The following is a 288,358-nucleotide window of genomic DNA, read 5'->3' as shown; positions in this document are numbered from 1 at the left end:
ACTATATGTTGGAACAATATAAACAAAAAGGCTTCAGGTTTAAAATGACTTTTCCCTTTGGACTAACCTCTACTGGCTTATAAGCAATATTGGTAAACCAATTAAACTGAAAACCGAAACCCTGTTTACGGCTTACTGATTTTGCAGTAAAAGCAAACATTTAGTGGAAGAACATTCCCAGAAAAAAAAAAAATGCTATTCTGCCGAATATTAACTGCAATGTTCCTGGAGTGATCAATTCATTAAGCAAGCAATGAAAAAGATATAAAGCCATTCAAAAATGTCATTTAAATGTTATGGCGTTAACAAAATGTTAAGACCGTCTTCTAATCTGAAATTTACAGAGGAATGATGTGATTGCATTTTTGAGAATGAGATAAATTTTTGTTTTACCTTGTAACATATTTTGTCACCTTCAGCAACATTGATATTTCCTCCATTTTTCAGTCTTTGTTCCCTATTATGACATTGCATCTGCTCAGATTGTAGAACGTGTTCAAACCTAACAGAAGTGTGTATCACTTCTCATAATACAAGAAAAACAGATGAACTGAATTTTATGATTTAATCCAATCCTCAAAGTGCTCAACGGCATGCTAACATGGTCCGATTCCGTTGCAGCAGAGCAGCGATGACTTCCCACTACAGCAGTAAGTCATGTCAGAGGTTGCTGACCAGGAGCTAGTGGGGGATGTGATGCAGCACATTCTATTTTCAGCCCCAGAACGCAAGCTGATGGTTGGCATGGTGGGGGACGAAATAATGTGGACTGAAGGAGGAACAGCCCAGAAAAACACTTGGGCACAATTCAGTGACAAGGTGTCGCATAATATCACCCCCGGAGTGTCACATTGTGGCATCTGTCACGCAGTTTTTATGTCACAGACAGATGTACTGTACTTTGAGGTTCATGTGGACTCATTTGTGTCTCTATGGAAACTCACTGGACACATTCCATATCATGGGATCTTGTATGAGAGCTTTATCCAAAATGCAGACATTACACTCTAAAAACAGTTGGGTTAAAAATAACCCAAACTTGGTCAAAAAAAGACTGACCCAAAGTTTTGTAGAACATTACAAAGATATATAAAGTGTTGGTGTCATGTTCCTAATTATCTCAAGGTTTTAAGCTAATTAACTCTATAACGCCAAGCGCACCATATTAGATACAAGACATTTTGAGCCATCTATTTAATAAACATAATACCCCCCCCCCCACCCCCATTAAAACCCTGACGTATATGATCTGACACATGCATTGCACGGATAATCCATTAGAGGTCAGTATCACCCACCTGTCTGCTTTTTCAGCAGAGAAAGGAGAGACACCTATACTTATTAACTCATTCACTGCCATTAACGGCTATAGACGTAAAAAATTCGTTTGAACTATTTATGTTAGTTTAACATTTTTCCCCACTTTTGTTAACAAGAAAAACCTAGAATTGTTTTTATTGTACATTTAGAACAGATATAAAATTTGTTAACTAGTGAAGTCATGCGATTAATTATGATTACTAATTTTAATCCCCTGACGCCCCTAAATTTTAATAATCTTTTCTTTAAAAAAAAAAAAGATTATTAAAAATAAATAAAAATAATTACAATTACTTTAAAAAAAAAGACTATTAAAAATTAGGGGAGTCAGGCGATTAAAATTTTTCGTAATTAATCGCATGATTTTACTAGTTAACTCACGATTAATCACAAATTTTGTATCTGTTTTAAATGTACAATATTTTTTTCTAGGTTCTATACTCTTGTTAACAAAAGTGGAAAAAAATGTTAAACTAATAGAAATAGTTCAAATGAATTTTTGACGTCTATAGCCGTCAATGGCAGTGAATGAGTTAATAGTGGGAAATGTTCCTTCTAATTTTGGGAAATACTCATATGTTTGATTTGTCTGTTTATTATTATATTTCTATAAATGTACAAATTTAAAGCATTGTGACCGGATGTATCAAATATGACACAAATCAAAAATCATATGTGAAAGTTGATAATAAAAAAAAGGATCAATAAATACTCTATTTATAAAGAATCTGAATTTTCTCTCATATATTTCATGATTCAGGCTTCATAGGGTTAAAATTGAAGTGGTCAACGGTGTGTTTTACAGAACTAAAGAATGTGAAAGGGAGAGAAGAGAGAATTGTTTGAGAGAAGACGACCCGAAGTGACCTTGGACATGTCACGTGGAAGGAGACACGCGGTGTGAAAAACAAAGAAGGCGTGAGGGACACATCAGGAAGGATTGGACGGGATGTTGTATGGGACAGAAGAGGACGGACTGAGTCATCGTTATGGTAATGCGGAGGCGGCAGACTGCTGACTCACTCTAATGTACTTTCACAGAAACATGGAATGTCACGGCACACTGCAGGGACGCCATGATCAGTGCAAGGTTAGAGGAAGCGCGCAGTATCTTGCACTGGCTCACCCTCCTGCTGGTGGGGAATTGGTAGTTGGTGCAAAGGGGACAGCCCTTTTTTTTTTACCAATGTGGAGTTCATATTTTATTTGGAGAAGTGATTCAATTGCATTAATGGTGTTTATATTCGTTTTAATGGGGGAAAGTGGCTCTGAGATACTGTATGACTGTAAATAATAACAGGTGTACCACTTTATATTTAGGGTTGGGTTTCTGTATCTAGGGGGAAAAAAAAGGAAGTTGCCATAAACGATATTATATTTTCACGTCAAACTGATTTCAGAAAGTGTCATATTATGAAATATCCTCGGCTTTCTGGATAGACGGCAATAGCTGTGCTGCACTTTGTGGATCTGTCCAAGGCTTTAGCTACAGTTGATTGTTTTATCAATATAAATACGTTTTTTTCTGAACATGCTGTGGGTTGTTGTGTGAACTACACATCTGAAAGATCTCAATGTGTTCAGTTTGATAGTCTATTTGCAATGGAGTTCCTCACGGCTCCATCTTAGGCCCAGTACTATTTTATCTAATAATGTTTGTTTCCTCCGCAAGGTAGCCGGGCTCTCCCTTAGAGATAGGGTGAGAAGCTCGGTCATCCGAGAGGGACTCAGCGTCGAGTCGCTGCTCCTCCACGTTGAGAGGAACCAGTTGAGGTGGCTCGGGCATCTGGTTCGGATGCCTCCTGGACGCCTCCCTGGGGAGGTGTTCCGGGCATGTCCTACCGGCAGGAGGCCCCGGGGACGACCCACGACACGCTGGAGAGACTATGTCTCTCGGCTGTCCTGGGAACGCCTTGGGGTCCCGTCGGATGAGCTGGCTGAAGTGGCTGGGGAGAGGGAAGTCTGGGCTTCCCTGCTAAAGCTGCTGCCCCCGCGACCCGACCCCGGATAAGCGGAAGAAGACGGACGGACGGACGGATGTTTGTTAGATTTTGGGTTGAGCCAATTTTCCTTTTTTTTTTTTTTTATGCAGATGATACCCTAATTTATTATGCTGGTTCCTCTATCTCAGAAGCTCCCGCCAACTGGAAGGCTGTTTTTGTCATTTTCCGGGACCAGCTTTCACAGCTGAAGTTGAATATAAATACAAACAAAACAAAAGAGATGCTTTTCTCTCACATTCAGAAGAGGCCTGTTTATCCCCCCAGAGATTCTTACTGAACATGGTAGTAAATTAGAAAACTGGCACGCTGCAAACATCTCTGTGTCTAGCTTAATGATGTTGTTGTTGTCTATTACAGTTTAGGGAGTGAACTTGGAAAAAATATGCCCCTCACATTCATGTAAGTAAAACAAAAGATGATCTTCATCATCAGTCAATTCTATTAATGACTACAGTAAATAGTGTTTACTGGAGTAAGTGTTGCAAGATATAGAGCAGCCCTACTGGACAAAATAGTCGAGCGCACGGGAATTAGTGCCAGCATGCACTCATGATGATCTTTTCATGATGTGGAACCATTACGACGCTCCTAATGACTTCCGAATGAGATGCCAGATGTTAACAACTCTGAGTTCTTACTATATATTTATGCATCACATAAACCAATGTAAATTATCAAAACAATGCCTTAAGGCCTTTTCTGGTTCATTTAATTAATGTGCACGTTTTGTTTAACAGCTGGATTCTCTTTGATGCACTCAATCCATTATTAGCGTTATTAACCAGAGCCAGACAATTTCTGAGTGTCCTTTTACTCAGATCATATTTTTTATATGGGTTATAAATGAAAAAAAAAGCAAAGCTGGCCTTCTTGGAAACGGAAGATAATTGGTTAAATTTGAAGTTTAAAGCTTTGCGTGCGAGTCATCTGGAGACATTCAGAAAGATTAACGGAAGTGCGGCTCTCATTTGCAAACGGAGCCGCGTTCGGTGGAAGCTTTAAGCTGCGAAAGATGCGCCATTGACACGAGCATGCGGCTCACAAGCGGACGTACGTGCAAATTCTGGGTTGCTATGGCGATGCTAACAGCAGCACGATGGCTGTGCTTTTTTCTATGTTTCTAGGAAAGGAAGAAAGGCCTAATTAGACATTTGAACGGATCGCACGTCCACACGTGCGCTTGTGCGAAGTCCTGATAAGCTTTAAACAACCTTTATGCATGCATTAGCACGAATGAAGGTTTTCTTTTGTTTGTTTTGTTTTGTTTTCTTGCCTATTCACTTTCATTGCATGCTGGTGACACAGAGGCGAGACGAGTGACACGAGGTTGGGACAACGTTCCAACGACCAACACGTGACTTTCTGATCTCTTATTAGTCTTAAAAGATTAACCCTGGATAATATTCAGGGAATTATTTCACACATCCAACAAGAAGAGTGGTTGTAGCAGTGCAGCGCTATTATGAAAAGGTCAAATGGATGTTTATAGGGTTATTGTGATGCCATTTGCCATGGCTGTGATCCGATAATAATGTCTGATTTGATGGTGAAGCAGCATGTGGTTCATCGTCTTTTAGGTTATCATACACTATGTAAAACTGCAATTCCAGCATTATAATTCAATACAGAGTTGTGATTCATTTATGAAATCAGCACATCATCTTTATGTTGTCTGTCCGTTCCATTTGGAATACCGAGTGGACCGGCCTATTTCACTGTTTTCATTGGCTCGTGGGGTGGTTTTCGACTGAGTTCTAGAAATTCTGCCTGGTAACAAGGAGGCCAAAAAATATGACTTGATACCGGAAAGAAAAGCCAAGAAATTCTACATCCCTACATCTGCTTGATTGCTTTTATTTCAGCTTGTAATAAATCATGACTAACTCATATAAGAGATATTAAAATTGTTTTCATATATATATATATTAGGGGTATCAAGTGAATTTTAAATCTGTTCTAATTGTACAATAAAATGTACAATATTTAATAGTTATAATACTATAATAGTTTTCATACTCTTGTTAACATAAAAGTGGAATTTGTTTTTAAACTAATAGAAATATGGCTGCCTCTTTTAGTCACTGATACAGTAATTCCATAATAATTCATAAAATTGAGTTAAAATTTAAAGATGTACTGTATTATTAAGCAGGAGTGTGATATTGATTTTTCTGCCACTAGATGGCATAATTGCATCTGTAAGACATTGGGGACAGCTCAGCGCACTTTTCTTTTCATATTAGGAGCTATCTAATCTTTAATATTAAGTAACTTGCGAAATTCTACACATTTTTAAAATTGTAAAATACAACTTGACCCCAGTCTCCACAAATATAAGCATTATTATCAAATTTACTACTGCAAAAAAATTGTTTTTATTTTTACCCCCCCCCCCCCCCCTGGAGAGCTCAGTATTGTTCATTCTGGAATTTTACCGATTTGTCATCATCATTGCTCTCTCTCTTTTTTATAAAACATTTTTTATATATATATTTTTTTATTAATTACTGCTAAATTTTGGACATGGACGTGTCTGCTGCGTTGCGACTGGAATCCCCCCCAGTACAGGCTTCCCAAGTAATGGGCGGGCATTAAAAAAAAATAGTGGTATTAAAGGAACTTTAAGTTTTGACATCCCTAAATAATCTAAGGATGGAATAAACCATTATGTTTTGTATAACGTCTGAAAAGCAACCTTTGAGAGTAACGTCTCAATCAACATTGCGATTGCAGGCAATTAATTATGCACTAATCAAACCAATCCAGAGAAGACAAGCCTCCGCTCTTCAGAGAGGATAGAGAGAAAGACGCAATCACCTTCGGGAAAGGTGGCCTTGACAGAAGACAATCAATACAAGACGAACGGTGTCGGGGCAGGGCCCGGGGATACCTCTCGCTATCTCTTTGGCTGATGTTTTGGACAAATGAGCCCTGCTTTGTGAAACAAGACAATGAAAACAAATACTTCTCGGTGAAGCAAGTTTGGAGGTAAGTGACAGCGTCCCGAATGAGCTGAGACAAAAAGTGATGAAGCAAAGATAAATGTGTTTGCGCCAAGTAAGGAGTGTGCCCACAGCGTTGGAAAATGTAGCCAAGGAAGCGGTGAGCTGTTCACAGATAACATCAGAAAAAGCAACATCAGAAAAAGCAACATCAATGGATATTTAAAGCCCTTAATGTTACATTCTTTCAGAATCCCCCCCAACATTCTCTATGCCTTATTATCTATCCATCCATGGATGCTTCTATAAACAAGTAAAGTCTATGTATACAAATTCATTTTCCAAGTAAAAACAGGTTTTGTTAGAGGCACTGTTCACTACTATAGGCAGCGAGTGACACTTCAGTCTACCTGAAAAGAACTTTCTTCTCACCCATGGTGCAAAGTAAAACTAATCAGTAATAAAATACAGAAAAATACCTCATTCCTAACACTATAATACTCACAAAATGCATTGTGGGAGGATTCGAAATAAAGTTCACATTTGGGGTAGTGGCATCAAGCGTTTTTAGACTCTAGATTCAGGAGGCAAATAAGTACAGTACATTTTGAGTTTATATCAGCTAAACATAGAAATACTAAGATGTGTTGTACAGTCAACATGGGTTATCTACATAGCTTCAATAACATTCAGGGCTTGAAGTTAAAAAAAAAATCTTGAGCCTGAACTTTTTCGGGGTAGCGGTGGTGCAGTGTCCAACGTGCCAATTCGTTGTTCGACCAACATCAAGCCATTAATTACTATTCGATTTGTCGCCGTGCATGGACCGGGCATTTGGGAAACTCATGAAATTCCTGATGGCCAGTCCTCCCCAAGTGTCAGGTTATCTCTTTCATTATCCATTTATATTATCAATAGTACAGTATAGCACTGCGGGTTGCAGTCCCCTCTAGTGCTGCACCTATTGAATATTTTGGTATTCAAATATCCTATAGAAAATTCTATTGAATAATCAGTAGGGGTGGGAATCTTTGAATGTCTCACGATTCGATTCGATTCCGATTTTTCGGTCTGCGATTTGATTCAGAATCGATTTTTCACTTAAGAATGATTTTTGATTCAAAATGATTTGATTGACAATGATTTTTGCTTCAATCTATAGATGTGCAAGAAATTGTAATGATCTACTCCAGTCTGACTCGCTAATGCTAATTAGCGTGCTACCCGCGGCACTTTTATCACTCAAAAGAACGTCTCCACACTGAAAAAAAACAACCTTTATTGGAATAACTTGATTGTGACTTTTTCCTTCTACTCTCTAATGTGGCTACACAACAGTGTATTAGACCGCGTGGAACCACACTGTGGCCAAACCGGGTACAACATGAAGAGCGCTCCAAATAAAGGCACACAAAGACAAAGGCAAGACAGTATAAATAATTTAAATAAAATTTATTTGGGGACATTTAAAATCGATTCTGAATCGTACTAAATGAGACTCGCGATTCTTATGAGAATCGATTTTTTGGCACACCACCCCTAATAATCAGGTATTTGGATAAAAAATAATATTTTCGCAAGGTGAAAAATATATTTCCACTTACTAATGATCGGCCAACTTTCTTTTCTGGGTAATCAACTTTTTTTTTTTTTTTTTACTTAAATTGTGCTTAACAGCACATTATTTTCCTCTCTAGAAAGTTAGGCAAATTTTAGTGGCTCTTACGCCGTAAATCCGGCACCGTGCCGGAGTACTTTAAGCCCTGAACATTATGTCAAACAGGAATTAAGAATACTGTAGTTTTCCTGGTGTGCAGTCCACCTATTGTAAATGTCACATCATCTTCTCCTATGAAAAAAGCAGGGAGATGCAGGAGAAGACAGATATTGTCTTTCCTGGTTGTCAGCGGAATGACAGCGTCCTGTGCCTACTAATTTCCTCTCCTCCAATCACTTCTAAAAAAGCTTTTGTCACCCACCCACCATCTTGTCTTTATGTCTTTTATCCTCGTCTATTGCGGCTCTTTGCACATTCCACATTCACGTTTCGACATGCATCTATAATTAAAGAACCCATAACACATCCAAACTAACACAGTCAGACTATTAGATGGATCAATCACTTGCTAATTTGATTTACAGCAATAAAACAAGTGAACATGTAAAAGTGAGCCAATTGTTTGTCTCTTAAGCATCTGTGACTGATTCCCAGAGGACCAGTAAACATCTCCTACCGTCCAACAACATCATCTCATAATGGACTTTTAATGGGAGCATAATAGCCTTTATGGAGTCATGAATTCACTCTAATTGTTGCCTCGGGTGGCAAGAAAATGCAACACAAACCCATATTTGGACATTTGAACGGACACCACTGCATGCCTATACATTAGGAATTGGACTGTTATTAATTTATGGCAACACTATACAGTCTTCTGAATTTCATTTCTGCTCGGCTATAGGCTACTTTGAGTCGTAGGCAATGACAGCTTTGTTCATACCTACCACATAATGTATTTTAGTGGAATGTGTTTTGCATTGCCTACTATATATATATATATTTTTTAAATCTATTTTCTTATATTCCATAAAAAAAACCACACAAAAAAAACACACAAAAAAAACCATGACTGTATTTGACTACTTGCAAGACAAGGATGGACAGGACAGAAGAGTCAATTCATTAGTCATATTAATCTATTTTAATGAAATGCGATAAAAAATAAAAATATAATAATAATAAAATAATAAAAACATTTTGGAATAAAAAATGTTTTCTCAATATATATGTGCAGTTTTTTTTTCTTTTTAGTAAAGGACATTCCCATCAAAAATGTGTATTGCAGGTTTATCCGCCTTTTTGGTTGAAATTTTGGGGTTTACAAAGAATTTTAAGGAAAATTTCTCCCCAATGCCGTTCATTGGGCGTCAATTATACGCAGATTTTTGCTAGAATAACGTTTCAGCTAGTTACAGTAGTTTTAAGTAATATCACCATTCACCACTAGATGGCAGACATGGCTTGGTTGCGCTTGCACTCAATCTTATTCTGCCTTATAACACGAGTAGCCCTATTTTTTTTTTTTGCGGATTTTGATTGATGTGCAGGACAAACAGTACATCAATTAAAAAAAACTAAATGATGGAGTAGATTTTTGTGAAGAAAATATGGACAAAATGAAACTTATTTTTTGGTTTCTTTGTGTTTTCTTCTTCTTTTTTTTTTACATACTTGGCCAATTAAGATGATTCTGATTAATATTTCCTGTCATTGAAACAAAAACTTCCACAAACTTCACTAGAAAGATGTAAATGAAAATAAAAATTTTAAATAGAGTAAGCAGAACTCACTAGAAATAATTTTTTAGCTTTTAAGTTTTCTCCAACAGTTTTCTCTCTGTATGACTTCCCTGATGGTTGATTCACACTTTTCTTGGCAGTACTTTTTCACACTTGCCTCAGTATTTCTCAACTTTTTTCTCTCTCTTTTTTGTGTGAGGGAGTATGTGCGTGTGAACCAAAAGTCTTTGTAATGACTAATTCATTATTCAAACAATGTCAAACTATGATAAGTCCCAGTTGTTTGTCTTGTTAGCTCATTCTCATGAAAATGTAGAAAGTAACAGACTGTAGTTTGTAGAAAAAAACACCTTTTTCAGTTTGGTGGTTTTACAGCCATTTTTTTCTTTCTATGTTTTTTTTTCAGCAACCCCGATTTTAAAAAATACAATAAAAAATTAGGCCACCCAGGAATTAGAGCTTGAAAGAAATGTCATCATCATTTACCATCATCATCAATGTTGCCAATTTATGGTTCAAAACCAAACCCTAAGCCAAAATTGCCACTGCCCTATTTTAATGTGTATGAATAAATTTCCTTTTAGCATGTCAGTTCCTTACCCAAAATCAGCTGGAATAGGCTCCAGCTCACTTGTGACCCTAATGAGGATAAATGGGAAAGACAATGAATGGATACATCTTATAAACAGTAATACAAATGTGTTAGAGTACTGGTGTGTTGTGTTAATTTATCTTTATCAATTTCATTAAAATAAATTGCCACATCCACACATGGTAGAAAATAGATTCCCCCCCAAGGGACGAAAAGGTTTATTTGAGGTAAGATGTTTGGAGAAAAAAAAATGGAAACAAAACAATGCTAGCTCCTAGACCTGCTAGCTGGATCCCTTTGTGGCCCTAATGCATAGTCACCATTGATTAGATTGATTGGATTTCACTTTCCTTTCTTTCCTTTGGTCCTTCCTCGGGTCTCCTGACGGCCTCACGGCTCTGGCTGGGTTCTGAAGTGTTCGATTTAGGTGAACGGTATGGGGTTTTTTAATAGGTTTTAGGTGAGCTAATGAATACACACTCACACGCACGCACACACGCACATGCACATACACATACTTACCCACATACAAAAAATAAAAATAAAATAAAAAATAAATAAAGAGAGAGCAATGATGATGACATGATGAATGAACAATACTGAGCTCGCCAGAAGAAAAAAAAATAAAAAATACAATAAGAAAACCTTTTTTGAAAATTGTGCTTGTGTTGAAATCGGAGCTTATTTGCATTTCACAGACGAGCACGTTGCCCCCTATTGGCATCTCCTAGCAGGTTGGCCGGTCCTGATTAGAGTGCTGCTGATCTGTTAATCCACATGACCAGACTGATGCTGTGAGAGCTGATTAAGTATCTCCCCAGCGGCAACGTACTATGGTCTGTTTAGATTAAAAGGTGCTGAAGTGGTGACCCGCTTTGCCTTTTTTTTTCATTTCAAACCTTGGAGATGAGCTGTTTTTCTTCTTCTTTCTTTTTCATCTGTGGAACGTCTAAAGTAGCCAATCTGTGACGCTGGTTAACTTTCAAGATGCCCTAATGTCCAAACTCGGTCCTCGAGGGCCGGAGTCCGTGCAGGATTTGGATGTTTCCCTGCTCTGACACACCTGTTCCAATGAACAGGATCGTTATCGGGCTTATACAGAGCTTGCTGATGAGTTTCGGGTGTGTTTCAGGAGAAGAGAAACATCCAAAACCTGCAGGACTCCGGCCCTCGAGGAACAAGTTTGTACGCCACTAATCTAATGCCATACAAATTTTTCCCATAGGAAATAATGTCAAGTGAATTCATTTTTTCTATAGTGCTTGGCCTCGCTAAGAGTCACAGGTGGGTTGGAATTTCTCCTAGCTGGCTTTGTGTGGGGGACACCCTGGGTTGGTTGCCAGCCAGTCACAGGCCACATATATATTATTAAAAAATAAAATAAATAAATAATTTAAAAAAATCACCAGAATAGCCACAATGGTACCAATTTTTTTTAGGGACATTTCTCAAAGTAAATTTCTTTAAATTCCAAATTGTGCTACTTTTAGTGCATTCCACTATATTCATTGTTTTTCTGCATCAAGTAGTTCTCAGACCTGCTGAGATTAGATGTGGGAATTGAAACTGAAAAACAAGAACTTTATCACTGTGTGAGAAAGTTCTTGCTTTGCTGTGATGAAAACAGAATGCAGCTCATAGATTGAACAGTGTAATTCGCGGCTGTTTGAAAAAAAATAATATTTATACAGTATATACAGTAAAAGATCAATGGCATATAGGTGAGGAGTGTGCGTTAATTAAACACACAAGTGGAAGTGTAGCCTTTATTCAAAGCTGCGATGACCATCTGTGCAGCCATCTGGTTAACGGAGGAAAGGATTCTCTTTCTTAGCTGGCTGTTTTGTTTTCAAAGAAATGTATAAATGCAAGCAAGGAGACTCATCAAGGAATGGAGGGCTGTTTGAACCTTTCCATCCTGAATAATACTCTTGTTACGTACTGTACACAGTGTACTGTCTGCTCTGAAAAGAGTGTTCACTATATTGTATATTACGTGCCAGAATATTTATGTAAAGTAAATGTCAAATAAATGTCATTCTTTATTTAGGGTATTCGGCAATAAATGTTAGGTATGCAGACGGTTTTTATGCACTTTCATTCATCTCTACTATGCTGCTTTTCCCACGAAGGATTTCAAATCATATACTTTCTTGTTAACTATTTATGGTTTGCAATGTCACACAGTACATTGTTTTAAAATACAGATTTGTGCATCACCAGTTTAATCTAATCGCATAATATTCTTCAGACAGTAGTGATTTTTCCCAAAATTTATCTCCCTTAGACTTTTCTATCTAACTTTTTGTTTCACTTAGTATTCCAAATTTTTGAAAAAGAAAAATAATCACGCTTTGCCTTGTTAAAATAGAAGGCAAGGCAAGGCAGCAAATTTCATACACAAGGTAATTTAATGTACGTCACATAGGTCAAAATAAAATACACATTCAAATTCAGTTTTGTTGGCAGACTATTCTATTTACCGGTAAATGCAGCATAACAGCCTAATGCTGATTCACCATGTTTGCTTTTCATTCCGGGTTCCACTAATTGACCTACATCTGCTGTCCTCTACTAGGTTGTAGTTTTGTTGTTGGCTTATAATCATTTGGTTACTGTACCATACTTACAGTACTTTTGAAAAAATACAAAACAATAAGTGTTGTAATACACAACTGACAAATATTCAAATGCATTCAATAACTGCCCTATAAACGTAGATGGGATTGGTGTGCATAATAAACTTTGTAGCTGGTGAATCCCTTCACTCGACGTGCTGCACAGCGCACGTGAAATCGATATCGTCTTGCAGTTTGTATGCGAAATACTAAAGACTCCCGAGGAATACAGTATACATAACTTTGTCAACACTTTCCACTTAATCACTAGCGATGCGCAAATGTAAATGAGTGTGGCTGGAGTGTATGGATACGCATCCATGTGTATGATGCACAGCAGCACGCCTCCTCCTCCCACAGGGAAACGTCGGAGGCCGGCGAGGTGGAACATCTGCCTTTTGCCTCACTCTTGTTTCCCAGGGCATTCATGCATTCACCTCAGCTAGTTTAACTTCTCCAAATGCCATCTGCTCTTACATTATGCACTGCATCAGAAGGGCACCGTCAGCTTTTTGTCGGAAAGGTCCTCTCCTCCAGAAACATTAGTCACACAGGTATTCGATACAGGGCGAAAAGAAATGCCGAATTCACAACTTTTTCTATCTTTACCGCAACAACGTTTCAAACAGTGATATAATAATAATAATAATAATAATAATAATAATAATAATAATAATAATAATAATAATAATAATAATAATAATAATAATAATGCGATTGGCTGGCAACCAGTTCAGGGTGTACCCCGCCTACTGCCCGAAGCCAGCTGGGATAGGCTCCAGCACCCCCTGCGACCCTTGTGAGGAAAAGCGGTTACAAAAATGGATGGATGGTCTCCCTAATTTGTTGGAATTTAGATGTTTCTGGGGTTGGTGAAAGACTCTGGTTGGTAACCCGGTGGGTAGTAGGTGATGGCTGGTCGGTGCTGGATTTCACTTTTCTTTGATCCTTCCTCAGGTCTCCTGACAACCTCACGACTCCAGCTGGATTCTGAAGTATTCGGTTTAGGTGAACGGTATGGGATTTTTTAATAGGTTTTAGGTGAATTAATGAATACATATTCACACGCATGCACACATGCACACACACATACTCATGCACATACAAAAAAAAAAAAAAGAGAGCAATGATGATGACATGTCGAATTGGTAAAATTACCGAATGAACAATACTGAGCTCTCTTAAAAGAAAAATAAGAAAGAAAAAAAAAGAAAATGGATGGATGGATAATAATAATAAAAAAATATATATAGATTTTTTTAAATAATGCACTTTACATCTAGAAGAGATCTCAAAGTGCTACAATAATAAAAACGTTTAAAAAAAGAAAGAAAGATCAGGGCAAACTATTGTGAAAAATACCAGATCAGGTCAATGACGTATAATGAGATTTGTCAACATACAATAACACAGCACCCAAAAAGTGCAATTTCATATATCAAATTGGTGATAAGCACATCACCCTATCTCCAGATCAGAGCCTTATTTGTTTTCCTGCCAACAGAAGCGTGAACAAAAACTAATTGGTGTCATGTAAACATTTTAATTGGAGGCGCACTTTCAATGTGAAGCACATCTAATCGAAACCAATCTATTTGTTTCACTTGCGTGACTCCGAACAGAAGCTTCCTACGCAAAGGTGACTCTAATGGAAAACTCATCTTATCCACTGAAGGCTTTGTCAACAAAATGTAACATTTAAGGACTCTGTAGCTACCCCACTCCGCCCCACAGTCTCTCAAATATTATTCCTAAAGATCGGCTTCAAGAAAAAGATGCTTTCTAAGAAATTGCTGCTTTCGGATAGAGCTTTTGTGATACTGATTGGATTGGATATCGAGCGGCTCACCAATTTCCTCTGGTGCTTCATATCAAAACTTAATTACTACACAGCCAATCGTCATCGGCTGCGATTGGATCACCTTCTGCCCCCGCGCCTCAGTTTTCAATCAGGCCAATTGATTTCTTTGTCGCTTTACATCCACGAAACCCCTGCGCGCTTTGGGTCGGAAAGCAATGTATTAAGTGCTTGTTTGGATCAATCTAATGTGCAATGATAGCACATTCGCAAACTGCTGACTGGCCAGCAAAACCCATTAATTTAGCTTGCGCCCTTTTAGCTAAGAGTGCAACATCCACTAACTGGACAACTATTTCAGAGCAGGATGAACATTTTACTGTGGAACCCATTAAATCAGATGAGTATAATCGAATGGCCAAATGGTGTAAAAGCCAAAGCTAATAGCCTGAATTGCGTGATTACCTCCACCAAGCATGGAAGCATGTTTCGATTGCCACGTTTTAGCTTTTTGCTAGCAGGATTGCACAGTAACGTAAATAACCAATTTCTATTAAACTTTGTGGAGCAGTGATAGATGAGACAAACAAAAAAATCACATTTGAGTGATAAACATGCATTTGAATCACAAAGGAACAAGCCCAGAATGCGCACAATTGCGTCCCACCTGTCGCCACGATCCGCAGTGTTGTACACTCTAAAAACAGTTGGGTCAAAAATAGACCGATCCTTTACTTGGGTCAAAAAAATTGGGTCATTTTGTATAAAACAACTCAGAAAGTTGGGTCAAATTAGCCTATGAAGTGGATCGGTCCATTTTTGATCCACAATTGGGTTACTTTTGACTCAACTGTTTTTAGAGTGTACATGTGCATGTCCATCGCAACACGCATCATCTTGCGTAATGTGTACCGCCCTTTATTCGAGGTCTTCAACAACGCAAGCTTCCATCTGTGCCAAATGGTTAATCAGCTAAAAAGTCACGCAAATAACAAAGCGAGGTCAGCTCTGATCTGATTTTAAAAGCACGCGTGTCCTCTTGGCTTGCGTTTTCCTTGACATTGGCACAAATACTTTGACTCTTTCCAAATCAATACCCATCCATCAAGGGGAATAAATTGGATTCCCAAAAAGTCGAGTTGGACAGACATGGGTGCAACTGTGGATCCATTGTTTGCTTTTCACAGATGACTGCGTGATGCAGGGAGCATCCAAAGGTGAGTTTGCTTGACAAGGTTAAAACGGGGAAAATGCACCCACTTCATCAACACTGACCAATCAATGCTGAGTCTTTTCCAACAGAACAACTATAGAAATACATATTAGGGGTGTCAGGTGATTAAAATTTTGAATTGTAATTAATCGCATGACTTTAATAGTTAACTCACAATTAATCGCAAATTTTATATCTGTTGTAAATGTACAATAAAATGAACAATAAAAAGTTATTTTTCTAAGTTTTCTTACTCTTGTTAACATAAAAGTGGATTTTTTTTAATCTAACAGAAATGTGACTGCATCTTTTAGTCATTGATACAGTAACTTCATAATAATTCATACAATTTCGTTAAAATGAAAAAGATGTACTGTACGGTAAAAACAAGTGTAATATTTATTTGTGTTGGTCATTTTTCTGCCACTAGATGGCATAATTGCATTTGTAAGACATTGGTGACAGCTCAGTGCATTATTCTTTTCATATTAAGAGCTATCTAATCTTTAACATTTTGTAACTTGTGAAATTCTGCACATTTTTAAAATTGTAAAATACAACTTGACCCCAGTCTCCATAAATATATGCATTATTATTAATGTTTTTACTGCTAAATTTGGACATGGATGTGTCTGCTGCATTGCGACCGGTAAGGGTTGGTCATTAATCATGTGTTTAAAAAAATAGTGGCATTAAAATAATTTAAATCAACTAAACACACTAATGTTGACACCCCTATTATATAGTTGAGCTCATAGTACTGGAGAAAAAAATCCTTGTTTTTACATACTTGGCTAATAAAGATGATTATGATTCTGACATTGTTAACTGAGCAATATTATCTCTGCAAAGGCACAACATGCGATACAGCTCTTATAGATGTGATTAGCGTACCTAATGTAGTGTCCGGTAAGTGTTTGCGGAAAACAACTCAACAGATGGCTTCATCATAATTCCTCTCAGGTTATCACCAGCTGCGTAAACATCTGGCGTGAAAATATGACCACTGTTGCACAACGGAACGCCAATGGCTTTATTCTTCTTGAATCCTTAAATGAGACGTTTATTTGAATGCTTAAGCGGGCTTCTTGTGTCCTTTATTAAATGGTGCCACTGTCACTTCACATGGGCTCTTACTGATGTTTAAAGCCAGGGGAGCATTTGAAGAGGGAAGATTGTGCATGTGGCACGGTAACAGCGCCAGTAAGTAACCTTTGTGCTCCTCTTTGAGCTGAAAGCCAGCACGTTTATGATAATTCATACACAAGCAAAGTTGCTGCCCTTTGAGCCTCTGCCAGGTATTTAATAAAACGGTTCTTATGGACCCTTTATTACTTTTTAATGTTCTATGAAATACTTTGCCATGCTCCTGGTTTAGCATTTCCACATCACACTTCTAGACGTGTAGGGTTCGAATCGAGGCTCCATGCTTCCTGTGTGGGGTTTGCATGTTCTCTTTGATTGTTGTTGCTGTTGATTATTGTTGTTGCAGGAATTAATTTATTTCATTGGGACTGGCAGCTATTTATAACAACAAAAATAATAATAATTTTTGAACAGTTTATTTCCCACCTGAAGATCTTGAAACAATTTTCAGTAGCTAATTTGTCAGTTTTCTGTTTTAACTCTTTGAAATCACGTTTTTTTGTGCGTGGATATTTTAATCAAGCTATCATTCTCAATTAGGCTTTGGAAATTAAAGTATGCTCATTTCACTGAAAAGTGTTGTCAATAGGTAAGTATTGCAAAAGGTAGTATAATGAACATAACACAGTTCCTTCCCACGGAAGAGGATTAGGGCCAGTGAAAAAAGAATAAAAAAGTTTGGCAGGATTCGGACTTTATTCTCAGAATTCTCACTTTAAAGTCAGAATTCTTAAGTGAGAATTCTGACTTTAAAGTGAGAATTCTGAGAATAAAGTCAGAATTCTGACTTTTTTACCGCTACTATTATTCTCACTTTAAAGTGAAAATTCTGAGAATAAAATGAGAATTCTCACTTTAAAGACAGAATTCTCACTTAAAAGTCAGAATTCTGAGAAAAAAGTCAGAATTATGACTTTATAGTGAGAATTCTGAGAATAAAGTCAGAATTATGACTTTTTTAGTGCTACTATTATTCTGACTTTAAAGTGAGAATTCTGAGAATAAAATGAGAATTGTCACTTTAAAGTCAGAATTGTCAGTCTAAAGTAAGAATTCTCACTTTAAACTCAGAATTCTGACTTTAAAGTCAGAATTAAAGTGAGAATCCTGCCAAACGTATTTTTCTCTCTTCCGTAGCTTCCCATTTTGCTGTCTTTTGTAGTACACACTCAACGAGTTTTTTTCCTTTGTGATAAGAAGGTTCAAGATTTGTACTGATGACTAGGTGAGTAAAGCATGAGACGTGCGGTGAAGAAACTTGGAATACAAAGGACAAGGTCGACTGGAGATTGTAAGTGTCTCATGAGTTAAGGTTGAACAATAGAATCGACATATTGACCTTGTCATTGAGAAACTCTCACTCCAGAAGACAAACACAATGACTCATCTTGTACATTTGTCACTGGGTCAATGGTAAATGTATTGAGCTCGGCAGACCAAACAGGACATCAGGCAAGTTCTTTTATCGCTGTTCATGCGCATGCAGCGAAGCACAAAAAAAAAAAAAACTCTTTACTTTTTGATACTGACATTCTTTTAGCTGCTTAATTTCACTGGAAGAGTTTGGAATATATTCCTTATGTTTCGGTTCATACCTTTTACACATGGAAGCACATATTGCTAAAGTCATCCATTCCATCAAAGCTGTTTAATATTTCCCTCCCTAATTAGAACACAGGCACCGAGCTGATTTAGTAGAACTGCACTGACAGCAAGATCAGCCTTGGTCCGCTAAACAGCTTTCAACCTGATTTGTTAAAAAAAAAAAAAGAATAAAATCAAGAAGTCAACAGAGAAGCTCGTTTTTTTTTCTCATTGATGAGCAAACACTTTGATGGTAGGCTGAAATAAGAACTCCTGAGCAGCATATCGTAATTAAGATGGACGTATTCAATCAAAACACAACTCTCTTCAATTTCCAATCTCCTGTTCACAAACTCTGTAATTTGGTTGGATTGTCACAAGGCGACTATTTTGCTCTCAGTGGAAAGTGTCTGAGGTCAGTCATTGTTATCTTGATTGAGATGAAGGGGATTATTTAAGTGACCCGGGAAAGCCATTACCTGGTTGCCTGTGAGATGTTACCAGCTGCACTTGATGAGGATGGTTGGAAGTCGGATATATCCAAGTTGTTTTTTTCCCAGTTCCAACCTTAAAGCCTTTGAGGCGAAAGTAAACAACTAAAATTGTTTTTTATTTTGGTCCTAAAAACTCATTTTGACCTCCAGCAAACTAGCCTTCTCGCAATTTTGCTTCATTTATTATTTATTTATTTCATGCAGGGAGCAGCACACTGTCACATACGTTGTGTTACGTGAAGCTATAGTTGCATCACCTGCAACATTAAAAAGTACCCCTGGGGATACGTGAAGGCACTCCAGGGGGTACGTGAGATTTTAAAATACATTTCAAAAGTAGTATCCATGCAAAAATCTTTATAAATGATATTAAATAAATAATGATTAAATTATGTAAATATTTCTGAAAAATATAAGTTCATGAAATGAATGTTTTATTCAGAAGGCAATTTCATTGTCCTAAAATACCAGATTTTCCCGATAGCAAGAATGGTTCGACCCAACCTGTTATATACCACCTAGCATCACCTGTCAATCTTTTTTTTATTATTTAAAATTAAGTTAGTGATTTCTTTTTCAGAACAGATCTTTGCTATGACTCCAAAGGAGGTCAGTTTGTGGTGATAATATTAATGTGCACAAATATTTATAAATGATTTATTCTTTTTCTTTTTTAGCTATATCTATTTATTTTTCAAAAAGTTCAAGAGAGCCCACTATACAATTGAAATTCCAAAGTTTGGGGGTGTGGGGGGGGGTGTCTGGGGGTTTGGGGGTGGCTGGGGCTGGTTTGGGGTGGATGGCGGGGGTGGATGGGGGTCGATGGGGGGAGCGGGGGCTGTGAACCGGTGGGTGCTTAATTAAAAAAAAAATAATAATAAAAAAAAAGAGAGAGCAATGACGATGACATGTCAAATTGGTAAAATTACAGAATGAACCAAAAAATAATAATAATAAAAATAGAAAAAAATGTGTGAAAAAAATAAAATAAATAAAAATAAAGAAATTCCAAAGTTTGATAAATTGGACAATGATGGCAAAACCATCTATTTTAAGTCATTTATATTTTTCAATCAAAAATCCTTTGCGCTTATTAGGGGGTACTTGGCTGAATTTTTTTTTCACAGGTCTACATCAATGGAAAAAAAGATTGAGAACCATTGCGCCATAGAAAATAGATGAGTGGATGATGTCTGGTCAGTTTAACTGCATTTTTGATAAAGTGGTTCTCTGATTTGTGTGAAGGTAGCATGGGTTAAATTCCCGCTGGCTGGCGGTGTGAATGTGAATGTGAATGTCTGTTATCTCTATATGTGCCTGGGGATTGACTAGCAACTCGTCCAAGGTGTAGTCCACCTTTTGCCCAAAGCCGACTGGGATAGGCTCCAGTTTCCTGCTACCCTGAACTGAACAAGGGTACAAAAAAAAAAAAAAAACGAATGATGGATGGATGAAAAAATATCAGGCATTTTCTGTTCCTGTATTTTCTTCCGCCGCTGATTTTAGGTTGCATTGGGCTAATTTGAATCATCTTCAATAATTAACTTGCGGGATGAGCTATTAGCTTTTGATTACAGTCGTTTATGCCTCACCGAGGTGCTTTAAATGCACCAAACTCATTCTCCTAAATTAACCAAAGGCTGTTTTTGCCGTCTGTTGCTACACAGAGGCTGTTGAGCAATTTCCATGTTCATGTGAGTCCGTGCCCAGTTGTTCTGCAACATAACTGTGCGGAAACATTTGGTTTCATGGTCACTACTTTCCCTGCCATGTTGATGAGCAAACAGCTTGTGTGCTCCTGGATGTGACAGCAGCAAAGTGATGGGATTTAGCCGTTATATAAGATATTTATTTATTTATTATTATTATTATTATTTTTTTTAATTATTATTTATTTAATTTTTTTGTTAAGTATTAAGAAATTGGTGACTAACCCACTATGACTAACTCAGTGGCATCGCAGCTTCCATTGATGACAGCATGTACAATGTTTTATTATTATTATTATTATTTTTCATACACTGTGATGGTCGGTGTGCAAGAGGGCTGGGAATTGTCACTTTGCAGGTCAGGTTTATGTGAAGACCTCTGCTTAGTACTGTCCTCCCACCAGCATCAGTTTGGATGTTAGTGTCCTGTGGACAGAGTCAATCGGCTGTGGGTTTGTTTGATTTACATGACTTTGTGGCGGGAGAGGGGTGAGGGAGGGTTCACGTTGTGGCAGTTTCATGATACCAAGTTAATGGAGTGAGTAAGCCAACTTGGTTTCCCATTGATTCTAATAAGACAAAGCAGTCAAGTGGGACGAGGAGCACAGCAGGACTTTCAACACGCTGCGGAAGGAGTTTCACTCGGCTGACCTGAGGGATGTTCACTGTTTACACAACACAGGGGGGGTTTAAACACATCACATTGAAATAAGTTGGGGAAATGCCCTCCGTTATTCTTCTAAAAAACATTGTGGCTGTTGTATCAAAAGATACCACGTCCCAAAGAAGCCGATTCAGGTAAGTTATTATTACCAGGAGTACAAAACCATTTGAAAATATGAAATTCACCTTTAATGAGTTTGATCAGGCAAATAATTGAAATCCTCCATGTGTTCCCTGCAGGCATTTGCTGGGGTTTGGGGAATAAAAAAAGTTGGTAATGAGGTGAATTTTTCGTCAAAGAGATGCCGCCATCCGATTCTATTCTCAGCCCAGACGATGTTAGAACTTGTGAGGTTGAGCAGAGTTCATATGAAGATTTCTTTGAAACCATTCAAATACATCGACTCTGCCCCTAAGAATGCCTTGCTCGTTATCCCGCTGACTCAGCTAGATTTCAAGTCAGCCTTTTATACAAGCAGGAAATGAACCCATTGACGAAATATTGAACAAACACATTGTGAATTCAACAATGTGCATTGTTGCTTTTGAATTCTTATTTTTTAATGAGCGTTTTAGGTCCTGCGGTAAGAGGAGCTTTTTTAATCACCTTTTTATTGATCGCTGCAGGGCCTTCATTTGTTAAAAGAAACACTATCCAAGGGTTTATATATGTGTGTGTGTGTGTGTGTGAGTGTGTGTGTGAGAGAGAGAGTTGTTTGTTTCCATTTACAAGCTTCCAGGCACAATTACAATAACTCACCATTCACTCGAGATGTGTAGTTGCTATCATATTAAACATTACGATCACAAGAGAATAAGAATAAGAAAACATTGTATTCTTTTTTCACGGTTACCTGAGAAAAGTTTGAATTTTATGAAACTATGACGACTAAATAGGCAGGTTTTTTTAAAAATATAGTTTAATAGTTTATTATCCACTGAATAGACTCCTTTATCCCATATTAAAAAATTGTGTAACGATAGACGGGATAAGATGCTATTTTTCACGCACAAACATTAAAGAGATAACGGTGTACTAGCCCGTTTGAACACTGTTGCTAACCAAAACAGCAGCAAATACTAACGCACATAATTGTATTTGAAAAGCTATTTGCGGCAATCTGTTCACTCAGGTTGAACAAAATTCCATTTGGAACATAATAATGTGCTGAACTTATTTATGTCGGGATCCAACAAGGTTTATAATAGTTTTGGATTTTTAATTATAATCAAATTTTATGTCGTTTTTATTTTGAGAGTTCTTAAGTTTTTAGAGTAGGTTTGTTAGCTTTAGTTTTTTTTTTACAAACATGCTTGGGTTTAGTTTAGTTTTTATTAGTTTTAGATTTAGTTTTTTTTCCTATTATTAAAAAAAATATATATATAGCATATTAGTTCAGTGCAGGATAAAAAAAAAGACAAAGTATTGTGTAAGAAGTAAATTACAGTTCTTAAGCAACTGTTTGACCATATTTCTTACATCTTTTTTATGAACATATAAATATTTCTGAAATGAACTCCAAAAGCTCATTTATGATGTTAATTGTTTAAGACAATGAAGGACATTTTTGCTATAATCCTAGTTAGTTTTGTCTAGTTTTATATAACATAAAGATGTAGCTTCAGTTCTTTTCAAAAGCATTTTTGTTTTTATTTTTATTTGGTTAACAGAAATGTTTATTTTTTTTAAACTGTAGTTTTTCTTTGTTCGTTTATGTTACTGTAACTATGGATTCAACAAGCCATTAGTAGCCATTTTGTTCTAACTTCTCACGAGAGCACATCATAGGAAAATGGATCAATGAATTGTAACATACAAAATATTCTGTTGCCATTCTACCTTTTCCTCTCTTTATACTCTCTATTCAACTCCCCTCACATTAATGCTAATAGAACAGCATACGATTTATTTCCACTATCGGGTTTGCAACGTCCTCTTGTCTGGATGATGCACTTTTCAACAACAGCACTCTGACTGTTTTATTAGAAGTATAAACAAGAGTGTATCGGGTCTGTTTTCACCTTATGCACAGTTGGGCTCAACATAAACCAAGTTGCTCCCTCCACCACCAATTTTGTCATTCATGTATTCACATTGTTGATGTCTTTGGAAGAGTGAATTCATTTTATTTTATTTTTTTTTTCTGGAGAGCTCAGTATTGTTCATTCGGTAATTTTACCGATTTGACATGTCATCATCATTGCTCTCTTTTTTTTAATTAATTTTTTTAATTTTTAATTTTTTTTTTTCATTTTTAATGCAGTTATTGGATTGTGGCATATGAAAGCTTGACCCATGCATTCCTCTCTGGATTCAAATGAACATTTTCCTTTTAGCGCTGTTCATTGGTGCATAACGAAATACATTGTTACCACATGGAGCAAAGTTCAGTGGACTGAATGTACATTCTTGTCATGTGTAGTGTATGAAATATGAAGAGGACATATCTTACAAAATTAAACCCTCACTGGTCCATTTGAGTGCTCATAAATATCACAGGAGCTTGTATAGGCTCTTACTTCCTGGACTTTGCCCACTTTTGTGTCTTAACAAATGAAAGGAAAAAGCTTCAGACATTCCAGCACATGGATTAAATTTTCATGTTGGTATGTAGCAGTAAATGAGGTAAGACTTCTCCTAAAATATACTTCAATTCCTGCATGTCCACTGAATAATAAAGAAGCGTCGTCCGTCTTGATAAGCAAGTAGGTAAAGATAAAAGGCGAAATAGCAAACAGCATTAACACTTGTACAGTTGAATGAAACAATGATCTAAAATCATTCATGCTCCGTTTTGATTTTCACCGTCAATGAGGTATTGATGATGTGTCAACTGCTCATTATGATGGTTGTAATGTGTTGATATCATATATATATATATATATATATATATATATATATATATATATATATATATATATATGTACATATATGTATGATAGACAAATCCAATGCTCATAGTCTTAATAGCTACACTTAGTCATGGCTAGAGAATTAACTCATTCACTGCCATTGACGGCTTTAGACGTCAAAAATTCGTTTGAACTATTTCTATTAGTTTAACATTTTTTCCACTTTTGTTAACAAGGGTATGAAAACCTAGACGTTTTTATTGTACATTTAGAACAGATATTACATTTGTGATTAATCATGAGTTAACTCACTAAGTCATGCGATTAATTACAATTAAAACTTTCAATCGCCTGATGACCTATTTTTGAATAATCTTTTCTTTTTTTGAAAAAAAAATATTTAAGAAAATAAAAGATTATTAAAAATTAGGGCGTCAGGCGATTAAAAGTTTTAATTGTAATTAATCGCATGACTTAGTCACGACCTAATTTTTAATATTTTTTTCTTTTTTTGAAAAAAGATTATTTAAGAAAAGAAAAGATTATTAAAAATTAGGGCGTCAGACGATTACATTTTTAAATTGTAATTAATCACATGACTTCAATAGTTAACTCACGATTAATCAAAAATTTTATATTTGGTCTAAATGTAATCCCCCCCCCCCTAGGTTTTCATACTCTTGTTAACAAAAGTGGGAAAAAAATGTTAAACTAATAGAAATAGTTAAAATGAAATTTTGACGTCTATAGCCGTCAATGGCAGTGAATGAGTTAAGAAAGAATGATACATTAAAGGCTATAAATACTTGTGACCGATCTTGCCTTGTGTGAGCCGGGAGAGCCTTGAAGACAGACGATCAGGTGGAGGGTCTTCCATTTGTCAACTTTACAGTCCATTCACAAAGTGACGGGCCCATAATTGTCCTCAGATTTGGGCTTGTCTTGGTTGCCTGTTTTGTGCTGAGGCGTTTGAACTTGACTCTCTACTCTCACTCTCTGCCTTGGTAGATGCCGTCTGCACACTCCTAAAATGTCCGTCAAGTCTTTCGTGATTCCCCAGTGGTCACATGACATTCAGCGGCGCACTGACGGGTCGGGCCACCCCTCGCCTGCCAGCACTGCGCTGCCATTATGTGTCACAAAGATTAAGATCATCCAAGATGATGTTGGCACAAAACCGTTTTCAGGCGGACTTAGCATATAAATGGAAAAGAGATTAAATCGCAAACAACTTAAGAGTTCATTGCAAGTGTGCGCACAGCAGGGAAAATTGCTTTTCTTCCAAGCGTTTACAGTAATTTCTTCTTGTGGTGGCGCTTTCAGTCAAAACAACAACAAATCAATTTGTTTGGTGACATTTCAAGGTAGTTTAGTCAAGAGGCGATCTACCGTTGCTAATTTATCTGTCATGACACATGTTCACACAAGTAGCAATTTTATTGAATTCTAACAAAATAGCCTCAAGCAATTCATTTAGACTTGCTAATTGTACTCGGGTGTCCTGGCGACCAGTCAAACATGTACCCAGCCTCTAACCCAAAGTTAGTTGGAATGTGCTCCAGTTCACTCATGACCAAAACAAATATATGTTAATAATTCTTTTCAGGGTCAAACTGTTACCACCATCATGCACAAACTCCAAGGTAGGCTATTTATAATGCTGTATTACTGTAAAATGTAAAATATGCACAACAATGACCTGTCAACAGCTGCTAGTTTTTTTTTTTTTTTTTTGCTCCCCTTCCTGTAGTATGTCAATTCTCTCCTACCTCACCAATTTGACAAGGTTTAACTGCCCGTACCCTCAAGTCGAAGAGCTTAAAAAAGAAGAAGAGTGATTATACAAAGAGCCAGGCCACATACCTGCAAAAGACTGCAAATTCCATGAATACATTTTAGTAATAGGGTTTGCAAATCTAAAATACGAAATGACAGTTTGTCATGCTGTTTTCTGAAAAATACGTCATTCCTAGGAACGAATACAAAGTGTACCATGAAAAAAGGCAGGAGGTTCATGCTTGCAAGCTATGCAATAACAATTCACAACAATTACAATTTTTATTGAAATGTTTATTTGACATTTGTCTACCTTTAGTCACAGTCTTTCTACATTCATCAGATATATTCACAAAGACCTTTAAGCCAATTTAAAATGGCGGTTATTACGGTGGCCAGAAAAACATTTAACAAAAATGCCATACGTCAAAAGTGGCTTTTTACATTTGCTCTCAATGCTTAATGTGATAACTGCTCACTTAACATTTTTTTATTTTCTTAATTTTTTCTTCCTTTTTTTTTTCTCTGAGAGAGAGCTCAGTATTGTTCATTCGGTAATCTTACCGATTCGACATGTCATCATCATTGCTCTCTCTCTCTCTTTTTTTTTTCACTTAACATTGTTGATCCCAGATTTTTAATTTTAATTTATTTTTTTTTAGATACTGCACTCACGCCCAAGCACCATTCACAAATTTCTGTAACCTGAAAGAACAAATATATAAAATTATAGACTTCCATGTGTTCATAGCAAACACATAAAACCAAAGGTATAATAATTAATTATTATAATTACATTTCTACATAATACTCCCTAACGGCCTTTAAAATAAAGGACTGAACCACCACTCTGTCGTTAATTAACAGGGGAGGCAAATAAAAAGTAAGAGTTGAGAGACGAGTCTTCCAATGTTATTTTGCCTTGTTAATTGTCACCAGACATTTTATCCTTGTTCATAAAACGTGTTATACCATATGTTGTTTTGATAGCGGGAGTGAGTGGGAGTGAATTCTAAACTGGAGATTAAAACACACAGAAAATATCAGGAACATTTATAATGAAAATTTGAAGTTAGTATTGGTAGGTTCATTGCCACTGCAAGGCATTTAGTGGAGGGGCAGTTGCCACCCTATGCAAAACCACCTGTGACAAGGGTGCTCATAGTTAGAAATGAATAATTGCTTCTCTTTTTTTTTTCTGGAGAAAGAAAAATAAAGAAAGAAAAAAACAAAAAAGAAAGAAAAAAAAGATATGAATAATTGCACATTTTTTCGCAAATTTCAATCCAACTACATTGAAAAACACAATTTCCTTATTCAGGTATAGGCTGTCATCTACAGATCAGAATGAAAGGTTTGCTCGATGATATGTCCGACGGCTCTCTGCCCAATCTGGAACTGAATGCACGCAGCCAATCTCCAGTCTCACAGGCTTCCAGGAGGTCTGCCCTTTTCCTGGCATTGGAATCTGAACATGTAGATTGTCAGTGATGAGCCCAAATTCTGCCTATGACCGTTTTTGAAACGAGGCTTGTCAAGTTGCAGAAAGATATCGCGATATATACATTTATGAGCTTAAAACCTGTGTATGAGAGGGATGGCCACTATTTGCAAAGTGGGCACACTTTCTGGTTATTTAAAATCAAAACAACAATTTTCACAAATTGACTGTGTGTTCCTAGCAAGTATTTGTTAGCCCCGACGTGTAGTTTCAGGTTCCTTCTCTCAAGTATTGCCTCATTTTATCCCACATTTCTTTTTAGGGAGTTAATTTCACGGTGGCAAGGTTACAAGAGTGTGAGTTCACGCAACTGGAAGATTGCGTTGTCGCAAGTGATCTCGCGCTGATGTAAATCATGACATCGTGCTTTAAATGCCAAGTGAGACATCCGAGGAAGCCGTCACCTTTACGTGGCATTTGACGCCACCTTTAAAGAAGTCTCCACGCTCTTCCCCGACCTGGACACAACGGGATTAAAGCAAACTGGTCTGTGGCGTGTGTATGTGTGAATGAGAGGCTGTCACCAAAAGGCTGTGCCAGAGATGCAGTTGCCATGGCAACATGTTCTCCAGTTTGATGACAGCCATGTTAAGATATCTTATGTTTCTGTAAGGGCACTCGTTCACACATAAGCCAGTTTCACTTCAGGCAGACATTCTGTGTGTGTGTCTGAAGATGTAAATTTGAGCATGTTTGTGCCGCCATTTTTTTTTTAAAAGTGGTTCTGCCGTGTCCTGTGTTTTGTTCAAATTGAGATTTGTTGTTTTTCATGTTTTTTGTTTCCAGCTGCTTTCATCATCCTGCTCCCTTGTGTCTACCAATCAGCTCCTTTCAGGCACACTTGTCCAGGTGTACCTCGTCTTTGGTTGGCGGATATGAAATGATTTCATTGTTTTTTTGTTTTTTTTTTGTTAATAAATAAATAAATAATATATACAGTATGATTTCATCGTTGTTTTCTTTTTTTCTTAAAAAAAAAAAAAGGATTTCTTTGTTTTTGTCACTGTCAATTGTCATGAACCCGAATCATGCCATGTTCCCAGTCATGCTGAGTCTATTCCTAATTTTTGCTTGTTACTTTGATTATTGTTAGTTTTTGTTAAATTGAGTGTTTTACATTCTTTGAAAGTAACCTAACCACACATGGTGACAGATTCTTACATACTTTGTGTAATATGTGGCAACAGGCTCGCAAATGACGCACTGAAACTTGCAAAATGGCCCCCAAAATATGATAAGTTCAAGTGTGTTGCATGCAAAGAAAGCCCATGCACACAAAGGGAGAATAATTATACAAATTGAGATTCCAAACAGGGTACCGAATTGACATTTGAACCCATGATCTGACTTGTGCCAAATATTTAAAGCAAGTTACTCGCTGTGGCGACCCTTGACTGATTACAAAACAACTTCTCTAGGTAATAATGGCACTTATTTTTCGACTTTCATGGTGAGCATCAGCAAAATGTGGACACGGCCCCCCTGAAGTCAGATCAATGCATCTTGAGCAATCATTGACTTTGATTAAGGCCGAGTCAATGCCCATTTGCATTTCACTTTGCCGTTGTGTAACTCATCACACGGCACTGATTACGTGCCCTGACTGTGACAGCTGAAAAGAGGAGAAAGGAGTTTGCACCTTCAAATGAACGGGGCTCTCTTCAGTTGACATTTTAATAAATTTTGTGGGAGAAAGTCACATTGGACCAAAAAAAAAAAAAAACGTAATAAAATGAGAAGTCAGCAGTGACAGAATACACAGCAACCTGAACAGAAGAGCTCATTGTCTCCTCCGGTGTGACACCTGCCCGCTACGGCAATGGAGAATGAATATGCAAGTGCATGTTTCAATTTGGGATGGTAATTGGTTCGTCTTGAAGGCGTTGTTTGTATTTCTGAGGTTTAAAGCTCCGCTAAGGTCACGGCCACTTTCTTTTCCCATTCGTCACACTAATTAATAAACATTGGCGCTCACTTGGACGTGCGTCACACCATTTGGCAACTGTCACAAACACGTGTAAAGGGTGAATTAGCATTCAGTAGTCACAGTTTTGAAAAGCAGAAGAAGAAAAAACACAGCCAAATGTACACACAAAACCACAACAAAAACGAAAAGTGACTTTTACCATTCTGAGAAAGACATCTGCTTGTGTCTCGGGTTCACAAAGGTACTTGTGTCATTTTATTTTAATGGAAAAACCCAAGGTGGCTAATTTTATTATAATTCACACAAAAATTATCATGTCAAAATTTCATCAGTTTGTTTTTTGTATTTTTTTTCTTCCTTTCCCCCTTTTATTTATTTATTTATTTATTTATTTAAATGTTCATGAAAGCTTCATTAGAGAATACAGTAGAGTTTCATGCTATTTATTCATTGACATTTTAAGTCCAAGACGTACTTCGGTACTTTCATTGACAGTTTAAGTTCAAGCTGTACAGACAATTTCCAATATAAAGCACAAAGCAGTTGTTCGCAAATCCTTCAGGGCTATGATGAAGAGCCGTGCATAGTCAAAGAAATGTGCTCATAATTAGTTCCTAGTTGAGCTTGTTTATTGATCTTCTTCAGGGCTGAGCAAAGGGGCTGTTTGTTCGTGACGCCTCATCAAATAGGTCACTGGCAAAAGAGAATATCTGAAGAATAAGTGAGCACAACGGTTATCAGTCATTTGATGGTAAAATAGATAGTTGAGAAGGACAAAAAAACTGTGGATTTAATGTAGATTTTTCAGACTGTGGGTTAGATAAAAGCGGTCGTTTCCAGACATCCTCTCAAGCTTTGGCACAAGTCCCTCATCCCAACTTTGATCCTGCGCATCACTATAATCATAATCCAGCACTATGAGGGCTATGCTATTTATATTTCACTGGCAAGATCATGCTATTAATCATGTTCTTCAGGGACATCGCTGCTGGTGAAGTGTTTTTATGCTTACCTCTGTAGGTATTCACAGCCAATAAAAGCGACTGTTTGCTGCTTTATTGGAGCATATTTACATTACAGGAGCCTTGCATGGTGTCTATTATGCAATACCATTAAACGTACATCAAAATAGGACGGTAAAAGTCGGGCAGATCATTGATAGATGACGCATTAGCTCTCTAAGTCACCATCAAGCCTTCATTTCCTAAAGACATTTCTGCATATATACAGTGCTCATAAAGCTGTATGAATGAGGACAACCAAAGAGATTTGTTGGAAAACCTTTGTCGTTCCTTTCAGAATCAATATTTTCTGCGGTGTGCTATCCATTCATCTTATAGGCCTATAGACCTTGTCCATATTTGGGCAACCGGTAAAGGGAGCCTATCCCAGCTGAACTGGGCTAGTTGCTAGTCAATCAAAGTGAATATAAAGAAAAACAACCCTTCACATACACGTTCACATGACCAAAGTGGGCCAAATAAGGGCCACTCCTTTCTTTCAATCTGGCACATACACGGAGCATTTACATCAGTGGTGCTTTTAAACTCACTATGAAATTTATCACAAGCCAAATGTTAAGTAACATAATTTTCACGTCCTGCACAAGTCATAGTCATGAGCCGTAATCTAAATCTATGCAGAGGCAGGTTAGATCTTGCTTTGGTATTTTCACAACACTGCGGTTGAAGCAGGTCGTCTCATTTTCTTTAAATAAACTGATTTGCTCGAATCTTGCAGCAAGTCAAGGCAAGGCAAGTTTATATGTATAGCACATTTCACACACAAGGCAACTCAATGTGCTTTACACAAGGAAAAACAACACCTATAAGCATCAACAAACACAGCAGTTATTAAAAAAAAAAAAAAAAAATACTAAAAGAACATACTGCAAACTTTAAAAACATTTACCGTAAAGAGAGAAAGTGAAAAAAAGCACTTCACTTCTGTTGGCACCTTATTTCATCTGTGTGCAGCATAACAGCCAAATGCAGCTTCACCATGTTCACTTCAAACTCTGGCTTCCACGAGTTTGCAGCATGTCAAGGCACACAAATTACATTTATAAGCAACCACAAGCACAACTCCATGGCCAGGTAATGTAAAGTTGATCTGTCAAGTGAGTACTTCAAGAACGTGTGAGAACCCCCAAAACCGCCCGTGTTTCCATTACTGGGACACGGACAGTCTCCTGTATTTATGCACCGCAACAGCGTCCGCTTTGTGACCAATGTGCGAAATGTCTTTCCCCCTCACACCAAACAGGATAAGTGGCATAGAAAATTGCATACCAAATCGTTGCCTCCTGTCTGCAATTAAGGTCATGGCTGTTAGCTCATTGATTTGACAAAATACTTTCATCGTTTCATCTTAGTTAGAGCTCTGTTCTGTCTGAGTGTTTGACAGATTTACACCTTTTTGATGAGTAGGTGAATGTAGAAGAACTCTTGACATTTACAGAAAATGTGTTTTGTTAAATTACCATAGTGGTTGTTGGGGAATAAAACAAAAAATCATTGCTGCAATTAGTGTAAATATCAGCAGTTAATGAAATTTGACCGCAGGAGATGCTTCTTTTCTTCTTTTTTTTTTTTTGCATTCAATTGGATTCTTTTTTTTTTTACTTTAGCAATGCACGCATGCCCTAATGTAGTTCTCTAGCCAGCGTGGCATCTAATTAAGTGTCAGGACTTTACCAGAGAGAAATGATGGATAATGTGGAAAGGCTCCGTTAATAAAAGCCAGCCAAGCACAGTAAAACGTAGATTTGGGAATAGGCTACGTCCGGCCTCGAGAGTATTACCGCATGCGGCGGGGGCTTCGCAGATGGAGGTGAGGGTGCTTGAAGTTTTCCACGCACCCAATCCCATCGCGATGAGTAGTGATCGGGAGCAGTGTGCAGTCACTGTCATGCTGCACAGTCATCTGTGATTTACAGTGTAATTGCTGAATAATTTGCCAGCTGGTTCGTGTTTAATTTGATAAATTATGTTTTTCAACACAGGAAATGAGATTCGAACGCAGTCGTCAAGACGCTCTCGTTTCCACTTTTTTATGAGAGTTTCTGGTTATATTTCCCAATAAAAAAGATTCCCACCGATCCTGGTAGCAAACATTAACAATATAGTCTTTCTAGTGCATCTTTAGTGCAACGGGAGCAGGTCCAGCAGCCACTGATAAGAGCAAAGTAATAAATTAGTTACATGGCAGGAGACAACGCTATAAGAGCTGCATGAATGTGCACCGCGACGGTATCTTTACCTGCAGAGTCCTTTGCAAACTGGGCTGTAAACACTGAAGGACAAATCCAATTGACGATACAGTGATAAAGCATTGCACAGCTTGAGTTGGATACAACGTTCGCAGCCACGAATAGGAAAGCAGTCAACAAAATGTGACAGGTTTTTGGAGTGAAGCAGGCAGGAGGGACATGGGATGTGTGTGTGTGTGTGTGTGTGTGTGTGTTAGTTGCCTCTGAGCAGGAATGGTTCCAGCAATGAGAGGGCAATCCAAAACCCAAAAGCTGCCATTTAGCATGCCCTTTGCAACATGAATCAGTGTGTCTCATGTCACCACACTTCACACCCCACATCTTTTTTTCCTCACACATTTCCTCCCCTCATGTCGGCCTTGACGTCTCCTCTGTGGCCCTCTGCGTTATGGTGAGGCCCCCCTTCAACCCCCCCCTCACCACTGCCACCATGTCGGATTGCCTGTCAGGTCCATCTGTTGCTTTCATGCCAACAGATGGGGATATTTTGCCCACAGCAACGCACTGATACCATGAAACCAATGATACATCAGACTCAGCAATATTTTTCCATCTGGCTAACTTAATTTAAAGTTTGGGGGGTGGGGGTCAAATATAAATGCTCTACATCCAAGAAAGCTAGCTACTACAGTTGGCTAGATTCGAGATTCAAAGGTGACCAGACGTCCCGTTTTGAGCTTTGGGCTGTTCCACCAACATTGTTTTGTCCCAATATTACCCAGGTCCCGTCCCGGCGTCCAATTTTTTCTTTTTTTTTTTTTTTTTTTTAATGTGTATGTCATCACACAGTTTTATAGCGATTAACCGATTAAATGAGAATCCAAATGTTAGATTCCTTCCTAGTAACTTCCAAATTCACGTTTGCGTTCTCATTCTCACCTGCACCTACAGTAATTGGTCACCCCAGAACTAGAACTACTTCCTACTTTCATGTGTAAGAATCATGGGAAATGTAGGGCTACTGTCCTAGTACTGCGTTCACTGGTACAGTGCAAGCTGATCTTTTGTAGTTTCCAATGTAACAAATGTAAATGGAACACAGCCAGCTTCCAATAGCTTCTAGGATGAGCCAAAAGGTTGGATAATGAGTGCATTGCATGTTTTGCACTGTTGAACTGTCGCCCAAAATAGCATTTAGCATTAGCTATCGCACAACCAACAAAAGATTCACACCACCCTCCCCCACCCGTACCATTCCATTTTCCAAGCAGTTTCTATCAACTTATATATTATATTTAGTCAAGTGACTATTGGAGAAAATGATCTTTTCCTCCGCGTGTTCGTTTTCTTTCGGGTAGTGAGAATGTTGGTTATCCGAATGCAGGCTGGAGATCGATGAGCAGTTGCTTCAAAGCTTTTATTTCTACAGAATATTCCGGGCACAAGTGAGTTCCAGACAATGGCTGCAGCCTCTCACAAGTGCGAAGTTACAGAGGACTTACAACATTCTTATACTATCTTGAAGGGCGGTACCACAAAGCCCCCAGGAAACAGCCCACCCGGAGTTCACCGGACATGAGATACTTTAAAGGCATCATACTAACACATTGACTTCAACCACAGACAATGGCCCATTGTTGTGGAAATAGAGGAGGTCCTCCAGACATGACGGCACGAGCAGAAATCGCGACAGCACTCACAAAGATACATCCACAGATAAAAGTTCTACTGAGGGAATAAGGAAATTAAAACAGTTATGACTAAATCTGGGCAGAAGACCTTCTTCATGACTTTACATGATGTGTAGCATTCACATGGAGGGACAACGATGCAGAGTGTCCAACATCTTATTGCCCCTCAGTATTGAAAGGCAAGATGGATAGGACAAGTCATGCTGCAATGATTCAGCATTAAAAGTCATGTCGTTGCTCCTCGGGGTAATGAATAGTGAAATCCATTTCCAAGATAGAGCAATAAATGTATTTTGCCTTTGCAGCTTCGGAACCTCCTTGCAATATTTCATTGTTCATCAGTTGGTATGAAACATGCTCCCTATACTGACATTTTGTCCACCAAGCTCACGTGTGCACTTTGTTGCGGGTCAGTTTAGATTCATATGGACTTGGCCACCATCTTTAAAGGCTTGGGATGGTGATCCCCATCCTCACACAGTACCTTCACTGGCTATCATTTCTTTTATTTCCAATACAGAAGCTACATCAAGAAAAAGAGCAGACATTATTTCCTCATATAGAGGCTCGGTAAACAAGTTTAGCTGTGAGAATGGTATCTTTTCTGACTATTTGAGTTCCAATAGCCCCTGACGTCATTTGTACCACAATGCTAAAAAAAAATATGGGTCATAGTGTTTAATACAATTTCATAAATGCAATGGAATTCACTCATTTGCTAAGTACATAACCGCCCACAGTGGCTTTTTATGCTGTTATGTACACAAACATCCCTATTTTTTACATTGCAAATTGTTTTAAAAGGCAACCTAAAATAACAGAACACAACCCAACAGCCATAATGTTTCAATGACGCCGTGCACAAATAAAGGTTAGCCATTAATACGGTTACATTTTATCCACACGAGGCTTTTTATGTGAAGAAAAGCCTGTTGGCTTTTAGCAACACTAATACACACAAGCTTTATGCTTGAGTATAAAACCAAGGACATACTGTAGTGCACAGCAACTTGGTGCATTTGAATGTCAACAGGAAATGTATACCCATAACACTCGTTGCTTCTCCTGGTGAACTTGAGAGAGAGAGTAGAGAGACAGAAAGTAACCCCATACGCACTGGCACTGACGACGTCGTTCATCTGTTTATGATGCTTCGCAAGTTATTCTTAATGGCACCAGACAAGGTCTTTGATTTAATATAATGGGATTTGATAATGGACACGTTTGCCACTTAAGAACTCCTTTGCTCCCTCTAATGAAAACCCATTAGAGTTATTGACAGGTTTTAAGTTGCTATGCTGTTATTAATTCCTTGCAAGTGTTTTCCCCCCCACTTTTAGTCGGTGTGTTTGAGAGATAAGAGGTTTACGCAAAATCTACACAACCAATGTCCAGAAAGATTTTGGGGGGTTTGGCACATATGAAGAACAACCCACTGCAGTATACATACAGTAGGTAATAAATGTGTCTTGGTTTCAACTCTTTCTCACTTGTAGACAGACATCGACTGTAGGGGAGACCAGGGCTAGTTTGATCACTTTTTATACTTTTGTATATCATATATAAACAAATTATACGAGAGTTACGTTCCGAGCGATCGTTCGTAAGGTGAATTTGTTCGTAAGTTGCTTCAGTGCTATATTTTGCATTATAATTTATGTTTAAAGAGAATACGTACAGTACTGTACTGTACTACGTATGTTAGAGAGAGAGAGCGAGAGACACACACAGTATGTACATGTACGTAATAAGATAAATAAAATGAAGTTTAACTTACTTTTGGAAGATGTACTCGATGCTTAAGGATTTGATGGAGGAGGAGGAGGAGGAAGAGGAGCATTTTATATCATGAGAGGTTCTTCGTCGTCGCTGGAATGGGATTCAAAAGTTACTTCCTCCTCCGTAACTTCAATGTAGGAAGAAGTTGAGGGTCGCGGAGAAGAAGATGAGGGTTGATGAGTATCTTCCTTGGAGGATTTACTAGAAACTGGCCGAAAGAAGCGATCTAACTACGATTGCACAGTTTTCTTCTTATTTCATCATAAATGATGCGGTAGCACTGTATGGCATCATTCAATTGATTTGCAACCTTTGTGCAACGTTCAATATTTGGGTCTTGCTGCTCGAAGAGTGCAATGGCTTTATCTATGAGCGACAGGCGTTTCTTCTTCTTCCCCCTCCTCGACACGTTGCTGAGCCTCCAATGCTGGGTGAGCTCTCACAGCGCCAAGCGTCGGTATTAGCGGCGGAAAGAAGCACTACAGTACTCGGAAAAAGGTGCGCAATAAAAAATCTAACTTACAGCATCTCTTTCCGAACATTTTTTGATATGCGCGCATGCGCGCAGACATGTTCGTATGTACCGTTGTTCGTAACACGAATGTTCGTAAGTAGGGGAGCGTCTGTATACCAGATGAAAGACCAAAGTCTAAGGTATATTTATTTTATTCATGTCATTTTCATATCTCGTGTCAGTGCAGAGTTATAAGCCATCAAATAAAGAGAGTGAACATGTGACATGTTGCCACCATTGGGTAAGTTGTCACACTATATGGGGTAAGATGTCACACTGGATTTTGCAACTAATAAAACAAGGACAAAATTATCTTTATTCTGCTGTTTTGTTTTGTTTTGTTTTGTTTTACAGCCAGATGAATTGTTTATCATTGATCTTGAAAATTTACCATAGGCATTGAACAAACTTTAACATAAATAAAATATTATGAAATAGATTAAAGTCATTAGGTTATAGCTCTCGTTATTTGCCCATCCCTAATATATTTTTGTTCCAATTTTAATTAATTTATAACACACATATTTATTTATTTATTTATTTATTTATTTATTTATTCATTCGATGTTGTTAGTTTTAATTCTCTATGCAAGGTAAAATTTGAGTAATGATTTCATTAGATATCTATTTAATTCTGGCACATTTTGGTTCTGAATAAACAACCACTTTGGCTGGCAAGTGTCTGCATTCAACTGTTTTGCTAGTCTGCTGTTATGATTGAAGTATGACTGCCAAACTTGTGTGACAAGTGGAAAAATAATGTACTTCTAAAATAGACCCGGTGGTGAGGATTTTCTCAAAATAGGAGCTAAATATTATAGTATTTTTTTTTCTCATCCTCATTAATACAAATTGCTGCAGTGGGAATATTGAATTGTCACGTGGCGTCTGGCTAGCCGCTGTTCAGATGCCTGAACCATATGTGCAGTATGACCAGAGCATGGATAAAACCCCAGGATTTTGTAGTATTAAACTCTTTTTTATCTCAGCTTGGCTGGGAGATTATGCCTCACAGAAGAAAGCGACCATCTGTCCGCTGGGCCAGAAAATAGAAGACACTTCTCTACCTTTTTATGGAGCCAGGAATCTATGTTGCAGAACAACTGCAGATCAAACAGCAAAACACTCTGCATGGGTCAGTAAGTGCAGCATGGTTGGAAATAGCTACCCTGGGCTTTTATGTGCCGCGGCAATTCACACTTACTCCGGGGACGTAAACTGCTCTAAGAACCAGAATTTTTTGACTCTTAGTCCAACAGTCACCAAGCAACCTGACAACGAAACGTAAATTATTGTGTGTACAAGTGTACAATTTACAACAAATATGACTGAAATAATGAAATTAGATTGAAATTAGGTCATTTTTATCATCTCTACATGAGAAGTTATCAATATGTAGATTCAAACACCTTTCTACCTACAGATCAATATTAGCTTCAAAATGTAAAGGTCATTTACCAAAACAGGCTGCAGCTTGTAATCAGCAATTCATTTGTCTTTAGACTTTCCGAATCTGTTTGCATTGTTAACTTGAAGATGTCGCATCCCAGTGTGTTTGCTCTGCGGGATTTCTTCTTTGCAAGGATAAACCAAAAACACAACCAATGTTTATGGTAGTAATATAAAAAGCATTGGCAAAACCCAAATGTTGTGTTCGGGTTGAGTCATGGGGTCATTGTGTTATGATGTTGTCAGTTGCTATGCAGTCGCTATGTCCCTAATGATGATGATGTATTTGTAGTTGCTATGTAGCTGCTATGCCACTTGAGATGATGAAGTTGTCAGCTGCTACGCAGTAGCCATGTTCCTGTAATTGTCATTCTTTAGTGTTGTATTTTAGGTTCTGTATTTGTGACTCTTATTTTGTCATGTAAGCCTTTATTTCGTCTTATATAATTTTACATTCCCTAGTGAGAGTTACTGGAATCGAGGCCATCTGAATCCGGCCCTGGTCGCTGTTGTTACTTTGTATTTTTTGGACATAAAGACTCTGTTTCCCAACTGACATGTCCCAGATCCTAACTCTGCGCTTCATTTTTTCAAAGAATACATCAACTCCAAATGCTCACTCTCTAATCTTTTTCTGTAGGCTACTTTAATATTGATTGATTTGTATTAATTTGTTCATTTCAAGATGCTGGAGAACCCACGGGGTCAAATTTTGCCCCTATAAATTCTGCTACTCAAATAACAAAGACCTTCTTTTTTTTTACAAATGTAACTTCAAAAGTCCAGAGTGCCACTTCTGACCCTGCATGGTGCCATCTAGTGGATGAATATTGCCAGAGTGGTGGTGACAAGATGGCTGGCAACATGCTGTTTTGTTGAGCTGGAACTCAATCCAAACAAAACCATCTTATCAGCAAACCGTCAGATGGTAAAATTTTGTTTTCTTTTGTTAATCTATTTCATATCATGTTGCAGAATGCCTAGGAGTATTGTTTATATTTTTTTGATAAATTAGCAACTCTGAGCTAGTTTAAAAAAAAAGGGTTAAAATTGAAAAAACATATATTTTGGTGTTCAGTGAACATATAGCAGTCATTTAATGTATAATTCCTAATTTTCCAAAGAAGAAAAGCATTCTTGGGTTCTCCAGGGTTAAGAAAGAATTGCTCAAAAAGTTTTTATTTCTTAGTATAAACTTTCCAGCCTCCATTTTCTGTAGCTGCTAATGCTGCTCAGGGTCATGGGGAGCTGGAGGCTATCCCAGCTGACTTTGGAGGAAAGGCAGATTATGCCCTGACCTGCATGCAGCAGACACACACCATCACTGAATGGGAAGAGACCAACCGAAGTTAGTTCGTACATGCTCCAGCTCACCTGCAAACCGAGAGAGGTACAGAACATGTATGGAGGGAACACTCATAGGAAGTCAACGTTAAACTAATATATTTTCCTCTTTCAATGGAAGCTCTGGGAGTTGTGATGCTTGGCCCTCAGAAACATGCAAATGAGACTGCACTGCCTCGTGCGATTTGATAAACATCCTCCACTGAATACCACCGGCCTCAATGCAATTTCTGCAGGAAATTATTGCGCTGATGAGCAGGAGATACGATACGTCACCGGTGGAGGCATGAATGCCCCTCGAATATCCGCTGTCACGTTCTAATTCTTTTTGAAAAAAGATACACATTGTGTTTCTGTTGTGGAATGGCGGCGGACAATTTTTCGCATCTAATTAGCCAAATGTTGCGTCCCAGATATGATCAACTGGATCTGAGCATAGGAGACGATGTTCTCGCAGGCGGCATGTCTCCGAGGGGGCGGGGGGGGGGGTGGGGGGGTGCTCGTCTGTGTTATCTGTGAAAGCAGCGAGTCCCAGTAGAGGCGACCTACAATCAGCTCCCTCGCTCCCCTTATGGATCATAAAACCAAAGTGTGCTCAAATCCAAGCATCAACATCCTCGGAAGCGCACGAGCAGGAATTAAAAATCTAAAATTAGATTTGAGCTAATCACTTGAAGTAGGGGAAGTGGATGGAGGAAGTTGCATTGAATCTTAATCTGTGAGCTGCATCTTGATATGACGGGTGACAGATGACTTTTTATCTACGGGTTTTGCCTGGAAACTGATGTGGTCGAAATGGAGGGATGCAAGTGTGACTTTTGCTTGTTCTTTTTATTTTCATTTCTTTTTATTTCTTTTTTATTTTTATTTTTTTATATATTTTTTTTCTGGAGAGCTCAGTATTGTTCATTCGGTAATTTTACCGATTTGACATGTCATCATCATTTTTTTTTTTAAATTTTATTAAAAAAAAAAAAAAATGTATGTGGGTGAGTATGTGCATGTGCATGTGCATGTGCGTGTGTGTGTGTGCGTGAGTCGTGAGGGCGTCAGGAGACCCGAGGAGACTTTTGCTTGTTCTGATGAGCATGGTGAAGATTTGGACAAAAGTGGAAAAATATGAGGATGGCAGGCTGGCTGTGTCAGCGCTATAACTGAGCCTGCAGCGAGAAATAATTCAGCTGTCTGAACACTTTCAAATGCTTTTGTCATTAATCATTCGTTGTAGTCTCTAAGATCTCACCTTATAGGAACTTTGTGATGATTTTGTTCGTATTGGATGAGGATAAAACAAGAGCATTGGGGAGTAGAGGAATTCATGTTTACTGCAGTGCACACATGATATTAAATTGTTGGTCATTTTCAGTTATTCATTCATTAGAGTAGTGATGACCAAATTACATTCCAAACATCCATTCATCCATTTTTTTCAACCGTTCAGTCCTCACAATTATTTTATTACGCTATGAATTTGTGCCTTACGCAATTCACGCAACCCTGTTACCAAAACCTTTTTAGCCATAGATGATAAATTGAAAAAAATGGGAGCTACATGACTCAGTAGAAAATTAAATCACCATGCTAATTGCGCTGACCTGTTGCTTACATTACATGTCTTATATAAAAAAAAAAAAGACTTACCACCGAGAAAAAAAAGTCACAAAAATTCTCTCTATTGAGATAACAACGACCTCGTCTCAATTCATCGCTGATAGATGGCCGAACAAGGATACATTATTTGTAGCAAATAGCTAATAATTCTGACTTGTTATTAGCAAGTATATCATTCCCTTTCTGATGATCCCTCAAGACTCACTAATGTGTTGGAGCCCAGCGAGAGGGAATAACTGATCTAAATGACACTCAGAGCGACCAGCCACAACATTATAACCACTTGCATGATGTGATGATCTCCAAGCACTATTTCAAATATTCAGCCTTTTATGAAGGTAATAATGTTCATGAGAGAGACCAAATATCATTAGATTGTGCAAGTGGTCATAATGTTGTGACTGGATGGAGTTTATGCTGTGACACACAAGTATGTGTATTGTATTCGATCTTAATGATTACAAAAAATATCGAATTAGAATGTCAACCAACTACCGTATAAGCCCTACTGTACTATCTCAAAATGACTGCTGTAAAAATAGGAATAAAAACAACAGAACCAAGATTCTAACCCACAACTTCTCGATTGTGAGATTTGCTGACCGCTAGATGACTGCGCTGCTGATTTTCTTTCAAAGTGTTTCCTTTTGTTTGTTGTAATGAGAAATTCAATTTTCACTTTTATAATACAAGAATGACACCACTAAAATGTTTGAGTGGTTACGTTTTTTTTCATGCTAATAGTCATTGTGACAGCTCTCAGAAGGAATGCAAATTACATATGCACTTTTATTTTAAAATTAGGGTTAGAGAAAATGCCTTCATCCTTCATCTGTCACAAATAAATGCTGTTTACTGTGAAAACTGTGCAATTAAAGCCAGAAAAGATTCTGTGTCTTAAAAGGCATTTTAATGTGAAGCAAGAGCAGTGGATGACAACGGTAAGCCTTTGTGGATGGTCAGAAACACGATCATGCCCCCAACATATAATGGAGAGACACATAAAGTGCAATATTTGCAAATGTAATTGGACAAATGAACTGTATGTCAGTAATCAGGTAAACAATTCGAAGATCACAGCACTGGCATGCCAGGCAGACAGTGTCTCCTTCTTAAGCCAATCGCAAAAAGCTAAACATCTTTTCCATCAAAAAGCCTTTACTTTACTGGATTTCACGTTCCTTTGTTTTCTTTGGTCCTTCCTCGGGTCTCCTGACGGCCTCACGACTCTGGCTGGAAGTGTTCGGTTTAGGTGAACGGTATGGGATTTTTTAATAGGTTTTAGGTGAACTAATAAATACGCACTCACACGCACGCACGCACCTATACATACTCAGACACAAAAAATAAATAAAAAAATTAAAAAAGAGAGAGAGCAATGATGATGACATGTCAAATCGGTAAAATTACTGAATGAACAATACTGAGCTCTCCAGGGAAAAAAATAAATAAATAAATAAACCTTTACTTTTGTGGCGGCCGTGGCTCAGGGTGAAGAGACGTTCGGCCAGTAACCAGAAGGTCGGCTGTTTGATCCCCGCTCTCCCAAAGTCATGTGCGGTTATGTCCTTGGGCAATACACATTGCCTCCAGTGCTACTCACACTGGTGTATGAACGGAGTGAATGTGTGGTGGTGGTGGTCGGAGGTGCACACTGGCAGACACGCTTCCATCAGCCGGCCCCAGGGCAGAGTGTGAGTGCATCTATCTATCTATCTATCTATCTATCTATCTATCTATCTATCTATCTATCTATCTATCTATCTATCTATCTATCTATCTATCTATCTATCTATCTATCTATCCAATCAATCTAATAATTTTTTCCTGTTCTCATACAATTGCTGCTTGCAAAGTCCTCTCTCAGACCAAACGTATCAACGTCAGAAATGTTCTTTTGAACGAACGGTCAAAAATCCTGCTTGACAGTGACACACTCCAACACCTTGTTTCTTCCATTTCCACTTCCTGTAAGTGTAATAGCCAGGTATTACAATACTTTTTTTCCCCCATAGATGGTACGGTTAAAGCAGTGTGAAGCTTTAAAGAAAGGTGTGAGAAAGAATTCTTGTCAGCTATAACACCCTCCTAACAGAGACCCAGTATGGTAATGGCTTTGCATTTGGAGAAAATGACAGTGTTGGTGCACACATTTCTGCTGATCAAAAAGCAGCAGAAATCAGAGAAGTTAACATAGCATGGGTGAATACAGTGCATGGATTTCATTTAGTTTAGCTAGAAAATGACTTGTGTACAAATAATATCATTACAAATGAAGAGGGGAGGGAGTGTGGTGGTGGGGTGGGGGGTGGGGGTTGAACTTCCATATTTAGGAAATCCATCCAGATTATCCAAACGTTGTGCACCTAACATTTGTGTTCATTACAAAGTCAAACTCTGAACATTTCAAAAATCCACATATTATTCTGAATGTGATGACAGACAATTCCTGGCGATCACATTCAACATTATGCTTATTTAACAGACTGATGGCATCTATAAAGATCTAGCCGTCCAATTTTACAAACCATTCAAGTTGTGTATTACATCACTTAGGCTAATTGGACTTGCATTATCTTAATGCGGGGTTCTTCCACTACTTCCATTAAAAGTATTTGTTTCTGTTTTCGTGGGTGTGTCATTTGTACGAAATGATAATGGGTGCAGTTAAAAACAATTAAATAAATAGTTTTAATGAAAAAAAGATAAACAAAAAACAGCCATATAAATAATAGATTCACAGCAAACTAAAGACCATACCAGCCAAAACATGAGAGAGGCCTACACCTGCAATATCTGATTATCTAAAATAATAATAATAATAATAATAATGATAATAATAATAATAATAAAAAAATTAATAATAATTTAATATCTTGATTAATCACTGTAACAAATGCTGAGCCCATTTGAACTCTCTTGCTAATCAAAACAGCAGCAAAAAATAAATAAAAATACTGCCAATCATCCATCTTTCACAGAAATGAGATTCATAGTGTATCGCACAATCTTTAGTACGAATTCTAGAGGGTGGAAAAAATATCCATGTTGTCCCTGGCACAAAAATGGTCAAAAGTCACACTTGATGCCATTTAAAAACGGTTCCAACATCTCACAAGGAGCAGATCCAGAACCACTTCAGGCATTTTACATCCCATCTGGTGGTAAGAGTATTGCAAGATCCCCCCCTAGGAGAAGTTAAAGGGGGGAAAGACACCCGGGTTGCTTGCTTAGCCTGCTGCTATCACAGCCTGAAGGAATCTTATGCATGCAAGTATGAAGGATGAGGCCTTCCTAGTTGCCTGCGCTCATTTTACGATCACAGGCATTCAATTTGTAGAAACACACATTAGTGGAAGCTATTCAACACCTGCTGCATGTCCCACAAAAAGCTCGGGAGACATTGAAGATGTGACGAGATGGCCAATTTCTGTTTCCAATTTCCAGTGCAAAAGAACAGCTGCAAACAAGGGACAGGTCAGTATCTTGAAGACTCTCACGGTTTTTCAAAATCAACATGTCTGTCCCAAAAGTAGAAAATATGCAGTCTGAGGGTGTGGATAATGCTTGTTCACAGAGATATCAGGTTGCCAAGTTGATAGCAGGGGCAGACTGACCTTCGCAGTGATCTTGACAATTCTTAATGCAAAACATCAGCTACAGCAGTGGTCTGCAACCTTGACTGTCAAAAGAGCCAATTTAGGCAAAATTAAAAAAAAAAAATCTGTCTGGAGCCGCAAAACATTTGAATATTGTGATGAACGAAACTGTTAGTGTTAGTCTAATGTACGAAGGATCCAACAGCTAATTAGAGCTGCACTATAACAGAAAACATAGAATCCGATACTTCAGAGATTCCTTTTCTTCAACCTTTTTTCAACCTTTTGAGATTTATTTTCTCATACTTGGCTTTTCATACATTTTTAGACTTTTCTGCCTTTTTGTCAAATATCTGACATTTTTGGTAATTTTATGCACATATGGTAACTTTCTGTTTCTCTTCTTTCTTTTTGGGGATATTTTATAACAATTTATTATTTATTTATTTTTAAACTTTTTTTCCACCTTTTCTTGCTATTACTTTTCTGACATTTTGGGCAATTTTGTGGACATTTTCTAGTAATTTTGGGGATTTCTTCTTTTGTTTTGGACATTTTATGGCTCCTTTTTAAACACTTTCTTTTTTGACATTTTTTTTTAAATAAAAATGTTGACTTTTTTTAAAAAATATTTTTGTGTACGTTTAATGGTAATTTTCTGGATTTCTTCTTTTGTTTTTCATTTCTACCTTTATTTAAGTCAATTTTCTGAATTAGGTTTAGGCAATTCTAAAGACCTACCAAAGACTCACCTACTTTTTGTCTCTCTTTTACTAACAACTTAAAATTTGGGATTCTGACATTTTTTTAAATATTTTATTATTAATCTATTGTTGAAATCTTTAATTTATTTGAATAATATTTTATCTAAAAAAATAAACAATATATATATTAAAGGTCCCATAGTATGAAAATGCACTTTAGTGGGGTTTTTAGTGCCTAAAGTGGGAGCTACATTTGTCGTGTGGAGGTTGTTTGGTTACAAGAGGTCAGATATGATAAAGCAGACGGTGGTTGGATAATATGAAGTGGTTGCGTATTGTTTCGTCAAGATACAATCCGCGGTGGTTAATTTGCCGTGACTGGCAACTCGCCACCTAGATGACATGACTTTGTGATGCTAACCGGCCGCTAAGTGTTCCCGACGAGACGGCTTGTACGTTGCGACCGTGCAGTGGCCTAAATGTGCACATTTGTGTTATCCGTAACCGCTTGTAAATGTCTACAAGCATTCACGGCAAATCAGAGATTATTCACGGCAAAATAATATTTGCGGGAGATTTGCCGGTTACGGCAAAAATAACCATCGTCTAAACAATCAGAAACTAATGCTACAACATAGTCTCTGTCGTAACGTTATGCAACCTTTTCTTCTGTTAAAGCGTTATGCCACTTTTCCACATTTTTTTTTTCGTGGAGAGCTCAGTATTGTTCATTTGCTAATTTTACCGATTTGACATGTCATCATCATTACTCTCTCTCTTTTTTATTTATTTTATTTATTTTATTTTGTATGTGGGTGAGTATGTGTGCGTGCGTGTGTGCGTGCGTGTGAGTGCGTATTCATTAGTTCATCTAAAGCCTATTAAAAAATCCCATACCGTTCACCTAAACCGAACATTTCCAGCCAGAGTCGTGAGGCCGTCAGGAGACCCGAGGAAGGACCAAAGAAAAGAAAGGAATATTAAAATAGTTCTCAAATGTGTAAAAGACATGTCTGCATTTTTCTTTTCTTCTGCTCCCATGGCCGGACGTTTCCAATCACAACGACCAAAATCAGTGCCCTTTCGAGAGAGAAGGCGTGGCCTGGTGCAGCTATTTACATAAAAGTGACACACCCCTAAAACAGGCTGTTTTGAACAGGGCGTTATATTATAAGATAAGTCAATTTTAAATAATGCATGTCACAGACATGTCTTTTACACATTTGAGAGCAATTTGATTATGTTGAATACAGTAGTATATATACAGTAATATGAGACCTTTAATTTTTATTTTTTATTTTCCGGAGAGCTCAGTATTGTTCATTCGGTAATTTTACCGATTTGACATGTCATCATCATTGCTCTCCTTTATTTATTTATTTATTTATTTATTTGGTATGTGGGTGAGTATGTGTATGTGCGTGTGTACTAAAGAGCCACATGTGGCTCCAGAGCGAGCCAGCCAGGTCAGCGCTCATGTTGTCCTAACAAACACTGATACAACCTGAATTATTCTATAATGAGAAGAGGGGAGAGAAAAACTTCCAGCCATTAGGTCAGTGATCAAATCAATGTTAAGATTTTTTTTGTTAAGTTTTTTCTTGACACCATTTATAAACGAGGCATCTCACCTTGTTTTCAAGGGAGAAAGAATGTCTTGTCCTTCAGCTGGATTCTTCAAATTGTGTGCAATGTTGTGCCCTCCACCTCAATAGTGTGATGAGTGTCAACCCTTCTAGCAGTCGCCACTCACAGGGGAGCAATATTTATTCATTTTAACGATCTTGCTGCCAGTATGACAGTTTGAGCGTGTCATCTATATTTTTTCCAAGCAGTGGAATAATGACTGCAATACACAGTTTGTGTTGTTTGTTGCATACTGTTTGTTCTCGCCTGCTCAATTCTCCTTCCCGTGCCCCCGACCTCGGGTGTATTATGGTGTAGACACAAAGCGATGTTACATACATCTGCGCTTTATGAATAAATAAAGGTTTGCGCTTGGCCGCATGCTGATTTGCTTTCCCGGACTGCATGCAGTGTTGTCTTGGCACCGCTGAGGTTTGAATTCATGCAATCACAAACACACATTCGCATCCATAGCATCCTTCACTGCTGTGTTAAGATTAACACTGACTTCAATTTAGCATGTGATAATGTACAGGATTACGCGTTTTTTGTTTTGTTTTTAGTAATACTCAATTACCATATACAGTAAACTGTAACTACATTGTGATTGTGGAATGCCATATTAGTATTTTTATGTCCATCTGGTTGTCAGTTAGCAGGCAACTTTCTGGTTTATTGAGGATGACAAACAGATGGACGCAGCCATTATGGTTCCAGGGGGTCTTTGTGCCTGAAACTGTCAAAATAAATTCCTGTAAATCATTATAGATCAGATGGGGATTTTATTATAGATTATAGATCCTCAGCAAAATGGGTTTTACATGACATTCATATTGTGTTGCCATTATGAGAGTCGATTCCATATTTTCCCATATTTGTTTCGAAATTGCATTGTGGTCTGATGAAACCAAAATGGAACTTTTTGGTCATAATTTGATAATGATCACTTTTCATCACCAAAAGAAAACCAAGTGGTGGCAGCACAATGCTTTAGGGCTGTTTTTGTTGAGCTCAAACTGAATTCTTAGTTAGGGTGGAGGGAATTATGAACAGTTCAACAGTCAATGTTAGCACAAAATCTTCAGTTTTTATTTTTTATTTTTTTTTAGAAAGGGGGAACTCAGGAAAAGTATTGCGACTGAACCCTATTTAGGGTTAATCAGAGGCACTTTCATTGGTGGCAGGTGTATGCTGACTCCCATTATGTCCAAAAATACATCCCCCCCAATATAAGACAACATTTTGATTATTTTTTTTAGACATTATCGCGGAATTTTTTCTTTCACCAAAATCCTCACAATATCATGATAATTATCATATCATGAGGCCCATATCGTGATAATTATCGTTTTGTGATCTAAGCTATCTAAGTCAATAAAATGAATAAGATCGATGTTGGAATCAATATCACATCACTAAAGTCTTTTTTTTTTTCTTCTTCTGGAGAGCTCAGTTCATTCGATAATTTTACCGATTTGACATGTCATCATCATTGCTCTCTTTTTAATTTGTATTTTTATTTTTTTTATATTATTTATATTATTTATATTAATTATATATTTTTATACATTTTTATTTTGTATGTGGGTGTGTGTGTGCATGTGAGTGTGTGCGTGCGTGTGAGTGTGTATGCATTAGTTCACCTAAAACCTATTAAAAAATCCCATACCGTTCACCTAAACCGAACACTTCAGAATCCAGCCAGAGTCGCGAGGCCGTCAGGAGACCCGAGGAAGGACCAAAGAAAAGAAAGGAAAGTGAAATCAAGCACCGACCAGACACTACCCACCACCCACCGGGCCACTAAAGTCTTTCTGATCGAGAAACGCTTTGTATGGCATGAAACCATATTTGGTTACTGAAACTTGGTCAACATATCACAATCTTCACTATGTAATTCCTCCAAGCTAGTCAGCAAAGAAGGTAATAATCTTAATGAAAAAGAATATATTCCGCTGTACATTATTTGAAATAAAATAATAATTCTGATTTAAAAAAAAAAAATTCCATTTATTTTGTACAATAATACTTTTCAGTTTGATATCCATGCATTCAGGCAAATAAATACGTCAACTAAGACAACATTAATCTAAAAACTCTCCAAATTACATTGAATATGTTGTTGGCTTCTTAGTGTGAACTTGATGTGCTCTATTTGATTTAGAGTCTGATTCATCATTTATTTGAGTGCTGAAACCAGAGCAGTGCAAAACTATTGATCTTTCCATCAATAATGTGGATAGGATTACCTATTTGACCTCGCCATCACAGTCATCGGTTACCCTTCAAAAGATGCTGAAGCACATAAACCCACTTTTCCACTGACGCATTCACTTCTTTGAATGTTATATTTATTCCTCCAGCTATGTTGTACTTAACATCGTCACCCACACACCCACAAAACCTCGCTGCTGGATGACTACATTGCGAGTTAGGCCGTGTTTCAGCTAAACTAGACCTGACTCCAGAGATCGTTATGCAATATTACTGAGCAAACCATTCGGGCTCTTGGGGGGATTTGTGGTGAGATTGTGGCTATATTGAATCAACTTGTAATTATATAAGCGTAATTCTTCATCTGTCTTCATCTCTGCTGCAAGTATTAGAACGCTCATCTGAGCTCTTTGTCTGCAAAGGGCTGAGGGCAGAGGAATTTTTTTTTAAAATTATTTTAGATTGTGTTTAATTTGAGTGCCTGTTTTAGAGTATTCCAGGAGTACGCAGCAGAAAAACTGAAAGTGGTTTTGCTTGTTCAGTCTTCGTTTGGGAAACTTGAACATCCTTTAATTAAGTGCTAATGTACAATGGCATGTTGCCCTTTGTAAATGAAAATGACCCAGTGCATATATCGTCATACAGATCCCACCTTCTGTTATAAAGTGCAGTTAATGTGAGAGTAGCCATCACCAGAAATAAATGAAGTGCAGAGTCCGGTGGTCTAAATTTGGAGTGAGAGGTAAGTGGATGGATAATTAGAAATACTTTGGATACAACATCTGTATTGGATTTTTTTTTCATCATACACTAAATAAAACAACCCCCCGCCCCCAAAAAATCCATTATTTAAAAAATTTAAAATTTAAAATTTAAAATTTAAAATTTAAAATTTAAAATTTAAAATTTAAAATTTAAAATAATATATCACAAGATAATTTACAATTTTACAGTATTTTACCACACTAAATATAACAACCCCCGCCCCCAAAAAAGCAATTATTTAAAAATAAAAATAAAAATAAAAATAAAAATAAAAATAAAAATAAAAATAAAAATAAAAATAAAAATAAAAATAAAAATAAAAATAAAAATAAAAATAAAAATAAAAATAAAAATAAAAATAAAAATAAAAATAAAAATAAAAATAAAAATAAAAATAAAAATTATATATCACAACATAATTTACAATCTTACAGTCTTTTGCCACATTTGTGTGTCATCTCTGGCTAAACGCCATCCACCGAATAAAACTTCACTTCAACTTAAAATTTGGCCATTTTGGCTTCAACCTTACAGTATACAAAACAACATTTTTTACAATGCTTTGAAAGAAGCGAGAACAAATAAAATGTCATTAACTTTTCAGCTACACTAGTTGCTTCCAAAGTGTTTGGAAGCATCTGTTTGATAGTAATTGTACATTCAGTATTTATTTCCTTTATTCTCTTACTCTATATTTGTATGTGCAGATCCCTAAAATAAAAAAAAAGTCTGTAACACATCAGAACACAGTTTGATTACAAAAGAGACCCTACTACATTCCAATTGAGTCCAAAAATAATAAATACATTAATATAATGAGTGCAGCAACATTCGAAAATTTAATTGGGTTAGTGTCAAAATCCTGATATATAATTTCCCTAAAATCCTAATCACTTGAGTGCTAAATTATGCACTACAACTTGTAACTGTCACTATTTGTTATGGCGGATGAAGTAAATGATTCCAGCCCATCTGCTATGCACATGTATAAACCTCAAAGCTCTCAAACGAGGACATATTTGTGATTAAACCTGAGCTTTGCTTTGCGGACACACTCAGATGGAAAAATACAAGTATTTAATTTAATTTGATTGATTTTATTAAAGAAACTAGTGGTAAAGCAGTTGCTGTTATTGACACTTAAAGAATAGATCCTGATCAAATGTAATGCCAAGAAAGATTCCATCCAATTATAAATCATACAGTCATAAACTGTAATTTCACTTTTATCTGAGTTCAGAAACAAGAGCCTTCCAGTTCTTGATACAACATACAGTAAATACAATTACAGTGCTACCTCGGAGTTTGAACATAATTCGTTCCTGCGAAGTGTTCAAAGTCTGAATTGTTCAACCTCCAAAACATTTTTTCCCATAGGAAATAATGAAAATGCAATTAATCCGTTCCCAAGCTCCAAAAACTGAAAAATCCTATTTTAATTTCTATTTATGTTTTTTACATTTACACCCTGTACAGTATTTAAACAATAAAAAAATACCTTACCTTTTTTTTGTGGTGTGATGGCATCAGTGGATGATAAATGCTATGGTAATGCTAGCTTTAGTTCAGTGCTGAGTTTGTGTATTTACATTGGGCATATTGTTAGACTACTAAGGAGTTCTTGTGTCCGTTGTTTAACGTCAGGCACGTTGTTGAACAGCTAACGGGGGTCCTGCCAGTATTTACTGAAGTAGTCGTGGTAGTTAAAATGGTGTGATAATCTCCTTCCTAATTCCACTGTGGTTCGTAGCACTGTATGTTTTTCTTTGCTGCCACTGGCACTGTTGTCTTTCGTTGGGCCCATGGCGAAGAAAATTGTCGTGGAAAAATCAAAATGCACTCGCAAATGTATGGAGCACCTCCGGGAGTATTCACGATCTGACTGGAAATATTGCAACGTGAGCATTCGGCATCGCTCGGTTTCACTCGGCTACCCGTTTTCAAGGTACGTTCGTCTTAGCTTGTTTGGCTTTGGTGTTCGAACTCCGAAAATGAGTTCAAACTCCGAGGCATTTTTTACTCATATTTTTGGGTTGAAGTCCGATTCGTGAGAGTTTCGAGACGTTCAAACTCCGAGGTTCCGCTGTACGCTTTAATGCCAGTGTTTTCATAGAAAAACACAAACAGTCCTCCATCACCAGCAGACTATTATTTGCAAAGCGACGCATAATCCCACATAGTGTCATGTGCGACTCCGAAATGAGATGTGCATGTTTCTGTCCTCATTAATAATGCAGTGTAAGAAAACAGCATGAGCGTCACGCCGTGTGATTAACCGCATTGTCTAGGGACAAAGGGGTAGATTATGCAAATTTCCATAATTGTTGAAGAAACATTCTTGTCTTGATTAAGGGTTGATACCCATATCCAACACATTTCATACATACACGATTATTACAACATGTAAATCAAGGCAAGTCATGCACAGCTGCATTTGTTGGATGATTTTGCATGTATGATGATTTATTGTTTGCAACAACAACACTGCTTTTGCAAATAACTGTCCCTAATCCTAAACCACCATATGGGATTGGCTACGACAAATCCAGCAGAAGGACTCGGAGATGAAGTGAATAAGACAGTAATGTTTTTGTTTGGATTTGGATTTGAGATGAAATATAAAACAGTAATATATTTGTGAAATGTAATGTTTTAAATCGTGCTTCTGGGGTAACTGCTTTGTTTGTGTGTCTAAATGACTAGATTGCGGCTTTTATGTGGAATGGAATCATTTCAACATATTCTGCCTCGCAACAAGTGAAAACTGAAAGCAGTGACATTCATTTGTGATTTTTTCCCAAGTGTATATAAAAAAACATACACTGTAGCCAGCGATTCGAATACTATTTAGACTAAGTACAACCTCAAAACGTATTTGACCCTTCAAGTGTCGCCATATTGACCAACATGAACTCATTCACTGCCATTGACGGTTATAGACTTGTTAACAAAAATGGAAAAAATGTTAAACTAATAAAAATTGTTCAAATTCATTTTTGACGTCTATAGCCGTCAATGGCAGTGAATGAGTTAAAAGACAGAAGTGTAGTAAATTCAAGGGCTGTATTCTTATAGATTCTTATAGATTATTATTATTATTAAAACGGGCACATCTTCATTTTCATTCAAGTCTAATTTAGTGCGTATGTGAATTTGGTACACATCGCTGGGCTGCCCCACCCCCGGCGCATCCAGTAATTTGGTGACAAAAAGTACACTTGGTAACACCAGGTCTAACTTGTGGCGCAAATTTTTATAGAATTTTACCAATTAAAGTTACCCATTTTTAATGTTTGAAAATAGTCATTTCTAAAAGATTCAATTGAAATGTCATGAACTCAATGGTAAATACAACAGAACTATGCTTAAATATACCACACTGCGATAAAAAAAAGAAGCCACTTTATCAGTTTGACAGGTAATTCATTGATACCCCCCCACTTACCATTAGAGGGAGCCAGTGTACCGCTCTGGTAGTCGTACCACACACCGAGAATTGCGCTGTGTCGACAATTGTTGCTTGTAAGGTAAAATGTTCATACATTGCATCATCGTATTCAAAAAACAGCCAACTTGCTTGACAACTCTTGACAAGAAAAAAAAAAATCCACTTAAACGGCCTAGAAGCACAACTCAAGAGCAACAATAGAAAAATTACAGTCTCCTTGGTGATACAGTGGTACCTTGGCTCACGAACTTAATTGGTTCCCACAGAGAGTATGTGAGCCGAAAAGTTTGTCTTCCAAACAAGTATTTCTCATAGGAAACCATTGAAATGAGAATAATCCGTTCCCAGGTCCCCATAAAACACAATTTTCTACTAAAAAAGCCTTAAAACTACACAAAATATACCTTATTTTATGTATAATAAATGTGCTATTGTATTGTAATTAAAGAAATACACTGTACTGTATAATAAAGTGTGTTTATTTGCAAAACTTGCAACTTGCCTTTGTGATGGTACAGTAGTTGAAGGCTTGATGGAATGGAGTGGGAGGAGGAGGGAGGGAGGGAGTTACTGTTTGGAAGGAGAGTCCTCCGGTGTGGCTTCTCTTCTTTGCTTCTTAGGAGACTCTTTATCCTTGTTGCTGACTAAAAACTTCTTAATTGACACCTGTTGCTTTCTGAGTTGTAAGGTCTTACGAAACTGAGGCATCACATTATCATTCATCATGTTGATGATTCTCATAGCCACAGTCTTTTCTGAATGGTACTGTTCGATAAAAGCCTGCACATCACTCCACTTAGTTAACATGGTCTTGATGCTCTCACTTGATGCTGCAGCCATCTCCTCCTCCTCGTCCTCACATGACAACTCCTGAATGGCTTCCTTCTGCTTGTCCTCTTGAAGGCGAATCAAATCCTCTGTGTTGAGGACCTCATTATGAACTTCCAGGTTGCCTCTTGATGATATCCGAGTGAAGTTGCCGTGCTTTCTCGGCGATAATACCCGGGACGCTAAGTCACACAAACGCACACCTCGTTCGTGTTTTTCGATGATCTCCTTCTTCTGCTCGACCGTAATTTTCTTTAATGTCTTCTTAGGCTTAACACTAGCCTGTGGTGGGGTCTTTTTTGGTCCCATGATAGCAAAAGTACACTCCAAAATGGTCCAAAATGTCTACCAAACACAAACCACGTCCGCACTCAAAGAAAGGGGGTGACGAACTGGGACGCCGTGAGCGTGCGTCAGCTTCTCGTGATTTCTCGTGTTGCGTGATTTGGTTCGTCCGCCAAAAACTACTTTGTCAGCTGAAACTATATGCTCGCGAATTTAATGTTTGTGAGGCGAAAAGTTCGTGAGCTGAAGCGTTCGTGAGCCGAGGTACCACTGTATAGGGTTTGGAACAAAATGGAGAAAAGTTCAATAAAGTTGAATTCAATTGAATTGAATGGGTGGTTAAGAGGATGTGAGAGTGTTTGTGTTTCCAGCATTTTACACTATACGTAGAACCATATGATTGATAACATGTACTTATTTGTTACATAACATCTTGTGTCCACCAATTGGCTGGGATTAGCTTCACTAGCTCGCTCGTGAATTAGGACAAAGCGGTATCGAAAAAGTGATGGAAAACCAACAAACTTGGCATTTTTAGTAATCATGAGCAGTTGTTGAATCACAGACAGTTGAGTGCGGCCTCAAGTGCGGCATTTCCATGTAGGAGGAGTGAGTCTGGGATGCTTATTAGTCTGTCTGAGACGCTCGCGCGCCAGCGAGCTCGTCATTTGATGCAGTGATTCAACACGGAGCCTCCTCAGCCAGTCTGCCTGCTGTTTTTTTTTTTTTTTTAATTGTCATTATGGTAACAAACTTTAGTTAATGACGATATGGTGTTTGTGGTGTTTGAGTTAAGCAGCAAAATCCACCAGGTTTTCTCCATCTCAGGGGCGGCCATTTTGTCATTTGCCTTCAACCAACCAATCACAGTTCCCACCTCTTTTGTGAAGCTGAGCCAGGATTGGTTGTTACCTGAGCCCTGAGCAATTGTTATCTCATTTTCAGTTGGCAGCGAGTGACAAAATGGCCGCCCCCTGAGATGCAAAAAACGTGTGGATTTTGCTACTTAACCCATACTTTACAAACACAACGTTAATCAGAATGCAGAATTTTGACCCTAACACTGCTTCTCTTTTTTTTTTTACTGCTGCAGCAGTTTTGCTCCATTTGACCAAATATACGCAGACAATGACTGAACGAGTTCCAATCAGCTGTTGTTGATAGGAATGCTCACAATGGAGAACTCAGCTTTAGATGACCTTCCTGGTCATCAGTTATTCTTACAGTTTAAGTGTCAGACTAGCCACATTCGGACTCTAGGCTAATATATATTTTTTTTAAATCTTATTTCCTCAGATGCCGTCCAATTGTGACTGTAGATCAACCATTCATCTGTCACGGGGAAATGGGGGCCAGTGAATCCACACTATCCATCAGTCCCAGCGACTGTCTATATAGGAGGTCACCAGGCAACAGACTCACCTCCAAGTAATGATATAGCCCAAGGCCGTGGACACAGTAGCGGGTCGTTAATGGAACGGCCATCTGCCCATGTATCAGTTTAATGTTCTTTATAGCCACCTCGAACAAGCTTGTGTTATCCATCCATGGCAGGCGGTGTTTTAGTGGAGGCGTCTGCTTCATGAGTCAGAAAAGTGAGGAGGCAAATGTGCGACGATGTCACAACATTGAAAGCAAAACAGAATGCTTTTTTTGTGAGATGGAAATGACATTAAAATATGTTATTGCATTGTGTGAACGCGTGTGAATGGTTATTACACTGTGTACACAGTGTAAATACATTGTGTTATTACACTGTTATAAAATTGTGTAACTACCCTGTTATTACACAGTGTTGTTATACTGTTTTTGTGAATATGAGAGGGAATGGTTATGGTCGGTTGTGTATATCCTGCAAATGACTGATGACCAGTCCTGGATGTACACCGCCTCAATGTCAGCTGGAATAAGATGAGATGATGTCTCTTTTTTCCGCTGCAGCCCGCTGATCTCGACTTCCTTCTTTTCCCTGTCTTGTAGATCCTTCGGGACGTCGGCTGCTACACCGTTTTTTGAGCTTCCCTTTTGCACACCTGTCTTGCACCTCTTCCTTCTCATTAGTTATCAGGCGACAGGTGAGAAAGTCGACTGCAGCGATACAAAGCCGAATGAGTCTTCACACACATACACACACAAACACGCTCATGCACACATTGCCTCTTGGGCATTGTACAGCCTCATAATAATACCACACCACAATAATACTAGATACGTACTGTTAAATTAGTTAAGAAAGAGCGACAACTATTTTTACAAATGCAGAATATTCATTTTTATTCATTATTTCATGTCATTTATTATTATTATTTTCTAAGCGTAACTAAAGCTCTATTGTATGTTCAGGCATTTTTTTCTTATTGTTGGAATTTTTTCTTGGTACACTTTTAAAACAGTTGGGTCAAAACCCAAATATGGGTCAAAAACCGATCGTCTACTTGAGTCAATTTGACCCAACTTTGAGTCAAGAAACGTTTTTTTTTTTTTAGTGTAAAACAACTCATAAATATTGGTCAGATCCTTCACTTGGGTCAGAAAATTGGGTCATTTTGTATAAAACAACCCAGAAAGTTGGGTCAAATTGACCCATAAAGTGGATCGGTCCAGTTTTGATCCGTAATTGGGTTACTTTTGACCCAACTGTTTTTAGAGTGTAACAATTGTTACTGATATAAAATTGATAGTATGAGTTACCCTTAATTTTATCATTCCTTTATGGCCTAAAGTAATCAGGTGCATTTTTAATTATTTACATGCATTGTATTTACCGCGTTACAGAGTCCAAGGAACACTTGGCTGTTCTACCAATATTTTTAAGATTATTGAAGTAAGGTTCTAATCGTGTCAACAAACACAATCCTCTTCGTTACAAAATTTTTTTTTTTTAAATTGAAGTTGTTTTAAGATATAATTCTGACATCATGGTGCTGATTTAAATGTGATCTATTTGTGTATTTGCTTCCACTTAATGTGCTACAATTATTTATAAATAGTAAAGGTATTCATTTTTTTGCCTCAAATATTGAAAAGAAAAACCTCCTGTTAAAAGCTTAAAAATGTAGCGTCGGCTTGAAGATATCAAATTGTGAATCATCCCCACCCAACACCATCTCACACGTCTTTTTTTTCGCCGCTACAGTGATGAAGCATCTGTGAAACAGACGCACATTTTTGTAGATCGTTCCATCAAACATTCGTGTCACACACTCACACTTTTTGATTCAGCAGCTCGAGTAATGAGAGTCCAAGACGGCTGACTGACCACAGCTCAAAATACTGCACGGCACTGTGCAGCGAAATATTGCGGGTAGGCGTTAAATCATCTGAGAGCTTTTCTTGTTGTCTAGCCTCGCATCATCGTATCGGTTAGCGGCTATCGTCTTATCCAGTGGTGATACATGATGGAACAAAACAGTCGTGAGAGTCTAAGAAAAATGTCACCTTGTGGGAAGAATAAATAAAATACAAGATAAAAAGAAATATTAGCAATATATTAGTGTAAATAACTACATTAACCCCTAGGCGTTATTGTGACCATTTTTTGGCTTTTTGTTGGTTCTGACCAAGCCATTTCAAAATAAAATACTGCCCACGGGTTAAGATGAGGACTGTTGAGGATCTTGTCTCATAACTGAATACATTTTTGTATTTTTTTTTTTGTCAGAATAAAAAGTTACTTTACTTGTTCTTACTTACTACTTGTACTAATTATCCAAGGTTTAAAATATTTTATTTTGAAAAGTGACCGGATTCGGAATCTTGACTAATTACCTCGGTCACCTAGCATTGATGCTGAATTGAAAAGTTAGCAAAATGAGTACAAAACAGACATATTTGGAAAGTTACTAATATAGTTACATAAAAATGTGGCCTCACGTTTATTATTATATCTACCAAGTAGCCCAGTTTTTGGGTTGCGTGAATCATTCATGTTAAACGTTACCATATTAAAGTGTTGCTGTTACCCTTTTTGTGGTGTTTGTGCTGCTTGTACAGGTAAGGTGCATAATATTGTACATACATATTATTTAAATTTATTCATAGCATTTTATTAATCAGCACCCCCCACCCCCCATAATAAAAAAAAAGCAGCCAAGGTAGTTTACCATTCAAAAGAGCAGTGTAATTTGAAACAAATCAAATTATTCACTGCACTTTAAAATGCCATTTTTGCTGACAGGAAAAATAAAGAGATACATTTTAAAGAAAAAAGAAAAAAAGTTGCCCTATTTATACACAAAATACGTGCTCAAAATGTACCAAACTGTGGCCCAAAAACCAAGTTACAAACCGCACCTTGAAACTCAAGAGGTCTGAGTGTGAGTCTCTTTTTTTCTTTTTATGCATGTGCTGCACATTTTGACCGCTTCAGTCTTATTTTCCCCTGTGTAGCGTCCAGGGCTGGTAATGTCCCGCCACCTTTATGTTCCAATCCCCGAGCGGCGAGCAGAGCCAAGTCTGCTCTGTTAGCTCACAGGAGGTGCGCCGGCCAAGAGGATGCCTCTGACCCTCCGACCAGACGTTGTCTCACCTCCGCCACGGACAGGCTCTTTATTCAGTGACGCCTGAAATGAGATGCTTTATGGGATGGAAGTGTGCTGGAATTGGCATTTGGGCCGCTCTCTGTCAATCACTGAAGCCACAGAAGTATATAAGACGTTCACTGGTTTGGCACAGGCATTATTTATTTATTGTTGTTTATAAAGTTGAAAAGGGCGGTATCTTTTTGGATTAATGTAGTTCCTAATTAGGTAAATGAACCATTTAACTAAGAGGGTGCTCACAATGGACCCAAAGATCTTAAAATGTGGCAGTAAAACCACATGATTTCTCAACAAAGAATTATTCGATCATTACTATTAAACGCATTGAGATTTTGGAGGATTTGAAATGAAAGTAAATGGGCTATTAATTAACTCTATATTCAGTCATCTTCTTGGTAAGTATTTGAATACAATGTTTTACCTTGCATTGTGCTATCTAGCTTTAAATATAAACTTTTTACGTGTGCATATAGGGATGTTCGATACCTCTTTTTTGCAGACCAATACCAGTACGAGTACTCTTGAGTAGTCAACAATACCGATACCAAGTACAGATACCACTAGTGCTTTTGATACGTCCCTCCAAAAAAACAAGATGGATCATTTTAAAGTACGACCTCTAGATCACAATATAGCATTTCTCCTTCGAATTGCATGAAATTAATGTCAATTTTTTATTCTTGCAATTTCTCATTTCTAGTTCCTTATAGTAAAATGGCCACAAGAGGGCTGCTGATTGATACATTGAAATAGGCTGGGTATCAGCACGATACCAATACATCGTATAGGTACCCGCCCGTCGCAAGCTAAAATATGTATAAGATGGATAAACAGGGACTATAGATAATTTTACTTACAGTTTTAGTTGCTTGACGCCAAATTCGAATACTATATTAGTCATAGCACTTTGTTGTATCATCTCAGAGCAAAATTCCCTATTGAAATTAACACCAAATAACTTCACAAATCAAGCTGCTGGAGTGTGGCGCCCGCGGACAGAACTAAATTTGAGCATTGTTTCTATGAGAAGAGTATCAGAAAGATGCCTGTAAAGCTCAGTCAGTTTTGATTGTTTTGTTCAACATTTGTATTTCCACAGGAGAATAGAAATAAAAGTAGAAAAAATTGATTAATTGAGATTAATTATTGAAAATTTAGATTAATTAGTTACAAAATGTTAATCATATATATATATAATATATATATATATACACACACCCACATACATGACTTCAATAGTTAACTCACGATTAATCACATTTTTTTAATCAGTTTTACATATACAATAAAATGTACTATGAAATATTTGTTATTATATTTTATGTATTTTATATTTATTTTATACTCTTGTTAACATAAAAGTGGAAAAAATGTAAACTAATAGAAATATGGCTGCAACTTTTAGTCATTGATACAGTAATTTCTTAATAATTCATAAAATTGAGTTAAAATAAAAAAGATGTACTGTACTGTAAAAAAAAATGAGTGTGATATTGATTTGTGATGAGGTCATTTTTCTGACACTAGATGGCATAATTGCATTTGCAAGAAGGTGGTGACTTCTCAGTGCATTTTTTTTTTCATATTAAGAGCTATCTAATCTTTAACATAGTAAAGTAACTTTTTAACATTTTTAAAATTGTAAAATACAACTTTAGCCCAATCTCCAAAAATATATGTGTTATTATTACATTTATTAATGCAAAAATTTTGACATGGACATGTCTGCTGTGTTGTGACTGGAATTTCCCTAGTAGCCTATAGGCTTTCAAAGTAAGGGTCAGACATTAATCATGCGTTTAAAAAATGTGTGCCATTAAAGGAACTTTAAATTAACTCACCCTAATATATATATATATAAATGTGTGTGTGTGTATAAAACTAACCCATTTGAAGGCTTTTTTTTTTACGACTTTTAATGTTAGACATTAAATTGTGCAGGTGCAGCAAATATTTTGGCAACAAACGCAAACTGTCACTCATCCCACCCTATCCCTGATGCGCGCAAGTGTGCAGATGTGCAGCCGTTGGAGCACGAAAGAATGCTTCATGTATGACACAACAGTCCCCGGTCCGGCATTAACACACCCCGCTGCCAAGACAACACATTCCCTGCTATTATACAATTATTGTGAACAAGTCACTTGCTAAGACAACTTCAATTACGGGTTGGAGGATGTGGGACGCTCCTACAGAATGTCATGCTGTCATCATAACACCAGTGACAGACATTTTAATCCAGAGGAAGTAGGAGGGATGATTTCCAACACATTCTAAACAGACTGTCTTTATGCGTTCCCGTCTACCACCCCCCCCCCCACCCACCCCCGCCCCTCTCAAAGCGGCAAGCCACCCTATTCTGAGGTTTTAATGGTACATGCCATTAGAAAGCCCATCTCTCGAAAGGAGGAGGAGGAAGAGGGGTGGTCTCAGTCTCAGCTAAGAGGCTACTTTAGTCTCCCCCCGCCACCCCCCTTTAGCATAAGCACATTCACATATGCCTTCGCACGCGTAGAGCCACCTCATCCGTCTCCACAGAGCGCTCGGCTTCACAGTGGACCAGCCAGCAGAGCGGCAGAGAGGGACAAAAGCAGAAGGGAGGAAGGAATAGAAAAGCCACTGAATAAAACACACCACAGAAGAGAGAAGAAAAGAAATAGGAAGGTAACACATCCTGGGAGTTATAAGGACAAAAACATCTCCATGACGTGGATGAGAGAATCAAAAGAAAAGGATGCTTTGATTGCCGCAAGAAGAAGAGGGACACAAAACACAGCAGGGACAAAACCAGGAATTCTGGAATGAATGGGAGTCCTGCTTGCCTGCCGCACGCACGTACTCGGAATAGCAGTCGCACGTTGAAGTCGCTCAAAAGGTAAAGAAAAAACGCTCCATTTATCTTCCTGTTTCCTCTGTCTGATCCGGTCCCACTTGAAAGGATGCAAAGCAGCTTTGACAGACATGAGGCAATTTCCATGCTGATCACTGAACGAGGAGGAGATTGCCATCTTTGTCCCGTTGGTTGCGGTTGTGCACGACACGAGCGAGGGAGAGCGAGGCTGCGTTTGTATGCATGCCCGCTGCAGGGAGGGCTTTGGGAAGTGCTTCCGAGAAGAAGAAAAGACGAAGAGTCTTGATGAAAAAGGATGCGGCGATAATCCTCGGGATGAGCATGCGAGAGATGAGATCGCAATTGTGGCCATTTGCTCTTAGCTGAGCAGCTGAGAGGCGATTGTGTCAGTTAACGTGATGAATTCACAGTCTGATATCTAAACAGTTTAATCCGGTGAGAGGGCTGCTGCACACGTTTCTGGGAGTTTTGTCAAGCTCCAAACCTGACAGACCCACTTTCACTTGTGACCCAAGGGAGCGCCGCGCTACCTTTTCCTCGCTTAACAACTTGTCTGGCGAAGCAAACAAAAAGAGGCGCAGGAAAAGGGAAGCTTGTGTGGGCTGTAAGATTGCTTTTCTGATAGGCTACCTGACAAGGAAGAACCTTGACTCTTGGTGATAAGATGCACTTTTAGTCTCGGGAGACGTCAACATCTTATTGTCAAACCTTTTAGATCGTCCAGCTGCATTCACGCTGTCAGGAAAAAGTACAGCAGAATGCTAAAAGTCAAGTATAGTATATTATGTGAGCTTAGTCTTTCCAACTGTCAACAACTCCAACAGTACGCGTGGTGTGCCCTTGCTATAACGTAGTTCCCCTTTCGTGGCATTGCTATTTGTTGGGTACAATTTAGCATTTTTTTTAAACAGTAGTGTACACAGTAAATTCTGTAGAGCAAATTTGATTCTATTTACAGTAAAATTTGACTCTATTTAGAGTGGGACCAAATTAACTCAGTTTTAGAGTAGGTTAATATATACACCTGGAAGAGAGTAAAATAAGGAATTGAAAAAAAATAAAATAAAAAATGAAATAGAAGTCACTCAAGGGTTGAGGAATGGACTTACAACCTTGAGCTTGGGAGACTGCCGCACTACCACCTGAGCTATGCCCCTCCTACTATTTGCTTATCTGCAAGAGGACACCAAAAATGACAAAAACATCGTTTTTGGTGTTCGAGTTAATAAGATTCCAGCTGAAGGTCGTGAGTTTGTTCCTCAACCCTTGAGTGACTTTCATTTTATTAGTTTTTCAATTATTTATTTTACGCTCTTCCAAGTGTAAATATTTTATTCTTTATATAGACTCTAAATAGAGTCAAATTTACATTACATAATTTACTGTGTACCTATTTTTTTCACTCTCTGAAGATATTACAGCCGATCACCGATATATAAAATGCTAAATATCGTCCGATCCCGAGCCAGCAAATCGAATCGGTGTAAAGTCTAATAATCAAGAGAAAAAAATTAAGTACCCCAGCAATAAATGAAGGAATACTGCACTCAATTCTCGAGTAGTCATCGATATCAAGGACCAATATTTTGATACATAAAATTTGCCCAAAGAATAATGACAGATAATAAAAAAGAAAAAACTAGATATCCCATTATAGCATTTTTCCGAGTATCAATACCTTGAAATAAGGCCAGGTATTGGCCTGATACTTGACATCAGTATTCGCACATCCCAACTCAAAACTATAGGTGTGAATGTGACCGTGAATTTTTCGTTGTCTTTATGTATCTTGCAGTTCAGGTTGACCTCGTTCCTGCACAGCAAGGTTATTTTAGTTAACCAAAACTAACGAAAAATCTGAAACTAAAATTCCAAAAACAATTTTGTTAACGAAATAAACTAAAAAAAAAAATGCTTTTTAAGAATCGAAAACTAAACTAACTAAAACTAACTATAATTATAGCAAAATGTCCTTCGTTTGGTAATAAATTAAATGCACGATCCTTTGGGGATGATTTTAAATGTGATTTTAAGTAGATTTATTTTGGTGTTAACCGGAATAAGGACATTTGAAAGTGTGTCACACAAAAGTGACGTCATCTAGCAGTAGCCAATAGAAAAGCACCTTCAGATGACGTTGCTCCCATGGTGTTTTTTTTTATATTGCGCACAAGTAATACACACTTTAAAAAAAAACTAAAACTAATACTGAAACTAACTAAAACATTTATGAAATAACTACAACTAATAAAAACTAACAGAACTACCTTGAAAACTAATAAAAAAAAATAAATAAATAAAAAAAACTCTAAACGAATCAAAAACTAACTAAAACGAAAAATTCCAAAACTGTAATAACCCTCGTCAGCCTCGATGAGCTCCAACGGTATAGAAATTTGATGCATGGATGGATGGATTCTTATTTGTGTAAATCTAGTAGAAAACAATATTTTTTTCCTTAATGAATTTCTTGCCATAGGAAAAGCTTGCGCAGTGCGACGACGGTCCCAAAGGTCTGAACTCCACTTTTAAATCCTTAGTCATGTGTCAGTACGCATCAGTCCAACCGGCCGGAACTTTTGACTGGTCCAGTTGCAGGCAGCTGACACCCAGCATGACATCAGGCACGCTGGGCAAAATATGCTGTGATTTTTTTCCCCCGTCTTCCCACTAAATGTGCCACAGAGACCAGTACTCACTTGATTACTTATTAATGCAACTCAATACATTCACTCAACATAATAATGTTCGGTTAATCTAATTTCAGAAATAATTATACATGTCCATGTGCAATGCGGGAGCTATTTCAATCCAATGCTGTCACTTAAACGCTGTGTGGTGGAATTATCTCTCCTCATTCATTTCATCCTATGAAATACACATCTATGAATTCCGTGCATGAAGCACTATATTTACATATCCAACTAATCCAACTGTCACTGTTTTAATCTGCTTCTCATTTGTCTGCCACAGTGAGCGCATACAAATATCTGGGCCGTTCTTCGGCTTCTATCGCTTCCATGCTTTGAAGGGAGTGTGTACTGTATACTGTACAGTATGTGTGTGTGTGTGTGTGCGTGTGTTGCCCCCAGCTGTTTGCAACACTGGTGTCAGCGTGCTCCTGTGGCCACTGCACTCTTTGACCGCGCATATATTTAGTTTGTGCTCAGTGTGCCAACGTCAGCAAAATAGCATGCACAGCTCACTTATGGAAGCGGACACCTTGTCATGGAATATGCGCTCGTGGCCGAAGGGCCCGCAAATACATAACATGAGGCTGCAGTTATTTTACATGCAAGAGAAGAGAATTCACTTAAAGCACAAAGAAACATTTGTGTAAAATTGTAGGGCTGTCACTATCAAATATTTTTTGTCAAATTTTAATATTTTTAGAACGGATTATTCTATTCAATTTTTATAGATTATTTAATCAATTTATCAAATAATTGGATAGGATGCAATTATTATTTTGCATTTAATTATATTACAAATTTGCGGAAGAGGATTAGGGCCAGTGAAGAGTTTGGCAGGATTCTCACTTTTGTGTCAACATTCTGAGATTAAAGTGCAATCTCAGAATGTTGACTGAAAATTCTCACTTTTAGTTCAATACTTAATGATGAGAGGCTGAAATCAAAGGATTTTGACCATTTTAAGTTAAACATTGCCCCTAAATACTTAATTGATTATTAAAATATTTGTCAATTAATTTGATAATCGATTTGTAGTAGGGATAGGCCAATTATCGGCCTGGCCGATTATAGACACCAATATTCAGCATTTGGACGAATATCGACATCATACGGCCGATAATAGATCAATTAAAAACTGTGTTTACTTCGACGAACTATTTATTTACATTTTTAGTTAATTTTATAAGATATTCTGCTGAACCTGGGAACTCTCAGCACCTTCTGTTTTTAGACAAGTAAAAAAAAAAAACCCAAAAAACATGTCAGATATTTTGAAATTCTGGGAAACTTGTGGAGAGCCTATTTTAATTTCTTTTAACTTTTTAAGACATGCTAATGATTCTGCGAGGTCCCTGAACTTTATGTTAGAATAAAAAAACTGTTTATTGACTCATTTATAATTGCAGCATTTGACAGCATCCTGTGCACTGTGTTTGTAAAACAACATCACTATATTTAGCTGAAGTCTATTTGTACAACAAAATTACATCAATTATACACGGCATCACATGGTGCAGTGCAGGTGCTATGCAGTAAGTTGTCATGCGTGTAGAACACACACACACAAGTAAATGCACACTCATACACACACACAGCTCATCAGTGATAACTCGGCGGCATTTCACACGTCATTGCACATTGTAATGACATGTATGAATCCTGACAAGAAGGTGAGATTAGGCCCTGTACAAATGTTTGGGAAGCTAATGACAAGACTGCGGAAGTTTGAAACAGGGGCCAATCTAATTTGATCTCACCTGTACAGAGAGAAAAAGACGGCAGCAGTGGGTGCTGCGGAAGCTAAAAATGCAAGCGATGGACGCTCAAAATCTCTAAATAAATAGATCCTCCTCTGCAAAGTAGGTGTTAGTTGCTTTTGTTTCACTGGTAAGAAGAACAATTGTTTTTCTAGTGACATGCTCAGTTAACTCATTTACTTCCAGCCATTTTCACTGAAGCTATCCCCTTCACTCCCGGCTGTTTTACTAGATTTTGACTGATTTTGCAAGGCCCACAGAATATTGTGTTCTATTGCGATAAAAACATGGAACCTGCCAAAATAAAGATTAGTGTCTCTTCTTTCATCAGGAAATAAAAGTATATTTCTATCAATTAGCATTAGAATATAGCTAAGTTTCAACATTGTTCACAAATCTGTTTAGAACTGTGGTTAAATGAGTTTTTTTTTCCAACAAGGCCCTGGTTGATCTCTTTTGCTCTGCTGCCACCTGCTGGACGTTTTTTTGTAATACAATTTCCTCAACCGTTCTCTGCAATTGAGAGGCTGCATCAAAGCCTTCCGTATGCTCTAGCATAAAAAACACGAAAAAATGTATAAACACGTCTTTGGGACAAAACAAAGGAGCAAATGGGTTAATAACCCAGGTTAAGAACCACTGCATTAAGCTTTGATTGAACAAACAGTAGATTGTTGTCTTGATAAAAGAGAATGTGGCTCATTGTTCAAAGTTGCTTTTATACTCCCTGTTCCAAGTAACTGTCAACAATTTCATGTTATGGTCAGGATGTGGCTCATGTTTTGTATTACAGTGACAACCGCTGCCATTTTAGTCAGAAAACCTGGCACACAACAGTCGCACAAAAACTCAACGTGAATGGCAGATTCCTATAAAAGCAGTTCCTTTACTGTATCTGAAAAAGGTCCAGGACTGGTATCACCATTTTCAAACCCGAACTATGGGTTTGTCTTGGACTACACAACTGTGACCTTAGCTTTTCGCAGACGATAAAAGTTTCCCACATGCTTTTCTTAAAGATGTCTTGTCATCAAGTAATGAACAGAGTGAGTAATGAAAAGACCAATGAGGCCAGTCATCACCGTGATGATTTGTGGATCTTCCACTGTGACCACGAGACCAAAAGCCTTCAGTGAAAGAGTCTGACATGGCCAAGACGGAAAAAAGAAAGACAGTCAAAAGTCCAAAATCAAAGTCATGTTGCTCAAATTGTTCAATGTGAGGGACTTTCCCTGCAGAGAATTCTTGTCACAGTGCCAGAAAATCAACATGCAAGTCTACAAAGAGATCCTGCAGTCATTAAAGGGACACTTGACTCATTGAGCCATTTTCAGCAGTAAAGATTTAATATTTTGTCCAGAATGAATTTAAAAACTTCATTATTTTTCTTGTACAATTAATACATTCAGAAAGAAACTTTTTCACTTGCTGTTGACTGGAGATGACACCACACCTGTGCTGAAGAAGTAGGTAGCGACCAATCATGGCTCACCTGTTTTCTGGGTTTGGGCAGCAAACTGAGGCCCCCGTCCAGACAGAAGCAAAGCCGGCCTCGTTCCTCAAACAAATCTTGTACACACAGAATAATTTTAAGACTTGCGTGTGTCCAAAAGGAGACGCTGAGGACGTTTAACGGCTGTAATGTATATGCCAAGTCTGGAGTGGCGCTGTAGCGCAGCCACAGGGAGTTAACGGAAAGCGTAGAAGAAGAATCAGCAAAGAAGACAAACACTTTTTTTTTCTGGAGAGCTCAGTATTGTTCATTCGGTAATTTTACCGATTTGACATGTCATCATCATTGCTCTCTCTTAAGAGATTAATTTAATATTATTTTTTTTTAATTAATTTTTATTTTTATTTTGTATGTGGGTGAGTAAGTGTATGTGCACGTGCTTGTGTGTGAGCGTGTATTCATTAATTCACCTAAAACCTATTAAAAAATCCCATACCGTTCACCTAAACCGAACACTTCCAGCCAGAGTCGTGAGGCCGTCAGGAGACCCGAGGAAGGACCAAAGAAAAGAAAGGAAAGGAAAACTTTTTTTTTCTAACGTTATTGCAATCTACAGAACAAACATGGCTTTGCATGTATCAAAGCGACATGAAAAAGACGAACACAGGAGAAGTGACAACGGCGGGTGATTCAAGTACAACACCGCTTGTTGAACGTGGGAATAAAGAAACAAAATATTTTGCTGCAAAAGCATAAGCAAGCTATGGAGGCTGCGCAAAACGACACAGTCATGCGAGAATCGGAGCATACGTCATCAATCTGCGCGTTTTGAAATCTTTCCACTCTGGAACCCGGTTTCAAAAGTGATCGGTTTCAAGCTGGCTTTCGTGTGGACGGGGCCTGAGCCATGATTGGTCGTTATCTACTTCCTCAGCACAGGTGATGTCATTTTCAGTTGACAGCAAGTGGAAAAAAATAGTATTTAAAGGTATTAATTGAAGTTAACAAATTCATTCCGGACAAATTATTAACTTTTTGCTGCTGAAAATGGCTCAATGATCCAAGTGTCCCTTTAAAAGAAGTGGCAAGTAGCAATGTAGTCAAACGTTAAAAAGGTGACATCATTTCCTTCCTTCCTTCCTTTCATCAGTCTTTCCTTTGGTATCTTGAGGTCTCCCTGACTTGTTGGAATTTAGATGTTTCTGGGGTTGGTGAAAGATTCTGCTTGGTAATGAAGGAATTACCATTAATTGTAATCGTTTGCGTGTTCAAATAATTGCAAGATGAGATTCTGGTGGAGAGGGTCCTTGCAAGGTTGGTTTATTACAGAGATCTCTGGTCACACAGTTAGACATCACCCAAGCAGTGTCATCCAATGTGTGTCTTCTTTTGCCCACACAGCCTCTTTATTCAAAACATGAGGAAACGCCTCTGTCATCCCTTGACGCACAGAATGAGTTTGCATTTTCCCAGTAAACTAGATCGTCCTTGAACTTTTGACAACCGGATTTCTAATGAACAGCAACTAGACTTCTTAGATAAACATAGAAACATTGTAACTTTCTCATTTCTGGGAAAACAGTACAAAAGATAGCAAGAATGTCAAAAGCATTACTCACACAGGTTATATCAGGTCAACATAATTACACCTTCATCAACACATCTATAATGAAATGTAAAACAGGTAAAAAGTAAAATAAACCAATAAAAATGTTAATAATGTCAACAGTAACCCGGTGGGTAGTAGGTGATGTCTGGTCGGTGCTGGATTTCACTTTCCTTTCTTTTCTTTGATCCTTCCTCGGATCTCCTGACAACCTCACGACTCTAGCTGGATTCTGAAGTATTCGGTTTAGGTGAACAGTATGGGATTTTTTTAATAGGTTTTAGGTGAATTAATGAGTACACACTCACACGCACACATACATGCACACACACACACACCGCACATGCACATACTCATGCACATACCAAAAAAAAAGAAAAAGAGAAAAAAAAGGTGTTTCATTGATTGAAAATTTTTTGCTTATCATCACATTCACAAGTTCCAACTAGTCATCCATAAGTTGGATGTCATATAACAAGTAAGTGCATTAATATCCAATGTCGGCGTATTGATACAGTGAGAAAATTATACAATACAGGAATATCAATTTATTATCCTGCTCCTACACTGTGATTAGAATAACGTATCTGAGTGCTTGGCAGAGTGGTTACCTTCCTTCTGGCAGCTTTCCCCCCTGTGGGGAGTGCAGCTGGTTGTTTGCCTGAGGTGCATACTTGACCAGCAACACTGAATAAGAAGACGCAGGATTTTCCAAACTCTTGCGGCAGATGAATTCATCAGCATTTCTTTCGGCCAGCTGACAAAGGCTGCCATCAAAAAAGTTGGAGGACATGACAGGGAGGGTGAAGATGAGGAAGAGGAGTCGCACTCGACAACATCACAATCACAAGAGTGAGGTGACGCGAGTCAGATGCAAGTTAGATTTGCTTCCTCGCTCGACTGTTTCCAGCAAGCTGATAAATAATGCAAGGCAAAATGTGAATACATTTTCACCTCGACCAAGTGTGAAAAGCATGTGGCTGAAAGTTGGGCTTTGATTTATTGTCAGTTGTATAAGCAATTCAGATGATGGATGTTTTTTGTTGTTGTTTTTTTTTTTTAATGCAAGAGCTTCTGACATGAAAAGGTGGCTTAAAGCAATGGAAGTTATTGCAAAATACGGCCAGCAGGTGACAGCAGAGTATAAGAGATCAGCCAGGGCAACAAGCACTTTTTGACAGTGTTTTCACCAGAAATATGAATATTGATGAAACTTAGCTATATTCTAATGCCAATTGCTATAAAACGGAAACAGATACATTTCCCCCATGTTTTTATAGCAAAATATAGTAAAACAGCCAGGAGCAAAGAGGGTTCCTTCAATGTAAAAGGCTGGGGGTGAATACGTTTGGATGACCGATTACTGTGAAATTTTGTGAAATGTTGGTATTGGGCCATTGGTATTAATCATCACATTGCAGCTCGACTATGTAAGTCCGCTTGCATTTGGGACCCAGCAGACCCAGTAGAGTTAGATCCAGTGAAAAAAAGCTTACTGTGTGTGGCAGTTGGCAGCTTGTGTACTGTATGTGTAAAGTGCATTATAACTATGGTAACAGTACTGCCAAGCATGTTAGGATTTTTCTCAGACTTGCATAGCAAATTTCAAGGACGTATTGTTATTAAGAAGTTGCAGCTGTGATAAAAAAAAAAAGCCTACTTATCTTGTAAAGCAAAAACATTATTTTATACTGTATACCAGCGGTGTCAAACATACGGCCCGCAAAAGGGGTTTAATACGAGACAATTTTGTAAAGTAAAAGAAAAAAGAGTAATGTCGGAACAATTAATCAGCAGGCCTCTCAAAGCATATCAATTCTTAGTTTGTTTGAAAATAAAAATAAAAACATAGACCAACACAAATCAAACATAAACGTGCTGAATGTGACATTCAACGACACATATGACAAGGATTAACGTCCTTATAACTTCATTAACGGCACCACAATGCATTCTGTGAACAACATACAAGTATATGCAAATTAGGTAGACATAACATGCCCGAAACTCATACGGGCAAAGTGTTGCATTTGTGTTATTTTTTGGGACAATATATTTACAATTGCGCCCTGCAATTTAGGGCTGGCTCGCAAATATCGAAAATCTGCATATAATTGATAGTAATTGTTTTTTAAATTATATACCATGATTTTACCGAGCTGGCCCACTTAGTAATATATTCTCCTCCATGTGGCCCCTAAGATAATATGAGTTTGACACCCCTGCTATATACTATACATATCAGATATTTGCCACTGTATAACTGTTTACAAATCCAACTACCAATGCCAAACAATTCATACAAGCCCCCACTCTCTCTGTATTCTTAATGATTTGTTTTTCCAGCATAATCTTATTATGTGTATTTGTGCTTGGCCACGCAGCCTCAGGCAAGTGCTGCTGTCTGGGAAATAGGAGGTAGTATTAGGGACAGCTGGCGGTGCAGTGTCACTTGTGTTCACATTCATCAGGCCTGCTAGAGATTAGGAGACAGTGGTTGGATGCTACTGGAGGCGCAGTCACATGGTGTATTAATAAAAAGACGCCCGCCCCCACAAACACCCCCACAAAGACACATATTCTACTCTGTCTTCAGGCAAAAAAAGAAAACAATAAGCAAAGCTCCTCCAGCTCTCGCTCTCTCTCTCTCTCTCTCTCTCTCACACACACACATAGTAAAAGAAAGCAACAGAGATGACAACCCCCCCCCATCACCTCTCCCCAGATTGATTCAATTACATCAAATAAGAAGGCAAAGGAGCTTAGCCTGCAGTCAGTGTGGTCTGGTGGAAGTGTCACATGCACACCCCGTACAGTAGCCACGATATATTCAAGCTAACAGTGGGTAGCTGAGGTCACCCGGCGGTGAGATCATCATTTGACATAATGACAGGTCAACTCGAGTCAACATTCTGTCCTCATCTTTCAAATGCCACCTAATATACACTGTTAAACACAGTGGACTCTTTAAACAAGGCACCCGGGCAAATTCCTCAAGGTTTTATGGCACACAATATATTTAATAAAATGACTGTACATTAGCATAATATACTTTATAGAACTAGGACTGTAAAATGCCTGAAAAATTTGTTTTTTCATGTTAATACAGAAACAAGATGTAGCTACTATCTGTCCAATAATATCCTTTCGGTGAAGTTTGTGGTGGGAGTTTTTTTTTTCTTTTCTTATTGTAATAACTTGTTTTCGCTGTTCTAAATTTTTACTTCTGTATTAGCAATAATTTTACCTCAGTGGAACAAAAACGTTAATTAATTACATGTAGGAAGTTTATTACTTTACTGTATGAAGGAAAATTACACAAAAATGTCATGGGTGTGTATTCAGATTAAATCAATGAAAACAATCAATGAAAACTAAATTAACATTCGAAATGATTCATCTTTAAAGGGTCAAGGCAAAAATGTTCTTTTTCAACCACTAGTCTAAACACGGCATTCTGATTAATATTGTGTTTGTGGAGCCTATTTTTATCCATCTGAGGGGGCGGCCATTTTGCCACTTGCTGTCAACTGAAAATGACATCACAGTTCACGTAACGACCAATCACGACACAGCGTGCCAATGTCGCACGAACAAATTCAGAAAATAACAGAACCATGATTGGTCGTTACCTGAGCATCTGTGATGTCATTTTCAGTCGACTAGTGGCAAAATGGGTAAATAAAAATGGGTGGATTTTTCTGTACTTAATTTATATTCCGCAAAGGCAATGTTTATTTTATTATTATTATTATTATTATTTTTACTTAATTTATATTCCTTAAAGGCAATGTTGATCAGAATGCCGTGTTTTGACCAGTGGGGCCGCATAGGTCATATTATTGTAAAAACCAAAAAAAAAACATTTGTCACTTGAGTAAAAAAAAAAAAAAAAAGCACGTAAAAATACACGTTTAAATAATTATTTCAAATGTTTTTTAATGGCACACACGCTGGTAATCATCATTAAGTGTGCCAAGAAAACTGCAGATTTCTCCACCGTGACTAAAAAATCCAAATAAATGTTTTGGCAGTTCATAATGTTTATTCACTGGCCACCTAACTATAGGAGAAAAACTAATTAAAAGCAGTTAAGCATAATCATAATCATAATAAAATAATGATTATTATGTGTTTTATAGAGTTATTTTATTCCTTGCTTTGTTTTCTTGGTACATTTTCATTATCAATGTTGCCGTCACACGCAGCATGATTGTTTTTAGTTGTCTGCGTGATAAGCATCTGTCCTTCCAGGGACGGCTTCGGTAATGACTTGGAGATTAGGTAAACGCAAGGGCAGACACCACATAACAACAAAAACAACCCTGGTTTTGCAACACAGACAGCCTCTTATAATTATCCTCTTAAATGGGTTTGAGCTTTGTTGTAAATCCCTCGCTTCAATGAAAAGTAAGTGTCTATCAATCCCGATGAGATGAAGGAGTCATCTAACGAGGATGCTGAAACCACATTAGACCACATTCGCTTGTTATGAAGTTAAATTCTTGAAGTAATTGGGTGTAATATAAAAAGTATTTTTGGTAGGACAACACCACATAAGTGAGTATGTACCTAGCAGCCTGGATTATACGGCTGCGGAAGCATATTGTGATTTAACCGTACGAGCCTGACTGATCTCGTCGCCTGCCGGGATAATTAAGGATGATAAATAATTAATGTGCTTAAGCTGCTGTGTTGCATGCATTTAATTGTGCTTCGAGTCTCTCAACTAACTTTGAGTGTCTTGTATTGTTTCAGCTTAGCAAGATGATTGTAGAGGATTCTTCTCAGAGTTCAATTCTCAACGGATATTTTGCAAACTAACAGACAATTGATAAATATTTATCTTTCAAGGCTAGAGGCCTGCTGATTTTAAGTCATATGTGACAAGATGGCCGACGGTTAATGATCCTATGGGTACATACAGTGCTGCATCCTTTGATACTATGTCGAGCAAAAAAAATAAAGCGGTCGTATGAATATGTGCAAATAAATGAACATATGGTGTTCCACACGGTTCAATTCTGGGGCCTCTGCTGTTTTCATTGTATCTGCTGCCCCTGGGTTTCATCTTAAAGATGCATGTTAAAATATTGACACAAATTGGAGTGTTAAAATAACCATATTTTTCACCCACACATGTTTTAAGAATTGTATAATGGACAGGAGGCGCTACTGTGGCGCAATAGCTGTTATTTTCCTGTAGAGTGAAATAATCATCGGCGGTTCAGGACTGAAACTTTAAGCTTTCTCCCTGTCAGGCGCGTCACGTGCACACTCTCACTCTCGCTCCGTGGTAGCTCTGGGAAGGCAGAAATGTTTGGGAGTGTTTCTATTGCTATAATGTCCAAATATTATCTGAACCCGCCCCCAACAACACTCATTTTCTTTGGATTTCAAACATAAAATAGGAATACACGCTTTGGACACAGACCACATGCACCCCCTCCCACAATGGGATAATCACACATCAATATAGAGTTTTAATGTAGCATAATCTTTTTTTCGGATTTACAAGATGTTAGATCAGTCGGCGTTCCTAATCTACGCTGTGAAAACACTATTAAAACCATGACAGGTTTTTATTCATCGAAGCTGAATGAGCCGCACTCATATTTTGCCATGGTGCAATCATCGCTGCTAAACAGTGTGAAATAGGATTGGGCATAAAAGGTTTGTCTGATGCTGCTCTAAGAGTCAAATTAATAAAGGTAGTGTCGGCTTGCAGAATTATCTGACTGAATGAGCTGGACATGCATTCAATCACAGTATGGTTAAGTACACAGTAAATTTTTTAGAGTACATTTGACTCTAAACAGAGTCTATTTGGTACCACTCTAAACGGAGTACACTTGGAAGAGAGTCAAATATTCAGAGTAAATTTTACTCAAAGTATTTTTTACTGTGTATGAGAGAATTGGTCTAGCCCATGACAAAAACCTAGTATAGTTTTTTTTTAACTCAGATTTTTTTTAGTACATTTTACTAATTTATTTTAAAAAAATTACACAATGGTTGAGGACCTTTAGCTTGACTGCCACTCTACCACTTGAGTTATGCCGCTCCTACTGTTTGCTAATATCCAAAAGGAGGTACAAAGATTCCATCTGACACGAGCAATACATTACCACAAAGTAGGAGCGGCATCTCTCCCAACCTGAAGTTGTGTGACCTTTTTTTTTTAATAAACTAATAAAATTTAATCCAAAAATCTCCTTGCAAAATTTACTTTCTGAACGAAAAAAATCTTTAATAAGTTTTGTTCGTGGGATAGGCAAATTCTCTTGTAAATAGTAAAAATACTATTAAAAATATAATGAATAATAAATGGTAAAAATATTTTGAGGAAAACTGAAACTGAATAATTTATCCTTTTCCAAGTGCAAATTGCAGAGTGGGACCAAATAGACTCTGTTTAGAGTAAAATACAAATACTACAAAATTGTATTCAGAAGGACTATTTACTGATTCATGGCGGTGCTCAACAGGCAATATATGTGGCTCATTCAGTGCCAGTGACGGCTATAGACGTCAAAAATCCAAATTTAACTGGGCTGGCATTGAATGAGTTAAACTGGTGCTCAGACAAATTCAGTGTGTCATGGATGCTGGAAGAAGTGAATGTGAGGGTGGGACTGCACCATTTTGATTCCTGGGTGAGGGCAAAATCATAATAATAGTAGTAACATGGCAACCTCTCTGCTAACTATGGCCGTGACAGTGAAAAAAAAGGTTGAATTTAATGTAGAAAAAAATGGTGTGTGCATGGCTGAACTGCCAGCCAGTGTCAGTGTCAGCGTGATTGTTTTTGATATTGCTTGCATGGCATTTCATGTGCGCTAGGCGACAATTACCTCACACGCTCAAGTGTCACATCTGTGAGTCACACAAATACATATGTGTCACCTGTTCCCTCGGTGAACGCCAACAAGCTCTGCGAATACATCATTAAAATGTGGACAGAATGCCTGCCTTGTCTGTTTTTTCCTCCCTGGATTTTCTGTTCATGTGGAAAATTGTATTCGACAAACTCCCACTGCAATCCAGAGGGGAGGTTTTTTTTTTGTTGTTGGATCAGGTCATGTGCGTCTTTTTTTTTTTTTTATAAAATCCAACACGGACAAGGTGACACGGTTGATGTAGGCTGCACAACACATTTGTCTCAGTTTGTTTCAAGCGTCAACTTGGTTGCTCCCCCCAAAAAATCACCGCAAAGCGAAACTAACCCATCCGTCTGTGTCCATTTGCTTCACTGTGAAAAATAACATGAAAAGGAAAAATCCAATTAAAAAGGGCTGCAACTTTCTCAGATTCATTTCGTATGAAGGAGTAATATGCTAGGGAGCTTTGACTGTGTCCTCATTTCAATTATATTGTCACATGAAGCTAGACTATGCAATCATTTGACAATATAATATAAAAAAAGAGGAATTAATGCTTGTAATGGCATCTTTGCCATTTGCATAGTGACCAAAGACCAGCTGTTATTAAGGATGGGAGAGTATTGAAACCAGGTTTTGTATTGGGCCGTTGCGCGGCCTGATTTCAAGATATTGGTACTCGCAATGGTGGTAAAAATTGACTACTGGTATGTCGCGGCTGTCCGATGATTAGAAACTAAAGGCACACGCGTCTGACAATATACAACCACATATTTTGATTGAGACTTTTTGTGACCATTAGTTTCATTTTATTTATTTGTTTGCTTGTTTATTTATTTAAATGTATTTTTGTTTATTTATCTAAATGTATTTTTTCCCGTGTTCTATACAATATATTTATTTTGTGATGATAGAAAATTGGCATTCATTTCAACTTTAAGGAAAATGCTATATTGGGATATATAGGTATTTCTTTAAAATTATCTGTGCTTCTTTTTTTATTTTATTTTATGCATCAAAAGTATTAGTGATATCGGTGATTGGTAAGAATTGAGTACTCGTACTGGCATCGTTCTGAAAAAAGAACATTTGTATTGAAAATCCTGTCATAGTGGTCCATAACACTGATGGACCAGCCAGGACACCTCTCATGTTATGCTAGCATTAGCATCCAGTGTTAGCATTAATCCATTTAGTCATATACCATGCACGCTTTTATGATTGGACAAAGTTTCAAGACTTAATCTAAGGTGAGCCCATTAGCAAAATCAAAAAGTAAAATAAAGTTGGAAAACTTCCTTATAGCCACTACAATTCGAATAAGTAAGTCCGTCTTATTGATGCTGAAGGAAATATTCTGTTTCAATTGTTTTGATTTAGTTATAACTATTTAGAATTGGACAAAATTGCTTTGATTTACTCAGTATAGTTTTGTGTGACAATTCAAATGTTTAAAGGGTGTTGATTCTCCTACAGGACAGATGGGAGGAGCATGGTTGACCAAATGTATTGAGACATTGTGACAAATGGGGGCGTAGTCATGTGACTCTGGGAGGTAACGTTTTAGGACAAAGGGAATATTACCCACAGGCGGGGCGGGGAAACTTTACAGTTGAGAATCCAAAATGGCGCGGGTGGCTGCTACTTCTCCTGTCCACGATTTTGTGAATAAATGTAAAGAAAATGCGTGAATTCACTGATCTCATGGTATGTTTTATTAATCAACGGCATGAACACGCAAATGGTAAGAATCCTTCATTCCAACAATGCCCTTTAGCGTATAACTATTAAACGTATTTTTCTGACTGTAGATATGAAGGCTGACATTATGATCATTTGGTGCCTCTAAGACAATTATTAGACTAGAAGCATAGTAGCCTGGAAATGCAGGCTGAAAAAATGTATCACTGGATTTCAGTGTCTCCAACTCACAATGGGGTAAGAATACAATTCAGTGCACAACATTGGCTCTTTCTTGGTCACCGGTTACAATATTTGATACACCTGCAGAATATAATCAAATATGGTGGTATTGAGTGACACCACGATAAGTATTGTTAGAAGACTATCTTTGTCTTGCGCGTGTTCGTTGTTGTTCGGGTTGAGAGAATGTTGATTTTCTGAATACAGACTGGAGATCGGTGAAAAGGTCCTTCGAAGGATTTATTTTACAGAATATTCTGGACACGAGCAAGTTTACAGACAAATGGCTGCAGTCCTTTCGCAAGTGTGTCTTTTTCAGCGGACTCCCAGCATTCTTATACTATCTTGAAAATACCTCAGAAAACAGCCCCCAGCCATGAGTTCAATACACACGACGACAGCCGGAAGTAGATAAGACTTTTTACACTTTTACAGCGTATCATCCAATACACATTGAGTTCAACCGCAGATACTGGCCCATTGATGTGGAAACAGACGAGGTCCTTTCGACATGATGACATGAGCAGAAATTGTGACAGCACTTACAAAGACACATCCACAGATACAATTTCTACTGAGGAAATAAGTAAATTAAAACAGTTATGACTAAATCTAGGCAGAAGAATCTCAAAAGTATAAATTCAATATTATTGTAATGTTTTCATTTGTGTATTCATTATGGCAGTGGTTACAACTGTTCTGATGTTATGGGTTGAAATCCCGGCTCTATACAGTTCTCTATACAGTATCTGTGGTTTTTCTTAGAGCCTGACAGATTCTCGTAAAGCACACGTTTTCGAGAAATACTTCTTTAAAAAGAAAAATATGTAAATGTTGTTAGCAGCTAAAATTCCAATCCATGCAATGCACCGTGGGTATTTTTTTTTAGCACCGGTGATCATCATTTGTGCTGTCTGGTGACGTCTCTCTGTGATGTGGGGGTGCGTGTGAAGCGCTGCACATGGATCAAAGTGGCTCTGTGAATTTGGCAACTACAATATTTGCTGCTTGGCCTGAGGCACGCTCATGTGTGTGTGTGTGTGCGTCTCTTTGTGTGTTTGGGCTTTAACATTTGCCATCCGTGGTACTGATGTGACTCGCTGGAGCGCTTATCTAGTGGCAATCAAGTGCGATTGTGATCAAATGTATTGTTTATTCCATTGTATAGGCTTGGGGAATGGATAACAATTTGGGAAGACATTAGGAAGTGGCACTTGCAAACATTGAACATCTGATTATTTACTCCTGCTCGAGCTGGAGTTCATTGATTTTAGAAGTTATTTGTTACTATGAAGTGTGCCTGGCTGCATTGGACGTTGCGACGGGATCGTCTGAACCGACGCCAAGAGGCTCGGTTCATTGACATTCAGCCGAGCGTGCAGCCTCACTGCCGAAGATAACTGTAGACCGCGCGATGTTCCGACTGCAAGCTGCACGCTAATGCGCGGCGCGTTGCAGGCACAAAACAAATGCCCTTGTGTCATTGATTACACACTACAAACTAATGAGATAAACAGAGGCTGAATCGATTCACTAGGGGAGGAATCATGCCAGAGGGGCACATGTAGACGTGCGTCTGCGTGGACACGCTTGACGTTTCGAGAGAAGAGTCAACAAGCTGGACTTTTGGCCAAGAATAGCCGCGTCTCCTTTTCACCCACTCCAATTCTCGCTATGGAATATGAACTGCTTTGCAATTACTATGTAAGCCACATCTTCAATCAAGTCAAGCTTCGTTGAAGGCAGCCTCCTGGAATAATGTGGTCAGAGAAGTGATCTTGATGAAAGCACTTGCATTAATGACACTGGTCAATTATGGCCGCTGGTGTCCTTGGATCATTGCCTAGTCTTATTGTCTGTATTGTTAAAAAAAAAAAAAAAGTTTTATTACTATTACTGTTCCAGCAGCGCTATCGATCAAATAACCTAAAATTATGCAAAGCCAGTGGAGCTTCCATTCGATATCCATCTGGAGGCCTTTGTACTAGTATACTCTTTGTCCTCAACTAGGGTGCACTAGTAAGATGACTGTCATACTGTCACATTTTTTTTTACTACTGTAATGTATGACATTTCTGTGTAATAGTAGAACAAATTTGGCATCCTAGACATATCTACTGTTGTTACTGGTCAGGCAAAAAGTCAACATTTGCATGTTACAGTAGAGTTGCCACAGTTATCATGAAAAAGTAATTGAATTACCTCACTGATTACTTAATTACTAATTGGTTTTAAAAGTAACTAAGTTAGATGACAAGTGGCTTTATTAATCTCGACGACAATTCCGCTTAACATAAACATGACAACTGGTTTTGTCAATATTTTATTAGAAGTGCATTTTAAAAGTAAATTAATTTTTTATTATAAATAAAATAAAGACAGCCTTTTTGATTTAACCTAAATAGTTGCTGTTATATAAAAGAGCCTTTCTGGATTTAACTGAACATAAATGACTTGCTTGTTTTTATTTAAAAACATTTTTAAAGGTCTTTCCAGACTTCACTTACCATAAATACATTTTATACAATACAAAATGTAACCACTTTGACATATTTTACTGTTAACGCTCTAATGGCAAAACTTTTATTGTTTAGAAATATGACTACAAAATTCAGGCAGCTCCTGCATTGGTTGCAACTCTGCCTCACACAACCTGTTAAAACTTTTTAAGCTATGCCGCGCTGCTACTCTAAATGCTTCGTTGAATTTGTTGTAATTTTGTTGTTGTTGTAGTTTTCTACAGTAAAAAGCACTTTGTCTACAGTAAAGCGTGAACAACCTACCTTAACCATAACACTATATTTCCATTTTTTTCTTTCTTTGGTGTGTACACATGAGACGTCAAAGTCTCATCACATAATGCTTCACAGATGTAAATCTTCTCCCTTTATTTCCTTATGTTCCAAAATGTAGAGTAGTTTCTTGTGTGAGTCTTGGTTAACAAAAGGGTGCGATTTCCCTTTCATTTTATTATATATTTATATTAAAACAAAAGGTGCTTCAGTAAAGTTCGTTTTATCATGTGCACACTAATGCAACCGTCTTATTTCACTTCATTTAATTTTTTTAGTTTATTACTTTCATCCAAATGTATGCTTTACTAATTGTAACCGAGTGTAAGGAACGTCTGCCATGCATTTTAAGCTCTCCAGACATTCATTTTAAGTCAATCAAACCTCTTGCTGCAGTGACTCTCTGGCATTCTCTGCATGTGGCCTCGGAAATTGATTAAACTTAATCCCAGCTGTATTATTTTTTTTTTTAACTGCGAATTCAATTAATGAAATTTTAACTTTATCATTGAATTCCTAATTTAAAAAATAGTTTAGGCTCTCTCTAGTACAACCAGGAATTTGCATTCAAAGAAGATGGGTATTTAATGACTGATTTCATTTATTTATTTGGTTTTATCCGGGAGATCGGTGTACATGTGGTTAACATGATTGCCTCGCAGTGCTGAGGTTAAGGTTTGAATCTAGACTTTCCGCCCACATTTGAAAAAAACATGCCTAATGGGTTCACTGAAGATTTTAAACTGTACACAGGTTTAAAACAAGAAAACAATTTAAAAACAATTACCTTTACACAGAGGAATCAAAATTGGTTTAGTCTGAGTTTTGAGTCCAATTTTGAGGGTCTGAGCCAAGACTCAAACCCAGAACCTCTTGACCGCGAGAAGTACCCACCACATTACCGGGGTTGCACGTGTGACACAGTTAATAATGAAAAACATTTCCTATCCCAAAGACCTATATGACGGATCTCGTGGAAATAAAATCAATCAGAGGTGGAAAAACATCAGGGATCGTGTTCTACTTTGAGTTTTTGATTTTTAGTGACAAAATAAATCATAACAAGACAGATATTGACAGCTGTTGTCATTTTAATGTGATGGGATGACCCACAGCGATAGATAATGGCTTTTTTTAACATGCAGAAATCAATGGCAAAATGGCGAAAAGGTTTATTACAGCATGTCAAAAAGGGAAGGTGGGGGGTTGGTAATGGGAGAAAAATCAATACGGATCTAACTACGCCGCAGTGCAAATGAAAAGCATGCATGCCATGATAATGGATATGGATTTGAGGCTGTGTGGCTCATGATCAATTGCCATGCAGAACTTCAACTTTTATGTATTTTGCCGCAAAATATATCTGATGGTAGCATTTGTGACTTCATCGCAAACACGAATGAGGTGTTCTCACTGTCAGGAACTCACAAACGCTTGTTAAATTGTGAGAAAAGCCAGGAAAAGTGTGTGTAAAAAGAATAGAAGAAGACAAAAGATATGAGACAATAGCGACAAAGCATGTCTCAGTTTTTTGTTAGCCGTTCTGCAGGTGGCGTTCGGTTGCTCTTTTGTGTTTCGCGGTGATGATGTGTGAGCGGCGCGTTCACTGATGCCTTCTGCACAAAATTCACATAGGTGATCATTACTACGGTGCTTTATGTGCCTGTCACAGATTCCCACTTTTATTCATTTAATTGTTCAAAGTCACATTGAAGTATTGAATACATCCGACGTCCTTGCTTGAGGATTTACAGGTTTAGAAGAGACGATTTTTTTCTTTTTTGGCAGCAATAATTGCACTACCGACCTTATTGAATCTTTTCTCAGGTTATTTGTTTTTGTTTCCTGCCGACAATAAGAAAATATTGTCTGTAATGCCAAGTGGAAATAAAAGATGAATTTAACCCTGGAGACCCCAAGAACCCTTTTCTTCTTTGAAAAATGATGAATTATACATTAAATGACTGCTATAAATTCACTGAACACCAAAATATATGTTTTTTCAATTTTAACCCTTTATTCCCTAATTTAGGATTGGGGCGAAATTTGACCCTTTGGGATTTAGGGATATCATTTCGAAAAATCTGAATAACAAAAACTGTCAGAAAACTATTTAGAATTTAAGAAAATAATCAATCAAATACACAGCTATATTGAACAATATAATTTTTTTGTTTTATTTGTTGCATTTTAGAACTGGATTTTGAATGTACAAACACACTTTGGCCAATGGAAACAAGAACACAGGGACAAAATCACTGCTGAAAAAAAAAAGGTCTTTGTTATTTGAGTAGCAGAATTTATAGGGGCCAAATTTGACCCTTTCTTTGTTCATGCCTCCCTCATTAACAATACAATGAACTAGGTATCGATCTATTTATCTCACTATCTTCAAGAAGGAGATCAAGCAAAAAAGTTCAAATCCCTTTGAATCATATTTATAAAAGAACATCACATCAATCCTCCTAAAGAACAAGCAGGAAACATTTAATTCCGTCACAGTCACACACAGAAATAGGTCAAATAGCTCATCTTCTCAAGCAAAGGATTGCAAGACAGCGAAGATCGTATCAGCTACTGGTAAAGATGTCACGAAGCCAGAGAAACAAATATAAACAGTTCATATCAGTCCAATATCATTCCAAATGACAGTAACTGGTGTTCTTGCCTAAAGGCAGATTATGCCAGATGTAGTTAGTTCTATTGCAATCTAAAATTATACTAAAGCAAGCGGTGAGCTAAGGTGAAACTCAATCTTATATTGTTCATGCTGCTGTGACTTAACTGTGACACTGAAAGACAGGAGAAATGTTCCTTTTATTAATTTTTTTTTTAAAAAATTCCTGATGGGGAGACCAAATATTTGACTATGGTGGAGTTTAGCACACACAGCATGTAGCCTTAGCGAGTTGTTTAATCAAATATGTAAACGTTGTCTACGGTGGAACCTCTAGCATTGAACAGATTCTTTTCAAAGATGCTGGGTAAGATAATTAAAAAAAAAAAAAATATCACATTTGGAAGTAATAGCAACACGAGGTTCAGTTTCAGTCAGTTTCAAAGTAAGATAAAATAATAAATACACAAATGAATGAATGAATGAACGAACACAGGTATACTGTAATGCAAAGGTGCTCTCCACATCGACAGTATTTTTAACTTATTTCCTAACTTGTTAATCGAGTGTAAGAGAAGTTAACTACTGCATATTTTTAAAGGAATAATATTAAATTTGTAGTTTTTTTTATTATTATTGTAGAGCCCTGTGAGTGGAATTTTACCAGCCTGCTGACGCTGATCTGCCGGGGTGTTTGGCTCTCCGCCCGTGTCGACGGTAAGAGAAACTGAATGTTAACTACGCGTCGGCATTGTGTGTTAGAGTAGTGTATCGTAGGGATTTGCATATTGACACTGTGATCTAGCGATATCTACTGCTTGCTGTGGGTTCATATTAATAAAAACAAATCATTGTAATTAAAGAAATCTTGTTCGCCTATCCTTCCGAACCTGAGAATTTCATAAAACAAGCCCAAGTAAAGTTGTCCTACTTTGATCAAACCAGAACAAGTCATGGTGGTAGCATTTCGTATGTTCTGCAATAATTCCTAGAGATGGGACAATGAAGCCTTGTGAAGCTTTTGAGGCTTTCGGCTGATTGATTTGGAAAAAGAGTCGAAGTTTCAAAGCCCCACAAGATAGATCGTACCGGTGACATCTGGTGGTCAGCTGGAGTCATAGCAGCTATAATCTTTAAAGTGATTCGCCTGATTGATTTATATTCCAACATAAAACCAGTACATTCAGTCTTACATTTGTGTCTGTCTAATGATCATCAGGTACACATGGAAGTGTTGCAATATTTTGACACTGTACCAGTACTATGGTTCAATGTGATGTCCTGTTACTCATTCGATTTTTACAAACATGATTTGGATATGACACAAGTGCGCTGTGAAGCCAGATGACAAGTATTTCAACATCAGTCTTTGGGAGATGTGACTGAGGGTCTTGGAGAAGCGCTTATAGCAACTCGGTGGAAAATACTTGGGTCAAGCCTGTTCTACACACGATTTAAAAATAAGGCATAATTGGAAACTTTAAATGCATCATTGTGGGAGTACTTTTGTTGGAAACATACCGAATAACTAACTTTTCCAGGTGAACATAAAGTGAAGCAAATGTCTACATGAGGGAATTGTGCGCCTGACACCCCGCCAAAAGGTTTGAATCAGTTACGTAATTTCCGGTATGTCATTAGCGCGCATAAACGATGAGCAGTCTGTCTCACTCGGCTGACACATGCTCCGGAGTCTCAGTGTCAAACGTCCCATCTCTAGTTCATATTAATAAAAACAAATCACTGTAATTAAAGAAATCTTGTTCGCCTTTCCTTCCGAACATGAGAATTTCATAAAACAAGCCCAAATAAAGTTGTCCTACTTTGATCAAACCGGAACAAGTCATGGTGGTAGCATTTCGTACGTTCTGCAATAATTCCATGCATTGAAAAGCAGACATGTTCTTGCAGACCTTAAGATGCTTCCTAGTCTGACTCCATCTGTCACATGTGTCACTTCCGCCTAAAGGCGTTGTGCTTGGGTTCGGGACACAGCTGTTACAGAGCATCCACTGCATCACCGCGCTACCAGTTGGAAGCCATTTGTTAACATGCAGGTGGTTTCTCACCTTGTCAGAGGCAAAGCTGATACTAAACAGTCTAAGGGGTCACACTATTGCTGTTAAGTGTAGGGGAAACAAAGGGGTTGGGGGTGGGGGGGGGGGGTAGCGATAGGATCCAAAAGCTCCTGTGATAGCAAAGCTAATCTGGAGATGAACCTACGCCTGTAGGTGAATTCAATGTCACACAACCTAGATGGATCGTGTCGATTCCTCTGCCTCATTGGGGAGATAGAGGACAAGATGCTATCTAATGCCATTGGAGGTGGAATACACAGCTAATAAGATGCATGAAATCCCAAATAAAGCATGCCGAGTTTGGAATTGAGTGGCATTCAGGCAAATCCCCTGCACAAAAGTTTATGAATAACAAGTTGAGAAAATGATAACATTTTCACAATAGTTTTTAATAGGTAGATGAAATGCATTCCATTTGTTTTAAATAATCCAACTCACACTCAAGCCCCGACCTGTGTCGTTGCACTTTTTTGCTAAGCAAGACTGCAAATGGCATTGATGAAAGCAAAGAGAACACACTGAATTTGTATATAAAGCATAAAGAGCCCTTTTAATCTTTTTTTTTATTAAGTATGCACTCATTGTATTGTATGCAATTTATGTAGTCTTGATTTTTTTTTTTTATATATACTCACTTGGTAAAAACAGCAAATATCAAAACACTTAGATAAAGTTGTTACTGTAAAAAAAAATAAAAATTGGTGCATTAGTGTAGCACATTACTTTCTAACACGTTACCGGCATTATTGTATAAACCACATGCAGATTTAATTCTTTAATGCTGTCACCTTCTACATGTCAAAAGATCAAACCAATCCGAATTCAAAGTGAAACACATGCAGAGTTAATCCTTTGATTCTGTCTGAAGAATGCTGATGTCACACAATACAGTTAACAAGAGGCACATTTTCCCCGAATATCGAGGCCATTTTCAAAGCTGTGTCCTTGACGATAGCAGCTTGAAAAAAAAAAACACAAAAAACATCAAACCAAAAGGCAGAACCGCATGGCTTTGGGTTTAAAAAGAGAAAATGAAGATAAACTAAAAATAAATTGTTAATTCGTTCTTCTGAACATACAGATCAGAACTAATGATACAGATCTGTTCAATATTTGAGTTTTCAGTGTTAAAATAAAATAGTGGGAAGAGGTTAGGTATAGATACAGTATGAATGGACTTGTTGAATGTGTATGTATGAAGTCAGGGGTGTCACTAGGTTTCATGGAAGGGGGGGGGGGGGGGGCTTAGTGTTTTCTGTAGCTCCCTGAGAAAATCGATAACTGTCATCATCACGGCTTCCAGAGGACAAACAATGCTCTTATTAACAAGGAGTCTTGACGTAAAAGTGGGGAACGATCGAGCCTCTGGAGAATTTTTTTATTTTTATATACCTCACTTGTCATTCACTGCAGCAAATAAAACACCACGATGTGTCTTAGCTGACAGGCTAGCGCGCACACATAGATGCCTCGCTTAGATAACGTGCAGACTTTTTGTCTGCGGGCTCTCAAGAAATGCACTAAAAATGTTAGTCAACTGTAAATATCTACTACAGTTTGAGCTTAGTCAATAGCACCAAATGGCAGCCTTCCCAACAATATACACTACGAATAAGAAGTTTCGTAGCTTCAGGGGGAAATTTCTGGATAAATACGAAATATCACTCAAAGCTTTTGAGGTGAACTTACTAACTCCCGAATGCGTATGTCCAATTGTTTAACTCATTCACTGCCATTGACGGTTATAGATGTCAAATATTCATTTGAACTATTTCTATTAGTTAACCCCCCCCCCCCCCCCCCCCCCACACACACACACACACACACTTTTGTTAACAAGAGTATGAAAACCTATTTAAAAAAAAGTATTGTACATTTAGAACAGATATAAAATTTGTGATTAATTGTGAGTTATTTCATAAAGTCATGCAATTAATTACTATTAAAAAATGTAATCACCCGACGCTCCCTAATTTTTAATAATCTTTTCTTTTTTAAATCGCGTCAGGCGATTTAAAATTTTTAACATTAATTAATCGCATGACTTCCATAGTTACCTCACGATTAATCATACATTTTCAAAAATTCATTTGAACTATTTCTATTAGTTTAACATTTTTTACCACTTTTGTTAACAAGAGTATGAAAACCTAGATTTTTTTTGATTGTATTAGAACAGATATAAAATTTAACAATTTAAAAATAAATGATTAATTACGATTGAAAATTGTAATCGCCTGACGCCCCTAATATTTAATAATCTTTCCTTTATATAAAAAAAAAAAAAGATTATTAAAAAAATATATATATTTTTTTTTTTTAAAGAAAAGATTATTAAAAATTAGGGGCATCAGGCCATTAAAATTTATCATCGTAATTAATCGCATGACTTCACTAGTTAACTCACAATTGATCACAAATTTTATATCTGTTCTAAATGTACAATAAATGTTTTTTCTAGGTTTTCATACTCTTGTTAACAAAAGTGGCAAAAATGTTAAACTAATAGAAATAGTTCAAATGAATTTTTGACGCCAATAGCCGTCAATGGCAGTGAATGAGTTAATATTTCAGTACTTTTTCACAACTTTTTGTTCTCTAACAAGGAGCTGAGCAGCTAAATAGTTTGCCAAGGTTTTCTTTCTTTTTTTTGACCCAAGATCTACTTTTCAAGTAGCCAATCTCCCGAGATCGAATTGTTCAGTGTCAACATCGCAAACCCACGCAACTTTTCCCAGGCTGTAGTAACGAACCCCACAACACTTTTACTTGTTGTCACGTGATCGCGTCGACCTCTCTGCTCGTCTTTTTAGAAGCGCATACGCATGCCAATCTGCATGTAAGTGTGAGAAGTGTAAGAATAAACCCAGTGTGAGTTTGAAGTAAATGACTGCCTACCTCTGTGGGAGACCTGACACGCAAGGACGCACTTTTGCCGCACATAAAGCCATTTTTTGCAGGAACATCCTGAGAGTAGCTCCCCGTGTCCCATTTTAAATTGCCAATCTAGATTCCCTTTCTTTGTCGATGCCATTGTTACATGACAGAACAAACAAGCGAGTTTTAATAAGGAGGCACATGCAGTGCACCGCCACTCCTGCGCTCATGAAAATGTTCTATTTCCTGTTTTAAGCCTCACGACGGCATGGTGATGTTAATCAATTGTTAGACATCTTCTTTGTCTAAGCCAAATGATGAAGAGGACTGTTTAAATATTCAGTGTGATTGAACCGAGAGATGTATTGGTCGATTCATTGTCTCTCGTTAGAGAACATCAAGTTATACAAAAACTGCTGAAACATTTAATTGTCAAATGATATACAGTATAGTGCATTTCGATTAGATCCTAAAATTTCACACTAAAGCAAAAATATCTCTAACTTTATATGAATACACTACTTATGGGGGATCCGGAATGAACTCTGCTGCCACAAAGAGTGAAAATCCAGTAATTGATGCCCCGCCAAAAGGTTTTGTAATTGCTGCTAGATGCGAAAAGATGGACGACCTTTGTCTAAATGAAGCTCCTCTGAACTTCCTTTCCTCAGTCTCTCCTTTGGTCTCTTGAGGTCTCCCTGATTTGTTGGAATTTAGATGTTTCTGGGGTTGGTGAAGGACTCTGGTTGGTGGCCTGGTGGGTGGTGTCTGGTCGGTGCTGGATTTCACTTTCCTTTCTTTGGTCCTTCCTCGGGTCTCCTGACGGCCTCACGACTCTGGCTGGAAGTGTTCGGTTTAGGTGAACGGAATGGGATTTTTTAATGGCTTTTAGGTGAACTAATGAATACACACTCACACGCACGGACGCACACACGCACATACACATCCTCACCCACATACAAAATTAAAATTAATTAAAAATATATATATATAAAAAAAAATAAAAAAAAAGAGAGCAATGATGATGACATGTCAAATCAGTAAAATTACCAAATGAACAATACTGAGCTCTCCAAAAAATAAAAAATAAAAAAATAAAAATTAATGAAGCTCCTCAAATCACTTCAAATTGTTTCCTTGGCACAAAGTTGGTATCAAATGGCACAAAAGGTGAATTCGGTAATGTAGAAATGCAAACTTGCGGGGGTTCACTGTATTGTATTTGTTGACGTTCTAAAAATTAACTTAGCTATTAGCGCGCAACTAGGGGATATTTTTTTTGGACGGCCCGGTATCTACATTTGTTTGAAACCTAGCCACATAGAAGTCACTGATGGTTTAGTGATCCATTTTCCTGACTTTGGTACAGGCAGCGTGGGTTCAATTCCCACTTAGTGTCACTTAGTGTGATTGTGTGAATGGTCGTCTCTTTATACTGTCCATATGGCGTTAAGGCACCGTGCTAATAGTAGCATTAGCACCAATGCTAATGTTGCAATATTCCCGGATCGTCCACGTCTCCAGAGTGGCCACAGTTGCCACGGCAACAAGAGCAGCACTCTTCACCTTGGTACAATCAGGTGTGACATAAAAATGATTTCTAAGCTCTTACTGTAAGTTTTACATAGTATTGCTTCAAATTGTCATTTTTGAAAAGAATCAGACATGACACATTCCGGCCATATTAGGAACCTGCTCTCGAATCTACAGTCCATCCAGCAACAGTTGTGGGACTTTTGTGGTGTACGTGCACAGAAGCTGATGGATGGCCGTGTAAGAAGCAAGGCACCGCGCTCCATTCGTCAGAAGCAGACAAGCTCTTCGGGCCTGGTGGCCTCACTGACAAATGAGCCTCCAAAACACCCGGCTGAGGGCTGAAAAATGGCTGCAAGAAGTTCCAGCTTGGCCGTAAAAGGACAGAGACTTCTTGAACGTGACCATAGGTGCCCGAATGGACACTTATTATACCCAAAGTCCATAAAACACCTCTGAACTTTTTGTCTCCAGCAACGGATTGCATGACAAATGGATCTTTGTGCTTTCAAGCAGGTTCAATAACCGCCCAAAATTGGCACTTAAAGGTGTGCGCTGAAACTTGGATGGATGCGGCACAGGGAGCCCGCGGCCACGTAAATCACTTTTTTTTTCTTTCTTTTTTTTTGCATTTGGAACGGTGAGAAGAGGCGGCTGACTGGAAAGAGAAGGCTTTGTTAGAAGTGGGATGAAACGGGAGGAGAAGGAATATAGAAGTCAGGCGCTAAACGAAATGGAACAATAAAGCAAAGAAATAATGCAGATGCCTTACAAAAGCCTGCACAAGCACCATGAATGATGATTACCTTTCCAAATGTGCTATCGTGTGGGAGCAGTAGCACAGAGCTTATTTTAAAGCCTTGCTCCAAAATCATCTCTTTATATAGTCCATATTGATGTAGTCTCGAATGAATTAACCTTAAAAATACTCCATCCTAGCCTCTTTGAGCTCATACTAAACAGCATTTCTTATTTTACTGCCAAGCAATAATGGCCATGCCTTCAACAGTGATTTGGGTCAGAAATTAAGATCTCATTCTTCATATATAAAGTTCCCTCGAACCTTATTAAAGGACTGTGACTGTTTAAAGGACAAGCAAGACTGGTGACTGGTAATAATATATTGTGCTGGTCAGTCAGTAGATGTATGATGCACTGAGAAGCACTATTAATAATACGTCGACTTCATAGCAGAGTGAGGAAAACACTTTATCATTTTTGACTTTGTTTTCCTTATTTTATTTAAGGGCACCTTGTCGGTGATTGATGAGGGGAGCAATGTGTTTATTTGTCACCATTACTGCTCGAGCCACCGTGATGACTCTCATCATTCATACTTTGAATCCAATCACATTTGACATTTCAAAAATATGTATATTCAAAATGTGTATTTAAATGAAGCATTCGGGTGTCAGAGCATTTACATGTGCTTACGATGTGTGTTGCTGAGAGGTCGTTGTTCTCAACCTATCCCAGCTGACTTTGGGGGAGGACTGCTTGCTAACCAAATCGCAGACTAGACTCGGCCAAGTCAAAATTTAGCAGTAATATATATATATTTATATATAATAATAATAATAATGCATATATTTGTGGAGAGTGGGGTCAAGTTGTATTTTACAATTTAAAAAAAATTGCAGAATTTCACAAGTCACTTCATGTTAAAGATTAGATATCTTTTAACTCATTCCCTGCCATAAATTCATTAAGATATATAAAAAATTAGGAGCGACAGGCAATTAAATGTTTTATTGTAATTAATTGTATGGCTTCACTAGTTAACTCACGATTAATCGCAAATTTTATATCTGTTCTAAATGTACCATAAAAAAATCCTAGGTTTTCATACTCTACTATAAAGTGGAAAAAATGTTAAACTAATAGAAATAGTTCAAATTAATTTTCGACATTTTTAGCCATCAATGGCAGTGAATTAATTTTTTTTTTTTTTTTAAAGAAGGAAAGATAAAAAAAATTGGGCGTCAGGTGATTAAAATGTTAATCGTAATTAATTGCATGACTTTACTAGTTAATTCATAATTAATCACAAATTTTATATCTGTTCTAAATGTACAATAACAAAATTCTAGCTTTTCATATTCTTGTTAACAAAAGAGGGAAAAAAATGTTCAACTAATAGAAATAGTTCAAATGAATTTTTGACGTTTTTAGCCGTCAATGGCAGTGAATGAGTTAATAAGAAAAGAAAAATGCACTGAGCTGTCACCAACGTCTTACAAATGCAATTATGCCATCTAGAGGCAGAAAAATGACCTCAACACAAATCAACATCACACTACAGTACATCTTTGTAATTTTAACACAATTTTATGAATTATTATGAAATTATTGTATCTATGACTAAAAGATGCAGGCATATTTCTATTTAACATTTTTCCCACTTTTATGTTATGAAAACAAACTAAATAAATGTTTATTGTACATTTTATTGTACATTTAGAACAGATAAAAAAAATTGTGAAAAATCGTGCGTTAACTATTGAAGTCATGTGATTAATTACGATTAACAAAATGTAATCGCCTGACACCCCTGATATTAATAACGGGGAGTCCTCAAGTTATGATGTACACGACCTATGGCGTTTCGACTTTATGGCGCCCGTGCCTCGTCCGGAGCATCTTCTTTTTCGTTAATTTCCCACAGTAATCATGCCATTTTAAAGTTATTGAAAGTTGTGTTGTTGTTACCTCCAGCAACGGACGTCAATCGAGCAGGTCGGCTCGCTATCAGGTGGCGCAAATATGTTTATTAAAATGACTGTAAAAAGTATTTTTTTGTAAATACCGATTTTAACGGTGAATTCCAATTTACGTCCAAATTCGGGTCACATCGCCAGCGTAGGAATGGAACTCGTCCGTAACTCGAGGACTCCCTGTATATCATATCACATTCCGCCGTGCATTTTGCGAGTTTTCATAAAGCATTCGCCGAATATTGCGGAATCATTCGCCAAAAAGTGGGCTCGCTATCGACGGGAATCGGCGATTAACGGAAGCGCCCGTGATAATCTGTCTTTCTGCGCTTCCCGTTATTCAGAGCTGTCAAACACGCATCTTTAAGCAGATCCGCCTCCATTAACAAGCCGAGCAGACAGGACACACACTAAGATGCACTCAAGGACATACATGCACATTGCACACCCATCCACACACTCACACAGTGTTTTTAATTGCAAACTGACTTTGACTGTGACTTTCATTTGCGGCTTAAACCAAGCGTGGCCAAATGTCGAGGAATCCATAAAAGTCTTCCCAGGAGAATTCGTATCTCCAGTAGCTCGCTGGCATGTCTCATATCTTGTTTGGTTTTGATGTTTGCTCATGTTATGGATTTTTACTGTCTGCTCAGGGTGGTAAATAATCACTGAGGATCTTTGTTGCAACTTTAGCTTTGTTTACTGTGGCAGACACTTTAATTGCACTGTGTGCGCAATGCAGTGCGTCCTCCTGTGGAAAAGCAGATGCGTGGTTTGATTTAATTGGATTTGTGGCTCCATTTTCTTTCAGCTATATTGTTTACAGTATTTACAGGTCTTTCAATAGCGAACGTCCTAAAAGTACAATTGTCTTGCTGTGCTCAAATGATGTATTTTTTCAAATGAGTAAATACAGTGATCGCCAATGAGAATTTTGCCTTTGACGCACACACGTGCACACCTACACGTACACACGTGTGCCCTACTGTTGTCATCTTCACGTCAGTGATTCCCAATTATCTTGCTCATTTGCCTGCAAGACTCTTAGTTTCACTTGCATTGTCATGCGCCCTCACAGTAATTGGGTGTCAAATAATTGTTATGCCCTTCCTGCACAGTAGCTGGCGCTATTTACCACAAAATGTTGAAATCCACCTTACTAAGAGTGTGGAGAAAAAGAACGTCATGTTGGTTTCCCCGAGAAACGTGAGTGACTGTTTAAAATAACTTTTACAGAATATATTCAGATAGATTGTTTTGGACGGACGTCAATAAGTTAATATTGTTTTGCACAAACTAAATTATAGATAAATACATGAGCTGAATGACAGAGACGTGAAACAGGAAACAGAACTACGGAGCGGCTTTCCAAATTAAAAGCATAGATTTCAAAATAGGATATTTAAATATCAAACACAAAACAGCTTGAAGAATACTTAACACTTAGTATATATATGCCCTGATGATTTTAGTCTAAAATTGGGGGATTTTATAACATTGATAACATTATGTGGCTGTAGATAAATAGTAGAATGAGGAACATTTTTTTTTATAAGGGGACAAAATGTGAATTGTTCCTTAAACGAATTAAACTAAACAAGTGTATGCGTAAAAAAATTAATTCATATTAAACACTGATTTCATAGACTTTGATTGTTTTTTTACATAGTTTTAAAAAAAAATCATTTTTTTTTTTGTACATTGTTAATAAACAGCACGTTATGGAAAAAAAAAATCTCCTGCATGCTTAATATGTACTTAAATATATTTCAACATTTAGAGACTCCGATTGAAATTAATTTACTATGAAATTATTATTTAGCATAATCTTTGGACATCCTGAATCATCATAGACCTCCACCCCCCCCCCCCCCCCTCCGAGGATCCCACTTTTATAAAAGTGACTATGAGTCGTGAAAATCCACAAATAATTAACTCTATCTTGAAGTGATTGTAGATGGCTACATTAACAGTTAATTTTACAAAAGGGCCACATGAGAAACTGCAACATTTGCCAACACGCTAACCTCAATTTTGTCAATATTTTTTTTTATGTATTTAAGGACATTTTTGGATATTTTACAAAATAAATTTAAACCCTAATCCCCCTTTTTTATTATTTTTATGAATAGTGACAGCTACATACAAGTTTGTAGACACATCATCAAAACTGAATCAACTGCCATTGTGATTCATTTCAGCAAAATTTGCAAATAGAAAGATTAATCTTTCATTGTATCAACTACTCATGAAATACGCACAATAAATGGCTCTCGTGTGATGCTGGTTATTACCTCTTTTCTCTGAGCATTTGTCTCATAAAATACTTGCAATTACCATGAATGGAAGCTCTTAATGGCAGGGTGAGACGGTGCGATATGAGACAGAAGTGATTTCATCGTGGGCTGACGTGGAGTATTGCTCTGCGGCAATTATTTGCCACGTTAAAAAAAAGAAAATGTTTTATCACATTTGAGCAAGGTTTTTTGTGAGTTTTAAGTGTGGGCAGAAGAAATATGTTTAGGTGTTTTATCTATCATGCAATGTAACTGATCTAACATTCATATCAGCAAGGATTTGAAGTTTTAAATACGTAAACAACCAGATGTTGTGATTCATCACATTAGTATGTCAACCCATTAACATTGCATCGTCAAAGAGAGCGAGTGACTAGATTGGTTAGTAATTTGTAGAAGTAACACCTACACAGGTAGACTCACTAGAATAGATGTGCTAAAGTAAAAAAAAGAAACTCAACAAATTGTGACATAGAAGATGCCAGCGATATACTAAAACATTACTTTTGCCACATTAACAATGTACGCCGTTACGTAATCAGATTACCCCCAAAAAATTAACTGTATTCGATTACAGTTACAGGAAAAAACATCTAATAAGATTACAGGTACATTTATTAAAAATGGGGATTACTTCGAGGGATTATAATTTGCACGACGAGAGAGAGTGCGAAAGAGGGCGGGAGCTTCATGGACGGGAGGAGGAAATAGCGACTTACTCGGAGCGAAAGTTTGAGCTAAGAGTCCAGCGGCATGCTATGCGCTGTAGCTTCTTGCTAGCTAGCCCACTAGCCTACAACCGGAATGTGAGTTACACCTTCCAAACAAACCTTCCTCCCACCAATTCACTATTTAAACATCATGCACAACATATACTCGGTTAAACTTGTGACTGTGATAAAAGTTAATTTTGCAATTCTATCTATCTATCTATCTATCTATCTATCTATCTATCTATCTATCTATCTATCTATCTATCTATCTATCTATCTATCTATCTATCTATCTATCTATCTATCTATCTATCTATCTATCTATCTATCTATCCATCCATCCATCCATCCATCCATCCATCCATCTATCAAACTGTGAGGTGTGGTTGCTTTCAGTGACAGTTCGAAAACCACATATGGCCTTCAATCAATCAATTAATCAATCAATCAATCAATAGCCTACATGCTTTTTAATTACACAAGGATTTTTACTATTTGTAGGCTGCCCGGGACCCTATCACCCGGAAATAGCAGGGGCACCATGTATAGAATATATTTTGGTGATATTTATTTTTATTTTGTTTTCATGAGCATACTCAATATTGGAGTAATCCCAAAGTAATCCAGTTACATTACTTTAATATTCTGGTACTTGGATTACGTTACTAACTAAAAAAATTGAGCAGGTAACTTGTAACTGTAACGGATGATATTTTAAAAGTAACCCGGTTGACATCCTCGAACGCGCCGGCGTGCACTTTCAGTCGCAGGTGTCCGCGCTTGAGTCGAGCGCAGGAAGGCATTTACCCGCTCTTGCACCTGTGTGTTGTTGTAGCTGAGCAAAGCTGGTGTTGGAATTAAAAGAGATAGAGGCCAACACGCTGGTTGCACAGCTGTGTGTCACAAAACGCCGCGAGGGAACAGTTAACGACGACTTTATCTAAAACGCTGTAACACCGATCCGACAAGAACATCCATGTTCTTCCTAATGCCTCCCTTCACTCTATAAGATTACTTAAGCCCCCTTTTTTTATGGGCAGCAGAGCCTGTCAATTCCCCCAAGCCTATGTAATTACGTAGTCTCGGAGTGTGGCTTATATGATTGGGCTCTAAGGCAGGGGTGTATCACCCTTTTTCAGGGTGTCAAGGAGGAAACCATGCACACAATTGATTTGGTGCATTTGGAAGGGCTACTTCTTTTTGTCATGTCATCATCATTGTTCTTTTTTTTTTTTTTTGTGGGTGAGAATGTGTATTTGCGTGTGTGCGTGCGTGTGAGTCTGTGTGTATTCATTAGTTCACCTAAAACCTATTAAAAAATCCCAAACCGTTCACCTGAACCGAACACTTCTAGCCAGAGTCGTGAGGCCGTCAGGAGACCCGAGGAAGGACCAAAGAAGGGCTACTTCTTCATGCGCTTGATTTCACCAGTGGCTTCACAAGCACGGTAGCACAATTATAGCTCATATGATCTTAACTGTCTGATATTGGATCCAACGAAGATAGATTATCTATAAATAAAAACACCATGAACTGGAGTGATCATTTGGTAAAATAGTAGCTCATAAAACATGTAAAGGCTTCAACATGTCATTACCTCCCATGCTACTCTCAGCTTCCTGTGACGCTTGTTGACACATTTAGCATTCCCCTGCTGTCATGTCCTCCGCTTAACATGATGGACAAAGTGCAAACACGAGTATTACCTGGCTCGCAAGCCCCGGATCTCTATTGCAGCTCATCCCAAAGATGTTTTTTGCATCGAGGTCAGGGTTCTGAAGTTGTTCCACTTCAAAGCCATGGAGTTTGCCTTCACAGAAACTAAAATTGGCGTGCTGATTCCAAAATTGCAGTCATTTTATTTTCTAGCACATCGTGTTTTTTTCCCTCCACATAAGCAAAATCCCCCCCTAAAAAAACAAACCAACAACATGTTGTTCTTAGGTTGGAAAAGAGTCAAAATCAGCAACAACAAAAAAAAAAAAATAGTAAAATAAAATAAATTTTGCCCTGCAGAAAAAATTTGGGTCTGAAGAGGCTACAAAATTCTTGGTTGTTAAAATGTACTCTAATTTCTATTCAATGACTACATTCCACCTTCCTTTTTCTCAAATAATTTATTTCCATGTTATTAGTTGAAAACAGTACACATTGATGCATTTTTTCAAAAATTATTTTAAGAGCCTTTCTCCTTTCTCCTAATATTTAATAATCTTTTCTTTTTATATATAAAAAAATATTATTAAAAATTAAAAAAATATTTTTTTATTTTCATTTTTTAAAGAAAATATTATTAAAAATTAGGGGCATCAGGCGATTAAAATTTATAATCGTAATATTAATCGCAAGACTTCACTGGTTAACTCGCAATTAATCACATATTTTATATCTGTTCTAAATGTACAAAAAATAATATTTTCTAGGTTTTCATACTCTTGTTAACAAAAATGGAAACAAATGTTAAACTAATAGAAATAGTTCAGATGAATTTTTGAACGTCTATAGCTCTCAATGGTATGAAAGAGTTCATGCTTGTTATTCAAGCTAATGCAATACAGTGGCTTTAGAAAGTTTGTAGAAAAGGTTTCCCTCCGAATTACTATCCTAACACATAGCACAAACATAAAGAAATTGTTGTCACATGCAGGACAGAACCAGTAAACGCAATACATTCCTACAGCTCCTTAAATTTCTTCTATGCACTTCATCAGATTTTGTTAGGAACCGGCTTCGGATATGGTAATAATAGCACATATTTTCTCTACTTGACAATGACTCCACTACTTAACTTCACATTGTCCCAAGACCTGTACATTTCCGTTGCAAAGGAAATAAATGAATTTGGCGGCACACTATAAAAAACGTATTAGGTGTGTGCACTTAAAGTCTTGTAATGAAAGTTCCTTTCATGAGAATTACCTTCAACCTTTATGTTTCATCAACTAGAGAGGAAAAATAATGGCCTCTTTAAGTAAAATCAATAGTTCTGTCATTAACACATCAACTCCGTGGAGTAGGTCTATTTAGAAAGTGATGGCGGAATTTCAAACACGAGTGCAAGTTATGATCTATTAATGTCCCAGCAACCAACGCATGCACCGCAGTGTTATTCCTGTGCAGCTCTGCGGAAATTCTCTACCAGGATTCATGTGTTCCAGAAATGGTGTGTGGGGTGTGTGTGTGTGTCAGGGGTGTCGGGATTGCCTGGAAAGCCGCAACCTTCCCCTGTCCTCTGTCATATGTTGCTTCTGAGAGACACATCAGCACACTATTCAAGACTATTAGCTTATAGTACCCCCCCCCCCCCACCCCAAAGAAAAAAATTGACCACACCCTCATTTCCGGTGAAGAAGACAAAATTAGCAACATTTCAATAGCGACATCTAGTTGTTGTTGTTGGAGCGGCATGGCTCAGTGGTAGAGGGCTTGTCTCGCAACCCTTGAGGTTGTGGGTTCAATCCCAGGCCACTGTGACTATGTCAAAGTATCCTTGAGCAAGATTTTGAACCGGTCGCTTCTGAAGCTGTGTCATCAGTAGGCGAGACGTAAAGTTCTTTGAGGGCCTTGTAAGGAGGAAAAGCGCTTCATAAATGAAGTCCCATTTACCAGAGTTAAGTGTAATTTGAGTTACATTTATAAGACTTGACACTAGTGTACAGTACTTTCAACATTACTCAGTTTTTACCAGTGTGTATATTTAACACAATACAGTGTTGGAGTAACACTAGTTAAGTGTGAAAAAGCAACACTTTGAAAAGTGTAATGGTGTGGACACATATAAACTCTTTACCAGTGTTAGATTTAACACTCTCAGTGTTAAATTAACTCTGACGATGTTGCTGTGTAGCCGGGATCACTATTATGACAAAAAACAATAAATCCATTCAAGGAATGTGATAATATTGAATTCATTTATTTTTAAATGATATTTAAAAATCATTCATATAATTCTTTTTTTCTTTTTCATTTGTTATGCCTAAATCATCACCTCACCTTGTGTTTCCTGAAAAATCCCCCCAAAAAATAAAAAATTTAATGACTAAGGCGATTTATTTTAAAAAGGCATCAATATGTGGATAAACATCCACAAGCTGCAAATAATCAGGATTTTCTGCATGTTGTGACGTACTGGATTCCCAGAATCAACATTTTGTTGTGACAATGGGCAAATTCTGGGATGTGGTGACTTTTGGCAGTCACAGCGAGTGAAATGAATCATTGCAGCTCCACTATAACACTCACAAAAGCAGCACCACTGACAAAAGACCCCATACTGATTCAGCAATAACAGCCAGCTGAAACAATTTGTCAGTATGATGTTGCATTTATGTGTACTCAACTGTTGTAATGGACTTTTGAAAAATGCTTGTGCAAAGAAAAGTCTTTTGGTTTCAGTACTGATACAATGCAATTTACTGTATTTTATTCTCCACTGATCAAAACCATATTGGTATATAATATTAATTGCAACATGATACTAGTATTTGTCATTCGCGATAAGTGCAGCCCTCACTCTTGCACATCTGCTTGCATTCGCTCGCTTAGATTTATGCAAGTCACGAAAACAGACGTCTTTGTGTTTGCAACTTTCTAACATGAATAAGTCATGCTATTAACATAGGGCTGCTCGATTATGAAGAAAATATTAATCACGATTAATTTGGTAATAATTGCAATCATGATTAGAACCATAATAATAATAATAATAACAATAGTAATAATAATAATAATTTATTTGTAACACACTTAACATTTATAAAATAAAGCTCAAAGTGTACAGAACAGGCAACAATAAAAGCAATAGAAGCACAGTCAATTAAAAACGTTAAAAAGTCAAATAAAAAAATCAGAGTAAAATATTCAAGACAAAAATAAAAATAGAAATCAACCAGAAATCAACCGGGAAAAGCTTTTTTTTTAATTATTATTATTTTTTTTAATATTAGACTGATAAATTTCTTTGAAACACTATAATTATGCAAGTTCCATTCGGACCAAACAAGATTTATTAAATTAGTCATTTTAAAATAAAAAAGGTGCAAATATATAAATTTAAACAACTCAAAATTAGTATTAATAATATTTTATTTTTGTTTACGATTATGCAGATTTTGTAATTGTGGACTGTAATAATTGAAATTGGAATTGAATTTCGATTAATTGCACAGCCCTATATTAGCATAGCAGTTGTGGCTAACGTCAGTGCATGAGGCTATGTTCTAATCTTGCTAGCAGCCTGAAAACAGCAAACTATCAGAATACAATTGTCTGGGAACTAAATGACATTAAAATAAGAATTGAAGACAACGTTTCTTTTTAGTCTGTATTTGTATTTATTTGTCATGTTTAACAACAAAGTAACAGTAATTGGTGCTGCAGTTGCTTCCAGAGAAGCTCCCCATCGTACATTTTAGGGACAACAGGGCAGGGTAAATAAAAGCATCTTAGGATTTAACCTGGGCCAAGATGTTCTTCCACGCCGCCAGGCACAGCTGCTCCACACCGAAACTTAAAACACCACGAGGGTGGAAAAAATACCTTTTTCTCCCTGAGCTGTGATGAGCAAATGCAGCAGGCTGCATATCGGCTAAATTATCATCAATGTCATGCTATTTCATCGTTTCCGTGAACGGCATGAGCGATTTACACTGTGTACTTTGCCGACGCACGGAAGGACACCAGCAAGATTATTGCAGGGAAATGTTTCCAATCAATCACCTTGGGGATAATTACCCCTCTGACATTTTCCTTTATTGTTTAATGTGAGCGTAATGAAAGGTTAATGCTAAATCTAACGCGCCTCCATCAAGCTAGCAATCAGCAAAATGGCTAATTATGATTCTCAGGGTAAGACGTCGACCTGCGCGCGCGATGATTGTTCTTGTAACAATAACAAAAACACACACAAAAGGACATTCTGTGCTGTGCTTTCATTATGAGCCATTTGCGAGCTTCGGAGGGAGGCCGTCCACCTCCGGCGTCCCGCGGATCGATCACGTCGCAACCTCCATCCCTCCCTCCTCGGAAGCCAACCGCGGCTGCTTCTCCAATTACAGCCGATGGGCCACATCTTTCTATCCCAAGGTGTCAGAGCCATATGGTGCTTTTTAGAGGTGCAAAGAGGATGGAGGGTGTTAGATATGATTAACATTTAAATTCTTTATTTTCATATATTAACCATTGTTATACATTGTTAACATTTTAATTCTTTATATTAACCATGTTGAGAGGTTTTGTGGACGTGTAAAGCGGGTGGTGTTGAGCTCAGTATAATTTGACCTTAAGCTGGGACATATTATTTGGTCTAGAAGTTCCTTCTCTGTGGGAAAACACATTTGGTCCTTGAGAACAGAATCTGTTTCGAACACGCACCCCGGACTCTGTTTTCGCTATCGCTCAAGGAAAAGTACCCAGAGAGTATGTTTTGTCTACAAATGAAAGAGAGGCGGTCGGTTTTAACTATAAGAAGCCATTTTACACGCGGAAGAGGCACATTCGGCGCTCTGAATTCCACCTGTTAAGTGATGAAAAGGAGACTGTCACGATGTCCAGAGATCTCTGTTAGATTAAAATCATTTTTGCAAAGGTGTTTTTTCTTACATTAAATCTGTCTTCAAGTTTTGGAACACGCAAAGAGGACAAATATTTTTTATTCCTCTTCAAGGGTGAGACTTGCGGGGAGGAAGACGAGGACCAAACGTGTCTATTGAACTTTTCCAAGACAGATGCTGAACTAAGACCCACTTGTGAATTATTCATATGAACACTTACACAAGAATAAAGCGTTTACTCACCCACTGACAATCTTGAATTAATCATGGAGTCATACTCAAAAGGCGCATGGCGATTACCCCCACCCCAAATGACACAAACAATGAATGTCAACAGAGGCAATGCTATGGCTGTAACGTGTACTATAGTAATAGCCACATTTTAATGCTTCAATACATACACTGACTGATCACAACAGGCACATCTGCACAAAATACGGGCTCAAAGTTTCCCCCTAAGGACCACCTGAGTACCCTGCAGGCCTGTTCTAAGAGTAGTCTTCCTTTGAATGTTGCGTAAGTTATCATTTGAAAGGGTCAACACTTTACAGAAATGTAGAGTTATAATGTGTTGCATATTGATACATGTCCATTTCCTGTCGTGTTAAATCATTGCTTATATCGCACCATGATCAGTGTCTTTACATAGATTAATACTATTAAGTATTAATAATCACATATCATTGAAGGTAAATTGAGCACATTTTAGAAGTGTGTCTCATATTGGAAGCCCTTCATATTAATCAGTACCCAACAAATATTATTTATTATTATTATTTTTTAAAAAAAAATTCTGGAGAGCTCAGTATTGTTCATTCGGTAATTTTACCGATTTGACATGTCATCATCATTGCTTTCTTTCTTTTTTTTTATATATATATATTTTTATTAATTTTTATTTTGTATGTGGGTGAGTATGTGTATGTGCATGTGCGTGTGTGCGTGCGTGTGAGTGTGTACAACAAATATTATTGAGGTAAGCCTGTCCTGCATATTCCAAATCTGCCAAAAAAACTATGTCTGCCATCTAGCGGTGAATGGTGATATTACAACTTCAAACTAATGGTAACCTATGCATACTCACAGTTTGAACACCGCAGATTTGCAGATTTTTTTTCTTTCTTTTGTATTTAAAAAATATATATATTTTCTATATTATAATATTTTTAAAATATTTTCTAAAGTTGTTTAAAAATTTCTATCGCATTTCCTTCAGGTTTTTCATGGAAAGCATGAATGTTTATCAGTGCTTTCTGAAGAATTATTTCAGTTTGTAAAATAAATAAATAAATAATAAATTAGTATTTATTTTAATTGATCAAAACAGAAAAATAAATTGAGCGATCATATTTACGTTATCTATAATTAAAGCAACACATTAATTTTACTGTGTATGTATTTCTCCACAAACTTTCCCTTGACAAACAAGCTCTTTCGATTGTGCAGATTGTCCCTTGCAGTGTAAGTACATGCAGTTACTATTCAGTTTTTTTTCCCACAGGCACAAGAACATATGTATGTACTGTATATTGTTTTGCTCCATTAAGGAGACGTGTTGTGCCTTCAAGGCTCTTCATACGCGCACATGATAAACAACAGACTTCTTTCAAATCTTTTTTTTTCTTTCTTATTTCTTTCTCCAGATGATGGATGCATTGATGTGTGCAGCACATGTGAAAGTGCAGGTCCACTTTCTTCCTTTTCGCCTTCACCGTCAATGAATACATCATCCTCCGAGCATCGCTCTCTCTCTCTCCGCTCTCACAATCCAGTCGCCCGCCCCCCTGCTTTGTCCCACATCCGTCACTGTCAGGTGCCCACATCGACGCGGTCAGCCCACATTAAAGCCACCGCAGAGCGTCACGCGGTGTCACGCTACTTACACTTGTGGTAAAATGCCTGGTCAATGCGCAGAAAATGACACTATAGTTTTTTTTTTTTGTTTCTGATGGAATGTGACATGAAAGGGACCCGTACACTTTTTAAGTTATTTTCTGTAGCACAGGCTCATGAATAATGATACTGTACCTATAAAGAAAGCATTAACAATTTTAACATACAGTGCTTTTGGCAGATGTCGTGCTCTTAAAAATATATTAAATATGAATGTATCCTCATGCATAAAACAGTCATGACTTTTCCAAGCCAACCCTCGTTTAAAAGCAGTCTATCTTGAAAACAAGCGATGGCCTTTGCTATTATTGCATCACACGTCCAATCAGAGGGTCATTTCAATTCAGTGTGGTAACCATAGCGACGCGAGGCACAAAAGACACATTTTGGATAAATGCCGAGGTTTATTTCTGAGCTTTTAACCCCTGGTGAGCTCCGGCACAGCTTGAGATCTGAAGCATCCGTTGGTCTTTTTGAAGTCGGAACTTTTTTTTTTTTTAATTACGGCCATGATTTGATGAGTGAGCAGCCCGTTTACAATATGGTTGATGAAAAGACTTTAGAAATGTGGAAGTTGTGTCGTGATGTTTAAGAGAGTAATGGGAAGGGTGAGATACATGGTGGCAACTGCCTACCAGATTTATGGTATGCTAATCAGAGTGATGATGAGATAAGATAATATAGTATTTCCAAAGATAATTATTTTGAGTTTTGTGATCCTGTCCACCACAGTTTAGCTTTTTGTTTAGTTTTTGGGTGTTTTGATTTAATTAATCTAGTTAATCTTTTTGTCCTTGTTTTTAGCTACACTGATTAGTTGGTTTCTATTTTTTGTTTCTGCGATGACCGTTTGCTATCGCTTTATGTTGATGCTGTTATTTTTTGTCTCACGTTTGTCTTTGCTTTGAATAAGGAGTATTTTTGTTAGCTTTTTACATCTGCGTAGTGGTCCTTTCTCTGGCCTTAAGTTATCCTTTGCACCATTATTTTGACTCCCGGTTGTGATGCAGTCCAGTTCTATAACACAAGTTATATCAATAATACATGTATTGTTAAATATTGAATGACTTCCAGTCAAAACTGTATATTATGTATTAGACTTTGTTATACAAGCTGCACCTAAGGATTTGGCCTTAGAGTGGATACAATTTCCTCAATTGTGGCATACATTCTAGATGTGTTGTCCACTTGAAATAAACAAGCACCTCCCCCTAAGGGTAAAAACAAAACAAAACAAAAACCGGCAGCACCTTCAGATTAGACCTGGCCATTTATTTGCATTTCCTCTTTAAAAGTCTGTTTTATTTGGTCTTAAACCAGGCCTTCTCAAATAAATAGCGAAGTGGGCCTGGAATAAATTGTAATTGCGCATCCACTACAGCAGGTGGAAGTGGTGTTTTCATTGTGAGGGTGTAAGGAGTATTAGCTCCTTGGCAGAGATATACTTTGAATAATTTTAGAGACAAATAATACAATTTATAGTCACGGCGGAGAGTTGGGGCAGCGGCATAAACTATTTTCTTCTTACTCGGGTAACAAAAAATAATTGGGACGCACTGGCTTGAACTAATGTGCGTTGGTTAAATAAATCCTTTTAAATAATGCAATGAGGAAGCTGTGGCTTGTTTCACAGCAGCACAGTGGACAGAAGCAGCACACAAGGATATTAAAGAATCAAAAAACCCTAAGGCAACAAGAGGAGAAGAAAAATTTCAAAAAAATTGTGGATAACAAATTAATAATTTAAACAAATCAATGCATCTAAGACAAGAAAGTGACTATAATTGGTTGAATGCTGACAAAAAAAAAAAGCTAAAAAAAGGTACAAACACACTTTAAACCAAAAGTTACCTTGGTATCAATAATTTGATATGTAATATTTGGTCATATTATAGAACTGCCCAGGGATGTATCAGTACCACATCTAAATCTATAGCCAGTTAAATTTTATTTCTGGAAGAAAAAAAAGTGACACACTTTTTTAATAGTTTTTTACATCTTGCAATATCCTTTTGCTGATGCAATTTTCACAGCAGGAGTGATCAAACACAAAGAGTATCCCACATGGTTTCTGTGGTAATGGTTATTGATTAGATTTCGGCCAATAATAACACACTGTTTACCTGCCCTCTGTGGTAGGCTATGTGGTGTTAGCCCGTTTTCCCCTCCAACTGCCGTGGCTAGCCCGGCGGTGAGCACAATTGACACTGTGGGCAACGCAGTAAATCTCATCAATAATAGAGAGTGGCGGTGGCAGTGTGTGGGATGAGGGAGGCGTGCCGTATGTAGCGCAATTTCTGAAATGACACTCCCAAGAGGAGTATTTCCTAAGCTTTATTGAGCCAAGGCACATAACATATGAATTTTACTTCAGAAAAAATTCCCGCCACACCACCAAACTAAAATACCCCAAAACATGGATACTGCCGTTGCTATGTAATTATTTACCACCTGCTCTCTAGTATTTAAAGACAATATTAAGGGACCCAAAAAAAAAAGTCTTGGAAGTTTGACACAACACAGAAAAGGGTATTTTCAAAAAGCCTACCAAATTTGAATAATTAAAAAAAAAAAGCCAAGTAATAAGGCTAAAAAAATAAGAGTCCTAAGAAATATAAAAAATAAGTCCTAACATGCTTTAGGACTGTGTAGGCGTGTCTGTTAAAGCCGTCACCTGTCAATCAAATACAATCATTCATAAAGTATGTGGTGAAGTGTCATCAGGTGCAGGCTAAAAAAAACATTATGTGGCTGTGTTTAATAAACAACTTAATTTCTTTATTATGTGGGGACCCACACACAACAACACAGTCAGTGAGGCGCTCTTAACGTATTTGAATGAAATGCTGCGGTCAAGCACGCTCGCTAGCTTGTTAGCTTGCTAGTTAATGGGCGAACGAATGTAATAAACAGTTAGCTTTCCCAAGTGTTCTGTTGTGTGGATCATGGAGCGAGGCCATTGAGTACTGGATGGAGCCGACACAGGTCCATGACCCGCTAGCGACTAATAAGCTACTAGCCACTAATTAGTAGCATCACAAGTCGCAGTGAAGCTGTCCAACTCGCCATTGGCTTGCCTTAAGTTGTTCTCAGTCTTTACGCATGTTTTCAGCACTTATTTGATATATTTAGAAAAAAATCACAAAATGGCTCGACAAGATCTTAAATGGTTGTGTTTGTCACAATACATTTCTAGATGAGCAAAGATTATTTGCAGGGGATAAAGAATTTCAGACCAATTAAGTGAAACTAGATAATTTCCCGCGAAACACCCCAGATAGCAAAAGATGTTGAATCAATGTTCAAAAGGTAGATTTAACATTGATTCAACATTGATCCAACATCCTTTGCTATCTGGGACTGGTTGGGATTATTAGTGTTAGAAGACTATCTTTGTCTTGCGCGTGTTCGTTGTTGTTCGGGTTGATAGAATGTTGATTTTCTGAATGCAGACTGGAGATTGGTGAACAGGTCCTTCGAAGGATTTCTTTTACAGAATATTCTGGGCACGAGCAAGTTTACAGACAAATGGCTGCAGTTCCTCTCGCTAGTGTGTTATTTCAGCGGTCTCACAGCATTCTTATACTATCTTGAAAAGCCCCCAGGAAACAAGTTCAATACACATGACGACAGCCGGAAGCAAATAAGACTTTTTACACTTTTACAGCATATCATCCAATACACATTGAGTTCAACCCGAGACACTGGCCCATTGATGTGGAAACAGACGAGGTCCTTTAGACATGATGACATGAGCATAAATTGTGACAGCACTTACAAAGACACATCCACAGATAAAAGTTCTACTGAGGAAATAAGTAAATTAAAACAGTTATGACTAAATCTAGGCAGAAGATTCTCAACATTAGTCATAAGCAGCAATGTAGATAATAAAAGCTGTGTGCCCAGACACTTTAATAATGTATGTTTTTTTTTCTTTTCTTTTTTTATTGTTGTTGAGTCGTTACAAAGGTCTACTTAGATAAAGAGGTCCGTTTCCCTCCTGACACAAATTCCAATTCCAAGCGTTCTGAGCATGACCCAGTGGCTTCATTCCCATCCGTCAATGCTCCTCATTGTGTCAGAAAGAGGAGGCCCATTCTTACCCACGTCTCTCCTTTCTACAGCACGCCAAACTCCTCTCGGGATTTCGGATGTCACCTTTGGTACGGCTTCCACGCCGTTTGATCACCCTCGACCGAGCTCGTCCCTGCTCTCCAGGCGGCACCAATTAACGCAGGCTTGAGCCAGGCAAGTTGTGACAGAATCGGACGACACACCAAGGCGAGGAGGGAAAAAGGACGGCAACGGCGGAGGGAGGAGGAGGGGCCTGCGGGTGCAGCAGAGACAAGCAGAGGAAGACCTGTGAGTATCTTATTATTGGCAATCTGCTGGAAATGTGCACACATTGTCACGCTGACCAACTTTATCTATACCTTTGCCTGAAATGTGTTTGTTTTGTTGCTTGATGAATACAAGATAGTGATAGTAGTAGCCAGTAGATATAGTGACAAGTTTGTGATCAAATTCAGGATCTGGAAACCTTCCATAAGAAGCTGAACAGATAATTTGGGAAATATTTGGTTGGACACTAAACATCAGAATTAAAAGGAGTGTATAGACCATTTCATAATATTTGTTACGAATTCGGATGGAAGAATACAGGTGACAATTTGACGTGAACTAAAAACAATGACAAAATGGTGTGTTTGGAGTTGCTCTGACAGATAGAGGTATACTCAAAATGGTTTAGGTGCATTTTTTGATTTCCTGTGTGTGAAGATGAATCAAGTGATGTAAATGGTTCTAAGACAAGATCGCGAGACTGCCATTTCCTTTTACCGTCACAAATTAACGGGTAGTCTCTGTATTAATTCAATCATATAATCGTTCACACAAGAGTAAAAGTGTTAACTGCTGAGCCCATTGGAAATCTGTTGTTAACCAAAACAACAGCACGGCAACAGCAAGCCAGATGCAGTCTCTCAGGTGAAAGAGTGGATACTTACAGTATGCCATAAACGAGTCCCCTTTGTGGTATGAAAGTCGATATATTACGTTATGTGATGATACACAGAAAAAAGTCGAGTGTTAAAATGACTCCCACAGAGTCGATTTCAACACATTTACCGAGTCTATATAGCTCCACACTCTACTGAGCTGTATTAAAACTTTCTAAATAGTTACAGAGTTGCTTAACAACACTATGGGAGTAATGAGGTAACATTGCTTAACAACTGGGTTAACCCAATTAACAATAACACTAATTAGTGTTAGTTTCACTTTGAGATGTGAATTTAATTGATTGTATTTGTTTTGTTTTGTTTTATTAATTGCAAGAGCGCTCACTACACAAATTAGCGTCAGTTACCTTTTTTATTAGCTTTGTTGATTTAAAGTTGATTTTACACGAAATGAATCACCTCTGTCAAATAACTCCCAACACTGCCCTCTGTGTATATGAGATTGAGATGGTTGAAATCAACTCTGTTCTACAGAAGAGCATATTATTTTGTCTGAAACTCAATATTACTCCAAATGAGTGTGTGGACAAATAAAGTCTTCACTCGACAAACCCCAACTCATCTGCATCTGAGTAAATGAGTGCCCCTACTGCCCAAATATGGTGTTTTGTTTCTTTGTTGTTTTTTGTGCTGATTGACCGGGAGATATCACAATGGCTCAATTGTGCCCAATTGAGTCCACCATTTTAAACATCCTTTGGCAATCGTCCTTCCTAACCTTGTAAAGGATGAGAAAGTAGGATTTATGTATTCCTTCTTTTCACGGCCCTCACTCTTTTCACTCGAGCAGCACATCTAATAAAGGTTCCATTTTCACTCAGACAACCAGTCGATGAATTAGGAGGACAGGGTCAAAATGATCTGACAGATCCACTTAACTCGCCCATCTCTGATGCCTCTGATTTCATCTCAGGCTGGAATGTAGTGACTTTACTGTATATGCTGGAATAGGAGAAGCCGGCTCAGATGAGTCGATGCTGCGGATTAGAAAAGCAAATAAATAATCTCAAGGTGTGAAGGCAGCAAATGATGAAAGAGTGGGTGGCTTTTCAACCGCTTATTGACTGTCGTGCTCTCACAACCTGAGAACATATTAGAAATACTGTAGACTTTATTTAAAATGAAAACAACAAGTTCAAGCCTTAATAAAGGTCTTATGAAATGCATTCAATCTAATGTTAACTATTTCAAGAGTTCTGCCAATAATTATGCCTAAAAAAAAGAATGTAATGCAGATCATGTACACCACTGCACATTACATACAGTATTGTTCAATTAACTCATTTACTGCCATAAATTAATTTAAAAAATATATATTTTTAAATTATTGTAAAAAATATATATTTTTAAATTAGGGGCAAGAGGCGATTACAATTTTTAATTGTAATTAATCGCATGACTTCACTAGTTAACTCACAATTAATCACACATTTTACATCTGTTCTAAATGTACAATACAAAATTATAGGTTTTCATAGTCTTGTTAACAAAAGTGGGAGAAAAAATGTTAAACTAATAAAAATAGTTCAAATGAATTTTTGATGTTTAAAGCCATCAATGGCAGTGAAACAATTTAAAAAAAAAAAAAGAAGAAAAGATTATTACAACATTCGGGGCGTCAGGCGATTAAAGTTTTTAATCGTAATTATTTGCATGACTTCACTAGTGAACTCGCGATTAATCACAAATTTCATATCTGTTCTAAATGAACAATAAAAAAAATCTAGGTTTTCATACTATTGTTAACAAAAAGTGGAAAAAATGTTTAACTAATAGAAATAGTTAAATTAATTTTTGACCTTTATAGCCGTCAATAGCAGTGAATGAGTTAATACCTTATCAAAAGTCTCATGTTTGTAAAGGTGGAGTTTTTGTACTGGAGCTCATTTGATTGTGAAAGTGCACTGCATTTTGTCAGTGACTTTACATTTGACCAGGATTCCGTTTGATAAGTGCACTGCAAACATGACATGAAATAAGTCAGGTTTCAACACACACGCACACACAGAAATTACGTAAGCCATGGTGGCCTGCAGGGATCAAACTAGTGTGAGATAACAGAACTCAGCACTGCACCTGAAATTCAATTTCCACGCCTGGTATGCAAATTAAGAGATATCCACCAATTGGAGTAAGAAGAAGGCGAGATTGCTCCCCTCAGAAAAGAGTACTATTAAATTGAGTTGTAAAAGATGAGGTTGATCAAACATTAGTGACACATAAACACACATCCCAGCATATACATGGGTGGGTAGACTAGCCAAAAATTGTACTCAAGTAAGAGTACCTAACCAGGATATAGTCATTAAAAAAAAAAGAGGTATTGTGTTATTTGAATATTATTTGTGGTGTCACCCAATTTTGGGCCCTAAATTGTTGATTTTATAGGTATAGATAAAAATCAAAGTAGAGAACAGAATACAGCTCAATGTAATAGTAGTAAAAGTAGTTTCACATACAAGCTCAAGTAAAAGTAAAAATCATGTTACATCAAAACTACTCTGTTTAGTGCAATTATAATCGAATAAATGTAACTGCACCCTAAAAACGGATTGGTCAAATTTACCAAAAAAAAAGGTTACATTTGACCAATTTGTCCGACAGATCCCTTGGTTAAAACAACCACTCTAGAATGGGAGGTGTTTTCTACCAATATACTGTATATTGGTGATTGGGCCAACCGATACAAATTGGTCATTCTGACCAAGAGATTTTTTCGAGGATCACGTGACCCGTGGGATTCCTAAAAAAAGTACCACTGACTGTCACACCCACCTAAGTGGAGAGAAATTCATTCTAAGCATTTGACCCGTCCCCGAGGGAGCGGTGAGCAACAGCAGGGGCCGCACTTCGCACGTGAATCATTTAGTGACCTAACACCCCAATTCCAACCCATAATGCCGAGTTTCAAGCAGGGAGGGAAATGGGTCAAATTTGTTATAGTCTTAGTTATGACCCGGCCAGGGACTGACCCGCAACCTCCCAGTCCCAGGGTAGACACTCTCCCAATAGGCTCGCTGAGCTGGTCATGCCTGGTGATCTATCTAGGCACACATTTCCATTTTTAAACACTATATTATTTATATTGTAATCATAATAATTAATAAATACATTTAGAATACAACAAATTGATGCAAAAAATATTTTTCCAAGTGATCTATGTAGATTTACTTACACCACAATCTATTGGTTAATCAAGCCAATATGAGCTTAACCTACTAGATTGCAATTTTGTTTTAACCAATCCATTTTTAGAGTGTTAGTAAATATTACTACCCTCGGCTCTTTATAGTTTATACATATAAATTAGTAAACGAAAACCGTTTCTTTGGTCCTTCCTTGGATCTCCTGACGGCCTGACGACTCTGGCTGGAAGTGTTCGGTTTAGGTGAACGGTATGGTTTTTTTTTAATAGGTTTTAGGTGAACTAATGAATGCACACACACTCACACGCACGCACACACACACACTCACCCACGTACAAAAAAGAAAAAGAAAAAAGAGAGCAATTATGATGACATGTCAAATTGGTAAAATTACCGAATGAACAATACTGAGCACTCCAGGAATAAAATAAAATAAAATAAAATAAAATAAAATAAAATAAAATAAAATAAAATAAACGAAAACCGATATGAATCAGAAAATCCTTGTACTTTAAAATAACTCACGTTAACTAATGTACCCCCTCAAGCTAATTGTTCTAGTAAGCTTGTCTTGACATTTAATTTAGCTCTTTTTTTCATACATATGTGAGAAAAATCTGTCAACAGCACACAGGGTGTGTTGACATTTTGCATCATCATTTCTGTTGGTTCTACTAGGCTGCACTGCATCGTGCTAATTGTCATACTATCTCATGTGCAATATTCCTGCCAGGCATATTTCAGCTTCACTGAGTGATGCCAGCAAACTATTGTCATCATTGGTTGCATTTCCACTCTCTTACCATAGCAAACAGCACATGTTATATAATCGTTCTAATCCGCCTGCCTGCCCCTGAATTAGCACTCACTCACTAATCAGCAAATTAGAAACACGTAATAGATTTATAGACAGCAATCATCGCCGCCTGTCATGGGAAGTATTAACTCTTCCAGTTTACACGGATGTGAGGGCTCAAAATCACGCCGCCCCTCTTAATCTAGCTCACGTAACCGTATGCAAATTAGACACGTATGTTCCTTCTGGTTGTCTCTATAAAGTGTCACTCAAGTTGACTACGATGTGATTTTGGAGGAGGGACACGTGGAAGGCCAGATAGGGGAAGCTTGGTAATGGGGACGAGACTCAGAGAATTGATAGAAGAGATGCAGAGAGAGTTATCAATGTGACAGCAGATAAGAAGATGACAAGACTACTTCATATCCAGATCATTACATTCGTCTGAGCCATCAATGGCATATCATGCAGGATAAACACATCCATCAGTTACTATGCCAATGATCCTGCTCGGGGCCACATGGAAGTTGGTGACAGCTGACTTGGGGCAAGAAGTGTTGACATTGTGGATTTGATTGATCAGCTGTCAAAAACACACAAGACAACCACTCACACTAAAGGACAGTATAGAGTCTTCAAATACACTAAAACAGAACAAGCTGAAACAAGATTCATCAATCGAGCTATGGATGATTATGATAACACGATTGGGTGGGAGGGAGTATTGGCTGATTATTAAAATGCTACAACAATGAAGACAAATCCACAGTGTATATTTATGTAGCACAAACACCAACAAGCTTAACCAGGCTTTAATATGGTCACTAAGGTAACGGTTATCAAGAACGATACCGTACAATAAATAAATATAATAAAAAATATAATAATTAAAAAAAAAAAAAAGAGAGCAATGATGATGTCAATTAGGTAAAAAAAAAAAAGGAACGATACCGTACGACGGGTATTTTCAGCAGAACAACAAACTTGAAGCCACATTTTTGTGTGACTACATTAGCAGCGTCCTCCGAACCGCATATTACGATGAGCAGGCCTCGTGCGTGGGAATCAACTGTCGCCGTAAAGTCGTATTTCAAGTAGGTCTCCTACAAATGCGCTTTTCTTTCTCTCCTTGGTCATAGGCTAAATGTTTTAAGTCTAAGATAAACCGGAAGTACTGTATTTTTTTTATTTTCTATTATTCTTTCAACTGTGTAGCCTGCCACAGCCCGGTCCAAAGCCGCGGCCCGGCGGTTGGGGACCACTTTGGTAGATGCCATTTTATTTCATTCATAAATATGACAACATTGCGGGACAATCCCTCTTCATCATTGGAGAAATCAATTACATCATCCCCAACGGGAGAGATTACAGTTTATCTGTATAAACACACTTTCCACGCTCTAATCTCATGCACGGACCCCAGCAAGTCAATTTCTGCTTCCGCGCTGTCAAGGACTGAGTGCACTTTAACCACCCTGATTTTAATGGGAATGAGGGGAACCACTTCAAGTGGCCAGCACTTCGGCTGTGTTCCATCTCATAAAAGTGCATTATATCACAAAAAAAGAAAAAAGAAAATCCCACCCATGCTCACAGGTAGACTGCTCTTCTTGCTAGACTTGTGCTGGACGTGAAAATCGAATATTAATATATATATATATATATATATATATATATATATATATAGATATATAGATTTATAGTGTTGTGCATTGTGGACAACAAACTACCTAAAGTATGAGCAGACAGTTTAGTCGTGGATAAATCCACAAGCATGCTGATGACAATTAATTTCCAAGCAAAAAAAAACCCCCACAAAAGACGGAGGCTATAGCCTTTTCTGCTTTCTGTCTTTATCACCTTTACTGCAATAATCTCCTAAATAGAGAGCAATGCAGATCGTTTTGAAATAGATTGCATTTGTATATCCTGACTTCAGGCTGCACATCATATAAAGAATAGACCATCATTTTCTACATCCCACCTCTGGGCATTATTATTCGCATTAAGTGCATTTCCCCTTCTGTTCCAGCGTCTCTCACTCGCTCGCTCGCTCGCTCGGCCTGGCTGATAAACATGCCCGGACCGAGGTTTTTGTACAAGAAGAATAAATTATTAAGAGTGATTGCACCTTCAACAAAAAAAAAAGCACCCATTGTATTTTCTACTTACGCCTGCAAACTAGGACAATCGCGCATTGATGCAGGCTTTTAATGCATAAAACACATTGCTTTCTTCTTTCCTCTGCTCCTGTTCTTGCACAAGCTCTTTGTTCATTAATAACACAAACATGCTGTGCCGCTTCCATTGTGTTATTTGAATTTCACAGCATTAGTTGCTGAATCACATATATTAGTGATGGAATTACATTCAAAAAGCACTATTATTGTATATGATACTAGCGCAAAATGAGGCAAACTTCCACATTAATTAAATATAAAAGCTCTATTTAATACAGTGGAACCTCTGAAGTCAAACTTCAAACTCCTATCATGCACAATGTCAACATTTTTTGTTAGACTTCAGCTCAGTATCTAAACTTAACCCTGGAGAACCCAAATTGTGAATTATACATCAAATGACTGCTATAAATTCACTGAACACCAAAATATATGTTTTTTCAATTTTAACCCTTTATTCCCTAATTTAGGATTAGGGCGAAATTAGACCCTTTTGGGATTTAGGGGTATCATTTCGAAAAATCAGAATAACAAAAACTGTCAGTAAACTATTTAGAATTTAAGAAAATAATCAATCAAATACACAGCTACATTGAACAATATCATTTTTTTGTTTTATTTGTTGCATTTTAGAACTGGATTTTGAATGTACAAACACACTTTGGCCAATGGAAACAAGAACACAGGGACAAAATCACTGCTGGAAAAAAAAACAGGTCTTTGTTATTTGAGTAGAAGAATTTATAGGGGCCAAATTTAACCCCGTGGGTTCTCCGGGGTTGCTATCTATCTATATCTAATATCTCAAAATGAAATAAGTATGACTTATATGTTAACACTCTATCACCTAAAATAGACGAAAGAATTACATCTAAACCAACTCTGTAACAATGTAAGACAGGCAATCGACTGGCGGAACAGAAGTAATTCACTCTACATTATTTGCTATTGGACGGTTAAAAACTTACATAAGTATTCATTTGTCAGTATGCTAATAACGGTTATGGCTGCTGTGTGGTAGAACTGCACATTATAAAGATCTGGCATTTAAACCGTACTGACACGACAGATGTGTTTCATTTGTTACAGTATTTGCTCAGGAAAAGAATTCAGTAGACAGACAGACAGGCTAATGTGCAGAGTAAAAAGTGGTGCGCTGTGATGCAACTGTTTGCAATTGTATTGTTTTGAGAGAGAAAAAAAAGCTCTCTATATTTCCCCCCTTGAACACTGAATTATTCAGGGAACAACATCCAGTTTTTTTCTGCAAAACCAAGTGGCTGAGATATCGCGTGGCACAGTTACTATAATAAACACAGATCATAAGATGCAAGCAGAGCCCAAATCATGCTGAAAAAGGAGCATTCTTAGCAAAATGAGCACAGCATATGTGTGAAACTTCAGCGTTTGAATAATTTTTATCTCGCCAAAAACAACATGACCTACATAACTAGTTAAGGGAATTCATCACACATTAATATTAAACAGCACTTTTGTGAGTCACAAACACAAGGGCCCACAAGTACTGTAATACTATTTGAAAATAACTACAAAGCTCATGATACAGTAAAAGTTTGTTATGATTGCAGGGTTAGTGGTAGATGAATGCTTGTGACCTTTCCAAATGCATGTTGTGTGTTGTCCTCCATCCATCTAGAAATCATGGTGCCGCATTTAAAGGTTAAAGGGCCAGAGGGCCGAGTGCAACTTCAGTTACAAATTTGTCAAAGTCATGATGACATACAGTGTGTCGAATTATAGGGCTTGTACTGGCCACCCTGGATTGTAAAGAAATTCCCAGAGGAAATAATGGCCATTCGTTCCAAGGTTAAAGTTTGCCATCATAAAACCTTTATTTTCACAAGTGTAAAAATAAATAAATAAAGTTAACCGCTGCTAATATTAAAACTTAAAACCGATCAAAATGTGTGATGCAAAGGTGATTCACGTCGCTGTGGTGCGAGGAAAAACAAATTGATACATTTTTCTTGACTATGGTGACAATGAATGATCAAGTAATTATTTCTGCAAAACTGTGAAAGTGTTACTTATTTTAAATATTTCAGCTAAGGCTTTTTTTTTTTAAAAAAATTGTAATTAATTACATGATTTCCATAGTTAACTCATTATAAATGGCAACTTAATTACACATTTTATATTTGTTCTAAATGTTTTTAATCCTCTTGTTAAATAACATGAAGGTGGATAAATATGTTTATCTAATACAAATATGGCTGTATCTTTTAGTTCATTGATACAGTAATTTTCTAGTAATTAAAATAAAAAAATAAATACATAAATAATAATAATAATAAAAAATAATAATAAATAAATAAATAAATAAATATATATATATATATAGCATTCAAGTTCAAATGAGTGTAAAACACTGAGCCATTGATTTCTGTTGAGGTAATTTTTCTGTCACTATGTGGCATTAGTGTTTCATGTTGGTTATTGGTGACAGGAACAATACCTTTTTCTTTTGAAATTAACAGCTAAATTAATTAAAACATGAAGCAACTCATTGACTCCTGACCATTTTGTTCATTGTCAATTACAACTACACCCCAGCCCCCCCAAATATATGCATCCTTAATATTCTATCTATTGCTACTAAATTGTGTTATAGCGACTCCTTTGCACAACATTAAATGCCTTTATTTTGTTAAGCTTTACACGGATGCACATTGTCAATATGGTCATTCTACTTGAATCCACTATCTTAGCTAAAACACAGCAATGTAACCATTGTGTGACTTTTGGTTTTTAGTAATGAAAGACAGCACATGTGATTGTTTCGGCCCATCCCTCTTACTTTTGTCACAGTTCAAGTCTCCCTCTTTCTGCACTTTACAGCAAGATAGCCTAATTGCAGCATTTTCTCATGTAATGCAGCAGACCCAAGGGGGCTTGTTATAGATACTGGCTGGACTACTCGCCACCCTTTCACAAGGGTCCTGTGGTGCAGAGGAGTGATGGATACGGGAGGTTTCCTTCAGCCTGCGGGCTATTGATCACACTTACAGTATAGGAGGGAAGGAAATCACCCACTGGTGTTATTACACACTATACGATGGAAGAAAATGGGACAATGTGAGCTGGCTGCAAAGTTGGCACAACAAATGAAAGATTGTTCCAGTTTGATGAGAACTTGACTAAGTACCTAAGCATAATTTTATTTTTAGCCACTATCTCATTTTTTTTAAGTCTTGCTTGTTGCCTGGCAACACCGTGACAACCCCCCCATCAGAGTGCAATTTATTTTGTTTTATTATCAGTGTAGATAAATGGATAATCCCGCCTGGACACTGTGATCTAATTCATTCAAGACTGATGAAAAATGGAAATATCACACATCAAAGTATTCCAAAAACATGACTATTTGTTTTCTCTTGAAGAGAACTCTGTATTTGCATTTGTTAGCTTTACTTATTTTGATTTTTCCAAATAACTAATAGTAGAGATGTTGTAGCGATATCGCTACTCACCAATTTCCATGCCAAACTTTCGCCGTGTACCGTAATTTGAACATATAGACCCGTCTCGCTGACATCACTTTACCCAGAAGGCTTAGCTACCGCTTATACTCCTGGAGGGCAAACAATCAAAAGAAATACACAGAGAGGGCATTGTTTTCGGTTAGCGTTTCATTTAAATGGTGGGCAAATGTGACCAATGTAGCAAAAAACGTCCCCTGTTGGAAAGTAGGTTACTGCGACTCATTGGAACCAGACATTCTGAGCCGCCATCTCCAAAAGCCCGATTTGGTTGGAGGGCAAGATCCCTATGTATGGACTTTCACCATCGGCCTGGTCAAAGGAAGCCACTACGTTCCCCCAAGTGAGCTACCACAACATTTTAAATTACACTTGGGAGGACTTTGATGCTATAAAGAGCCTGGAGGGTGAAGGATATCGGCTACGTTCAACACGGCAATGTTTGTCTCGTTCTATTTATCTTTTGGTTGACACGGGTTGCTGGTGTAAAACGTCATTCATTTCATCGTTTGTGTCCGGATAAACTTGTTGAACGTCAAAGCCTTTCAAGCTATCTCATAAATGTTGAATATTCCAACATTAGGTACATGTTTTGTGTCTGATTGCTGAAAATAACATGTCTCACAGTTTTTCAATTTTTTAGTGAACTTTCCCCCCTGGTTTAAAATCACTTGTGGTAGACGAAAGAACGTTTTCCCGATTAGAGCGATTAGAGTAGGCTGCGCAGAACTTTACCATTGCATTTGTCGCCGATTTAGAAACTGTTTCACCTATTTTCTATATCTCACTAACTGATTTCTCATTCATTCGCGTTGGCGGGCCTGTCCTCCAGCATGGGCAGCACACAAACGTGACGTCACACTAGAAGGGTCTATTGATAAAGTCATTCGAACGTCTTGCTAAAATGTAGGTTAAATGCTAAAAACATAGCATGTTTTCCCCCATACCACTTGGTAATGCCACAACTGTACAAAAAACGCAATGTTTTTAGCATTTAGCCTATGTTTTATCCGACATTCAAACAACTTTACTAAAATATTTAAATTACGTTACCAATATATTTGAACGTACTTGGACGTATTAGCCAGAACTGTTTAATGCTTCCGTATGTTAATATATTTACTATGAAGTAGTTTGAACGTCTTAAGCCGTATGAACGTACTGCAAGTCGTTTGAACGCGTTGATAGTTGCTCGAACGAATTGCTAAAACAGGCTAAATGCTAAAAACATAGCATTTTTTTCCCATAATGCCATGTGATATTGGCTTATGCAATTGTGACATTACCCTGTGGCTTCATGGGAAAAATGTGATGTTTTTAACATTTGGCTTACATTTTACCAATACGTTAGAACAAGTATAGGCCTACTGTAAATATCTTCAAGACTTTATCAAGACATTCAAACGACTTTTCAGTATGTTGGAATGACACAACACAGTCAAAACTGTTTAATTACAACAGTTCCATGCTTCGATTGTCTGCCATTGATTGAAAAAAAAAAATCACAGACACTCCTCCAAAAAGCCTCTTATAAGCAAAAATAAATTCTGACGTTCACACTTTTTTAGATTTCCTCTTTCGTTCAGAGTGCCTTCTCTCAGGAAACCAATTTAAGTTAAAAAAGCCCCTTCAAGCTACATGACAGCTGTGACAGACTGTCACAGTATGTCGCACTGCGCACTCTTGTTTGATAAGCGTGTGTTAGGATAAGAATGTGGTGCTCACAACTTTGTACACAGTCTCCTTAGAGCTGCCTGTACATCCAGTGGCATGCTGCCAGTCAAAGTCGCCTCCAGAATGCAGACGTTTGCTGTGTCAACACTGAACTGTGGGTGTGCTTGGCCGCGTACATGCGACGCAAGGGGATAAACAATAATAGTCGGTGATGAGCAATTATTTCACAGGAAGGCAAAGGGCAAATTACGAAAGGCTCACTTTGAAATGTCAAAATTGTCTCGTTGGTACGCCGGGCTGGCACCTTTGCTGACTTACTGTTTCTCTTTCAACACTGTCGCTCCTTTGACATTTTTAACAGGCATCTCCAAATGTCAGCACTTTATGTTAGTAAAAAAAAAGAGAAGAAAAATAAATCACCATGGTTGTGTATACTGCATGTGAAGGAAAATTCAATTTTGAGAGAGAAATTGTAATAAAGTAAAGGCTGATGCTAGAATGTTGAGGAAAAGACATGTGACCCAAGGAAAGCAATGAAAGTGATGATGTATCCACTAACTAGCCAAGCCAATAACTGTGCCACAGCCCCACACAAGCTGACAACTTTCAAGCTAATGACAGCATGTCAAAGAGGGAAAATCACACACTGGCAGTAATTATGTCATTAAGTAAACACCAGAGAAGGACATGAACTCACTGCCAGCTGTGTTCGCTTCCTAATTGTCATGTGCAAAGTTCACGTGCATGTGACTTAGACATAGCTCGGATACCTGGAGTTATTCAGTAGAAAGAGGTGCTGAAAACACACACATGCTGACACATCAACCTGTTTGTTGATGCGGCTAAGCACACTTGACAATTTTGAGACTCAAAGGTTTAGGATTTCGCCGCTAGTCTCCATATCCCTAGGCTGCTAATTGTATTGGAAAAATATTCCATTTATGACTTTTCGTTTTTTCCTTTTGTTTTGCTATTTGCAATTTTATTTTCATGCACCACTACAAAGGATTTGAAATTAAGCAATCAATGTGTTATTTAAGTGCAGCTTTTATTTAAATGCATTTACCAAAATATGCCGTTTACTATTTGGATATTAGGGTCACTCGTTTATGTGTTGAGAAAATATATTTTTGGTGAGGTGGGGGATTTCCCCTTATTTTGCTTTGTATATTCTAAAATAATAAACCTAGAAATTATTATTATTATTATTACCATTATTATTATTATATTTAATTATTTTATTATATTTTATTATATTTGATAATTTTATTTTTATTTTACATGTTTAATCATTTTTGTTTTTCATTTATTAAATAGTATTTAACATTCATTATTTTACTAATAAAGTAAAAGCTCCTTACTTTATAAGAATTAAATTGGTAGATATAGGAAATGTAATCTAATGCAGTGGTCCCCAAACTTTTTTCTACCATGGACCGGTTAATACAAGTCCATAACTTTCACGGACCGGCAACCCAGTGGGTTGAGGGGGGCGTGGGGGGTGGAGATTATTGGCTGTTCGGCGGCTGATTAATAAAAGGGTACAGCAAACGTAAATCCATTATGTGCCAAGTTGGAGCATTTAAGAGATAGATAGATTTAAGGAGGGCATGATATGGCACCACAGAACAAATATAAAGTCCATGAGTAACTCACTCACCATAACGCTAAATTAAGATCCGCTCGCCGCAGAGCGGGCCAACATGCGTGGGAATCACCTGTAGCTGTAGTCCACGCACCCATCTTTTTCTTCTTGGTCACAGGCTCCTGTGTTGTCTCATCAATGAGCCTTTTCTCCATTGCAAAGAAACTTTCCAAATATGTCTGCTCTTTCTCATTTTGCTAACTTGTCGATTAGCATCAGCAACAGAGAGAATCCGGTCACTTTTCAAAATAAAATATTTTAAGCCTCGGCTAATCAATTTAATTGTAAGTTTTTTATTCTTTCAACTGTGCAGCCCGCCGCGGCCCGGTCCAAAGTACCTCATGGTGGTTGGGAACCACTGATCTAATGCTCTCACTGAAATTCAACTAGAAGCTCTTATGATATCCAGTTTGGAAAAGTTCGGGTAATTAAGAAGAAAAAAAGTAATTTCCAACCGTTATCTAAATGACTTGTCTGTGCCAAAAGTAATTTTGTGTGTTGATAAAACTGCTGGCAAAATCCATGCTAATCTTTTAAGAGACTGCTACGTGTACTGTACAAGCTCACAAACGTCACCTTTATTAACGCTGATGTGATTTTAACTGTTGGTCAGATTATAAACTGCATGCCTGTAAATGTAGCTGTTTCACGAGTTAAAAAGAAAGGGTAAATACTAGCATTTTCCTCAAGTAAAGCTTCAACTTGTTTTTGTTATTCTCCTGACGACAGTTGCCCAAAAGCCGTGACTTCTCAAACACAGTGCCGGATCAAAATCCCCACGGTTTAATTAACAATGATCAAATTCATAATTACGTATATTTTCCTTTTACAAGGGCATATAATTGGAAGACTTTGACACTGGGGAGTCTCTCTTTGGAGAGCCCCAAGCCCTGACCCTCGTTACAGTGCTCCCAACTCGGTGGAGATAGAAGAAGGTGTAATGAAGAGAAGATGAATACCTCAAAACTTGCACTCAAAAGGTGGCCTTTAATTAGCTAATGAATCCAAAAGCTCCAACTGCCAACCTCTGACCTCGCACCAAAGCCTAATAAGCCTTCGCACAGTGAAACATGTCACAAGCGGTTGCGATCAATCTCCAGTATACTCCGAGCCCATTGTTTAATGAGATAAATGCTGTCCTGCTCTGGAAGCATTTGTGTCCGCATTCATGAATCACTCCCAGGGACTCGCTAGAGGTTTTAATGTATCGATTCACTGCATTTTCAACGAAAGTGACTGCTTCATGATTGATATTGTTTATTATGCACACCTGGGATGTCATTTTCTAATTTATATCAAAACACTAAGGAGAGAGACCATGAATGCAAAAGTGTCATTTATTTAAAGAAGGCTTTGAGTAATAGTTGCAGAAATTAGCCAGGTAATAGTTGCTTCTATTTTTAAGTATAAAATCTAAATACGGTCCTTACAATCCTTAATCCTTAAATGTTTTGGTGTTTCGTTCAGAGAATGTCAAAAGCATTTCATAACCTTTTCATTAGTACGACCTATAAATACCCAGAGGTAGGAGCGTCAATGAATTTTGAGTGTCCGTCTTTCGGCAATCTTCAACAGTCAGGATACCCTTCCGTCATCGGCAATTCATCAATATTTCAAGCCGAACTGTCAATCATTCGTTGATTGCTCAGCAAAATGGGACTTCTGTCATAGACGGATTGGAAAATGTATTGACGGATTGCTGATTTTTTTGAAGTTTCCCCTCAATCGTAAACAAAATGGACTTCCGTCATTGGCGGATTAATGGACCTTCCGTCCATATTGATGGAATGCCCACCTCTGATAATACCAATAGTGTAGAATGAGTAGTTTTACTTCACTTTAATTTATTGAATTTTATTTTACAGTTGACAATTGCAAATGTTGCATAAAAAAATGAAGTAATTCTTTCCAATAGTAAACATTGTTTTGAAATTAAACAACTCAAATTGTAAATGGCTTGTGTTCCATTGTGAGAAAAATTGTGACCCCTAGCCTATGCAGCAGCAATTGCTGTCAGACGTCTTCACGTGTGCCAAAGGAAATTGTCCAAATAAACCTATTTTGTCTGAAAAATATAATGAATTGAAATTAATTTAAATCTATCTATTCCAGTAACAGAAAGTGACAGGCAGAACAATTTAATTTCCTTCCACTTGATAAAAGAAGCTACAGGTAGCCTTTGTAACCAGGTCCATTTATTCAACAATAAATAATAAATACAGTACATAATTTATAGCCTTGTATTCAACAACGTCACAACATCTTAGCTATAATGTCCAATTAAAGAAAGTATTAAACATACTCAGGTGTAACGAACAAGCCAAGCGGGGTTTGCGGCCAAGATTGCTTTGAGAAACTCCCACCCGGTCCCGCATTGAAAATGTGGCCTGGCTTGAGCGAGGAGCCCAATAAATTAGTCAGAATAAGTTGAGGGCAGACTGCACTCTCCCCCGCGGTTATCGGCAGAAAACAAGCTGCCTTAGCCTTGGTGCTCCTAAATCTTTTATCATTGCTGAGGCAGGCTGATCCTGGCATGGACTCGGGCCATCAATCAGAGCCAATCCTCACAGCTAATGGCTTATTCAAGATTTCTTGGGTAACCTAAATCAAGCTTGAAAGTAGCATTTGCAGTAATTGGGACAAGTGGTGCAGAAAAAGTCAGCTTTCTCTTAATAATTTTGCATAATCCATACAGTATATCGTTTTAGTTACCCAATTCATCTAGCAAGGAAGACAATAGAATAGTCTTGATTTTAAGGGTCTCGTGCACCTTGCAGGGTATTCATACAGAGTTGCTTTTACTGCTTTGCTATTTTTAGCAATATAAGTCCACTTCATGAGTATCACATTTCCAAGAGCCTCCAGGTGCGAATTGGATTGATGGGGCATATAACTCAAAACTAGCATGAGGGCGACCTTTCGGTGAACTCAAGTTGAAAATATGCATGCCGCATAATATGAGACTATCACTACCAAGACACATAATAATAATAATAATAATAATAATAATAATAATAATTATTATTATTATTATTATTATTATTACTATTATTATTATTATTACTACTATTATAAAAAAATAATACCAATAATAATAATAATTATTATTATTTTGTTGAATTAAAATATTATTATTAATAATAATAATAATAATTATTATTATTATTATTATTATTACTACTATTATAAAAAAAATACCAATAATAATAATTATTATTATTATTTTGAATTAAAATATTATTAATAATAATAATAATAATAATAATAATATACAGCACCTACTGACCCAGAGCGTCAAGCCCGATGCCCTTTCCAGAATTTACAGTCCTTCATCTAATGTTCCCGCCCATGACACAATCGTCCCAGTGCTGCTGGGAGCTCTTTAGTAGGAAGTGGAAACAAGGAGGTGACGCCATGAGAGACATACAAGTGCCAGTAGAGTGTGGGAAAGGCAAGTTATTCATACCCAGGGACTTGAGGATGGAGCTTATGTAGTGGGGACACAGATCCAAGGTGGCTTGTCATCCTGGAGTTAGCTGTACGCAGTTGTTCATCACTCAAAGATTCTGGTGGCCGGGTCTTAATAAGGACATCCGGGAATTAATTTTGCCTGCTCGGTCTGGACCAGGATTTTTTTTTTTTTTTCGTCAATCACCCTTTGATGTTCACATAGCACACAACTTAATTTTTCTGTCGTCACAGGGCAACTCAGTCGTCATTATAGTAGTGGATTGTTTTTCTAAAATGGCTAATTTTATTCCCGTTTGTGTTTTAAAACCATTGCATTCCTTCCAATTTGTCCTTTTGTCATTGTTGTTTTTGGTTACTTTTTTTGTTGTGTCTCACACTCGTGTGCTCTTTTGAACAATAAAGTGAGAGTTCTGTTGAGTTAAATGTGACAGTTTTTAGCGGCAATTTCATCTGTTGCTTCTCTTAAGTCACCTTTTTATCCCTGCTTTATTCTCCTGTCACTTGGTTGTGTTTGTTGTTTTTCTAGCCGCATGCATGAAGCTCCTGTTCTTTGACAAGCTCCACTGTAAGAAGTACGCACAGCTCAGTAAACTCCCTCTTTCAAAGTAGTTCTGCATTTGCCATCCATATAATTTCAAAAACAATGGAACTTTGGAGGTTAATTGATCCCATAGCTAATAATAGCAAACTTAATCCATCTGTTCCACAGTTACTATCATAAAGTGTTGATTAATAATGGTGCACTCTTGGGTAATCCTCTCCAGTGATCTCACATTTTCTAGGGTTCTCAAGGATAAACTAGTTCTTTCTGAGACTTTGCAAAAAGGAGCTTCAGGATACAAAGCAGGGAGATATAAATTCTTAATCGCAAACTACATCAGATTCAGAAGAAAAGGACGAAACAGCCATCTTGGTAACTTCTCGGAGACTTGGAAACTCGCAATGATGGTTGATGATGATGTACTGTAAATGAGTTGTCCAAAGAGGGAGAGCAGACGGGAAGAGAAGTACAACTAGCGCACTTTTTGGCTTGCTTTTTTTTCTTTTCTTTTTTTCTTGGAGAGCTCAGTATTGTTCATTCGGTAATTTTACCGATTTGACATGTCATCATCATTGCTCTCCTTTATTTATTTATTTTTCTCTTCTGTAAAAACAATTATCATGAACTGAAAATTTTGAACTAAGTAACCAGGTCAGAGATGTCAAATGTTTGTTTCTCCATTTCCACAAAGAAAAAAAGAAAAGAAAATAATTTGCAAGAACACAATGAGAGGAATGCACATGGGTAAATACAACACATGATCGTAAATACACAAAAGAGAAGTGGCAGTAAAACACCAGATCTTGCTACTGTCCAATGATCTTCAACATTTGTTGAAATGTTAGGTAGTAATTATACACATCAAGAAAAGTCCAGTTTAAAGTACTAATAAAGTAATACTTGGACTGAAACCACCATAGACGATCACAAAAGGGTACCAGTGATGATGAAAAGATTGTAACCACAGCGCTGGAAATGTATCTATCGATGTACAGTACACTATGAATATTGCATCATCACTGATTAAATGTCTTCGCCCTGCAGACGTGATCAACGGGTTGCCTGTCTGATTCCACGTGGAAGCGGAGGAGGAAGAGCATGCATGATGTTGCCGCTACGTAGCTCACCCAGCGAGCTCTGTGGGCTTCCCAGCTGTGCATCACCTGTGATGCCATGATCCAGTTCTGACTGTGGGTGAGTAGCAGTTTTTGGATAGTTTGACATGTCCCGTATAACAGTTTTTTGAGAACAGGCAGTTGACAGAGCACCGGGCCTGATCTCTCAAAGAGGAGCTTTGCCAAGTTCGAAAAAATGTCCCTGATGGCTCAAAGTGAGGACATCAAGGTTATCTCAGCTTTCCATTAGAGAATGACTTGCTTGAAAAGTAAAGGGGTTGGCCTTTTACTCATCAAGAATGGTCGCGTTCGTCCTGTTGACATTATTAACATTTTTATTGGTTTATTTTACTTTTTACCTGTTTTACATTTCATTATAGATGTGTTGATGAAGGTGTAATTATGTTGACCTGATATAACCTGTGTGAGTAATGCTTTTGACATTCTTGCTATCTTTTGTACTGTTTTCCCAGAAATGAGAAAGTTACAATGTTTCTATGTTTATCTAAGAAGTCTAGTTGCTGTTCATTAGAAATCCGGTTGTCAAAAGTTCAAGGACGATCTAGTTTACTGGGAAAATGCAAACTCATTCTGTGCGTCACGGGATGACAGAGGCGTTTCCTCATGTTTTGAATAAAGAGGCTGTGTGGGCAAAAGAAGACACACACATTGGATGACACTGCTTGGGTGATGTCTAACTGTGTGACCAGAGATCTCTGTAATAAACCAACCTTGCAAGGACCCTCTCCACCAGAATCTCATCTTGCAATTATTTGAACACGCAAAAGATTACAATTAATGGTATTTCCTTCAGTCCCCGCGATTTTTTTTGTCTTTCTGCCTGCTGACGATGTCATTTTCAATCAATCTTGTTGAAGTTGAGAACTACTTCTTAGGAACTGATTGATGCGAAGAGCTACCACTTTGATACACACTACTGAAATAAATGTGTTCAAATGACCTTTAATAATGATATTATTAGGGTGTGACCTTTTTAATCGTCCGATATTAAAAATAGTCCAATAACTGAAAAAAGAGGCTTGTTTATTTATTTGCCTTATCTTATACACAGTATAATGACATTCAACAACCCCCAAACACACACACACACTTCCTTCCAAATACGCAGGGAATCCTTTATTTTTTGCCAATTTTTCTCTCTGTTGTCAAGTTAAACTGTCATAAAGTGTCTTGCTGGACTTTAGCGTTGTCATGTTGTCCTTGTGCTTTTTCTGTCTTGGCCGTCCCATCCCTGGTGAGCAAATCTTAGAACATGCCCGCAAGCTACTCTTGTGGCTCTTGGGGGCACCATGTTGGTATTACTTACTATAGAGGATGAAGAAGCCGCCTGTGAGTTGTTATAACACCTCTGCTATACGTCCTATAAAGGGTTAAACTTGAGTCCAAGCTAATGCTTGCATAAATTAGAAGCTCGCTCAAGGTTGGACTGAGACAAAGAATTAGGACAAAGAGCCCACAAAAGCCTACGGCATCATCCATCACTCCTGCAAGATCCTATATGGAACGTACTATATAACGTTCTGAGTGCCTGGCTGTGGGCCAAAGCCCCTTTTGGCGACGTTCTTTCTTGTCATTTGTCTGGGGACTATCTTTAGCAGGAAAGGGGCTTGACCCATCCTCAATGATGCCGCCTGGCACCAGTTCCTCCTGCAGGGCTTCCTCCTGCGGTGTTTGACCTTCTTTTTGTTGGCAGTCACACGTTACGAGACACTCTATTTATTTTTTATCAACTTCTGCTGCTCCACAATCTCATTCCCCACGTGTCCTAGCTTCTGCCAAGCTAACAGAAGTCTATTAATCACTTCTTCCCCCCAGTTGTTCTATTGTCTTCAAACTCCGTCCCGTATGAATGTGGGCGAGCTTCAAGTGCTTAATACGCTGCTCATGAGTCGTTAAATGCTCATTAAAGCACATAAATGCGCTACTCATTTCCTAGCTGTTAAAATTGAGCAACATGTTCAACGACTGTAGTGGGAAGTTTATTTTCCATGTGTCCAAGTTAGTTTAATCTTAGAGGCTCAGACAAAGCTGATGATGTGCGTGTTTTGTTTCTCCGCAGGTAATGCACAGCCGAATAACCAATCCTGGAGATGCCGAAGAGAAGAGATATTCTTGCCATCGTGTTGATCGTGTTACCCTGGACTCTGCTCATCACAGTTTGGCACCAAAGCGCTATCGCTCCCCTCCTCGCCATCCACAAGGGTACGTATTGCAGGCCATATCGAAGCTGAAGTGGGTCCTCGACCCTCACACCGCACTTCAAGTTTAGACATGGAGCCCGCTCATTTAGAGGTTCTCTCTTGCCGTGACCATCGGCTTCATTTCGACTCAACAACACTTATCCAGTCGTTGTGGATTTGTCATGGAGTGCATGATGAGGCTCCCAGGCCTCGATATCATCTTCACACAATTATCTACACACACAAAAACAACATGAGAAGATGATATTGCAAGAATTAAGTAATACGTTGAATAAAAAGTGCATCAGATTTTTTTCCGCTGAAACACAAAACAAAAATGTGGTGGACATCCAGAGAAAGGCAACGAGAAAGAAAATAAACCAGTATTCATCTGTCCTTATACTTTCATTTGGAATGGGCAAGTATCAAAAACATGGATAGATGCTTGCGTCGGCGGCCGATACCAGTTCCAGCCACTCTCTTGTGGCCATTTTATGATAACACATCTGACAGATGCCCATTAAGAATTTATTGCAATTATTCTTCATCTTTTTGGAGGACCCCCACCATTTTCCTATACGCATTATTAAAAAATTATTTTTGAATTTAATTTTTTTTAATTCAAGACATAGGTCTAGGCTTTACTGGTTAACAAAATGAACAGGGGCAGTTCCTCTAATCTGGCTCTCTTTAAAACTTTTAAAACAACCACCGTTGTTTTCTTAAGATAAAACCCTAGGGGCAGCAGATACAATGAAAACAGCAGAGGACCCAGAACCCTGTGGAACACCTTACGTTCCGCACATCGACCTAAATGTCCGGCCAACAAACCCATGTTCGGAACCACTGTTTTAGGCCAATCTAATGTAATGCTAATTTATGTGTCAGCAATCCAATATTAAGATCTTTAGAGTGACAAATACTTTGACAACTCAGTGAAATCCATATGAAGTAGAAGTATGATGAAAGGTGATGATGGTCTGCCACAATACATAATACTCCAATGAATCCATGTATTTTATCCATTTGGGTTAAATTTCACCCACTGACATTCACCACTAATAAATTACAAGGTTCATTTAAGCTGCATTTGATGTCATAAATGTGTTCATCAATTAGCTTAATGGAGTCCAAACAAAATGCAGTTCATTAGTACGTTATACTCATGAGCCTCACAATCTTTCTCCCACAAGACCACATATCAACAGTGTGAAATGTCAAGTAAGCTCCTGGGTAAACAAAGACAAAATAGACGGACGGCAAATCAATATGTCTCTTTGTCCTTGACTTATGATGTGAAAAATGCATACAATAGGGTTAATACACTAGAACCAATGCAAATACAGTGACACAAAATGTCACGTCAATGTCTTGTGCGGCAGGGAGGAAACCGTGGAGTGTGAAACGAAAAAGAAAAAAAAAATCCTCACTGTTATTTAACTCCAAATGCTCACAGGCTTGCTTTTGTGAGAGCTTATAAAGAGGAGCTGGAGGTTTTGGCAGCATTCTCGCTGGCAGGCTGTTGTGAACATCTGGCCATCAGCAGATTGTGTTAATCTATGGGCTGCACAAAAAATCCTCTTTTATGTCTCAAGTGTGAATGGCTCCGGGGATGAACTCTTGACGAAGATTGTTTTTAGCCACGGCAAAATGAAAAGCATAAATATCCTTCACGATTATATTTCTATAAGATACTATTCTATAATCGTATTATCACCGTCAAAGGGCGAGGTCACAATATCATTTTTTAATGCGCCGATGTTTACATTCTTGCCTTGATAACAGGAAGTGGTCAACATCTGTCAAAATATGGAAGACAGCAACCTTTACACTATCTTACTTTGTACATGAATGTGTGATATGATTTAATCTGTTGGCCGCTCTCATTCGTAAAATAACTCCTCAGGTTGAGCCAGTCCGTTTAGTCATGCTGGTCAACATTTGTCATATTTGGAGAAAAAAACTTCTGAAAAATATCTGGCAAATCGAACTACTGTATTTCGTATCTCCATCATTAAACAATGTTTTGCTATTTTATCAAAAGATGGGGATTATTATAATTTTATCGTACAGTATATCATATATAAAGAAAACAAATTCCTCACTACATAGTTTAGTGTAAAATGAATTTCTCATGAGAACACATAATAGAGTTGGGATTTGAAATTGTTTCTACTAGGGATGTTCAACAATACTTTCTATCAGACCGATACCAGTACGAGCACTCACTTCTTCAGTAGTCACTGATTTTGCTGATGAGCTTCTCGTTAGAGAACATCATCAAGTACTGAAACATTTAACAGTTGGACAAGTGCATTCAAAAGCTTAGAGAAGGTCACATTAAGTTCACCTGTAAAGGTTTGAATGCATTTTAGCCAAATATCCCTAACATTTTGTGAGTAGTGTATGTCGAACAGCTTTTTCAGCTACTAATATGAACTCGTGTTTCTTTTGTGGGATGTAAACAGACAAAATTTAAATATTGCCATTTTTGTAATATATAAACAATACCGGGAGCCCAGTAATGTGTAGAAGAATCATATACTTATTGGTCAGTGGTCCAGCCAAGTCAAACACTAATTAGCTTAATGTTTGTATTAGTAATGACAAAGACCGGATGTTCAAATATTAATAGCACCAAGCAAAGACAAATTCATTGCGCTGCGGTGAAATGTGATTTCTAGTGAAGGGGTGCCTCAGATCGACAAAATAAGGACAAGAAGGTCAAAGTAGCTCAAGCCTCCTCGTGGGTCCCTCGCTGTTGCAGAACGGGAACGCCTGTCAGGATCACAGAGCGTGACGGTTCCGGCAGGGGTCGGTCTGGTCCCTTGAGCTCTTGAGCTTTTAAAATGTTCAAGCTCTCTTTCTTTCAAGTTTACCGAAGATACTTTTCTTTAACTTTACATCTTTAGTATTGATTTTGCATTTCCAATTTTGAAAACTTAATAAAGTGAACAGGCAGATGTACATTTGTGCTTGATGGACAATTAGGCGCCGTAAATTAAATGTGTCGCATCTTAAAAACGAGTTTTCATGGCCCCTTTGACGTTGCGTAGCGTTCGCAACAATCATGCGAACACAAACATTTGTGACAGCAGCAGAGCAGGCGACTCAGTAGATAAGAGTGGATGTGTTGACACTTCAACATGAGAGGAGCGAGCCCGCCATATTTTCCTTGCTGATAAGTCGATGTTTGAGGATTAAAAGGCTTCTCGCGCCGTCTCTCCATCCGTCAGCTGTGTTGTCCTCTCACAGTGCCTGCTTTCACTTTTTGCAGCGTGTCACCACCTAGTAAAAGAGATCTTTATCATTCCAGAGAGGCTTGCGGTCCGCCACCGACTCTCAGGTATACTTTAGTCACCTGAGGCAAGCGTACAAAGGGCGGCGCCGGGTCGCACTAATGCCTGGCGTGTCTTCTTCAACCTGCAGATGATGGCGTGGAGGGCAAGAGGGAGGCGGGCGGCCAGGCAGGAGACTCCAAGGAATACTGCGCCTCAGATAAGGACATCGTGGAGGTGGTGAGGACTGAGTACGTGTACACGCGGCCGCCGCCTTGGTCCGACGTGCTGCCCACCATCCACATCATCACGCCCACGTACAGTCGACCGGTGCAAAAGGCCGAGCTGACGCGGCTGGCTAACACCTTCCTCCACATTCCCAACCTGCACTGGATCCTGGTGGAGGATTCCCAAAGGAGGACGCCTCTTGTCACGCGCCTCCTCCGAGAAACGGGCCTCAACTACACCCACCTAAATGTGGAGACGCCCAGGAACTATAAGCTGCGGGGGGACACCAGGGACCCTAGAATCCCCCGGGGGACCATGCAGAGGAATCTGGCGCTCCGGTGGCTGAGGGAGACCTTCAACGCAAATAGCACTCAAGCTGGAATAGTCTACTTTGCTGATGACGACAACACTTACAGTCTGGAGCTGTTTGAGGAGGTTAGTGCTTATTTTACACTTTTTTTTTCTTCTCATCTTCTCAAGACTGGTAAACAGTCAGTAAAGAACAAAGAAAAACTTTAATATTTTGATGCTTGCGTGACTGGGGTATAATGAGGTTTTGCTGATTTTTGTAGTTTTTAATAGAAGAATAGGACTCTATTGTAAATTTCAATTTATAAACATTCAGTAATGACAAAATGAAATAGAATGTAAAAACATAAACAGTGTTTGCCACATTTTTGCTTCAATTCATTGGACATTGCTAAGGGCTCGGGTAACGAACATTTACAGCTCATTTGACTCGTCGCCTGAGCATTAAGCAACTGTGATGTCATTTTCAGTCAACAGCAAGTGACAAAATGGCCGCCCCGAGATGGATGAAACCGTCTGGATTTTGCTGCTTAACTCATATTCCACAAATGCAATATTCTGATTAATATTGCATTTGTGGAATATGAGTTAAGCAGCAAAATCCAGACAGTTGTATTCATTTATTTTTTATGTTGTATTTTTTTTAAATTAATTTAATGATTTTTTATTTTATATATATATATATATATATATATATATATATATATATATATATATATATACATATATGTAATTCATTTTTTTTATTTTATTTGTTATTATTTTTTATTATATATATATATATATAATTATTATTTTTTATTATTATTTTATTTTTTATTTGCAATGTTAGAATAGTCAGTCAAATTTTTGGGTTGACTTCCCTTTTCAAGATGGTGGTTCAGACGAGACTCTGTTTTTGAGACTTTTTGTGAAACAATTTTGATGACATACCAATGGACTCACACCCAAAATCCCCGTTCCCAAATCGTGGATGTGTTTGGAAACTCATTTGATTGCAACCTCAAGGGCGTTTGATTTGAGATGTTATGCTAGTTTTAAAGACCCAATAAAGGGTTAAAATCTCTCCGAGCTCAGCATCCACTCTGCTAAGAAGTGCGGGAGATCGTTGCATTGATTAGGAAGCCAAAAATCAGCAGCTCCGACGTGTCCTTACTGGCCCTATTGTGTCGCTGAATGTTCATTGCTCCTAACAAGCACAAAGAAGTTTGCTTCCATAATCAGCACATCTACCAGCAATCCATCTTGACATCAGCTGAATTCCCCCGAGCAGACGTGAGCCACATCCTTCGGGTATCGGTCCGGTGGCGAGCAAAGTGTCAAGTATTGACGCAGCCTGTCGTTACCTTTTCCTGGAAATCAGCCAAAGTGCTCGGTCTCCTTCCGAAGCGCTCCATCACCTCCAACAGGCCCGTTTATGTGGCGGCGTAACAGCCCTGAAAGGACAGAGACGACAGAAAGAAAGAGTGCACAATAAAAGCAAAGACAGACACAAATCCGACCGCGGTGACTGTTGCTGACACCAGAGAAAATATGACCGTCGTCTGCAACTTGACAAGTGCGCAAACAAGGTTGAAAGGAGTCTGTGTGCTGTATGTCCTTTAAAATGAGGTCATCATCTTCTAAGGCCGCAACCAAAATAAGCTTTTGCTGTTCGGTTTAGAATATAAAGCCTACTTTTTTTTTTCTCATTTTTCTGGAGATTTTTATTTTTTATTTTTTTATTTTTTTAAAGAATATAAAGCCTACATCTATCCCTAGATATTATTCAATAAAGTGTAATCATAGAATAGAATCTCTCTTTTATCTCAAACGCTTTAGAAATGCTGAGTAAATTGCTCTTATTGCCTTGAGCGCCATTGATCTCTTTCTAAATGCTTCTTAGGTCATGTGTTTAATTAAGACCAAACAAAGAAACTCTTTAAATGTTAATTTTCTTTGCAAGTTATTGAGGTGCCGTAAAAGTGTTTGTTTTCATCTCAAATTGCTTATTTACATTGTCATTTATAACACATTTATATTTACTCTGTGGTAAATAACTCTTTGACACTGTTCTTATCCCTTAAGAATGCAAATTAGAAATAAATCACGATAATATTGCACAACATTAAGATGCATTTTGAAGATACTCTGTGATGTGTTTGCGGTATTAAAATACATCTGCAATTTGCAAAATCTGTTGTATATTTAAGATGATTTAAATTGCAAAAAGGCACAGAAGAACTAAAACAATTCTTTTGTTTTATAGTCTTTGCATCCCCAAGGATTACGCGTTGAATACTTGAGTCTTTGCTTCTTTTCTTTTGGACTGACACATCAGTGCCAGACTACATATTACCAATACTATATGTTACTGTCTTTAGGTTATTTGTTGTATTGCATAACATTGTTAGTTGTATTGTAATGTTATTTTCTCAAAATAATATTGAATGATTGAAAGAATAGATCTTTATTTCCATTGCACATACACAAGCACAGAGCAATGAAATTGACTAAGAAACATGTAAAAAAAATGACCAACAGTGGGAGACAGGACAGAAAGACGTCCTCCAAAACAGTAAGGCCTAAATTACTGTATATATTCTGCATAAAGTTATTACAACTAACATGCATCAAGAAGTAGCTAGTGATCAAGTAAAACAGCTTACACTGAAAGCTGCTTTGCTTGGGATTCTCTTTCTCCCCCCCACCAACTCCGGGGCGAGCAACTCTCATTTTCACCTTTTCATTCTAGATGTGAAAGTGACAAGTGTCTTGATATCGCCTGTACCACACTTCATTATGTGCTATATTGCATTTGAGGGGAATGTGCAGGAAAGCTGTCGGTGAGGTTAATGGCAGCGTTTTTAAACCTTTTTAGACGCTTAAATGAATGTTAGTTTTATGTTTAGATTAGTAATTAATAATTTGAATTCCTGCCATGCCCGATGGGTGGTGGGTGGTGTCTGGTCGGTGCTGGATTTCACTTTCCTTTCTTTTCTTTGGTCCTTCCTCGGGTCTCCTGACGGCCTCACGGCTCTGGCTGGGTTCTGAAGTGTTTGGTTTAGGTGAACGGTATGGGATTTTTTAATAGGTTTTAGGTGAACTAATGAATACACACTCACACGCACGCACACACACGCATGCACATATTCTCCCACATACAAAATAAAAAAAAAATAATAATAAAAAAAATAATAATAAATAATAATAAATAATAAAAAAAGAGAGAGCAATTATGATGACATGTCAAATCGGTAAAATTACAGAATGAACAATACTGAGCTCTTCAGAAAAAAAAATAAAGACAAAAAAAATTAAGAAAAAAAAGGAAGAAAATAAAAATAGAAAAAAATAATAATTAGAATTCCTTTCAATACGATATATGCATCGGACGGGGAAAAAAAAGGTGTAATATTTACTTGAAAAAAACGTAGTAATATTTTTTCACTCAGAAATTCGATGTCAACTTTACAAAGAGTACAATTTACCAGTTTGTTAAGAAAATAAAATAAATAAATAAATAATTACTCAAGCGTTGAGGAATGAACTCATGACCTTCAGCTTGGGAAACAGCCACTCTTGCTGTTTGCCATTATACGCCATTACTGGTGTCCAAAAAAACTGGAGGTACACGGATTGCACCTGACCATCAATATACCACCACACACGAGCATGGCTCGGGTGCCAAAGTGGCTGAAGGTTGCAGGTTCGTTTCTCAACCATAGAGTAGCTTTTTTTTAAAATAAATAAATTGGTAAAAATGTCCTCAAAACTCGCCTTGTAAAATTCTGAGTGAAACAACAAGTATATATTACTCTTTTTTTTTTTTTTTTTTTACAGTGCTCATGTTTTATGTCTACAGTAAACTGTCCGCTGTATGTGCACTGCTGCTACTACAAGCCCTAGAATGCACTGCAATAGCTGGTGTGTGCCATGTAGTTGTCCCCTCTGTTATTTATTTATTTATTTGACTATTTATAGTTCTATTCCCCAATTCGGTGGTTCAGAAAGTACAGCTAAACACCAATATATGTACTTACTGCAAGCTGCTGTATGATTCATATTCTGATTGGTTAGCGATAAGATGCAGATGAGCCGAGCACCGAAAGACGCACAGCTGGGTGTTAATATGGAAAACACTCGGAGTGCAAAGCTGTTCAATCGCAGCATATGATGAAAGATCCACCAGCAAGCCTTTATATATAAAATGATATCAGCCACCATCACATGGATGCGCAAATGAAAAACACTCCCTCTCGCATCTGCCTTTAAAGCCCCGAGCTCATTAAGACGGAGCATCCTGCCAATTTGCATCTTGGTGCCTGGCACAGTGAGCTCCCATCTCTAAAGTCCCACAAGCCACCAAGCACCACATCAGATCACATAGCCGTCTAGCGCAGGGGCTGGAATTGGGGGGGGAAGAAGGTTGATTTGCATTTGGGGTTTCAAAAGCGCATGAGGCGTAAATTATTACCACATGTTTGGCATACAGATTATTTTTGTCTTCTCACTGTCTATTCTCATTGCACCTTGATTTTTATGCACAAGAGAGGCACTGGCATCATTATTTCAGCAGCAGAGACCTTGATTAAATGACTGCTTTTTCTAAAACTTAATCCTCTATTAAAAAAATAATAATATTTTTTTTTTTTAAGGCTGCAGCAGCTTTTTGCCTTTGTGGTCAGTTTGAATGTGAATGAAAAGAAAAGAAAAACATGGCTGGCAACAACTGCTGATCCTAGTTGTGATTATGCTAAGGCCCATTAGGATGTCATCTTGAAGCTTTTCTTAGACACAAGTTTCCAAAATGTTAAGTCGCGTTCATCCTGGTGACATTGAACAACAAATTGCCTTCACAACACCTCAATTTGTTTTATAAGGGCCCAACCAATAGAGACATGGTGAGGCAGTCACCAATTTTTGTAAAAAAAAAAAAAAAGATTACAGATTAATTGGCTGATTAATTAAAAAAATATATATATATAATGCGCACAAACCATTTTTTTCCTCAATGGATTTCATTGGGTGTCAATTATAATAAATATATAAAATATTTATTAAATATTAATAAATATTTACAGTATTCGCAGACCGGCCTGGTCCCTATTCCACGTGAATTGTTGTCAACTGTAGATATATTAATAAAATAATAAATAAAAATAAATAATAAAAAATAAAAAAAAATCTTTTTCGAGGTTGTGTTACCAGTTATTGAATGCGTCATTATGTTTGATTCATGTTGCACTATATTTTATCTTTTTTTAAACAAACCATGGCTTTAAACAAACAGTGACATCCAGGTCAATTTCAAAAACAACATTTGAAGGGTCATAATCGGCCAGCCGATTAATCGGTCTAACGCTGGTTTTCAAATTCAGCACCCAATTTCTTCTTTCCAAGTTTTTCTTAGGAACATGAAACTTGCTCGGCCAGTTGATCATGAGTAAAACTCTCTGTGCCCCAAAAAAAAACCCCCAAAGGAAGCCTTCCATTTCTCCATTTCCACCTACCAAATTTGAACCACATTCTGTCTACTAGATGGATTGGCAATGCTAATTTATACACACTTTGAGTTTCCCTCATAAAGTGAGCACAGCGCATTGCACCAACGTTTAATGACCTGCCATAAAGCACCAAACAATCTCGTTGCGTAAATGAATGTGGAGCCCTAGGCACCACCTGCTGGCAGAAATACCATTTCCTTCAAACTCCGGCCAGCACACCTGACAACTTTCTTGTGCCTTGAATGGAAAATAACCATGGTTTGATATGTCCTCATGTAACCTCTTATATAAGGCTGAACTGTTGGCGGAATCGAGCCTGGGAACTCTTTAAGTTGAATGCCTTGTTTATACTGCAGTCCTCCCTGTTTCGAAAACACGTTTTCTCACGCTCATCCCTACTTGTTAAAGAGTAAAAGACGGAGCGGTGCGCGGTTTGGGTAGAGTCAGCTGAGGGAAGCGTACGTTCGCCCAGCCGTTAAGCAGCTCGTTCTACCCGGACCGTCAGCTCTCCGGTCTAGTGTCAAGGTAAGCGCTGATGTGATTATATTATGCTGCTTAGCGTTGAAGTGTGTTGATTGCTGTTTGCGGGGAATAAAGGACACAATTATTCTAGCACAGTATATCAGGCTCTGTATATTCATTGTTGCCGCCGATCCTGCATAAAAATATAAAAGTGAAGTAGTGTTTTCCACAAAACATGCCTCCAACAGAAATAAAAAGGTGTTTAAGTTTTCTTTCTAATAAGAATTCTGAATAGTAAACAAAAAATTCAACATTTGGCAATGAATGGGGCGCTAGTAACCCAAATTTGTCTTTCCACGATTTAAACAAAGTTCTACCAGGGGTCGTGAATGGCAATGAGCTTGCACTGAAAATGACATTGATCTTTTCATTGAAACTGAAAGTGGTTTTGTGCTCCTCCATTTCTTTCCATATGAAACGCCACTGCACTTGATTAAATGACAAAGTAAGACGAATGACTCAAAGAATCCCCTGGGCCAGTCTCAGACCACGTCCAACGGCGTAGCTGCAACACGTCGTTCATATATTCTCTTTAAATATGACCTCTGCTAATTGTCTCCATTGCGGGCCAGCTGTTGAGCAACGCGTGTGAAGGCCTTCATCTAACAATGTGTCAGCCGTACACGGCACGATGGCCGGGTCAATTTTTTCACCATGAATAATAGCAGGCTTCCGTCAACGTACTTAGTCTCACCGTCATGTCGACTTCTTCACATGACTAATCCCACCCTTCACTCTCTCCCTCGCTAGATGAGATCAACTCAGAAAGTTTCCGTGTGGCCCGTGGCCTTTGTGGGCGGCCTGCGCTACGAGTCCCCCAAGGTCAACGCGGCCGGGAAAGTGTACGGCTGGAAGACGGTGTTCGACCCCCACCGGCCCTTTGCCATCGACATGGCCGGCTTCGCCATCAACCTGAGGCTCATCCTCTTCAAGCCGCAGGCGTACTTCAAGCTTCGCGGGGTGAAGGGAGGCTACCAGGAGAGTAGTTTGCTGCGGGAACTTGTCACACTCAACGACCTGGAACCCAAGGCAGCCAATTGCACTAAGGTAATTCAATGCTTTTTTTATGGTTCCTACTATACTTTTACTGGCGCTGAGCAGCGAGTGGTTAGGGAAGCCCCACAAGTTTGTATCAGGATTGTAAAATTGAAATGATGTGTCAAAATGAACACAAACTGCTCAAGTAATACATTTATTGGAATTGGATCGTGAGATATTCAAAGATTCCCACCCCTACAAGTTCCATACCACTTTTTTCAGACCGACACAGCACAAGTATACTCAAGTCTTGAGTAGTCACCAATACCGATATCAAGTACCGATACCACTAGTACTTTTGATACCCCCCCCAAAATTTTTTTTTAAACAGTTACAGATAATTTAAAAATTTAAAGATCAATATATCGCAATATAGCATTTTTCCACCCCAAAAATTCATGATTATAATGGCAATTTGTATTAAAAAGTCTGCATTTACAAAGTATATAATAATAATAATAAATAAAAAAATAAGAAGAAAAAGAGAATTATATGACTGTTCTAGAGATATTAATGAAATGACTGGCTATATATTTTTAACTTATTGTATTGTTTTAGTTACATTGAATAATTTCTACTGAAAATATTAGAAACTGCTCTTGGTAAGATGCATTGATATTCTACACCTGTGCATTTTATGCATTCTGTTTTTAAATGTTATCATGATTTTATTTCAATTCATTCTTACATTATGTATTTGTATTTAATTTTTCATTTATTTTACTATTTTTTTTCAAAAAGTTAACAAATTTGTAGAAAAGAAGAAGAAAAAGAAATTAGTAGAAAAGAAAATTGCCATGAATTTCATGCAATTTTAAGTAGAATTTGTATTATGGGATACACAGGCCTTTGTCTTTGTCTTTTTGGGGACATTTTATGTATCAAGCGCACTTGGTTGGTATCAGTATTGGTGATTACTCAAGATTGAGTACTCGTACTAGTATGCGGTCTGAAAAAATGTGGTATCGAACATCCCTAATATTTTTTAATGGCATATAAACGGAATGGATATGGCACTATATGAAGAGTTTTTTCTTCCAAATGCAACACAGATCAGGGGTTGAAAATATACACATGAATGCATGCATTCATCAACGGAAATAATGTTTTAAAAACACAGTAGATAACAAGAAACTTTTGTTCAATACTGCCATTGCATTTTTTCATGAATGTCTAATGGTCCTTGGAGAGAAAAAAACGCATCCTTGCACTAAGTGTGCGAGGGTGGTCTATCACTGAAAGCGTCACGTGGACGTATAAAAAGCAATTAGAATGTATAATGCAGTGTCCATGCACCATCCTGCTCAAGGCCCGTGGGCAGTTTGCACTCCAGAAAAACTCTCTCCAGTCAGCCAGAGGGCTTCTCCGCGCACCAGAGTCCATACGCCAAGCGCACACAGACAGAAAAAGATACTGTCAGCCAGCCTGTTCTTGACCTCCCTCAGCCATCCACAGGGGTAAATGAAAGGCAGGCAAATCGGGGGAGAACCGCTGAGAGAGCGGAACAGGAGCTGGGGGGGTGGGGGTGGAGGGGGGCGTAGCGAGGTCAGGACACCGCGCTGATTACAGATGAGGCAGACCGAGCGTAGGGGCGGATTTAGACGTGGGAGACAAAAATGAAGTTGCACATTGGGCTTCTTTACAAGTGTGACGGTTAACCTCGTTTATACCTGTACAAAGTGGGAGTGGGCTCACGGTAGCCAATACATAATTCAGTCGAGTCGCAGCAAGATGACAGGAAGGAAGTTACTCTAGTCTATTTATAGAACGCGTCCTTGGATACGTTGAAAGAAGAAAATAATGTTTTGGAATCACCTCACTCGCCTAAATATACTCATTCACTGCCATTGACGGCAATAGACGTCAAAAATTCATTATAACTATTTTTTTCCCCCACTTTTGTTAACAAGAGTATGAAAACCTAGGAGAAAAAAATATTGTACATTTAAAAGAGATATAAAATTTGTGATTATTCGTGAGTTAACTAGTGAAGACATGCAATTAATTACAATAAAAAAAAAAATCGCCTGACTGCCCCAAATTTTTTATAATCTTTTTTTTTTTTGCGCATCAGGTGATTACATTTTTTAATTGTAATTAATCGCATGACTTCAATAGTTAAGTCATGATTAATTACAAATCTTATATTTTTTCTAGGTTTTTATATCCTTGTTAACAAAAGTGGGAAACATTTTAAACTAATAGTTCAAATGAATTTTTGACATCTATAGCCATCAATGGCAGTGAATGAGTTAAAAATCAATGGAGTGTCACATTTGGAAGTGATTTTGAAAGGAAGAACATTCATTTCTTATATTGTGTCGCTTTTGTAAGTTTCTTTTGGAGAAAAGGTGAAATATATCCATCTGTCTGTCCGCCTGTCTCTTCAAAAAACACTCACCCTCTTCACTCCCATCTACAGTACTGTCTATTTCCCTTTCAAGAAGCTTTTATTCCGCGGCAGTATGGCGCAGAGTGTAGTTGAAAGACAGCGCTAACTGAATAAGCGTATGTTCTGTTTTTCTTTTCATCACCAGATACTTGTTTGGCACACGAGAACAGAGAAGCCCGTCCTCGTAAATGAAGGGAAAAAAGGATTCACAGACCCAAATGTGGAGATATAGCCATTTCTCACATATCTCCCGGTAAGTAACATTGCATAATGGTTTTGACATACGAGCAAGGATGATAGTTAAAAGAAAAATATATATCTGACCAGCCTTGGATTTGTTGTCGTTGGAAAACCAACAAAATTGTATTCGAACATAAAGTTCTGTAATTGTGCACTTGCCTCACAGCTGTCCGACCATGCATTTTATTTTTACAGTGAATGAATGACATTTTACACTAAGAGTCAAATTATGCTTCATTTTCAAGATTAATACTCCATTGTAACTTTAAACAACAGTCTAGATATGTTTTCGTTGAGGATATTACATTATAGCATATAACATAAGAAGAAAGTTTAATTAGCAAAAAAACAAACAAAAAAACATGTTACTTAATAGAAAAAATCTTTTAAAATACCATAATAATTTTTGAACCTGAAAGTATGTGATATCGATATCGGCAATACTTGCACCAGTATTTACTTGGTATCGATTGATACCAAAATCTCAAGTATCGCACAGCTCTACCGTGTGCTGATCAGCTAGCTAACAATAACAGCTACTCAGAGCTGTTAGCTAGCTAACGATAACAGCTAATCAAAGTGATCGAATCTCACAACGTCCCGATGCCGATTCATCAATATGTTGAATCCGACAAATAAGCAGCTACTGTAACAACGGCCACGTTATGACTTTGATTATGATTTATGATTTTATACATTAATTAATTTTTTATTTAATTAATTTCATACATTAATCCGACGTCGTCAGTCGTCACGTCGCATACCGGCCGCTTCCCGACGCACAATTATTCAATTATGTGTCCCCTTACGTCATTGATTCCCAACTGCTTTCTATTCTTTTTCTGCCACTTTCTTATCATTTCCTTTTCTGTTGCAGGCGTTTGTCTTTGTGAACACGCATTGATGAAGATGGCCTTTGAGGTCCAACGTATGTGGCATTCTCCGAGAAATGGACAAAGGCAAGCCAGTGTATTATATCAAAGCACAGATTGGCGAAGGGGCAGCTTTTATTTATGAAGTCTGCGAAAGAGACGTCGTCAAGGATGCCTCACTAGGAGGTATTGTGGGTGTCTCACAGATGGCAACCTGACAAAAAGACAGCACAATTTCAACCAAGTCAGGATCTAGCAAAAAAAACTTCAGCGAAAGAAATGAAAAATGTGAGAAATTCATCCAAGAAGGAAGGACAATGACATTACATGGACTCGCTGTCTTTTTGGATTTTCTCCAAACAAAACACTGGAAGGGTAGGAATGTTTTTTGATAACAATGTAATGTTTGCTTTAATTTAATTGAATTTGTTTAGGTGTTGACAAAACTACTGACCCACACATTTACATTTACTCCTGGGTTACCATAAGTCATGCATTTTAGTCACATTGAACACTTGAAGATGCCGCAGTTGGAAATGTACATTTAAAAAAAACATTGCACCTTTGACTTAGCACTTAAAAATACACTGATGGTATTTCTTTGTTATAACGTGTGTAAATAGAAATTCTTCATGGGAGCAATCAGGAAATGTTCAAAATGTATTGTAACTACTGTATTTATGTTGGTCCATTATGAAAAATAATAGCACAGTCAAGTTTTTGGTCAGAGGCGCAGTTTGTGTTGAAAAATCAATGCTGAAAAGCCCATTTGTGTCATTTTTATTGCCATAAAGCTTTCCACTTCTCGATGTGCAGCAAATACAAACACAATCTTACCACAAGAAGCAAATTAGGGAAGGCCATGCTAATTGATTAATCTATCATGGATCATTTTTGTGTAATTGTTTCTCAATATGAAGCAACTGAGCCAAAATGGAGTTTGCTGTGCAAACTCCAAAAGAAGAACATATTTCATACACGGCCTTGATTATTTGAATTTCCAGTATATACCTTCAGTCAAAGCAAAAATAATTTGGCTTAACACATCTTTTCGAGTGTTGCATTCCTAATGAGATCATTTTATGAATTTCCAGATGTCGTGCATAAACTCAACTATAGACAACAGCAGCTGTATTAAGCCTCCGCGGACTGTGACATTAATATCCGCATACATTTTCAACTTGATAAATCAGAGCTTATCTCAACGGCGCCGGGCAGAGAAGCAATTGGAGACGATTCAAACGCTGAGCCTCTGTCCCGCTGCCAAGTTCTATCTAAACACACGCATCACCCGCAACACGACGCAGCGGGAGCAGAATGCATAAAGATTGTTCCAGTCTAAAGATTACATTGGAGTACATCAAGATACTGTCTCCGAAAAGGACAAAACTTACCTTTCAGGCTGTTTTTATTTACTGCATGATTGTGCACTGTCATCGCATCTTACAATTTGATCTGCTGTTTTTTTTTTTTTTAAGTTTCTATTTATTTATGTATTTATTTGAGGTACGGGTGTGCAATAAAATCTGAGCACTGTCTGCCCACTATAAAACAGCATGCACACATACTGTAATCCATCTAAGGATTATCATATCAAATACAGAATCAGCAATAGTAGATTGAAATGATTTCAAAACTTTGGAATTGTTTGAAATCCGATTGTGCAGCCAATCAGCAGCTAACAGAGGACCCACTGGCGCATAAGCAGTAGCGCTTTTTTCCATATTTAATGTCACTTGATAAGCATTAACAGCTCTCTGAAGGGCTTCTAAGGCACAATACACTCCACATAAACCCTCCCTTGTTCCCTCATCTTCAGTCGTCCTCATGTGAATCTCACTTTATGCATGGGACTCTTTAAGGTTGTCCATTTGCCTCTGCGAATTTCATCTCAGAGGAAGATGGTAGTTCAAGAATCAAGAAAAATAAACAAGAACATCAACTTGACTGTCTTGACTATTATTTTCGTGTATTTATTTTTATTTCACATTGTGGCTTCTTAACATGTCAGTAGTTGGGTTTCTATCCACCCATTTTTATTGGAATTTTCAAGAAATGCGAAAATAAAACTGAATGGAAACTCGAAAAGGGCCCAAAATTCGCAAAAAGGTTTTTACACTTAAAGGGGGTGGATTTTGAAGCGTATAAAAAAAAAAAGAAAAAGACTATGGAAAGAGGTTTTGACTGGATATTACGTCACACGTATGTTTGTAGTCTCAAAGCAATGTCGGACGATAAAGTAAAATATGTTTGGGGGGGCACGACAAAACATAAATCTTTTTGAATTAATTAAAAAAAAGAATATTAACGCTATTTTAGATCGAAAACATCAAAGAAACGCTACGGATTATCAAGAATTACACAAGAAAACTCATACGACGTCACAGTCGCTTCCTGGTCTTCTTCTTCTTTTAAATTACTGGTGGATCACATCTCTATGGTTTGTATATAGTCCCCTCTCCATAGTCACAAAAGAACAGAAACTGACATAAATTGCATGTCCATTATGACACATTTTCAGTAAATTCGCTTTAAAATTTTGAAACAATTGGATGGAAACCTGATTAGTGATATGCTATCAATCAATCAATCTTATTCAGCAGGCTCATGGTCCATAAAAAACACCATTATATTGTGGCTAGGTGGCATTAGTGTTTCATGTTAGACATTGGTCTGCGTATTATAACATTTTACTCAAGTTGAGAGTAAAATAATAGAAAATAAAGCACTTCATCTATACTGGTGGATTGGTTTTAGCATGATAAAACAATAAAAGGTGAAGAATATCAAAGTCGCCCTCATATCTTTAGATTTTTTGATTTGTGGGCCTTGTAAGAAAAAGTTTAGCCAGATATATTTAGATAGTGTACAAAGTAACCACGACTCACACTTTCCTTGCTGTCTTTTTAGACATCGGTATTAGCAAGTCAAAGTAGCCCCTGCCTTGTCTGTCAGTGTGTTCTTCAGGGAACCATCACATCGGGGGGCAGCACACATGGACTTGACTGTCTCTTTCTGACCACATGCAAAGGCTGAAAACATACCTGACACCTGAGAAAATCTCATCTTGCATCACTCGTTCTCCTTTCAAACCTGTCTCCCGGCCCCCACGTCCTCAGAGGTCAAAGCGCAATAGATTGCAAGGTTGCTGCTGAACTAAAATCTTGCCATCTGCTTGCTGCTGCTGGAAGACTGACGCGATCTGTCGTGAAGTGACAGCTACCAGCTCTGCCGAGGTTAAGACGGGGCCAGATGGAGTGGGCGGCCGAGCTGCCTCGCCAAATGTTAGAACACTGAGAAAAGTTGGAGAGGACACGGAGATTGAGAAGAGTGGATGCAGCTTCTTTTTTTTTTCGTTTTTTTTTTACAACGCTCTAGAGCAATTTCAATGTTGACCTGTGACATGCATCCGGGTAAAAGGGTCATGACAAGAGGATGCAATGTAAGTACAAATGGGGGAAATAATTGTTTGCCGATTTTGAACGTTTGCTCATTCATTTAATGGGAAAGTCATCCTAAACATTTCTTAACAATAATATATGTGACCTCGCTATTCTAAACATGACATTTTGATTAATATTACATTTGTGGAAAATAAGTTATGCAGTAAAATCCAGCCATTTTTATCCATCTCAGGTGGCGGCCATTTTGCTTCTTTCTGTCGAATGAAGATGACATCACAGTTGCTCAGGGATCAGGCAACAACCAATCACAGCTCACCTGTTTTCTGAAGGTGAGCAGTGATTGGATGTTACTAAACAACTGTGATGTCATTTTCACATGACAGCAAGTGGCAAAATGGCCGCCTTCTGATATAGATAATAACTGCTTAACTCATATTTCAGAATACCATATTTAGACTAGTGGGACTGCATACAATTTACTATTATTGTCAATAATTTTTTGAGGGGTTGACTTCCCCTTTAAGTTCTAGTATTGAACATTGTATTAAAAAAAAAGTATATACAAAAATATAATAAAATAAAATAAACAGTAGGTATGGAATCCTTTGATTTGAATAAAAACTTTGGAAAAATGCTGTAAGCTGCTTGAGAACACAGTCTGAAAAAATATGTAGATAAAGACATGATCATCAGAAAAACAGCACGGCGTTTGTCAAATCTGTGATTTGTATTCCACAGTGACTTGTGCAAAATAACAGGAAGCCTAGACAATAAAATGAGATCAATTTATGCGGCAGTGTATTTAACAAGCAGGAGAACCAGACAGCCTCTTGTGAACTTGATGAATGTGTATTTAGAAAAGCTGTTCATGTAGAGTCTGGTTTGCAAAAAAGAAAATAAGTCTGAAGACAAAGAGTGCACTCTTCACTTCTTCACTGATAACATATTCACTATACAAAAAAAAAAAAAATCCTGTTGCACCTGTTTTATTTGCCTGCACTATATCAAACCATTCACATTTATAGCCACAGTCCAATAAAGGTCAAGCAAAAGGCTGCGCCTAGATGACAGGCTATAGACACCAAATCCTTTGTCTGCTAGATTTATCCTTCTCTGGAAAGGGGTGCATTGTAATCAACCAGTGAGACACTGCCCTGGAGGGACCTACTGAGTATTGTGGGATTGCTGAAGGTCTCCCTTTATGCAACATTTTGTCCTTCACATTATCAATTAAAATAAAAAAATATTGAATTTCTTGCATGGAAAAAAAATCTGTCTCACCAGGAGTTTCTTTTGTAAGGCACTCAATCAAATGATGAAATGACACATTTTCTTTTAAGCAAAATCCCAGGTGTTTGTAGACAAATTTGTTTAATCACTCATCTTCCTTGATTTTCCTTGATTTTGTGATCTCCTTTGTACTCCATCTTCCTCCCTCATTCCATGCATGCTTTAACTCAAAACTCTGGATTGTCCATACTTGTGAAGTTGTGAATGTGTGATGGGTTGTTTGACTATCCAGTATGTGCCCTCTGATTGGCGAGTGAATTGGCTAGTTTATTTTATGACAAGTAGTCCTACTGCTGATAGAACCAAAAAAAAAAAAAGAATTATACCTTCTGAAGCGTGTTTGTTCCCTTTTTCTATAGTTTACCACAGAGCCCTGTTATCTTACACAAAGGTCTAATTTGTGTAATCGATCAAGGCTGGATTTCAGGGTTATTACTGTAGCCGAACACTGGGATCTTGCCGCCATATCTCCTTTTGTGCCGTTTCACACAAATGTCTTATCTTCTGTAAGAAGATAAGAGCACATCGGCTGTGAATCATTGTCTCTACACTAAGCCATGCGACGCACCGTGCACTCTCCCAACAGGAACAGCAGGTCCTTGCATCTTATCATCTTAAAACACCAGCAGTATGTCTGTTCAACAACAAAAATATGGGTGGAGAACAGAAAATGAAACCCAAAAGCATACTTTGAAAAAAATAAAAATATATACACATTATAAAAGAGTAGCCAACTTCTTCAAAAACATCTAGTTTTTTGGGTGCAAACTTTAGGATATGTCGGGTCTGTTTTATAACTGTGGCACAATAATACCGGAGCACACACTGAGACTGTTAATTGCGCTCCACACGTACACACACCAGTGGTGTGATTCATAAGGAACAGTGATGACTTTGTGCTATCTCACTGAGACAAGTGAAAAAGTTCACAAGGAAATGTGAAAACGTGTGATTATGTTAGTGTCAGTCTTCAGCAACCTTCCAGTGTTGATCATAAACTCTTGAGTGAGGTCTAAATCTACACAGGGGCGGGCTCGACTGGGTTTTGGTATTTCTGCCGATGGTCGTTTTGCGCCATTGTGTCACTTTTTGACTTGGCTTGATTAACGAGCACAGCCACATCCGAGTCATAAAAGGGTATGCACACTTACGCAAATCCATTACAGTTGCTTATTTTTACTTCCACTCTATAAAAAAAATCTGGTTATAGGTCACATGAATGGTGGCAAAAGTTTTGAAATGATTTGTCTTTTATTATTATTATTATTAGTAGTAGTAGTAGTAGTATAAGTATTATTATTATTATTCATCCATCCATTTTCTTAACCGCCTATTCCTCCCAAGGGCCGCGGGGGCGCCGTAGCCCATCCCAGCCAGCCTCGGGCAGCAGGCGGGGCACACCCCGAACCGGTTGCCAGCCAATCCAGGGCACACAGAGACGAACAACCACTCACAATCACACTTTGGGTTAATTTAGAGTGTTCAATTAACCTGCCATGCATGTTTATGGAATGTGGGAGGAAACCGGAGAACCTGGAGAAAACCCACGCAGGCACGGGGAGAACATGCAAACTCCACCCAGGAAGGCCGAAGCCCGGGCTCGATCTCCCGTCCTTTGCACTGGGAGGCGGACGTGCTAACCAGTCAACCACTGTGCCGCCTATTATTATTATTTTTTTTATTATTATTATTTTTTTTATTATTATTATTATTTTTTTTTATTCATTTATTTTTTTAAAATTATTTATTATTATTATTATTATTATTATTATTATTTTATTTTATTTTTTTTTATTTTTTTTGCTACAAAACCTTGGCAGTCGAACTGGGGTGTGTTGACTTTTTATATCCACTGTAGGTACACAGATATTTAGTTGAAAAGGAAGATATAAGGGTAGGTCAGTATGAAGGTAGCTATTTTGTAGGTAGGTAGGCAGGCCAGTAGGACGTAGGTTGAAAGGAAGGGAAGTTTCTTGCACAGTAATATTCACAGGTCTCGCCTTGCCAGCTTTCGATGAGCCCTTAAAGTCCACGTCTTCCCATCTTTTGTCTGCCTCCTGCTCCCTGCTGCGTTACCTTGCGGAATGAGCTTTGCAAGGTCGTCTGTTCTTGTGATGCATTTTGTCTTTCTTGTAACGGCTTTAGAAAAAGGCTTCCCGGCAAGCCATATTTCATCAAACAAAAATTAGCTTTCCTGATGGAGGCTCTGAAGTCTTTCCTTATACTTTCATTATTGAGCGCTATTCTTTCACACACCCCTCCGAAGACGCATTGTGCATTCCCGCAAGACAATAAACTGTTATGGCACGATTAACCACCTACCTCCGAACACACAGACACAATTTGAGACCTCTACTTCCCACTCGCTCGCTCTGAAGGCGCCGGACATAGAGGGTCGGGAAAAAAGCAATTGTGTGCAAATTATTCGGTCGGGAGTGTGAATAATTAAAGATGCCGAGCGCTTTCTTCAGACGTGCTGCATCTGTTCTCAAAGCAAAGAACGCTTCACACAGACCAACTGTGTTTTCAATGTGTTTTTCAGTTGTTGTTGTTTTTCCAGGCAGGTAATTCTCCTACTTTACTTCCAAAACAACCAAAAACTTTACAGTCGTAAAGCTGCACAGTTTATTACTGAAGTTCCTCAGGCAGGCCAGTGGGGAAGTTGGGAAAGGGCAGTTGTGCTCTGGGCCACTTCAGTAGCATTGATTCACTGGGAGAAGCAGCTTACTTTAGTAACTATTTTACCTTCCCTGCTTGCCTTCCAATTCCCTTTGTTTGTGAAAGGAGTGATAGAAAAGATGCAAACAAGTTTCTTACTGGCAAAGTTTGAAATACTAAGGCTAAAAATATATTTTTTATTTTTCACTGATTTTAAAATAATTTTCAAGCCTAAAAGATTATAGTACATTTTCTATTTTCATGACCAGCACAAGTCTGGCATGAGGCACAATCTAATTATGTGTAGGGGCAGGCTCGACTTTGTTTTGGTATTTTCGCAAATGCACGCAGCTTGGTTCAGTTAAAAACAAATGTTTCGCTCTGTTGTGATTTATGATTCGCCACTAATATAATGGATTTTCTCATTCCCTTTTAAATCGTTCACGTTGAAGCAAGCAAAGTATGTTTATAAGCAACTGCCAGCAAACCTCCACGGGTGGGACAATGTAAAGTTGCCTAGGAATATCACGGCACTGGGAGACTGTCTTCTACCCCGATCGTACATTGTATGTGTGCGCTGTCCAACACTGCATTAGAACATATTTTCAAGTATAAATCTATTCATGGTGATATTCATAAGGCTCAAAAAGAACACGCACATTTATAGGCTTGAAGCAGGTTCAAAGAAAACATTTCTCCACAGAGAGAGAGAGAGAGAGAGAGAGTAAGCAAATTCAATTCAGAGTGCATTTCATTCACTCAGACCAGTGATTGCCAACCACTCTGCTGTAAAATGATCCAATTTAGTTTAATTAGTCCAAAAAATGATTTATTTCCTACAAATAATGTCATCTATATATATGCTGCTGAACCAGGCAACACAATTAAATGTACTTCCACTAGATGGCCTAAGAACCGGATGTATGCATTTGATCTTCTTTTTTTTTTGCAACATTTTCAAATTTAAATATTTGCCTTTGCTAATAAAACGGAACATTGACATAACTTTAGTTTTTACATTTTACATACGAATCATGCAAATCATAATTACAGAACGCGGAACGTATCACCAGCAAAAAGTGAGGGAACACTGTAACTGATATGTAAATGAATGTGTCTTTCAGTACAGAACAAATATTCTACTAGTTTACTTTCTAGGCAAATGTCTTTGCGTCTGTTGTAGTTCTGTATGGTTGATGCTTGTTATCCTGTTCTAGCACTCCATTCAGTCAAAATGCACATACAGGCAGGTGTTGCCCGATGACAACATTCTGCTATGTTTTGTGTAGGACGATGCAATGAACTATCATGTCTTTATTTCAAAAACAGAACTCATACATTTCTGATGTAGTCGAAGAGGGAAAAGAAGCCATCTGACCTCATCTAAACCAACATTTGTGACACGACGTGGCAGATTTAGGACTCAGACGCACAGATAGAGGTTTGAGGCCAAGGCAGATATTTATTAAACAAAAAAACTACTCGTTTAGAGGGAAAAAACAAAGGCTATTAAATGTTAAACGAAAGGCGCTCCAAAAGGGAGGATGTCTAAACTACAAACAAAACAATATCACTCCTTAACTAAAACTATACTGTGGCTATACAAAGTTACAAACCAAAGTTCACACAAGAGACAGGACAACAAGGCTGAGGACATGTGACTGGCTTGAGTGGCTCTGACGAAAACACTTTGGTTTGGCACAAGACAGGGGAGACGCAGACCATTTAACACATGAGGGTAATGGGAAACAGGTGGACACAATCAGGAATCAGGTTTGACACTGACGCCACATGAGGAAAGGCAAGTGACCTGAAATGAAAGGAGTCAGAATTTTCAAAATAAAACAGGAATGACAAGACAACCTCACCGCGGTGTGACAATTTGAGTGTGTTTTGCCCTTGACTTGCTTTATATACTTTTAAAAGCTTTATTTAAAAGATGCGATGTTTAAGGCAGATTTGAATGTTTATAACGATGTAAAAACTTTAAAAATAAAAATAAACAAATTAATTAATTAATTAATTAATTAATTAATTTAAAAAATAATAAACCCAACTCCATTTGGGTCGACCCATTTCTACTCCCACGACAGCATCCTTTAGAATAAACAGAGGATGTTCATACCTTTTTACTGGTTTTATAGGTGTGGAAGCACATAGAGACAACAATAGTCTCTGCGGAGAAAGTTGTGACAGCACTTGTGTATCGCCAAGTGGAAACAGCTGCTCGTCTTGAAGAAAGCCTGTAGAATAATGACAGACAATTCTCTCCTAAAAGGTTCTCGAAGCCAGCTTGTGTCTTTAATGGTGTGTATAGTGCGTCAAGGAGGAGAGTGTTTGTAGAAATACTTTGGTATCACAAAGAAAGATCCATTTCATCCAAAGTATTGATGTCGACATGAAGTGTGACAAAAAAATAACACTGTAACGGTCATACTCACAACTGACATAGCTGCTATATTATGTTTGTTTTAGGTGAGGGATCGTTCAAGATCGCAGTTTAAGGTTGCAGAGTTTCCTAAACGTTCTCTAAACAGTTTAAAGCATGTATCCCACTGAGGGATGAATGTTTGTAACTCTACCAATGGTTGATACGATGTCTAGGTTCGTTCGAGGTCGCAGCGTTCTCTAAACGTTCCATAAATAGTCTTAAAAGTTATTTAAACAGCTTTAAGGAGCTTTTACATTATTGGAATATGAGTTATGAAGCAAAATCCAGCAAAATCAATCTCAGGGGGCGGCCATTTTGCCACTTTCTGTCGACTGAAGATGACATCAAAGTTGCTTAAGGCTTAAGGTTTTCTGATGCTGCCCTGTGATTGGTTGTTACCTGAGACCTGAGCAACATTGATGTCATCTTCAGTCGACAGCAAGGGGCAAAATGGCCGCCCCCTGAGATGGATAAACATGGCTGGATTTTGCTTCATAACTCATGTTCCACAAATGTAATATTAATCAGAATGTCATGTTTAGACGAGTGAGGTCACATATAACATATTATTGTCAAGAAATGTTTGAAGTTGACTTCCACTTTAATGCATATTGGAACAAAGTTGGACAGTGTTTAGAGTCATTTTCCTGTCAAATTTCAACACCTCACCTGACTCCATGCCAAGTGCTGTCGAAACAACACGACAGGGCACAGAATTCCTACCACCACGCGCACAACCCTGTTGCCAAATTGTGACAATAAATCAAGCCGAAATGATTAAAGAACTAGGCCGTATGTTTGCAGTTGCCGTGCAGGCCTCTCCGATCCAGGCCACTGCTCATTGTGCAACAGACTACAAAGTGTGAGGATGAATCATGCAAACGCAGGCTGACGTTCAAAGCGTCTTCAATCACTGCAACGCTGCGCAAATGATGACTTTGTTGTGCTTGAATCAGACCCAGATTGCCCAAAGCTACATTTAAGCGCCTGGCCAGAAAACACTTGAGACTTCTGCCCGCAACCACACAGCCAAGTGGTTTACAAACACGCAATGGATAAGGCTGCATGGTCTGCAATTTTACCAATCGGTAGTAATGGAGGGTCTCTGAATTGAACTGAAGTCGCTCAATACACACACACACACACACACACACACACACACCTACACCCATGCAAGCAGATACACAAAAGTATCCATCTCGAATCCGTGCTTGTAATCATATGCAAAGTTATCCTGCAGAGAACAGGTTGTACAAGACGAATTAACTTTAAGTGGTGAGATGAAAGGAGAAGCAAGGGAAAGCGAGACAGAAGATGAAAAGGCCCCTCTCCCTGCAACAACACTCCACACTCACAGTGAGGTAGTGCTGGAATATATTCCTCACAAGATGCTCCTCGCTGTTGTAATCCCCAACCTCGGATAATGGAGCGTCGTAATCTGGAAGATAAAGCGCTATCAGAACAGCGGGTTGCGGAGAAAGCGGGAGGTGGGGTGATGCTTCTTAGCGTGCCACATGCTCGCCCCTATCAAACATCTCGAGACGGCAAAAGCGACCAAAGGAGTATTTTGTGTCATCTTGATGGAAAATTGAGTGTTTTTGTGGCCCAAAAAAATAAATAAATGCTAAAGGTACTCAGTAAATACAATTGCGAAGATTGCTGAAGGTTGGAGATGGTTGTCCGGAATGCTGAGCAATACATATCTGCCACAGTATAGTATAAGGAAGACCTATTTTTCTCTCTCACTGTAATAAAAGCAAGAAAACATCATCTGCCTTTTAAATTCCAGCAAGAAGAGACACAGAAAGAACATAAAGTGTAGATCTTCTGTATAATAAACACGACTATAAACATCTGATTGTTGACAGTTTATTGGAATAAAGAGTACAAAAAGAACCTTGAGTAATGAACCACGTGATTATCTGATCACGTGTAACAGTCTGCTCAGGTAAATTTCCACCACACTGCGTGATTATAAACATTTACCTTTTAAATACATAAACATAAATTTACTGAGCAACAGTAAAAATGCTAAACTGTATTATTGTTTTTGCTCCAATTTTTTATGAGATGAACTCAAAGATCTAAAACTTCTTCCACATACACATTATCTCCATTTTTCTCAAATATTGTTCACAAACCAATCTGTGATAATGAGCACTTCTCCTTTGCCGAGATAATACATCCCATCTCACAGGTGTGGCATAACATGATGCTGGCTAGATACCATGATCAGTGCACAGACGTGCCTTAGACTGCCCACTCTAAAACGTATGTTTTTTTTTGGGGGGGTGGGGGGGTGGACCATTCAGAGTGGGCTTTTATTGTGGGCAGTCTAAGGCGCGCCTGTGTACTAATCATGGTGTCTAATCAGCATCTTGATATGGCACACCTGTGAGGTGGGATGGATTATCTCGGCAAAGGAGAAGTACTCATTATCACAGATTTTGAAATGGGGATATTGTGTATGTGGAAGAAGTTTTTAGGTCTAGTTCATCTCATAAAACATGGGAGCAAAAACAAAAGTGTTGCGTTATTATTTTTGTTGACTAAATAACGCAACACTTTTGGTTTTGCTACTATTTTTTTGTGAGCTTGGAGGCAAAGATCTAAAAAAAAAAAATCTACATTCAAAAAAGGCTATTTCACTCAAATATTGCTCACAAATTGGTTGGCGTACCCCGTCTCTCACCCAAACTCAGCTGGGTTAAGCTCCAGTTCATCTGCGGCCTTAATTAGGATAAGCAGTGTATAAAATGAATGGATGAATGGCATAATAACCGCAAACATCCACCAAAATGTCAACGTGAATGTGGATGGCAAATGCAAAAGCTTAGAATGGATTCACTCCGGGTGACAAAAATCTATTGTGACATTTGCTTAAATACAGCTGAGCCGTAGTTTCAATGATGAGATTGTCCTCAATTTCATTCCAAATGAAACATGGATGGACCGCAGCCACACACCCTTTTATGGCCTATTATAATTTACTAGGCCCGATGGGGCAATACAGCCATAAAATGCACCTACATCCCTGCATAAATTAGCTATCTAGATTCTTTAACGTGAAGCAATTAAGACTTCAATTTAGACTTTAGTGGCAGAATTGGACTGACTTTAATGGTTTGAATCAAGGGCACGAGCCCGGGTGAATAATAACCGTGCAGGGTGCTGAGTGACAAGAGCTGGGCTCAGCTGCTTTGACAACGGCGCCACTGGCCGTGACCGACTGCTGGATATGTTTGTGACTACAGAGCAGTCAAGCGTCAAGGACGCGAATCCCCATCGTGGCGTGCATAGCTGGACGCATGCTCTGATTTGGTTTGCATCCAAACATAAAACAAGGCCGCAGCTGCCATTGTGATTGGTGATTTGAGATGATATTGATTAGTCTGTAAAAAGAAAATGATTGGACACTACTGAGTTAAGTTTATGTGCATCATGGTTGTTAAAAGCTGTCAGAAATATTCATCTTTTGATGTCCAAGCACGTCAACACCCGCGCAGTCCATGATAGACATGTGAGGGGGATTCAGAAGGTGTGAATTTTTTTTAACAGGCATTAACACCAAATTAACACCAATGAATCATTCTGATGAATATTTCTGGTGAAAATAAACAGCATGTTGGCTAGCTTACCTTGGAGACTATTTTCACACAGACTGACAGCTTCCTCACTAATACTGACAAACACATTCAAGCCACTGACATTTAAAGAAGTGCCTTTTTGGTCATAAAACGCTTCCTTGGCTTGTAGTTAAATACTAGTGTCTATCATCAGTAAGTATTTAAATGATATTGAAAATTACCCTCACACCAAGGTTCTCTGCCAATAGTTTGGTAGCTAGCTAGGCAGGGCAAGAAGATCCAAAACCATTTTAAAGTGATCTCCACACTACATCACTAAGCCAAAGTAGTTAAGCAGAGCTGCACTGAGTTTTGTATGTAATGATTAGCATTAGCAAGCAGCCTTAGCTTCTGGTAAGTGGCACTTTGACAACTCGGTGAAGTTGTCAATGACGCGGAGCCTTTTTTGTACTGGGTCTGCTCCACTACGTACATGCGTGGACAGTAAAATTGTCATTTGGGAGCTGAGTGCTGCCTTTACAAGGGAAATGAGCTGTCATGCCATCTTGTAGGGGCTTCACAGTTAGCAGTTACTTTTTTTAGACTGACAGCAGTCATTCTTAGCTCAGACATTTTGTTGTTATGGTAACAGTATCTGTACTAGCGATTGGGCCAGCAGTTTTTAGGTCAGGTTTGGGCTGACTCACTTGCATGAGACAGATCTGCGCTCACAAACGGAATAAAAAAAATGTATAGAATTATATATATACATATATATATTAAAATATACTGTGTCATTTTTTTTCTAAAATTCTTGATATTTGGCGTATTTAAACCAAAGCATATCATATACGTGTTGTTAAGACACATGGGAACCTTGGGTTTGAAAAGTGAAATATTAAAAATAAAAAAAATGAAAAATAATATGTCTCATTGATTTTAGAAATACTTTTTTGGGGTGGGGGACCTATTGTGGACCTATTTGTAAAACGGATTTGGACACAACCCTATAGCAGTGTATTTGTTCTTCCCCTGTCTCCTATCTTGTGCAAAACTTTTTAACCCGAGAGTTTTTTTTTTGTTTTTAAGGGGTTTCTGCATCCTAAGCACTTTAGCCTGAGGCACTATGGTATTGTCAAGCTGGTCTGTTTTACTTTTAGAGGTTTTGTATTTGTTCACAGTGCAAAATCTCTGCTCCATAAGTCAATAATCGGTCTGAATTATCATCCATTACAAGAACATTTATTCAGACTGTATATCAGCAGCGATCAACTCTTAGCCTCTTCTGAATGCTGATCTCATTGTTGCAGATTCTGCATCCCAGCTTGAACAATCCATGTTGTTTGGCGTGCACTGCAAGTGACTCATGATAACTCACCTGCAGCACACATGATTTAAAAACAAGACTGTTTACTTGTCTCATATTATCAAATAACATATTGGCATGGATGCTGCATACAAATTTATAAAGCAGTGTGCGTTACATATCATTATCAATGCAGTATGTGATGTAGTGCACTTATTGGCCAATTCGATTTTTAAATTTTTTTTTATGTGATCTCTGAATCCACCGATCTAGCAGCAACATAGTGGAAATTTCTCTGATGGGGCACACCAGAAATGATGTACAGGTACAGTATTTCCTCGCTTCAACACAGTTCACTTTTTGCTGCCTTTTTGCGCTTTTTTTTGGGGTGCGATTTTGCATGATTTTTTTTTTTTATTATTATTTTTATTTTATTTTTTACAGTAATGTACCTATGTTAACTCAAGCAAATATCTGTTACTAGCTTAGTAGAAAATAGTGGTAAATAATGTGAGTAGTCGCAATTAATTATGGAATATTGTGCTATTGATCAGTTAAATAATTGTAATGCTTTAACAGCACTAGTTTTATATTATTTTATGAAAAACAAAGAGTCACAACTGGTTGCTTTGTTTCAATGAATGGAAGCTCAACATTCAAGGGCTCCAAAAGGGGTCGTAAAATTTAAGAAACATTCAAAAAACCTTTTCAGGAAAAATATGTACCAAATGGGACTGTGTTTGGTCCTGTTAATGTATTATTGTTACATTGGTTAATTATGTTTTTCTTAGGCCTGTTTATTAGTAATAAATAGTGTAAAACAAAGCTACCATAGGCCCACTGTAATATTGATAGGAGACATCAAAATAAAACAAAGCAAATTAATCCAGTGGAATGAAAATAACAATACCTAATTTAAAAAAAAATAGTGGGAAGAAATGTAAACTCAATTTCCAGAAATTAATTTGGTTAGTTACATTAATTATCATAGGACTAAAAAATTAACAGCATATGGTGGTTGATAATGTTTAAATGTTAGTTTAAAAAAATACCCTGTACCATTAATAATGGTTTTATGACAGTGTTTGGAACATATTAATTCAATTTGTATTATTTCCTATGGGAAGAGTTTGTTCAGTAGTAATTCCTTTGCTTTACCTTGGTGTGTCAGCCTATAGTAAAGACATTATTGCTTGGAGAGACAACTCACACCCGCGCATTACTCTTTACTTGTCTTTGAGGGACTATAAACATCTCCACTTAGCATCTGGAACTTCCAACTCAAGCAAAAACTGAATAATCTTCTCCTGCACACAGGGATCAGGCTAAAAGTGTCGACCGTGCACAGAATATGCAAATCTCCTCACGTTAACTTGCATGACTTTTAATGTGGCACTAAAACATTCATGTAAATTTTCACCCGAGGGACGTTTTGCTCGAACATTCTGGTAATCATCGGTCAGAGACGCATTAGAGAACAAGCTCGCTATCAATGTAAAACAATGGTTGCAAGGAGGAAACGAAACATGAATTTATGTATTTTTTTGCGCCAGATTTCAAGGCCCAACAGGGACAGTCGTCCTTTGGACCAGTCGATGGCTGACACTGGGTCACTCTCGCCGCAGCGTGAAAATATTTTTTTCTTCTTCCCCCGCCAACATGCTGTTTGCCCGACTTTGCGCATGCACACTGCATTGTTTATCAGACAATGCCTCCTTTTGAGACTCAGCCCTCCGTTCTTGTCTGAGGTCAGCTGGAGCAACTCTGTGATGCCCCTAAACATTTATGCCTGAAAGGATAACATCAGGCATTGTGACTCAAAATGCCCTTGCTGCCTCCTCTGACCCCCTTTTGCCTCAGCCACACTTCCTATCAGCTCTGTGTCAGATAAATGAATGTAGCAGAACCCATCCATCTGTCCGTTTTCTATACAGCTTTCTCCTCATTAGGCTTGCCCCTGACTGCAGACTTTCCCTGCCGATATTGGGCAAGAGGTAGGTGGGGTTCATCCGGTATGACAGAACACAAATAATTCACTTAAATGATCGCCTTTAGGGAAAGCAATGGGTTTGAAATAAAAACAACTTAAAAGTCAACATCACATAACAGAAGTGATTATGAACGGATGTAAGGTGCACAGGTTTTGCTTTTCAACCCTTCAATAAAAGGTGACGTCTTCAAATTGGTTTCATTCAGTACTTGAACTCTGGTAATTAACGGTGACCCTTGGCTTAACGGGCCAAAAAAGCCATTGAATAGAGGACACATATTAAGGCTTGGCATTTGTTTTTGGCTGTCGCTAGAGCCTCAATGCAGCTGCCTTTTCAAAAACACTTTGATATGGAAATCAGAGTTTGTTCAATGACGCATGGCGCTGATGGAGTGAAAATGTCGGCTGGGTGGATGCAAATTGACTGATTTAAGTGTGCACGGTGCATTTGATTGCTTGCCATGGTCATACAGTGTATGCAGTTTGTATAAAAGAGCCTATTTGACAAGGGCTGAACATGGATGTCGTATACAAGAGGTGGTCAGACTGTTTCCTATGAGGAAACAGATTTTTTATTTTTATTTATTTTTTTATTATTATAAAATACTATGCAAATGAATTTGTCACAATATTGCTTGAAACGGTCAAAAGCGGCTCTCTGGCAAGCTTTTACATTCTGCTACCTGTTCAAAACCATGACAAAAGCTACAAATACACTTCTTCTTGGTCTTTGATAAATCAAGGAAATATAACATTTACAGTATCGACAAGTTAATTCATATCATAAAATGAAAACAAGAAATTCAATACATCATACCCTCTTGAACTGAGCCATACCTTATTGAATCGAATCATAATCCCACTGAATCGAACCATCTTGCATTGTTCCACTTTTAAACGTTTTAAATTAATCATATCACATCCTGTGTATCGAGATTTGAATCAAATTGGCTTTTTTTGGAGAGAAACAAATAAGGCAAAGGGTTTGGGATTTTTCTTCTGAAGCTGAAATAGCATAATTCAACTGAGGTTATAAAGATATTAGAATATTTTATATATAAGAAATTACTAATTAAAATTTCAGCGACAAATACAATGATATTGATGTTAATGATCCAATTCCATTCTGCTTCATTAACATGCGGTAGGCTATAAGCCTATAAGTTTTACTTGCAGAAACATGTTCTCAAACAAAGCATATCACAACAGTGTTGCCCTTTTTTGATCATAACCTTCCAATATATACTGAAAATATAGCACTCCTAGCATGACTATCACATAATAAAGGCTTCATGCCTCGTTGCTTGGCCTATGAATATCTTTTTTGATGATGATCAAATAAACATGACCTGGAACTCGCTTACCCTCAAGGTAAGCTCCTCCAAAAATACCTACCTCCAACATTTTTCCCTTTATCAGTGTGAATCTATTTTGATTAAAATGTCTAATGAATGCATCCTTACAGGGAGATACGCCTGTCAGATGCCATTATCGTTCCCCGTAATACCTCGTGAAAACTCTAACGAATCATCAGTGACTTTCATGTGTGTGTGTCAGTGAAGGTTTATTTGTGTGATGTGTACTGCCCTCCATGTATGGCTTAGACAACCCTGTCATCTTTTGTAGTATATGTAAAAATGTGTGTCAGACTCCATGGCAGACGTTTGTTGTATAGTGATGCTTAGCAACACTTGGCTAAAATTGTCACAAGACAGGAGGCAGTAATTCATTCAATTTTAATATATTCCTTTCACATAAAATAGACACATTTGTTTGCATACCATTGGATATATTGTACAACTGAAAGTTTGTACAAATTTAAAAAAAAATAAATGATTATGAAAATGTTAAATGTTTAGTATAGTGTAAAATATGAGACTAACCCCCATGCTTGAATACGGATCTGTATTTATTTATTCAAACCTGAAAATCATACAAACTATAGCTATAGGGCTACTTTAATCCCGTTAAAAGAAATCGTTGGCTTATTCTCAAAAGTCTGTACTTATATTATAGGCTTTTTGTGTTTTTTGACAACGATGACGTTCCAATATCCCATACAGCAGCAGTGACTGCAGCCCATGAGCTCCCTAGAGTCGAGTGCATTTTACAGAAATAAATAAATAAAATCTCAACGTGATCATCGCACATAAACTGTGATTAAAAAAATGTTCACCCTTACATGCTCAATATTGGATCTCAGAGCATTTATAAATGCTGAGTAAAAGTGATCTCCATCCCCATTCCTGCCTTACGACCGATCGTCCAAATTTAATTGCAATACAACACTGCCACCTGCAGGATATGATCGACTCTGCAATAAAAATACTAAACCGCATTATCCAAGAAAGCTATGCCATTGTATTAGTTTCAATGAAGACGCGCTGCCAAACGTTTGCCGAGATAATTTGCCAGCAAATTAAGTCTGCCATAATGACTTTAAATGTGTGTGTCTAGCTATTTCCCTTTAGAGAGTAAAGCTTGTCACTGCTGGAAAGCAATCATGGTGAAGAATGTAAACCACGGACTTTTCGAAAAAAGACCGAGTGCTAATCATTATACTTTATGGGGCATAAACTAAAATGTTTATTTTTTATTTTATAAATTATTATAGGTCACATGACCTGGAAGCTATTGAGCAAATATGCTAATATTTACTGGGGGGGAAATATCAGAAATAAGTGGAGAGCTAAAATGAAAAACAAAACAAAAACAAGAGGTGTGTGTCATCCAGCCGACATGCCACTATGATGTAGCACTGGTTTGCGATAAATAGTTATTATTATATATTATATTATATATATATAATATATATATATATTATTATTATTATTATTATTAATAATAATAATAATGGTAATGATAATAATAATAATAAACGAAAGCAGGGCAGCACGGTGGCTGACTGGTTAGCACGTCCCCCTCCCAGTACAGAGGACGCGAGATCGAGTCCGGGCTCGGCCTTCCTGGGTGGAGTTTGCATGTTCTCCCCGTGCTTGCGTGGGTTTTCACCGGTTTCACCGGTTACACCGGTTACCTCCCACATTCCATAAACCTTCATGGCAGGTTAATTGAACACTCCAAATTGTCCATAGGTGTGATCGTGAGTATGGTTGTTCGTCTCTGTGTGCCCTGCGATTGGCTGGCAAACAGTTCAGGGTGTACCCCGCCTACTGCCCGAAGCCAGCAAGAAAATGGATGGATTATTAAAGCAGCACGCCTCTCCAAACCACTGATTCCGTTAAACCGGAATAAGTTTAATTTTCTTTCAAAATAAAATCTAGAAAGTGTTCTCTGGGAATGGAATAGGTGGGAAACCGCGGAAGAAGGTAAACGATACCTAAACATATAAATTATAATATTTGTTAAATTGACAACAGCTTGTTTGAATGGATACCATTTCGCCTGTTGTTCAGGATAAATAAATATTTTGGAAAGTAAACGTAGAACTTGCACGTCTAGCTAGCGTGTTATCTAAACATGAATTAATGTGGCACTGTCGACAAGGCTGTCATCGTAGAAATCGACTTTACTCCACTGTAACCTTATTTCCCTCAAGTAATGTTGTATTCGCTAACTCGACAATGAATGTTCTAAAATACCCCGACCTTGAGCGTGTAGCAATTGTTTGTAGCGGTTCCTGAGCAACTTAGCCTAGCTTGCTTTGTGTTTTGTTTGTTAAATTTAACTTAATTCATTTTTTTCCCACTATGCTCCCCTTTCTTCTTAGCATGGAGTCATTTGGGGCCATTCTTGGATGTTCTGCATGTTTTGCTTTAGGTGGAATTGTGTTTGCTGTTTACAAACTTGGCTTGCTGTACCAGTTGTTCCACAAGGTGAGCGTTTATGAGCCTGTAAAACCAATCATCATATTTCTTTAGACATAGCCACATAGTGTTGAGCGCAATTTTAGTGAAACAAATTACCCAACATGTTAAGTGTTCATCCTAAATATCATTCTCTTTCAAGTTTATGACGTTAAATATAAGAGTACAGACAGGCACACTAAGCATTTTTTTTTATGCCTTTCTAAGACAAAGGTCGTCAACATCACACCCTGTAATGTCTGAGCTTTACACAAAGTGCATCACACATGGTCATGTGCATCAACAATGGCTGTGTGAAAAAAAATGCTGTTTGACAGGTGACTTTTTAGGACGTCACTTGTTCATATAGGCAGCGCTTGTGAATCACTTCCCACCAATTAATCCAGATTTTCTAATTTGCTGTCCTTTTTTATGTTCCACAGACTGAGACAAACAGCCCTCGACATGGCGGTGAAAGCGTGGCGGAGGTCCTGCGCGCCCACGGGATCAAGTATGTCTTCACTCTGGTTGGTGGGCACATCTCGCCCATCTTGGTGGCCTGTGAAAAAGTGGGCATCCGAATTGTGGACACCAGGCACGAGGCCACGGCTGTCTTTGCTGCTGATGCCGTGGCGCGGCTTTCAGGTGCACTTTTATCACGAAACATACAGTGGGTAAATTCACCGCTGTTCAAATGCCAGGTTTTTGTAGTATAAAAGATGAGCCCAACATAAATCATTTCAAATCGTTTCCCATTATTTTTATGACCTTTAACCTGTACAACTCAATTGATTTTTTTTAGATATGTTGGGGGGGGAGGGGGCAGATAGTTGCATAAGTGTGCACACCCTCCTGTAGCTCGGTATGTTGCTGTGTTCAAAATGAACCAATTAGATTCAAACTCATGTTCTGCCTCCCATAAACCACAAATGAAGTGTTGATGTTCTCATATGATTCTCCTAATAATTTTTGCTTTCTTGCAGAAGCCTGAAGGTTTTGTGCAAACCTAACTATTTGGAATAGTTCATAGTTCCTTCCACCTTTAGGCCCCAGTTCTAGTTGACGAAAATGCAGCCCCAAAGCATGGTGCTGACACCACCATGTTTCACTGTATGTATGGTGTTATTTGGGTGATGAGCAGTGTTGTTTTTGCAACAAACATATGTTTTGCAATTATGGCTAAAAAGGTCAACCTTGTTTTCATCAGTCCATTTTCAAACACAATTTCCCTCACATGTTTGGGATGTTTAAATCGTGCGTGTTTTTTTTTAATTTGTAAGAAAAGGACTTTTCTTTTTCTTTAAAAAATAAATAAATTTAGCTCTGCAGGTTGTAGGTCAAAAATAATGATGGGGAAAGGGTTTAAATTACTTAACTTGGTCTCATTTTTATGCCACAGAAATATGACATTTGAACAGGGGTGTGTAGACTTTTTATATCCGCTGTTATTTTAATATTCACAGTCCTGTCCTTGTTTGTGTTGACTCGTCCAATATCCAAACCACAATGTCTGCAATCCTTTTAATTAAGGTGTGTCCCTGTTTTAGAGAGTCAGTAGGACTACAAAAATAACATTAGATACAATTCCACAATCAATTGAGGTCCAATACAATGGAACACAATCAATTCCAGGAAGTTGTTTGAAAACTAATTTGTCTAGATTTTAAAACTTAAAAAATGAATGTTTAAATAAATTCAAGCGATACCCAAACCCTATACACCAGTCACCTGATTTCGATGTAAATACCCTCAAATTAAATCGGAATATTTTAAGTTAAAGTACATCTTGTATCTAATGATGTGCCCTCTTACTGACCGTCTTTTAATAGGTACCGTTGGTGTAGCTGCAGTGACTGCTGGTCCAGGTCTCACTAACACTGTGACAGCAGTGAAGAACGCTCAAATGGCAGAATCACCCTTGTTGCTCATGGGAGGGGCTGCTGGTACACTCCTTCAGGTACTATGTTGTGACAAAAAAAATGTAAGTGTAAATAATGTTTCTGAAATGTCACAACCAATGTTTTTCTGTCATTTTTCTGTTGTGGGTGCAGGGCAGAGGAGCACTCCAAGACATTGACCAAATGTCTCTGTTCAAGCCTCTGTGTAAGTTCTGCGCCTCCATCAGAACAGTCCGAGAAATCGTGCCTGTTGTCAGAAAGGCGCTGGCTGTTGCCCAGTCTGGAACACCCGGGCCGGTTTTCATAGAATTCCCCATAGACACTCTGTACCCATTCCATCTGGTGTCCAGAGAGTTTGCTGTTAAAAACCCTCCCAAAGGTCTGATGGGCAAAATTGTCTCCTGGTACGTTTTTTTTTTCTTACCCTCCTCATGTTATGGAGAAAAAAAAAGTTCCATTTGTAGGTAGTGTGCACAATCATGCACTCACCAACCATAATGTTAATCATATCTGAACAAGTTAATGAAAGCCAATAAAGGTGCTGTAGCAGCATTTCTGCCTTTAAAACCAGTGAACAGTATTTTATTTTGAAATGGCTTAGTCAAAACCATCAAAAAGCCCATAACGGGTCACAATACCGCCTAGGGGTTAAATTATGCTGGTCATTTTTGACTAGCTTATTTATTAGCATCATGAGGGAGGGGGGCAAAATTTTTATATGTATGTCTATATAAAGCTTTAGAGAAAGGAAAATGAAATTTATGTAGTCCCCATCCCTGCTCAACATAATACAGCACAATTACAACCACAATAAAATCTTTTGATATATGAATTCTGTCAAATGTTTAATATAGCTTTCGCATTGGATCTCATTAGACGGTGATTGCATCCTTCTAATAAATTATGTATATTTATGATGGAAACTGAATGTATTCTTGCCAGGTACCTTAACAACCACCTCATGAACATTTTTGCTGGTGCCTGGGAAAGAAGAGATGTTTCACCTCTTCCTGTTGACATTCCACAAGCCACAGACGATCAGGTACATCAACACTTGGCATAACTTTGGGTTTTGTTTTGTTTCAGTTTTTAACCTCGTGATGTCATACAGTGTGGACAATATTTATTTTCACATGTACTGTATATTAGGTACAAAAGTGTATTGAACTAGTGAGCCGAGCCAAGAAACCCGTTATCCTGCTGGGAAGCCAAGCTACCCTACCACCAACACCAATTGATGAGATCAGGTGAAAATGTATTCACTCAAAGTATTCTCTTGTTTAAATATTCATTGTACTTCACTGTTGTTTGGCATGTTTATTCCGTGAAAGTAAATTAAATGAGATGTATTTTCCAATCTAATAAATTTGATGGCATTACAGGAGTGCTTTGGAGGACTTAGGCATTCCTTGCTTCCTTGGGGGCATGTCCCGAGGCATGCTGGGTAAAGACAGCCCAATCCACATTAGACAAAACAGACGTGATGCTCTGAAGGAGGCTGATGTTGTGGTCCTCGCAGGTCAGACATTATATATATATATATATATATATATATAAATATTTACAGTAGGTGTCAATTTTATGTGTACAGTAGTTCTATTGGTTGAATGAGGAAATTACACAAGAAAGTGGCAAAGAACTGTCACTGAAGGATGTGTAAAGACAGTTTTAAAAAATTTGATTGTTTTTTTTTACATTTGGAAAAAGGTTCCATATCTGTATTTTATTCATACTCTTTCTCAATACATTCACAGCCAATGCTTTCAGTTTATAGCTGATAAGAATGCCCTGTCTCTGTCCCACTTGCTTTGTTTTATTTTTTATAACACATTGATTTTACTCTACATTTGACCAGCGTATGAATAATTTACTGTGTGAGCCACTGAGTGTATTGGTTGAGAAAATCATAGTCAGTGCATGTCACTTATGGAAATGCATTGTTTTTTGTTCTGTGAAACATTGTGACATTTATTCTACAAATACTGTACCTGTCGGATGGATAATCATATTTATCTGGACCTTGATCTTTCCTTTAGAGCCTGATAAGGCTTGTTTAAGCAGGCAAGTTTTTTTTATCTTGAAACGTGATGTGTTACCGGCCATGTTACAACAAGCTGAAGGCAAACTTTTTTTGTTTATTTAGTCATCAACCCATAGTACGAAAGATATGAAAGGTGGTGAAATGTTTCGAAAGACCATTCCTAGTTTTGTTTTTGTTTTGCAGGCACAGTGTGCGACTTCCGTCTGGGCTATGGCAAAGTTCTAAACAGACGTAGCAAGATCATTGCTGTCAACAGAGACAGGATACAGCTCCTCAAAAACTCAGATATGTTCTGGAAACCAACTGTAGCAATTCAAGGTGCCTTCATACCTCCTTTTTTGTCGCTAGCATTTTGTTTCTTGGCTCAACAACCCAACAATATGTCATGAAAGTGGAATTTACCGGCATCATTATTTTCTCCCTAGCATGCATGTTTACATGCTTAACCCTCTCATGCAAACTTATCAGCAAGTTATTTAAGTGGGGACACATTAATATTGTAAAAAAAAAAAAAAAAAAAGTGTGACTTGAATTTTCCTTGAGCATTCTTAACTGTTCAATATAAAAAATCGGTCTCTGTTAATCATATTGTACTGGGTCGACAGATTTTGTTGCTATGCTACTGCTAAGTAGTAAGTTCGTTTCATGTTCCAGAGTTGCTAATGTATTAAGTTTTTTGTCTCTAGTGGCATCACAAAACATTTTGTGTGAAGTGTTAATTTCTATTTATTTCTGGTTTCACCGTGAATTGCTTTAACTCAATTTGTTACTGGTATGGGCTCTTGAGGCTTAACCTATAGAACGAACACCTTAATTTAGATACATGTAGTTAATTTCTCAAATGTTTATCTATTATAGGTGACGCTGGTTCATTTTTAGTACGGCTTTCCAAAGGCTTAAAGGGCCATCGTTGTCCAGAAGAATGGCCTCAAAGTCTGAAAGCAGGAGATATGACCAAAGAAAACAAAAATAGGTGAGGAGGCCATGCAAACTTTAATCATTTAACATTGTCGTTTAGCTTGTTTTAATGTGAAAGTATTACCATATATCTTGAAATTGCGTGGTAATTTCATGTTTGTGAAAACATCTTGAAATAAATCATCATAAATTCAGGGTATCATGTGGGAAAAGATTATGTCTCACAATAAATATCACAGCATCTGTCAATATTCAGCTGCAGTTTAACATCATTCGTAATCAAGTTTTTCTTTCAGCTTTTCTTTTAGCTTTTCTAGCCCTAATGATTTGTTGCTCTCATTTGTGTTTATGTATTGCAACCGAACTTTTTTTTTTTTTTTTTTTTTATAACGGCTGCAGCTTTACAGTATGTTGATGAGCATTACATTAACAAGCAAAGGTCATTAATTGTCTTTTTCATTATCAGGGCTAAAGCCAATGAGAAGACGGAGCATCACCTGAACCCCTTGAAAGTTCTTCACATGTTGGACGAGCAGATGTCAGAAGACATTATCATTGTAGCGGACGGCGGTGATTTCGTAGGAAGCGCCGCTTACATCCTGAGGCCACGAGGACCACTGCGCTGGCTCGATCCAGGTCCGCTCCTTCTCTTTGGAGCTCATATGCCATGACAAACTCATTTGGGATTGCAGTTGACATGAAATGTGAATTTTGAGAGTAATGATTCTCCACAGGGGCCTTTGGGACGTTGGGAGTAGGAGGAGGATTTGCGCTAGGTGCAAAACTGTGCCGGCCCGAATCAGAGGTTCGAGCTTTTCTGAAAAGGATCCATCTGCTTGTGACGCTTCATGAATGAAATATGACCTGTGCGTTTTAGGTGTGGATTGTCTATGGTGACGGTTCCCTAGGATACAGTGTTGCTGAGTTCGACACATTCACTCGACATAAGGTACGAGCGTTACCAATACATGTCTATGATGCTGTTGTAAAAAAATCCGGGATATTAGAATACTTTTTGAAATACAGTGGAATCTCTGAGGTCAATTGTCATAATTTAGAATAGTGTATGGAGTGTAAGAAGAAGGTAACTACTCAAAAATGTATGAACGACAAAATGTTTTAACTTTCTCATCAAGTGATAAAATGCACAGTCACACTGAACGTCAAGTATTGGGACGCCCCTCTTTCTTTTTTCTATGAATGTGTCTGCTTACTTCACACATTGTTTTATTTGTAAGGCTGGCTGATGATCTACTTTATCGTTTTAATTCAAGTTAATATTTTTTATTTTTTTAAATAGAGCTTCATTACTACAAAGTGGGTCCAAGCTGACGTGCACTACTTACACAAATGGAAAACCTTCAAACAGAATGGAGCTAGTTTTAGTGGAGAAGTTTAGCCAAACCTTTGTGCAAATTTTGAAAAAAAAAAAAATTGCTAGCCATGAAAAAAAAAATCTATTTTACATTTTTCAAGATGGCCACCAAAAGTTTTTGCTGAAAAAAAGTCTTAAATCTGAAATAAACAAGAAATTTTGCAAAGGTGTTCCTTGTAACTGTTTCAACAAAAGTGCGATAGCGTCAAAAAAAGTCAATATGGCGGCTATTTTTCAAGATATGTTTTTTGCTAAAAAAAACACAATAGTTCAAATTGTGATAACATCAATCCTTTGATGCTCACTGACTCACTCATGCTTATGTCACATCATTCCTAATGGCGATCCGTTGTTTAAAAAAAATAAATAAAAAAAACAGGAAAAAAATTCAAAAGTAAAAAAAATAAACATGCCCTAAAATAATCCTTGGGAGTTTTTGCTTGTCTGGTGTTCTTTTGTGACAGATACAGCAGTCAATACAAAAAATGCTAATGTTTATGCAATCCCCCACCTGCGGTGAAAATGCATTATTTAAATATTGTTCCTCTCCTGTTTCCAGACACCAGTTATTGCTGTTGTAGGAAATGACGCATGTTGGAGTCAGATTTCCAGAGAACAGGTTCCCATTTTGGGCAGCAACGTGGCATGTGGCCTGGCATTTACAGGTACATTGTTTGAGTATGATGATGGCTTTTTTTCCTACCTCTTATGTTGGAATGCATTACAGACTGTTCACCTCCCTGTTTGCAGATTATCACACTGTGGCCGATGGGTATGGTGGGAAGGGCTACCTTATAAGGCGTGAGGATGAGGAGCGGCTCGAGGACATCATCAGGGAGGCTCGGAAGGAGAGCCAGATGGGCAAAGCAACACTTCTCAATATCCTGATAGGCAAAACCAACTTTAGGGAGGGCTCCATCTCTGTATAATGTTAATGTGCTCTAACAAGCATATTCAGCATGCACCAATGGATTCCTTTCCTGTTATAGGGAAGAAAATGGATCTGAAAGCCTTAATAATACAGTTAAAAAATTCTGCTTCCAGGGTTACTTTTGTACCCAACTATAATTGCTGCATTTCAATAAGGGACACCTTAAATTAGAAATGTAGTTTTGTTTAAGGAATTACACCTCTTTGACTACACCATTAATGTATACAACGCATTTAACTGCACATGTATTACAAATAATTTCTTGCATTGGTATTTACATGCAACCTGAATGCCTTTCAGCCTGAGATGACGTTAACATTGAGCCTATATTGTGTTTGAAAGCCTGTAATATTCAATGCAATATAATTCCCAAATATTTTCAATGCTTTAGACAGCTCAAGCATATGCCTTTTGTATGTTCAACTAGAATAACAATAATATATTGCAGACACACACATATAGCAAGCATACTTAATAATATGCACAAATGATGTCATTTTCAGCAGGGGTGGGGTACGTTTTTCATCTCAGGGGCCGTTTCCGTTTGTCCTCCAACTAAAGGGCCATACTATAGTGTTCTAGGAATTTTTAGAGCTTTTCCTCTGGGTTTTAGTTGGCTTTCTGGAATTGCATAGCAAACCTGCTTTATAGTCTAAATCATGCATTGCACTATAAATGTAAATGATTTGCTCACGAGGCAAATGCATGTTGTTAATTGCCGTATGAAGGGATTTTGTCAGTGTCCACTATAGAAAGTGTATGTTAACTTTAATTATCTAATAAACTGGCAAATTGTAAAGACAAGCTGGACATTTTAATTAATACATAAATATTGGCAAAGTTTTTCATAGGGGGTGCACCGATCACAATTTTCTGGCCAATCTCTGATTTTTTAAAAAGTCTGACCTGCCAATCCAGATTTTTGCCGATTTCGATTTTTTTTTTTAATATAACAAGCAGCATACACCTTCAGAGTTCCAATCTTATTTAATTGGAAAACATTGAACAATATCTGTGAAATAATACAAATGGGTTGTTTGAGTAGTTCTCTGAAATAAAAATGAAAAGCCTATTCGTCATCTGAGCAGAAGAGGGCAGTGGTTGACTTTTTCAGACCTCCGAGGAGGGAGATGAGATCGGTGGAAAAGATTGGTTTATATTTAAGGGATCGGCCGATCAAAGATCTCCCAATCTAAGGAAATCGGGGCTGATAAATCGGTCGGCCGATCGATCGGTGCACCCCTAGTTTTTCATAATTTTGTTGAATCCATACATACATTCATTCCCTTGCACTTATCTGGGGATGTATCGCGGAGGCAGCAGCTTTAGCAGGGAAGCCCAGACTTCCGCCTCCCCAGCCACTTTGTCCATCTCATTCGGGCCGTGAGACAGTCATCCCCAGGGTCTCATCTGTGTGGAAAATACCCGGAACACTTCACCATGGAGGCATCCAGGAGAGGCTTCCTATTATAACAAGATGACTGAGCCACCTCATCTGGCTCTTCTCAGTGCCGAGGAGACAAATGACAAAGCATAGAGGGGGGCGGGGGGGAATGAAAGTTGTGTACAGTACTGCTATTTACGTATATACAGTGAGTGTATGCACTGAGGCCACCTGCCTCTTCGCCTTTGACGTCACATTTGCTTGTGTTGTTTCGTGTTGCTTTCAAACGCTCAATAAAGCTTGGAAAATAAAAAACATTCAGTTAAAACACGACAATTATTTGAGTTGACGTTGTTACTTGTTAGACAGATTGAAAACATAATAAAACTCTTACTTGTTGATATGAGTTAAATAATTGTCGAATGAATGCTAGTTTTAGTCGATTGATAATACATAATATACAGACTAGTGTCTTGACGGAAGACATGTTGTACGACCTCTTTCTTACGCGAGACAGTAAACTAGACACTTTGTTATCCGAGCGGCACATGAAGGCGTCATAAGAAAAGCAGCAGAATCACCACAGGCGGCGACTTCAACCACCCTCTTCTCTCACGCAACTTCAACATTGGACAAAGTGTTTAGCTTCCGCGCAGTACTAAACTTTAGCTCACACGTTTGTATGCCGTATACGAAGGCTCCGTTCAGACTCCGCGTTCAGCATGACGAGTTAACAGGAGCTCCTGTGCTTTTTAGACAAGGTTGGAAAAAAAGTTATAGCAACAGTTGTTTTGGTATATGAAAGTCAAGTTACCTCGGCATTTCTGTCATCTGGAAAGCCGGGTTTTGTCCGTCACTTCTTTTAACAAGTACTTGACGACGTGGACTTCTTCGATTAAAAAAAAAAAAACGACGAGACAAGCACTAGTGCTACTGTTACTCATTGAGCTGGAATTATAGGGACTTGTCCGTGAGCAGAATTTCAAACGAACGTTTGCCGCCTACTAGAAAAAGGTGAGTCATTTCAATGCCAATGAATGCATTGACTTAAAAACAACAACTTTTCTATGATTATCATGTTACCTGTGATGGCTGCAGCCACAGGCGTCTTCCTACAGAAGATGCGCTGAACTTGTACTTCCTGTTTGAATGATAAAACGTAACTGCACTGTACAGTACATCGTTGTATTTAAATGAGTTATAATAGTTATGCGCTAGTGGTCCATGAGTGAGGTAATAGGAAAAGTTGCAACTTGCAAGTGTTTATTGTTTGGTATGGCACTGACTTTTTTTTTTTTTTTTACTGCTCCAGGTGTTGAATGGCCTCTGTTGTAGCGGTGAAAACTGAGAAACGAACTGCAGCTGATTCACAGGATGCAGATTCAAATGGAAAGAAGCCAAGGTAAGCACATGCCATGGTGAACACTTGTCATGGCTCAAAAACACTCATAATCTAACAGTCAGTCATTGAAAAATACACTACATAATTATGTATCTATGTATACAGTACACTCTATAGTTCCAGGGCTCGGTGGTGTCATAAAAGATATATTTCAAACTCAAACTGTCTGAGTTGTCCCCTGCAATGTGGGCCAGTCAACCCCCACGTCTATTAAGAGCTTCTGCGTTGTTCGTTCAGGGCGCGCGAAGAGGTGAGCGTTGTGGCGAGACAATGGCTGTTTCACCATGACAACGCACCTGCTCACAAAGCTCTGAGCATCCGACAGTTCCTGGTCTTGTACAGAATTCCACTCTCTTCACAAGGTCATACTTAACATACAGTATTGTGGAAAAGTGCATTAGACTCAAGGAGGATTACTTCACAGGGAAAAACTTGTTTGTAGTTTGGGTTTAAACTACAGTACATCTATATCTTTTGTGACACCAGTCCTGGATTTTGGCTGACCTTCTTTTCACTTTGCCAGGCAATCTGGCTCCCTCCCACATTCCAAATATTGTGCATGTTTGGTTAACTAAAGACTCTAAATTGTCCATAGCTGATTGGGAATGGTTAATTGTCTATATGTGCCATGCGATTGACTGAGAAATACAAACTGAACAAGAAAAATAATCTGAAACTGAGTGACAAAGTATTCTTATGTTCATCGGTACCATCGTAAACCGAGAACCCCCCTTTGGATTTGTTTTCATTTTTCCCCCACTGCTAGTCTCAACAACCTGACACCGCTCACAAAGTATAAACATATGCAGATGTGTGATTCTGCAAAGTTCTGCTTCATGGAATTCATAATAATCTGTGTGTCCAAAAGGAAGTTGCTGCCCAGCCTGAAGACAAAGCATGCCCCCGAGCTTGTCTTGGTGATCGGCACTGGGATAAGCTCCGCCGTGGCCCCGCAGGTCCCCGCTCTCCGCTCCTGGAAAGGCCTTATCCAGGCCTTGCTGGATGCCGCCAATGACTTTGACTTACTAGAAGAGGAGGAGAGCCGACGTTTCCAAAAGCACATGAAGGAGGATAAAAATTTGGTGCACGTGGCTCATGACCTAATACAGAAACTTTCTCCGGTAAGGCATCATTTTAATAATTTCCCTCACTTCTCCTTTCCACACTGCTGTGTCATAACTTCCAGATAACTATAAGTCTCTGTTCGTCTCAAATGAAAACCTGAAACCATCATCATGGTTGATGTTTTGTAAGCGTTTCACAAGTTTTTTTATTTTTTTATTTAATGGTACCAGTCATGGCAAGGAGAAAAAAATGATGTAGTCCATTAAACCAGAAGTGGAATTTACTGCGACAAAGAGTCTGGCTCTTTGGTACCTCTTTTTTTGTTTGTCCAACGGTAAATAGTCATACTCTATCTCGGTCCGCTTTTATCATACACTGGTTAACTTCAAATGCTATTTAAAACATTGTCTGTACAGTTAGTATAGGTTTAAAGAAGTGAAAACAAATTGTGTTTTCAGTTTTCCTCATTAAGTCTGATGTGGTGGCAAACATTCAGAGGGAGATTACATCTTGTGTTGGGAATGAGTTTCTAAACATTAACAGTAAATTTTTGTTGACACTGTTGCTGACCAGAAGCCAAAGAAAAAGCAAAATTTACTTGTGGAGATAATCTATTAAAGTTTCGCCTGACTTAACGCACAATGAATTGGTTTGTCCTGCCACATTTTTGTGCATCTTGAGAGCACTGTCTTCCCCTGACATTTTTGTTGGTTTCCAAATCGCATAACCTCGAGGCCATTTGAATTTTGAGGTTACGTCTTACGTTTGACGTAAAACATCTAAAAATCAATGCCCACCATTTGGGCATGGTATTGTTCAAATAGATGTAACGGAATGATGGCATTTATGAGATGTGAAGGTGGACCACATGGAGGTCTGATGATCATATAATCAAATCAAGGTGACTCAGAGTATTCTGATGCACAGCGCAGTCAGCGCATTAACATTCGTTACGGCTCTTTTAGTAACTTCTCACTTTAAAAGTTCAACGGAAACCGCAGACATGAAAGTTTGTATTCTGTTCCATCGCCTTGGCCAACAATGATAAATTATAGGGCTTGGAATCGCCCTCTAAATCCCCATTTGCGATTTGTGTTGATAGCAACGGATGACTTCCGAGTCAGATGGTATCGTCACTCCTCCTCCTTGTTCTATTTTGTAATAAAGACATAAATTGGCACTTTGCTACATTAAGCTCCAAGACCAGTGCAAGGTTCTTATTTCATCATAGTTCTCCTCTTTTCCATCATCGGAACCCCTTCTGTGGTCGCCACATGGCGACTTGGTTTGACCTTGCAAATTTCTGTGCAACTTGAGAGGAATGATTTGCAGTGACGTTTTTGTCGGTTTCCAAATTCGAGTTGTGGCATTGCAAAATATGCTCATAAAAAAAGCCAAAGAAACAGCTATTTATTTCAACCTGATTTAAATAAATAAGATTTAAAATGCTTCAGATTTATGTATAACTTTTTCTTGGCACTCAAAGACTCTTTACAGTGGAATGGATACATTATTCATGCACTCACATATTAACACTCTGGTGGCGGTAAGCTACTTAAGTAGCCACAGCTGCCCTGGGGCAGGCTGACGGAAGTGTGGCTGCCGGTGTGCGCCTACGGCCCCGCCGACCACCACCAAACATTTGCACCATTCATTCACCAGTGTGAGTAGCGCTTTTGAGGCAATTTGTATGAAGTGTCTTGCCCAAGGGCACAACGTCAAATGACTTGGGGAGAGCGGGGATCGAACAGCTGACCACCTGGTTACTGAACAACCGTCTCTACACCCGGAGCCACAGCCGCCACAAAAAATAAAATAAAATAAATAAATAAATAATAAACCCAAAATTACATTGCAAAAATGGATCAAAGCTACACCATAATCCATGTGACTTTTTCCGCTTTTACTTATTGGACCCATCTGCACCGGCAAATGGGGGGGGTGGGGCGGTCCTGATAGCATTTGCCTCCTGTGTTAGTCATGTCTCATCGCACTTTTGACACTGATAAAGCTCACTTTGCGTCAGCCCCTCAGCCTGCTGTCCCGAAGGGAGCAAACAACAGTTAATGGCTTTATCGGACATTTTCTTTTCACGCGCATGTGGTGCACACCTGTTTGCTCGAAAAGCAACACGGGGAGAAAAAAAAAAGAGGCAAACTAGCAGCTGTGCATTTAGTTAAAGCAACAGCCAACACCTAGCACGCTTGCACTGCAGTAGAAGACTTTTCGGATAGAAATATCATGTGGCCAAATATCTGGTGCATCCCTAAAATATTTGAAATGTAATTGTGCTATAATACTACACAGTCATTTTTTGCTTGACAAATTTGTGTTTTAAATATATCTTGCATAGTTTTATTTATATGGGTTTTATACACACATAAAAAGTGTATTCAAAAGACTGTTTTTTTTGGCGCACATACGTGCAGTGTTCATTATAAACTGCCAACTACTAAGTAACTTCAAAAATGTATTCTAGTTCTCTCTCGGAATGTCGAAAGAACTATGTAAGAATGCTTATATCCTGAAAAATCCACCATCGCAGCAGTTTGACCTCATTCAACGGGGAGATTTACATAGTCTGCAAAAAGAGTTTCAGGTCATGGGGGTAATCCAAAAGAAAAAGCAAATATTGTCCTTAAAGTTTGGCTGTGGTTAAAATGAGGCTCATTAGAATATAACTGAGTTTATTTGATCATCCCAACAATTTAGTATTTATCATAGTGTATCATCCTAACAGTCTCAGTAACTTTGAACCTCTTTTAAATAAATTATAGGAGCTCATTTCCCCCCCTGTATAGAGTCAAGGGTTTGTCTCGGGTCACTGGAATTTCCCAAATGTAAGAAGAAGGAAGTATGCAATACTTAATTTATCTCTACTAAAACGTTTTTAGGCAAAACTGTGCACCGAATACAAAGTAAGCCTCGTTGAAACTGGTGAAGTCTGTTGTTTACTTGCACTTTATTTGGTGTTTGCTGAAATCCTCGGATGGCCCGAGACCACAGCGATGGACTAGGCTGCCATAGACACTAGATGTGGATAATTGTTTCTTCCTGTGGAAAGGAGTCAAGCTGTTTAGCCCATTAGTCCGGTAATCACGGCAAGTCCCGTCTCCCTGTGCCCAGATCACCTTGGTCACTACGGCGGAGCACAAAGTTTCACTATTTTTAGCTTCATGCATATGTATTGTGTGTGTGTCGTTTTGGCACAATTCTCATGTATGACAGCATATTAGGAAATTCCACAAAATTGAAGCAACACAGATCCAAGTGAAACGTTATATTGCCAAAGTCACAGCATCCTGCAATTGTGAAAGTGACAACAAAAGTGACAATTGCTTTCGGTGTTCACGGCCTACTCCCACTTATACCGCATGCCCTTTCACTCAGATGCAGTCTCGCCCCAGTAACCGCTGTGATCGCCAGGCAGATTTTGGCCCCCATTGCGATGTCAGCGCTTGAAGGGGCTTAAAATATTGTTTGGGTGATTATGCCCTGGCTCCAAGCCGTGTAGGCAAATGTATTGCTCATTTATTTACAGGCACTTGATATAGCCTTGTTTTTAGGTCACATGATGAGATAACACCCTGAACTCAAGTTTAATCCAATTAGAGTTCCCTACATGTTGCAGGTTTCTGAATGCCAAATGCAGTTGTATTGTTCAGCCACAGGTGGCAGTAGTGATTCAAAATTCCAGTCTTTGGAGATTGCAATGTTGTTGTTGTTTTTTTTTAACCACGATTGTGAGCAATGTGTCATATTGTTTTCAGAGAACAGGCAATGTGCGATCCACGTTCTTCAAGGACTGCCTGTACGAGGTGTTCGATGATTTGGAGTGCAAGATGGAGCATGCTGGGAAACATCTACTGCGCTCCGTGCTGCAGTTAATGGAGAGCGGCGCGCTGGTCCTCACCACCAATTTCGACAACCTGTTGGAGATCTACGCAGCCCACCAAGGCACCAAGCTGGAGTCTTTGGATCTGACTGACGAGAAAAAGGTAAAGGTTCCTGTTTGCATTATGCTGAGGTATTGATTGAGCGGTCTAGCCTAGTTAAAGCCAGTCAGCAATTTGAACGGAGAGCAAAGGTCGCTGAACAGACTTTATTATTAGGTCTGACTTGGAAAGGTAACAAAACAAAATGACAAGAACTTGAAATACTAAAGCGATACCGTTTTTTGGCCCCCCCGATACGATACCCAGTTTTGCCGTATCGGCCGATGCCGATACCATACCGATGCCTAAGTTGATGTTTTTTCTCAACATGAAAAAGCTGTCCTGCCATTGGTTCAGAGCATTCAAGGGCCAATGGGATATCCTAGCTTGGCATGCAGCGAACACGTCACACATCAGTGAATGTTGTGCACAAGTAAAACACAAGATGTTGCATCCAAAGTCCTATATTAGCGTCAGAAATAATAGTATCGGCATGTTACTTGTTAGTACTTGCCGATACCACTGTTTTTATGCAATATCGGGGCCGATACCGGTATCTGAATTTGTTAGATGACAAAGCAAATTCAACATGGTCTTATCTTCTGTTTTTAGACACTTTGACAGCCTTTTAGTAAAGTTCCTCATGGGTCAATATTGACCCCGTAGATAACGATCACACCTTCTGTTTACAACAGCTGGGCGACAATTCGGTTTTGTTTTACATCTTGGACTCCGTTTGCTTTCGGTTTAAAACTGATTCCGAAGCGGAAGCACACTTTTGCGCAACAAAATGGCGTTATTATTTCTTATCTTGCATTTAAAATAAATCATAAAATGCAAATTAACTTTCCTGATTGAGACATACCATTGTGCCTCTCAGTCCTGGTATTTATGTCATGTCTCCATCAGGGTTGTAAATATCCTCTTACTGCTACTCCCGACCGACCCAGTCAGAACAGGATGGTGTGCGGTGGACTGTTCTAACACGTGTTTTCTTTCTGGTGCGTAAGGTGTTGGAGTGGGCTCAGGAGAAGCGGCGGTTAAGCGTCCTACACATCCACGGTGTCTACACCAACCCGTGTGGCATTGTGCTGCACCCCGCTGGCTACCAGAATGTGCTGAGGAACACTGAGGTTATGGTGAGTGTTAGCACACCAGAGCAGAAAACAGTATCATGCTTCCATTAGGGGGGAGAGATTACCCATTTTGCAAATCCACTTTTAACCCTGGAGAACCCAAGAACCCTTTTCTTCCTTGGAAAATTATGAATTATACATTCAATGACTGCTATAAATTCACTGAACACCAAAATAAATGTTTTTTTTTTTTAACTAGCTCAGAGGTGCTAATTTATCAAAATATATATATAAAACATACTCCTAGGCATTCTGCAACATGATATGAAATAGATTAACAAAAAAAAACACAATTTTACCATCTGATGGTTTGCTGAGAAGATGGTTTTGTTTGGATTGATTTCCAGCTCAACAAAACAGCATGTTGCCAGCCATCTTGTCACCACCACTCTGGCTCATGTAAGTGCAATATTCATCCACTAGATGGCCCCATGCAGGGGTCAGAAGTGGCACTCTGGACTTTTGAAGTTAAATTTGTAAAAAAAAAAAAAAAAAAAAAGGTCTTTGTTATTTGAGTAGCAGAAATTATAGGGGCCAAATTTGACCCCGTGGGTTCTCCAGGGTTAATAAACTAATAATAATCTACATTTTGTCAAATTTAGTTTAACCTCTTTGAAAGGCACCGAACGCAAGTTAGCAACTTTTTTGCAGATTTGCGACCGCTCTGGTGAAAAGCCTAGACTTTAGTTAGTGGTAGTTTTATTGGGCACTGCTTATCGTAACTTGACCCTATCGCATTTTCGTGACGAGGTCTTACCTTTTTCAGCAAGAAGAAAGCAAGCCGTTTCATCCTTGTTTCCACCTACTTCAATATTAACGCTGCTCCAATATTGATCCACGTCCTCCCGGACGCCAAGTTTTGCCCTTTTTGGCACACTCAACAGTGTTATCCTTTTCTGCTCGGTATTCTGACCATGTGGTCGAGGGGGAGATTTTTTCCTCGGTCAGAGTCACCTCTGTGGAAAACTCCCTTTGCATGTCCCAAAACTTTCGTCCGATGGTCGAACAAAAGGAGCCACCGGGAGATGGAGGGTCGCACAGCAGTATTGGTTCATTATTATTTTGACGGAATTTTATATCCGCTTTGGCTTGTCTTTTACCACGGACTCGTCCATACACTCCCAAACTTCGGTCCCGAATGCCCGATCATTATTTCACTCTACAGGAAAATAGGGGCAACAGCCATTGTGCCACAGTAGTGCCTCCTGCCCATTTATACAATTCTTAAAACATGTGTGGGTGAAAAATATGGTTATTTTAACACGTCAACGTTGCGTCATGCACCTTTTAAGGAGCCATAAAAATGTGGTCTACGGCAACATATTCCATCAAAGTGATGCCGATGCAGTTTGAGCACCAGAAACGCACACAACATAACAAGCAATGTACATTTTTTTTTACACATTTGAAGCTGACATACTGGTTTAAAAATGGCGCTCTATGCCGAAAGCGATATCTGAGGCCCATATCTTCCCTGTGGGTTTTGATTTTTAAAAAAGAACTATGTTGAAATAAGTTGAGGCACTTCATGTGATGTAGTGGTTTGCTGCCTTCTTCTTGTGGCATCTATAGAGAAATGTAAACCCTTTTATGGGGTGGGTAAATCGCTAGTGGGCTTCCACTTTTGGATGAGACAATATATAATTGGTATGTGCTACCTAAGTAATGACTAGTTCCCGAGTAACACATATTCCCACCGGATTCCACAGCGCGAGATCCAGAAGCTGTACGAGACCAAATCGTTTGTTTTCCTGGGCTGCGGGCGCACCGTCGACGACACCACCTTCCAGGCGTTGTTCTTGGAGGCGGTCAAACACAAGTCCGACCTGGAGCACTTCATGCTTGTGCGACGCGAGGATGTGGGCGAGTTCAAGAAGCTGCGCGACAACATGCTGGACAAGGGCATCAAGGTCATTTCTTACGGAGACGAGTACTCGGACCTGCCCGAGTACTTAGAGCGGCTGGCCAACGAGATCTGCTTTCGAGACGTTTCAACAAATGATTGGGGTAAGGTACAGTGTTCATATTTGGTTTGATGGATAGGAATGATCAAACTTTTACATACATTTGGTTTAGGGCAACGGCATGTCTACGCTAGCATTCCATCAGCCAATTAGAAGTTCTGCCAAGTGTTTTGACTATGTAGGCTAAAATTAAGTCATTATTGCTATTTGGTATATTCCAGAGTGTTTTGTTGAGGCATGGTGTTGCTGATAGAAGACACAAATCTTAGGCCGGATTTACACTGCTGGTCCAAGTCCACTTCAATGTCCATATATGATCATGTACAGTACATATCAAGTGGAACATAACAGATATGATTGAACATGTGGAAGCTAGGGCTGTGAGGTTTTTTTTTTTTTTAAACAAATCTCCCATCGATTAATCATAGCCAGGTATTATTTTTATTCAATCCTTATTATCTACTGTAGTGTCTATGACGTTCCATGTGTATGGCTTTAGGAGCCATATGTGAAGCTTTTCAGATTCGTGTCCACGTTTGTAAGAGGCCTGATTACAAATCTCGACTTGAACCATGCCGTGTAAAGCCAGCCAAAGATCACTAGTTTTCACACATGCATGTTCTATGAGTATTTTCACTCGACATACAGTGGAACCTCCAAAGTCAGACACAATTTCATAAATTACTTCACAGAGGAAATCATGGAAAGTGAATTAATTATTTCCACACACAAGGATCCGCAAGGGCTAAACCGCAAATTAAAATAAAGTCAAACTACTCTTTAAAAAAAAAAACGCCTGGCAGACATTGTGGACGTTGTTTGCATGTAATGGTAAAAGGAGCTTGTATATGTAATGGATTAATTGTATGTCTTACTCACTGAGCTGAAGACACACTTTGCTAATGTTTACACATGGTGCCATACGTGATGGTGTACTGTTTTAAGAATGTATTTTTCGAGAAACAAATTTAGACCATGGCGGTTCCACTGTACGTGTTAAATTTTGATTGATGACTTCAGTGATGTGCCAATATTGTTTTACTGTACAACTTTTCTATCTGTATTTCCAGGGTATTAAAATGGGGGGTGGGGGCAGCAGAACGGCTTTAACACTCAGAAATACCTCCTTCAAGGTTAGGACTGAATGCTTCTTCTCGCTGACATCAAGCTGGGGGCCCACATACCAGATTTCCACTGCAGCAAACAAGAGACTGTTCTCTTCCTGCATGTCGGTAGGGCTAGAAAGTCAAAAGTCTATTTGCACCTCCAGGGTCAAAAGAACTGCTGATCTTTTAGCACTTTCAGCTGACTGCATGATAGCATTCACAAAAGCTGGATTTCGTCAATAACTTCACTGAAATTCCCCATGTTGTCGATTTTTTTTTTGTGTGTCACTAAACATTGTTTTTATTTTGCATTTCCTTCCAAAAAGGGTTCAGTAAACTGGACGTATAATAACTGATTGTGGACTGTGTCTTGTCATTTTCTTTATGTGGTTATTTAAAAGGGAAGAAATTAAAGTTTGGGACACTCCAGAAGAAGTATGCGTGCTGTCGATGACGAACTACGATAAGACGTGACTCACTGGGATTTCCCGTGAGTCATCACATTGGCTTGTGTAGGAAGGAAATCTTCGTGTTACACCTGCTCGCTATGTGCGCCAGCATGCACATGATGTGATGTGATGGGGTGCATACATTCAACAAGGTTGACATCTGCCAAATGCAGCACACTTGGACAGGGTAACTTTTCATTTGCACAAGTATGCCATAGACAATTCCAATTAAGTTCTTTCTTGCCAAGCGTTGTCCTGCAAGTAGCAACATGCCACTCCGGTGTAGACATCATGTTCTTTGTAAGTCTTTTGTTTTTTTTAAAGTACTGACATGTGTTTGTGATGTAGTATTTATAAGTACTATTTTCAAAATAAAGCTTTTGGTATCCCATTTGTGTTGTTTGGTCTAACAAGAGACAATATGGAAAGTTTCTAAACGCATGCCGTGTACAGCAGCTTTATTTAGAAATGTTTACATTCTCATAAATTAGCTCAAATAACCTTGGATTTCCTAATATGGCATTACTGCAAGTTAAATGAGGGAGATGTTTGGCTGCGTTCAACGAATTAATAAAGAAATCCATGGGGAAAACATAAATAACCATTCTTGGGGAAACGGGTTGCAGCAATCATTCATTTACAAAACTATTTCTGGTTTTCTTTTGTGATTAAATCTGTTAGGCTGGTAAAGAACACAGTACAGTACTGCTGAAGTTAGAACAAACAGTTGATCCAATAAATCAGGGAGGGGAAATCTCTCCAACCAGGGGCCATAGTACAGGTTATGGGGGTAAAAATAAGATATGGGCATTTGTGGGTTAAATGTTTTGGGGCATCTCAAGTTATTCTAAGGTATTTTTTAATTGCTCTTTCAGGCCACATAACTCACTTAAGACAATGTATAAATGTACGTTTAAATCCAATTCACTATATCTTTTCCTCTTGAATGGGATTAGTTCCATGCGTCCTTGATGTGGGCGGTAACCATGACAACAGGAGTCAACTAGGCACTATGGTCACTGAGCATTGCACAGGCAGCTGCTGTCAACCTGACCTTATTTAGGTGGAAGAATGACTGACAAAACGCCAGATTTTTGTTTAACTAGTTCTTACTGGGTAAACAGAGGTCCATTAGGGGGGCAATTCAGAACTCAAACGGATTATAAAGGTACGCTTCAATTTGGCCCAAATCCTGTAAAAAAGAAACAGGGAGGCTCCTTCGGTTGTGCGGGTTTCAAATGTCGTCCTTTCACGCCGGCCTGATGCTGAGACAATAGTGCCATGAGCAGACACATGGGACATAAGAGAGGGCGGCACAGAAGGACGGTAAGCGCAGGCTTTTAGCAGGGGCTCAAACATCTCTTGGCAGCACGGCGAAATGATAGAATTGGCTTTCTAGCGTCCAACGATGAAGATCAGAGGGCCTTTTTAAGCCTTCATTAGGGCGCTGACCACAGCGCGGGCGTTGAGACTACGCAGGTCATTGTATGTCTGGCCAGTACCCACGAACACTATTGGCTGGCCCGTGGTGTAGGTCATAGAAATGGCCGCACCAACCTATGAAGGAGAAACGGTGAATTTAACCTTCTGATTCAGTCAAAACGAAGTCAAGCGCATTTGAACACACCTTGTCGTCGATGGTGTCAAACTTGGTGAGCACGATGCCGTCAATGAGACGAGGTTTGTCAGACATGGAGTGGTCAGCCAGAGCTTGGTTGAACTTCACCTGGTGAACCAAGAACAAGAGAGGCATAGTGTGATACAAGTGACACTTTTCTACCACACAAGATGTTCCACAGTTTGCATTTTATGAGGAAAAGTTGACCAGGAAAGCAATACTGCCCTCTGTTGGACTACAACATGTTAGCATTTTACAGCAGGTTATGTATAGTCTGTCTGTGGTCTTTAAATGAATAATTAGACCCTGTAAAGAAAGATTTTCTTATGAAAACATAATTTTGTTAGGTAGATTCTAAAAATAAATGCAAAGTCAGGACTATGTAGTACTCAATTGCGGGAGAAAAGTATTATTATTAAACATTTCAGCTTTCCTGACATTTTTGTTGTTGTTGTTGCCGTGGCTAAAATGGTGCCCAGTAACACACTGAAGTCCAAGATGAGTCGCCCCTCGCCCCACTACATAACAACTTGAGCACCGCGTTGGCCTCGGCATTTATCTGTCGCAACTGCGGCAAGAAGTTAGCTAGCTAGCGATGGCTACACCCTGAAAATGCATCTCCCCTTCAGATAGTCAGTTGGCATGTCTGCTTTAGAGCGCCTCGTTGTCGGCCGTGAGTGTGTACAAGTCATGAACAGAGGGTGAAAATTTGATTTCAGCGCATTCAACTAAGATGCTACCAGTATCTGACAGTGGAGATAATAGCTTGATTTTTTTTTTTTTGTATTCAAGTTTTAATCATTCAAATTGGCAGGATTGTTAATACAATTCTGTGGTGTGCCAAAATTAAAAGATGCTTGTTTTCCTTTTGCAGGAGCTGTATCATTCAGTAAATATGACAAAAGAGTAAAGTTCAGTATTTTACCATAACACTTCAATGAGAAACATTCTTAGAGTGATTGCAGTTGTATATAGCAACATTTATCCAAGACCAAATTGACTTGCATTTGTATTCTTTCTATCTGGTTAGATGTAATTAAACAGCAATATGTCAATCTCAAGACGTGTGACTGGCGGGTACAATCAAGACTCAAATTGTGAATATCAGTTTTGAATTCATCTTCCTTCCCTTAAACAGGCATGAATTCATCTCCGAGGTGGGGATGGGCTTACCAATTGATCGACTGCCTCGTTGCCCACCAGAGCCTCCCCGACGAACAGCACGAGGTCAGGCATGTTGACAGCAATGAGTTTAGCCAGGGCTGTCATGAGGGGCGCGTTGTCCTGCATGCGCCCCGCCGTGTCCACCAGCACCACGTCGAAAGCCTGGTTGCGAGCTACAAGCATTCATGGAGGAAATTAGTTCTTTTTAGACTCATTACAGGTTGGATTCATGACCTATTACATGTCCTAGCACAGGGGTGGCCAAGTTCGGTCCTCGAGAGCCACTATCCAGCCTGTTTTCCATGTCTCCCTCCTTCAGCGCAGCTGAATCTAATGATCAGCTCATCAGCAAGCTTTGCAGAAGCCTGATAACGATCCTGATCATGAATCAGGTGTGTTAGTGGGGAGAAACATGGAAAACAGGCTGGATAGTGGCTCTCGAGGACCGAACTTGGCCACCCCTGTCCTAGCAGGTGTGTTCGGGGGTGAGTCGTTTTGCTTTATTTGAAAGAAGCTTGATTCTTTTTTTACTGCCAGGCGTTTTTTAGAATGGAATGTGTTTAAATTTTGAAGGTACAGTACTTAAATATTTTCATTTTCATCTTATGTCGATTTATAAAATAAAAACACTATCTTACAATAAGCGATGGCCTCCATTGCAATTCCAGCAGCATCCTTCCCGTAGCCCTTCTCATAGAGCTGGACCATCGTTCGCCCTCCGTGCTTCTCCGGAGGGTGCAGCGAGTTCAGGCGACGCTGGTGGGTTCGCAGCTGTTCCACCGCCCCGGCGCGGAACGTGTCGCAGGCTGCAATCAGCACTGTGAAACCGTTCTCAATGAGCCAGAATGAGATCTGGACCGAGAAGAGGACGGAGGTGGGTAAGTATCTTTTTTTTTTTTTTTTTTTTTCAATATACATCTGTACACTGAGATTTCACCTTTGCCAGATTGGTGGACTTTCCAACCCCGTTGACGCCACAGAACGTAATGACGAAAGGTCTCCTCTGGCTCTGCGCCTCCATGACGTCTCTCAGAATATCCACCCTGCGCTTGGGCTGCAGAATCTGCACCAGCGATTCTTGCAGGGCCTGCTTTACTGTTGAGGCAACAGCTACACACACAGATATGCATCAATTAAATATGGCAATTTTCTGTGATATCAATCTGACAAAAAAAAAAAAGTCTTGTTTGCTTACTGGTGAAGGTGCCCATGACTTTGCCTTCCAGTTTTTTGGCTACAGAGTCACAAAGCTGTGAGGCGATTTCGGCTGCTACATTCTTTGCTGTGATGAGCAAACCCACAATGACGATCAATCAGTGATCAATGAGTAGGATAAGAGAAAGGCATCAATCACCTACCAATGAGGTGGTCCTTCAACTTTTCTAAAACTGGCTCCATGTCCTCCAGGTTCAGACTCTTGGAGCCCACCAAGCCCTTCAGCATGCCAAACATGCCGCCAAAGCCGCCACGCTTCTTGGCACTGACAAGATTCCAAAACATTCTTCAGACAAAGTTTTGCGCTTACACTGAGTGGTAAAAGTCGTCATACCTTGTCTTGGTTGTTGCACTGACAACAACTCTTTCCTCCTCTTCCTCCTCCTCTTCTTCCTCCTCCTCCTCCTCACTGGAATCACATTCCACAGACAGCAAATCTCCAATCATGGGGTTTAGCTGCATCCCCTGAAACATTTCAATGTTATTACAAAGTGTCCATTTAAGTTGTAAATTCATTTCAACTGTACATACAGGATCAATAGGTGCATCCTGGTTTTGGTCACAACCATTAGGGGAACTCTCTCCGTTCCTGTCACTATAGTCCAGGTCCTTGGTACTGTTGCCACCCATGTCCCAAACACGCCTCTGTTTCTCCTTGGGCTTCTGAGGCTTTGGAGACTTACTGGAAGTTAAGACAATACGCCACCAGATCAATTAATACCATACATGATTGAATTCAGATTCATACTGCAATACTTCAAGAATTGCTAGAAGAAAATAGAAAATGATACAGCATTACCACATAAAAGGTAAGATTCGATATCATCTCTCACCTGACTTTTTCAACAGTTCCCGCTGTTCGCTTGCGAAAGAACTCCTCTCTCTTCTTCTGCATGATCTCCTCAGCAGTTAGGCCATGGTTGCCGTTCTCGACCAGCTTTGAGGCAGCTTTGCCTTGATCTGCTTTGACAGGGTCTACTGCAGAAGCTGGAAAAGATTGGCCAATCAGATCTAGTAACCTCTAATTAACGACTATTATTAACTCATTCACTGCCATTGACGGCTATAGACGACAAAAATTATTTTGAACTATTTCTATTAGTTTAACATTTTTTCCCCACTTTTGTAAACAAGAGTATGAAAACCTAGGAAAAAAATATTGTACGTTTAGAACAGATATAAAAATTTGAGATTAATTGTGAGTTAACTCGTGAAGTCATGTGATTAATTATGATTTAAAAAATTAATCGCCTAATGCACCTAGTTTTTAATCATCTTTTCTTTAAAAAACAAAAACAAAAAAAGAAGAAAAGATAATTTATTATTTTTTTAAAAATCATTTAAAAATACTTAAAAAAAAAAGATTATTAAAAATTAGGGGCATCAAGCGATTACATTTTTTTTCGTAATTAATGGCATGACTTCACTAGTTAACTCACGATAATCGTAAATTTTATATCTGTTCTAAATGTACAATTTTTTTTCTCAAGGTTTTCGTATTCAACAAAAAAAAAACCTTAACAAAAGTGGAAAAGATGTTAAACTAATAGAAATAGTTCAGATTTTTTTTGTTTTACGTCTATAGCCATCAATGGCAGTGAATGAGTTAATTAATGCCCCTCTAACTACACTTACCTTCCTTTTTGGTATTCTTGCTCTTCTTGCTACCCTGCTCCTTGTCTCTGTCCCCACCCTTTGTTTCTATCATTGACTTCACAGTTTTTTGGGATTTTTCAGACTCCTTAAAAGAGCGCATGGGTACGGGGCTCCGAGCTTTGCTGCTCTCTTCTGCCTCTCTGGTGGAAAACATTAGGTGCACGTCATCATTTACAATCAAACGTAAATGACATCAAAAATGTTATTTTGAGTAACAAGGAAATTACAAACTTTTTTTTGTATCAGTAAATGAGTTTTTTGTAGTAAATGGTAGTGATGCCAGCTTGGCCAAAACCATAACGATTATTGGCATTATTCTCCACCTTACATTTTTTCAGTGAACTTATAATTGGAACCATTATATATAAAATTACCCCCAAAACATGCGTGCTGGATGCCATCATCGCCAAAAATGCTTTGTCTGTCCACCTATCGATCCCTTTCCACCATGATCAAAATATCTTGCAAACTAAGACTCCACAACTTGAAAAGACCGCACACTGGTGGAAATGGCCACAGTGAAAAATGCTTCAATTGTAGTCAGCTGTGCTGGAGCTTTTCTTTTCAGGGTTTAGTTTTTAGTGGAAACAAAAAGGGTTTCTGAAAAGGTTTCTGTGGTGGAAAAGCCTCCGTTGGCATATAGTTGCAGCTTGCGACTGAGTGAGTCATTTCTGATACACTCGCAAACAAGCCAGACCAATTTCCTTTATAGTTGATGCAATTAAACTTTAATTCACATTCAAATATCGCTAAATCATCTTGACAAAAGTCAAGGCAATGTCTCAAGCTGTTGTTTCGCCTTAAAACTGATAGTTCTGTGAAAAATGTACACCATAATAAACTAAAACTCAAGTGTCAACCGATTTGAAAAATTAAAAATCATGGTAAGAAGGCACATTGGCATGTGCAAGTGCAATTACCGAAGAAGCATTTTGAAATTATCCTCAAACTTGAAGCTGTGATTGAGAAGCTTCATCGCTCCCTTTTGTTCCAGTTCATTCTTATAACGGTCTCTAAAATGCAGCTGGACGTCATCTATGAACTTGTCCACATATGTAAGAGTCAGGATCTTTTGAAAACCCACCTGAACACAAAAAAATGGACGATGAAGAATCACATAAGTCAGTGTCCACTCTCACGTTATGTTAAATTAGTAGTGATGCGTTCAATGACTTACCACAAAAATCAACTCAAACTCGTTGTCCAGTTTATATTTAAGATTCAGGGCTTCATGGTTGAACGAGTTATTTCCGCTCCGCTCCTGTAAAGGGACATGTCAACAAGAGCTCAATACAATTTTACTGAACTTAACATCTTTCGCAGACAAATTTTAAGAAGCCACTACAGTACATAGATTCAACGTTCGGTAAAGTTGACGATTATTTTCGTGTGACTGGTTAAATGTCACGCAGTGCATGTGTAGTATGTCTACGTACGCTGCTACCTGTTAGCATTAGCCGTTCGCAACGTTGTCAAACCCAGTGTCATCGGACGACAACCGTTCACCGAAGCTCACCTGCAGGATCACGGAGCGGATCAGGGCGTTGACAGGCCCGGTGAAAGACTCGGTGACACCGGTTCCCTGAAAGCACCACAGCACTATCCCCCCTTTACTGAAGATGGTGAAGAAATCTAGCATCTTGACACCACGTAACCTGGATTAGCGAAGGGAAAACGGGTTACAAAGATGCAAACCAACGGCTTACCAAATAAAAATAGAACGGAAAACCATTAACGGGGTGATTTCCAGCTCTCCGGTTACTCACCAAAAAATATTTAAATAGAAAGTAAACCCCCCACGAGTTGAACCCACCACTAGAGCAAAACAGTTTTTAGACACGTCAGATGCAGAACCAGGAAGTGACGAAAAATTGCGTTGTATTGCGCATGCGCACTGTTGAAGTGTGTGACGCAATTATTGTGTAATCGCAGTTTTTTTTTCCCAACGAGGATTGTAATGTTGCGTTCATGTGCTAGAATTATCCAAAACGGCCACAAGAGAGCGGTGTTGATCACTATTCCTCACGATGGCTCATTGTATAGTAGTCCGGTGCTGTACAATGATGTAAGTACAGAATATGATGTACAAATTTCCTCAGGATCTCTACGAATGGATGATGTACTTTGGCACCATAGTTACAAAATGTCATCAATGAATACATAACTGTAAAATATTGACAACAAATTTGAAATGATCTTCTCTTGAATAAGCAAATTGTTGTACATAGCTCTGCAGTGTTGTTTAATTAATCATCTCATTTAGGGGACTGTTTTGTTTATATTGGTGCAATAAAGGGTGTAAGATTGCCAATGCTCACCCCAAGACAAAGTCAGTTAAATACTACAATTAATTATTTACTCTATGCCAGGAGTGTGCAATCAATTTCCCAAAGGGACCACTTGAGAAACTGGAATTTACAGGAGATCTCGATGTTCGAAACAACTCTGTAAAGCACCTTTTGTCTAAACTCACCCACTTAAATGAACTTAAAGTAAATAATTTAAAATTTGGTAGCATAGCACTTACTTGCAAAAACTGCTTCATGTATTCTTCATTTAATGCACTGTTCCCGGCCTTTACTGCAGCCTCCTTCCGTTCTTGTTTGTTTCACCCTCCAGTCTCCTCCTATTGGCAAAATGCATGCTCTATTGGGTTGAGGTCTGATGATTGACTTGGCCAATCAAAGACCCTGCACGTTTCCCCACGATGAAGTTCTTGGTTGTGTTGGCAATGTGTTTTGGGTCATTGTCTTTTACATGATGAAGCTTTTCCCAATTAGTTTAAATGCATTTTTCTATAAATTGCCAGACAAAATGGTTTTGTAGACTTCAGAATTAATTCTGCTGCTACCATCATGAGTTACATGATCATCAATATAGCAGCCTTTGGCTCATAAGTGGATCCTTTCTTTCTTTATACTTTGGCCTGTCCATCACTTTGGTAGAGTTTAATCTTGTCCTCAGGAAAGCCTTCCGCAGCATCAAAATGATGTGATCTCATTGTTCAAATGTTCCATCGTACATATGTGATTTTAACTAAGTATTATTATTTGTAGGTCTCTGAAGCCATGTTGGTTCCTTCATCTGACTTCCATGCAGGCAACGTGAGTTGAGTTTCCCCTCAGTGATAATGTGGATCTGAGTTGTCTCTCATTATGTATGTGACTGAATCACTACAATATATCAACTATCATTTATATATGCCCCGCGACCCTTGTGAGGACAAGCAGTTAAGAAAATGGATGGATGGATCAAATATACTGTATATGTTAAAAATGATAGTTCTTCTACCTAACACTTACGTGATTAAATGAACAACCCCAGCCACAATATGAGAAAATGCATTTTTCTTGGCATAAATTTGTTGGCTCAATCAAACATATTGGCAGTCTGAAGCGTATAAAAGTTTGGCCACACAGTTTAGCATAATGTGTATTCTATAGTGCAACTGGAGCATAACACTGGTGTTCCTACAATTGTTTTAGTATTTGTTTTTATAGGAGATGCCATCTGTCAGCAGAACTAGTCAGTTGTTTTAGACTAATGTTGCATCATTCTTCCATTTCTCCTGCTCCCTGTGAACGACACATTCAGGACACAGAACACACTCGATAGTCACTTTTTGTGCCAGGGTACATAGCGAGGCTAACCTCAAGCCACGGTTAATGTCACTATGCTTTATATCGCTAACAGTCAAAATGGATGGAAATGAATAGGCTGGATAATGTCCTTCATTAAGAAGAGAAAGACTAACAAGAATACTGCCAAGATGACGGCTGACTGTTAAATCTGAAGGCCCATCAAATGTGATCCTGTTATGTAGTGGTCATCATCCCAGCGCTCTTTGAAAGAGGAGAAAATACGTCTACGCGTAGCAAGCAGCCATGTTCTACACTACAATATACTCTCAGACCACCAACAGTCAGATAAAACGCTCTCAGCTGTTCCTAACTACGGTGGTCCGGCCTGTGTGAGGCGAGACTGACCAGAACATTTGCGTCTGCGGTGAATACGTTCAACTTGCCATGCAACTGCAAAGCATCAGCTGTGCTAATTAAAGGAGAACAGGGAGATCCAAACATCTTGTCAAGGTTTTTATCATAAATCACAGATGTAGACCAAACAGTGAACTGAGAAGTCTGCAATTAAATTCAGCAGAGCAAAGTCAGATGGGTTGTTGTACATCCGTCATTTCCTGTTGTAGCAGCACCATTACATAACAATTAGAGCATGTGTGTACTCTGAATGTGTGTTTGGTGTCTATTCCATCCATCCATATATCTATTTTCTAGGGTCATGGGTCCTAAAAGGGTCCTAAAAGACTGGATGGTGGACAATTGCAGGGTATTTAGATTTTACGCAAACAACCATTCACACTCACATTTTTTAATTTAGAGTCTTCAGCGAACCTAACATGCATACTTTTCAAAGGTAGCATGTGGGTAGGTGTAAAGGAGTGATATTTGCACCATTAAATGATGGCGGAAGTGACGCAACAGCACACAGTGTGGCACTTGCAAGGCGCCCTCTTAGCATTCAGTCAGAGCTACGAGGATTCTTGGCGTGGTGAGTCGCATCTCGTGGTAATCTGGATTAATTAGTGATTATACTGTATTATTTTAAATGGTTTCTTATGATACTGTGGTGTGCTCATCTAGTTGTTATTGATTGTTATGACCCCACATAGCTCTCCCTGTTAATCTCAAAGTGGCGTTTTGTCCATTGAAACTTTTGTTTCATTCCACATTGTCCGAGACTGTCCGATTTACAACTGCCTTGTTGTCACACTGTGTCACATTAATGTGACAATAAAAGAAACATCTGCCATCCACCTAAGTGTTTGTGGTGTTTGAAGCAACAGTGGCATGGAGCTGCAATTGCTATGTTGATAAGTGGCCCGTCACATATGTTCAGAAAATATACATACATTGATACTCGGACAGCTGATATTGGCTCATATCAATATAACAATATATGCTAATAGTAGAAGAACAACAATTAATCAATTAATCCATCAACAAATAGATTTATAATTGATTAATCGTTTAGACCTTGTTAACTTGTCCAAATCCTCAGAATGTCGCTCTCGCAAACGTAACCATTCTCTGGTCCTCATTGAAAACAGAATGAATATCCATCCATCCATTTTCTTAACCGCTTAGTCCTCACAAGGGTCGCGGGGGGCGCTGGAGCCTATCCCAGCTGGCTTCGGGCAGTAGGCGGGGTACACCCTGAACTGGTTGCCAGCCAATCCAGGGAAGAATTGAATATCTTTGTGTTTAATAAGACTTTTGCAAACATCTGCTTTTACTTTGGAAAACAATGATCAACATTTTTCCCACAGTATTTGATGGTTCTTATAAGGACCAAACCAGTAACTGAATCACAATTGTTGTACATTTACAAACACACATACATTTTTGTACAAATAATGTTCAGTTTAGTTTAAATAAATAAATAAAGTCATGTACATCTGAATAAACGTTTTTTTTTAAATTATTTAAAATCTGATTCTATAGATAATTCGAAAAAAAAATCTGAAATATGTTAGATTTAATTGATTCTAGTATTTTTTTTGTTGGTATTTTATATGTTGGTTGTTTCACACACATGCACACGCACGCACACACACACACACACACACACACACACACACACACACACACACACGCACACACACGCACACACACACACACACACACGCACACACACACACACACACACACACACACACGCACACACACACACACACACACGCACACACACACACACGCACACACACGAATAATTAAAAAAAACACGGCTAGCTGTTTACAGTATACAGAGCCATTCGCGCGTGCTCCCTTTTTGCGCATGCGCGGTCCTGCAATTGGGAAGGCGCCGCTGCTGGAGGAGTGGAAGGAAAAGGGACGCGTCTGAAGCGCGAGCCGCTATGTGCCTGTGGCGGACTCCAGAGCAACCAGGCCAGCGGTTAGCTCGCCGGTGGTCCGCTCGTCGGTTCGTTGTTTCCGCGTCGCTACGGGATGCTCGCCGCGCTTGGCCGCTGCTTGCGGAGCCGCGTCTTTCCCACGGAGGGAACGTCACTCACTGCGGCGGCGTGAATCTTGTCACCCGCTCCCAGCAACGTTTCACCTTCCTCTTTTCGGATTAAAACTGCTTTTGGTGTCGGTCGCGTTGGTGAGTAAAACTATTCGAATCCTCTACGGCGCAAAGGGTTGAAACAAATAACACTGGTGTCAGTGGTGTGCTGTAATTCGATGTGACTAGTCTGCTCGCGTTTCTTGGATTAAGAGTTGATTCTTCTATTTGGCAGATGTTGCAAACTGTTATTTGTCACGGTTATCCATAGCAGACGTATTGACTAATCACTAGCATTGATTAGCATTGATTCCGACATTCCAATATGTACTCAATGCATGAATAATTTTTGAATCAGTGCACGGAAACAAATCACACCTGTTGTCACCTAGCGCACGTGACGTCACGTGACTAACGTTTAGCATTTGGATAACTACCCTTGAGGCTATTGTGTAACGTTTGCTTATTGCCATCTTTAGTTCATTTGCATTCAGGATAGTGCACTACTGCAGGCTTTCCCAACAGTTAGAAAAGTGCACTTGTCTTAAGAATGGCATCACTTGTTCACTCTTACCATAGAGCGGTCAGATTAAAAAAGAAGAAAGAAAATGCATAAAAAAGAAACCAAAGCAATGGTACAAAGCAGCTGATCATATCTTTACAAAACACAAAAATGAGATACTCTATCTTTATAATATATAACCACGCAACACAAATAAAGCATATGGTTAAACGCCCATTTTTTTCCTCCTCAACAGGAACAACTAAAAACTTTAACCATATGTTACAGAATATTGTCCATTTTTTAGCGGTCTTGTTTCAAAATGACCTTCCCAAGTATTAACATCACATTCACACAAAGGACATTATGTTTGACAATAAATTGACTTTTTTTTATGGCTTTAATCACATAACATAATTTTTTTGTAGTTTTGGGTTTTCTAAAACACAATTTAGAATTATTAAATGTCTAACTGTTTTCTTACTTAAAAACTATCCATGAATTTATTATTGTAAAAAAAAAAAAGTATTTTAACTTAATTTACCAATAAACTCTTTTTAAAATTACGCACACTAAAGTTTAGGGATCTGGTAGATTTAAAAACTGGACAAATAAAGTATTGGGCAAATAATAAAATGCAGCCGGGCAACAAACAAAAATTATTTACACAGAGAGAGGGGGGTTATTATCTGAGAGGGGAATTAAAATTCAAACATTATTCTCCCACGAAACTCAAAAGTATCTGTGGAGTGGTTTTGTGGAATGGTCTTGGGGGAAACATTAAAAGAAGTACAAATATTTGTCAATTTAAGAAATTGTATAAAAATTTAATTTTTGCTAAATATACTAGGGAGGAATAATAAAACAGTGGCTGAAATATTTTTTTTTGTTAAAAAACAAACAAAAAAAACAGTAAGTCTTTTCTTTTATAAATGAGTATTTTTGGAAGTCATTATTATTATTTATGGAGAAAGAAAACCATTATAACCGTTATATTTCATCCTTGTTTTGTGGAATAACTTGAATGTCTCTGTTTATTTGTTTTTGACACAAATGGGAAATTATGTTTATTTTATTTTATTATTATTGTCATTTTAAATGTTCGAAATAAACAAATTTATAGCACTTTTCCACCTCACAAGGCCCTCACAGCCCTTTACATTTTGACTACTCATTCGACACGTTTGACATGGTGGCCTGGGATCAAACCCATTACCTCAGCGTTGTGAGACAACCACTCCACCACTGTTCCACGCTACCCTTGTTGTAACACCCCCTGCTGCTTACCATACAGGTGTGGTAGTTCACCCCATTTTTTTTTTCAAACTGCTTCAATGCATGAATAAATTAACACAGTTAAATTATTGATGACCAATTATCAATCAATGAAATGGGTAACATTGTGTTTCCTCTGAGCCGAGAAAATATATGGTAAAAGTTGTATTAAATCATACGTGAGCAAACTTGTAGTGTTGTAAGTAAAGACCATTTTTGCTTTCCTCTTGTGAAACCAAGTTGCATAAAATGTTTTTGAGTGTGCCAGGGCAAGACAGATAACATTGTGGACTTAAAAAGCTCTGATATCATGCCAAAAAAAGATGTTGTAAAATGTGAAATTTAATGACATTAATGTGCACAATCTTCCATGAGGTCTGTGTGGGGAGCAATAGGAAAGTTGCAAAATCACTTATGATTAAAGTCTATTATTGTGTAACCGCTGTATTCGATTAAATAGTTTTATCCCTTCCATTTTGGGCGCTGTAAGTCGCAATGAAGAAAAGAGGGATGTTTGTTCTAAAACAGCCTACAGGGACTCACTTCGTTCGCATGGTTACAACTCCCATGAGAAAATGCATTTAGGAAGCAAAAGGATCTGATTGAAGGCTTTTTTTTGAGACTGTCCTCATAAGTGTGGTTAAACTGCTACACACTACATCCCGATTTAGCTCTTCTGACAGGATAAAAAAAAAAAAAGGGATTATGTGCGTGTGTGTTCAAGGTCATTCTGTATTGTGATTTTATTGTATTTTTTTCCCCGGGAGGAAAAAAATCAAGCAACAACTGAAATTGGTTTGTTGTTAGTATGTCCCTCATGGCTGCAGAGTTTGTTCTTTACACATCCACAGGCTAAAGTACGCAAAGGCATTGAACCCTTCCACGTAGGAGTTTTTGGTAGCGTGAAACCTCTAAGGTCAAACACAATTCATTCTGATTAATGGGAATATGATGAATATGTCCGAGGGTCAAGTTATTGTTGTCATAAAAAAGACAGGCAATAATTACAAAAATGAATTTCTACACTTACATTTCTAATAATGTGAACGTAAAAAGCCAAACTCGCATAAAGTGTTTCTCCTTATCGCAATATTTGCCGACGCCAAGCCTGTTTGCAGTTGGTACGTGGAAATTTTGTGTGACTCGACTGGCACATTTTTCACCAACATGTCTGGATAAATTCCAGTTTGTACGACATCAAGGCACTTTCACTGTTACTCTGTCAGGGATTATAAATAATACATGAATACGTCACCATGCCATCATCGTGTGACTATTTTGTTTTATGAAGCTCACACAGCATAGGAGTATATACAGTATGCATTAACAGGCTTCCTAATCCTTTGACGAGAATTCATCATCTGCCCCTTTTCATCCATTGTTGGTGTCAATCTGCGGTCACAGCAGAACAAATTCATCTTCTGTTATGTTCATGGGCTGTTTACACAACAGCGTTTTCATCTTAAAATTGATATGAAATGTGATGTGATTTTGGCTGCTTGTTTGACTGGCGAATAAAAGCTTGAAAACGTGAACATTTTAAAATGGGTTTTGAAGACGGTCTTTGCCCAGATTTAGTCATAACTGTTTTAATTGATTTATTTCCTCAGTAGAACTTGTATCTGTGGATGTGTCTTTGTGAGTGATGTCGCAATTTCTGCCAAGTGTCTGTAATCAATGATGTTTTTAAAAGTCTTATCGTCAAGACTGGGACCTCATCTATTTCCACAACAATGGGCCATTGTCTGTGGTTGAAGTGTCTGTAATCAATGATGTTTTTAAAGTCTTATCTCATTGGTGGGGGCCCTTGTGGTACCGCCCCTTCAAGATAGTATAAAAATGTTGTGAGTCCACTGTAACTTCGCACTTCCGAGAGGCTGCCACCATTGCTGGGAGCTCGCTTTTGCCCGGAATATTCTGTAAAATAAAACCTTGGAAGGCCTGCATTCGGATAACCAACATTCTCACTACCCGAAAGAAAACAAACCCGCGAAGAAAAAGATTCATTTCTTCAACAGTTTCTAAGTGAAAACAATAGTATAACCCTTTTCATAAATTAAAAACATATATATTTTTTGTCTACTTTCAAATGCTCTGGGCGCGTCCACTGAATGCTACTTCATCAAGCAACTTTCTTATGCCAACACATTCCTTAATGTTAGAGCTACCAGAGCCAAATGTTGATATATATACAGAAGTGACCTACATGAGAATCAATCACGTTCTTCTAGTGATGTAAAAATGATGTTGCAAAGCCTTCCTTCCAAATTGAAACATTACTGTGGACTGTAATCATTAAATAAGCACATGAGCCAGCTAGTCATTGGCGGGGGCATAATGTTAGTGCCAACAATGGCACTGGATCGGCAGTAGGGAGGATGAAGCCCAGGGAGGGAGACGAGAGACAGTTGGCTCTGCTCCATTCACTAATAACTCTTATCCATAAAGCCATTTTGTCTACTGGGAAAGTTTGCCAAAGTAGCCATAGTAAAAAGGTCACCACAGGGTCGGATGTTGCTGATTTTGACCAAGTCAAGCCGTGTCTTCCTCATTTGCTAATTTTGCGGGGAACTTAAATAGCTAACGTTCTTTTCAGTATTACATAATTTTCAATTCTTTTCACGTTTTAGGCAATTACGTACAAACATGTATAACCGTAATATCTGACTTTACAGGGACTTAAAAAAAAGGCAAAGTACAGACATTCCACTCACAAGACACAATAAAACTAAGGTGTTATGTGCAAGTTCAATATTATCGGTAAAGTTGCTCTCGTGTTCCCGGAGCACAACCTTAACAGCAAATCTGGTAGGAAGGAAGTTCAACCTCCCCTGTCTTGCTCTTAAAAAGAAAAGACTAAAACGTTCTTTTTCCCCCCATGAAATCCTGAAGCCAAAGTCACTTTGTGGGAAGTTCCTGAATCATCTTTAACTCTTTGACTGCCAGATGTTTTCAGAAAAGGGATGTCGCCAGTGCCAGCCGATTTAAGAATTTTGACTGATCTTTCAAGGTCCACAGAAAATGTTGTGTTTGGACTATGGAAACACACATACTACCAAATGAAAGATTGGACTCTCATCTTTCATCAGAAAAAAAAGTTTGTTTCTACCTTATTCCGTTTTCAGTAATCAACAATAAAAAATGGTTAGTTTCACCGAAATGCTCTGTTTTGAAACAAAAAACGGAGAAAACAAGCTTTTTGTGAAACGATGTTATTTCATGCACTCTAGTGAATTGTGCACTTCTTTTTGTCCATGAATGATGCCACAAACACCTATATAGTGCTTTACTTATGTAAAGCACTACCACCAACAATGAAAAAGTGTTTTTAGATTGCAAAATACGTTTATTTCCATTCAACAGTGTAACAATTTGACAACAATTTCGCAAACTATTTACAAATGTGTGCAACTGTGGTACTATTTACAATTATGTGGATGTTTCAAATACAGTTTTTCTTTTTGTAACGCTCCCATGCGTGCAAGGAGACGCAGCAGGATTTGCACAACAGATTAGTTTCACTTGCGATGGCTCCTTTTGCGTGCAGACGTTACACTTTCTTGACGGCCTTTTTTTCCGGGGTATAGCAAGTAGCAGACTGTACCCACTCCTCCGATGAATACGCATTGGACTCGGGGCACTCTTCGTCGTCCGATTCAACGTCCGCCTGAGCAGAAGTGCTCGGTTGTGCTCCGCGTTTTCCGGTGTTAGCATCGCTAGCCGGTGAGGCTTTATGACGTGGTCATAGCCGCCGCGTCAACGCTTCCAACTTCGGCGTCAACCTCGGAGCCACCATCATCATCATCGTCGTCATCACTGTGCTCTTTAGCATTGGTCGATAAGCTGCTTGCAACCGGTCGCCATTGTTCGCTTCCTCAGCCATCTTGCTCCGCCTCACGTCTTCTACTGCCGCGTCAACGCTTCCAACCTCGGAGTCACCATCATCATCATCGATGATGATCATCGTCGTCATCAATGTGCTCTTTAGCATTGGTCGATGCTTTTCGTCTTTGAAAAAAATGCTCAAGCATGAGCTGCTTGCAACCAGTCGCCATTTTCGCTTCCCATCCCCAGCCATTGTCCCCTCTAGCTCCGCCTCACGTCTTCTACTGACGCCTACCCAATCTTGTCAAAAGAGAGTCATCGCTGCCATCTAGGGGCCAAAAATAGTCATTAGGCTAACTAGATCTGCTTGAAACTTTTACCACAGCTGGCCAAGGCTTTCCTCCACCCATTTCCCCCCCCAAAAAAAATTGGAGAACGTCTTTTAACGTTCTTGGCGGCCCTCCGTAGGTTTTTACTAAACGTCATTTAACGTCCTTGGCAGTAAAAGAGTTAATCATTCCAGTGTGTGTGACTACCATCATTGAAGGGGCAGTGTTGACTGAGAACATCTGAGATGGGAAGGGCAGATTTGAGGCCAGTGGCCTTACATCACCCTCAGTCATGTTGAAAACCTTTGAAAACTCATCAGTGTAGCTGCGTAACAGCTTACTTTGGGATGACATCAGTTACAGCATCATGCCTTTTTGCTTTCAACCCAGCCTCTCTCTAATGGTTGTTTCCTCTTTTAGGATCTGCTTTCTATTCAGAGCTGCCATTATAGTGCTTGAATCCAGTTTGTGTTGCAACAGTCGCTAACTGTGTGTGTTTTTCTTTTCTTTTTTCTTTTTTGCTTGTACTAGAGCAAGAGCACGAAAAAGCCTGGGCTGATCTGATCAAGTTATAAACCCCCAGTGGAAAGAGTCACTGGAAATGACTAAGAGAAAAGGTAAAACAATCACTTGTTCTTGGGGTCATTGGATAGATTTGTATTAGAAGTATTGGCAAAAGTATTAGGGGAGCTGACCATTGTATTTACAGAAGTGAATTTCCATTCTGCTGAAAGACTTTCTGATCTTTTCTACTAATATATAACCTTTCAAGTGACTCAAGGATGTCTCAGCCTTTATAGTGTTTCTTTGGGTATTTTTGTCCTGATGTAGAATTTGAGGGATTTGATCCCAAAATTGGTCTGAAGGAATTGCATATTCATTCAAAGGAGCATTTTTGAATTCACACAGTACTGGGTCTGAGAGGGTCTGTTCTTTTTCTCTTTATTTCTCTGATATTTTTTTCTCAATGGCTTGATGGGGTTGTTTAGTAAAGTTCTTTCACACCAAAATCATGCAAGCAATGCCTTTATGAACCTTGCTTTGTGCGCCGTTAAAAAAACAAGGTCCTTCTCTTAAACAGTTGCCACGTTGTTGCACAACTGAGCCTGAGATTCAGGAAGTGCTTAGGTGTTCTTTATATCTTTAATAGAGTGCACTTTGATGTGATGTATTTATTTTCTTTCTTATGAGTTGAATCGGGATTTATGGAATTATTCACTCAACCCCTTGGTTTGAATCTAGTTAAAACCTCTCCAAATTAATTATATTTACATGGATGTTGAAATGGCTTTTTTTCCCCCTTGGTTTCTTTGGCTTCCAAATAAATTTTATGGTTTACCAAAATCGTGAGGTTGAAGAAATATATAGTTCTGCCTTTTTGCGGCTTACTAAAAAGCACTTCTTTTTTTTTCTCTTGACAACTTTCTAATCTCAGAAACAGACGCACCCTTCCTCATGCAGGGCTGAGCATCAAAATAACACCTGCTGCTACTGCTGCTACTGTACACGAAAAGTCAGGCATCAGATGGAAGTTAATATATTTTGCATTCAATCCAGAGTCTCTTTAGTGGTGTAAAGTGAACATGTTTATTTCCAATTTTTTTTAAATGATTAATTCACTATCAGCCTGCAGGTGGTCGTCATTGAGTCTCGTAATTCGGACTGCCGCCACTTGTCTCCCCTGATTTCCTCTCGCTAGCTTTTACTACCTTCTCCGCTCTTGTTAGCCGCTCTGGCTAAACCTTGCTCACGGGGCTGCTCGCTCACTCGCCATCGCTCGCGGGGATGTTTGCTCGCTCAGGCTAAAACATCATTGGTCGGAATTGGTGGTAGGCTTGCAAAGTGTGGTCTCTCTGAAATACTGTAGTACGCGTGCTTCAAATCATTGCACTCTATTAGTTCATCACTAGATGTCTCTAAATAATAAACACTGTACCTAGTGCCTGGGCAGAAGTTTTGACACAACAATCTCTTGAACTGCTGTGATTCTGTCGACATTGTTTTTGCGACCAACGTCGGCTCCCTAAAAAGAGACTCCTTGTGGCCCTTCTACCAAATTATGCGTAAAATTAATTACTGCTGAATAAAAGAATCAGAATTAAACTATAAAAAATATAATCCATCCATTCATCCATCCATTTACTATCGCTTATCCGGGCCGGGTCGCGGGGGCAGCAGCTTGAGGAGGGAAACCCAGACTTCCCTCACGATCAATTGCGTAATTTTTTTAACACAATAATTTGCAGGGTAATTAATTAATCTAATTAACATGTTAAACTGACAGCCTTAAACATAATACACCAACATTGTAACAGTTTCACACAATTAGCATATTTTACGCTCACTTTTAAGCGCAATCAATCCACCAATACAGTGAATTATAATAGCAGATTTAACTCATTTACTGCCACACATTATCCAAAAAACATCCACGACAGTGCCAGTCGATTTCGAGCATTTAATTCATGAAGTTCCATTCTTTCATTAGAAAAAAAAAAGTATGTTTCTGTCTTATTCCATTCTTTAGTAATCACCATTTGAAAATAGCTCATTTGAGTGACATTGAGCACAACAGTGACTTTGACACTAATATTTTTTACCCGCAAAACGATTCTCGCATGGGTCGGACGTTGAGGTGAGCATTCTGGGTATGTGGTTAATCAAGCATCCGCGAAACGATTCTCCTCTTCAACCATCTCTCCTCTGCTGGGTTTTGCTTCCGGACATCTGCTTGTTTCTCTACCACACCCATTTCCTCCACTGTCATCTAAGTTGACACAGTGCAGCGACTTGTGATTCAATTATCGAAATGGAGACGTCTATACTGCACCTTCTGGATGAAGAGTATACCGCAAAGGAAGGTGCTAATTTAGATTCTTCTCTTAGCACTTAACCAACGTCATGCGATAGAAAAGATATGTGTGGACCAAGAGGTGCGTGAAGATGTTCCTGTTTAAGCCAGTTACACGTAAGCTCTCTTCCAGTGTATTTGTGTGTGTGTGTGTGCCTTAAACCTGATCTTGATTATTATTATTTGTGTCACATTAGATCATATATTTGTATGTTTCATTATTTTCTTGGAACATTTGGAGATAATGGAAGCATTATGTACCCTATATAAGCTACAGTCTGTATGCATCAGAGAGATTTCTTTATAAGACATTTTTGGACTATTGTCTGCTTCCATATTTGCGGGAATAGTTTTTGGGAAGGTCATTTTATGTTTCAGTGCATAAAGTGAGGTCGTAGCTGGATGACTTTGAACTTGAATTAATAATCAAACATCTTTGGAATAAATTTGAGTCCCATTCTCAGGTCCAACATTAACTGACGACTTCTGGATGAAAGGGCAACATTTCCCACATACAGCTGGTATTACTCCATAGGGGAATACGTATGAGTTGTGTCAGAAAAGTGCCAGGATTGCTGAACGAAACACAAGTTTTTCTCCTTCATTGTGGGCCAGACAATTCACATTTAGCAAGAGATGCTGCGATAGTTGTTTCATTCTGTGCGCGAGAAGAGATCCGTTTTGGCAGAGAAGGCTTTGAAAGCAGTGGTTCTTAATTGGTGGTGGTACTGAACTCTTGGAACCTTTCTGACATACCTCGTATGGTCATCTGTTTTATGTTCTTGTAGGTGTACTGGCTTGCTGGCCCAATATATTGCCCACACTGTACTCAAGCTAAGGTGTTTTTTTTTCCCATCACAGCAATGATTTAAGGAGGTAAACAATGGGGTTTTATTTGCATGCTTAAATTACGACCCAACTCTGAGCGTCACCTTAACTGATCTTCGAGATTGGCACTTCAGTTTGGCTGTTACCATGTGGTGGCAAGGCAGGATGTCCGGCTATGAGTGTGCCTCGTGTGCCACTTCCTGGAACTCTTAACGTAGCATGTTCGCACCTCAGTTTTTTTTTTTTTGCCATAAGGGTGAAGGGTAAAGCTTAACATCATTTTTGATGTATTTGGCTGGGATGACAGAGGTAAAATTCTATATGAATGAAGCAAAATTCATGATTGAGATTCAATAAACAATATGAGTCCAATCTGTCATAATGTGTGATATCAGAATATCACGCATTAAGACTGTTTGATTTTCAAATTAGTCTTCGCCTAAAGAATAAAATATAGTCTTCTGTTATTGTCATGACTTCAGTTGCTTGCCTTAGTTGTGACTAAAAATGGCTGAGTGCCCTGCTCGCTCGAGATAACCACTGTCACTTGCCGCTGCCACTGCCACTCCTGTGGTCTGAAGCAGATTTCTGTCAATGATAACGATAATGCAACTGAAAAATGGCGGACAGTGCAACCATTAAAGTCAAGCTCAGTGCTGTCGCACTGACGCTGGTTGTTCTAATTTCAACACAAATGTTATATTAATTTGAAGTGAATTATTATATTTCCGGCATACTCTTCATACTCAGTGAAACTGTACGGGCAGAGTTTCATTTAAAATATTCCTTATTGTCATACAAATTAGTTAACCACCGTTAATAAAAGTACAATAAAGTAAAACCACTAATCCCTTGAAGATGCCTGTTAGATCAGGAAAGTATTTGTAGAAATGTACTGTCATCTTGTAGCTAGACTTAATAAGTGTTGTGTAGTGTATAACTATTTGTATTATAGTATAATACTGTACTTGTTAAAATGTAAATTGAATTAACTGTATTACTCATATTAACTTATTTGCTCCCAAACACGAATAAATACGTTCTATTTTAAATGTTTTAAGTGTATTTATACATTTTTAATGTTTTTTTTATGCTAGAGCATACAGAGAAGGCTTTGATGCAGCCTCTGAACTGAAGAGAAAGCTTAAAGCAACATTACAAAAACGACCAGCAGGTGGCAAGAGAGTATAAGAGATCAACCAGGGCATGATTCCTGTGATATGATCAAGGCTTCCAGTACCAGATGTAGCAAAGCAGCCCCACAGAATAATGGATCCTCCGCCATGCTTAACTGTAGGGAATGTGTTTCATTGGAAGCTTCATTGTGCTTTTTGTAAACAAACTGTTGGCGTGCATTGCAGAAAAGCTTTATTTTTGTTTAATTTGTCCACAAAACATTTTCCAAAAGAATTGTGGTTTGTCCAGGTACTCCTTGGCAAAAGTTAGCCATTCTTTATTTTTATGTCTGTCTCAGGAATGGTCTTCACCCATGAAGCCTTGTTTTTGGTTCAGTGTGTGGCATATGGTACTTCTTGAAATCATGATCACAGACTGTTCCAGTTTGACTTTCAGGTCTTTGGACGTTAAATGTGGTGTTTTTTCCACCATTCGCACCAACCGTCAAAGACTTCTGTCATCAATTTCTCTCTACCCCCCACTTCCATGGAGATTCTTGACAGTTCCGTGCTCGTCAAATTTTTAATGAAACAGGGCTATCAAAGTAAAAAAGAGATGGCTCTATACCCTTTGGAAGTCTTGCGTTTGCAAATTATTGCACTTCTGATGTCCTCTGACTGCTCCTTTGTTTACACAATTGTGACAAAGGACAAGGGGATAAAAGGTGGCTTTTTAAAACATCATCATTCATTGGTTAATTCATGTCAATTTGGTACATACAATTTAAGACAGGGAATTCTCATTTGTGATTTACAAATTGTGAGTCACAATGGTGTTTCCATATTGATTTACAGGAAAGGGTGCCAATACCAGTGACAGAGCACATTTTAAGTTTTTTATTATTTCCGCCCATTGTTTATTGTTTTAAATAGTTTTTTAATAATTTGGTCTTTCGGATAAAACACAAGTTCTCCATAAAAAATAAAATGGTTTTTTTTGAGAAAATATTACACATGATGTACTTTATTTCATGGCAGACAACAATGGTGAGCAGGACTGTAAATTGTAAAACTTTTGGGGCAAAAACTGGCATTTTATTAGAAATTTTTTTTTTCTATTAAGGGAGTTTCTTTGATGTATAGTTTCCTTCTAAGGAAATATCTTGAAGGTTCCACTGTATGTGCTTAATGCGAATATTAATGTAATTCTTTTGTCCTTTCTTGATTCCAGCATGGTGCCTTAGGCTTCTACCAGTTGTCTTGTTCTTCATCATCTTTGTCACATACTACTGTACCAATGCCATACTTCAGAGGTAAAGACATACGCACACGCACCATTTCTTTGTTTTTTGTATCATTGCTCTGGTATTAAGGTCACCTAACACCAAAAATGCCCGCTATGCATAAAAAACTTAAAAGTAAGCGCTCGAGGACTGCAAATTGCTGAGTCCCCAAGAGTAAAGTAGTCCAAGCCACCCACTGATCCAAGCTGCTGGTCAATTAGACTCACACATAGGCCTACTTTTGCACTTCTTGAGGCTTCTGGACCCAGTTTATGTCTGGAGCAAAACTGTTTTTTTTTTTTATGAATTCAGCAGTTTTCAGTTTCATGCCAGCAGTGGTGATTGTCTGTGCGTCTGTCTTTTCACAGCTATACTGGCACCAGCAAGTCTGACAGGAGTAGCAAATTTCTGTGTAGTGGCTGGCTGACGCAGAAGAAGTGGGAGAGCCTCAACTTGAAGTGCGTCACGGCATGTCTGCTTTGTTTTTATGGGGAGGGTGTCTATGACTTATTATTATGGTGCAACAACAGTTTTATTTCAACATAAAGGTGCCTGGTTCCTTGGATTTGTTGTAAGGAGGACCATCCATCAATTTTAGCTTCAATTTGAAGAGGGTTAATGTTGAACTTTTTTATGGCTTGATAAAAGTCAATTTTACTGAGGCCAACAATGTTTTTTGTTATCACTATTCAGTCATAAATACCCCCCCCCCACACACACACACCCCCAATCATGTATTTATGCACTACTGTATTATCAGTTTAGCCAGCTGTACAACCGTTAGCCATTTCACCTGCCCAGACCACAGCCAATACAATTGCTGTAATGTAACAACAAATACGGTGGTCAACAGCGCATAATCCTCCGCCAAGGGTGGACCATTAACAAAAGCGACATGTTTGCACTCTTCTTGTCGTTAACGCTTCCTGGTTTGCAGAATCAGTAAACTGATTTCAACTCACTTCATCATAAGCAGCAGTTTGGCAAATGGTATTGAACATTTCATTAAAAAGAGGCTTCAAGTTTGATTGATGGCACTTCCAGTTCTTTATTGTCAAACTTTACATAAAACTAAGACAATGACGTGTTTTTAAAACAAGCAAACTACATAGCATTTAAAATGGCCGCAGCTAGCTTAATGCTAAACATACAAGGGAAATGACCAAGGACATGCTAACAGTTAGCGTTGTTTGTTTCGGTTTTACAACAGATATTGATTACAAATGTTTTTTAAGTACAATGTTATAGAGTTCCATATTAAAAAATAAGAAAAAGGAAAATTGTTTCGAGGGGTGGGGAGCAGGCTACAACAGATTAATGGCATTTCTATTCATTTAAATGGATAATGATTTGAGATGGGAGTGTTTTGAGTTTTGAGCAAAGTCACGGAACGACATAAATTACTTTATTTATATAGCAATTAAAAACAACCATTGCTGTATACAAAGTGCTGTACATGTAATAAAAATAGTCATGCAGTAAAGATAGAGAAAACAAAACAACACAAAATCAATATCATAAGTAAGTAAATAAAAATATTAATAAATAACACAAGAAGTACTGTAGGTATGTGACTATTAAGTAAATAAGATAAAGGTAAGTGAATAAATAAATAAAATAAGTATCAATAAATTAGTACAGCAGGCACCATAACACACTGAAGCAATGCTGAGCCAAAAGCTAAAGAATAGAGATGAGTTTTAAAACGGGTTTTATCTCAAGGCCCCACTGTAGATACACAGTACATAACGATAGACTAAGCGTGGATGTTGTTTCTGATGCAGCTCTTGTGTTAGATGTCATTATACTGAACAGATGTAGCTCCTGAAGTGAAGTCTCTTCTTCTCTGTTGAGTATTTATTACTGATCGCTTTCCAAATATTGTTATAGTTTCCTTCAGTGGTCTATCACAAAACTTATCAAGACCACAGTTGATTTTTTTCCCCCTCAGCTCTCAATTCTCTACATTTGCACTTTGACCCTTCAAAACGCTAAGTTCCCTAATCATTATGAGAAAACATTGTGTACAAGTCCGCTGTTTTTTTTTTTTATCAACCATTACAATCGTTGGGTGGCCCTTCAGGTAATTGCAGTGACATTTTGGCTAAATTATTATTAAACCCCACCCCGGAGGTCTATCTCTATATCCTATGGAGAGCTAGCCTGCATATGAAGCTAGTAAATGCATAGGAGCCACTCTGTCAAGACAAAAGGTCATAAACAGCGGGAGTCCAACGCCAATGAACACGTAAAAATGTTACACGCAAAATAGAAACCGCCGCATTCGTCTCGCTCCAGAATCTCTGTGAACATTGTTGTTTTCTTTTCCTTTTCCTCAGCCGAACGAGTGTGTTTCACCTTTCTAATAGATACCAGAAACACATTGGCAAGTTCTCGTTTTACCCAAGCCAAGCACAACGAGCATTGGAAGTGGCTGGGATGTGTTTACTGGCAGTATCGTTTGCATTGTCTATTGTGCGCTTTGTCATTGCTGAACAGCCACAAAAATAACTTTGCAGCCACGTTCAGAGCCTTTCTTTTGATTTGTAATACAATTCATGTGGCGTATTGTGTAATCGTTGTGATATTTCTCCCACAGCATTAGCAGACAGACACAACTCTTTCTAAAAATGGATGATTTTTTCTGGCGGGAACATCATTCAATGTTGACGCTACCTTATGGCATCAAGGGCAGTGGTATGTAGATATTATTACCTGCTTTTTCTTCCTTTTTATTTTTTAAACTTACCATTTATTTTACTCTGTGGACTTCTATGTTTTTGAGTCTTATAAGACACCCCATTTATTTCTGGGGTGGAGAACCTTTTTTTCCCCATCAGGGGCCATTTCGTCTGTCAGAAATACAAAGGTGCAATACCTCTACTTCTGACATTCCATTTTTCTCCAAACCCGCATGAAGTCCACCACTTTAATTTATTTCTAGAATTACATGGCACCGCGGATTAAGTAGTCCCGTGGGGCCGTAGATGGCCGACGCGCCGTGGGTTCTTCACGCCGCTTTAATCCATTTGATGCATCACGCTGCTTGCCTTAATAGTTTTCTTACAATCTCATATTTTAAACTGCTCCCTTTCCCCTTTTTTTCCACCCAGAACTGCCGCTGCTGAAAGTTCTTGCAATAGTAGCAAATGATCAGATTCCGGCCGAAATAGAAACGTAAGTGCCTCGCTATTGATTTTGTATTGGATTTCATCACCATGTATTAACAATGTGTGGTGCATTTTTCTTTCAGCCTTGAATGCAAAACCTGCGTTGTCATAGGCAACGGCTTTACCATTAAAAACACATCCCTAGGAAGCACCATCAACAAATATGATGTCGTCATTCGGTAAGAATAAACAAATTGTATGCATTGGACAGCTATGTTATGTTTAAATGTAGTTTTTAATTTTGTCTGGTTAGCCTTTGAGAATTTGTATAAGTAATAATGTGCATCCAAAGATAGAAGAATATAATCTTGAAGTCCTTTCTTCAGCTATTCTCTGTCTTGCAACAGGATCATAAATTATGACAAAAACAAACAGAATTTAACTTCAATATTGAGCATTTTGAATATCTTGCATCGGTACATAAAGAATTATCGTACTTTTCTCCTAGTAATTCATCTAAAATCATACTGCAATAGTTAGGCCCTGTTAAATATTGAAATAACAAATTTAGTATTGTATACCCGTGATCTGTAAAATTAAATATAAATTATAAATTATCTGGGTTTAAATGGAGACTTTTTAGTCATTCCAATTGAAATCATTCCGAATGAAGATCTCTGGTCACTTGTTAACATGTGACGTGATCCATACCAATCTGCTCCCCTCCTTCGATACGATCAGCCCCGCGGCAGCCACGAGAGGCACGAACGTCGATCACGTGATTTATCAAGATGGAGTCATTTAGTAGAGTAGTTGAGTTACATATGTTAACACTTTTATTGAAGCAACATCTTGATAAAACAAATTTAAAGTGCGTAAAAACAAGTTCTCCACTCGCAGACAAGCTCCGGGGAGACGCCGCCATTTTAGTGGGTGGAAACGATGACGTCATGACGCATCCAATTTATTTTCAATGACCGTATGGTAGTAGAGCCGACCCACAATGCACCACGGCGCTACCCATAATGTACCGTGCAGTCGAGATGCGCACTTCGCTTATTGCCGCACGCATTCTCGCCATTCCGATTGAAGTGTATACATGACGATCGTCTGGGTTGAAGGAATATACCACCCCTGTGATTACAAATGAAATTCCATTCAGATTCAGCCTTTTTATTCCGATTGAGGTGTTTAGATGGAGCATTTTCATTCCGGATTCATTCTAATCGGAATCCATGTAAATCAATCAGACTTTAATTAATTTCTACAATCAGCAAACTTTTGGGAAATGTAATGTTAGGTAGACAATTGCTGATGACATTTTCATCCGTTGCCGTGGTTGGTCAAAACAAAAGTATGGCAGACGGGCACAAATTGCCCAATCACCTTGGAGTGTCGGACTGAGTGTCCCGCCTTCCCCGAGAAAAACACATTAGAGCGGTCCCAGATTGATATTGTGGAGAACTCCCTTGAGTGAATCACAATTATCAATCTGCTGTTGCCAGGTTCAAGTTTGGTTTCTCTAAAGGAGAAAGGAAAACATTTAGTCATGTCAGGCGTGAAAGCGCAAATCTGACTTTACAGCTTGGCGCAGACACATCACATGCACACACTGAGTTGTTCTAAGCCTCTTTCAGACAGCCAAGCTGTTGGCCTGGTTACAATGCATTTTTCTCCCCAACATCAACGTGTCCGGGTCCCTCCCTATCCTCTCTCCCTCAGAAGCGAATCAGTCCTGGGACATGTAGGTTATTAATGTTCTGAATTCAATGCATGCCTGAGAGCAAACGTCATCAGACTTGGGTCAAAGACACACAACTTGAACTTTTATCAAGCCTTGTGAGACTTGTGTGTAACCAAACATAGTCAAGTTTCATAATAACAATGGAATTTTTATCTCACTGAAGAACACAGTTAATACTTGATAAAAAAAACAAAACGTTTTAGCCTGATATTAGTAGGACATATAAAGTAGCAGGATAGGACACTTTTTTTTTTCTGGAGAGCTCAGTATTGTTCATTGGGTAATTTTACCAATTTGACATGTCATCGTCATTGCGCTCCTTTTTTTTTTTTGTATGTGGGTGAGTATGTGTGTGTGTGTGTGTGTGCGTGCGTGCATGCGAGTGTGTCTGTATTCATTAGTTCACCTAAAACCTATTAAAAAATCCCATACCAGCCAGAGTCGTGAGGCCGTCAGGAGACCCGAGGAAGGACCAAAGGATAGAGCACTTTGGATTTCGGATTTGGGTAGAATCTAAATTAATATGCCAATGCAGGAATATATTTTCACTTTTTACCTCATAGTCTAACTCGTCTGGACCATCTATTAGAGAAAGAGGCTCTACTAGTTGCAACTTGACCAGATATCCCAAAAATTGTTAACTCTGGCTGAAACGGCCACTTACACCTGAGTATACAATGCATTAATCATTTCGGAAATTGGATGTTGGATTCTGGAGAAAATTGATTTGAAATTGGCTTTTTGGGGAATGTTTGTGTGATAGCGTAAAGAAGTCTGTTCATAAAACGCCTTCTCGTATGACCACCTCAAGCCTTCGGTTTCATCTGCTACTCAGGGAAGCCTTTCTCTAATTGGCTGACAAGTTTCAGTTCAAAATATCCACCAAGGAGCTCGTACCGCCCATAATTCTAAAAGTGACTTTTGAAATGACTTGGTCTAAAAACTTGACCGTATCAGCGTAAATGGAACATTATCCTTGAGAAAATAATGGGCATTAGCAATCAATTTGTGTTTTTGTACTTTGTTATGGAGGATTTTCGAGGCATTTAAGTGTTCATTCGGCAGTTGTCCACTAGGGATAACAGCAATATTGTAATATTGCAATATTAAAACTGCCACAATATGGTCGTCGTCGTCATGTCACGATATTAAAAGCAGCACATCTGTTAAAAAAACTCACTTCCATTTGTGAAGTTCGAGCACCCTCTGGTGGCTAGTTTTTTTAGTGCGGTTTGATTTTCACAGGGCATGTTTTGGCCTTTCTGTTTAAAATCCACGCTAAATGGCCAGATGAAGGGGAACGTAATATGCTTGTGAACCGAGTCAATATTTGTAGGACCTAATTTTTGTGTGCATTATGTGCCTCAATATTAAGTGTTATTAGAGACTGTAGGTTGTTTAAATGCATTGCTGTTATGTACAAAAGCACAATATTGTGTTTTTTTTTTTAACTCATTCACTGCCATTGACGGCTATAAATGTCAAAAATTAATTTAAACTATTTCTATTAGTTTAACATTTTTTTCCACTTTTGTTGAAAATCTAGATTTTTTTTATTGTACATTTAGTTTTGTACATAGAATATGTTATTAATCGTGAGTTAACTAGTGAAGTCATGTGATTAATTACGATTAAAAACTTTAATCGCCTGACGCCCCGAATTTTTTACAATATTTTCTTTCTTTCTTTTTTTTATTCATGCACTGCGGTTGAAGGCTATAAACGTCAATTGGTAAAAAAAAATAGTTTCACATTTTTTTTCCACTTTTGTTAACAAGAGTATGAAAACCTAGAATTTTTTTTATTGCACATTTAGAACATATAGAATTTGTGATTAATCGTGAGTTAACTAGTGAAGTCATGTCATTAATTACAATTTAAAAAAATAATCGCTTCTTGCCCCTAATTTTTAATAATCTTTTTTTTTTACTGAATTCATGGCAGTGAATGAGATAATATGAGCTTTTGTTCTTTTTTTTTAACATATTGTGAAAAACAATTTTATATCGCGAACCTCCCCACAATATCGTGTTTTGTGATGTTTGGATATCATGACATCGCTATCGTCCACTATTTGAGTTAATACAGTGAATATGAAGGGAATTGGATTAATGTCCTGCTGCAAGAGCAAATCATTTTAACCACAGGATCGTTCCCAGTGAATAGATTTTGAAAATGAGATGTGATTCTACCTCCAATTTCTCCTCTTACAGATTGAACAACTCTCCAGTGAGGGGCTACGAGGCCGATGTTGGGAACAAGACCACCATGAGGTTCTTCTACCCAGAGTCTGCCTCCTATGATCCACGCTTGAACAGCGAGCCCGGCACTCTAATGGTCTTTGTGCCTTTTAAACCGCAAGATCTACGGTGGCTCAAAGAGATCCTCTACAACGAGAAGAGGGTACAGGATGTGTGAAAAAGCTCTCGCCCGCTCATGCTCACACACGCGCACACGCATGCTTTACCAGCCGACCGTGTCAGGAACAAGCACTGATAGGCTGTTGTCAAATGCTTTTTCCATTGCGGGCCTCGGTCCTCGTAGTTAGCAGCCTGCCAGTCTTAACAGTTGCTGGGCCATTACCTGCTAATTATGCACATGGCGTTGCCTCCAGTCATGAGGGATTTAGTGGCTGTCTTGCATCTCTTGTTTGTATGAATCAAGTGGCTGTACTGGAAATGACTTATCTGGCTGTTTATTTATGTATGCATGCACCCAGGTCAGGGAAGGCTTTTGGAAGCTCCCTCCGCAAATCTGGTTGGGTGACGCTGGTCAAATCCGAGTGCTGGACCCGTACTTTTTGCACCAGACAGCACATAAGCTGCTCCAAATCCCCCTGAAGCCCAAGGGTACACAGGTGAGGTGCCACTTTTCGAGTAACAGCAATCTGTAAGGCAGCTAGGTGGGGGGGAAACCATGGTTGCAATTAACTGTGACTATTCGGCATTCTTAACCGCAAGTTCCCCTGCTGGGAATCATCCGTGGTGTTTTTCCCCTTTTACGCCTCCCACTCGGATGTTAACGAGGCTGGCTGCAGCATCCGCTAGCCCAGGGGTCAGCAACCTTTCCTGTCAAAAGAGCCAATTTTAGGCCAGATCAATGTTAAAAATCTGTCTGGAGCCACAAAACGTTTGGACATTGTGATGAAGGGAACAGTGTGTTAACCAAATGTATTGAGGGCTCAAGAGCTGATTAGAGGTGCAACATCAAAAAAATATGTAGCATCCAATACTTTTTAAGATTTTTACCTTTTTTCACATTTCCTTTTTTATACATTTTTAGACTTTTCTTCCTTTCTGTAAAATTTCAGAATTTTTGGCAATTTTATGGACATATGGTAATTTTGGTCCTGTCTTCTTCCTTTTTTGGACTTTTTATGACTATTTCTTGACATTTTTTTCTGCCTTTTTTGCCATCAATTTTCTATCTTTTTTGGCAACTTTGTGGTCATTTATGGTAGCTTTGGTCTTTTGTTTATTAATATTTTTCAGTTTTCTTTTTTGCCTTAAAAAAAAACAATTTACTGATTTTTTGGGGGGTAATTTTCTGCCTTTCTTTTGTTTTTGAACATTTAATGGTTACTTTTTAGTAGTCTACCTTTCGCCTCCCTTTTTCTGACAATTTGGACTCTGACATATTTTGAATATTTAATTATTATTATTATTATTTAAGCATTCATTTAAATTGATTTTTAAAAAAAAAAGTGAAAAAAATATTAATTTCTACTAATTCTTTTAGAGATCCACAGAGAGCCAGCCACATGTGAGGGACTAAAGAGCCACATGTGGCTCCAGAGCCGCAGGCTGCAGACCCCTGCGCTAGCCGGTCTAGGGCACTTGGATGATAAATCGTGCAATGAGTTGTAAGTGTAACGCGGTCAATCGTAATTTGTGGGGTGGGGGATCCTATTACAGCAGATTATGAGAAATATCTTCACATTCTGGCATTTTGTTGCAAGATAAACTCTCAGTATGCAGCAGTGCATAGCCGAAAAATTATTAGCGGTTTGTAGTCCCAAAAGCTGGTTGTTGTTCAGGAAACAAAGAAATCAATAAGGAAACTGTGAAACACTCTTCATGGCGAGAAAACATGACACAGGGCATTTTTGCAGTGAGCCATTGATCTGTTTTCACTTGAAAACTTGGACCTTTTCTCTCACTTTGGCTTATAAGCCTGGACTTTGAAACACTTTTCCCCCTAATGACCTCTTCAATCTCCCGGGAGGTTGTGTGCCTGGTGGAGCCAAGTTTTCTTTTGGTTCTGCCTTGTTACCCCTTGCCAGAGCCCCTTTTTGTCAAAGGATTAAGGTGGTTATCCATTTTGGACTTCAGTCCAAACAAGTGGATGGTGTTTGTGAGGTGGTGATCCTAAAGCTGAGCAACGGGCTTGGCCGACAGGAGCTCTGCACCATCCACGCAGACTTTAAGGAGTGTCCAGGACCGGCACCCTTCTGGAGGGCTACAAATCGAGAAACAACTTGTGCCTGTAAGTGGTTAACACTGGGGTGTTGTGACTAGTTTTAAACTTCAAGGATTACATGAAAAGTACTCAACAGATTACCGCAAAACTTGTGGAGTGCTTGGGCGTGGGCCAAGGAAGGAAGGAAAGACATTTGGGAAGATCTCAAGAAGTGGGTGTACTGTTTTGATGCTGAACCATATACGTCTTTTTAAATGGATGTATTTCTGCTCAGTGGCATTTTAGTATGAGCTGTAAACAGAGCAGAACAGAGGATGAAAAAGTTTGATGTCACTCCGGGATTGTGAAAAGCTACAACTTGTGCATGTTAAGTAGACCATAAGGCACAGCTCTTTGAAGCATATTTTCTTCATCTTCAACTTTGCTCAGTACAATTTATCGTTCATCAAGGACTTTTTTTTTTTAAAGATGAAACCCAGTGGTATCAGATACAATGAAAACAGCAGGGGCTCCAGAATTGAACCCTGTGGAACACCATAGGTTCCGTTATACATTGCAGATATTTGTCTGACCACTTTCTTTTCTTTTTTTGTATGAAGGGATTACAATAATAAAGAAGTCACACATAAAAAAAAAAGCCACAAATCGACTTTTAGGCCCAAAATTTTAGCATGCAACCAAAAACGGCCAAGCAGGGCATATCCTCACGAAACATTTGATTCGTTTCTTGACTTCCGCCAAACTCCTGAGACTGACTCATCGAACACCTGGGGTTAGATTGAACCCAAGTTCAGAGCCACTTGATTAAATGGTGCTAGTATGAAAGCACTTCTGCCTTCCATATTTCCAGCCCCACGGTATAAAACCTCATCCATCAGGCTTGACTACTGTTTGCAGATATTTCTCCTTCCCTGCCAAATAGATGACCACTTCACCAAAAATCCACATTCGTATATACTCTCCACCACCGCTCTCGCTTCATCTTCTGCACTGGGCCCTCTTACAAAACCGCATGATCCTCACAGTGTGTGTTCACACCCCTCTCCCAAAACGCAGGCATGTGCTCTGCTCTTAGCTCGCAGCGGTGACAGTGTGCAGCCCACTCAGCAAGCCGCCGCAGGCCTATTTCCAAACTACACAGAACTCTGGCACCGGCCATATGAGGGCTCATGCACACAGAATGTCAGCAATGTCTTAATAATCGGAATTAACCTAAAAAAAACGGCAGTGATTATTGATTGCGTGTTTTAGCATGTTAGCGCATGACAAAAGGAGGGTCATTTTTAAGTTTTAAAAACGGTTGATTTGTCATCTTTTAAAACGCAACAGTTTTGCTAAGACTTGTCCAGATGGATCTCTCAGCGAAGACACATGCGGACCGAATGCTTGTCTAAATATACATTTTGAAATTGTTACAAGCTAAAATGTGCACCCCCCCACTTGCCAAAATACCCCCCCAAAAAATTTAGACTATACGGCCATTCACTCTATAACTTTTTGTTCTTCTGACCTTGTACTGATTACACAAACATGATATAGATATTACAGAGAGACCAATGCAGTCAAAAGAGAAGCCTCACACCAGACCAGACTGTTAAACAAGTAAAGACTCCTCATCTTGCTTCAAGTTAACAATGTTGAGCCATGATGAGATGGATGATGTCGGAAATGGGTAAATGTGGGCTTGGACATGCTCGTTAGCATCGGGCAGTTCATATGGCAAACTTGATGAGATAAGGAAGAAAAAAAAAGGGAGGGGAATTTCGCTCTCTAGCCCACGTGGAAGTGATTCTTCTTCATGAGCACAATTTTATTTTTTATTTTTTTATTGGAATAACTTGATCGTGACTTTTTCCTTCTACTCTCTAATGTGGCTACAGCGCTCCAAATAAAGGCACACACAGACAAAGGGAAGACAGTATAAAATTACTTAAATAAAATAGATTTTGGGACATTTAAAATCAATTCTGAATTGTATTAAATGAGAATCGCGATTCTTATGAGAATCTATTTTTTGCCACACTCCTAAGGCACACCCCCACATCCTCACACTGACGTGTTAGCTTTATTTCTTTATTTGAAGTTCCACCTCTGGAAAATATAAAAGCAAACACCCAACCCTTGTTTGCAAACAACAGCACATAATACGGTACAGCGGAATCTCGATTTAATGGAGGTCAGATTTAACGACTGAAAATAGTGTCCCTAAATGTCAAAAGTCCGAGAGTTGTCCGCTCTTGTGCTTGCGCTGTGACGCAATCTGCAGACAGGGACTGCAATACGTATTTTTGAGTTGTGTCCTTGTGTCCTCGAAGGTACATTTATCACCTCTTTTGGTGAAGTGATTTTACATTCCCAAAAATAAAAACGATAAACATACTGTATCTAGTGTTAAGTAGTAGCACGCCGTTCCAAATAGGTGAGACTGCAAACGTAGCAACTGTGATGAATGTAAGCTTTTGTACAATGCTAATGCTAGCTTGGTATTGCTAGCACTGCTATTTTGTTGTGGCTGAATATTCGGTGTCTGTTTAGCTTGACTACGCGATTCTAGTCGCATACACAGTTTTGCTTAGCTCTTTTTAACGTGATGCATATTGATACGTTTTAATTCAACTTTTTATTTTTAATTAATAGTCGAAATAATCTTTTGCTCATAAAATTTATGTGAAGCTCATAAAAGAGGAATTGCTTGTGTATGTTTTCCTGCTGGTCAAGCTGCAAAGAGAGAAAACAGTAAGGAAAACCACATTTTATAAAGTTGTAACAACATTTAACCATTAAATAAACATAACAAAGATATGAGACTATTTGTTGCACAGTTTTTTCTAGAACTGTTTATTTTACTTAGACTGCACTATTTTTTATTTTTATTGCATTTCTCTTGAAACAGGATAATTATGTTCCAAATGGCAATGTTCCATTTCAGTGTAAAATTGTTATATCATCATAACATCATAAAAGACTTAATAATATAAATATATCCTTCATCACAAGTTTGTTGAAGTTGTCCATTGTGATAAAACTGCTGTTAGGACAGCTTCCATACTCGTGTCTTTGTATGGGCCGCTGTTGATGACAGTTGTGTATTCTTGAACTTTCATCTAATTTACAATGTTAGTGTTCTGAGAGTGATTAACTGTTGACAGTACTTTGTGGAAAATCACAGATTTTCACAATCTTATTTTTATATTTTAGGCAAATACTGTGTATTTACTCAACGGCTGATTGGAAGAGGCCTTTATTTGTACAAAAGAGTTTTTGTGATCGATGTACTGTATTACAATTTTTATGTCTTGTGAAATTGAATGTTAAAAGTAAAATTTGAATAAAAAGGCTATTATAAGCAGAGTGGAAATAAACATGGATATGAACAACATTGTGAAGACATCACACCATCTCCATATAATTTAAGGACATCTTTAATAATTGGCAGGGAACACTACGTAACAATATAATACTTTTCTAGAGCTGCATTTTTGTTTAGCAACTGTTAAATGTGTTCAACCACTGAACCTGAGTTTTCAGTTTGTTTTTTGTTTTTTAGAGAACGTTTCCAATGTACTGTTTCTGTTGACTTTTATCGCCACCTAGTGGCACAATGCAGTTGTGCATTAACAGCATAAATGGGTTAAAAGAGTGCTTTTGGGCATAATAGTACTTTCTAGTGCACATCATGGGTCATTTCAACTGTAGCTGAAGTCCAAAAGGATTTTTTTTGTTGCATAACCTTAATGATTTGAAATCAACCATCTCAATTTCCGAAATTTAATGCATTTAATCTAGGATTACCACAGGAACTCGGTTTTGAATTATTGTGCGACTCATATCATTGAACATGATACCTAAAGTCGAATGAATGAATCATCAAATTAAGGACCCCATTGATTTTCCGATCAACTGTCAATACCTCTCTTACTCATCTTAAGGTGTTTTGTTGGGTATCGTTCCAAGAACCCGACTGATTTATTTTCAGTTTAGTTATAGCTAATCCAACATTGCTGAGATAGTTAAAGTCAAACTGAGAATGTTTCTATATTTAGGTATCACAATTCAGTATGTAGCAAGTAAGTTTACCGCAATGTGTTAACATATTGAGTTACATTATGATGGATAGATGATTAGCTGTATTGATTTTAGGATGATAAGTTTAAAAAATTGGTGTGTGTTTTCCTCCAGATACCGATTCATCCCACTACGGGAATCCTTGCCATCTTCGTTGCACTCAACTACTGCGATGTGGTCCACGTGGCTGGTTTTGGGTATCCAAACTCCCAAATACACCCTATCCATTACTATGGCTCTGATACCATGAAATTAATGAAGGTAAGTGGTTGTGGTCTTTGAAGTGATGTAAATACCATTTTTTTCCCCCCAGCTGTTTAATCCTTCCAAGGTCTATTTGTGTCTCTTTTGTAGAACTCTTACCATGACGTCAGTCATGAAGCTCGAGCCTTAAAAAGACTGGAAGACTTGGGTGCCATCTTTTACCTGCACCCACATTTACGATAGGCTGCAAAATCAATCTATGCATTAGGTCTTCTGATCTTAGTTGAACTGTCATAGTGTGATGTTAAGGATTTCCTTCTATTATTAGTATTTCTGTTTAATATTAACAATACACAATCAAAAAACGATTCACTCAGCACTTGGTCTCCACTTGAAATGGAAATATGAAAGGTAATGTTGTTTTCTTTTATTTATTTCTCTCTCTTTTTTAAACAATGCGTGTGATACTGGTACCACTGGATATTTGTTGTTGTACATAATGAAATAAATTTTTAATAAAAAGCTATTTTAGTGTTATTTGTATTCAATCAGTATCACTGTTGGCCACTAGATGGCAGTCAGCCTCCATTGGGTTCATAAACATCAAAACCGCAACAAGAAAGCAAGTTGACATAAATATGATCATAATGAGGAAAATATCCTGCTAAAAATAAAACAACCATTTTTGTAAGTATACATTTTTTTATGCAGTCTTGTATTGAATTTCACCGGACTGAGTGTAAATGCGTTTTGAATTAGTTGGCGATTAGAATTATTAGCTCACATATGTACAACATGGACATATGGACGAGCAGAACAATATTACGCTCCTTGTGCAAATGCTGCTCACATGGCAATTAGTGTTGCCATGAAGGCAATCATGCCCTTGGCATTTCAAAACTAGTTGGCCTTATGGTGCACGATAATTACTGTAACTTTGAATGAACACTGATGTAAAGTGAATGTAAAGCTTTTCATTCAGTAAGGAGGACTGTAAGTACAAATATTAACTTATCTGCACAAACATTAACAGCATTTGGAGATCCAATTCAAGGGCAGTACCAATAGTTGGACCTGTGCAAATGTCACATGAGGTGCAGAATTGGGATCCAAACGCAGAAGAGAAACAAGATGGGAAATGGCTGGTTTCAGATGGCCTCAAAAAAACATTTGACGGAGAAACCTTGGCTGAAAAATGTTTGAGAGAGCAGGGATGGAAGCAACCTCGAACACAGGGAAGAACAGCTTCAAAAGGAAGAAAACTTGAATGGCAGACCACGGATAGGAAACCTCGATGTTCTGAGAGAAACCTCGGCTAAAGAACCTCGGCGTACTGACAAAAGTGTCATTCAGTAACTCTTGCTAGGGCAATGCACAATATGACAGAATAAAGGTTTATATGACAAAATATGATTCACAAATACAGAACCCAAAATACAGGATCTAAGTGACAATCACAGGAACATAGCAACTGCATAACAACTGGCAATCACCACAAGATACATAGCAACTGAAAACTTCGTCACAAAGGACATATGAACTGCGTAGAAACTGGCATATTTACAACGGACATAGCAACTGACTTCATCACAAGGGACATAGCAAATGCAAAGAAACTGACAACTTCATCTTCACAAGGGACGGCAACTGCATAGCAACTAACTTTATAATCACAAGGGATATAGCAACTAACAAAGTCATCTTCACAAGGCACATATGAAAACTTGTGGCGGCCGTGGCTCAGGAGGTCGTCCAGTAACCTGAAGGTTGGCTGTTCGATCCCCGCTCTCCCCAAGTCATGTGTCGTTGTGTCCTCGGGCAAGATACTTAACACACATTGCCTCCAGTGCCACTTACACTGGTGTCTGAAAGGTGCGAATGTTTGGGGGCGGTTGGAGGACACACTGGCAGCCACGCTTCCGTCAGCCTGCCCCAGGGCCGCTGTGGCTCCTTAAGTAGCTTACCACCATAGTGTGAATTTCTGAGTGCATGAATAATGTATCCATTGTAAAGCGTCTTTGAGTGTCCAGAAAAGCGCTGTAAAATCTGATGCATTATTAATATTATTATTACATAGCAACTAACTTTACAAGGTACATAGCAACTGCATAGCAACTGACAACATCATCACAAGGGCCATTGCAACTACATAGCAACTCTCTGCTGTGCATTATTAATATTATTATTACATAGCAACTAACTTTACAAGGTACATAGCAACTGCATAGCAACTGACAACTTCATCATCACAAGGGCCATTGCAACTACATAGCAACTCTCTGCTGTGCATTATTAATATTATTATTACATAGCAACTAACTTCACAAGGTACATAGCAACTGCATAGCAACTGACAACTTCATCATCACAAGGGCCATTGCAACTACATAGCAACTCTCTGAATCCTAAGGAACAGAGACAACTATATAGCCACTGACAACTTCATCACAAGGGACATGGCAACTGACAACATCGTCACAAGGGCCATTGCAACTACATAGCAACTGACTTAATCATAAGGGACACGGCAACTATATAGCAACTGACAACTTCATCACAAGGGACATTGGAACTGCATAGCAACTGACAACATCGTCACATGGGTCATTGCAACTGCATAGCAACTGACTTAATCATAAGGGACACAGCAACTATATAGCAACTGACAACTTCATCACAAGGGACATTGTAACTGCATAGTAACTGACAACATTGTCACAGGGGTCATTGCAACTGCATAGCAACTGACTTAATCATAAGGGACACAGCAACTATATAGCAACTGACAACTTCATCACAAGGGACATTGGAACTGCATAGCAACTGACAACATCGTCACATGGGTCATTGCAACTGCATAGCAACTGACTTAATCATAAGGGACACAGCAACTATATAGCAACTGACAACTTCATCACAAGGGACATTGTAACTGCATAGCAACTGACAACATTGTCACAAGGGTCATTACAACTGCATAGCAACTGACTTAATTATAAGGGACACAGCAACTATATAGCAACTGACAACATCATCACAAGGGACATTGTAACTGCATAGCAACTGACGAGGAAATAATACAAGATCATAACAACACAATGACCTTGTGACCCAACCAAAAACAGTTATAACAACAAAAATAAGATTCTCATATGCCAGGCATATGAGTGGTACTATTTGTTGGGGAGGAGACCTCTATAGACATATTATCCTCCGTCCTTTGTTGAAATGTTTTTTCAAGCGTTGCTCTGTAACGGTCTCTCTCAGGCCCCCTTTACAGCTTGAAAGCGGTCTCGCCTGCTCAGCTGGTAGTGTGCGTTGTTCTAATGCTAAACATCTACAGCAACACAACTGCGATACTACTCGATACTTTGCTGGAGTAATTGTACTAGTAAATTTGCACATCAGGGCCATATCAGAAGGTCTGCCCAGAATCCAGCAAACACATTGACACAATAATGTGCCCTTACACACACAGTTGAACTTCACAATCTGTTGACTTTGGTGGCTTATTCTGTGTTTTTTATTTATTTATTTAAAACAGAAGAAAAGTGATGCCATATCCTTCAACATGACACTATTTGTACAGAAATAACATTTTGTTATCTCATCAGACTGCAAGCGTACCAAATGAAGTAACCGTTGGCAGGATTGCCTTCTTTAATCTGCTTTATGATCGGCTGTTGGCTAACATCTATAGCTACACGTCTTCCCCACCTATCGTACTCTTGCGGCATTATAATCATCTCCTCTTGAATTCATTGCACTGCATCAGTTGGAATTGAGAGCGACCTAAACAAATCCCATTTCAAGCTCGTTATGTCACACGTGAGAGCCCTTCATTACAAGTGGCGGTGCTATTGTCCCACAGTGAAAGCAACCTTTTCCCCCTTAATCCCCCATCCCCACCTCCCCAATGCACAAATACGCACCTGCTTTAGGTGTTTCGTGTCACGCTTGAAGGCCTGCCTTCACTTGCTTGACACAACAGGGACTTACATAATGGTGTGAATGTGTCCACTGCTGATACCACCGGTCAAAAGGAGGTCAGACTTTGCAGAGGAATCTGTTTGTATTGCAAACATGACCACTGCCTGCATACACGCTACACATGACAATCACGTTATGCACATTGCGATGCTTTTCTTGAAACATCTGGTACAGTCAGTGGATGTATATTTTTAGCATGGCTCAAATGCTTCACGTGGACCTGCAGCGCACGTCTCCTAATTGTGCTAAAACACATTTTTTTGTTGGCTTTGAAACATTAGATACTCACTTTTAAGTTAATAAAATAATGAATTAAATTTATATATGGCATTATAGTACAGAATAAATAATTGACTTGGATTAAATTTAATTCATGCAAATATCGATTACATATACGTATGTGACTATCATAAGCATGTTTGACTCACTCTCTCTCTCTCTCTCTATATATATATATATATATATATATATATATAGTATATATAATATATATAATATATATATAATATATATAATATATATATATATTATGGGTATGGCATTTTTATGGCAAATGCCAAATTTATTTTATGACAACCCAATTTATAGCATTGGATGAAATTAATGGCAATTTTACATTTTTTTTTTTTGAATTTTAGTTCATGATCGGCTGCCGGCATGATCCCTACTAAAAATAATAAATTAATTTGTAAAGAAAGGGAGTTCAAACACCACCTTAATAACATTGAATATAAATAACAATATGTAAAAAAAAAAAAAAGTTCATACATTTTAAATACAATACATAACTGCCAATAAAGGCACTAAATTAATAAAACAATACATTGAATGTAAAAAAAAAAAAAAAGGCGAACGTAAATCTCAAAGTAAATGATCCATCAATCAAGGCATTAGGGATTAATAACACATTTTGATATAAATATACTGTACATATTTTCGATTAGTACTAATTCATTAGTCATATAGATATGTATATCAATTCTGCAGTTTAATCAATGAAGGCATCAGGAAATATGGAAAGAGTTCTTGTATTGAATCTTAATTTTCTCTACAGGTGTACAAAATATTGTGACTGATGAGAAAGACAAACATCTGATGTCATCTGCACACCATTATTGCATTTTATATGGAGAGATGGGACAATCTCAGTGTGTCTAATCAGTGTGTGCGTGCATGTCAAGAGTGGCCAGTGGACGCTTTAAGTGTGGGAGAATACACAAGTGGAACAGGAAGCAGTCAGGCTACCCGGCGAGAGGGCATCTGGTTTGGCCCAAGGGCCAGGAGAATTGCCATGAGTCAGGTGCCCTGTGATCCCCCCCCACCCTCCGACCATCCTTCCTCCCCAGCCAATGGTTTCAATATGACAGGAGTGAGCGAAGAAAGGACACACAACAAATAATCTACCTTCACGTGTTTATTTTTGCTTCTTTTTCTCCCTTTTCTTCATTTCCAAGGAAGCCAAAATGATCACAATCTTCTGAGCTTCGTTTATTTGTCAGTGACTAATTGGTGCTTTTGTACACACAACTGTGTGAGCGCAACACAACAAAGGTCAGTCGCTCACTGGACAGGTCAATTCTACAACGATCCAGAGGGTTCCATACACACTGTTGTCATATTTATGAATGAAATATGTTCATATCCACCACACGCGTTTACAGAGCTCAGAATCTGTATGCTTGAACCTTGATTACTTCCACCGAAATCTTGTTAAACCGCCTGCGCCACAATTTGGACCTCATGTTAGCTACTCTAAAGTTTTGTCTACTTTCAGCCTTTTCAGATTTAAACACACATGTAAATCTTTACACAACTGCTACTTTACACACAAGGAGCAGCAACACGGAGTATAACAAGACCCACAGGCACAGGTTCTGGGTTTGAATCTGCTCAGGGGATCCTTGAAGTTTGCATGTTTACCACATGCTTGTGTCACTTTCCTCCATGTACTTGGGCTTTGTCCCCTATCACAAAAACACATTCAGAATTGTCTGTAGATGTAAATGTGAGTGACAATAGTTAACCCTGGAGAACCCAAGAACCGTTTTGTTCTTTGGAAAATTATGAATTATACATTAAATGACTGCTATAAGTTCACTGAACACCAAAATATATGTTTTTTCAATGTTTTTTTCGATTTATTCCCTAATTTAGGATTAGGGCGAAATTTGACCCTTTGGGATTTAGGGGTATCATTTTGAAAAATCAGAATAACAAAAACTGTCAGTAAACTATTTAGAATTTAAGAAAATAATCAATCAAATACATAGCTACATTGAACAATATCATTTTTTAGTTTTATTTGTTCCATTTTAGCCATCTTGTCACCACCACTCTGGCTCATGTAAGTGCAATATTCATCCACTAGATGGCCCCATGCAGGGGTCAGAAGTGGCACTCTGGACTTTTGAAGTGAAATTTGTAAAAAAAAAAAAAAAGGTCTTTGTTATTTGAGTAGCAGAATTTATAGGGGCCAAATTTGACCCCGTGGGTTCTCCAGGGTTAAAAGACGATGGATGGATAAACTTGTCAATATAAAACAAAAAGCGTGTATATCTAAGGTTTTTTTTTTTTTAAGGAGAAAAAAGATATATTCTTCCATAATCCTCAAAATTAGCATAAACACATTAAATATTCCACTTTATGTGTAGTAAAGCTATGATTGTCACTTATTTTATTTATTTATTTACTAAATAAAAATAAAAGATTTTGCATGATATTTTGGTCTTATTGTGCCGAAAAAGGATTTTAAATTGTCCATACAAGTTAGAATTTGACTTTTTGGAAAAAGTGAGCGCAATCTGAAGTAGACAGCTTTAACACTTGTTTTCCTCTTGTTTTTTCTCCACTTCAATATTACAGGCCTGTTCAATAAGACACGTTGCGACGTAGTATGCTAGTGTGATTCAGGTCTGAGGAAGAAAGAGAAACGTGGCGAGGACTGACCCCTCACCCCCCACCCCCACCCCTAGCTAATTCCACAAATATGCATGAGTATTTCTTGGCGGGCGAGTGTCAGACACAGACATATTCCCAATGTTAGTCATAGCACTGTTTTGAGACCATGCAGCAGCATGTTGTCAGGAATAATAAATAGAGCAGCGGCTGCCATGTGCGCAGTCCGCGCACGCCATGGAATCAATGCTGGCCGACAGCGGCGAGCGCTGGCACCGCTCCGTCTGCTGCTTGCCCCTTCACACAGTATGCGTTTGTACTGTACTGTTCGTTTAGCAACGTAGCAGCCCACTATTTGGTGCGCCTTTGTACCCTCGGACACGGCAGAGCAGCTCACGTGTGCGCGCGAACAAGAGTCCGAGTGTTAGCTTGCTTTAGCGCCGCTGCTGCCGAAGCGCCAAAACCTCAGAATCTAAAAACGACACTGGGTTAAAAATGGAATATGTTACTCAGCAACAAAAAAAAAATAGAAACAAGCAGTTTGGTCACGGTTGTTTTAATGCGACATGCAGCAACAACAACATTCACTCGTCACAACTATATATATATATATATATATATATATATATATTTGTAATCCTCAACGGGCCATTTAAAAATGATGCAACCATCCTAATTTTAGCCAAGCTTTATTAAAACACTTCAACAGGTTTGATTTGTTTTTAGAATTCTAACCAATATAATTAAAAAGCACAATGCTTTCCACAAATAGTGTTTTATAAAAACTAAAATTTATAAAAACTGTAGAAAGGGAATGGGATAGTGTTAAAATGAAATGAATGGGAAAAAAAGACATCATTCATGGTAATTTGTGGTATGCTACTCCGTAGTGAAACAAAACTAAATTGAAATGGTATAGAAGTTTTTGGGTGTGATTATTGATAATAAACTGTGTTGGAAATCACAGACCAAAATCAGTGGCTGTTCTTTATAAAGTCAAGGATTTTCTAAATTAGAAAGACATCCACATTGTATTTTTCACTTATTTTACCTCACATGTCATATTGTGCTGAAATTTGGGGCAATGTGTAGAAAACAAATATAAACCCAATTGTTAAATTACAGGGGTGGGAAGCAATTAGAATAATGAATAAGGTTGGTTACAGGGAAACAATTAATCAGTTATTTATAGGATCGGGAATCTTGACATTCATGGTTATTGTGTACTTAAAAACAATGGAAACACTTTTTTTTGTTGTAGTAAATAAAAGCTTAGCTCTGCTGCTGTAAGGTAATAAAAAAAATATGTTGATATTATTGAAACTTTTAAAATGAATTATTAGTTCACAACTAGATGACACTAAATGCTACACACTACCTTGAGTTCTATTTATTTAATTTTTTTTGTTTTACTTGTCTGCACAGTTAATGTTTTGTGATGTCCACAGTAACACAATGCTTGTAATAGTTCCCATGATTTATCTCTATGAGAAGGGAAACATCTAATGGAGAATGTATGATGCAGTTGCAGTTGCCAGTTGTATTTTTGTCACTAGATGTCACTAAATCCTATGCACATAGGCATGCAAGGCAGATGTGATCTCTTGCTACCCACTTAAAACATCAGGGTTGCTCCTGACCTCCATTTAAATTCTAACATTCTAACAGTCTATACTTTTCATTTCGTAGGGTTTTTATTGGTTGCACTGCTTACAGTAATGTACAGCAAAAGTGGAGCAATTTGCACATACATTTTATAATCAACATCTTTTGTGAGTGTGATCTATTAGTATTATCTTTCTTTGTGTGCTATTGTGCTTTTGTCTCGTGTTGATGGGGTTTATAACGGTGACCCCCACCATCAAGCGGGCTCATCTTAGCGAAAAAAAAAAAAATACATCGTTTTCAAATCAAAATATACCGCCATTCCAGATATCTATTTTAAATAGTTTTACCTCCCCCAAAATTTTTAACTTATTCTTTAGCACTAGTTCTCACCATTCCACTTTTTTTTTAAAGGTAGGTAATGTACAAAACTTTCACTTGAACAGTTTTCCCAATAAGAGGCAAGACGTTCATTTATCATTTCAAATTGAAGTTAACTGTGAAAATGACACAAAACAAAACCAGAAAATCAAACATTGCACAGTTTATTTAATACTGCACTATATAATTTCATCCAATTAAGTCCACTAGCTGAATGCCAACATATAATGCAAAACATTATGGATGGGCTAACGGAAATTAGAATTGATGTAACGGAATCTACTGTATATACTAGGGGTGTGCCCAAAAATAGATTCTGATAAGCCTTTATTTGGAGCACTGTTCATGTTGTACCCGGTTTGGCCACTGAGGGGCAGTGTGGTTCCACACGGTCTAATACACTATTAAGTTGTAGCCACATAAGAGAGTAGAAGGGAAAAGTCACGATTCAGTTATTCCAATAAAAATTTGTTTTTTTTCAGCGTGAAGCCGTTCTTTTGAGTGATAAAAGTGCCGCGAGTAGCGCGCTAATTAGCATTAGCGAGTCAGACTGGTGTAGATCATTGCAACTACTTGCACATCTATAGATTGAAGCAAAAATCCTTGTCAATCAAATAATTTGGAATCAAAAATCATTCTTAATCAAAAATCGATTCTGAATCGAATCGCATACCCACAAATCGGAATCGAATCGTGAGACATTCAAAGATTCCCACCACTAGTATATACAGTACCTTCCAATAACTTTTATTTAACACAAAAAGTGCATAAAACAATACTCACAGGCATATATTCTCTGCTCTTCTTACTGTCTATTACACTGCGCCTCTTTCAGTACAGCAGATGTCAGTGTCGCCTGCTTGGCATGTTGCACCTAAAAGCATTGTTGCATTAAAGGCACTAAATTAAACTCTGAATTCAAATTTGCCTAAATGTTGTGGAAACCCATCAAAATGAAACATCTGTGATATGGTGGGACGATGAACTTTATGTATGTAGACAATTTTCCCAGTGTGTACATGTGACTGAAAACGAAGATGAGCGTGATGCTACCAAGTACAACACAGATGTATCTAATGTAGCCTTGGTAAGACTACAAGAAAATAGCCCAATTTTGGCCCGACCGACGTGTCACGGACAAACGGGGCATGTCGTGAACGATTTTGAGTTGTCTTGACGTAGCGTCGCCCGTGTAGTGTGGCACGTTCAACGATTGGTCGCCTGTTGTCCGGGACGATTCACGACCATCACGACGAAAATCTAGCATGTCAGACTTTTTGCTCGTCTTGTCGCACAATGTGACATACCAACGTCGTCGTCCTTTTGGTTCCGCAGCATTGACCAATAGCGGGAGGGAGCGAAACTCAATCACACACTGACGAGCATGTTCTAGCTCCTTTTTTATCAGTATTATTCTTTTTATTTATTTAATATATTTATTCCTCCCCTGGATATCTCATGCATGGGACTTGGCCAGACAGGTGAACCCGAAAAAACAAACAAAAATACCCCGCTGCACATTTGTTGCCATTTAATATGAGCAACACATACTCTAATAATATCAAAAGTCACATTATTTTTGATTTTATGGACGGGAGCCATGCACCTCCCAACATTGCCATCGTCAGGCAACGGCGGAGACGAGAGAGAGAGGAACGGCGACGTGTAGAGTATAGCATACAACAAAAAATATTCTGACTGTCGTTCTAATATATATTTTTAAAGTATGATTTGTATTGACATACAAGGATATACATTTTTTTATTTTTTTTTATAGAAGTCGGGCCGGGCTTTTCTCCCCCTCGAAGGGCGATCCGGAGTGAATGCGTGTATAAAACGCACTGTACTAAAACAAGTCAAATACGAATAAATATTTAAGAAGTATAAATTATACAAATACGATATAATATTTCAGTGTTTGATAACTACCGAGCAGTGAGTGAGAGCAATGCGCTCATGTTTATGCAGAATGGCACGGCCGCTCTTGTCCCGCGTGCTCCATTCATACAAACGCACCCTTCCTGCCGCTTTTCTTGTTCCGCCTCCCCCGACAACCAGTCTTGTCGGGTTCGGACATGTAGTGTGACTACACGTCCGGTCCACGACACAGAACTAATTAATCGGATAATCTGACAGTGCGACTGTCGTGAAAGACAAAAAAAGTCGCGTAGTTTGAGTTTGGCACTAGATGCATTTGTTGACACACATCACTCGTCAGTTCATGTTGACAGTAAATGGAGTGATGATAGATGCGGTCAATCTTACTGTTATTGTTATATACAAAAAAAAAAAATCCAAGTCGTAGTATAATATTGTAGACTTGTCCGCGTTGACCCTCTATTCCCTCTCTCTCATCTTTCTCTCGAACGTAGACTATAATTGCCTATTTCCTTCTCATGGGAAAATGCCTTTTTGGTTAGCAATGTGTACTTACATAACGACGTCCGCTTTTTAATACCTACTTGAGGCTCTTTTTTTTTTAGAAGGAAGCTGCAGCCTTTTGTACCTGTCAACCTGCTCTCAGTGTGCAAAATACCCTCCCACGTCCTCTCTTCTTCCCCGTCTGCATGTAACGCTCAGCCTTGAATAATGACAATTCAAAACAATGGAGCCACTCGAGGGTGGTTTCGTAACACTTTCAATTATTTTTTTTGCGTGTGGCAAAATAAAGAAGTAAAATTCTCTTGTCAACGGAGGATTGAAAAGAGTATGCAGTAAGTTTACCACCATAACTCGCACATAACAGTTGTGATGGAATTGGACCACAACTATGGTGCAGCTCCAGCATAAGCTAACGTTAGCATGTGTGTTAATTTTTGTCTTTCTACTAACAAATCATATGTCAGTTGCAATAATGACGTTTTTTTTGTGAGTGATAGATGGCCGACGGGTAGGTGGTCCCAATTGCTAAAGCTAAATGCTATCTTAGCTGACAGTTCAACAGTGCTAAACCGGTCACATATTGTACCATTGGACATAGATCGCTAGAAAGCTCAGCTTACGTAGTCCAACCGGCGAGTGCAGACCGTAGTGGTATATAGTAAGATTACATTTCCCATGATTCTTAGATGAAAAAACAAGGAAGTAGTTCTAGTTCCAGCCGATGCTTATTGCCTGCTACTGTCTACATGCAGATGTGAATTAGAACGCACACGTGAATTTGGGTCTAAATAGGCAGGAATTTAACAGTTAAATTCCCTTTTAATGGGTGTACAGACGCTCCCCTACTTACGAACATTCGAGTTACGAACAACGGTACATACGAACATGTCTGCGCGTACAGTATGTCGAAAAATGTTCGGAAAGAGATGCTGTAAGTTAGATTTTGTATTGCGCGTAGTGCTTCTTTCCGCCGCTAATACCGACACTTGGCGCTGTGAGAGCTCATTGGAGGCTCAGCAACGTGTCAAGGAGGAGGAGGAAGAAACGCCGGTCCCCATGAAGGAGGAAGTAACTTTTGAAGCCGATTCCAGCGACGACGAAGACCCTCTCATGATATAAAATCCTCCTCTTCCTCCTCCTCCATCATCTCCTTAAGCATCGAGTACATCTTCCAAAAGTAAGTTAAACTTCATTTTATTTATCTTATTACGTACATGTACATACTGTGTGTGTCTCTCGCTCTCTCTCTCTAACATACGTAGTACATTACAGTACTGTACGTATTCTCTCCATTTTATTAAAAGTTTTTTTCAGTACAAACCAATGCAGGTTACTTGTACAAGCCTTAAACATACTTATATAAACCTTCAATATACTTATATAGGCTTTAAACATAAATTATAATACAAAATATAGCACTGAAGCAACTTACGAACAAATTCACCTTACGAACGATCGCTCGGAACGTAACTCGTTCGTAAGGTGGGGAGCGTCTGTATCGTATGAATCGCTTCACAAGTGTGTGATTGACATACACATGGCAAAAAAAAAAAAAAAAAAAAACGTGATGCTGGTTCGGGACCTGCGCAATATCAGGACAAAAAAAAAAGGTTACCGAAATTCGCCAGGACGCAGGTCCCAAGGATAAAAAAACAGCACGGCCAAAATGAGACATCTGGTCACCCTTATCAATACTATTATGTGCTGACAGCACAAAAAAATTTACAGAAAAAGTCAAAAATGCTGTTCGCCGTGACTCCGTCTCCGGTTTGGGGGCGCAGAGCACTGCCAGTGAGCATTTTTTTTTAAATTTTTTTAATTTTTTTTAAATAGGCCATATAACAATAATAACCCGCAAATGCAAAACCCGCCTTTTTTCCCTATAGCCCCCTCGATCGACTTGGCAGCAGTCCGCGGTCTACCAGTCCCGGTAACAACACCTCCCATTTGCCCCTCAATGAAAACCGTACATTTTCATGACTTTATAACCCTCCACTGGACACCAGTGTCCATGTCCAGGCAAAAGTGGTTTATTTTCCTGATAATTCTGATTTGTACGACTTGAGTAGCATTTTTTCTTCTGAGGTTCCACAGTACTCTGTCTTAGTTGATTTTTCCACTCCATTTTCACTGGCTCACTTTGGCCAAAAGGGAACGAGTCCCCCACTAAAGCAAATGCCTGGAATCTTCCAAATGGGAAACGCTTCAAGCCCTTTGAGCTCCTAAACGGCTATGATAGATGACGCTGTCATTAAAAGCAGTGGAGCTCATCTACGTGCTCTACTTTTGATGCATTCTGAGATGTTTTGATTGTGCTCCCTAAAAGGCATAGACGCATGAAAAAAATAAATGGAAGCCCACGAAATCAATGCAGCTCTGTAGTATTTTATTTTAAAATAACAGGCTTGAGTATGGCAAACGGAGCTCCTAATCTGCTATGCCAGAGAAGAGGTACAAGTAGAGGGAAACATAAGTAGCTGAAGGCCGCACACATTTTACCTCGGACAAGTCATCTATTCTTCTATGACAAACCTGCAGTATATGCATTTAATCCTATTGAGAAAAGCAAGCAGAAAGTGCTACCGTAAACAGATTAGAGACTTTGAATAGCTAGGCTAAAACTGGTTTGTGGCGATAACCAATACCAACACAACACGAAGGGAAATGGAATTTCTACACCTTTTATAAAACCAATTTATAAAACCTTAAGACAACGTTGCTTTCCATGTCAGCGATTCAAAAAGAAACCCCGTAGGTGCCTCTATAAGGAGGTGCGATGGGGTGTATCCCATGTGTGCACGACTGGAAGCAATACATCACATTGCACTGTATCTGTGGAACACTATTTTCTCATGCTAATGGAGGTTCAGGAGGAGAGAATACTACAAAGCTTGATCTGAAGGTGAGGTGCAACAAGAAGATAGTGTAGCGGAAGTTACATTCTGTGAAATAATAGTGAATGTACTTCAGAGAGAGAGAGAGAGAGATTTTTACACAGTCAGCAAAATAGCTAACACCGGCTCTGTTGTTTGCTAGCAAACTGTGCTAATGTTGCTGCTAAGCTAACAATATTCAGACAAAAAAATTAAATAAAGTTGGCTTTGTGAAACATGGAAAAACTGTTACTGAGCAGCCAGGCAGAAACGTGGAAGGAAAACAGGTGTGAAACGTGTTATTTTCTTTCCCTAATATAAATACAAAAATGTGAAGACTTGGAGCTTGCCTCTTAGATATTTTGTGGTACTTTTCTGCATGTTTCGAACAAAGTTCTACGTGGGTGTCACATGTGCCCGAAATTGTCTTACAGAATGTTTAAGTAGCTTTATGTTTTTTTTTTTTTTGTTAAGACGTTCTTGATAGTTGGTAAAAAACAATTGTCATAACCCCGCTTTTGGCTGACATGACTGAACAAAAAAGACCAATCAGATGGCTTACTACCTGGTAGCCATGTCAATGTTAAACTGAAAAACTTTAGTTCAAGTTCCTTTTGAAGGAGGATGTTTATTTTTAGGAATAAAAACGTAGTTGATTGGAAATATTTTGTCTCTCAGAAAAGGAAAAAATAAAAATAAAAATAAAAATAAAAATAAAAATAAAAATAAAAATAAAAATAAAAATAAAAATAAAAATAAAAATAAAAATAAAAATAAAAATAAAAATAAAAGAGTCCAATGGCTAATATCCAAATCTGAGACAATAAAAAATGTGTCGAGTCCGGCGAAAAAGCTCTTTCATCCCTGTTGAGAGTGTCTGTTGAGATAATTAATCATGCAAACTGAATTATCATATTTACACAAAAAATGTCGGGGGTAAGCATCTTTTACAGGCAAACCTATGTTTGTGCAAGGTGCGAAAACAATAAAAAAAATAATAATTCTGAGAATTGCAGCGAAACAGCAAGACTCTCTACAGACTGGAAGAAACACATTCGTTGCATAACATAAACATGGATGCACACAACATTGTTAATCGCCATCTCCACATAAAGATGCTATTTAATCCTGTGGAGGCAACATGCAGCAGTAACAATGATTCAACGCCACACTTAAATTCAAAGCAAAGACGATTTATGTGCATCAATTGGTGCCCAGCACTTAAAAAACAAACAAACAAGTAAGTAAAGAAAACACACAACAATAAATGTGGTATGTGACATAAATATTACTGGGAGTCTTGTAGTGATAATGACGATCCACAATTTAATTCATCAGCCGGTGCTGTTGTTTTGGTCAGCAACTCAATAATACCCTGCAATATAAAGTAAAATAACAAGAAGAGCAAACGCGGCATGTGCTAGCATCACTTGTTTTCTCAAATGTTCTGTCCAGTTGGTTATCTTGAGCTGCAAGAGAGTCAAAAATTGCACTGATGAGATGTGCACAGCGAGTGTCCTGCGCAGTTTTGTATTCATCACCACGCCGCCTTCCTTGTAACCTGCGGGCCTGTTTTCTCAATTAGACTCTGACAACAAGTCTAGCACACTAGCAAGAGCTGCAAATGTCACTTTGGACTTCAGTTTCGCCTCCATCCGTCTTAAGCCGCTCCCTGTTGACATCCACTCTCTCTCTATGTGTGTGTGTGTGCGTGCGCACAACACAATGTGCATTGGTCTCCGAGGAGCGCGTTAACCCTGGGGTGCAGAGGCAGGGAGTAGCAGCTGGAGATCTACTCTCCCTTGGTTCCTGTCCCAATTAATTAGCATGGACAGAGACGTTTACGTAAACACACACGTCTGTCGCCCACACGCAAACGCACACGGACACACACAGTGAGGTTTAATGCAAGGAAGGCACATTTTATGCTGGCTTCCAAAGAGGAGCCTCGTGTTTAACGGTTGCCATATTTGGTGTGTGTGTGTTTTTTTGTGTGTGTTGCTAAAACAGAATCTGTGGCTTATTACTCAAAAAAATAGTCTGAAAAGATTTAATCATATATTACAATGAGACTGAGTTAAAAGTGACTGTTTGTGCTGCATGTTGCTGTCCAAACAGTTGTTTTTTTTTTTACGGAAATTATTCACCCAAAAACTGCAATATGCAATTTCAGCACATTACACACGACGACGGGGTTATTTCACACATCCCATAATTCCGTGCCTGCCATATAAACGGCCATCTGCATGCATATGACTGAAGCTTCTGGAAAAGCAATTTACAAAAGAGAAAAAAGAGAGATGGGTATTTTTGTCAACTTGCTTGGAGTGGTGAAAAATGATGACCTGATGAAAATGGATGAAATACATTTATATCTTAAATTTTTTTTTGCTATTGAGGCCAAATAGCTCAATCTTTTTTTCTCATCTTCCCATTAAAAGGTTTGTCCAGATTTGTTGGAATTTAGATGTATCTGGGGTTGGTGAAGGACTCTGGTTGGTGGCCTGGTGGGTGGTGTCTGGTCGGTGCTGGATTTCACTTTCCTTTCTTTCCTTTGGTCCTTCCTCGGGTCTCCTGACGGCTTCACGACTCTGGCTCGAAGTGTTCGGTTTAGGTGAACGGTATGGGATTTTTTAATAGGTTTTAGGTGAACTAATGAATACACGCACACACACACACACACACACACGCACACATGCACGCACACATTCTCACCCACATACAAAAAAATAAAAATAAAAAATAAAATAAAATAGAGAGCAATGATGATGACATGTCAAATCGGTAAAATTACCGAAAGAACAATATCACAACAGATCTCCAGAAAAGAAAAAGAAGATCCCCGTGGGCATCTGCAAATTTCAGTTAAGCTTGAAGGTGTCAATTTCAGAGCGGGCGTACTTCTTTCGTGGTTGGCACCCTCTCAGTCCATGGAGAATTCAAACTGGCTGGACTTTGGAGAGTGACACTGATGTTCCAGCTGTTTCAAGTTCATGGTAGGCTCGAGCTTTGGTGCTTTTTGGGTCGTTCCTGGACATCCTTGCCAATTTTCTGTCATCCGAGGTTGACAGTTTGTGTCTTCCAGACCTTGGAAATGTGTTGACATATATTGTTTGTACTGAAGATCTTGGAATCAACAGTTCAGGAATGGTTCCACCAAGGTTTTCCTCAACTTGTTTAATACTTCTATTCTCCTTTGTAGACCATTACCTTGGACTTCCTCATTGTCCTGACAACAAATCCCCCAAAAAACTGTTGTCAAATAAACCTTTTTATACTGACAAAGCGAAACTACCAACTACTGTCAATCATAAAGCGTCAAAATGACAACATGGACAAAATTAAAGACAATCACAAAATCGAATCTGTGTAAAGTCTACTCTTAATACTGTACTAGACAATTTCTGCTCTGAATGTGGACTTAGACAAAGACCTAGCAGCATTTACACCCACCAAAAGATAGGGAGAAACAACCCACACAGATCATGAACTGCATTTTGTTTACTTTTACTGCTATATGTGTCCTACTATCTTAGCAAAAGTCGATAAGTGGGAATAAATTTAAATCACTTGGAGATGGTACGTTGCAGACTTTGATTTGCAGGAAAATAAGCTACCTTTTGTATTGAGAAGGGTTTCCCAAATATACTCATAATATTCGGGTCTAATTTGAGCCTTTTTCACACCCTTTCAAATCAACGTCGATCCTCTTGCTGCTTGCAAGATGGCTGTGGTTGACACTCGTAAATGTTAAATCTGTTTAATATTTACGGTGTCAAATTCTTAACAGCGAAGTTGGCCGACATATTACATATTACGGAACATTTAGCCAATAAGGAACCAATTCTAGCAACTGGGCAAGCAAACAGTTAGCCAAGCTTTTACGGTTTCCTCCTCTAATACTACTACAGTGAAATCCTGCTTATATTTGGAAATTGGTACTAGACACCTTCCAGGCCCGACAGTAATAGGCAAAAATCTGCACTGTAGAGACCATATAAAATTTATATTCTATTTTGATGTAGTTCTACCCCTCCGGCACGTTTTAAAATTCCTTAAAATAATCATTAGCATGTGTTCTCACCAGGGTTATTATAGTTTTGGAACTTTTCCTTTTAGTTTGTTTTGATTTCGTTTTGAATTTTGGTTGCTAAATTTAGTTAGTTTGAATAAATTTTCAAAGTGGTTCTGTTAGTTTTTTATTAGTTTTAGTTATTTCATAAATGCTTAGTTTTAGTTTATTTTTAGTTAGCTTCAGTTTTAGTTAAAAAAAAAAAGTGTATTACTTGTGCACAATATTTAAAAAACATAAAAAAACTTAAAAAAACATAAAAAAAATTAAAAAAACATAAAAAAAATTAAAAAAACATAAAAAAAACGTGAAAAAACCCCCATAAAAAAAAAAAACATTATAGTTTTGGAACTTTTCATTTTAGTTTGTTTTGATTTCGTTTTGAGTTTTGGTTGCTACATTTAATTAGTTTTAATACATTTTCAAAGTGGTTCTGTTCGTTTTTTATTAGTTTGATTTATTTCATAAATGCTTAGTTTAAGTTTAGTTTGAGTTAGTTTCAGTTTTAGTTTAAAAAAAGAAAAAAAAAGTGTATTACTGGTGCACAATATTTAAAAAACAATCATGGGAGCACCGTCCTCTGAAGGTGCTTTTCTATTGGCTGCTGCTAAATGGCATCACTTTTGTGTGACACACTTTAAAATGTCCTTATTCCGGTTAATATAAAAAATAAATCTACTTAAATTCACATTTAAAATCATCCCCAAAGGCTCATGCATTAAATTAATGACTAAAACGAAGGCAATTTTTGATATAATTATAATTAGCTTTGTAAACATAAAATGTAGTTTCAGTTAGTTTTCGTTTTTTTTAAAAGCATTTTTGTTTTTATTTTATTTCGTTAACAAAAATTTTTTTGAATTTATTTTTCGTTATTTTGTTTGTTAGTTTTAGTTAACTAAAATAACCTTGATCAACACATTTTGGATTTTTTCCCCCCCACAACTGCATTTAATACAGTAAAATTAATTATTTATTGTTACATAAAAGATGTCTATGAATCTTTGTTTTGTCTGCAACATTGTGAATTACCAAAGACTAAAACGAAGGATATTTTTACTATAATTATAGTTAGTTTTAGTTAGTTTTGTAAACATAAAATGTAGTTTCAGTCAGTTTTTATAGTTTAAAAATAATTTAGTGTGTGTAACTGGCTTTAAATGCTGCTTGACAATAAAACAAAACAAAGCTTACAGGATTTTATGAGACCGGAGCTGTGTGGGCCTGCAATAAAACGTCTGACTTTACTGGCATGAAAGCCACAGCAGGATTGGCTCCATAATATCATGCACGTGTTCAACTTTATGAATGGCTTTTATATTGAATGCGGGTGAAAACGCGGCTGGGCACTTGTGCACCCGTCAGTTGCTGCCTGTCTTAAAAGAGTTAAACTCGCCCTTTCTATGTGACGCCGGTCGCTGTCGCCGCAAGCTCCTCAAGTCACATGACATTTTCCTGACGATCGTGTCACTCAGCAGATGGCTGACAGCTCCTTCGCGTCTGCCCACTGGCGATGTGAGCGCTTTAAGAATGACATGAACAGGACATGATTGTAGAAAACGTTGATCCTTTCTTTAAGTCACTCGGAATGTTCTCTAAAACGACAAATAAGTAATACCGGGTTTCCATGGTGATGAATTTGGCCTCAATTTGCTTGAAGAAGGTTTCACATGCTTGCCGATGAATCGACAAAATTGATGTTTACTCTCTAGAATAGCCAGATTGAATGGTTGAATATATTTTCGTGAAAAACAGTCATCCATTGTGGGCTATTTCAAGATCATCCCACAGGAGGTCATCCATTTCTAATTAAAGACCCTTTGCAGCTGAGGCCTAGTGCTCCCATGTGCGCGCACACACACACACACACACATAATGAATCATTATTTAGTTGTTGAGGTACAGTCTGATATTATTATACTTTCTCTTTTATTATATTGAAGTGAAGCCGCATACGGGAGATGATACATGTGCATATGGAAGGGTATTCATTGTCGTCAAGATGCAAACGTTGAGTGGCCGAACACACTGAGGTCCTGTAACTTGGATGTTAACCAACATTTTAGTAAGAAGTTTGAACACGTTCCATTTTGGTTAGCATCCGTTTGCTCTTGTGTGGCAATTACATGGAAACGTGCAAAACACAAATTTCTTTTGTGTTATGTCTTTATTAGGGATGGACCAAAATGAAAATAGTTTGGCCGAAACCGAAAATTAAAAATGCTTGGTCAAAAAATGCATTTATTATAATTAATGAAAATTATAATATTATTATAAAATATTTATTTAGCACTGATATTTTAACCAAGCACAATATAAATTTAAATGTGCAAATACCGCAGACATTAAACACCAAACAAGGTTTGAGCATTTTCTAGTCAATGAAGTTCGCACAGGCGGGGACGGATGCGTGCGGCGGCACAAGGTGCAGCGCACATAAAATTTCCATATACAGACGCTCCCCACCTTACGAACGAGTTACGTTCCGGACGATCGTTCGTAAGGTGAATTTGTTCGTAAGTTGCTTCAGTGCTATATTTTGTATTATAATTTATGTTTAAAGCCTATATAAGTATATTGAAGGTTTATATAAGTATGTTTAAGGCTTGTACAAGTAACCTGCATTGGTTTGTACTGAAAAAAACTTTTAATAAAATGGAGAGAATACGTACAGTACTGTACTGTACTACGTATGTTAGAGAGAGAGAGCGAGAGACACACACAGTATGTACATGTACGTAATAAGATAAATAAAATGAAGTTTAACTTACTTTTGGAAGATGTACTCGATGCTTAAGGAGATGATGGAGGAGGAGGAAGAGGAGGATTTTATATCATGAGAGATTCTTCGTCGTCGCTGGAATCGGCTTCAAAAGTTATTTCCTGCTTCATGGGGACCGGCGTTTCTTCCTCCTCCTCCTCGCCACGTTGCTCAGCCTCCAATGAGCTCTCACAGCGCCAATCGTCGGTATTAGCGGTGGAAAGAAGCACTACGCGCAATACAAAATCTAACTTACAGCATCTCTTTCCGAACATTTTTCGACATACTGTACGCGCAGAAATGTTCGTATGTACCGTTGTTCGTAACTCGAATGTTCGTAAGTAGGGGAGCGTCTGTATCTGCATATTCACCAACGTTTAAAAATAAATAAATACTTTTGTTCGCACGAGCTAATCGGCTTGACTGCAAAGTGTTTCTGTGTTTAAAACGGTTGATAGCAATAGTGTTAACATTAGCTAAAGTATTTAGCACGCCCACCGGGATGCTGGTGAAAAAGTGGAAGCGTTCGAGGGGCTCTTATAAAAAAAGAAAAGGGAAGGCGCTGCAGGAGAAAGAGTGTCTCACCTGTACTGCAGTTACACGGCAGTTCAGTTTTTTCGACCCGCTTAAATGTTGTGACCCCGGAAGCTGCTGCTGCAAACTCACACGGAGAAAAGCCATCGAGAAGAAAAGGCCGACACTCACCCCCACGTTCGTTGTTTAATTAAAAAAGACGCTTGCTTGCAGAGTTTTTTTCGGCCATGTTCTTTAATTTTATTTCGGCCGAAATTTTCCGGTGGCCGAATATTCAGTGCATCACTAGTCTTTTTGTTTTACTATTTGCAGCCTTTAATATTAGGGATGTAATGATAGCGGCAATGTTGTGCTATCGCCATATTAAAAGTGCCACAATATCGTCATCATCATGTCTCGATATTAAAAACAGCACATCTGTTAAAAAGGCGAGGTTGTATTCCATTTGTGCAGTTCTAGCAGCCTCTGGTGGTAAGTTTATTAATGCAGTTGAATTTCAATTTGGAATGTTTTGGCCACTGCGGCGGTCACCACCCCTATGAATCAGTCAAACCAGCAAATATTTCTTAACATCTCCATCAAAAAAGACATTATACTTTTGGCCCGGTTCAGCCAAACACAACATTGTGAACTACATAGACCATGATGCTTTGCACCATTGAACCAATAGCAACCCATGACAATCACATGGCCAAGCCTGTTTACCTATCACTGCTGTTACAGTATGTACAAAAATACAATATTAAGCCCCACCCCCTTGAGCTTTTTTTTAATTGTTATTTATTATTATTATTATTATTTTTAATATAGTGACTTATTACCCCCCAAAAATTTATATTGTCAACCTCACCACAATATCGTGATAATTATCGTATTGCGAGGTTCATATGGTGATATTTATCATATGATGTTTGGATATCGTTACATCCCTAGTATTAATCAGGGATGAACATTCGACTACCTTTCCTTGACTGACTATGGGTAACGTAAACAATCAACGGATCACCTGTAAATCACAAAATACATAGATTTTATTTTACACAAAAATATTTTTTTTCAGTCTCCTTGTTTACAACGGTCAAGAAAATGGATGATTATTTGTGCTTTTGACTTCTTATCAGATTTTTCCTCCTCAAAATTTAAATAAAATGTCTGTTTAGTTTAGTGAGCTGGGAAGCTTTCACCCAAAAAGAAAGTGCTATTGTAATACTTTTGTGTCCAACTTGGCTTTTCCTCATTTAGATGCATAATGAGGAGGAAAAGGTGATGCAAAAAGCAAATTTTTCAGCCTGTCACTATTCCAGTGGGATGCTAATAAATGCCTCCTCTATGCCAGAATATTCACATGATTAGCCAACAGAAAAGCTGGCTGGCAGGAAACATTAGGGCTGAAGATACACCATATAAACACTTGCACCTGCATGCTTTGATCAGAACACGCGCATTAATTGGTTTGGAAATCCAAAGAAATGGCTGCTCATTTGGTTTCTAAAGATGCATTTAGCACTCATTTTACCCATCACATTTCATATTCAGCATTGCAAATTGCACTAGTAGAGTTCAGGGTTGTCCGGGGAGAAAAATTCCTGCCTAAAGTGTCAATATTTAGCATTGATGGCTGGTGGTATTAAAAAAAAAATCTCCACTGACAAGCGAACTGTCAAAAAATGCAACTGAATCTGTCCTCGATAAAAGGCTACAATAGCTTTTATAGCATATGGTGCACTAATATGAGCATTAGTATTAATTTACCAAGAGAGACAGACCAAGAATGAGTTATGAGAAAATTAATTTAGATCACATTTGTTCCATTGTCTCCCCGGAAATGTGTCTTGTTTTCCCCACTGCCCTTATGTACTCAACTGCAAAGTACCAGGTGTCTACTTAAGGCGTTGAATTGAGAGGAAGCCTTTATTTGTGAATGCGTGAGTCAGCTAGACACGGTGGTTGGTGTCTGTCGATTGTTCCATGGAGAATTGTTACTTCTGATTTCAAATGAAAATGGAGCCTTTTCTATTTGTATATTCTTTTACCAGAGGTGGGGGACTCAGATCACATGACTTCGACTGAGTAGACTTAAATCGTTAATTTTATGCCTTAAACAAAAGACTTTACTTGACTTTGACTTGAACTCAATGACTTGACATCTGTGTACATTAGAAAATATTTATTATTATTATTATTATTATTATTATTATTATTATTATTATTATTATTATTATTATTATGATAATGATGATTATTATTATGATGATGATGATGATGATGATGATGATGATGATTATTATTATTATTATTATTATTATTATTGAAGTGATCCTGTGGGTTTTTCCTGTGTACAAAATTCAGAGGCGGTTCCCTCCACCTTATTTGCCCGCCACCTCCAGCCCGAGTGACTGATAATGAATGAATGCTTTAACATGATAATAGTTATATTCTTATTGGAAACTATTATTCTTATGATTGAAACATGGAATTGTTATATGTTGCCTGTAAAAAAAATGAAAGCGAGTCTGTTGAATTTTTCAGAATACATGCACGTCATGGCGCATGGTAAGGATTAGGGATGTTCGATACCACTTTTTTCCCAACCGATATGTCACCGCTACTGATACCAAATACCGATACCACTAGTAAATAAAATTCCTCACCCATAAATGATGATTTTAAAGCAAGATCTATATTTTTCCCTAAAATTGCATGAAGTTAATGGCAACTTTGTATTCATATAATTTCTCATTTCTTGTCCCTGATCATAAAATGGTCGCAGGAGGGCGGCCGATAATAGTATCGGTCAACGCCATGAGTGCCGATGCCTTAAAATAAGACTGGTATTGGCACCGATACCAATACCCGGTATCGATAGTCACCCATGATACCACCTCTGCCTCAATTTGAACCATGAAAAATCCTGAAACTTCATAAAGCAAGAAGAGCGGCTTGCCTTCCATTACCTTCTCTTATACTTAATGTACACTTAGTATGTAAAATACTTGTCCAATTAATAAAATTTAAATAAAATAGTAAACATTTATGTTGGTGACGGTTTCCCAAGGAAACTTAATTATTTCATTTGCTTTCTTTTTTTAATTAGAACAACTGGAAACTGTTTTCCCCTCATGAGTAAATGTGTGCATGAAATATGTGATTCTTCCCAAGATTTATTTTCTCAGACTAATCCTGATGCTTACAGATAAGCAATTTCTGGGCTTTAAAAATAACTTTCATGGATTTTAGAAAATAAATTCTAATTAGGAACAGTGAGCAGATCCCTCTGTCTTTTTTCACCCGGCCCGGCTTCATTTCAGCTTTTAATATCAGAAGAAGAAAAAAAGTCCCCCCCCACCCCAATTTTCTTAGCTTAAATATCACATATCAACTCATATAACTGCCTAAATGTGATATCAGTTAATTTTAGATAAAACAGTCGGACATTGTTTTTTCTTATCGTGTCGAGAAGACAAGCAGAAAGCCTGATAGATCAATGAATTATATTAAAAATGGTAACGTGAGAGAGTGATGGGACTTTTTTCTTATCTCCATCAGATAAAGTGGTTATGTAACAGTTTTTTTTTTTCTCCGGGGGCCTGTTCTGTTCTGTGTCAAATGGAAATGCACTTTGACACCTAATAAATGCGAGAACCCCCTACCCCACCCCACCCCCACATCTGTTATGCAACCCATTCAGCATTTCTACAATTAAATGTGAGTGGGAGAAAAAAATAAAGAATTTAGGGTAAAGATTATGGACTTGGCAGTGTGTGTGTTACAAGCCGTCAGATATGCCTTCCAGAAGCTCATTAGCATACTTCTTTCGTCTAAATATAGCCCATCATCCAATGCTGAAGGGCAAACAAATGAAGGCGTTGTAAGTGTTGTTAGATGGTCCTCTTTAAAACATCATCATTATGCCGCATCTTGTACAAGCAAATAAAATGTGACGCCGACGTGTCCGACGTTAGTTTACGAGCCCATTTGGAAAGGTTTCCTATGCTGCTTAGGACGGAGCAAACTGCAAATGACTGCAGGCTGCAGGGATGCCAGGGGAATGTGCTGAAAGGTCACAGGCAAAACAAACTTGGCTGGAGGGAGGACATGCAGTGACGGGGACGCACGTGTTGAAGATGCACAAATCTGCTGAGACTTCTCCGCCGCCCCCCCCCCCCCCCCCCAAAAAAAAAGGCTCAGAGAGTCAACGGTATAGTTTGCTTAAAGGGAGCGAGACGCAGCGGCGGGCTCGGATTGGCCCGCTGTGACTACACGTGAACCGGCGTATGTTGCGCTGCATGCTTGATCCGATTATAGATGAATCATAAAGGGTTGCTGCCTCATGCATGAAGAGTTGAAGCACAAAGCAGGTCATATATGCATGTAAACGGAAAATCATCACACAGAAGAAAATACGTCAATTCAGTATAATTCACTCAACAAATATGTGATATTTCCCTAAGAATCCAAAAGATCACAGTATTTGTAGAAAGTGAATGGGCAATAACTAATGAGTTTTTTTAAATTATTTTATTAAGCAGAATCATCCACAATGCGCTTTCACAAGAACAAATTTGACCTCGCGTTGATTGAACTATTGTTTATTTTCCCCTTGTTTCGTTTTTTCAGGTATTATGACAGTAATCAAACAACACTACTTTAAGCTGTGCTCACTCTTGTTGGGTCCCGACCAAAATTTTGTATAATATACAGTGATTTGCAAAAGTATTTACTACCCCTTTTGACATATTTCAGGTTTCAAACATGAATATATACAATTTGGATTTTTTGGTGAAGAAAATATACCAAACAAAATTTAATTTAAATTTAAATTAAAAATATTTTTGTTCTTTTACAAATTAATAACCCCCTTTTCTCTCAAGGCAGCCAGCTGACTCTAGAAGTTCCATGATGATTTCCAATTTTATATCTTTATGTTTGAAGCCTGAAATGTGGAAAAAGGTCAAAAAGTTCAATGGGGGCTAATACATTCACAAGGTGCTACAGTAGTATGTGTATTGGTCATTAGGCCATTTGGTTATTTAGATCAGCGGTCCCAAACCACCGGGCCGCGGACTGGTACTGGGCCGTGGGCCACTTTGGACTGGTCACAGTTAAAATAATATAAAAAACTTACTATACTTCCGGTTAATTGATTAGCCAAGGGCAGCACGGTGGCTGACTGGTTAGCACGTCCGCCTCCCAGTGCAGAGGACGTGAGATCGAGTCCGGGCTTCGGCCTTCCTGGGTGGAGTTTGCATGTTCTCCCCGTGCTTGCGTGGGTTTTCACCGGGTACTCCGGTTTCCTCCCACATTCCAAAGACATGCATGGCAGGTTAATTGAACACTCCAAATTGTCCATAGGTGTGATTGTGAGTATGGTTGTTTGTCTCTGTGTGCCCTGTGATTGGCTGGCAACCAGTTCAGGGTGTACCCCGCCTACTGCCCGAAGCCAGCTGGGATAGGCTCCAGCACCCCCGCGACCCTAGTGAGGAAAAGCGGTCAAGAAAATGGATGGATGGATGGATGGATGATTAGCCAAGGCTTAAAAATATTTTATTTTGAAAAGTGACCGGATTATCTCTGTTTGCAACGGACTCTTGACGCATGTCAAGATGCTAATTATCTCAGTCGCGTAGCGCTGATGCTAATTGACAAGCTAGCAAAGAGTAAAAAACATATTTGGAATGTTTCTTTGGAGAAAGGGCCCAGTGATGAGACAACACAGGAGCCTATGACCAAGAAGAAAAAGAAAGGTGCATGGACTGACAGCTAAAGGTGATTCCCACGCATGATGGCCCGTTCTGGCTCTTAACTCTTTGACTGCCAGACGTTTTCAGAAATGGGATGTCGCCAGTGCCAGCCGATTTAAGCATTTTGAGTGATCTTTCAAGGTCCACAGAAAATGTTGTGTTTGGACTATGGAAACACACATACTACCAAATGAAAGATTGGACTCTCATCTTTCATCAGAAAAAAGTTTGTCTCTACCTTATTACGTTCTTCAGTAATCAACAATAGAAAATGGTTACTTTCACCGAAATTCTCTGTTTTGAAACAAAAAGCGGAGAAAAAGAGCTTTTTGTGAAACGATGTTATTTCATGCACTCTAGTGAATTGTACACTTCTTTTTGTCCATGAATGATGCCACAAACACCTAAATAGTGCTTTACTTCTGTAAAACGCTTTCACCAACAATGAAAAAGTGTTTTTAGTTTGCAAAATACGTTTATTTCCATTCAACAGTGTAACAATTTGACAAAACAATTTTGCAAACTATTTACAAATGTGTGCAACTGTGGTACTATTTACAATTATGTGGATGTTTCAAATACAGTTTTTCTTTTTGTAACGCTCCCATGCATGCAAGGAGACGCAGCAGGATTTGCACAACAGATACGTTTCACTTCGATTGTCTGTTTCGCGTGCAGACGTTACACTTTCTTGACGGCCTTTTTTTCCGGGGAATAAATAGCAAGTAGCAGACTGTACACACTCCTCCGATGAATATGCATTGGACTCTGGGCACTCTTCGTCGTCCGATTGAACGTCCGCCTGAGCGTTGTGCTCCGTGTTGTCCGGTGTCAGCATCGCTTGCCGTGAACCTTTATAACGTCGTCATAGCCGCCGCGTCAGCGCTTCCAACTTCGGCGTCAACCTCGGAGTCACCATCATCATCATCGATGATGATCATCGTCGTCATCAATGTGCTCTTTATCGTTGGTCGATGTCTTTGAAAAAAACGGCTCGACCGTGAGCTGCTTGCAAGCGGCCGCCATTATGGCTTCTTCAGCCAATGTCCCCTCAACACTCTAGCCCCGCCTCACGTCTTCTACTGACGCCCACCCAATCTTGTCAAAAGAGAGTCATTGCTGCCCTCTAGGGGCCAAAAATAGTCATTAGGCACAACAGACTTGCTGGAAACTTTCACCAAAGATGCGGAAGGGTTCCCTCTACCCGTTTCAAAAAAAAAATTAAAAAAAATAGGTGGACGACTTTTAACGTCTTTGGCGCTCCGCCGTAGATTTTTGCAGAACTTCATTTAACGTCTTTGGCAGTAAAAGAGTTAATTTAGCGTTAGCGTTAAAGTTGGGGACCACTGATTTAGATAATTTGATTAATAATGGTAAAGATATAACCCACTGTATGTCCTTTTGAAAATCAATTAATTGTACTCCTTATCAGTAAGGTAGTAGTAAGTATTATTTGTAAGTAACACATTTTTGGCAATTGGTTATGTTTCCCAAATAAATTCTAAGTTTACGAAGCCGTCAAGTCACTGTGATGAGCCAACATGAACCACTGGTGTGAAAGCATCACGTGTGTGCGTGCTGAACAGAATTAGTCATCCACAGGTAGGTGAGCACCGGACACCACTCTTTCCTATTCTAGTGTTGTTTTGGTGCGTGGGAGAGATAGAAGTCACAAGGGTTAGCTACTCAATGGGCAGGAGAAAGAGAGAGGAATGGAGAAACCCAAAGTATGGCGCACCAGTTTATCTCTGCAAGTGGAAATTTGCCTCAAATCAATAACCTGATACTAATTTGTTCAGTTGTTTTTTTCTCCTTTTTTAAAAAAAGATGTAAATGTAGATGTGTGTATAGTGGATCTAAAATGTCTACACACCCCTGGTCAAATGTATTTTTTTAATAACAAATTAACTAATCACTTGTACTGTACTTTTCAAAAAGAAAGAAAGAAAGAATAGCCAATCATTTTCAAACTCATGTGACATTGGACGGCCGCCATGAACTCATTCACTGCCATTCATAGTTATAGACGTCAAAAATTCATTTGAACTATTTCTATTAGTTTAACATATTTTTCCATTTTTATTAACAAAAGTATGAAAACCTAGAATTTTTTTATACATTTAGACCAGATATAAAATTTTTGATTAATCGTGAGTTAACTAGTGAAGTCATGCGATTAATTGCAAATTTTAATTGCCTGATGCCCCTAATTTTTAAGAATCTTTTCTTTTTCTTTTAAATATATATTTTTATTTTTTATAATCTTTTTTTATAAGGAAAAGATGATTAAAAATTAGGGGCGTGAGGCGATTTTTAATCGTAATTAATCGCATGACTTTATTAGTTAACTCACAATTAATCACAGATTTTATATCTGTTCTAATACAATTTTTTTTTTAATCTAGGTTTTCATACTCTTGTTAACAAAAGTGGGAAAAAATGTTAAACTAATAGAAATAGTTAAAATGAATTTTTGACATCTATAGCCGTCAATGGGAGTGAATGAGTTAAAATGTCTAAAATGGTTAACCCCAAATAAAGTTTTGATGATCTAGTAGGCTTTTCCTGACATTTTTTGCAGGGTCCGCGGGGGAAGGAACCACTATTCATGAATTCACCCACATTTTTAAGAGTAATAAAGTTGGTGAGCATTATTCTTTTTATTTATATTGTATTTTTTTTTTTTAATCAATAACTAATAAATAAATCTTTTTTTTTTTTATCACATCCAAGTGAATCCTGTGTGATGCTCTCAGAACAAAGGTTGCCTTCGTTATGGGGCTCTCATACAAAGTAAAGTGATTTGGAGCTTGTGTGGAACTATTGATTTACTGTATCTCTATCATTGATGAGATCTCGCACATCTCACACGCATCCTTGCTTGCTCTCTCCTACACATTTCAAAGGCTCTCAAATAGGATCAAATCCACCACAGTAGTTCAAAGGCATTGCATTTTCCCAGACAAGGCATGTTCTGGTAATGTTTAGATAAGAAAAGAGAATGGCTGGGAACCAAAAGGGTATTCATTATTTGGCTTTACCCAAAAAATTCAACAACACTGTTTTGCCGACTGTACATGTCTTGTACTGGATGCCAGTTTGTAAAAGGGGTTGTAATGTTGCGTTGTGGCTGGCAAAGTATAGATTTTGTATTTGGTTTTATGATGGCTGGCTCCCTTTGTGTAGCGTTAATTCATTTAAATGCTATTCCGTTTTCCACCGTCAAAGACAGAGCTTAAATTGATACAGTAAATCAAATCTCATCCAAAGCACTAAGTAATGCTGGATTACAGGAGTGACACACTGTGCATGTCTTATGCACCATTTAAACACATATCCTGTTGTGCACACTCGTTGTTCAGGAACGTGTGTATCAGAGCTTTAAAATTGCGTAAAACTGCTGCTATAAGTACAAAACAAATCTTCAAGTAATCTGTGACATAAATGCAAATGGTGTGGTTGCTCCTCAAAATGGCTGCTAGCAAAACACTATCTGCCCACGACTCGCAGCCCTGGCAGCTTGTTTACTTTTCTTGATATCCATCGTAACACTGGAGCTTTGTCAGTCAGCATATTGCAACAGAAGATGTATAAAGAATGGAATTTGTGATACATTTCTACAAGAAAATGGACCATGGCCGGTCATAAAAAAGGTCACTGCTTGGGTTGGGCAAAGCAAATTGGCAGCAAATGGGTATTCTAACTCGGTTAAGTAACCCTTACTGCAGCGAGTAGCGCTCATTTCATAAATATGGGCTTTGTGAAGTCTGTCAGGTTTGGTTTAGCAATGCTTGGACCCATAATATGAGGTCATCTGACTTCCATAATATACTGGAACAGACTTTAACCCAATCAAGGATTTTTTAGATGTCCTTACACAGCGGTACAACTCACCGTTGAGGAGCAAAATTGTATAAAATTCCTGACAGAATGGAATACTGCATGCATGCAAAAATCATAGTAAAAATCTCTAAACATTTGGACTGGTTTTAATTGGTTTATGACAACAGGATTATTAAAATTAAATTTCATCATCACTCCAATATAGTTTTTGATGTTCACAAGAATGGAAGCAGGTACATTGTACAGTATATTAACTCATTCACTGCCATTGACGGCTATTGACGTCAAAAATTCATTTTAACAATTTTTATTAGATTAACACTTTTGTTAACAAGAGTATGAAAACCTTGAATTTGTTTTATTGTACATTTAGAACGGATATAACATTTATGATTAATCATGAGTTAACTATTGAAGTCATGCGATTAATTACAATTAAAAAATGTAATCGCCTGAGGCGATTTAAAAAAAAAGTTTTCTTACTCTTGTTAACAAAAGTGGAAAAAAAATGTTAAACTAATAAAAAAAATAGTTCAAATGAATGGCAGTGAATGAGTTAATGGCTTTCTTTGTTCATGTTCCTCGTCGCGTCCAACAATGGGCAAGGTTTAACACGATTCCACAAAGCTCGCAATGCCATCAAAACATTGCTTTGATTTTTTTTTATATTGAAATCAGAAGAGTTTGATGTGAAATATACGGACCCAATTCTATCACTTTGACTTGATTCACTGAAAATTAAACTTAGTTTCAAAATGTCACACAAATCGTTAACTTGGTGTATTAAAACATAGCTTGACTCTTCAAAACAATGTGAACAGGAGGGTTCAATCTGAAGTGCAAGTAATTATATGGTGGTCTGCACAGGTACTCGTGAGAAAATGCTCATTCTTATTCATTTTTAACAACATGCATAAGATTGCAAAGACTCAGTGAAAATCATCCTGAAGTCAATTATTATGCGCACTTTTTTTATTTTATTTTTTTCTGGAGAGCTCAGTATTGTTCATTCGGTAATTTTACCGATTTGACATGTCATCATCATTGCTCTCTCTTTTTTACATTTTTTATTTATTTTTTTACAATGTATTTATTAAAAAAATAATAATAATAATATTTTGTATGTGGGTGAGTACATGTATGTGCATGTGCGAGTGTGTATTCATTAGTTCCCCTAAAACCTATTAAAAAAATCCCATACCGTTCACCTAAACCGAACACTTCAGAACCCAGCCAGAGCCGTGAGGCCGTCAGGAGACCCGAGGAAGGACCAAAGAAAAAAAAAGGAAAGTGAGATCCAGCACCGACCAGACACCACCCACCGGGCCACCGGGGTGAAGAGTCCTTCACCAATCCCAGAAACATCCAAATTCCAACAATTATTATACCCACTTGATGTAATCAGAGAGTGAAATTATATTATATTTAACTGCAGACTTGAGATTCATCAAAGGGATGAAGTCCAATTGGACTTTAGCGGCCTTTTAGCAAATCTCTGAGTTTGGACATGATTTTGTTTTCATGCTTTCCCAGTAGCTGAAATTTGGGAGCGAGGCACTCTGAGAGGATAGAAATAGCCATCAAAGGCAAAATGTGTTCCGCAGTCATGATGAAGGCAAAGGTTTCTCTGCGTTGTGAAGCTTTTACTCGCGAACCCTTTCGACCAGACACTGTTTGATCTGTGTTCAGCCTTCCATGTTCCATAATATATGAAGAGATTGCGCGTGGCTAAAAAAACTGGACATTGTCATCTTAGCTCATTGTTTTCTTGTTCTTCCTTTTGAACGTTGTCCCAAATTGCAATCTCACGATTGTTTTGGCTGGTTAGCTGTCTGAAAACTCATTACCTGAGCTTTTACAACCACAGTCACTGGATTGCCAAGACTTACTGCGTTTTTGTTGCAGACAGTGCAGAGATCATCCTTTCCAGGAAACTCACACAAGACTCTTAAAGGCTTTTGACACGGCGTGCAGTTGCGCACATGAGGATGCCCGATGCTAAATGTAGCTGTAGCTCAAATGGAAGATAAGGTAGAAGAGTGGTGTCATGTAAGAAGCCAGTTTTGCTTAACTTTCTCAGCTTAAACTTGAAATTTGGAGATGGACTACAAACTCCAGAATGTGTGTATGTCACTGGTTTATATGACTTATATGACTGGGAATTGCATTTTGGGTCCAAAATCTAAGTTTGGGAAATCCTGCTGTAGTAAATAAGACATGAGGGAGATTAAATTTTTTCAGATCGTTCAATGTCTGTTGCTCAAGGGGGTGATGTTTTCGATATGCAAAAACACACACACAAAAAAATCCCCAAATGCTTTTTGCAAGCAAATGCTCTCTTTCTTTTGTGTCATTTTTCATTGTGACTGCAATTGTTAGCCATGCATTATTAAAACGCAAAGCTGAGGAAGTGTATTAACGAGCCATGGCAAGAACAATAGCTACAATATCCTTTATGTAGCAAAGAGTTGTCCTGCTTTCATATTATTGGTCATTTTTCTGCTTGCTTTTGGGATAATGGTAAACATGACATAGGTGAGAGTCGGTTATTGTATTCATTGGCAAATTATACAGCATGACCATTTTTTTCATGGCGACGTGACAACTGATTGAGTTCAGACAGCACAACAACGACCTGATAGTGAATAGCTAACATTTTTCCACATTGCAAGGTTAGATTTAATGCCAAATAGTTGACCAAGACAAAAACTATAACAAGTAGAGAACTGCAATTTTCTCTTTTAAATTGTGTTCGCTGTCTGAACCCTGGTCAAATAGCACAGGGGATTATATGCAAATGACCACAGTTCATTGTCTAAAAGTTCATTGCTAACTCCAATCTCAAATAAGCAGCATATCTAAACTTCATAACAGTCACTATTCACCGCTCTTTTTGTGAGGCCTAATTAGTTTGATCTGATTAAATGACTTCATTGGTGGTACAAATGGTTTGAGTTTGAAGTTAAAAACAATATTCAAGAGGAACCAAAATTTGTGTTAAAATATGGCCTATGAGTAGACCTCAATCATGGTTTGTGTCACACAAGCTACAGTATCAGCGGAAGACATGAGCAAATGCAAACCTCATTTCAGCGACTAAGTGTCAAGTGGGACAACTGCAGTGCTGTGTATTTTTTTTCTATTTGTATGATTTCCAAATGGGAATGTCATTTAATAATTGTGTTTCATTGCAGAGGTTCTGCAGTATGCGCCGCTGTGCTCCTGCAACGTATGATAACCGAGACCCCCTAACCCCCCCCCCCCCCCTTCGCTCTCTCCGTCCTGCACATGCCTAGCGTAAAAAATGTCAATGCGCCATTCAAAGGATGCATTTATTCATCATCGTACATTATTCAATTTTGAATCAGGCGCTGACATTCTAGGTTCAAAAATGTAATAGCCCCGGCAGGAATAGGCTCGACAGCACACTGCTGGGATTCAGCGAATTTGGACCACACATCCCCCCACACCTTCCCTCTCCAATGTAACATCATGTTCCTGTTCTTACTACTGTAATGTGCTTGTTAAATCTGCCTTGCGTAGAGTTTCGTGTTTCCTGTTGCTAGGTGATAGTTGTTTGGCAGCATTAATCGCCATGCCAACTTTTTTTTTTTGTATTTGCTGTCACACACAAAGCTGACTCAGGATTTGTAATTCCCTCTTTAATCCTTAATAATCCATCAGACTGTTAGTTTTTAGAAAACGTTCCTGCTGAAGTGTATCCACTTTCCCCCAGTGTCAGTGAAAACAAATTGAAATACAATGGAACCTATCTAAAACTGTCATTTTGAGAAATGCCGCATCCCATAAATTTGGACTGGGCTGTCATAATATGCGTCATTGGTATAACAGCCGTCAGCGAACCTCACTGGACCTTATCTGAGCCGGCATCAAATCATCAACTCTATCTATACACCTTTTCTTAAAGGAGAAGGAAAAGAGGCGGGCACATATTTATTAATGTAATTTACCATTAAACCCTGGAGAACCCACAGGGTCAAATTTGACCCCTATAAATTCTGCTACTCAAATAACAAAGACCTTTTTTTTTCTTTTTTTTTACAAATTTAACTTAAAAAGTCCAGAGTGCCACTTCTGACCCCTGCATGGGGCCATCTAGTGGATGAATATTGCACTTACATGAGCCAGAGTGGTGGTGACAAGATGGCTGGCAACATGCTGTTTTGTTGAGCTGGAAATCAATCCAAACAAAACCATCTTCTCAGCAAACCATCAGATGGTAAAAAAAAAAATTTTTTGTTAATCTATTTCATATCATGTTGCAGAATGCCTAGGAGTATGTTTTATATATATTTTGATAAATTAGCAACTCTGAGCTAGTTAAAAAAAAGGGTTAAAATTGAAAAAACATATATTTTGGTGTTCAGTGAACTTATAGCAGTCATTTAATGTATAATTCATAATTTTCCAAAGAAGAAAATGGTTCTTGGGTTCTCCAGGGTTAAAATAATTAGACAAATTTAAAGCAGAAAGAATTTGGGTTTGTTTCATCTTGAGCGTTTCAGTGCCATGATATTTGAACACCACCAGAAAAGCCACGAGAAGTGAAGTGTAACTTCTGTTAAGTGACGTTTAGCGCTGTTAGCCCAGCGCTTTGTAAACACAGGGCTTTGATTTGGATCGTGTGACATTTTGAGTCATCACTTTGTGGTGTTTGATAAGAAGCAACTTGAGTAAAAATGTAGAGCGCTGCGTTATCTATCGTCTTGCGCTAGCTGCTAGCTAGACGATGGTGGATCTTATCTCAAAAGCGTTTCCTAAAAGCATTTATAAGGGCTTTTTGCCTCGAGCTTCAGCACACAAGATGTGCCATAGTGATATTTTCAACTTGTTTTTCATCACGCCAGGCACAACTAATCCAGTTTTCATGTGTCTATATATTGCTTGTATACAACTTTGTCAATTTGTTACAGCAAAGTGCCACGACACACTCATCTAAACTAAGGTCATTTTTTCCCCCCAAGATTAGCATAGTTATCTGCACAGGAAATAAATCACACGCAAATAATGCTGACCTGCTCGTTCACGCGTGAACACATTCACAAGAACATGTTCTGTTCTTTTGGCTGTATTATGTTTATTCCCAAGAGAACACATAAAACAGATGACATTCCTGCAATGAAAGATGAAGGCTCTCTAACAACAAACCTATCATTTAGCAAATGGGATACATAGGCAGATGCAGTGAAAATAAATATCGAAGCATCTGTGAAACAGGAAAATTGAAGCATTTTTAAATGATTCGGGATCTATAATTTTGTCAATGACAATTTGATATTAAAATGTCTTTATATTGTAGAAATTCTATAATTTGCATGCCTAGAAAATACCCTGTATCGTTCACTGTATTAAATGTATTTAGAAGTAGAGGACGTAGGGGTCACCTCATGCAAGTCAATTAACTACTGTCCGTCATGGCCCGCTCAGATGCATGTGTCTGCTTCCAACACCGCTCACAAGGGCCATTAAACAGAAGACAAAGGGCAGTTTGGGAAACAAGTGGAGGCTGAAAATGGAGAAGGACAAAGAACACTTCAAGTAATAGAGTGAGGGCCAGTGGGAGTCGTAATGAAGAAGGCAAATACCCCAGATGATGGAGATTAGACAGAGAATCTTTTCCTATCATTATCAGCTGTGGGCAAGTGTCTATGCAAGTAGACTCCCTTATCATAAACACACACGGTAGCCTTCCTTTTCATAATGTAACTCAGTGAACATTTCATAAACCTTTTGAAAAATACTTTCCAGATAAAATCAAGAGCCACTTCTACATAGAACCAACATGCATCAGGCATCAATAGTATGCTGTTGGGTAGTTTGATGGATACTGATCAAACCTACCATCATCTCCTCCTATGCAATACTGAACTGTCACTGGACGTTATTGTATTATATGCTAGAAAAGTTGCTTTTCATTAGCATAACATTACATGTATTACTGTGCAAAAGTCATGGTCACAGTTAGATTTTTTTGTTTTAATAATGCTTTAATAGCGAAATGTGATTTGAATGTCACTCAGTAATTCACATTCCTTCTCTGACAAAAGATGGGCAGTTTCCAATATGATTTGTGAGGCTTTGATGGGGGTGGATGGTTCCAGTGACACCATAAATTACTCTATCTTCACTTTTGATCATCACTGAAATGTTATGGCTTATTCCTCGGTCAATGCAACTTTAATAGTTTTCAGTTTTGTCCTATAAATTATAGTTTTTCTAAACATAAATATATCAAAGAGGTAAGAAAAAGGGGGAGGGGGGAACAACACATCAAACTAGTGACTTTTGCACAGTACTGTGTTATACAATATTAGTTATTATCATAATCTTTATTTCAAAATGGTGTAGCAGTGCCGAAGACCGTTTTGGTCTCAGGACTGTCTAGAGACCAATTAAGAGTCATTGTATTTAATTCAGTCGGATTATGGGAAAATAGGTATTTGGATTTATTGTCATGACGTGGCAAGACCAAGCAGGGATAGCAGTGCTTCACCTTGTATGATTTATCTTTGATTACAATGACTGTGATTGGCTATTATGCTTACGTATCAAATTAGCTGCTGAAAATACCATCCATCTTTCAGTTTTCCTTCAGTTTATCTTGTGCAGGGTCAGTTGTAATTGCCCGTTATCCAAGGTCACCGGGCAAAAGGCAGACTGGATTGGATTGACACCGGATGGTTGCCAGTTACTCGCAAGGCACATGCATACAAGCATTCACACTCACATCCACGCCTGCAGTCACTAGTCGGGTTTCCATCCACCCATATTTATTCGAATTCATGAAATGCGAAGATAAAACTGAATGGAAACGGCAGAAATTCGAAAAAAGGGCCCAAAATTCGCAAAAAAAGTTGTTACGCTTTGAGGTGGTGAATTTTGAAGCGTATGGAAAAAAGGAAAATGCTAATTTTGGCTATGGAAACGGGTTTTGCGGATAAACGCTGGCAACACCGGATACACGTCACAAAGCAATGGTGGACGATAAAGTAATGTATGTTTGGGGGGGACTGAAATCTTTTTGGAATTAATTAAAAAAGCGAATATGAATGCTATTTTAGGTGGAAAACAGAAAAAGAAACGTTACGGCTTATTAAGGATTATAAAAGCAAAGTTCTTCTTCTTCTTTTAAATTACTGGTGGATCACATCTCTATGGTGTATACCGCCACCTACAGCGGCGGAGTCCCCTCTCAATATTCGCAAAAGAAGAACAGATGGAAATGGGCATACATGGCATGTCCGTTTTGCACGTTTTCAGTAAATTCCCTTAAAATTTTGGAAACAATTGGATGGAAACCTGACTACTGAACGTGAATCGATTCCACACTGGTTGCCTGAATGTCAGCTGCATCTACACTAAGAGCGACCTCCATTTCCCTCATGTTTTTTCAGATTTGTGCTGCTTGGTTTGATGTCCTGAAAGACAGCCTTGGTCTTGACGTGGGTCTCAGTTTATGTGGTCTCGGCTCGGCTTCTGTAACTTATTACCATGTCTTCATCAATTTCCAAATGCACGCTGACTGCTGTCCATTTCGATTTACCACTACTTTTAATAAATAACACTTCACAATTGTATGAGCCCGGGGAAGGGGAGGGGGGGTGTGGATCTTACTACCAATCAGTCAGTCACACAATATCATCTTCGTTCACCAGTCTCTGCTGCAGCTAATTGCCCTGAAAATGAGCATAGAATGAGGTACAAGCTGGTTTCTTTTGGGGCAAACCTCCCAGTGTGCGACAGAGAATTAGTCACATGAATATGAAAATACACACAAAGCGCGGGTTTCGGAAAATAAAACTGCATATTGGTTGTGTATAGGTTGCATTTGGATCGCTTTCTATATGTCCCTACAAGTAAACTATTAGCCTCACATACTGTATGCCATCTCGGTGAAGCAGGATCGAGATGGTGGAAAGTGTTTCCTTTCATCATCTTAGAGTAGCATGTGTCCGAGTCGATACTCTTAAAAATGAGAGCATAGCTATATCCATAAGGAGCACAGTGCAATCTGTCTCAACTACTTGTTTCTGCTCAAGTTTCTCATACAATCCTTCTACAACTTAAGCAGGGCACACACATAAAAGTAATCCTGATTCACGTGAAGACCCAATCATCCTATGTCTCTAAAAGAAACGTTACCATCCCCAATTAGCGCCAACAATCACATAAATTCAATATTTATGATAAAATAATGGCGTTGATAAGTAGGACATCCCGAATGTCAATCATAAATCGAACATAAGGAAATAAATGAATGGCCATGGCAACAAAGCTCACAGTGAGAGGACTTCAGAATTGGAGGATCAACTCATTGAGTTGAGTGCTATCCAAATCTTACCACAAAAGAAAATAGCAATGGAGTCGTCGTGGTAAGAGATTCTTACAGCTGCTGCTTGCTTTTTAATTTTCCAGCGATCTGGACGCCCTGCTATAGATTTCTGCCTGTCACATATCAGTCTACGTGAAGTCATATTTGCTGGCGTGAGACCTCTGGTTTAGGGGACAAGCCTTTGATTGTCGGAGGACAGATTAAGTGTGGTGTACACCGCACACTATTCAAACAATACAATGCTATATTGTCATATCGTCTTTGTGTGTACCCCGCTGTAAGCTGCATTAGTGGTAAGTGGATATGACTATAGGATTATAAAAAGACAATCGGTACCACCAACTTTTAAGTGAAGATATAGATGTGTGTCGGCACTTACAGTACGTGTCTAAAAAGCAATCTATGCTATAGATTGACACTCTAGTACCGTAGAGGAGTATTGCATGGTTCAGTGGCTTGAGAAAAGTGTTTTGCTTCCCCAAGCCTTGCAATACAACAAGCTGGCCATTGACTAAATTAAATATAATACTGTTCAGTCCTCTCGGGTACGTTTTTGTCTGATGGCTGATCAGCCAGGCAGTCCGTCAGCAAAGGGCGTCTCCTCCAAAGCAGCCGCTGAGCCATTCGTCTCTCCTTTGTCACCTCCTGATTCTCTCTCCGCCTTGTCCTCATCCTGGCTTAGTGGGTCTAAGTCAGACAGGCCAAAAGTATGTGTTTTTGGTTCCGGGCTCAGCAGCGACAGCTGAGGCAATAGCGGCCCGTCCCGAAGCTTCGCCGCCATTTCCTTGGCGCTGCAAGCTGGGGTGTTGGTTTCATAGACGTCGTGGAAGTTGTTGTAATCGACCTCGTAGAAGCCCTTCTCCAGGGAGAGAACCGGCGTAAAGCGGTAGCCCCAAAGCACCTCTGTGTCCAGATAGGAACTCCTCGCTTGACACGTCATCCCTGATCCGGGTACGGGCGGGCGTATACGTCCACACGCACGTTAAAAGTATGAAGAGACACACGTGGGGACAGGGGACAGAAAGGGGAGAAAGACATCAGTAATTTTTTCATGCTGCATACAGAAATCCTCAATCATGCACCACATCTGTCAAACTAACAGCTGTAACACTTATGTTGACCCTGTCGGTGCTCTTTTTGATCATTTCAAACCTTCTGTGTAAATGACGCTCTATGCAAAAGCAAAAGCCCCAATTTGTAGTAAATGTATCTAACTCATGTATCTGAGTTGTCTTTTTGTGAGCTTCTCTTTTCCTGACTTCTTCTACTATTTGTGGAAAGGTGAAAGGGTTATCAAGTAGATTAATCCTTTCAACCAAAACAGTGCACACAATTTGCTCACTCTGTTGCAGACTGTGATACATAGCGTGCATTGGATGCGATTAAAAATAGAAGTACAGTCGATTCAGACTGACGCGGTGTCTTATGTCGCTGCACAAGGAGGTGCTCATAGACCTTTCTTTTTTAATTCCCTCTGGAAATTGATGGCCCATTTTTCTATTTTTAACTTATCAAATATTTGCCTTTTTTATGACGAGATTATGAGTGTCAGCCTTTGTTTGTTTATCTATAAAAATGTTTGTTACTTTTTTTTAACTGTAGGAGTAATGTGCTGAAGTCTGAATGTTTGGCTGTCCTTTGGTATACAAACTATAACACCAATAGAATCTCTAAAGTCAAGGATCCCGAAATTCATATTTCTCTTTTTTTCAGTCAAACATGGTAGCATTTCCCAAGTGTGTTTTTGCTAGTTACTTTATCATACATTAAAGCTGCCAAGATGACCATAGATTCAGAAATAGCATGCATGGACAGTTGGACGCATAAAAAAACTGATGCAGTCCTGTTGTGACTACTCAGCAAAATAGGATTAAAAAACTCATTTTCTATAAATTAAACCATTTCCACGTAGGTTGACCAGAATCCCATGATGCCTTGCGTTGGACTTGAGAGTTTCCACCGCATCCCTGTCTATTAAATGCGGAGGTAAAATCAATAACAATAATAATTGAACCACATTACAGTAATCCACCTCCATCCAGGATTCTGGTATAGAGGAACCCTTTCAAGGGAGATCTTTTAACCCATTAAAGAAGAAACATAAAAGAGCACTTAATACCATAATTAAGGCTGCACCATTTAGGTGAGCCACTTCCTGGTTATTGTGCATGCTGATTTAATGGAATGAAGCCTCCTGTGACATCCACCTGCTTGTGTGGAGGTCAACGCTAACGCTAACCGCATAATAGTTCCCCATGATAATACTCCTAATTTGCGTTAGTTAGCACACGTTTTAATGTCAAGTGTTTGTACAGTGCGGAAACAGAACAGCCAAGGTCATGTACACATTTGCTCCTTTCTAGTTTGCCCTCTTTTTTCCCTTCCAGGCTTCCCATATACTGTACGTTAAGGTCTTGCGCTGACTAAGCTTTGTTACTCGTGGAATGATTTGTCCTTGTGTTTATTTCTGATTATGCTGGGGATATGCTTCCCTCAAGGCTTTCCGTTCTTAGTCATGTTGAGTATTTGGCTTTGTGCGTGTTGTTGTCAAAATAAGATGATTCATAATCTAAGAGGACTTGAAAGGGAATGTTTTACTCTTCTGTATATTTCGACTGTAGACTGACTGTAGACATTTTGACCATGTCTTTGGTTTTATACAAGCATATTGAATGTTTCCAAATGTACGTGTTTGATGGAAAGTTCTGCTGACCTATAGACATACGTTATATGTATGTTTTCATTCGTAGTTTTGCTATACGTAATAATTCTTTTGTGAAGATGACTATACGCTTTTTCCTCATTTAACGACACTTCTTAATTTAACGGCTTTTATTTTCCTAAAAATTCACCCAAAGAAAAAACATTTCCTTCTGCTCATACAGCTTAACTTTTCATAAGATTTAGTACTAAATAGTCAGGAGAGACCCTAAATGTAGAGTAAATATTATAAATAAGCATGGTAATAAATAAAACTATTCCTTTATTGGCTAAGACGTGAATACGTCAGAATACGCACGAGTAGGTAGTAATATTTACAAGATCCATTGTTACATAAAAAACTTGATTGTGTTCCACAAAACACTATTTATTTGATATATAAATATTACCAGGGATATAAGATGACAAAACTGTCATAAACGTACTATCGTCAGGGACCTTTCTATAATGAAAACAAGGTTTGTTGTCGGCAACATGGACACACGACAGGACCTCTCTGAAACTATCATAACTGCAGCACAATCACGAAGATGTTTCCTCAGCTGACTTTGAAGTTGCCAAAACAATAACCAAAATATATCTATAACAAACACAGACATCTGGTTGCCCTGTGGACATTACGTGTGTAGTGTATTTTAATGTGAAAACATAGTGGTTGGCAAAGTAATGATGGCTGGGAAAACATGTTGTCAGTGAAGCTTAGAGGCACTTGTTAACATTTAAAGAACGTGCAATTAAGAGGTTTGACTTTGTCTTTACTCTAAGATCTTGTTGATTTAATATCGGATGGGTTGTTAGTGTTGTAGTCAAGACCACACCAACCAAGATCAGGATTTTATCGAGTATATCGAGACAAGAAGTATGACTTTTGCGGTCAAGACCGAGACTGTATATATCAAAGAAAAATGACAAAAAATACATAACAAACTGATCAGTATCTTTATTTTCATTACGTTTGCAAAAAATAAATAAAAATAAAAAATAAAAATCTGCTAGGTTGTTTTTGAACTAATACAATGAAACAAATCTCAAATGTAGGCGGTGTGGCGCTCCGGTAAGGTAGTGAGGCACCTGCCTTCTGCGTTTGTCACTGATCACAGTAGTACTACTGGCCTGGTCTCAACCGGTCTTGACCAAAAAGCCCTCTCCAAGACAGAGTAAAAATGCCTTGGATACCAAGATGAGACCGAGACCCTTAAGAAATGGTCTTGAGACTGGTCTCGAGACCAAGACTGATCTCGAGAACTATAGCACTACAGTACGTGTTTGTGTGTGTGTGTGTATGTAATATCCCTTCTAATGCCAGAATCAGAAATTTGACTGTGAGATCATTCTCTTCAAATATTTAAGTAACAATCTAATTACATTTTTGGACATTTACAGTACGGTAACGTAACAACATTAAAAAGACATTGCCTTTTATGAGTACTTCATTTAAAGTACCGAACTATCATTCTACAAATAGTGGCTGGAGTTGTTGATTTACTCAACTGCAGATGCTCCCATTTGTACACATTTTCAGGTGTTAACATTAATCACTGTTGCCATTATATACCAATATATATCCCTGGTAGACCAGGGTGGACTGGCTGAAAAACAAATTGTAAAGACGCTGTATCTACATAACCTAAGGTTCATCTTTGGTACTGTGCTGGGTAAGATTTGACATGGTAGTTAATTTGAAAGACTTTTTTTATTTACATTCTTTGATAAGGTGCTGCTTTTATGCTTAACAGGTTTTGCAATTAACTAATAAAGAACAATACGTTTTTTTGTTGTTGTTTATTTGAAGAACAATACGTGTCGTGGCCGAAAGAACAAGATCCCGGCTACAAGCGGCCGAAATGAGTTTCCTCCGCAGGGTAGCCGGGCTCTCCCTTAGAGATAGGGTGAGAAGCTCGGTCATCCGGGAGGGACTCAGCGTCGAGCCGCTACTCCTCCACGTTGAGAGGAACCAGTTGAGGTGGCTCGGGCATCTGGTTCGGATGCCTCCTGGACGCCTCCCTGGGGAGGTGTTCCGGGCATGTCCTGCCGGCGGGAGTGCCCGGGGACGACCCAGGACACGCTGGAGAGACTACGTCTCTCGGCTGGCCTGGGAACGCCTTGGGATCCCGTCGGAGGAGCTGGGTGAAGTGGCTGGGGAGAGGGAAGTCTGGGCTTCCCTGCTAAAGCTGCTGCCCCCGCAACCCGACCCCGGATAAGCGGAATTGAAGACGGATGGACGGACGGATGGAGAACAATACGTTTATAAAATTAGATAGCTACAGTTACTTTTTTTTTTTTTTAGTTGGAGCTTGGACCTTGCGAAACTGATGCCAGACGAGCACCAACTCTTTGCTGGTCCAGTTTTACGTCAGTAGCTTGGGGCAGGGACTGAATGTCCGTGGCATGTATGTTCAGTCACCAGCCATTTTATGGCAAAGAGCCAATAACCTCTTGTCACTGCTTAGTAAACAGAGTTGTACAGTGTCACCAGGATGATACATTGGTGACGTTGTAGCATAGCTATGGCTTGACTCGGTAAAAACAAACGGCTGTTTGGCGGTGCGCAAGTCAAACCAAACATGAGTACTGGCATTAACGTTTCCGGCATGTGATGACAAATCATGAAACTATGCTAACTTGCATTTCTCAGGCGGAAGATAGTTTTAAGAGTCCCGGGGGGGGACAGTGTGTGTGTGGAGCGTTGCGGTATAGGCAATGGGCAGATTGGCCCGTTGCCCGGCGGAGAAGGACAGTAAAGACACTAACCCCTGAATGCTGCAGCGGTTTGTGCTCGTGAAGCAAGGGTTGATTTAATGCCTGAGTCAAGTATCCAGCAGTGTGATCAGGAAGCATGATGACTACTGGTACTTTGGGAGAGAAAATAAATATAAAAATCTAATGTGAAATAGAGCAGAAATGTTCAGATGCATGCAACGCCATGCCTGATCGCACCAGGGAGCGTTGTGCTTTGTGCACGTTTGTCCAGGAGTGTAAACCCTCCTAATCAGTCCATGTGTCTCATTTACTGACGCAAACTGTGTCCAAGAACATGCATTAGTACCATGTTTAATAAATCTTATGATTAGTCATGTTATACTGTAAATTTATTCAAAATAAATCATAATTACGCATTCAACAACAGTGGCCAAGAAAGAACTTAAGCAAATCACTATACCTGCTTTAGCCAAAATAGACAAAAAGCTTATTACGGACAATTAAAAGCTAGCTATGCTATCACATCATTAAGATGTTTATAAGACTTAAGGAATTGGTGACTATTTTTTTAACACAATTTGGACTGTTTACAGTAAGATATCGTAAATTCTGAGCGTCTGGAAATAGGAGGATTTTTGGAACTTTACAGAAATACCCAGTTTTGTCTGTCTTTTAAATGTAAACTAGCCTGAAGCAGTTTTGAAGGGCTTGGCATTTACCCTAAACAATGATCAGCTGTGTTGGTAGTTAAACTTAACTCGTTTTGAAATATACATAACAAAGACAGCCTTGAAGTTTAGCAGCATTGGAAATGCGGGTAGCATCGACAACGCGTGTAAAATGGTATGGGCGATTCGTATCCTTAAGTGACATGTACTTTAAAATGGTGACTTATAGGATAAATAAACACTAGCAGCTCTGTGAAATTAGGTCAGCTTCGAGAACAACTCTAAATATTCCATTCCATTGAGCCTTACAACCCACTAGAGCAATGGTGCCAAAACTTTTTCCCGCCAGGGACCGCTGGTTCATAGTAGTTCCGATTTTATTACAACTCTACCATTTTCTGCAAACGGTCAATCTTTCACTCGTCAATCTATGCAGTTTCATACCTGTGGCCTCCACCATGCCCTCGAGGATGACCACAATCTCAAATTCCTCCTTCTCCATTTGTGCCATGGACATTTCCCAGAAAGGGCTCTTCTCGTTGATCTCGTGTGAAATGATGAGCGGCGACACAAGGAACAGGCGATCGTCTCCCGTGTCAAAGCCGATGTTTATGTCAGTTTGGTTGAGCGGGATGAACTCGCCCTCCTTGGTCTGCTGCGAGCGGATAAGCTTTGCTCGGATGGAGGCCTCCACAATGTGAGAATTCCTCAGGTCCCCCACCCGAAACATCAGGCACATCTTGTTGTCTCGCACTGATATGACAGCTTTGTGCGAGAACATGAGGGTCTCGGCCCGGTTCTTTGGCTGTGAGATCTTGACAAACATGCAGCCGACCATCATGGCGTTCACAATGGAACCCAGTATGGCCTGCACCAAAAGCAGGATGATACCTTCTGGGCATTTTTCCGTGATAACACGATAGCCGTACCCGATTGTGGTCTCAGTCTCAATGGAGAAGAGGAAAGCGGAGACAAAACTGTTGAGGTTCTCCACGCAGGGGGTCCAGCCCTCTTCGTCTGCATGTAACAGATCCCCTCGGATGAGCGCAATCAGCCACCACAGAAAGCCAAAGAAAAGCCAGTTGACGACGTAGACTAGCGTGAAAATAAAGAGGCTAAGACGCCAGCGGAGGTCGACCAGTGTTGTGAACAAGTCACTGAGGTAACGGTAGGTCTCTTGCACGTTTCCATGATGAACGTTACATTTGCCATCCTTTTGCACGTATCGCTGACGTGGCTTCTTGGCGGGGTCGGATATCAAGTGTGTTCGCTCTGTCGATATCTGGGCCTCCCGTAAGTGTTTAGGCAGCTTCTTCACCTACAAGGAGAGGGAAGATACAGAGACAATGTCAGAGAAAGAGGATTACTTTTCATATTCGATCTTAACATTTTCTCAAAAGATATCATCATATTTTTTAGTTTGTCCTCACTAGGGTCGCCTGTCCCAGCTGACTTTTGGACAAGAGGCAGTCAGCTAATTGCAAGGCACATGTAGACAACCATAGCACGTCCGCCTCCCAGTGCAGAGGACGTGAGATCGAGTCCGGGCTTCGACCTTCCTGGGTGAAGTTTGCATGTTCTCCCCTTGCCTGTGTGGGTTTTCTCCAGGTACTCCGGTTTCCTCCCACATTCCAAAGACATGCATGGCAGGTTAATGGAACACTCCAAATTGTCCATAGGTGTGAGTGTGGATGGTTGTTCAGGGTGTACCCCGCCTACTGCCCGAAGCCAGCTGGGATAGGCTCCAGCACCCCCGCGACCCTTGTGAGGAAAATGGATAGATGGATGGATGGATGGATATCATCATATTTTTTAGTTTGTCCTCACTAGGGTCGCCTGTCCCAGCTGACTTTTGGACAAGAGGCAGTCATCTAATTGCAAGGCACATGTAGGCAACCATTCACACAAACTTCCACACCTACTAATAATTTAGAGTCCACAGTTAACCTACCATGCGTCTTTTTGCAATGTGGGAGGAAGCCGGAGTACCCAAAGAAAACCCGCACAGGCATGGGGAGAACATGCAAATGCCACACAGAAGGGCACAACTCAAATGTGAACATGCAACCTCTACGCCAGGGCTAGGGAACCCTGGTCCTCGAGAACCCATTGTCCTGCCTGTGTTCCATGTCTCCCTCCACCAACCCACCTGATTTGATGAACAGGATCATTATCAGGCTTCTACAGAGCTTGCTGATGAGCTGATAACGAGTCAGCTGTGTTGGAGGAGGAAGACATGGAAAACAGGCGGGACAGCGGCTCTCGAGGACCAAGGGTTCTGTACCCCAGCTCTAAACTGTGCGACGGATGTGCTAATCAGTCGTCCACTGTACTATGTAACAATTTCCTCCTAAATATCTTTACAATAGCCTTCTTATATAACATCTTCTAATCAATAGATTAACACCATAGCTGTTCACACCTGATTCATATGATCAGGATCAGACTTCTGTAAAACTTGCTTATGAGTTGGTCATTTGATTCAAGTGTGTTGGAGGAGGGATACAACTAAAACAGGCTGCATAGGGGCTCTCAAGGAGTGAACTTGGTCACCCCTAAATTAATCTTTCTAATTAATCCATCTCATTAATAATAACATTTTGAAATTGACAGTCAATTAACTGAATGTTAGTGAGTGAGTTAAACGGCCACTGCTAATATGTACCAACTGCTACAAAATTGTTGGCTTGTCATTGCAGTGGTGACGGAAGGACAAATATTTTTGCAGTCTATAAAAGTGACGCACCAGTCGAGTTGTGTCCTGTGTAAGAACAGCTTCTTCAGTTTTTGACAAATATATATATATATATATCTAAGATTAATTGCTTGTCAAAATTGTATCTACTCCACTGAGTTTAGGGGGAACTACAAATCCCAATAGTACGAGCCCAGCAGCAAAGTCTTGTTTCTTGTTGCTTAAATCATGAGTGGTGTCCATATATTGGCGCAAAGGGGAGAACATATAGAGTAAACAAAAAACCCAAGGACGTTGGCTCTGTTGGCACAACTCCAATGAGCGATCTGGCTCCACTGCTGTCCTCTGCCTCCCACTATTTCCCCTCTGTCCTCTCCCGTCACACCTGGAATCCTGGCAAACCTGCATCGGAAACAACTGAACATCCTCCAGCTCTCTCAAAGATACTGATTGCATCCTCCACACAATTACCCATTTTATTTCTCTCTTAAGAACATGAACTGCTTTCAAGTCATCTGCCAGAAATCATCTTGTCTTATTTATAACATACCGGGGTATAAAAACACTGGCTGTAAAAATCTAAATTCTTGCCACTATGTTTGGATGTGTGCACACATGAGATGACATGTGGGCAACCCGCTAACACTTCCAATGTGAATCGACAAATTTAATATATGTTGTGTTGGGTTAAAAAAAAAAACACACATCCTGCCCCTTTAAATCTTTAAATGATGTCAACTTAGCCCCAATAAATTTACGGTGCTTTTTTCGTGTATTGCACTGACCTTGGAGCTTTGATGGCAAAATTTACAATACCTACAGTAAATAATCTCCTTGAAGATCCTTGGATTGTATATTGCAGAATCAGACGGATGTATTCAAGACTTGCAAGTTATTGAGACGTCAGTTGCTGTTGAGCACCTCTTGATATCCATACGTCATTTGAGTGTATTGAGTTTTCTACTATCAATTCGAGGTGATCTTTGTTTAAGGAACATCTGGACGAGGAAGAATTGAAAGACGATGCTTATTGACTTGGCACTGCAATTAGCGGTTTGATGACAATGCATTCACTCCATGTCTGTTGAGTTCCTTTTAGTCAACTGTGCTGAGATCTGTAAATCAAATGAAAACGCGTCCCCCAACTTTTGAATTGTATTAGTGAGGATATGTGTTTGTTTTTAGATTTTACACAGCTTTAAGTGAAAGAATAAATAAAAAGGTCCATCACGCTTGAGCTAACAGAGTGATTAATGAAGCTGTCACAAACGGTGCCGCCCAATCTTTGGCCTCCGTAGTCAATACAGTCCCTGCGGGTAACGTCCCTAACACAAATTCATTAGTCCTCTCCACACTACAGTGGTAAGTGGGTGACGTTTTCACTTATTGAGCTTTCCTGACCGTGCTCGGGAAGGAAGGGCGAGTTGCAATCAGTTCTCAATACCCACTACCAGGCAAATGCCACCCGTTTGAATTGGAGAAATAGCTTCAGTTATACTAGCCGCGTATTTATTTATTTCATTTTCTTTTTTTTTCTGGAGAGCTCAGTATTGTTCATTCGGTAATTTTACCGATTTGACATGTCATCATCATTGCTCTCTCTCTATTTAAAAAATAATAATAATAATTTTTTTTTTTTAATTTTGTATGTGGGTGAGTATGTGTATGTGTGTGTGTGCGTGCGTGTGAGTGTGTGTGTATATTCATTAGTTCACCTAAAACCTATTAAAAAATCCCATACCGTTCACCTAAACCGAACACTTCCAGCCAGAGTCGTGAGGCTGTCAGGAGAACCGAGGAAGGACTAAAGAAAAGAGTTGTATTGTTCATCTCCTCTCTCTTCATACCAGCTTCTATCTTAAGTGGCTAATCTACTAAATAGTCCATTGTGTGAATAGGTTTGGCTTTTTTTTTTTTTTACCTGTGCAGGCGTGACACCTATCTCCATGTTGTGGTCCATGAGGATTCTGGAATCTCCCGCCATCCTCAACTGAAGCTCAACACCTACAGAACATAGGAACATGTTGCCATTATTGCCCAGACAGGAGCTGTCCATTATTAGTTCTTAGTGTTAAAATAAAAGCAGTAACAATGTTATTTTGGAGTTAAATTATTTTTCTCCTGCCATGGAAATGTCCTCAATTTATCAACCTGTCAATACTTTCAGCGACTACTTGACAGAACACAAACCCACCACGGTTGTTTGAAAAAGGTTTTAAAAGGTTACTTGTTCTACAAATGGCCACAATTGCATGTGTATACCACATTTCCCTAAATATAAACCAGAGACATTTATTTACTCAACTGCAAGGTATAACAGGAATCTATTGTGGGAGGTTTGTAATAGTAGGAATATTTTAGCCAGATTTATTTTTAGCCCCTATCAATAATGCATTGCGGTTCAAGGCAAAACTACAGTACAGACTTGTTTCTGCACCGTCTCACTTTGATCAATGGACTTTCCAGCCAAAACAGACCAGTGGCAGTGCGGCTCATCTACAAAACCACGCTGATCTGTATTTATTAGTTAGGTCTATTAATGAAACAACTTTTCAACCCAGTTTACATGACTAGTAGTAGTAAGGTGCTAGATTTACACCTTTGCATTTACTCAAGTGACCTTTTGGAAAAATTGTACTTGTACTTACTTACATATAATCCTGTGAGGATTTCTACTCTTACTACTCTTACATTGTGCTGTGTTGCACTTGCTACTTTTTGAGATGTCCCTACACAAAGCACTAATTCGGGACACAATAAATTTATGAGATTATGCTCAACAATTGAGTTGAACACAACTAGCATTACACTATGGACAAACACAAACAACACATTACATTGTAAATAAATTAGATAACTGACGACGTGTAATAAGATCACTTTTGTTTTCCCCAACGATGTGATGAGAATATATCTCATGACAGGTGTATGGGATTGTGTTAGGAGCAGGTGTATTATTGCTATGTGTTTTTGCAGTGAGGGTGTGTGCATGATTATGTGTCTCGTAAGGATGCACTCTAAAAACAGTTGGGTCAAAAGTAACCCAATTATGAATCAAAAATTGACTGATCCACTTTATGGGTCAATTTGACCCAACTTTCAGTGTTGCTTTATACAAAATGACCCAACAAAAATGTTGGCCAAAGTTGGGTCAAATTGACCCAAGTAGAGTATCAGACCCAACTTTCTGGGTTGTTTTGTACAAATGTACTTTTTTTTTTTTTTTTGCTAAATGACCCAGAAATTGGGTCAAATTGACCTAAGTAGAGTATCAGACCCAACTTTCTGGGTCGTTCTGTACAAATGTACTTTTTTTTTTTTTTTTCAAAATGACCCAGAAATTGGGTCAAATTGACCTAAGTAGAGTATCAGACCCAACTTTTGGGTTGTTTTGTACAAATGAACTTTTTTTTTGCAAAATGACCCAGAAATTGGGTCAAATTGACCTAAGTAGAGTATCAGACCCAACTTTCTGGGTTGTTTTGTACAAATGCACTTTTTTTTTTTTTTTTTTTTGCAAAATGACCCAGAAATTGGGTCAAATTGACCTAAGTAGAGTATCAGACCCAACTTTCTGGGTTGTTCTGTACAAATTTACTTTTTTTTTTTTTTTTTGCAAAATGACCCAGAAATTGGGTCAAATTGACCTAAGTAGAGTATCAGACCCAACTTTCTGGGTTGTTTTGTACAAATGTACTTTTTTTTTTTTTTTTTTGCAAAATGACCCAGAAATTGGGTCAAATTGACCTAAGTAGAGTATCAGACCCAACTTTTGGGTTGTTTTGTACAAATGAACTTTTTTTTTTGCAAAATGACCCAGAAATTGGGTCAAATTGACCTAAGTAGAGTATCAGACCCAACTTTCTGGGTTGTTTTGTACAAATGTACTTTTTTTTTTGCAAAATGACCCAGAAATTGGGTCAAATTGACCTAAGTAGAGTATCAGACCCAACTTTCTGGGTTGTTTTGTACAAATGTACTTTTTTTGCAAAATGACCCAGAAATTGGGTCAAATTGACCTAAGTAGAGTATCAGACCCAACTTTCTGGGTTGTTTTGTACAAATGTACTTTTTTTTTTTTTTTTGCAAAATGACCCAGAAATTGGGTCAAATTGACCTCAGTAGAGTATCAGACCCAACTTTTGGGTTGTTTTGTACAAATAAACTTTTTTTTTGCAAAATGACCCAGAAATTGGGTCAAATTGACCTAAGTAGAGTATTAGATCCAACTTTCTGGGTTGTTTTGTACACATTTACTTTTTTATTTGATTTGCTAAGACCTTTTGCAATTGCTAAATTAAAGTCAAATCGGACCAACACGTTTACTCTTCACAATTCACTGGCTTCTCCATCGTCCCTAAATGCCCAAAAAACCCAACTTTCTGGGTTGTTTTGTACAAATGTACTTTTTTTTTGCAAAATGACCCAGAAATTGGGTCAAATTGACCTAAGTAGAGTATCAGACCCAACTTTCTGGGTTGTTTTGTACAAATGTACTTTTTTTTGCAAAATGACCCAGAAATTGGGTCAAATTTGACCTAAGTAGAGTATCAGACCCAACTTTCTGGGTTGTTTTGTACAAATGTACTTTTTTTTTTTTTTTTTTTGCAAAATGACCCAGAAATTGGGTCAAATTGACCTAAGTAGAGTATCAGACCCAACTTTCTGGGTCGTTCTGTACAAATTTACTTTTTTTTTTTTTCAAAATGACCCAGAAATTGGGTCAAATTGACCTAAGTAGAGTATCAGACCCAACTTTTGGGTTGTTTTGTACAAATGAACTTTTTTTTTGCAAAATGACCCAGAAATTGGGTCAAATTGACCTAAGTAGAGTATCAGACCCAACTTTCTGGGTTGTTTTGTACAAATGTACTTTTTTTTTTTTTTTTTTGCAAAATGACCCAGAAATTGGGTCAAATTGACCTAAGTAGAGTATCAGACCCAACTTTTGGGTTGTTTTGTACAAATGAACTTTTTTTTTTGCAAAATGACCCAGAAATTGGGTCAAATTGACCTAAGTAGAGTATCAGACCCAACTTTCTGGGTTGTTTTGTACAAATGTACTTTTTTTTTTTTTTTTTTGCAAAATGACCCAGAAATTGGGTCAAATTGACCTCAGTAGAGTATCAGACCCAACTTTCTGGGTTGTTTTGTACACATTTACTTTTTTATTTGATTTGCTAAGACCTTTTGCAATTGCTAAATTAAAGTCAAATCGGACCAACACGTTTACTCTTCACAATTCACTGGCTTCTACAACGTCCCTAAATGTATTTCCACCAAATAAAAAAAATGGAGGATGCATCTATTTTAAAAGAGGCATTGATTTGTGAAGTGAGGCACGTTGTAGATTAGAGGCCAATTTTTGAGAAAATATGGTATGCAATTTGTGCCTAAGGATCTGTTTTTGACATTGTTTCCTGGCAATGAGAGAATGTATGAATTACACTCACTGGTAGCATTTATCCAAGCGAGCAAGCAGTTGTGTGTTTGTCCCTTGTGTAAAGTTGTCGAGACATAACAATAGATCATGTGAAAAGCCCTATTTTTTTGTGGTAATCCTGTTAAACCTTTCAAGCTACACGGGGCAATTAATTTAGAGAGCCCCTGGGTGTTGTTTGGAAATCAGCGACTGTTAATTCAGCAAAGGAGCCAGGGATTTCCCAGTGCTCAGTAATCAACGGTGCTAAAAGAAATACGGATAAATGATGTATTTTGGCTGATTCACGATCCAACGGCATCTGACATTTCCTTGTCATCGGCCGCTAGCATCAATCAATTTGATCGCTGACCAGCAAAAGGAGAGGCAACCAGGAAGCGGCCGACTAAAAGTGAGAGGAACACATCACAAATCAGGCCCACACAGGAATGTAGTGTTGACATTGATGGTCCAAAGCAAAGGGCAGAGTGACGTGACAGGCATCTGAGCAGGGAGACGGGCAGCATGTGCGGGAACACACAAAGCTTCTCACTGAATACATGAAAATGATTCTGTTTTTCAGTCATTTTTGCTTCTCGTGAATTTAGCATGATCCGAGCGGGTTTGCGAACTGTAGGAAAGCGAGACTGATTGCGGCTCACGGTAGACTCAGCCATCCTGAATGTGAGGTGTTTTATCTCGGTGGTTGAAGAGGGTAACACGCATTTATCTTGTTACCATGAGAGTGACTGGATGCTTTCGCTGAATAGTGTTTGTGTTGATAACAGGAGTATTCTATCTGTTGGGCTTCAAAGTAACAGGAAGCAATGGTATAAGCGATGCCTGCTAATGTTGTGCTGTGGTGGCAGTAAAGTCAAAGTCGCTACCTTGAAGTGGCCCATGTCGCAAAGTTAACATAATTATTTGAACAAGATCATTGAACGCCCCACAAGTGTTATCCAGGCTGGTTCGCCGTGATTTGAGACCACAGAAATAGAATTATTATTTTTTCCCCAACACTGACTGTATTATCCTCAGTACAAGCGAGCCCACCATCAACAATAATGTTGAAGCAGTTATTATAAATTCAAACATGACTTTTTACTTTGCTTTCATGTGGAGGGCAAGAGTAACCTTACTTTCAGATATAGAGCATGTTGTACAGCATATTTTATCATCAATAAGAACAGTGTTTGTGCAAAAAAAAAAATGTACTGGTGGTAATAATAAATTGCTTCCCTATTCAGGCAAAAGCATGTAGTTAAATATTGTACAGTCCAATCGAAGCGGCACTGCTCACCACAAAAGTCCACAAATAACAACACGGTATTGCTGGAGCACTATCGTTTCAGTCCAAGATGAAAAGTGAAGAGGGTCTTCTGCCCAGATTTAGTCATAACTGTTTTAATTTATTTATTTCCTCAGTAGAACTTTTATCTATGGATCTGTCTTTGTGAGTGATGTCGCAATATCTGCCAAGTGTCTGTAATCAATGATGTTTTTAAAGTCTTATCGTCATGACTGGGACCTCATCTATTTCCACAACAATGGGCCATTGTCTGTGGTTGAAGTGTCTGTAATCAATGATGTGTTTAAAGTCTAATCTCATGTCCGGTGAACTCCAGGTGGGCTGTTTGGAGGGGGCGTTGTGGTACCGCCCCTTCAAGATAGTATAAGAATGTTGTGAGTCCGCTGTAACTTCACACTTGCGAGAAGCTGCAGCTATGTTCTGTAAACTCGCTTGTGTCCGGAATATTCTGTAAAATAAAACCTTCGAAGGAACTGTTCACCGATCTTCAGCCTGGATTCGGATAACCAACATTCTCACTACCCGAAAGAAAACGAACACGCAAAGAAAATGATTATTTTCTTCAACAAAAGAAAGACCAAATAGTTAATTAACTAACGTAGTTATACTGCTCATTGTAGTGTTTCCACAGTAACAGTAAGGCAAGATGGCTGTGTAGTCAAGATCAATCCCTGAGCTATATATAAGCACTGACTGCGTATCACCATGAGATGGAGACGCTTGTGGCAACCTGATCTGCAGATAGCGCTAACCGTATCGACAGCGGAAGTCATACATTGTATTGTAGTGCTTGTCGTGGCATGGTTACAATTAATAACCATAGTAGTACGGTATGTTGCAAAGTCAGCAATATCACTTCCGGCAGTTTAGAATACAAATGTAACTGCGGCATTATTGGTTGCTCATCCGTGTAAAGACATAGTTTACAATTTATTGTTGTTGCCGGGAAAAAAAAGAACAAAAACTGTAGAAAAAACAAAAACAAAACCTGCCGTACAAGCAAGAAAAAGGAGGCCAAACAACTGTAGACAGTAACCAAGTGGCGGATATAAACTAGCGATGTTGGATGCCACAAATTTCCTTCTGATCCGATAATCAAAAATGAAACTGGTATCAGTGAAACCGAACTGATACTTATTCCACAAATAATGTGTCTGATTATTTATGTTTAAAAAAAAAAGCTTCATAAAAAATACACATTAGATAATTTTATTATTATTGTTATTTATCTTTTTTGTTTGTTTGTTTGTTTGTTTTAAATGTAGAAGTATATTGAGGCAGCTGACAAGAACTTGTTGTTTTATAACACTGGATCACTCAAATTTAAATTGCTCGTAAATATTTAATCAGAATAATGTTTTAATATTTCATGTTAATTCAAGTGCGCTTCTCCCCCGCAAGGTTTTGCAACTAAACGAAAGGAATTCATGAGCTACCATTCAACAGGTTTCCCCTGTAACATTATTGTGATTGCAAAGGACTACATTTAAATTTACGCATCGACTCGAGCAGCAGTGTTCTCTACGGGGAGCCGCCGCGGTGTTGCACTTTTTTTTCTAAAGACACGTTGAAATTTGCCATATGATCGCATTAAGATTTTCAGTTGTGAGGGGTAAAAAAAAAAAAATATGAAAGAAGAAGGCAGCCCCGCATTCTGCGCTTCCCCGTTGCCATGGCGACTTGACAAATCAGGCCTCCATTGATGTGGTCTTTTTTTAGAACCCAGAGTTTCCTCTCTCAGTGCCTGTCAACTCGCTGTTCAGGGTTAGTCTTGGTGTTTGTTGAACATGCTTTATTGTAATCAACTTTTTAATGATCAATTCTTAAGGAAACTTCACCTGAATAAATGTAGGCTTTTTTTTATTTTTAAACCATGTGAGATTAATTCAATAATACACACATTTATAACTCCAAGTTGAACTCTGTTGCTACTTCTTGAAGCATGTATTTTTGTTGATTGGCTGGCAACCAGTTCAGGGTTCACCCCATCTCTCACACCCGCTACCCTGATGGGGATAAGCAGTACAAAAAATGGATTTTTTTTTTTTACTTATTTCATCACAGTATATATTAATATGAACAATTCCAACACAAACAGTGTTTAGCTCTGAGATCGAGATACAAGTTTGAATTGTTCCTTGATTATGATCGTGATAAAAAAAAAATTGTACGTCAAATCAATTTTTCCCATTGAGATAAATGGAAATGACATTAATGCGTTCCAGCCTCCCCTCTCCCCAAAAAACAAACATGTTTGTGTTTTAACCCATTAAGGCCTAAAGCTTACAGAGAGTCCTTTTCAGTCTGCCTCATCATAAATGCCTCATATTCTGTGTTGTGGTAAAACCTGAGGTGTTTTCACAAACATGTCTAAAATAGCACCCCACATGACTTAGTTTACACTCTGCAGTAATGCCATTGTAGTCAAAGTGGGACTTAAGTGCCAGGCAGAAGAACGAGTTCCCACCAGCTGCATATCATTTAGACAAAATCCCAGTAGCGTAAATACTTGTATTAAATATAAATATACAACCTCAAATGACTCCAATACAAAGGGTATCAATATTTTGATTTGAATATTATTTTAGAGCAGAAAAATCTGGTATTGGAGTTACTGATATTTCTGTATTGATCCACGCATCATAAAAGATACCGCAACTAAATGTCAAAGCTTATCTTGTGACCCTGCATCGTCGTCATGGAGGCTGCTTTCCTTGAAGTAACAGCAATGAGTTATTGTTACTGGTAGTGTCACGATTATGTCCCCAGCCTTGATCGGCTCATAAAATAACAAGGACTTGGGTCCCTATCTTTATTCACTTGTGACACATTGAGGTCGGGCAGGTCAAATGACTAAAAACGTCCCTAGCAAGTTTGGCTCCAGGCCGGACTAACACTGATATGCTGCTAGACTCGCGTATACAAACTTCATACCAACCCGCCCTCCCCGTTTTCCCATTATGTCCGATAGCGAGCCGAGTGTATCAAGTTTTACCCTTCTCATGGATGACCTTCTCCGGAGTGACACTGCTGCATTGAGACGTCCCTCTCGCACTGACTGGAGAACAATTTCCCTAATGATATGTCAAACTCTCTCAATCACTTTCTGTCTCTCTCTCTCTCCACATCCCTCAGTCACTTCCTGACACCCTTGAAATATTCAAGGCACTACCAGTTGTACAGCAGTTTTAGGTGTGTGTCACTCACCCGGAACTGGTAGTATGTCCTCTGTTTTATTACCTGAAGAACCCACGGGGTCAAATTTGGCCCCTATAAATTCTGCTACTCAAATAACAAAGACCTTTTTTTTTCTTTTTTCTTTTTTACAAATTTAACTTCAAAAGTCCAGAGTGCCACTTCTGACCCCTGCATGGGGCCATCTAGTGGATGAATATTGCACTTACATGAGCCAGAGTGGTGGTGACAAGATGGCTGGCAACATGCTGTTTTGTTGAGCTGGAAATCAATCCAAACAAAACCTTCTTCTCAGCAAACCATCAGATGGTAAAATTGTGTTTTTTTTTTGTTAATCTATTTCATATCATGTTGCAGAATGCCTAGGAGTATGTTTTATATATATATTTTGATAAATTAGCAACTCTGAGCTAGTTCCAAAAACAAGGGTTAAAATTGAAAAAACATATATTTTGGTGTTCAGTGAATTTATAGCAGTCATTTAATGTATAATACATAATTTTCCAAAGAAGAAAAGGGTTCTTGGGTTCTCCAGGGTTAAAAACTTAGATGGTTTCAAAAAGCAACACCTCGAGGAGCCACATCACAACCCTCTTCAAACCCTCAAATGTTTCTAATCTGGTATTGGTGTTTGACACTTTGTTATCCAGGGGCATACATTTGAGTTTCTAGGTGCTACTCATAGCTGGAGAGGAATGATGGCCAAGCAAAGAAATATAGCTTCAGTTTAGCATTTTATACCATTTTGAGGCAGTCTTGACACATCAAGAAAATAGCTTGCTGTAACGTAAACATGCAAACGGCATTAGTTAGTTAGTTGAACACTGATTGAACATTTGATTGCACACTAAACTTTGCTAGCGATGCAGTTTTCACAAGACTTCAGGCCATCGTTAATACAGTGCAGGGAACTCATTTACAACACTTTGGGAGCGACTGTGCTTTGTTGCTAATGTTTTGGCAAACAATACTGTATCTATACATTGCATCAGCGGAATAATGTTTCAGTGCTCAATCACGCTCTTGCACTGATTCTACCTCACTTGTTTGCTTGAAGCATCATGATTTGTCACTTGAGACAACCTATATTCACGTCCATATGTCCTCACACTCTAAAAGCAGTTGGGTCAAAAGTAACCTAATTATGGATAAAAAATGGACCGATCCACTTTATGGGTCAATTTGACCCGACTTTCTGGGTTGTTTTCTTTTTTTACAAAATGACCCAATTTTTTGACCCAAGGAGCTGACCAATATTTATTAGTTATTTTACACTTAAGACACATTTCTTGACTCAAAGTTGGGTCAAATTGACCCAAGTAGAGGATCGGTCCATTTTCAACCCAACTGTTTTTGGAGTGTAGTAAGTGCAAAGGAGAAACAACATTTAATCATGCACATCATAGCCTGTTTTTTAACAAAGGTTTATCATAATTTGTCACTTGAGACAACCTATATTCACGTCCATATGTCCTCACACTCTAAAAACAATTGGGTCAAAAGTAACCCAATTATGGATCAAAAATGGACCGATCCACTTTATGGGTCAATTTGACCCGACTTTCTGGGTTGTTTTCTTTTTTTACAAAATGACCCAATTTTTTGACCCAATTTTTTGACCCAAGGATCTGACCAATAATTATTAGTTGTCTTACACTTAAGACACATTTCTTGACTCAAAGTTGGGTCAAATTGACCCAAGTAGAGGATCGGTCCATTTTAAACCCAACTGTTTTTAGAGTGTAGTAAGTGCAAAGGAGAAACAACTTTTAATCACGCACATCATAGCCTGCTTTTTAACAAAGGTTTCGAATTAGCTGGCGATATCACAGCAACTCAATGTATTAAGAATTAGTTTGTATATGGCAGGGCGAGAATTTTTTAATAAACTACAAGAAAGAATGGACCCATCCATTGCCGATCAATGGTTAAGATTGATATTTATTTACAATGAAGGACTAAGCGGTTAAGAAAATGGATGGATGGACTTTATTACCAAGAAAGTTTAGTTTAAATGCCAGCTCCCAAGTGAATTTTGTTGACCTTGTCCATCCATTTATTGAGTGATTGCAGATCTGGGCAATAATAGCGCCTTAAAATAATCTTTCAGGTACCACAGTCATCATATAAATCAGACTAAACGGTATTATAACGTCACTTTTTAATTTATTTTTATGCCATTTGTTGGTAGCTGTAAGGCAAGTTGTGCTAAGAAGATACCCAGATGTCCCTCAGTTTCCAAGAAAGTCAATCAACAAATGATTATAAAATATCAAGAAAATCAATGCTCGCCTTGTTAGCCATCCCCTATTTCTCCCTTTCATCTGTGTTAATGAGCTGCAAATGTATGGCAATGTATTTCCCCTGGGAGAAGGACGCTCACGCTCGCTCCATGCTTGCATAAAACCTGTTTAAAAAAAATTGGGGGGTGGGGGGGTGCTCCCATGTGTAAAAAGAGCTGTATGTGCTCTCTTCCCACATTTGAATGGCACTGCAGTAATTAACAGTCTTATTCTGCTTAAAATGATGTACAATTTGCATAAATTACAAATAGCTTCATTAGTGATGCTGATTTGTACTCATTCTGCAATAATCTGGATGCAGTTTGCAGAAGTTTATAAGCAACTAAAATATGTACGTATTCTTGTTTGCAGCCAATTATTGAGATCGTTTTTTTTTACATTTTAGATCACATGAGAGTTTTGCACTCTTTCCGCATCCGCAATTAGAAACGTAGTAACGCAGACGCCGTAAGGATGCAGGAATCCTCACTTGGGTTCAGTTCAACTGGCGCAACCTGAATGTTTATCAGATAGACGACCAAAGCATCTCTGCTATTGTCTGCCTATCTTCACGTAGGGAGTACTCATGAATTAGACAAAGAATTCACCACTATCAAAATATTCAAGTCAGACAAAGGTAGTGTAATCCTCACTGGCCTCGGGTCCAGAAGTGTTTTATCTCACAACCAGTAACCTGCTGCTCACAGATAAGGATACAATACATTAATGAAGACTCTCCTTAGTGTCATTAGCCACTTCAAGGTTCTACTCGCCTCTGTTTAAGACGGTCAGTCTTTATAACGGTGGTAAACTTCTCTGTTCACTAGTCTGAAAATTTTCTCACAGACAGCATAGACAACAAAAATGAAAAGAATGAGGACTGCATATTCTAAACTTCCAATTTTCACAAACACGTGATAACTGCAACACAATTGAACAATTTCCTCATTTTACTCATTGCAACAGCACTGAAAAGAAATCAACAATTTAGCCTTGAAGACAACACATCGCCATGACAACAGCTCTAGTGTGTGGCATGATCGAATGTGAGTGTAAATCAAAACCCAAAAAGATCACAAATTAGAGTTGAAGCAACAGACGCCCAAAAAAAACAATATAATGTGCCATGCGTTTAGAACACAAACTATAGCCCTCAAGCAAGCTTGTAATCCTTAGTGAGGAACAATTGGAACCTTGACTCAGCCCCCTATACAGTAGCCTATCTGGGTTTGACATGTCATCGAAAAGCAAATCAAGTGTAGGCTGTAATCTTTTGGGTAAACCAACTCGCTACTTCCTTGCATGTGAGCCTTGAATAACATGATTGCTGTTACACTATTGAATAGCTGCAGTACGAAAGGTGACCTGAACCCATTCCTACTCGTTGTAGTATTTTACAAATACAGAGTCTCGATTCAATTCCCCGGAGCCAGCAAAATGCACTGATGTGATCGTGCAACTCCATCCAATATGTGTGTGTGTGTGGTCTTGTTTTTGTCACATAGTGGGGCCAACATTTCGGGATTCCACAGAGTTGCGGGGCCCACCCGTCCATTTTGCTGCACAGGTTTATATCTCTTTTTGAGGGTCAAGACTTGGTTTTAGAGTTTAGGTTTGAATTGGGTTATGTTTGAGGTTAGGGTAATGAATAGGGGTAGGCAATCATTTTTCATGGTTGGGGTTAGGGGAAGGGGCTAGGAAATGCATTATGTCAATGAGATGGCCCCACAAAGATAGTAATACAAACTTTTTGTGTGTGTAGTCAAAAGACAAAACAGAACTCAAAAGAGAGACTGAAATATCAGTCCAAAGATGACGGATGGCTTTGCACATGCTGCACTGTACCAAAGCAGAAATATATCAGCTTAGTGAGGCTTTTGGCGAATCAGTGAGTGGGCCGTACTATAAATCTTGATGCTTGGAGTCGTAGGTGCAGTTGAATTTGCATTGCTTGATTCATGAGTGGTTTTTCTATGGGGTGATCGAATTATATAAGCAATTTTATACTACTTAATAGATTCATGCGACGTCAAGTTTGCATTAATATTCAGATGCTTAATTTGAATACCGTTATTCTTCTAAGACCAATACATACACAGATGTGGTATACTGTATACTGTCGTCTTCTGATGGCAACTTGATAGCCGGCTGACCGAACGGCATCCAGCTATTACTGTTCGTCGTAAGTCAATGGGGGAAGTAAGTGTGCGCGGCGGCCGGCAACTAGTATTAATTGACGGGGGGGCTGGCGGGCAGACAAGAAAAGCTTATAAAATACTAGAGGAAGCACTGTGTATGCACACAACATTGTGGAGTGATCACGATTCAGAAGCTGTCATTGGGAGAAAAAAAAAATTACAGTCTGTTTAATAATATCCAGTGGTGGGTAGTGCATCAGCATTGACGGAAGGTCCGTTTTGCTAGCAAACTGATGACTGACGCAAACACTGATTTGAGAAACAAAGATGAGAGAAAGTTTGGGGAGGAGGAGCAGTAATGGGTTTAGAATTTACAGTAAATATATATATTTTTTATGTGAATTTGTCCAAACTGTTTCTAAATGACTAAAATTGTGGGCTTGTAAATATTTAATTTATTTGTAACATTTTCCTAAAATAGTTGTGACGAACTGTACTTTAGCGATGACGGAAACACGGTAAAAATAACGTTGACGAACAAACAAAATAACGATTTTGTTTGATCGTTTTTTATATTGTCTATGTTTTTTGTTCTTTAAACTAAAATCTATGAATAAAATACTTTTTTTTTTTTTTAATAACGATGAAGGTTTGACGGACTGACGGCCTGAAATAACGAGGGGGCTGATGACGACGGACTGTTGGGCCGGCCACTAGCGAATGATGGACAAATTGCCCACCTCTGATAAAATCATATTTCCAACATGTCCACACTATCGTCTTTTTCCACATTCATCTACTGTTCTGATCAGTAAAAGACGTCAAAATTGACTCCGAAGTGAACTAATGTCTATCTGTGAGCAGTAGTATAATAATAGTTGCTACACATTTTTTTCTTCCTTGATGTGAAGAAGAGCGCATCCATTTGAATGAAGCGTTTACTCTTTTTACACGAACGACACGCGTAGTGACTAATTGGGGTATGGTACCTATTAGTAGGGTGACCACTTTATCAGAAATATGTCCTTGCTACGTACAGTCACAGAACACCGCAATCTATGAAGAAATACTGAATTAATGCAGAAGATGAATAAATGAATATAAAGTAAATTTATTAATGACTAAAATGTGTATCCAGGAAGGAGTTGGACATGCACACATTTCTTTAAGGATCTTAAGACGGTCTGTATTCCTGGAATAAGCTCATCATAAACAGTAAATGCCTTCCTTTGAGGTTGGCGTTCCCCCTATGTCCCCTTAAGACATCCAATCCTGACTTTATAAAAAGACCCACTTAATAATTCACAGACTTTGGAGAGTCTCTTAATGAACCAAACTTTGCCCTCTTTTGCCCGTTTATTCCGGAGATGCGGTCACAGCCTAGCAGGAGAGTTGCCGTTTACGATGATGCGCAGATAATAAGGTCAAAAGGCCTTCTATCAGAAACCATTACGTCTTTGCTGTTCACACTTCCCCCAGCGCACTTGAAATATCCAATAATGGCACAAGCAGCTGCAAGCAAGCTCATTAAAGATAATGCTGGCAAAAAGAAGCTTGTGAGAAATGTCTAAGGCTTTGTTGCTGTATTTCGAAATCAGGCTGTTAGAACTTGCCCTGCCTTTATTCTCTTTAACTAACAGAGCAGTGATGCCTCGCTTTTCATGTTTGTTTTTTTTTTATTCCCAAAGTAGAGACATTAAAAAATGATGACTGATTCGGCACATTGCCTAGACGCCAGGCTTTCAATTCCCCAATGAGACAATAGCGGGCGGACTACGGCTTCGGGGGAGCCGTACTTGATTAATACGGCCCGCTCAGCCCACTGCATTGCCATAAAAGTTTTACAGCAACTACTTTCCGGATGTGCGTTGGAGTACAGAGGGGTGTGCGGTTCGAGATGCTTGTTCCAAGGGAATCAATAAACATGATTTTTAGTCAATGCTTTGGTGTAGCCTACAATATTCATGAAAACATAGCCAGCAGATATCACTACCCCCGCGTCCTCGGCTTTATCTGCTGCTCCCAAAAGCAAAAACATGCTGCGCGTCTGCGGTCCCTCCACTCTCCTCCTCCTCCTCCTCCTCCTCCTCATGTGCTGCGAGTAACGCAGATGCACCTTGGCGCCGTAAACTCCTGCATTGCACTGAGCGCACGAGTGGAGAGACGAACGAGCTTCTCTCTGCGTTTTTTTGGCGTCACACAACCCCCTATCGTCGCCCTGCCCCCGCCAACCACGAGGGCACGAGGATGCCGACGTACGCATCACCGCAGTCGCACCGGCGATAAAAGATGCGGAGAGAGAGATGTGATGATGTGATTCGATTGCATGCTGATGGAGGAGGCTTATCCGACCACTTTACCCGTCAACACTTTTTCTTCTTCATTTGTTTTTGCTTGACGCTTGAATCGGTCTTGCTCTACTCAAGCTACCTCATCCGCACAGTTGATGTGCACTTTTCATCTGGCGAGCGACTCTAGATGGGGACGTTGTATCTAAGCCTTCATGCAAAGCAGATGCCATTCACCGATACAGTGATACTGCCATCATCAGCCAAGTGTATCATCAGGCTTACCTTCAGGTCTTTGCGGGAGTAGCTGTCCCTTCGAGGCATCTCACCAACTACTCCCCCCTCCAAAACTGTGCACTCCTTTTTTTTCCCCCCAGCTTCTGCCTCTCCTCTTCTGCCACCCTGCTCCTTCTGCTCCTCACAGCTCTATATCAAGTGTGAGCGAGGGCTCGGTGTCTCAGCCAGAGAGGCACGGGTGGGGGAGATAGAGGCAGAGTCAGAGTGGGAGAGAGAGGACAAGACAAGGGGATGTAAATATGTGCCCGGTGTCTTGATTGCTTCTCTCTTGCCACTTCCACGCACACGTCGGATGTCTTTTTCCCTCAGGATTTGTCCTTCGCGTGCGTATGTGTTTGTCACATACAGTTTTGCAGAGAGAGGTTAAGCAAAGGATGTGTTTGTGTGTTTAGCATTGAAGATGCAGACAAGGCATTAGCACACTGAGGGGGAGTGTGGTTGTAATCATTTGCCAGAAAATGCCTCGAGGGTTTGAGTGAGATGCAAGAAAAGAAAATTGTCTACGAAAGGAAGACACGGCGAGAATATAATGAATAGAAAGGTGAAGAAGAGTCAAGTGCCGTTAAAGGAGCGAGAGGTCATTTTGACCCAGAATTCCTCATGGGAGTAGAAAAAAGTGTTGAATCATTCACTACTCTGCCCCCACCACCCAGCAAAAAAAATTAAAAAAAAAGTCTGTTCTTGACAGACATTAATACAACATTTTCACTGCTTCATGAAGGCTCGGTTCTATTTGTATCAATTTGGGGTGTTTAGTTTTCCATTTTAAAATTGCACAGTGGTAAACTGAACCTTTGTCGCATAGAATTACCAAAACCGAAGGAGGAATTTATTTAATGATCACGGAAAGAAGAGACAACAGCAAGAAAACATTTGACTTCAGCAAAGATGAATAATCCTGCAATGCCCAGCAACAGAGAATGCTAACTTTTCTGCATTTATTTTTGTATTTGCTAGCCATGCCATCCGGAATGCTCAACCCAATAGCAGCGGCAACGTAACCACGTCCTCTCATCTCAACACTCCATGTAACTACAGCATGTTAGCGCCATTTTGCCTTATTGTCGAACCGTTACTAACTGCTCATGTTACGTGAATTTAATCTATTTCATGATGAGAGACAGAGTCTGACTGGCTCAGAGGCTGCCAGTAGTCACTTTAGCGTGTACTTTCACTGAGGCAGGGAGGAGTTTTTGAGTGCTCATTTCATATGTGAGTGTTGAAATGTTACTGGACATTATTGTGTAATTTTCACAGAAAAACCTATGTTGTATTTTGTAAATTTCTGCAGAAGAATGTTTATTTTAGATTTATTTTCCAATCATTTCCCCCCTTTTTTCCCGAATGAACCCAGGGCACCCCATTGAAGAGTCCTAGGATGTGGACCTCTTTAGACCTCACTGTTGGGTCATGTTACTGTGTTGATTGGTGTCCTGTCTTGCTGGTTTTGTTTGCACCTGTACTCGTCATCCTGTTCCCTTGTGTCGTCCAATCACCTCCCCCAGCTACTTGTGTCTTGTCCAGGTGTCTCTCGTTGTCTCGTCAGTTGGCTTGTATTTAGTTTCCTGGTTTCATTCAGTCTTGGTTGGATCATTGTCGCCGTCACCATTCTTGTGTTTTGTTGTTACTTTGATTTTTGGTCTTTTCACAACATTGATGGTTTTGTTTATTTAGAGTTTTGCTCAGTACCTCTGTTAGTGTTTTTGTTAAATAAATCGTGCTCAGTTTAACATGCATCCCTGCCATGGTTCTCCTGCCTCCCTGCATTTGGGTCCTCCACCCCCAGCCGTGATAGTTACTTCTAAACGTGTATCTTGTTGACAGATACAATTACGACATAGTAAAACAAAGTGGATGCTAATGCTAACCTATTTGGTTATTCTCTCCTTTTTTCCCCCCAAAAAGAGGATTTACAAAGATTTAAATTGTTAAACAGAATCAA

At 38.5% G+C, this 288,358-nt stretch overlaps 6 protein-coding genes across 13 annotated transcripts; 4 read left to right on the top strand and 2 right to left on the bottom strand.

Moving 5' to 3' along the window:
* Nucleotides 1-61,487: 61,487 nt before the first annotated feature.
* On the top strand, nt 61,488-145,885 carry LOC144052390 (galactosylgalactosylxylosylprotein 3-beta-glucuronosyltransferase 1). 3 transcript variants are annotated; one of them, XM_077566399.1, is made up of 10 exons: nt 61,488-61,923; nt 84,264-84,338; nt 108,408-108,645; nt 127,302-127,451; nt 129,453-129,595; nt 132,851-132,919; nt 133,003-133,514; nt 140,147-140,443; nt 142,972-143,079; nt 143,944-145,885. In XM_077566399.1, the coding sequence occupies exons 5-9, from the start codon at nt 129,484-129,486 to the stop codon at nt 143,056-143,058; spliced, it is 1,077 nt and encodes a 358-aa protein (XP_077422525.1). In that variant the 5' UTR covers nt 61,488-61,923; nt 84,264-84,338; nt 108,408-108,645; nt 127,302-127,451; nt 129,453-129,483; the 3' UTR covers nt 143,059-143,079; nt 143,944-145,885. The 3 variants fall into 3 exon arrangements, with proteins under 3 accessions (XP_077422525.1, XP_077422524.1, XP_077422527.1); XM_077566398.1 differs by lacking the exon at nt 84,264-84,338; XM_077566401.1 differs by lacking the exons at nt 84,264-84,338; nt 132,851-132,919 and having other exon boundaries at nt 61,490-61,923.
* A 17,826-nt stretch (nt 145,886-163,711) lies between these two features.
* On the top strand, nt 163,712-173,253 carry ilvbl (ilvB (bacterial acetolactate synthase)-like). Of its 2 annotated transcripts, none has more exons than XM_077565592.1 (15): nt 163,712-163,912; nt 164,314-164,419; nt 164,833-165,034; nt 166,219-166,346; nt 166,441-166,691; nt 167,230-167,329; nt 167,437-167,534; nt 167,670-167,806; nt 168,512-168,646; nt 169,187-169,301; nt 169,713-169,882; nt 169,981-170,051; nt 170,124-170,195; nt 171,181-171,286; nt 171,372-173,253. In XM_077565592.1, the coding sequence occupies exons 2-15, from the start codon at nt 164,315-164,317 to the stop codon at nt 171,548-171,550; spliced, it is 1,869 nt and encodes a 622-aa protein (XP_077421718.1). In that variant the 5' UTR covers nt 163,712-163,912; nt 164,314; the 3' UTR covers nt 171,551-173,253. The 2 variants fall into 2 exon arrangements, with proteins under 2 accessions (XP_077421718.1, XP_077421719.1); XM_077565593.1 differs by lacking the exon at nt 163,712-163,912 and adding an exon at nt 163,971-164,141.
* Nucleotides 173,254-173,478: 225 nt separating this feature from the next.
* Nucleotides 173,479-184,384, top strand: fam118b (family with sequence similarity 118 member B). 3 transcript variants are annotated; one of them, XM_077565596.1, is made up of 7 exons: nt 173,480-173,950; nt 174,249-174,338; nt 175,207-175,459; nt 179,174-179,401; nt 180,349-180,477; nt 182,184-182,481; nt 183,572-184,384. In XM_077565596.1, exons 2-7 carry the CDS (start codon nt 174,256-174,258, stop codon nt 183,574-183,576), a joined length of 996 nt encoding a protein of 331 aa, XP_077421722.1. In that variant the 5' UTR covers nt 173,480-173,950; nt 174,249-174,255; the 3' UTR covers nt 183,577-184,384. The 3 variants fall into 3 exon arrangements, with proteins under 3 accessions (XP_077421720.1, XP_077421722.1, XP_077421721.1); XM_077565595.1 differs by having other exon boundaries at nt 183,509-184,384; XM_077565594.1 differs by having other exon boundaries at nt 173,479-173,950; nt 182,184-184,384.
* Nucleotides 184,385-184,434: 50 nt separating this feature from the next.
* srpra (SRP receptor subunit alpha) lies at nt 184,435-191,554 on the bottom strand. 2 transcript variants are annotated; one of them, XM_077565589.1, is made up of 15 exons: nt 191,413-191,554; nt 191,163-191,301; nt 190,824-190,907; nt 190,567-190,730; nt 189,626-189,786; nt 188,824-188,977; nt 188,522-188,672; nt 188,325-188,455; nt 188,134-188,255; nt 187,971-188,057; nt 187,713-187,885; nt 187,414-187,627; nt 186,785-186,948; nt 185,621-185,719; nt 184,435-185,550 (listed from the first exon to the last, which is right to left on the bottom strand). In XM_077565589.1, exons 2-15 carry the CDS (start codon nt 191,283-191,285, stop codon nt 185,422-185,424), a joined length of 1,956 nt encoding a protein of 651 aa, XP_077421715.1. In that variant the 5' UTR covers nt 191,286-191,301; nt 191,413-191,554; the 3' UTR covers nt 184,435-185,421. The 2 variants fall into 2 exon arrangements, with proteins under 2 accessions (XP_077421715.1, XP_077421716.1); XM_077565590.1 differs by lacking the exon at nt 191,413-191,554.
* Nucleotides 191,555-195,515: 3,961 nt separating this feature from the next.
* st3gal4 (ST3 beta-galactoside alpha-2,3-sialyltransferase 4) lies at nt 195,516-221,800 on the top strand. 2 transcript variants are annotated; one of them, XM_077566214.1, is made up of 11 exons: nt 195,516-195,823; nt 202,187-202,272; nt 207,681-207,762; nt 208,101-208,190; nt 210,332-210,429; nt 210,846-210,909; nt 210,986-211,081; nt 214,800-214,989; nt 215,306-215,443; nt 221,185-221,331; nt 221,425-221,800. In XM_077566214.1, exons 2-11 carry the CDS (start codon nt 202,257-202,259, stop codon nt 221,515-221,517), a joined length of 1,014 nt encoding a protein of 337 aa, XP_077422340.1. In that variant the 5' UTR covers nt 195,516-195,823; nt 202,187-202,256; the 3' UTR covers nt 221,518-221,800. The 2 variants fall into 2 exon arrangements, with proteins under 2 accessions (XP_077422340.1, XP_077422339.1); XM_077566213.1 differs by lacking the exons at nt 195,516-195,823; nt 202,187-202,272 and adding an exon at nt 204,472-204,623.
* A 35,637-nt stretch (nt 221,801-257,437) lies between these two features.
* On the bottom strand, nt 257,438-286,544 carry kcnj5 (potassium inwardly rectifying channel subfamily J member 5). Its single transcript, XM_077566475.1, has 4 exons — nt 286,405-286,544; nt 271,410-271,492; nt 267,238-268,111; nt 257,438-261,646 (listed from the first exon to the last, which is right to left on the bottom strand). The coding sequence occupies exons 2-4, from the start codon at nt 271,470-271,472 to the stop codon at nt 261,273-261,275; spliced, it is 1,311 nt and encodes a 436-aa protein (XP_077422601.1). The 5' UTR covers nt 271,473-271,492; nt 286,405-286,544; the 3' UTR covers nt 257,438-261,272.
* Nucleotides 286,545-288,358: the final 1,814 nt, after the last annotated feature.

The sequence above is a fragment of the Vanacampus margaritifer genome, chromosome 5, assembly GCF_051991255.1.
Source record: "Vanacampus margaritifer isolate UIUO_Vmar chromosome 5, RoL_Vmar_1.0, whole genome shotgun sequence".
NCBI classification, from domain to species: domain Eukaryota; kingdom Metazoa; phylum Chordata; class Actinopteri; order Syngnathiformes; family Syngnathidae; genus Vanacampus; species Vanacampus margaritifer.
This window is presented reverse-complemented; position numbering and strand designations above follow the sequence as displayed.

Bases quoted from the DNA above. Each gene is read 5' to 3' on its own strand.
- fam118b (XM_077565594.1), top strand. From the start codon at position 174,256: ATGGCCTCTGTTGTAGCGGTGAAAACTGAGAAACGAACTGCAGCTGAT. The intron at 174,339-175,206 runs GTAAGCACATGC...TGTGTCCAAAAG, and splicing joins TCAAATGGAAAGAAGCCAAG to GAAGTTGCTGCCCAGCCTGA. The intron at 179,402-180,348 runs GTAAAGGTTCCT...CTGGTGCGTAAG, and splicing joins ATCTGACTGACGAGAAAAAG to GTGTTGGAGTGGGCTCAGGA.
- LOC144052390 (XM_077566398.1), top strand. From the start codon at position 129,484: ATGCCGAAGAGAAGAGATATTCTTGCCATCGTGTTGATCGTGTTACCC. The intron at 129,596-132,850 runs GTACGTATTGCA...CACTTTTTGCAG, and splicing joins CCTCCTCGCCATCCACAAGG to CGTGTCACCACCTAGTAAAA. The intron at 132,920-133,002 runs GTATACTTTAGT...TTCAACCTGCAG, and splicing joins GGTCCGCCACCGACTCTCAG to ATGATGGCGTGGAGGGCAAG.
- ilvbl (XM_077565592.1), top strand. From the start codon at position 164,315: ATGGAGTCATTTGGGGCCATTCTTGGATGTTCTGCATGTTTTGCTTTA. The intron at 165,035-166,218 runs GTGCACTTTTAT...GTCTTTTAATAG, and splicing joins TGCCGTGGCGCGGCTTTCAG to GTACCGTTGGTGTAGCTGCA. The intron at 170,052-170,123 runs GTTCGAGCTTTT...TGTGCGTTTTAG, and splicing joins TGTGCCGGCCCGAATCAGAG to GTGTGGATTGTCTATGGTGA.
- st3gal4 (XM_077566213.1), top strand. From the start codon at position 204,599: ATGTTCCTGTTTAAGCCAGTTACAC. The intron at 208,191-210,331 runs GTGCGTCACGGC...TTTCTCCCACAG, and splicing joins TGGGAGAGCCTCAACTTGAA to CATTAGCAGACAGACACAAC. The intron at 214,990-215,305 runs GTACAGGATGTG...GCATGCACCCAG, and splicing joins TCCTCTACAACGAGAAGAGG to GTCAGGGAAGGCTTTTGGAA.
- kcnj5 (XM_077566475.1), bottom strand. From the start codon at position 271,472: ATGGCGGGAGATTCCAGAATCCTCATGGACCACAACATGGAGATAGGT. The intron at 268,112-271,409 runs GTAAAAAAAAAA...CTCTCCTTGTAG, and splicing joins TAGGTGTCACGCCTGCACAG to GTGAAGAAGCTGCCTAAACA. The intron at 261,647-267,237 runs GTATGAAACTGC...TACCCGGATCAG, and splicing joins GGGCATGGTGGAGGCCACAG to GGATGACGTGTCAAGCGAGG.
- srpra (XM_077565589.1), bottom strand. From the start codon at position 191,285: ATGCTAGATTTCTTCACCATCTTCAGTAAAGGGGGGATAGTGCTGTGG. The intron at 188,256-188,324 runs GTATGACGACTT...GAATCTTGTCAG, and splicing joins AGTGCAACAACCAAGACAAG to TGCCAAGAAGCGTGGCGGCT. The intron at 187,628-187,712 runs GTGAAATCTCAG...TTCTCGGTCCAG, and splicing joins AGTCCACCAATCTGGCAAAG to ATCTCATTCTGGCTCATTGA.